The sequence below is a fragment of the Antechinus flavipes genome, chromosome 6 (assembly GCF_016432865.1).
Source record: "Antechinus flavipes isolate AdamAnt ecotype Samford, QLD, Australia chromosome 6, AdamAnt_v2, whole genome shotgun sequence".
Lineage (NCBI taxonomy): Eukaryota > Metazoa > Chordata > Mammalia > Dasyuromorphia > Dasyuridae > Antechinus > Antechinus flavipes.
In genome coordinates, this window is record NC_067403.1 from 232,292,365 (window position 1) to 232,580,722 (window position 288,358).

General features: G+C 32.9%; 1 long non-coding RNA gene across 1 annotated transcript; it reads left to right on the plus strand.

The window, feature by feature from the left end:
* The first annotated feature begins 18,152 nt into the window (after positions 1-18,152).
* On the plus strand, positions 18,153-213,452 carry LOC127539851 (uncharacterized). Its single transcript, XR_007948037.1, has 2 exons — positions 18,153-18,263; positions 213,234-213,452. It is a non-coding gene; the product is annotated as an uncharacterized LOC127539851 (long non-coding RNA).
* The last annotated feature ends 74,906 nt before the right edge of the window (positions 213,453-288,358 follow it).

The window sequence follows — 288,358 nt, forward strand, 5'->3', positions numbered from 1 at the left end:
GATTGAAAATACAAAAAGAATAATCCCTGATGGTAAGTTCTGGGGGAAAAAAACACAAAATGTGGAATAATGTTAAGTAAAATTTGAAAGATGTTATGGAAAGAAGAAAACATTTAAACAGGTTTAAAAATGATAGTAATTAAATTGAAAATAATTTGAGTCAAAGAATAGGGATTTATTTTCAAGTCATTGAAATAAGTATATAAAAAGAATAGGCTAAAATTTCAAAATATAGACTCAATAGAAAGACTGCTAGATGAGCATCCTGAAGACATAAAATTCTGTGATTAAGATCTCTCCATTAGGACAGGTTAATATAAACTTGGAATAATGAGAACTGAATAAATAATAGCAAAAGAAAGTTTAATTGAGTGTTTGAAATAAAGGAGCAAAATCAGTATTCTAAATCAATATTAGCTGATCCTAGCATATAGAACTGGAAGGAAAACAACATAGGAAGGAAATACATATTGAAGACATCTGAGTCTAAGATAACAGGAAAAAAAACTAAAACAATGAAAATTGCATACACAATCATGTGTGGCAAATTCAAAATTATATGAATCAGATTAGTGAGGATAGAAAATCTATAATGACTAAAAGAGGGCTGGAGATAATTTAAGCAGATAAAACATTATAAGTGAATCAAGTATAATATAACCTCATCTGTGGAACAGCAGTGGAGTGAATTATATCATAAATTGATACTAGCAGCTTCATCAAAAAGGTGGTCAGAATCAAAATTGTTGTCAAGAAAAAAAGCAGAAATTGATATGCTAGTCCAAACACTTATAGTTTGACATGAAATCTAAGCAAAGAGAAAAGATTCAAACTGAATGAAGAATCTGATTGCAGTAAGCTAATAGGGCAATACCATGATTTGAATGCTAGAAGTTCTTTTAGAAATACTGATTTTCAACTCTTTTCTCAGGGCCAAAGAGTTGGGAATTGTGGGGATGCCCATCAATTGAGGAATAGCTGAATAAATTATGTGTGATTTTAATGCAATACTATTCTACAGGAAATGATGAATAGAATTATCTCAAAAAAAAATGGAAAGTCCTCAATGAGCTCAAAGTAAAATGTATTGTGTACAAAGCAAGAGCAATGTTATGAGATGATCAGCTGTGAATGACTTTGCTATTGTCAGTAATACAGTGATCCAAGATTATTCTGAAGGACTTATGATGAAAATTACTATCCATACCCAAAGAAAGAACTGATTGTGTCTGAATACAGATTGAAGCATTAAAAAAAAAAGTTCCTGAGGTTTTTTTGGGGGGTTGTCTATATTTTCTTTCACAGCATGAATTTTATGGAAATGTTTTGCTTAACTTCACATAGGCTTCTCAGTAGGACGGGATGAGAGGAAGGAAGAAAATCTGAAACTCAATTTTAGAAACAAATGTTAATTGGTTTACCTGTAACGGGTAAAATGAAATATCAAGTAAATGTTGGGGTGGGGGGAAGAGAAATACTGTTTTGAAAATAGAACAGGAAGAAGTAAATTAAGAGATCCTGAGAAATTCACTCATATCTATAAGAAGCAAATAGCTACCAGAAAAGCCAAATTAAATAACAAGGTCAACAGAAAAAAAAAAATAAATTATTGAATTAAACTATGTACTCATAGAAGAACTCTACAAACCTTTTCAGTCATTTTATAACAAAAGAACCAAGTCAATGTTCCCAAATGCTAAATATGCAAAGTGTTTGTAGTGCTACTATCAGATATCATATGTTAATTATACATTCGTTCTATTTTATTTAAATATGTCATTCCCCCTTGAATTATAAGAGAGAGAAAAAAAGTAGTTTTCTAAAGCAGATTTTCTTTAACTTGGATTTGCAAACTTTTTAAAAAATATTATAGCTGTAGTTCATATAATTGGTTTTCTTTGTATGCTTGTGTACTTTATTTTATGCCACTAAAATTAATATTCTTCAAAATTTTATCAAGGGTTAAATCAGTAAGATACAAACTAGCAATAACCCCCATTCTGGAAAGATTTTAAAGGATTTCCAGCCAGAGGAAACATCTACTTTCCTATATCCAACAAACCAAACCTGGGAAGGTTCATGACTATACACTGATTACTCTATAATTAATTCAATGATTACTGCAATCCAAGCAACAAATAAAAATGTAAAACATTTGCTAGGTCTATGTGGCTTCCTTTATCTTTTTATTTACCATAACAAATCATGAAATTGTATATATCCTTCGACCCAACAATATTGCTAATATATTCATAATCTAAAGAGATCAAAGAACAAAGGAAAAGCATATGTAAATGTAACTTTATCTATATATGTGTATACATATGTATACATATATATAATATGTATAATATGTAAAATAAAAATACAATATATTACAATATAATATTTAGAAGAAATATATTCACTTCTATAAGACAGAAATGTGGTATGTATACATACAATGGAATATTTTTGCAGTAGCTTAGAAATGGAAACTAAGATCCCATTAATTGAGTGATGGCTGAATAAATTTTGGCCTATATATGAAATGGAATGCTTTTATGCAATAGAAAATAACAGAATTCTAGGAAAACTTATATGAGTACATAAAGTGAACAGGAGAAATAGGATAACTTACATGATAGCAAAAGAATTAAAAAGAAAAAGAATCTCAGTAGACTTGATAACTCTGATCAACATGCTGACTAATCATGATTCTAGAAGACCAATGATGAAGTGTGCTAGCTGTTTCCTGTTGGGGATATGATGGCCTCAGTTGCAGAATTTGATCTTAGTCAATGTGAGGCTTTGTTTTGGTCTGACTATGAATATTTTCATAAGCTTGTTGTCATTTTTATTTTTTTTCTTTTCAATGATTGAAAGTATATATTAAAGAAAATTTGCTAATTAAACATATTTTTCATTTTTAAGAGCACCATTATAATGACTGTGGTTTATAAATTATTCAGTTTATTTATAAGATAATTTATACAAAAGAAAAACACATGAAGAATTCCAGATGACCATTCAAATTAATTTAATGTAAGCTTTGATATCTAGTAAATTCAATGTAAGTAGATAAAAATAATGGGGGAAATATAGGTAAGCACATATTAGAAATAAGAATGAGAGAGGCCAAATGATTGTGTACTACATAGAAGCCACACACTTCTGTCTAATGAATAGATTGACATCAAGAATAGATCTTGGACATGGTGAGAATTGAATCACATTATAAAAAAATAAATAAATAAAAGTAATTACATTTCAATAGATAGGAAAAGATTCATTACTTGTGTTCCCTGAATCAGCTATCTGCATATATCCACTTGTTCTAAGTTAATGCCTCCTGTTCTGAGAGCAGACTTAATATAAGAATGATAGAGGAAAGCAAAACAAAACAAGATAAAATACACAATTGAAATAATTCAGTAGTACTTAAATTATTGATATCCAAATGTGGATGTTGAACTTAGAGATGACATGGATACCAATTATAATTAGTTTATACAGAAGTTTACCAGACAATAATCAAATTAATAAGGAAAGACAAGGAAGAACTTTGGGAGAGTGATTCAAAATACGTTATTCTGAAAATACTTTACTTAAAAACAGGAGACAGATACCAATCAAAAGGAACACTAGTTTAAATAAAATATCATTTCTAAAGTATTCTATAGGAACAAGGACTGGGCCATTATTTCATTAGGATAGGGAGCCTTTGGGTGAGCAAAGTCTCCTATTATAATATTAGAGAATGAAACTTAAAATACTGAGCTACTTTTCCCAAGGCAAAACTGTCACTATGTATTATTGGTAGAAATTGAACTCATGTCTTTCTTACTGTTGCACCAAATCTCTATCTGCTTTGCCCCACAGCTTCTAACAGAGGTTGTATAACCCTAATATAAACAGTGCTTCTTTCAGGCACATTAAGTGAATAGAATGTTATGAATGAGCAGTCATTGAAATAACATCTGTGAGAGACTGAGAGATAATAATTAAGAGAACATCTTTCCTGAGGAGATTTGGAGAGTTTGCAAGTCTTATGAGATGATCCTGTTCATTTCCCATCAGGCTGTACTAATCTTAATTTCAACATCATGGTCCAGAACATTTTTCATCCTGGAATATTATTTCAGTTCTGTCACTCACAAACTCATATACATTGGATAGTCCTCCAGTCCCTGGACCAATCCTCTGATAAAAGGGTAGAGACCTCCTCTGAGAACTTCCATTTAAAGAGCCACTCAGTAAAGCCACTTCTTATTTTCCTGTCAAATTGCATTCCCTTGGACTTTTCCATCATTATCTTCTGGAAGGTACTTTCTTCTCTTCTGCCCCTTTTCAACTTTCCTTTATAGGTTGACAATTGCCTGAGGAAAAGTCAATCTTCCCTTTTCTTTTTATTTGCATTCCCTATGTCTAGTACAGTGTCTAGCACATAATAAGTGCTTCAAAATGTTTGTTGATCAATACTGAGAAAATCAAGTGTAAGAATTTTGCAGAAAACTTTCTGTAGAAAAGACATACTGAGGAGGTTTGAGAGAATTTACCATTATTTTGACAGAATTGAAAACGAGATTGTGGGCCCAAATTTTTGAGGAATCAAGAATTACAGTCATTGGTGATGGAATTCTACTTAGCAACTTCTACTTTACCTGCTTCCTAATATCAGAGAGATGACATTTTCTGTGACCTTTATCACAATCTGATTTACTTGGGAAAAAAACACACAAACTCATACATGTCCTTGTATCATTTGCTATTCTTAACAAATCAAGTAGGCAATAGCATTGTTATTTGTCTAAGTCTTGGGCTTGAGAGAAAGAAAAAGAAAACTTATGATGAGAGAAATTTATTCTATTTTTAAAAACTGGAAAAAAGTTGAAGCTCCTTCAATCATTAAAAAAAAAAAAACAATTTATGAGTAAATATAATAACATGCCCTTTGATTATTTTTAAGTCAGGTGAAAAAATTAATAGAACAATGAAGGGCAAAATTGCCTTGAAAAATTGTAAAACTTTTTTAGTGACCCAAAACTTTTCTAGGAAATAAAGATCTATAATGTCAGTATTTTATCAGTGCACGTGGGATGTGAAACAATGATATCTAAAGAAATGAAAATAAAACATCTTATCAAATGTGAAAATATATAAAGTGTTTTACAAATCTGAAAGTACTATGAAATGCAGGCTATCATTAATTTTAAAATATGTATCATGATATGGGTATAATATAATTAATATTTTGTCAATATAATTATATAACAATATACTGTGATGAGATATAAAAAATTGCAATTATGTAATTATAACAATGCAAATATAATTATACAGAGTGATGAAATATTTTAAGAAAATAGAAAGGCTCATATTCAGCAGTATTAGTTTCTTAAATATTATAAATAAGAAACTTCAAAGGAGAATAAGAACAAAAGAATGTGTGAAATGTATCCTAGAACAAAATAAATACATCAGCCATTGGGCAAAAGATAAAAGTTAAAAAGGTAGTGACCAAAGAGTTAGATATAGTTTTGTACTATCAGTAAAAGTACAAAACTTATCCAGTAGGTCCTATGGATAACATGTTGAATTTATGAATTTGATTTGGTTGTTATCCTTCATTTTCAAAGAGGGCCAAAATGATAAATACGTTAGAGTCAAGTTATTGTGTCCAACTGTGACTGATAGACAAATATCAGCTTGGAATACTCTATTAAAAGTTGGAGACAAGTAGTTACTATGAACACCTGGGATCCCTTCTCTAATTTTGTGTATCTCATATTTCTTCTGAATTCATCCAATTCTGCTTTGCTCATAGATGGCACAGCACCTTCTTTGATGAGGGCATGCCCTACTGGGCAGTCCTGTCAGTGTCTTTCATATCATACAATCAATTTTATAATTCTTAAGAGAGACTTTGATAGTGTCCTGCATTGCTTTTGCTGACCACCTTATGAACACTTGTTCTGTGTGGGTTCTCCACAAAATAATATTTTTGGCAAGTGTCCAAAAAAAAGATTATTTTGGTGAGAGATAACAATAGCTTATAATGTACATCATTGTAGGGAACTTCCAAATTAATGATCTGTTTAATTATTTGCAAACAAAACTATTTCACAAATAACCCTGTTAAAAATATAAATCATTGAAATTTGAACATTCAAAAATAGAAAAACAATTACTATGGGAGGAAATTAGGTTCCCCCACCAATAGTTCAAGATGTTTATGAACAACTTCTTCACCACGATTCTATGGAAGTACATTTTTGATTCTGGTAAAATTTGGACTAGATAACATCAAATTCAACTAAATAAATATTCACTAAGTACTTGTAATCTTCAAGGTACCGCAGTAGGCTCTAATAATACAAATATAAAAACAACACAAACTAACAACAGAATCACCAAATCTCTGTCCTTAAGGAGCTAATCTTTTATTGTTGGTGAACTGATAAATAAAATAGGGAGGTATAGGTGACATAGTCAAGAGAAAGTTGGCTTTGTAGAAACTACGTATAAATAAAGACATACTTTCTGTGAAATAAATATAATGGCAAAATAGGAAAGACTTTAAACTGAAGTCAGTAGAAATGTGTCCTGTGAAACAAATTAAAGCAGAAGATGAAACTTTCTTTCTAGGGAAAAATTAGCCACTTTGGTTGGAACATTATACAGGAAAAATAATATGGTCATTATTATTAACAAAAAGTAGATAATAACTACCTACCATCTTTCAGATATTGTGTTAAATGATGTTTTGAAAGTAAACTAGATATAGAGTCAGAGATCTGATTTTAAAGTACATTTTTGCCATTTCCTGGGACTTTAGGCAAGTAACTTAAACTTTGTGGTCCTCAGTTAGCTATGTGTAAAAAGAAGGGATTGTTGGTCTCTAAATTCATGATCTGATAAGTAATCATTTCCCTCTCATATGCTCTCCTGGATATCATCGTGGTGTTCAAAATCTCATCATCCTTTAAGGTAACATCAGCCCTGAAATCCACACATCTTTAATGTCTTCCTGCACTTCTCTTTACATTGGTTGTGAAAGTGGAAGGCAGACATTTGAGAGATTTTCCCAGATTTTCCAATTAAGGAGGGCATCCAAAACACTTAGCACAGTGCCTGTTAAATAGTAGACAGTAAATATTTATTAACTTACTATAGAACAGAAATTTCTAACCTTTTCTTTTACATAATACACACATTTTTACAAACACATACGTATAATACATTCTTTTTGGTGGTCTAGTAAAACCTATGTATTCCTCTTAGAATAACGTTATTAAGTGTTTAAAATAAAATACATGGAATCACATAGAAAGACAAATATTAGTGAAAATAAAAGAATATCTCTCCCTTGCCGTCCAAGCTCACAGGACCTCTGGAATCTAATTGTAACATCAACTAAGAATTGTCTTGCCCCACTATTTCTAGAAACAAGAAAGATATACCAAATGTGTTGATACATTCTGTGGCTGAGCTGGCTGATTTTTTTCCTCTGTCGTGTTAACACAGGCCACAGATTCTACTCCCAGTGGTTCTCTTTCATCATTCATTTAAGCTTAAGTTCAATATCTAAATTAACCTATAAGAAAAAAGACTTTGGTTTCCTAGATAATGCTCAGTAAGACCTGGGGAAAACATCAGACACATCTTTAGTCTCCATGATTGATGGTTAAAATTATGACAGTATCTAAGCATCTTCAAACTTCTGGCTTTCAAACTTCATAAATAACATGGAGAGATGTATGAGAAATAGTCCCCAGAAATCTGAGCTCCAATCTAGTCTTTGACACTATTGGCTATGTAACCTTAGGTAAATCTAATTTCCTCACTCCTTTTCTCATTTCTTCTTATGTAAAATAAAGTGTTTGTCTATTGGGTTTGTATCCCAAAGAGACAATAAAAAAAAAGAAAAGAACCCACAGCTACAAAAATATTTGTAGCAGCTTTTTTTGTAATGTCAAGGAACTGGAAATTGAGTGGATGGCCATCAATTGGGGAATGGCTGAATAAGTTATAGTATAAGAATATTTAATAGTATATCTGTGCTGTAGAAAATAATGAGCAGGCTGAATTCATAAAAGCCTGGAAAGACTTACATGAACTGATGCTGTGTAAAGTGAACAAAATCAGAGGACTATTGTATATAGTAATAAGATTATGTGATCAAATATGATAGACTTGACTTTTCTCAACAATGAGGTGATTTAGGTAATTCCAATAGACTTGGGATGGAAAATGCCATCCTCTTTCAGGGAGAGAGAACTATGGACAATGAAGATGGATTGAAGCATAATATTTTCCCTTTTTTGTTTTTGGTTTTTTTTTTTTTTACTTTTGGTCTGATTTTTCTTGCACAACATGACAAACATGGGAATATGTTTAAAAGAATTGTACATGTTTAACCCATATCAGATTGCTTGCAGTCTTTAGGAGGGGAGAGGTGAAGGAGGGGGAAAATTTGGAGCACAAAATTTTACAAAAATTAATGTTGAAAATTATCTTTACATGTTTTGGGGAAAATAAAATACTATGCATATTTTAAAAATAAAGTGTTTGAATTTCTTATTTTAAATCGAAGATCTTAACCCTCATCTTTCAGATGAAGAAGTTTTACAAAGCTCATGTAGATAGGAAATGTTAAAATTAGAATTTGAATCAAATGTGGGTCTCTTATTTCTAGAGTTGTTTGAACTTCTATCAAATTGGATGGTTATTTTTGTTCACTAAAGAAATACTGAGTAAACTGGCAGTTTAGTTAATAAGAGTATCTAAACATAGATGTAAGTGTTTAGCTAATGACTTTAATATCATCTGTACATAGGAAAGTTAATGATTCTTATTAAAACAATAAATTAACAAATGATACTCTCGGCATTGGAAATTTCATGACATTTCACTCGGTATAGAGAATCCAAAGGAATAATTCATCTGCTGGAAAAAAATGGTTAATTACTTATAGGAAGGAGAGTCATTAAAATTAGTTTTCCTTTCTTTTCTTTTTGGTGAGGTAATTGGGATTAAGTGAATTTCCCAGCATCACACAGCTAGTAAGTGTTGCCCTTAATCTTTGTTTTCAACTGCAACCTCAAGGAGCAACATGTAAATAGTGGCCAATTCTGTTATCCTTTCTTATGGGGTTGCCATTGCTTTTTAGATTGCCTAGTTTTGCTATGGTCTTCAAATAATGGAGGAAAAAGGGAACATTTTTTCCCTGTGAGAAGACAGTTGGAAGATATCCAAGAGCACTGATTACTACTGAATGCAACAGGGAGGTCAATTCCTATTGATGCTCGGTTGATTATATATTTTATCCATACTGAACAACTAAATGTTCTTGATATGTTATCCCTTTGCTCTGAGCTCTGAGTCTTCATGATGACCCCCTAATGTTTCAAAGGTATCAACCTGCCTCTGGCTCTAGCTTTCACATTCAAAGATAAAAGAAGTTCGAACTCCAAGTTGCTTATTAGAGGTATCACAAGTCTGACCCTTATGAGTCAGAATATTTTATTTATTTACTTTCATTTCTTCTTATAGGATAATTTGGCTATTCTCAGACCCCATATGGAGTACTGTGTTCAGTTCTGTGAGCCACAATTTAGGAAAGGTACTGGTAAGGTTGAAAATATCTGGAGGATAGTAACTAGGGTGATGAAGAGTCTTATGTTTGTGTTTTATAAAGATCAATTGCTTATACTAGAGATGCTTAACAGATACCAGAAGATCTAAAGACTTATTAATGTATTGGGGTGAAAAGGGTGGGATAGGTGATAGCTGTTTTCAACTTTTTGAAAAGCTGCCAATTACTTAAGCCAGGATTCACTATAAGGTCAAAGCTTAAGAGCTGGAAGAAACTTTAGAGATTTTAACCGGATTCATTCATTGTAAAGATGAATAAAGGTCAAAGAAGGTTATCTGATTTTCCCAATATCCTATAGGCAGGAAGTAGCAGAGATAGATCTTGAATTTAAGTTTTCTTATACCAAATCTAGCTCTTGTTACCAAGAACTACTTTCTTTGATCGTTCCTAGAAGGCAGAAATTGGAAAAGAGTAGTCCCTTTGTAATGAGTACTGGATTGGGAAGTTTCAAGGAGGTTTATTTTGGCTTGATGTAAGAAAACAAACAAATACAAATCATCAAAACTACCCAAAAGAAGAAGGGGCTACTGGGGGAAGTAGTGCGTTTCTCTTCTTAGAAGTAATAAAGCAAAAGCTCAGTGATAAGTTATTGAATATGTTATAGGGAGAATTCTTCTACCTATTTTTCTTTTTCTTTTTCTTGTTCTCCTCCTCCTCTTTCTATTTATGATATCACTCTTTATGTCTAAATAATACAATCATTTTGACCTTATTTTACCTTAATTGCTTTAGGAAACAGACCTAGCAGTAGTATTGCTGAGTCAAGAAGTATAATCAATTTTATAATTCTCTAGGATAATTCTATAACATTCTCCATAATTGTTGGATCAGTTCACAATTCCACCAATAGTGTATTTATGTCCCAATTTTTGATATACTCTCCATTTGTCATTTTCCTTTTTTATCATTTTAACCAATTTAATTGGTGTGAGAAGATATCTCAAAGCTGTTTATATTTGTATTTTTCTAATTAATAATGATTTAGTGCATTTTTCATAGTTTTGATATTTTATTTTAAAAGGAAAACTGTCTCTTTTTATTCCTTTACAATTTATCAGTTGGGAAATGATTCCTATATTCATACATTTGACAGTTTTTATATATTTAAGATATGAGACCTTCATCCAATAAACTGTGTATTAACCCTCCCTCACCAATTTTTTCTGCTTTCTTTGTGATTTTGGCTACATTGGTTTTACTCGTGCAAAGCTTTTTAATTTAAAACAATCCAAATTTTCTTTTTACATTTCACAATATTCTCTATTTCTTGTTTATGCATAGATTCATGGGATGTGTTATCTTTTTGGTGAAATAATTTTTCACCATTCTTCTCTTTTCCATCTTCTCCAAGTGCATTCCTTCTTCTTTCGTATATATGAGATCATTCCCATATAATCAAATCATTCCTGTGCACTCTACGTAGAGTTCTTCTCATTGTTCTAATAATTGTACATTTCTTAAAAGTATGATCTTCACACATAGGAATCAAAAGCACTTAGCTTTATTAACTTCCTGATCGTTTCTTTTTCATGTTTACCCTTTGGTACTTCTTTTGTCTTGTGTTTATAAGTTAAATTTTCTATTTAGCTTTGACTTTTTCTTCAGCAATACTTGAAAGTCTTCTATTTGCATAAATGTCCATTTACCCATGGAATATTATAGTCAGTTTTGCTAGGTAGATTGCTCTTGAATGTAATGGTGTTCCAGTGTCTTTAAAAAATATTATACTACAAGTCCCTATCTCCTTTATTGGGCTAGCTACTAAATCTCGGATGATACCAACTCTGGTTCCATGGTCTTTGTATAAATTCTTTCTGGTGTTTGTATAGTTTACTTCCTTTTTGATCTGCAAGCTCTGAAATTTGAGAATAATATTCTTGCGAGTATTCATTTTGGGATCTCTTTCAGGTGTTGATCAATTTCAACTTTCAATTTCTATTTTGCCTTCTGGAAACTAAGCCAGCAGGGTAGTTTTCTATTATAATTTCTTGAAATATGACATCTAGGCTCTTTTTTTATTATGGCTTTTAGGTAGTTAAATAATTTTTAAATTTTTTTCTCCTTGATCTATTTTCCAAGTCAGTTTTGCAAGTAAAACATTTTGATCTAACAATTCTGTAGAGCAATTTAGAACCAAAGAACTATAAAATTGTGCATATCCTTTGAAGCAGTTTCACTACTGTGTCTGTGTCTCAAAGAGATAAAAAAGGGAAAAGAAATCATATGTACAAAATTTTTTGTAGCACCTTTTTTTGTAGTGAAAAAGAACTGGAAAGTGTGAGGATGCCCATCATTTGGAAACTGGATGAATGAGTTATGGTATATGAATGTAATAGAATTTTATTGTTCTTTAAGAAATAATAAGAAAACTAATTAAAAAAAAAAAAGCATGGAAAGACTTATTTGAACTGATGCTGAGTGAAGTGAACAAAGCCAAGCGAACATCTTACACAGTAACAACAAGATTATGTGATGATTAATTGGGTGGACTTTACTCTTCTCAACCATGCCGTGATTCATGGCAATTCCAATAGACTTGAGATGGAAAATGTCAATTATGCCAGTGAGGGAACGATGGGGACTGGATCAAAACATAATATTTTCATCTTTATCATGATTTTTTTTCCATTTTGGTCTAATTTTTCTTGTATAACAGTAATGGAAATATGTTTTAAAAGATAGCACATATTTAACCTATATCAGATTGCTTGCTGTCTGAGGGAAGAGGGAAGGGATAAGGAAGAAAGAAATTGAAACACAAAGTTTTACAAAAATAAACATTGAAAACTTTACATGTATTTGGAAAGATAAAATAATATTGAGCAAAAAAAGATGAAACATTTCACGTTTTCTTCTTCTTTTCATTCTTTTCACTTTGCTTTATGGATTCTTGATGTGTTATGAAGTCATTAACTTCCTTTTGGTCAATTACAATTTTTAAGGAATTATTTTCTTCCATGAATCTTTTTTATTTCTTTTTCAATTTGGTCAATTCTGTTGTTTGGGGCAGCTTAGATAGTGCAGTGGATAGAGTGTTGGGCCTGGAGTCAGAAAGATTCAAGTTCCTGAGTTCATATGTGGTTCAAGTCTCAGATATTTACTAGATATATGGCCTTGGACAAGCCACTTAACTCTGTGTTAGTTCTTCTATAAAATGAGCTAAAGAAGAAAAGGGCAAACTAGTCCAATTATCTTTGCAAAAAAAAAAAATTCAAATGGGGTCAAAAGGAATAGGACAATTGAAACAAATGAACAACTTTTTAAAGTGTTTTATTTTGTCAGGGAGTTTTTATTCCTCCTTTATCACTTCACTAATTCTCTTTTCAAAGATGTTTTCTTAATTTTTTTGTGCTTCACTTAATGACTTGTTAATTGTCTTTTCATAATTTTCTTACATTGGTCTTATTTATTTTGCTCTCTCTACCTCTCTCAATTGATCTTCAAAGTCATCTTTTAGATCTTCCAAAAATTTTAATCCCAATCACCATAGTAGCTTTGAATAGTTGGATTCATTTTTTGTTCTTTGTTCATTTTTTCCAGCATGTATATTAACTTTTAATTTTATGTTGAAGTTGATCTTTGGCCCTTGCATAGGAATTAGGTAAGTCACTTTCCCAAAATTCAGGGTTTTTTGTACTAATGAGTTAATTGTTCTGGGGATTTAGAAGTTTTCAGTGCTTCTAGGTCATGTGAGCCAATGAGAGTTGCTCTCAGTCTATGTTCTGATAGTTATTGAAGAGGTGCCTCTGATCCCTTGCAGCTGAAAGTGATAACTTTTCCTCAGATTCCCCTGCTTCCTAGGAACAGCAAGAACTCTCTAATATCTGAAAATAGGACCTGAAAGTGGCTATGGTCTTGCTCCCAAAACTAGCATAGATGTCCCCTGCAATTTTTTTCTGACCACTTGCCACATCCCTTTTGCAGTTCTGATTTGAGCAGCTGCTGCAGCTCCTGCTGTTGCCACCTCTAAGATCAATAGCTAGTATTGTCACCATGTGGATTCTAGTTAAGTCCCTGTTCTTTTGTCTCTGACCTCCTAAATTTTCTCAGATTGGAAAAATGCCTCTCTTTGAACTTTTTTGGGCTCTTCCATTCCATAATTCTATTTGAGGAGTTATTTTGAAGTTGCTCAGAATGTAATTTTAGGAAAGCTTAACTGATTCCTTTACTCTACTATCTTGGTTCTACTCCCAGAAGTTTCTGATCTCTCTACCTGTTTGTTGTCCTTTCTTCTCCAAGAGGACCAAAATTATACCTCTCAGTTGGACTCAAGGAACAGTGTGTCCAACTGTGTCTGATCAGATCTGGAACGATCTACCCCAAGGCAGACAAAATAGTCCACATGAACATTTGGAGTGGAGATGAATCTAAATCTGGGCATCTCATTTTTAAGCTCCTGCAATTGTACTTCTTTCAGAAAGCAGAACACTTTGATGTCCTTTGCCAGGATCTCTCATGTCATACAATCAATTTGAAGTTAAAGAAACTCCTTTAACCTCCTCCATCTCAATTTCTTCATCAATAAAATGCCGTCTTCTGAGATCTATTGCAGTTGTAGATCAATGTTTCTGGAAACACAGTCATCTCTAATATTAAAGTAGGTTAAATATTTTATATTACCAAGTCAAATATTACCTAGATCAACTGTTTCCCTTTTAAACTGAGGTAACTGAAAAAGTGGATGTCACATTATTTGTCTAGTTTCTCAGAAAAAGAAGCCCCTAATCCATGCTTGAGTCCTAGTGTAGTCTGTACTCTCCTGAGTTGGAGAAAAATGGTTTGATTTTTCCAGCTGAAGTATTTTTTTCTCCCTCAAACTAGTATGTGCCAACCGTAGAGGGCAGTCCAGAATAGTAAAGCACCCACAAAAGGGGTTAGTTCTTCTATCAGTGAGTCTGTGAACTGTTTGCTTTTGAATCTCATTCTTTTCCTATATTCCCTACGGTGCCGCCAGGCAGTCGAGCCAAATTTAAGCTGCAAACCTGAGCTGGAAGTGTAAAATAAATTTTGATGAAGTCATTGGCATGAATGTTTCTTTTTCCAGTCTTTTCAAATCATTTCACCTGCTGCTGACTCCAGGTAAAATGAAATCCCTAGTCTTCATTTTTATTGAAACTTTCAGTCAGTCACAGGTGGAAAATATGTGAGTCAGACAACATTTTAGACTGATTTGGTGTATTGTCACTTAGATTTTGCTATTTATGATGATGGTGATGATGATGATAATTAGCAACAGTAGCAGCAACAAAAAATAGCATGTATTTGTTATCACTTTATGGTTTGAAAATTACTTCCTACATATTATTGCACTTCCATTATTTAAATTTATAACCCTCCTCATATTCTATTATTCAATGACATTAGCCTCCTTTCTCTTGGAAAAAGACAGTCCACCTCCACATTTAATGACTTTTCATGGATTTTTCCATCATACCTGGACTGTTCTTCCATCTTAGTTCCTCCTTGTGGTTTCCCTTACTTCGTTCAAGAATCAAATCAAATCATGCCTTTGGTGGGAGGTCTTTTCTAATATTTTTCAATGTTAGTTCTTTCCTTCTGAAATTTTCTCCAATTTATTTTGCATATATGTTCTTTTTTCAATAGCATTTTACTTCTCCATATATTTTAAAGATAATTTCCAACATTCATTTTTGTAAGATTTTGTGTTCCAAATGTTTTTCTTCCTCTCTCTTTTACCCATCCTCTCTGCAGGAGAGCAAGCCAATCTAATATAGTTTTATATGATAGTTTGTATGATAGTTTTATTATATGTTTTATAATATGATAATTTGATATGATAGTTTTAATGATTTATGATGCATCATATGAAACATGATACCATATGAAATATGATAGTCTTAAACATATTTCATGTTGTCAAGTTCTCATATTGTCGTGTTGTGCTAGAAAAACCATAACAAAAAAGAAAAAAGCACAAGAAAAAAAAGCAAACAAATAAACAACAAAAGAAAAAAAATACTATATGATCTGTGTTCAATCTCCATAGATCTCTTTCTGGATGCAGATGGAATTTTTTATTCCAAGTATATTGGAATCATCCTGGATCACTATATTATTTAGAAAAACTAAGTATCATAATTGATCACCACATAATCTTGATGTTACTGAGTATAATGTTCTCCTTGTACTGCTGACTTCACTCAGCTTCAATGTAAATCTGTATAGGCTTTTCTGAAATCAGCCTGCTTATCATGTCTTATAGAAAAATAAGATTCCATTACATTCATATACCATAACTTAGTCATCCATTCCCCATTGATGAGCATCCACTCAATTTCCAATTCCTTGCTACTATAAAAAGATTTGCATATCTCTTGTAAGACATTGCAATCATCTCTTCTGTCCAGATAATTGCATTTGTATCATTTATGATAATTTAAGGTTGTCTCACAGCATTTTTTTTTAATACTACTAATGGCCTTTCAATACTATTATGTTATTAAGCCAGAGTTGAAAGACCTTCCAAAGATATTACTCCAAATCTTTACTTTATCAGTGAGGGAAACTTAAACCTAGTGTGATTAATGATTTGAACAGGATCATAGAGATAATAAATGGCAGATCTCTGATTTTATAACTCTGAATTCCTTGTTTTTTTGTCTCTTCTTTTCTTTTCTCTAAAACACACTACAATGTACTCTAAGGAGTTCTGGAGTAATGCCAGAAAGAAACAGAAAATAATAAACCCTGATCTATAGGTTCACCAAAAAACAACATCAGTAAATGAAAGACTAGCAAAAACAAGACGTAACATAAATAAACTGATTTTGTACCTGAGATTTATTTTTCCAATGTAGGCAATTCTCATTAAACAATCTCCTCCCACAATTGCAGGTCAGGGAAGCCTCGGGTAACATAGTTTGACACTGTTCTAAAAGGAAAGACAATAAGAAGTCTCTTGGCTTATCCATGGTCACATAGAATTAAGAGACATTTCAAGTCAAGGGTTATTTACCATAACACTATCATTCTATGCACTATGAAAAGTGACTCTCAAAATATTTTATATTGGATTAACTGGAGGCTATCTATAAGTCTAAACTGAATCCTTAAAATGAGGTTACTTTGAAAGAGAAAGAAAATAGCAACTTATGTTGAAAAGTAATCAGATAAAGGGGTAAAATAGAGATAACTCTGGAATCTGAATCTGAGCATATGGGTTTACATCCAGATAATGAAACTTTATACCTATAAAATTGGGGGCAACTCAATTTTACTCTTTTGGACTCAGTTTCTTCATCTGCAAAATGTAGGAATTGGGCTAGATGACTGACCTTCAAGGCCCTAGTTCTAAAATGAAAATGCTTTTTATCATAAACACACTTAAGCATTACAAAGCAATTTGCTGTAGGAGATCCTAAGGGAAGCTCATCAGAGAGTAAGTGATGTTTGAGTTAAGTTTTAAAAGGTGGGTGGGAATTTAATGGGTGATTCATTACTAGAATCAAGAAGATTCATCTTCCTAGTTCAAATCTGAAACTCACTCTGTAACTCTAGGAAAATCATTTGACCGTGTTTGCCTCATATGTTTCATCTATAAAATGAGCTGGTGGATAAATGGCAATTTATCGCCATTTCAGAAAACCCCAAATGGGGTCATGAAATGTTGAACATGACTGAAAATCATGTAAGTATAATTCAATAGGCAGTGACAGGAAAACAGGGTACCCTGAAGAATTTTATTCAAAAAGACATATGGTAAATAACTTTAATGAATATCAAATCCCTTAATTTCATAGATTTGGAAACTGAGCACAAAGCAATGAATTCAAATGTGCAGTCAGATGGACAGCTTGTAATTATCAAAGGCAGGATTTGAATTCAGGTCTTCCTAACCCCAAATTTTGTACTCCATCCTCACCTTTTCAGCACTTATTGGATAGTGGAGGAAAGATGATAAAGGTATATCTAGACAAAGCAACAACTATACTGCCTTTATATCTCTCTATTATACCAGGTAAAGGGTCAAGGCTAATAGGTTCAAAAAAATGATTATTGATTTTGAATGCAACTCATATTTCCTTGTCGATTCCTTATTGTCAATTCTAATTAGAAATATAACTCATTTGACATTTGCTAGATTGGGAGACAGGATTTGACAATACATATAAGAGGTTGTGGAAAGTAAGAGGGCCATAGGGATTCCTATATTTCAGGGCTTCTAAAAACAACATTGAATGCCAGAAAATTTAGATTATTAAAAAGTTGACATCTCTCTGTTAAGGTCTGGATTAACAAACCACATTTTAGGTTCCTGCTACATACAAAGGAAACAGAACTCCAGTTTTAATTAATGATCAGGCTGACATCTTCAGGGCCTGTGAAGTGAAAATCCAGGATAAACCATCGGGCCTGGGGGTAAAACCCAAGCACCATAAACAGTCTTGGAGTGAGAGCTAACAGTAGGCAGCCCCTGGAGACCTGACAATTTCCCTGCCTGTTTCTGAACTTTCATTTTCCCTGCCTTGTTATTAAGGGTGTCATGAGCCTTGGATGTCTTCCCGCTGCCGCCCCACAGGGAAACATGTTCCTTTCTCCTGTTCTTAAATGAGAACGAGAGAGGAGCTGAGCAGCATCAGAAGCAGCAGCAGCCCAGAAAGAAAGGGTAAGTGGCTTTCTCACCAATCTAAGTATGTCCCTTGGGGGTCCTGAATTCCAAAGGAGAGAGGGAGCAGCCTAACTAGTAGCTTTAAAGAACGGCAAGACTTCAGGGAGTATAAATGTGGTTTCTTGAAAGGGAACCCGGAGATCTACAGGCCCAATTTACACTGTTTTCAGGGCATTTGATAGACTTTGGGATACAAATACAGCTCTGAAAAGTTAAATGATTTGACCAGGGTTATATGGTTATCAGTGAAAATTACCATCTTTCCCACTGTACACGGTCCATTTTAATATTGCTATCCAAATCTCCTGATTAGCCCTAGCAGGACTAACCAATATGTCTCTGAAAGAAAAGGAGATAAGTACGGCAAAAAAGTATTGACATCACTTCGTTCTCCAGGCCAGGAAATTATGATTTTATCCCACTTATTCAAGTGAAACAAGATGATAAAGACAGAACTATTCTTCTGACCTGACATTTCTGATAAGTTTAACATGATTCCATAAAATCATATGAGTCAGATTTTGACAAAAGTTCAGATATCATTGGAAAAGTAACCGTGTAATGGAATCCATACTTGATTTGGCAACAGGAAGTCCAGGTTGGAGTCTTGGCTCTAAGATTTCCTAGGTATACGACTATGAAGAAGCCATTTTGGGACTTTGACCTATGCTTTCTTCATATTTAAAATGAACATCATAGTAATTACTAGATCTACTTCCCAGGTGTGACTCTGGGCCCAAGGTTCTATTCTCTATACTACCTAGATGTCTAACATCCACATAACTGTTCTACTAGAATTCTTTATTATATAGTTGCTAACACTGAATTAAAAATATTGAAATGAATTAATCAATTCCTCATAAATAATAATAACATATCACTATAGCAGTGATCTATGAGATCAGCTGTGTGGATATGATTCCAACCAATGCATGTATCAATCAATCGATTTCTGGCCATCTTCTGGGACCCTTGTCCTTTGCTTCCCTTTAGTTTTCTGCAGAAGGATCCATTAAAGGGTGCTGAGGTCTTTTCTTGAAATCTCTTGACATTTTAATGATGCCAGAGGAACAGAAGGGTTGTCTATCAGTTTTGTTTTACACTAACTTTGTGCCAAATTTATCTTTTTTTTTAGTCATGTATTTCTTTGCTGAATTTCTTTGTACAGCCATGTGTGAAATAAGTGGTATTTACACAGTACTTTGAAATGTATCATTATCATGGTGATATTGGTAGGGTAGCATGGTATATCAGAAAGAAACTAGCCATGGAGTGAGAGGATTTAGATTCCTTTGCCACATCTGACTTGGACCCTCTATGACCTTTGGCAAATCATTTAACCAGAACTGGCATTATTTTTCATCTTCAAAATAAAGCATTTGGATTATATCGTTTCTAGCCCTTTTAGAATTGTCTGATAGTTATGATCTCATTTGAACTTTAAAACACCACTGTTTTAGGAAAATATATCTATTATTATTCCCATTTTTATACAGGAAGAAGCCTAGATACAGATGGTTAAGTGATTTGTTCATGAATAAACAATATGCCAGAGGAAAGAGTTAACATTTGAGCTTCCTCACATCAAGTTATCTATCTGTTATTATATTGCAGTCGTTTGTCTTTTGGATGAAGATGGGAAAATTTGAAAATTTAAATGATTTGCCCAATTTGAGAATTGGAATCTAAAACAAAATTAAGGCAAATATAATAAGAAATGTAGACCAAAAGAAGTTTCCCAATAGAATGATGTTCAAATGTATTAAATAATTCTCAAATAAAATCCAATGAAATTTGTCTCATGCCATGGATGTATACATGTATATGTGTGAACTTATATAGGTATCTTTATAACAACATATCTATTTATGCATTACATATGCCTTTCTGTGTATATGTATACATATGTGTGTGCATGCATTTAGGCACATATACAGAGAGAGACAAAGTCATATGTATATGCATATATACATGCACATAATTTATGTGTATATGGAGGGGTGATAACAAAGTCATGCTTTCCAGGCAAATATTAGGAGCAAGTACATGTGCTTTAATAAAGTGATGATTAAGCAATTGTGGTGCATGAATTGCTGGACTTTACAATTTAATGAATATAAGGAATGGGGAAACATTTAAATTAGTACTAGCAAGAAAGGAAAACCAAGAAAAAATACACAGTATGGCTACAATAAGATAAATGGAAAAACAAAAACAGATTCACCAAAAACAAAACAAAACAAAACAAAACAAAAAAAACCTTAGTTCAGTAAAATTATAATTACCAATTTGGATCCTATAAACAGAGATGAGGAAATGTCTATGTATTTTGCTGAGATGGTAGTTTATGCCTATGTAGCAAAGTATATACAGTATCAGGCTTTTTTTTTTCAAATAGGAATGAAAGGAATTGAATTAAAATAGATACAATGATAGATAAATCTATCTATAGCTAGATAAAAATAATAGAAAAATAAAATACTTAATAACTTATTTATTTGTTTATATGAAAAAGAAACTGAAACTCAGATCTTTTGAATTTAAGGATGGAATTCTACCCAGTATATAGCATTACTTCTCACCTAGAAACTCTGTCTTGCCCTATTCAATCATCTTCTAACTGGAACTTCCTCCACCCCCTACCCCCATTTGTAGAATGCAAGCCACTTGGAGGAAATGGGCCTTATTTTTCTACCATTATTTATACAAAAACTAAAATGATTACAAATATAATATATTCTGTCTAAGATAAATAGTCATATGAATAATACTTATGTAAACACTACTTCTGGATAGCAACTACATATCCATTAGACTTATATATGTTTCTCCAATATAACTCTTAGGTCTTCTATATTGGCCTTGCAAAAATTCTGAAAGAATTTTAAGATTCCCTGAAAACAAGTTTTTCCTTGCATTTTTCTTTGTATAAAGAGATGGTCATCTCTAGCCTTCTTGATGTTATCCAGTTGCCTCCATAGTTATGCTAGTATGTGTGTTGGGGAAGGTTTGTTATTTCTGTATCTATATGTTGTTTCTGATTTTTTTTTAATTTTATTTTATTTAATAATAACTTTGTATTGACAGAATCCATGCAAGGGTAATTTTTTACAACATTATCCCTTGCACTTGCTTATGTTTCGTTTTTTCCCCTCCCTCCCTCCACCCCCCCCAGGATGGCAAGCAGTCCTATATATGTTAAATATGCTGCAGTATATCCTAGATATAATACATATTTGCAGAACCAAACAGTTCTCCTGTTGCACAGGGAGAATTGGATTCAGAAGGTAAAAATAACTCAGGAAGAAAATCAAAAATGCAAATAGTTCACATTCGTTTCCCAGTGTTCCTTCTTTGGGTGTAGCTCTTTCTGTCCATCATTTATCCATTGAAACTCAGTTAGGTCTCTTTGTCATAGAAATCCACTTCCATCAGAATACATCCTCATACAATATCGTTGTCGAAGTGTATAATGATCTCCTGGTTCTGCTCATCTCACTCAGCATCAGTCCATGTAGGTCTCTCCAAGCCTCTCTGTATTCATCCTGTTGGTCATTTCTTACAGAACAATAATATTCCATAACATTCATATACCACAATTTACCCAGCCATTCTCCAATTGATGGGCATCCATTCATTTTCCAGCTTCTAGCCACTACAAACAGGGCTGCTACAAACATTTTGGCACATACAGGTCCCTTTCCTTTTTTTAGTATCTCTTTGGGGTATAAGCCCAATAGAATGTTGTTTCTGATTTAACACCAACAGAAACTCTGGGCTAACATCAGAAAAAGAAAACTAAAGATCAGAGTCATATATTAGGATCTACAACAATGTGTTTGTTTGAATTGATCTCTCAGGTCTTCATTAGAGGCATTATTATCAGACTGGGAAAGGAAAATGTTTCAATTTCTCAAATACAAGTCAGTTTCATAGATCAATCTTGTTCTTCAGATAGCAAGGATCCAGCAATATCCTTTACTTTTTCAGTCAGAAGGATACCAGGGATAAAGCCTTGGTATCTTAATTGCCTTTATCCATCTAATCAAAAAAAGGAGAGGAGATCAATGAGTAAATCAAAAGTTGTTTTAATGTAAGTTTGGCTTTGTTTTTAGTTAATATGTAATATTATAATTATCAAAAATATCATTTCCTGCCCTTGCCAACATATACCATTGTTCTGATGACTGTTTAATGCCACACTTGTACTATAGGAAAATGTCTAATATTTGCTTTTAGAGTGGAGACTCCTGGTGTGAGCGCCTTGCTGTTCCATATATTACCACTGACTGAGAATTAAATTTTACTATCATTATCATTACTCAGTATTTCAGAGGCTCTTCAGTTTAAACAGGCTTTGATCTCAGCTCATCCTACTTAGTCATGGGGCCTAGGAAGGCTCAATAAATATGATTTCATTCTGAGGAACAGAAAGACACTATTATTGACTTTGTCATGCATAGAAATGGGCTGAAATTTTATCCTTCATAAAAAAGACCAATATTAGGGATGAAATAAAGTGATCAAAATATTTAATTCTATGGCCCTTTCATTAACATAAGAATCACCTCATGTTTCTCCCAATTTCAGGAATATGTTGAAATTCAGATAGTTCCTGTAGTTTGTTTTTCAAGAACTCTATTGTTGTTTGTGTTTGATTAATGGCACTTTAAATAAGGAGTTCATCTATAAAAGGTCTAAGGATTTGAGTGGTCTGCTAGAAAATTAAATAATCAAATTACATAATTCAACAATAGAATTGACAAGCTAATGCAATGATGAACTACATTAAAAGGTGCATATTTTGTAGGAATAAGGATGTTGAGTATGATCTTAAACTTTTTCCTAGTTATACATCTAAAATATTACTTTTCATTTTGGGTACCACATTTTAGTGAGGATATTGATAAGATGGGAACAATTTAGAAGAGAAGAATAAAGATAATAATATACTTCAGCTCCATGTCATCTAAAGATAGTTCAGGAACTTGGGATGCTTAGTTTGGAGATCAGAAAACTTTCAACTATCATGAGAGTTGGATTTTCCTTGCTCTTTAATCAGAAAGGGCAGAAATAGGATCAATATATGTAAGTATCAAAGAAGAAGTTTTTGACTGCAAGTAAGTATTAAGATAAAGGTAGACCTATGATTTCATTTTTATGGGGAACTTCTGTTGAGAAAACTACAACGACAAGGTTGACATTTTCTCTGCAACAAAAAACCTCAAAGAGTTTCCTATGGGGTGAGACATTACAAAACTTGGCCAAGATCACAGCCTCTACAAACTAGAGTCATGACTTATGCAAAAGCTATCTACTAAGCAAAACTAACTCCCAAACAAAATTTAAAATAAAATGAGCATTTGTTAAAAAAAAAAAAAAAAGATATTTCTAAACAAAACAAAAACCTTACAAAAATCCTTCCTAACAACTAAAATTATTAAAAAATAGAACAGGCTTCCTGGAAGACTAGCAGGTTTTCCTTCATTGGAGGTTTTCAAATAACATCAGGATGACTACTTAAAGATAATGTTGGATGAATTCTTTTTTAGGTGTGGGTTCCGATATCCATTTCCACCTTCACATTCTCTGACTGCAACCAATGCCTTTTGTTTTGTAGTCAACAAAAGAACTATAGATAGGAATCTTTTGTTCAAAGGTTCAAGTCAATCTGACCTCTTCAAGATATCTACATTACTGTGACAAAAGCTATGCTTGACTACCTAAAAGATGGAAGCTTTCAACTCTCCACATCTGCTCCCTGTTTCCCTTCTTATCACATTAACTGAATTTCCTGAAAAAAAAAAAAAAAAAAATGATTCTATTGTAGTTAACACAGCCAAGTCAATGCATTGCTATATCAGCTATGTAGTAACTTAGTACTATATAGTCCATAACATCCACAACATTGCTAGCTAAGATTCAAATGAACAATTTTATCACTGATAAGAAGAAAAGCTATTCAAGGAGAGATGCACACAAACACACACTTACACAAAACAGAACTTTTTTTATATGTTTGCTTGAGTTTTCCATATTGTCAATAGCCAGTAATCATTACCTCACCATTTCTAAAACCTCAGATAATTATATGCATTAAAGATACACTTCAGTTCCAGGTTATGGTGATTTTCTTGAACTTTGGACAATAATCAGCTCATTAATGAAATTGTGGTTCCTTTTAGCATAGAACAATAATGATTCTACCAAACACTCATAAGCTGTTAGATGTTTAAGAATGCTGGACTTTGATTCAGAAAGAACCAAAATCATATCCAGCCTCTCATATTTATTGACTTTGTGACCTTGGTATATCTCAAACTGTCTAAAATTCAATTTCATCTGATTTGTAAAATAATAAGTTAGATAATCATTTAGTGTATAATGACTGAACAAATTATTTAATGGAAAACAAATGATAAAAGAATAGTTAAGGAAAAAAATAAATCTAGGAACCTACATTCCTATGCTTCTATGAATGGATATAAATTGCAAAGGGCACAATTTTTATCTAATGGCAATAATATAAAAACAAAGAATTTAAGAATTCTCATCAACACACTATTCATCTAATGTTCCAGAAGACTGTTGAAGAAGAAGCATGCTGCCCACATTCTTACAAAGAGGGATTGAATTGAGGATACACACAAACACACACACACACACACACACACACACACACACACACAGAGAGAGAGAGAGAGAGAGAGAGAGAGAGAGAGAGAGAGAGAGGCAATAAGAGATTCTTGTGCAATAGATGTGTATATTGACATTTAAAAGTACAACAAAACTTTTGTGATACTCTCGATCTCTCTGTCTAGACACACAATAACAAGTCTTCCTGGACCTGTTGTCTTGTTATCAGATCAGGCGCTCTCATTTAGAGGACTTAGGACAGTAAAGGACCTTGGTAAGAAGGACCAAATATTGCTCTTCAAGTAGAGTCTACCTTAATGGCAGAGATATTTGTTGTAGCAGTAATTTGTCTGGTTAATGCATACAAAGCAGGACAAAGAGATGTGAGTTAACAGATGATCTTGCTTAATAAAGTCATCAACTTTATTACAACAACAAAATGTCCTAGAAACACTGAAGAATGTAGGGAAGTTAGTACTTTAATATATACCTGTTATTTCAAAACTGATTGCCTAAAATTTCATAGAGTGAGAAGGTGTGGTTAATTTTAAATGTGCAATGGGGAAGACAGATTCCCCCAACAACAACAAAAACAACTAAAATAATTGTCATTATGACAAATTGTGTCAAAAATGTATATTCATTTCTTGTCTTATTTTTTTCTTAATGGGAGGGTAGATAAATAGAAATAAAATAATTTTAAGTAAAGAAATAATTTAATTAGAATAATGGAATAGAGCTCAATAGCTTCTAAAATATCTGTTACCTGTGAATCTATGATCCTACAACTTCTTACCCCACACTTTTCCTTCTGAATGTTTCAATGCCCCCCTCATGCCAATATGCATAAAATAATCTTCATTGAAATCAATTTGTTGACAAGTGGACCTGAGGGACTTCAATAAATACTGTTTTAATGTGAGTTCTGTCTTCCCCATTGCACATTTAAAATTAACCACACCTTCTCTCTCTATGAAATTCTAGGCAGTTAGGCACTCAATCAGTCTTGAAGTAAACAGGTATTTATTAAAGTACTAACTTCTCTACATCCTTCAGAATCTAGGACATTCTCTGTGGGTTATCTGGTTAAGTACAAATGATTATTCCTCTTAAAATATAACAGAAAAATGTTTTAAAAACTGGAATTATAAGCCAATAGACAAATAACAAGAGTGTATATTTTATCTCAATAAGGACAATAACTTTAAATATTAGAGTTGTCCAATGATAGAACGGATCAACTTATAAAGCAGTAAAGATCTCAAACAGTTCAAGTAGAGGTTGAATGACAATATCACAAGAAAGTTATATAGGAGATTCCTATGTCTGAAAGCATGTAGACCGAATGACCTGCAAGTCTTTCTGAGATGGTGTCTCCGAATCTGTCTCAGACTCTGACTCATGTGTCGTTATCCCGTTGACCTGACTTTAATTATAATAATTGGCCATGAAATCTAAAACTATTAGACTAAGTCCTTCCAATAAAGGAATTCATTGAGAAGGCATTGACCCATAGGTTTTAAACTTTTGCTTGTGGTTATAGACCCCTTTGGCATGGTTTGGCAAAGTTTATGGACCTCTTCTTTGAAGACATAAAATGAAATATAAAGAATTACAAAAGAAAGTGATTATATTAAAGTATAGTTATAAAATTAAAACAAGGTTATAGATGTCAAGTTAAATACCCGTTGAAATCCTAATGTCTGATTATGACCTGGAAACTATTATACATTACAGATTAGCATTTATTAATAGGAGGCATAGATTCATTTCTCAGGTCAGCTGTCACCTTTTAGAGCATTTAGATATTAGGGAACAAGTATTGTGCTATATTTGTTAAAGAAGAAGTTGGTCAATTATAGACAGTTAGTCTTTGAGAACTTTAATAGGTTGGAACACACTATGAAAAAGGTTCCACAAAAATTTGCATTTCAAACAATTAAAGGAATGATAAAGGGACATTTATTTATTTAAATAGTTATTTCATTTCCTCAAAAACTGTGACATTAGACTTGTTCCCATATTTCTCTACTATCTGTTCTTCTCAGTCTGGTGGGGTAGGATTCAGATTTAAGGGATCTGAATGGCATTTCTGATCCTTGGTAGCATAGACTGACACCAATCCATACTTTACATGTGCCATTTGGTGAGATGTTTGAACAGACAGAGGTTGGAGCAAAGTCTCTGATACTTAATAGCAAGTCACTGAAATCTCTCTGAGCCTCAGAAGAAAATGGGGATAATATTGCATATAGCTCTTTCCCCATAGAGTGTTTGTGAAGATCAACATGTAAAGTGCTCTAAAAACATCAAAGTTCGTTGAGTGTTATTTTTTTTTTAATTTAAAACACATTCTCTGCATGTGCACATGGGACATGTGTGTTTTTGAGGTGACAGTGAGATAAACCTTCTTCAGTGTAGCATTGAATAACAAAGCATAAACAGCCAAGTGCCTTTCAGTAAGCAAAATTAATCATGGAATCCAGACTGTCACAGAGCGTCAGACTTGAAGTTAAAAAGAATCGTCTTCCTCAGTTCAATCTGGCCTCAGATACTTATTAGTTATGCGAACCTAAGTCACATGATCATGTTTACCTCAGTTTCCTCATTTATAAAATGAGCTTGAGAAGGAAATGGCAAACCACTCCCATCTGGGGAGGGAGTAGAGGGAGGGAGGGGAAAAATCAGAACAGAAGTGAGTGCAAGGGATAATGTAAAAAATTATCCTGAAATGGGTTCTGTCAATAAAAAGTTATTAAAAAAAAAAAAAAAAAAGCAACCAGACTATTTGGAAGGAGACAATAAAGGATCTGGACTTAAAAAAAAAAGAAAAAAAGAAAAAAAGAACTTTAGTATCTATTAAGACAGCACACATCAGAATTCAACATATCATATGAATCCTTGATAAAAGATAATAAAAATAAAATCTTGTTATCAGCAGTTTTTGGCCCTACACAATCCTTATTGTTTATTTTTAAAGGATCACGTTTTTATTTTTATATTTTATTTTATTTTATAAATTATATGTCACAAAGACTCAATTTCAATTGATAAATGACGGACAAAAGCAGCTACACCCAAAGAAAGAACACTGGGAAACGAATGTGAACTATCTGCATTTTTGTTTTTCTTCCCGGGTTATTTATACCTTCTGAATCCAATTCTCCCTATGCAACAAGAGAACTGTTCGGTTCTGCAAACATATATTGTATCTAGGATATACTGCAACATATCCAACATATAGAGGACTGCTTGCCATCTAGGGGAGGAGGTGGAGGGAGGGAGGGGAAAAATCAGAACAGAAGTGAATGCAAGGGATAATGTTGTAAAAAAAATTACCCTGGCATGGATTCTGTCAATATAAAGTTATTATAAAATAAAATAAAAAAATTAAAAATAAATAAATAAATAAATGAACGGATTAATTAATTAATTAATTAATTGTATGTCACGATCCCTATAGCCAGAGCAGGAAAATGAGGTCTTGGGGCTCAGGTTTCAGGAAATCACGTGATCCCTATTCCTAGTCTTGAACCTTAGGTTGCAGAGAGTCTATCTAAAGGTCAAATCCTCAGGAAGTCACGCCCACCAGGAAGTGACATGACACATAGGAAGCAGACGGCATTGGTCGAGGATGGTTACTTCCTTTTCGTCTATCCAATGAAAAGGCTTGGGTCTTTTCCTATTTAATCCAATATTCTACTTCCTGCTAGTCAGGTTCAGGAGCATATGGCTGGAGTTGTGATGGCTGCCCGGTGTGTCTGGGCCTCTCTCTGCAAGGATTAAATAAATGCTTTCTCTTTTTACCTGCAAAATAAATAAATGAATGAATGAATGAATGATATATCAAATTTTAATATTTGGAGTTTTTTTAATTTTTAAGGAAATAAGATAACCCCAGCTTTTCATACAATATTGTTGTTATTATATGAAATTATCCACGTTTCTGTACAGAAAACTTCGCAACATTCATAGGTGTCTTCCTAGAATTAAGAATTTAACCCGAATTATACAATTGCATAAAATAATTTAGTTAGTTCGTTAATTCTTAAATTATCTCTTTTGCAGGGAATATGGAAAAATAGGGAAAATAATCCATTGTAAAGTTGAGAACTCATCTACCAGCTTTGGAAAGCCAGTGAAACTCTGCCCTGCCCAAAGGACTATATAATTGCATACCCTCTGGCCTAGCAATAACACTTAGTACCTCGATATCCCAAAGAGATTTAAAAAATAAGTATGAAAAGTTAGGTTGGCAAAGAAATGGAAATTGAGGGGTTACCCATCAATAAGGGAATAGCTGAATAAGTTGTTGTATAAAATTGTGATAGATTACTGTTCTATTTAAAAATAATAGGATTGATACAGAAAAACCTGGGAAACTTAAAACTGAAACAAAATGAGATGAAAAGAATAAAGAAAACATTGTGCACAGTAATAGCAATATGTTATGACCCACTGTGAATGACTTAGTAGTTCTCAGCAATACCATGATTCCAAACAATCTTGAAGGACTTATGAAGAAAAATGCTATCTACCTCCAAGGAAGATAGGGGGATATAATAGAGTCTGGATACTGAAGACACTTTTAAACTTTCTTGATCATTGTTTTTGTTTGAATTTTCTTTTGCAACATTGTTCATATGGAAATGTTTTGCATGCCTTCATATGTATAATCCATTTCAAATTCCTTGCTTTCTCAAAGAAGAAAGATAGCAGGGAGGGAAGGAGAGAATTTGAAAGTCGAAATTTTAAAAAGTGAATCTTAAAAAGTTTCACTTAAATGTAATTGAACAAAAAAAAAAAATACAGTCCAAAGTTATCCTTCTTTGATATATTTTAATGTCAGTTGTTTTGCTAGTGAACTTTCTTCTTTTGTTCTATTTCTTTTCTTCTTCATTGTGTATGTATGTGCATGTGTATGTGTGTATGTGTATCTGTGTTTCTATGTCTCTGTCATGTGGATTGAATGAAAGATAATAGAATGGCCATAAAACAGTAAGGGGAGAAATTCAAAATTTGGAAAAAAAAGAAAGATGGAGAAACTGTCTAAAATTAGAATTATTTTTATCATTCTTTGATGATTCCATTTCTAAACCTTTTCTATTCCATTTTGGCTCAGATATTCTTGTTAATCAAGTAGTAGAAATGAGTAAATAAAAGATGAGTGAACATTTTCACACTACCCACATCCTCACCTCATTTTAAAATTATATTTTGAATACATGATTAGATAGAACACATTCTGTCTACTAAGATGTCTTTATATTATCAAAACATAAATATCTGACCTAGTTGATAATATTATGAAGGAAAAATTCCCTGGCCCATTTTAATAATTTCTGGCTATCTTTAAATATTTATAAGCAATCCAGGTTGAGCTCAAGGTAGACAATTTTTTAAATCTGAAATTGAATTTCATAAATTAAGGAAAAAATAAATTTTGAGGTGAGTATGTAGCACAATACAATGGATTTTTTTTTTCTGGTGAAATAGCTTTGTTCTAATACCATTACTCAATTCCATTCACTCAAATCTATACAAATAAGACAAATCATAAATTCATAAGGATACTTCCATGTGTCCCCTGCCCCCCAATAGAGTCCTTTGGGTACTGATAACTGAAATAGGACTCATCTAATCATCCTAGCATTATATCTGTCTAGCTTTAATTCCCTTCAAATTAAAATGAATTCCTTGATTTTAACAGAGATTTCATTAAAAAAAAGCACTTTTGAATTGTTTTAGGTACTAATCCTATTGTAGTTTTTAACTTCATCTTATGTAATACCAAGGTGTTGTCATTATTGATTCTTTGGAATCAAAAATGGTCATTGACTCCTTTTTTAAACTTAATTTAAAAGGACGAGAATGTATCTTATTCTTTTTTGTTTTCAGGTTGCATTTCTCTTTATGGTTCATGCCTACATCTGAAAGTCTGTGCATATTATTTTTAAAATGGGTTCAACAAATTTTGGATTATTGGGAATAGAGGAAAGTGGGTTGTACTATTCCCTTGACACATTACTCACTAGCTTCTTTTGCTGTTTCTTTCCAGGCTTCTAAATTCCTAAAAGTTAGGCACTATACTAATTATTTATTTTGAGTATGCATGATGGTGATATGGACCAAAAAAAAAAAAGGAAGGAAAGAAAGAAAGAAAGAAACACTCTCTTATCCCTGTGAAGTTCTGCCACCTCTTAAGCTGAAAGATGAACTGATCATTATTCTCCTATCAAACTAAAGTGATCAGTGCAGAATTTGAGATAAGCAATTTTTACAAATATTTGAGTCATACGACAGACGAAAACCAAAATATTCCATAAGCTGTATGATTCAATAAATTCCATGACTAACAGTCTTGTTTAACTTTCCATGGTAAAAAGTAACAAAAGGAATAGAGAGAATTTCAACTTCAGCTTGAGAATTTGAAAGCAGAGTAAGAAAAAAGATGAGGGGAATTAGAAGAATAAGTAGAGAGTATATGATTGAAATGAAAGTAATATTTTTTTAGTTATCTGTCTCATGATCTTGATTGTTTTTCCCATCTTAAGTTGTTTTTTTATTAGTTATGGTAAGAGGGTTAAGTGATTTCTGAACGTTTGTTAAAAGCAATTGTTCAGTAATAGCTACTGCTAACCATACCAACCAAATTTATAATACCTAATGACTTTAATTTTTCCATAGTTTAAATCCCTGCTCAAAAAAAAGATGCATTTGTGTGCAGATCTTTTTCTTCTTTAAAATATAATAATGATGGTTCTTTCTGGGAGAAAACAGGTTTCTCGGGGAGGTTTTCTGGAAGCAGTCTTAGTATCGTCAAAAGTAATAATCACCTCAAAACATAGCCAGGTGATAAAAGTTCAGATCTTTTATTGCCTCCAATATAGCCCGGTTAGCTTAGAGTCCTATCTCTCTGCTTGGTTCCAAGAGCTCCTTCCGAATGTCTCCAAATCCAAAGGTTTGTCCTTCAGTCCAGCCAGCCAAGTGGAAAATGGAATGGATCTCTCTTGCCTTGGAGAGAGGGCTTCTGGCTCTTTAACCCGAAGTAACTAACTAACCTGAAGCTAAAAGCCTCTTTATATTTGATTTCTCAAACGTTGACTCCTCCTTCTGGAGGGACACCCAAGGGAGGTGTGAATTCACAAAGTTAAAAAGTTTACTTTATGAATCTCCCATATTTGTGAACTCCAATGAGTAAAGGTGTGAACACAAGCATTGCATCAATTAGTTCTCCTTAGTACCTTGTTTCAGGTTCTGGCCCAAAACATCAACTCTGATGAGTTAGCAGTTTGTGAAGATTCCAACAGCATTTATTTCCCCTCTTCCTTCTCAGAAACATATGGAGCTGAATAGTTGAGGTACTACAGCTGAGTGTCTCCCAAATGCCACCAAAGGCATGTAACTAAAGAAGTCTTAAATTGAGAAGCAAGTGGGGAATCAAGAAGATCTGGATTCAAATCATGCCTCAAAGTTTTACTACCTTTGAGATCTCAAGCCATTTACCTTCTGTGGACCTCAGTTTCCTTTTAGGAAAAATGAGTGGGTTGGAATAGAAAACATCTGAAGTTCTTTCCAGTCTTAAATCTATAATTCTAGGTATATGTATTATGCTATACTCTAGTGATGTAAAGACAGAATAAAAATAACTTTAATCTGATGGTGGTTAGAGATAATACACATATAGGTAATTACTTGATATTTTGAGGTAGGAGAACATACTGACATTGAGGCACATAAAGAAAGGTTTCTTTTGATGCTATTTACTTAAGTGGTTCTTTACAAATTGAAAAGCAGTATCTTATACATTATCTCATTTAGACCTGCTGGTAAGTACGTCAGATTTTTTGTTATCATTTTACAAGCAAAGAAATAGAATTCAGAAGATTAAGGAAGTCAAACTAGGATTCTAATGTTAGAAGAAAGATTTGATCCTAGGTTTCTTTATTTGTAAAAATATTTTATTTATATTATTATTTGAGTTCAAATTTGGCACACCAACAACTTCCCATGACCATTCTCTAGAAGATGAACCTTCTGTAAAGTCATTTAGCAGATAATCAAATTGTGTGTGTGTGTGTGTATGTGTGTGTAAAATTTCCAGTAGAACATACAATTCATGGGAACAGGGATTATTTCATTTTTGTCTTTATTTCTTGTTAACAGTTTTTCTGGCCGTTGTAGATGCTTAATAAATGCATGTGAAATTGAACTGACTTCTTGAAAGGAGTTTTGATTATATTTGTGTTTCAAACTAAGTCTTCAAAATTTAGGATAGACTATGGCATTCTCAGAAAAATATAGAGTATTTAGACTTGCATATGAGTAAGTAAATTAGCAACATATTTCCTACACAGTCCAATGACACTACAATTAATACCTTGGTAACTCAGGAATTTGTTAAACTTACCTCCAACAGCAAGAAACTTTTCCTAGTGTTCCTGCCCATTTTTTCTGCTTCTTATTATAATAATAAAAATAATGTTCATAATTAGTAGCAGTTACAACAATAAATTTTCACTTGGGGTGTCTACAACTCAAAGGTCAATAAATGCATCCTAATAAAAAAACAACTACTTAACCATTGATAGGAAATTTGTTTAATAAAGCTAAGAGAAAGTAGAAAAAAAATCATTTGATAGCCAAATGAAATGAATTACAATTAAAAATTAGACAAAGAAAGTGAGCAAAAGCATTGAGATGTGAGAGTGAGATGAAAAATGAGAGTATAAAAAACCATTACAACTGCATTCAAGTGTGGGCTTTTTTATACCATTGGTATGTAAGCTCAGGCAAATTGACTTATTGGTCTAGGCAACTCCCAAGACTAAACTTTACAAAGGAGATTTAGAACTATATTCAGAGGAATTCCTTGCAGGGAATACAGAAAGAAAACAAACAAAAAAAGGAACATCCTTGCCTTCTAGTTCTATGGATCACATAATTTTCCTATCCTTATACTTACTCCCCCAAGGAGAGGTGGACCCTTTAATCATAACTTTCAAAGTATTTCAAACTATATCAAAATTCACTTTAGGAGACTTAAAGGATATCTGGTCATGGTTCTTTGAATATGGCTGGAATTAATGTGTTAACACCAAAGACATTCAAATTGCCTATAGACATATGCTAAAATTAATAAATCAAAATGTTAAAAGAGTTCCCTAAAACTTTTACTTAGGTTTGGAATTTCTCTTTGCATATACAATTGTTTCTATCTCCTTACTTGCCATTTTTATACCTCTTTGAATTCTTTTGAAACAGGAACAGATCTCTTCTTCAATAAAATGTTTTTTTTGTTTGTTTTCTTTTCAATGAAAAGAGCTCTGAATTTGATGTCAAAGGACTTTGGTTCAAATTAATACTCTGTTGATCCTAAGGGAGGCAATTTCAATTCTCTAGGCCTCAGTAATTTGGCCTGCAAAATGGAATTAAGCTAGGTGATCTCCAAAGTTCTGTCTAGATCTAAACATAAACTCCCAAACTTTAGGCTACCATGGTTCCTGTTGTCTCTTTTTCTTTTCCCTTAGCAGTAATCTATCTTTCCATCCTTTAATTAGTCTTTTAAGTACCTTCTTTTTGTCAGACAAAGTACAAAGTGATGGTAATAAAAAAGCAAAAGTGAAAATGTAAGCTGCCCTCAGGGAGTTAAAATTCTACTGGGAGAAACTATATGCACTGAGATAATTCCATGGAAAATGCATATCTATAGACAGTGCACTGTAATTTGGTTGGAATAGGGAATTCAAAGGGAGAAAACTTCTATTAGTATAAATGTGCACCGTTCAGCGATTTAGACTCTTGGGAAGTTGAGGGGTTCACTGTCTTGCTCAGAGTCCCACTAATATGGGTTGGAGGCCAGAGATGAGCCCTGGTCTTCCTGATTTTGAGATCACCTCTGTGTTTAATAGAGCATGGTGGTCTCATTGTAAAATATATGAAGAGAAGATTTGGAAAGAAGTTTCACATCTCCTACTTCCAAGCCATCACTGTCACCTTTTTCCTAATGAAACTCAAGCTGGGTTATTAAGGCCACCCTGTTCTTTGAGAGTAAGTTTTCAACAGATTTTGCCCAGGAATAGGGCCCTGCTTCCCTTCCTCCTATATTCAAAGGAAGATGCATCAGCACAAGCCCTTCTTCTCAGCTTCCTTGTGTTTGATTGTGTGTGCATGGGTGTGTATACATGTTTGCTTTACCTCTAAAGGCTTTTTAAGAACAGAGATTGGCTTGCTTGCTTATATTCCTATCCTTAGTGCTTAGCTCCTGGCGCATTGTTGTTCAGTTGTACATGACTTTTCATCACTCCATTTTTGGGGAGGGGGGCAAGGGCAAAGATACTGGAGTGGTTTGCCATTTAATACCCCATTTCATTTTACAGATGGAAAACTGAGTCAAACAGGATTAAATGACTTGCCCTGGTTTACATGGATAGTAAAAATCTGAGACTAGATTTAAGTTTAGGAAGATTTCAAGCCTGGCAAATAATCCACCATCTAACTGCCCTTGGCATATTGTGCATACTTAATAAATGTTCTCGCTCTCTCTCTCTCTCTCTCTCTCTCTCTCCTCTCTCTCTCTCTCTCTCTGTTTCTCTGTGTGTCTGTCTTCTTTCATCCTCTTTGTCTTTCTTTTTCTCTGTCTCTCAATCATCCATTCCTCCATCTATTTATCTTAAAAATGAGTAGTCTTCCTGCACTATCTGAAGTCAGTTAAATTACATATGACCTTTCTCTGAAGGTTCTCTCATGTGCTTCAGTTCTATTGCTTCAATTTAATGAGTCCCCAGCCCAGTTTCATTTAAATATTTAATAGATTACCTACTAAAAAGAGATATTTACTTCAATGGTATAACAAGAATAAACATACAAATATTTCCCTGGAGGACATCCTACCACTTTGTACCCTTTCAATCACTTGGGAATGGTGTGGGAGAATAGGTTCATAGCTTAACTCAGTTCATATATAGGACAGTTTCACCAAGTTTCAATTATGAAGCCCCATGGGCTCACAACCCAGCACATGAGTTTCTCTGGGCTTCTCTGCTTTGTTGGCAATAATGAACAACCTGAGATACTGGCTATAAGAGACTCTACTCCCTACACTTAAAAGTGAAAAGGTCAAATAAAAGATACTAAAACCTTAAAGCCATTTCTCAGGGACACAGTGCCTGTAAGGAGAGAAGAAAGATAATTCTTCACATTCATCGTGTGTATGTGGTATCCATCCTGTGAGTGAAAAGTATCTTCATTAAGAGAAAAGGAGAAGGGGAGGGAAGAAAGAAAGAGACAGACAGGCAGACTGGAGATCGATAGAGACAGAGATTGTCTCTGTCCTTGTCTCTTTGTCTCCGTCTCTGTTTCTCTGATTCGGGGTCTCTGTGTGTCTGTGTCTGTTATTCTCTCTCTCTCTCTCTCTCTCTCTCTCTCTCTCTCTCTCTCTCTTTTCTCTCTCTCTCTCTCTCCATCATCTATCTCTTTATCATGATATATCTATCTTTTAAAATAATATGGGGTAATAACACTAACAACTGGGGGAGGTCAGAAAGACTTCTTAATGCAGATGTTAGTCCTTAGTTTCTTGAAGGAAAATATTAATTCAAAGCAGTGGAAGTAAAACCAAATAGATTCCAGGTTAGACTGGAGCCAGCCTATGTAAAGTCAAGGGGTTGAAGACAGTATCATTCATTGGCAAATGGCCTACTTTTCTGGAATATAAATCATATGAATGAGATACATATAGGAGGAAAACAAAACAAAATAAACAAAAATAAACAAAAAAAAATAAACTTGGTCAGGTTGGCTGGAGTTTTATAAACCAAACAGGTAAGTTTACATTTCATGAGCTATTGTTGCAGCGGTACTCAAACTTTTTAAATAGGAGGCCAGTTCATTGTCCCTCAGACTGTTGGAGGGCCGGACTATAATAAAAACAAAACCTTTGTTTTGTGGGCCTTTAAATAAAGAAACTCCATAGCCCTGAGCGGGATAAACATGCTCAGCTGCTCTATCTGGCCACCGGCAGTAGTTTGAGGACCCCTGGAATAGAGGATCTTAAATAGGGGTTTGCCATGGTCATTATGGGCTTCGGTCACAGGGGTCTGCTAATGATATGGAAATTAAATTATTGTAGAAAGACTGCATATATGATCACTTCATTCCCCAGTTTCTAGACAGTTTCTTTATTGCTTTGGGCCATAGTGACTTCTTCCTCTAAGTTTATTTTGTTATTATCCAGTCTTGTCCAATTCTTTGTGACCCTATTCAGGGTTTTCTTGGCAAAGATAGTGGAGTGGTTTGACATTTCCTTCTTGAACTCATTTCCTCTATGAGGTAATTAGCATTAAATGACTTGCTTAGGATGACACAACTAATAAATGTCTAAGAACACATTTGAACTCATGTCATCCTAAGTCTAGAACTGGCACCCTGCCTACTGTGCCACCTAGCTGCCCATCTAAATTACTGTTGATCTTTAAAAAATTAATCTCCAGTCAGGACTTTTTTCCCCTTTCTCCATGTTACTCAAAATAGGCAGACCCTGTTTCTTACATCCCTCCACCCCCACTTCCTCCAATTCTTCATAATGCTATATACACATTTTTTGCATATTGATTGAAAATTTCCTTTTAACACCAGGAGATATTAGGTTTTTTTTGTGTCTTGGACTATTTGGCAATCCAGTAAAGTCTATGCAGCTCTTATCAGAAGGATGTTTTTAAGTGCAACAACAAAAATAAATAATTAAAAGCATAGAATTACAAAGGAAACCATTTATATTGAAATACAGGTATTAAAAAAAAAAAAGTTAAAGGATACAAGATTAAGAACTCCTGCTCTAGGCAATTTTCTAATCATTAACTTTCCCAAGAACACATTATGGTTCAAAGATATTAATTCATAAACTGGGCTAGACTCCACTAGACAATTATCTATTGAGAGTTTTACTGAATAATAACCATATATTATCTATATATAGTTTCCAAAGCATTTTGTGTGTGTGTGTGTGTGTGTGTGTGCATGTGTGTGTGTGTGTGTGTGTGTGTGTGTGTGTAATTTCATTTGAAGTCTCAAAGAACTCAGTAAGATCAATGCCATAGGCCACTGAGAAACTAATGTTTTAACAGGTTAAGGACTTTGTCCTAGAGTAACATAGTTAAAAGGGATCAGACACCAGATTTGAACCATTCCTTTCTTACTAGAACTCTAAGACCAGAACCACCATGTTATATAACTATCCACTTCTCCTTGCCACCTCTAGACCCATCTACCCCTAATCTTGTGGATGTCACATATTAAGGTTGCTGCCCTCAAGGCAAACTTAGAACAATGAAACAGGTTCAATTACAAAACTACAAACAAAAATATATTGCTTTTGTTGACTTTAGGTTTTTTCTGTCCATTCCTATTTAGACTGCTGAAGATAAAACTCTATTAACAATGAAATTTGTCTTGGTATCTTCCAGAGTTTTGATGGTTTTGATCCAATAGTACTGTGACTGGATCTAGATTCCAAAGAGATCACAAGAGAAGTAAAAGGACCACATCTGAAAAAATTTTGTAATAGTTCTTTTGTTATTGAGAAGGAACTGGAAATTGAGTGGATGCCCATCAATTGGGGAACGACTGGATAATTCATGATATAAGAATGTGATGGAATATCATTCTTCCACAAGAAATGATGAACAGACAGATTTCAGAAAAGCCTGGGAAGACTTTCATGAAGCTGATTAAACTGAGCAGGACTAGGAGAACGTTATACACAATAACAGCATGATTATATAATGATCAACTATGATAGATTTAGTTCCTCTCAATAATATAATGAATCTAGGGATTCTTATTAAGTGGAAAGGAAGAATTTTAATAGTGAATTTAATAGCTCAATATAACACAAGGCGACTGCCTCTCTGATATAAGCTTCCCAGGAAAAAGGCTAACTTTTTTCAAAACTTTTGCAAATGTTCCTTTTTGTTTAAAGGCAAAGGGGACACATGATTCGTTTTGTAATTCCATTTCTGATTTCTGACTGTGCTGACAAAAAAGGTTCAAGAGACAGTTTGGGAGTTATTTAATCATTTTACTAATAAGCCCAGCACATTTATCAATAAAAGGATGGTCATTTGACTGTCTTATTTAGACCAAAGATAACATGGTAATTGGCTCACAGTTTATATACCCTTCAAAGAGTAGAATTTAAGAAGTGGAAATCATCCTTGATTTGGTTAATAATTAATGAGATAATAAATATAATGAGGAGTTGAGAATGACATCTCTAAATCCAGACTTACTTCCAATCTTGGTAAATTTAGATAAAAAAGCCATTCTTCACACAATTTAGGGAAAAAAAAAGTTTTTCCTCCATCCTAGTTTGATGGTATGGAAGTCACCTTAGACTAGAGATTCCTTGTAAGATTGGGTAGGATTGATAGAAAAGAATAACTCAACTTTCAAAGTCTAAGGTCTTGAAAACAGAAAAGGGAAAACTCTAAATCTCCCCAAATCATCAGTTTTTAATAATAATTTCTCTCATTCCCCCATTTGAATGTATTGGGAGATGAAACCTTACTGAACCACTAACTGATATAACAAAAATTTCATCAAAGGTTCCTAAGTATGGAATTTATGAAAGAAAACATTTTAAGGATAAATGGAAAAGATGGACAGTTTCTTTGCCAAAATCAGAGGGAACAATCCCCTTTGATAAATAGACCTTACCAATAAGAGGTACAAAAGGAAAGTTAACAACAAAATATAAGCTCACAGATCTCATTTTATACAGCTTTTTAGTTTTCTGAACACCATCTGATGCAACTTTCTCATCTAGGTGTGGTCTTAAAGACTGCCTTCTTAGACTTGGGTCACTTTTAGACATTCTCTTCTCTGTTAAACCAATCTCCTATGAAATCTTTCTTAAGAAAAATTTAAATGTAATTTGCCAATAGCTCAGATGATGAAAGTTAGTTTATATTTTATATTTCTGTTATTAGAAAATCAAATTTGGAACTTTTTTAGAGCAGGAAATTTAAAATTTTATGTTGATTAGTTATCATGTTGAAATACATACATATGCATGCATAATACATATATACATGCACATATATATTTGTGTGTATCTATTAACAAAATGTTTTTTGTTTATAAGATTTGCTTTTTATTGTCTGTATAAAGAAAAGCAGTAAATTACTCAGCTCACAGGCCCATTCTATGGCATTAATTTGGTACTATGATACTACTGAGAATATCTGTTAAAATGCAGCAAGATGTAGCAGTACAAACTGTCTCTAAAGTCAGAAGTGTTAAATTCAAATAATGCCTTTGATGCTTCTTTTGATGCCCTTGGTTAACTTCCTTATTTTCTGAAGATTCTATTTCCTTACTTGTAAAATTGATTGTGGTAGAATTACATAACCTTTTAAAGTACCATCCAAATATAGATCTATTAACGTATGTTCTTCCTATGGTGGCTGGGAGATAAATAGCCATCATTAATACCATTTTACAGTATTAAAAAGAGGCAAAGTCCATGTTTTCTGACTACAGTTCAATATAATACAAGGAGACTACCTCTCTAATATAAGATATAACAAAATGGTAAGTATTAATTTAGCATCTTTTGGTTCCTTTGCAAATAAAGTATGGGAGTGGATGGGGTGGAACTTCAATCTATGTAACTATTCACTTTAAGGAGTTTTATGGCTGTTTATTATTTGAATTAAGTAGTTCATGACTTTAAAATGTGAAAAAGTATTGAAAAAGTTTTTTTTTCTTTTGTTCTTTTAATAATTGGCATAAAGAATTCTGTGCAAACTTCTTATTTTAATGATGAAAAATAATTCCTGCTCTTGAAATTATAGTTCAAACAAAATAGATTTTTGGAAATTTAAAAAAGAAGTTCAAAATACTCCTTATTACTTCAGAGTTTCCAAGTTACCCAGAATGTCAGTGACTTTCTTAGTCTCTTGTGACTAATATATGTTTGCGACATAATTCCCTACTCTCAGGATATCTTTATATCCTACATGCATTTTTACTTTTCCCTGAAGTAATTTTGATGGGTTCTTTAATTGGCTCCTTATGAAAGTCATTATAAAAATTACAAATTCCCTCAAATGATCTAGCATTCTATTCTATTTTTGCAAAGTCTTATTCACTGACCCTGTTAATTAACTTTCTGCATTTTTTCCAGTGATAGGTATTGATGATAGTTTGATAGATTTCACATCCAAGAAAAGATTATAGCCTCATAGACAGCAAATAAGGCATTCTTCATCTATTCAGTCTTTCTTTTATGGGTGTTTACTTCAAATTCTTTGATGTGAATATGAATCTAATATAGGGATCTTCACAATTCTCTAGAAATTGGTAAAGTGAGCATAATTTCTTCTGCCAACATGATCTCAGTGCCATATTCATCTATAGAATATAACTTTCTAATTTGGCAGTTATTCTAGACTTCTTCCATGACAGTTGCTGAAAAACTTGGTGAACATGCATCTGCCTGATTTGTGCTTTTCATAATGTGAATAATCAGAGGAACTAAAATTGCTCATTTTTATATCTTTAAAATATTTTGACATATGTGTACCAAATACCTTGTTTGATTGAAAAATGAAGTTGAAGATTATTCAAATGGTGACCAACTTGTTTAAACAGAAGAAGTGATATAAAAGATTTCGATTTTTTATATCTCGGAGGATTAAGTAGGGGTAAATTGGTTGCAAAGAAAGAGTATCACAGTGAAAAGTCCTTGTGTTCCACATTCACATAATATACAGGTAATGATAAGATGAGTAATATACTATTTATGTTGAATTTGTGGGAGAAATATATTGAGAGTCTTACAAGATAAGAAAACGAGAGAGTTGAAAGGTTAAATGAAGAGAATACCTAAATTGATAAGATTATAGATCCTTTGGAATGGTGGCTTATTTCTTTTACATGAGTAATTAGTCTCTTTGGATATAGTCATCTTTGATTATTCTGGGAGAGTTATATTTTGTGTGGTTCCTGGGAAAGATTTGCTACTGAAAAAAAAGTTCATTAGGATTATTATCCTCATTTCCATGAATTGCTATTGAAAGACTATTTAGAAGTAACAAATAATTCAAGACAACCATTGACTAAACTACTACTAAAATGATAGAATATTGATACCCTTAAAGGACACGAAACATAGGATAGAGGAAAAGGATGGGATATAGAATATGAGTCATATAAAAACAATTCCTAGATTACAGTGATGGATAATTTTGCATGAATCTCATAACATACTTGTTAAGTAGTTTTCCAGCTTTTGCTTAAAGACTACTAGTGGCAGGCACCCCAAAATATTCTAATATATCTCCTTCCATATTATTACAATTGATGTAATATTTTGGGGGAATGGTGAAGTGGGTTAATTGTTTTGTTTTACTTTTTTCAGTTCAGAATTTCCAAGTAAGTAGCAAATTGTTAGATATTCTAATCATCTATGGATTTGAAAAAGAGCTTTTCTACTTTGAAAAACAGACCATTAACATCTTTGGATAGTTCACCAATCACTCTATTTTTCATTTCTGTCTGTTTTGTTAAGAATCCTATGCATACTCCTAAATTACAACCCTAATGTGGTTCTAAAGAATTGATTCAGGGAGGCCTGATTTAGATTTGATTTAGATTTAGAAAGGATTTGAGTGGACTCATTTCAATTCACTTCTGAACAAGAATCCCTTCTGCAGTAAAAGAACCAACCAATGATTACTGCCTCTTAAGGAATTTTAATAAAAGAGAACCCAGTTCTTAGAGGGGATGACCAAGCCATTTTTTGAACATTCTATCGCTGGATACTTTTTCCTTCTGTCAAGCCTAAATTTGTCTTTCCCCCCCATCTATGACTAACACATGCTAATTTTTCCATTTGTGGTCTATCTGGACAAGTTGAATGCTTCTTCAACAAAACAACTGTTCAAATATTTATATGCAGGCATCATATCCCAGTGAATTCTTCTGTCCATTAAGAAGTCCAAGATCTATCAATTCATAGAGGATGATGTCATAATAATTTATCATAGCCCCCCTCCTCTAAAGACTCTTTAGATTGTTCATACTCTTCCTAAAATGTGTAATTCACAACTAAATTCAATAATTAGATGTGCTTTAATCTAATAAGGCAAAATATAGATAAACCATGAAATCTAAAACAATATTTTAAAAATTGATCTCATAACTATTTTTAAAGAATCTTGATTGATATATTTTTCTTCTAAATTCTGACCACCATGCCTTTCTTAGTGGAATCTAAGTTTTTATGTGCTTTTTAATTTTTTTTTTATTACTAAATGTTAAAGCTAGATTCCAATTAGTATGAATAATGAATCCTGTGAAGTTGTTGCTATGAGACTTTGTCTACTGCTGGGCCCTAGTTGATAGAAGTGACTCCATGTTTGACCACTGATTAAATCATCAAACAGATCAAGAATCTTCTATGTGCCCAGAAACTGACTTGATCATCTATGTTTAGTGTTAAAAAACACTAAAAAAGGAAATGTTAGCAAATGAACAGTGTGCTAAATTTCATTTAATGTAATAGCTAATAATTAATATTTATTATGTATCAAGCTAAATGCTAAGTACTTTAAAACAATTGTACTGTGCTAAGTGATTTAAAATGATCACTTCATCTGATCATTATATCAATCCTGGGAGATATTAATATTTTTATTATATTTTATATGTTATACTATATATACTATATTAATATTCTTATTTTACAGATGAGGAAACTAAGACAAGCAGCCATTGAAGGATATTGTCCAGAGTTACCCAGCTAGTAAATGGCTAAGATGAAATTTGAACCCTGACATATTATAAAAATATGAGTGCTATCTAGCTGTCTCCCTAATTTAATTCAGGTAAAATTTAAAAAAAAAACAAAAAACAAAAAACTTTCCTCATCAGTGTCCTTGTGGTTGATAAGGCAATATAGAATACCTACTACTTTTGTGCTCCTAAATTACCCTCCCTTCTTAGGCCCTTTCAATCTTCCTAGGAACAATAATCAGATATAAAGGAAGAGATTCAGGAGACCTGGGCTCTCTGTTGGGGAAAACCAACAAATTAAAATTGTTTTATGTTCAAGCTATTCTCAATATCAACTTATGAGTCTAAAGGATAAATGAAACACACACATTCACGTGTCTGTGAGAATAAACTGTCTGATTCATCTTTTGAGTATTTACGTTCTATCTTGTTATATCCTTACTCACGATTTTCTCAGTTTGCATGTATTTCAATTTGTAATTTTCAAAGTTATAATTATGTAAAATCTAGTAAGGCATTCCAGTTCATTGGAAATATGATGTTTGAATTAAAATAATATAACCATTTTATTGGTTCATTACTCATTCTAATTGGGATCTTGCTATATGTGTGTGGTCATATCCCTCTACTATGGCCATGTGCATACACAAAAACACACATATGTATGCACACACACATGTGTATATGCTTACATGCATATGTTTACATATGAATGTGCATTAGCACACATAAACATGTAGCAATGACTATACATATATACCTATAGGATATATATATATATATATATGCATGTTTATGCATTTGCATCAATAGATAATATGATTTTTGTAGCATCATATAGAATTAAAATAAAAAACTAAAATTAAAACAAAAACAAACCTAAAACTAGGCTCTAGTCATTGTGAATAAAATTTCCAAAGAAATAAATTGTCATAAATAAATTAGTTACCTTTTATACATATACTAACTGACTTTGTCATGGCTTCAGGCTAGCCAATAGGGCATTTATAGATGAAATGAAAAGCTGCCTAATTTTCAGTTAGAAAAAGTTGTGATACCACAAAGAAGGAGACTTTCAATCTGTTACAGTCCTCTGGCTACAGAGAGGTCATCCTACAGGTAGAAAGTTAATATTTTGTAATCATCTCACACTTTTGTTAAAAAATATATATTTTTATTATCTCAACAGCCACTTGCATAGAGAAAATTAAAAGCTTTAGTGAAATATGTATAGAGTTTGAAATGGGAGAAGGGAAAATGATTTGTTGTTGCACATATATATGACTAAGACATCCCTGGGCTCATAGTTATAAGAACAACAACAATAATAATAATTAATAATAATAATAATAATCTGAAGTTTCTGAACACTAACCAAGGGTCCAAAAGAGACCCAAATATTTTATTATCTGCTAAACTTGATTCTACATGTTTCTACATAGAAAGTGGGTTCTACTTGAAAGGAGGAGTGTTATTTTTTTATTCTCATATATTTTAAAAGACTAAAAAGCACATTTGAATTTTCAGTTGGCTCACTGCAGGAAAAAGAAAAAGCATTTTACAATTATCCAATGAATTTGTGGGAGGCTAGATAGGCCCCCCCTCTCCCCCCGAGAATGTATGAAAATGAGAAGACTTTAGGCTATATTTGTATCGACATAATGTCAGCAAGATATAATTCATTCAATCTGATCATCTTGGGAATTTCAAGGTGAGAAAACTAAATTCCAAGTAAAAGTGGAATTATTGAGAACGGAATATAATTTGAGATTATTTTTCCATAGTGCAATGATGCTATATCATTTTAGTTCATCAGATTTGCACAAAACTATATTAAATTTTTGTTATCCATTTGGGAAATACAAGTATTATGGGTTTTTATTATTATTCCACTTCAGATGTTATTAAAAACAAAAACAAAACTTCAAGTATGGTACATTTAACGCTTGTTAAATGCTTAAGCGCACTTGCTTAGCTAAAATATTTCCACATTATTTTTTCACAATTATTCCTTTAAAATCAACTTATAAAAATAAACATTTTGTATTATTTTTTAAAAAGAACAATTATTCAGAAATCTAAAAGAACCTTAGTTCAAAGACCTTATTCTTCCTTATCTTGTGAAGTGTCATCTTTCTTCTCCTAGTCCTGTGAAAGCTAACAAAAATATATTTTTTTCCTACTGTAATAACCTCTTATCACCTCTGACTTTAAAAGGAAATCTAATTTTGAAAATATGAATGAGTTTTAAAATAAATGCTCAGAAATATTTTCATATGCACAACTATACACACACACTATATATGTGTGTGTATATATGTGTATATATATGTTATGTGTTTTATGGATGTGTGATGTCTTTGCTCTTCCATGTATGCATGTGCATGTGTGTGAAAGAGATAAAGAAAGAAACAGAGATAGAAACAGAGAAAAGGAGAGATCTGTATCCTATGAGGTATGAAAAAGAAAGAATTGCTAGAATGAATTTCAGATGTAAGAAGTGATGGGCATTGAGCAATCCTGGCTATCAGTAAGGGAACCAATGAGAATTGTATGATGTTCCAGATAGATTTAATGAAATTTGCAAAAAAAAAAAAAAAAAAAAAAAAAAAATTCCTATAGAAAAAAAAGTTTAATCTTGGTTCCACATTTTACTGTCTCTCTCTATGTCTCTTTTTCTGTGTGTATATCTCTCTGTATTTCTGTTTCTCTCTCTCTCTCTCTCTCTCTCTCTCTCTCTCTCTCTCTCTCTCTCTCTCTCTCTGTCCCTTTCCCATCTCAGGAAGATAAATATTTCAGTTTCCCTTTGCATTCCCACAGAATGAGTATCAGAAGTCTAATAGGATCTTCACTGTTTACTTATTTTATCCAAGTGCATAAAAAAAACTTCATAGAATAAAACAAAGCATTCACTTATTCACTCAATTATACTTTCTTCCACATCTTCTGAAAGATCATTACTTACAAAAAAAGAACAAAAAAGGATTCTCCCAACACCCACCTATAGACATATATAACTAACATTTTTTAAATGTTATATTGACATTTATGTTCTTTTCTATCTCTTTCAAAAACAAGAGTAGGTGTTTTAATTCATTCTTTGATACTAAATTTGATCATCATAATTTTGTAGCATTCAATTTTTTAGACTATACTTAAATATATTCATTTTCTTTCCAATAAAATATAAGCACCTGAGAGTAGGGATTGTATCTGATTTATATCCTCAGTGCCTAACACAGTTTTTTTTTTTTTTTCCTCCAAAAATTACAATAAGGGATGTGAATATGGAAAAAAAAAAAAAAAAAAAAACAAAAAAAACCAGGCTGGATTCTCTCAACATTTCCCTCCAAACAACTTTAAAATAATACCTCAATTCAAAGCTTTCAGTATCAGAACCAGAAAAGTTCAAGCCGAGGCTTTTTTTTTTTTTTTCTCACCCACGACAACTTAGAAATTTGTCAGGAAATCTCTGTGACAGCAGTGGGGGAACCAGCTTGTAACACAGAAGTAGTACTACCTGTAGGCCCTAGAGGCCCCTGACACCACGGCAGTAGTAGCATCAGCTTTGAGAACTCAGCCCAGAGACAGTAAGGGGATCAGACAATAGGTAAGAAAAATATTGCAGGGTATCCCTGAATTGTCAATGCTCATGGGACCAGATGCATTTTGCCAATTTTGTTTCTCATAAATAGTTCTGTGTTGAAGTTCCAGAGTGAGGAATGCTGCTAATAGCTGGTTATAAGAGGGCAAGGGTCTTAATCATAGTTCCAGTGTCAAAAGGAACACAAATTACTTTAAAATTAGAATAAGGTAAATGGACACTATTGACTGAGATATTAAAAACAATAAAACAAAATCAAATGAATAAAATAAATGATGAAAAGTATGAAATATTTCGCTGGAAAAAAAACAATTGACCTGGAAAATAGATCAAGTAGAGATAATTTAAGAACTATTGGACTACCTAAATTCTATTATTTTAAAAAAAAGACCTTCAACATCATTTTTTGTAGTATTAAGTGTCTGAGAACATATTTCAAGAACATTTCAAGGAAAAGTACTGTGATATCTTAGATCCAGAGAGTAAAATGGAAATTGAAAGAATCCACTGATCATCTCAAGAAAGAGATCCCACAATGAAAACTTGCATTTATAACCAAATTCCAAAGATTCCATGTCAAAGAGAAAATGCTTCAAGTAACCAGAAAGAAAGAATCGAAAGATTATGGGCTACAGTCATAATTGCACAGGATTTAGTGGCTTATATGTTAAAGGAGTGGAGGGGATTGAAAAATTATATTCTAGAAGGAAAGGAGCTAGGATTGCAACTAAGAATAACCCTACCCTGGAATAAAAGAGAGGTTACACTGAGAAAAGGGGAAAGTCAGAAGTCAAATAAGGACATTTTTTCCACATAAGAGAGGCATGTTCTTACAATGAAAGGGAAAAGGAGGGTATGGAGGGCAATGCTTGAAACTCATCCTCATTGTTGAAATTCTTTCAAAAAGAGAAGAATACACACACATTATGTGTGTGTGTGTGTATACATGTATTTATATTTAAATGTATACATGTGTTACACATAGACTTTTATATAGAAATATAACTTACCCAACAAAGAAATAGGAGAAGCAGATAAGAAAAACAAGGGAGGGGATGATAAAAGGGAAGGTAGATTAAAGGAGGCAGTGATCAATAGCAAAATAGACTTTTGAGGAGGAACAGGATAAAAAGAGAGAAAAAAGAAACAAAAGAAAATGTGATGGATAGGAAATAAAGTTAGTAATCATAACAGTGATTGTGAATTGAATGATCTCACCCATATAATGGAAGTAGAAAGCAGAATGGATTAGAAACAAGAATCAACATATTGCTTATAAGAGACATACAAAACAGAAAAACACACATAGTTAAATATAGATGGGAAGCAAAATCTAATATGTTTCAGCTGAAATAATAGAGGCAGGGGTAGCAATCACGTTTTCAGACACAGAAAAAAGAAAAATACATTTAATTCAAAGAGCATATCAAGGAAGCTATGTTTTGCTGAAAGATATTGTAGACCTTGAAGATATATGTAAATATATTTATACATATATATGTATATGTATTTGTATATTTTAGCAAGTGTTTCTGATGACAACCTCATTTCTCGAATATTATGATTATAGAAGTGAGTAAAATTTATAAAAAAGTAAATGTCATTCCTAAATTGATAAATGATCAACTGATATAAAAAGAAAAGCAATTTTCTGAAGAAAATCTCAAATATATGATTTGATAATATTATATATATAATATTTCAAATCATTATTGATTAGAGAAATATTATTTTAAAGTCTGACCTACCATTTCACACCTATTAGAAATTATAAATGCTAGAGTGGAGGAGGGGAAAAATAGTTATACTAATGAATTGTTGATAAAATAGTGAACTGATTCAACCACTGTAAAAAACTTTTTGGAACTAGGCCCAAAAAAGTTATAAAACTGTGCATATTCTTTGAATCTCCAATACTAATTTGTAAGTCTGCATCTTGAAGAATCAAAAATAAAAAGAAAGAAAATTACTTGTATGTATTAAAATATTTTCACAGCATTTTTTTGTATTGGAATTGTAATTTATAGGATCTTCATCATTTGGGGTGAGCAAGTTGTGACATATGGTTGTGATGCAGCATTATCTTACTCTAAAAAAAAAAAAAAAAATCACAAGGGAGTGGTTTCAGAAAGAAAAAAAGTGGCAAGACCCGGGTGACCTGAAACTAACTAAAGTGAGAACTGGGAGACCATTGTTCAGTGTAAAAGCAATGCTATAATTTATGATCAACTATTCAATATGTGACTAATTGATCGATACAGTGATACAAGACCATTCCAAAAGATTCCTGATGAAAAAATTCTGTCCCCTTCCAGTGACAGAACTTTTGAATTCTAAGTAACAAGTTATATTTTTATTACTTTATTTTTTCTTCTATTTTAAAAATATAGTTAATATGAAATTGTTTCACATTATTTCCCAAGTGTAATTTATATCAAATTGCTTGCCTTCTCAGTTGGTGGGAGAAGGAATGGAGAGAAGAAGAGAATTTGGACCTCAGAATTAAACAATAAGAATGTTTAAAATAAATGATAGAATTCACCATGTAAAATTGCAATCCTATTATGGAGATGAAAGATGAACTGATTGCCATGTGTCACAAAAATATACTTTATTGGGGCCACAAGGCATATATATGGAAGAGAATAATTTGTTAAAAGAATTGGGAATTTTAATTTCTCTTCCATTTAATTGCCCTTTAAGTAGCTGAAAACTATTCCAAACCTTCTTGACTTTCATTTTTGTAGAATGGAAATCCCCAGTTCCTCCATAGAACTTTTTTATAGTATGGTTTTAAATTCTCTTTGACCCTGAGCTCTCTGCTATGAATTCTGCATTATTTCAATTTTTCTTTTAAAATACATCATTTAGAAATGAACGCCATATTCCATATGTGGTTTGACCAATGAAGAATAAAGCAAGATTATCATGTCAGTTTTCCTATTCCAATTTTATATTGTAGCATATTCATGTTTTTGTCTACTGCATTCCACTTTTAAACATATTTTGAGACTTCAATATACAAAATCTAGGTCTTTTTTTCAATATGCACTAATTTCAGAGAATATCTTCTTGATCTTCCTTTTACATATCAAATAGATTCTTTTAATCTTTCATACCAACTAAATATTGTTTCATATGACTCAGTGCATCATTGTTAATTATTGAGTTCCTCTTGGAATCTGAATCCATCATGTAATACATAATGCTTCTATACCAGTTTATTAGTGATTGGGATATCAATATACCTGTGATTTCATTATTATAGTATAATTCATCTACCAATGTTAGTTGACAACTTCTTTGCAATATATAAACCAAAAGGTCACTAATATGTTAAATAATATTCCCACAATCACATATTCAATGTGTGGCAAAAACGCAACTTTGATCTATGACTTTGACAGCTACTTTCTCTTCACAACATATTTCCACTTCTATTGAGAGTAAGTAGAGTTAGTCAAATAAAATTTTGTTAGATACACTTGACAAAATAACAAAAATATTGACCAGAGTAGGAACAATGACAGAGGACTGTGATATTAAGAATCTTTTCCCATGTTGACAGTGTATGATTCTCTTTATATCTTACTAGTCAACCAGATACAAACCATTGGAATGATACAATTGCATAATAGAATATTATGGAGACCTTTGTAAAATGTCATGGTGAAATCTGAGTATACTCTGTCCAAAGTATTTACCTGATTCAGTCAGCCAGTAATCTTGTCAAAAGCAGAAATTAGGTTAGTCAGAGAAGTTTGTCTAGCATGACTTGTTCTTAATAAACTCAAAGTAGCCTCAAAGTGATAACATCTTCCATTTGTAAGTGTTCCCAGGCACTCTCTTTAGAATTTTGCCTGGAATCAAAGTTTAGTTCAGCAGCTTTTAAATTAACCTATTTCCTTCCTTTCCCCCACCCAATTCCATTCATTGCTTATCTCCTGCTGTATAGAAACTCTCTGGTTCAGCATACTCTTTTAGAGGGAATCCAAATTAGTTTATATAAAGACTCAACATATTCCTTCTTTAGCATAGGATGAAATCTTAAAGATCAGGAGATTTTAATTCTATTAAGGCAATTAGCAAGGTCTTCTCCTCTTGTTGAACATGTCTTGGATTTCAATTCCTTATTGAACATTCTCCCCCTTTTGTTCATTATGACTCTTGTCATAGCAACATGATAGGACGTTAGAAGGTTTGGAATCTTTGTAATGCATAATGACCAGGGATTCTATAGATTTATTTTTTTACTTTTTTTTGGGCTTTACCAGAAGTTCACTTATTGTTAAGGTTAGCAGAAGCCTTAGCTTCTACATATAAGCCCTTATGACAGTTATTTTTTTGCTGTCAATTTTTAATCGTTGTTCAGTCACATCTGACTCTTTGTGACTTTTGGGGAGGTTTCCTTGGCAGAGACAAGTTTGTCATTATTTTTTTTTTCCTCCAGCTCATTTTAAAGATCATGAAACGGAGGCAAACAACATTAAATGATTTGTGATGGGTCATATAGCTTGTAAGTGTCTGAGGTCAGATTTGAATTCAGGAAGACTCATCTTCCTGACTCCAGGACTAACACAAAATCTATTGTGCCATCTAGCTGCTCTATTATTGTTAGATTACCATGCTTAGAGAGATTAAAAAAAACACACATTTATGTTTTTCTACATATACATAACAGTTATGCACACAGATATGCATACATATATAGACATAAATATACATACATATGTATATAGATAGGTTTATTCCCTAGCACCCATATACATAGAGACATATATATATATACCCATACATACATATGGGTATCTTCGCATTTATCTTTGTCCTTTCCATTTTGTGTGTTTTTAAAGTCTGAATTTATCAGAAAACTTGCTATCTAGCTGCAGTCTGCTGTTTTGATTTTCTCTGGAAGCCCATTCAACTGTTTTATAGAAATAGACTCCTTTAGGAGCTTCCCATGATCTTTGAGCAGACCTTTTTTAGCCTTAGGCAGGGGACACTACTTTTCTAGTAAGTGAATTCTTTGAAATTTACTGCACAAAATGAATATTAACATGTCTAGAGTTTCTCTCCATTTTAGTAATCTCATTTTGTAGATGAGGAATCTGAGGCAGATAGAGCTTAAACAACTTGCTCAGATTCTTACAGCTAGTGAGTGGTAGGAGGATTTGAACTCAGATCTTATTTATGCCAGCCAGGTCCAGTATTCTATCCATTGCAATATCTAGGTGCTTTACTATCACTCATGTTTTATTTTGCTTCTGGTTGTTCTCCTTAAAACTTTTCTTTTATTGATATTTCGATGATCAATGGTTTCATCAGTATGGACCGAGTTCTTACATAATTTTGTAGATTGTCTTCGCATATTACTGTGGCAAAAGAAAATAGATTGTGTTGAAACTAAAAATAACTAGACTGATCACGTTATGTACATGAAGTTTACATGTAGTCAAAAGTCTGCAGTTATGCAGTATGTATGCAAAAACATGAAAAAAAGATAAGATGCAAAAAGGTTTTCCCACTTGGTAGGACCTGACATATTTTACTGTTCTGGCAAAATCTTTAAATCCCCAGAACAATTCTCCATTATGATATCAGAGAACAACTTTTGTTGGATGTCTGCCCACATTTTTGCTGTTCAAATTGCAATTCTCCTTCAAGGTTTAATTCAAAAGCTAACTATTCAATATGGGCTTCCCTGATACTTCATAATTGTAAGGCAATTCTCCACTGTGTAAACAGAGCAATATATTCATGATCTCCTTTACATTATATTTACTTAGACATAGGTTTTAGCTCTACTACTAGAAGTAAACTTATTCAGATCATGTGGCATTCATCTATGTATCTTTCAAGGTCTTACATAATTATCTTTCAAATTCAAATATGATCCTTCCTTTCTCCTTCCTTCCCTCCCTGCTTTCTTCCCTCCCTTCTTCTTTCTTTCCTTCTCTCCCTCTTTCCCTCCCTTCCTCCCTCTCTCCCTTATTCCTTCCTTCCTTTCTTCTTTCCTTCCTTCCTTCTTTTCTTCCTTCCTTCCTTCCTTCCTTCTTTTCTTCCTTCCTTCCTTCCTTCCTTCCTCCTTTCTTTCCTTCCTTCCTTCCTTCCTTCCTTCCTTCCTTCTCCTATCTTCCTTCCTCCTTCCTTCTTTCCTTCCTTCCTTCCTTCCTTCCTTCCTTCCTTCCTTCCTTCCCTTCCTCCCTCCCTTCTTTCCTCTTCCCTTCCTTCTTTCCTCCTTCTCTCCTTTCTTTTCTCCCTTTCTCCCTCCTTTCCTCTCTCTTTTTGTTGCTTTCTTTGTTTCTTCCTTCTTTCCTTCTTGTTTCCTTCTTTTTCGCCTCCTTTTCTACCTGTTCTTTATTTGTTTTGCTCATTCTTCTTGTTGTTGCTATTCTTTTTTGACTTTGCCATATTTGCCTTATTATTATTCCTCTCATCTTCTTGTTCTTCCTCCTCCTATTTTTCATCTTCCTGATTCTTCTTTTAATTCTCCCCTCTTCCTTATATTTAATGGATTTCTGATAATTTCTGAAAGTGCTTCAAAACAAATTAGCTTGCCATTATTTTTCTTTAAAATAAGTAAAACAACTGAATAAAGAATATAGAGATTATAGGTCTAGCTTCGTTAAATTTTTCAAAGAATGCTATGTGCCAATTTCAGTAATAAATGAAATTATAGTAATGATTTTTACTTGTTCTTTTCAAGGTTTGACTTAGTCTATTACTTTTCTACATTTATAGAACATTTTATTACAAGTAGTTTGAAATTTATGAGTATTTTGACATGATGACATTTATTTTTTTTAATGTTCTGAACTTTTTTACATAGGGATCATGAGTGATAATTCTATCTGTGAAAATGATCCAGTTATAATTTTTATGATCAATTCTCAAGGGGATTTTGATTTCTCTATTTATTTTATGGGACCTCTTGTCTTTGGATTTGTAAAGAATAGTGATACCTTGCTTTTCTAATTCTGACCATTTCAACTTATTATTCTAGATATTTCTTAGATGCTAAACTTTCGTTACCTGTGATTTTTTTCTGGTATGGGGAACTCCCAGTTTGGAACTTCACCTTCCACTAAAGCAAAATGAACATGGTTTTGAAATTTTTAATATTAGAAGGTGAGCTATGTGAGGGTGTAGAGATTTGCCCATATTAGTGATTCTCAAAGTATGGTCTAGAGAATCCTGGGGATTCTGAAACCCTTTTAGAGGGTCTACAAATTCAAAAATAGTTTTTATTTCCAATATGACAAATGTCTATAAATATAACCCAGATAAACAAAAACGCTTTGGAGAGATCCTCAATAATTTTTAATAGGATAAAGACACTAAAAACAAAAGTTTGAGAACCATTGACCCATACAATTAGAGGGAAGACTTGGGTCAATACCTTCTTGACTTCCAGGCTAGTTCTCTATCCACTAAATCACACTTCATTTCTATTGTCTGAATATAATAAGTACAATCAGCACCTGATTAATAGGTTATTAAATGAATAAATAAGCCAGGTAGATAAGAGATAATATAGCCCAGGGAGCCATAATGAATGAGATTTAATTTTAAAACAGACAGAATTGGTTACTAGGCTATAAACGTGAAAAACAGAATACCTTAGTCAAATAGATTGCAACTAGTGGTTTCATCAAATTGCCTTGGCATGGGAGAGAGGAAAGGTGAACATGTATTAAAATGCAGTAGAACTTTTCTATGATGCACCACAGACTAGTATCATATTTTGCCAGCTGATGGTTTTAAAATCGTTTCCCCAAAATAAAGCAGAAGGCACAGAGTAATAACAGGGAAAAGCACATCAGTTTACTCATCAGTATAAACAGACTAGAATTATTTACTGTTTGTAGTGTCAGAGCAAATTTCCTCTTAAGATCGCATTTATACATTTTTACTGACAGCAGAACAATATCAGCATTATTTCGACCAAGGGAGGAAAATGAAAGTGGATATTAGACACACAAGGCATTGGAAATGTAGAAAATAGACTTACTAGACCAAATGATGGCTATCAACAGTTCACATGCCCTGTGGAGAGGATTCAATCTATGAAAAGAAGCTTATCTAGATTGCCAAATCTTTTATAATGTTCCCTGGAAATGAAAGTATCTGACCAGCCCCCTCCTGGAAACCTCTGCTCCTGCCTCCTGAAAATGTCTTTCTAGTCCCTGGGAATAGAAAAATTCCAGGATATGATTTTATGATTTAAAGATTTTGAAACCATGCCTACATATTGTAGAATGCTTTATAGGTTACAAAGTTTTCTGTGCATCTGGTTTTGGCTCTATCCAGCTCATTGATTATTACTGAATACCTACACACTTTAATCTTTATTGGAGCTGAACACTGGTCCATTTCCATTTCAGAAAAGTCTTTCTTAATTTGCCTGTGCTGTACAACAGAATAATAAAGAACTTAAAATGTACAAAATTATATTTGCAAAACCAAAAGGCTTATTTTAAGTCTGTTGTCTCTGTGTGTGTGAGCACGTGCACACACACACACACACACACACACACACACACACACACATTGCTGAAGACTGGATTATTCTACATATTTGGCAGGTACTAAATTTTTATAACCTTTTTCTGGTATAAAAAACTTCCAATCTGGAAACACCTTTCACTGGTGCTAACCCTGAGGGTAGAGAAACTGGCTCTGAACTCAGGTCTTCCTGATTCTGAGGCTTTTTTTTCTTTTCCATTATATCATATTTTCTTTATCATCATCATCACTGCCATCATCATCCCCCTCCTCCTCCTCATCATCATCATCACCACCATCACTAAAACTACAATCATGGGGCAGCTATATGACACCACGAATAGAGCATTGAACCTGAGTTCAAATTTGTCCTCAGAATACTCACTAACTGTGTAATCATGGATAAGTCACTTAACTCCAATTGCCTTGGGAAAAACATAAGAAAAGGAAAAATCAATACCATCTTTATTATCATGATATTTTGCATATTTGTTTTGAGTTATGCAAATAGGAGAGTGATCAATTTAAATTATAAAAAAAAAATGGATAAAGTCAAGATATTGAGGTTTGCAGTTTTTATTTACTAGCTACAGCACCTTTACTTAACTTTCCTGAGATTCACATCTCATGGATAAAATAGGAATAAACATACTTATATTACATCTATCCTATGACTAATTAAGAAAGGACTTAATAATAGCTAAAGCACTGTAGAAGTATCAAATACTTTTGCTGGATAAGTAGCCATCATCTTATAATTCAATCTAGACTTATTCATATCTAGTTATATAAATTTTATATGTATATGCATATATGGATATAAATATAAATACTTATTCAATATAAAGGATGGGTTTGTGCTAAGGACCAGTTCTAGGTGAAGGGGCAGGTTAATCTCTGAGAGCCTCCACAGCTGTGAATCATAACACTTGAAGGAGTTGCAAAGCAGCCTTCACTTAACACAGATGTTCCTTGTGGATTGGGAATGAAATAAAGTGGAGGCAAGAGGGAAGAGGAGAGAGGTCAGAGAATGAAACACCTCTCAGTCTCCTTGTATCGTTACCATCCTCTCACAGGAAGGGATCCATTCTGCAGGACTGAATTAGATCTCCAGCAGCCACTGGCCGATGGCTCCTGTATCACAACAGGTTTGTGTATGCATTTGTACATGGGCCTGTATTGTGTATGTATGATATTCTGGTGTGTCTAGAATCATGACTCAATCAAAATCCTTTGCTACTGATAAAAATACTCCATTAGATCCAAATCCTACTGTAATAAAGAAAGCTCTCCATATTTTTGAGAAATGGCTATATACAGTGGAAAGAAAGTTGGATGTGGAAACAGATTCTGTTCAAATTCCATTTTTGCTGTTTCTTGCCTATATGGCCTTGGACTCCTCAGCTTCTCAGGATCAGTTTTGTTACCCCTAAAGTGGCTGAGATCATCTCTGAAGTGTCATCTAACTCAAATTCAACCAACCTCTGAATTCAGGGCAAATCAGAATGTCATTAGACTGTGAGTGACCACACAAACCCCAGTGGCACTAATTGATCATGGTACTATTTAGTCTGAATTAGCTCTTCTATTTTATTTCCTTTATGAAAATGTATTTTTGAAGAAACAAATAAAGATTATAAATGGTGAATGCCTATATATAATAAATACAATAATGCTATAAACACATATAATAAAGATAATTGTAACCATGTGCTAGAAATTCTTATACAACAAAAAGGAATTAGCTATATGGAGAAAGGAATTTTCTGTACATCTGGTTTTGGATTTTTTGGGGTCTTCAGAAACCTGGGAAAGTATGAATGGCTCTAGTTCCTATTATTCTGAGAAGGGATCCTCACACAAGCACACAGTCTATACATACTATAAGAAAATTTATAAACAGTAATCAAATATAGATCATATAACTTGCAAACAGTAATCCTAAAGATTTGTTTTAATCCCTAAAATCATTTCCAACCTTTTACATGAAATGTCATTTACAAAATGTTCCCCATCAACTACAAACCTGTTTTAGCCCTTGAATTCTTTTTTGCATTACTGCTTTAAGGTGAAAAGAAAGTACTGATGAAGTTTTTCTCTCCATCCAATTTCCTGTAGATCTCAAAGCCTTTGTAACACATGATCAACCAAATTCTTAAGGAAGCACACAAATTATTATTTCATTCTAGTCTTTTAAGATAATTTTTACTACGTAAGATGATCTTTTTTTTTTCAATCTTTTTCATTGACTGCTCATTTTCTCATAATTTATGCATTTCCTCAATGACGTCCTATCCTTGTTATGTCTCTCCTCCATCACAGCCACCGACCATGTTATAGTTTCCTTTGGATAGACTATCTAGTTTCCTCTGATCCTTAAATAGGGAAGATATTGATCAGGTAAATACTTTTACTTTCATTATTTCCTGCATAAGCACATATTGGGACCTAGCAGGATATGGGAGGTAATTACTACACTGAAAGTTTAATAAAAGTCAATATCATGATAGATTTGCCAAAAAAAAATTCAGTTTTGGACTGTATTAAGAAAGACATAACTTAAAAGAAATAGGAAAAGGTAATCATGATGTATTTTCTATTACCTTCTTACTGGCAGAATGTGATCACAAAAAATTAAAAAGAAAATTAGCAAAATAGCGAACATCAAGGGATAGGCTATTGAAATGGCTAAGGAAATTGAAATCATCTTACATGATCATCTTCTAAAGAAACTGGGGTCATATATCCTAAAGAATGAAAAATTCTATATTGCAAGATTATTGCCATAAAGTGTTTTAAAAACTGTCACATAAAAGAGAATTATTGTTTTGATATTAGAACATTAATATGTCCTATTTGCCATTCATAGAGAATGTACATAGAACAATGGGTGGACAATTTAATTTGAGGAGAAATTTTTCCCCTAAATATATTCCTGTCTAAGGATAGAATGAGTGGCTTTTTGAGACAGTGGGTTCTTCATCATTGGAGTTTTCAAGCAGAATCTAGATGTCATATATCTGCTGGGTAATAATCAAGGAGGTTGATGGTAAATATTTAACATCTGGATTTTTGAAAAGATATGATACTTTTAAGTTTAAGGTGCATTAATGACATTTCCTCAATCAATTTCTTAAGTACAGAAAATTTAAAGAAGCACAAATAAAGCTTTGTTTTTTTATTACTTGCTAATTTCTAAGGTGTATCACATATTCATTTTGGAAATTTATCAGTTGATGACAGAAAAGGTTCAGACAGACTTAAATATATCAGAATTTAAAAATTTTTTTTTCTTTGTACATTTGTTTTTGCAGTGGATTTAGCTAAATGGCCAGTGAGTTCTCCTACAACTCTGAATTTCTGTGATACAAGCATTCTTATCAAAGAATTGCATTGTATAAATTCAATCATAAGATAATCTCTTTGGAACTCAGAATGCATTTTCCTGAATCCTTAATCACTTTGATAAACTCTGAATTTCTAAAGCACTTTTCAGTCTTCAAAGTGCTCTTGGATCCTTTGACAGGAAATGCTTTTAGAATATATTTGTTTGTTTTCCTTTGGGGGAAAAATTCCCACTTGCTTTTGGCAAACTAAATTTAAAATTCCATTTAGAAGAGGGTAATTATTTATTTTTACTCTCTTTTATAAGTCTAAAGAGCACCCACTCATGAATGTGGCTATATTGCATTTACAATGATGGCTTTGGCTTATAACCTCATTGCACAAGACTCTTGAGTCACAGGGATGTATTTGGTAATTAAACAATACAGACCCAACTTGACTAGTCAAGATAAGAGCTACACACACAAAACCATTGTGTCTGCAGTCTAAATCAGTACATGTTTGCTATTTTATTCTTGAAGAAACAGACAATGTAAGAGATGCTTTAAATAGCATTTTCTATTCCTAGTTTAATTAAAGTTCTGATTTTCATTTATTTAGGACACAGGCCTCATGTTAATGAATATCATTACCATTCTTCTTCAGGCAAATAGGCAGAGAAAGGAAGGGATACCATTTTTCTTTCTTACTGGAATTTAGAAATGTTTAACCATTCAATATTTAAACAATAGGCCCAATATTGACTGTTCTGCACTGGGAGCAATCTCAGATTTTTAAGATATTGGCAGTTTACTGTAGGAATAGTTTATAATATGGATAGATTCCACTTGATAATTCAACATATGCCTACTATGTGTTAGGCTGTGTACTATGGATTTAAAAAATATGTAGTCCTCACTCTCAGGAATGAGAATAACTAATAAGGGGAAGATTATTTGTGAGAAAGGAATTTAAGATGAGGATCACCAGAGTTTTATGTACTCTACAGTCTCTATTCACCAAAACCATGAAGAACTTTTTTTTTTTTTTTTAAGGTTTATTATCAAAGAGGATATACTCATACAGTTTCTAAAGACTTTTAAAGAAAGTTTACTTTGTTATAAGCCAGCATCTGATATGTAATCATTAAATATAATTCTTGCAATTTAAACAACAAATACTACAATGACAATATAATAAGTACATAAATCATTTTTCTAAGTTTTTAAATTTTCTTGAGTTCTTTGAATGAGTGACCTCATTTAAGCCTCATAAGAACCTTGTGAAGTGAGTAACTATAGATACCATCATCACCATTCTGCACATGAGGAAAATGAAGATCAGGAGTTACATGACCTGTTTAAGGTTATGTAATTAATATATGTCAGGAAAAATTTGAGTCCATATTTTATTGACTCTGATTCCCGCTCTAGGAAAGTGCCTCCCAATGAGTAGAGGTTTCTTTCTTTCAATCAGTTCTTCAGCTCATGATCCTGTTTCAATGTCAAATGAAAGAATGACTTTTCAAATTCTATGAGCAACCTTAATATTTAAAGATAAATAAGTATTCTATTATAGTTGTAAAATGGCACCACATTAAAATTGCCTATTTCTTTTTTTCTTAGTTGCCTTAGATAGAGCTTTCAGAAGACAATATATCTCTGGAGATTGAAGTTCTAATCACAATTCTACTTTTAACCATATATAAATTGGAATAAGTCCTTTTTAGCTCTGTAGCATGGCTTCCCCATCTTTCACAAAAGGAAGTCATTTAGATGATCTCTAAGTTCCCTTCTGGATAACATGGTTAGTTCATATCACAAGTCTCCGCTTCTCTGAGTAGATAATGGAGCACAGATTTGGCATGTGAAATATTAGCCCACTTCAAATTGGAAAGTATATTTTATATTCTCATTTTTAACAAGAATGTTTTAACCTATGTATAAATATCTGACCCTATAATTTCTTCATTCAATTTATAGTTAAACTGACAGGGACAAAGGATGCAGAAGTAGAGGAATATGAGGAAGAATTTAATGATCCAAATTGTCAGTATTTACTTTAATTTTCAGTGATTTCAAGTGATGAAAATAAGTTGTCAATTAAAGTCTTCTATTAAAAGAAAGATGAGTTAAATGTGTTATAAGTACTGAAGAACATGACCTTTGGGGGAAATACTGATTCTCTTTTTTCCCATCAACTATCCGTTAAATATACTGCCTGATTTTCTCTTCTAGAAATCTAGCCTGTTGAAAGCTATTGCTCTCATACCCGAATTTTTTAAAGATTCAGATTATAGGATGTTTTCAATGTTCCAAAGTACTAAGAAAATGAGACAGGCACACATAGAGAGATATACAGACAGACAGAGAAAAAGAGAGAGACAGAGGCAGAGAAACACACAGAGAGATAGAAAGTCAGAGACACACAAAGAGAACAAGAAACCTATTGAATACACAGACAACTGGACTATTAAGAGAGATCACCACCACCACAACAACAAAAGTTAAAATCTAAATAATTACTATAAGAAAAGAATTACACTCATAAAATTAATTCTAAAGATATTCTACACTCAGTTCTGAATGGAGAATGACAATGGTTCCCCTTTTTTTCCCCAAAATTGTGCTAACTCGATATATATATTTTCCCAATTCTTAGGAAAATGTGTGGGGAAGGGTAGGAAAAGATCATAAGTGATAATGAAACTGATCATTGGAAAAAATAAGATATCCTAAAAAGTAAGAGTAGAATAAGTGAAGTACTGCCAGAGTTAGACTGAATGATTTCTTATCTTCCCAACTCTAAATCCTGTAGTGACTACTGGGGTATCTGGTGATCATCTTCTGTCATGATGGCGACAAAGTTGCTTAACTCTTTTGTTTGCTTTGTTTTGGATTTTCACTTATTTGTTTGATTTTTTTATTTTTGGCTCTTTTTTTTTCATACCTAAAATAAAACTAACCTGGGTTATTGTTCCCTTTCTTTGAATTGCTCATTCATTCTTATGAAAGTAAGATTTTTTTATGTGTGTGTGTCCTTTGAATTATGGAGAAATAAACAGAAGCAAAAACTACTGAAAGGGGGAAGACACAAAGTTGTTTTGTTTGTTTATTTGTTTTTCTGTTTTAGTCCAAAGAATGAACTAAAATCTATAAGTCACACACCATTTAGAAAATGATATCACCATAGCCTAAAAAGGATTCAATATTGCTTCATTGGATATTATGCTGTAGTGTTTTTCCTATTGTGTTGAGCTTTGAGATTAAACCTCCATGTACTAAGCCTGTTTCATAGTTTCTTGGCAGAAACTGATAGAAAGGAGACAGTAAAATCATTTTCTGAATTGTAATGCTGTTTGCTAAGTATCCTCTAACCCATCTCAGGGTGTTTTTCTTTTCTGTATCCTATGCTGGGCTGGACTGAATCACTGGCTAGGTTATGAGAAAGAAGCAGATAACATTTGGCTACAGTTGCTGTCATCGATGGGGAAATTTTCCATTAGGGGAATAACATAAGCCGAATCTGGACATTGATGCTTTTTATACATATGCAAGGAAGAAAGGGCTAACTATAAAAGACTATTGACAGCTGGGCCTTAAGCTATGGGGAATTAACTTTATCCTGTAACTTCTCTAATGCTATTTTTTTTTTACCATTTTAATTTTAACTGGTCTTTTTCTTTTCTCACAGTCATTATAATACATACATATTTACACAAATATGTCTATATAGATGAACATTAACTTATACAATATTACATTAAGCCATCCTTTTGTAAAAAAAAAAAATAGCAAAAGAATTAAGAAAAAACAAAGTTACTTTAATAATCAGCACATTCAACATTCTACACCTATAGTTTTCTACTTTTCCAAGAAAAGGAGGGAGGCAGTTTAATGTATTCAATTTGTAGTTCAGGATGCTCAGCTCTGTCTTATTTTCTAGTTGGCCAAAATAGAGACCATAACTAAAAGCCCCACCAGGCCTGCTCTTAGAAATATTTTGTAAGCTTCCTTCATTAACTCAGTCTACAACAATTACACAGATTAACTTAATAGGTAAATGGACTTCGCTTCAATTTGATATTTTTTATAATCATGCATTTATTGTATATATTTATTACTTTTTTTTTCCTTCAAAGGGATCCATAAACTGCACCATACTGTCACAAAGGCTCATGACACAGGCAATTCGTATGCTTTATGACACTGTAGATGAGTTAGTAGAATCTTTCATACACACTGTTGTGAAACAATATTTTTTAATTAAATTTCTCCTTTACTTGATCAAAATTTGAAGGTGATTCCAAATTCTCAAAAAACTTCCTTTATAGAATTCAATTTTTGACAGTTCTAGAAAGGTACAAAACTATTCTATCTCTTCCTCTAATCAGTTTCAACTTGAGGGCACAAGATATCCCTTTCATGATAAAGTCATAACTTCTAAGCTCACCATTTAAAACACCTTTCTCAGTCTCATTTCTTTTCTCATTTCAAGGCAGAGTACCATACTCCTCCCAATGCTTTTCTTTATACAGGACAGAAACTGAATTCTGAGATCCTCACTCCACATTGTATCTGCTATTGTGTCTGGTATTAAGGCCACTGGATAAGATACTTCCTGGAGAGTTAGGTTCAAACCCTGCCTCTTACAAACTAGGTATGAGCCATATCTCAGCACCTCTTAAAGATTGAAATCAATATCTCTGATTTCCAAGTCAGAATTGTTCTGTCTTTAAATAAAATGTCCCTTAATAGAAACTCTCTATAATAATAAAACCATAGATATAATTTATACTTTCATATATATTTTCTTAGTATTTTCTTTCAATTTATTTTCTTGATAGTTAAATATCTCTCATGAGAATACATTTCACAGTGAATTTACCTGCTTTGTTGTAAGTTTTTCTTGATTCCTGTCCAGTGAGGTAATTTTCTAGTTTCTAAAATGATCTTGACTTACATTCCAATTCAAAGCTAGTGTCACCAATCTTTCAAAGAGTCATTGCATACTTAGACAAAATACATGCAAAACCTCAGAGGATGAGCTCTTGAGTCAGAGAAACTAAATTCAAATTCTATCTCTGTTTCCAAATCTCTACCTGACATTAAACAAGTCAGAAGTAATCTTCCTGGAGCTCAGTTTCCTTATCTGTAACATCACAGAGTTAGACTAGATGATCTCTGAGGTGTTATTCAAACATATAAATAAGTATGTGTGCTTGAGATATCAGGAAAGTGTAAGGATCTTAAATCATAAGCCAAAATTAATAAAGATGTATTATCTGTTCATTGTAGAAGGAGTAAAGGATATAACTCCTAAATTGTAAGCCTGGACAATTCAGAGAATTCTGTTGCCTTTGACGGGAAGAGAAAAATTTGGAAGGGGAGAGGATTTGGAGAAAAATTTTGGGGCTTGTTAAATTTAAGAAATACTTAGGATATCTAGTTTAAGCTTACTGATAGTCAGGTGGACATGTGAGACTGTCAGTCCACAGAGTTAAAGGGAAAATAAATAGATTTGAAACTCATCAACATAGAGTTGATAATTAAATCTCTTGGAGCTAACAAGATTATTATGTGGAAAAGTTTGGAAGGAAAAGAGAAAACATTAAGGGATTGTTAAATTTTTAGTGTAAGCATTTACACCTCAGAAAGTGATAAATGCTGATATCGGGGTTAATTCATTGTTTTGTTGATTGTCTAGTCTTAATTAAAATTATGTATAAAATACTAGTGAAGACTAAATGCAAAAAGTTTGGAGCATACTTGGAGAGTTGATTGTTTAGCATTTATCCAAATCAGATCAGATACCTCTAATTATCACTATATCAGAAAAACCCTGAAATAAGATAAAAAATAAAACTTTAATTCTTTTAGGAAATGTTCTCCTCACATCAAGCCTAAATTTACCTTTTTAGCAACCTCTGCTATGCTTGTTCTGTTCTCTGTAACAAACCAGAAAAAGTGATAACTTCATTAAATAAAATGCTTCTGGGATGGAGGGAAATCAAAAACAATAATCATTTTTCTCTATATGGCTTCTTTTCTCAAGGTTAAACTTTCCAGCATAAACAACAAATTCTTATAAAGAATGATCTGAAGACTTTTGCCATATTGGTCCTTTTCCCTTGATATCTATATTATCTGTATCACTTGATATCTGTATCATCTTCAAAGCTTTCAATATACTTTGTGAAATGTGTCATGTCTAAGGGAACAGAAAACTCTCTAGATATGATCTGAGTAGGAGAGAGTAAAGTGTCTATTTACTTTTAGTACTAGACAAGATGTCTAGTGGCCCCTCTTCCTTATTGTTGTCATATTTCAGGTTTATTCTCCACCAAAAACTACAGATCAGTTTTTAAACAAAAGTCTAACTAATCACATCTCCCCCATCTTGTATTTATAAAGGAGAAAAATTGAATCAAATTTGAACAGTTTTCTTTTTCTTTTTTTTTTTTTAACATAAATCATATACCTGAGTTTGAGTTGGTTCTAAGATCAGATCCAAGTGAGTTCCTGAAATGAAGAGAGCATAGAATTTGGCTTATGCTCCTGGCCTTTCTTCATCCTCAGGATTTCTAGAAACACTGTCAATTTTAGGAGGAATTTTTTGAACCATCCATTCACCTGCCATGATATGCAGTCTCTCTCACCTGCTATCACACAGGGAGTAGATTTTTCAGCTCCAGTGGTTTTCATTTAAAAAGCTGACATTTCCCCACTGCAATATTTATCTTACTGTGCCAAGTTGTCTTCTTGTTCCTTCAGCGGGATATTGTGTCAAGACAGAATTACGGGGGAGAAAATAAATGTTACTTTTTAAATTAAAACACTCCAAAAATGATGAATTTTTGTAAAATACTAAATCCTTTACAAAACACCTCTACCAACCCTGAAGTATTTATGGGTTAGAGAAGCTTCATATTTTAGAAAATTCACTAACAGCAAGTCTAATGCTTCCTTTCCTGGTGAAAAGTTTATTGAAAACCACATTGAAAATTAAAAGAAACATCTTGTCATTATCCAAGGAACTTCTAGGTAATATGAACTAATGAAACTGCAACCCAAAATTCAATTAGATCTCATAAGTCTAAGCCATGTATGAGGGACTATTTTATATCCAAATGGACAAACTCTACTAGGCATTTATTTGACAAATAACAGAAATATGGAAAAGAAATTGATGCAAAGAGACAAGATGTCCAATTAATTTGACATCGGCAATGATGAGATTTTGTCATCTTTATCATCTTACAAAACAGTGTACATTACATTCAGGTTCTGTCTTTGTGATGCCATGGTGACTGGATGACAAGTGAGAAATTAATTCATCTATCCATATGTTAGATGTATGTATATGTGTATATATAGATGTTCTTCATGACTCCATTTGGTATTTTCTTGGCAGAGATACTAGAGTGGTTTGCCATTCGCTTCTCCAAATAATTTTACAAATGAATAACTTTGGCAAATAAGATTAAGTGACTAATCTAGGTCACAGAACTATTAACCATCTGAGGTCAGAACGAGCTCAAGAGGATAAAAATTCCTGAATTCAGACGTGGAACTCTATCCAATACATACCTAGATGCTTTTCCTGAAAAGCTTCTGTTGGATAGCTAGCTGACCCAATGGATAGAGAACCAGGCTGAGAATCAGGAAAATTCATATTCTTGAGTTAAATATGGCTTCAGACTTGTTCTTACTCACTCTATGACCCTGAACAAATCCTTTAATTCTATGTGCCTCAATTTTCTTATCTGTAGAATGAGTAGAGAAGGGCATAGCAAAGTCACCCACTTCAGTATTTCTGCCAGAAAAACCCCAAGTGTGTGATCATGAGGTGTCAGACACAGCTGAAAATATGACTGAACAATATCAACTATACACACATATATAAATATGTTTGTACATATACAAGCATACACATAAATATATATGCATACGCTTATATACATTCATATACATATACATATGTTATATATACATAAATACACACATATATGTAAAGATAGATACAGAGAGAGACAGATATTTAGTGTGCACATACACACACACACAAAAAAAAGTCAATTTTCAAATTTCCCAACAGTAATATTCTTAGTAAATGGTGAAAAAGTTAATTAAAAAAAAAATAAATGTTGATAAATTGAACCTATGTTACATAGAGGGTTAAGGGGTTAGATTCCTGAGATTATTAAAAACTTTCCATGCGGGAAAAATATTTTTATATTACCAATTTATTTTGTGTACTAAATGTTAAGGATTATTTTATGGTTACTGTGTTAGGAAAAGTGCATATTATCAAGATGAATGTTTTGTTATGAAGAATTGTATGCAGAAAGGTACTCAGAGGCTCATGTGTCTACTCCACTCACATTGGCTTTCCAAATAAAGGTTTCTGAATATGAAAGGAGAAACTAGAGCAAAGAAAAGACCTCAGGAGGTGTCCCCTTCCACTCCTGTTTTCTGGCAAAACTATATCTCTCCTCCCTCCTCCATAGTTCTGTATCTGCCTATTCTTTGGGAAGGAAGATGGAAAGTCAGATCATTATAACCAGAAATGGGTATTCTGCATCAAATGTTCACTGAAATAATCCAGAAGAAGTTTCTTGCTGACCTTGCTTTAGGAGCATAGTTGCAATACCAAACTTGAATTTTAAATTCAAATAATGAAAATATGCTAAAATTATACAAGGATTTCTTTATTCCACAACAGTAGGGTAAACAGGACGAGTGTAGTACTTAGTAGGATAACAGCTGTTCCACAAACTTGCAGGCATTATGTCTCATTTTTTCCCTCTACTGTTCATAGCCTGGAATTGCTGTGTTGCCAACATGAAATTGAAAATTAGATTACTAATAAAGTCATGGGAATGTTTGACATTTTGAACATTAACTGTGGGAATATTGAGGATTGACTGTATGTGTATGTGTTGAGGGGAGGAGAGAATATTTTCCATGATATTTTAAATGTTAATCATTTGTCTGAGAAATATCGTCATGATTGAATTTTCCAAGTTTAATTCATTTTCTGGCATCTGGTGAACTCAAACTTTTCTATATATGTGTAAAATGGCAATTAAAAATCCTGCTTTCTAGATTTAGACTTCCTCTTATATGAAGACTATAATATTCCTACTCAATTATCCCTGTTGCTTGGGAGACATTCACTTATATGGAATTTTAGGAGGTTTCCTTTTAGTGATATAATATATGGAGAATATAAATTAGGAAGAATTTGGATCCAATTCTATCTCAGACATTTTTACCTGTGTGAATTAGAGATTTCCCTTAACTTCATTTAACCTGTTTCAGTTTCTTCTTCTAAAATAGATATTATAAATGTCAAATCCACAATTGTTTTACAGATCAAATATAGAGGCATTTGTAAAGTGTTTTGCAAAGTGCTCTATAAATGTCAGCAATAATCAATTACATGTTTATCTTCAGCAATCATTACCATCACTACTATCATCACTATCATTCCTGATAGGATTTTGATAAAAAATTTTCTGGAAAAAGTCATTATCTCTCTATGATTCTTCTAATGTTTAATGGTCTAAAATCTCTTGCGGAGATAGATTTTCAATTTTATAAAAGTATTTTTAATAAAATTTCATTTATACTTTTTCTATATAAAATAATTTAAGTTATCAAAAAGCATTTGGCCCTTAGCTTATTAATTCTAGGCTCCCTGGAACCAGTAAGAAAGCAAAAGAAAAGTAATATTTATGGAATCCTATATTCACATAGTTTTAGTTACTTCTTCTAGTTCTCTTTATTTTTAAAGGTTTGTAGTAGTACTAGTAATTGTTTGCATTTAGCTTGAAGATCATGAGTATTTGGAATAATATTAAAATGGTATTCTTTGTTATAAATTCAACTGGTTTTATCTAGTAATAAACTACTTTTAAGTCATTAATAGCTTTATTTAATGAACTTCATTGTTTTCATGTCCTCATCTTTAAAAAGAGGGGATTTCTAAATAACTTCAAAAGCTCCTTCTGCTTCTAAGTCTGTAATTTGATGGTGTTTTTCATATATCAGAGTAATCACCATATTTTATTTTAATTACTTATCCCCAGAGATGTGGATATAAAATTATTTAGACTTCCATTTTTGGAATGATTATGGTAATAGTAATGATAATAATAATTATTATTATCACATTAAAAACTATAATTAAACATCAAATGTACAGCCATACTATTTTAGGCATGGTGATAAGTTAGAAAAGAATCAATAGTAGTATGCAGAAATATGTAGAAGCTCCTTAGTGTTGCAACTGATCTATCATATAAAATGTCACGTCAAGAATATATGTTTGAAACTGGCATGCTCTGTAGGAATAAGTGAGATTTCTAGACATTCATGGAACAATTGGTTTTTATTAGATCATATGAAATTGAAGGTGAAGAGTGGTAATAGGATGCTGAAATAACTACTAACTAATTGCTGCCAAAATGAGGTATTTTAAAATATCCTTATTGAAAGATATTAAAGGGTTTCCTCTTATATAATGTTTAACAGAAGGTAAATAATGTTCTAAAATTCAATATTCTTTCTAAAACATAGCATACTACATGAGAAAGAACATTGGCTCTAAATTCTGAGATATAAATCATGGCTCAAATACTGAAGACCTGGGTGACTTTATATAAGTCTGTAGAGGACCGCAGATATTGGAGGGCTCTGAGAAAAGTATACTTGAAGGAAAGATACTTACAGCAGGGTGTTAACTCAGTATGGTTGATGAGATGATGGTTCTCTAGTTCATATATTCTTAGTACTCAGTATGGTAGGCTATCTTCCAGGGTTGTTGTATGTAAAAAATGAACTACTAATTATAACATTTTAAAGGCCTTAAAGTACCATATGATGGCATCTATTAATTTGTTGCTAAATTTTGTAGAAAGATGGGTTTTGGTTCAATGTAAGTAAAATTCTTTTAACTATTAGAGTTGACCCAAAATACGTACTGAGGGAGACAGATAATGGTTCTTCCCTCACTAACATTTTTGAAGGAGATTTAGTGTTACAACTTTATTTTGGGGGGAAAGGAGGGCGGTCTTATAAGAAAGATTCTCAGAAGTAATGGGCCTCTTGGACAAGATGACATTTAAGGACCATATTTGGTATTTTCTGACTGAAAACCACTAAAATTTTATCATTGTTTTATGCTATTGAATACACAATGAAAATATTTCTCTAATCATTTTAAGTGCATAAACACAGAAGACTTTTTTTTTAGTGTATCCTAAGATTTTGCTGCGACAATAGACAGACAAATTGTGCTTTGGGAAGAGAGACAAAGGAGGAAAAGAAAACTGAAAGATTTGTCTCCATTTGCCTCTACATTAATTCGTATCTCTATTTTATTTATTATCTTTTTCTGTCCTGTCATGTTTTCTCTCTGTGTCACTGTTTTTCCAGCTCTCTTAACTGCCTCTGTCTCTCTCTGCTTCTTTCTCTGTCTCTGTGTCTCTGTGTCTCTGTGTCTCTGTGTCTCTGTGTCTCTGTGTCTCTGTGTCTCTGTGTCTCTGTGTGTCTCTGTGTCTGTGTGTCTGTGTGTCTGTGTGTCTGTGTGTCTGTGTGTCTGTGTGTCTGTGTGTCTGTGTGTCTGTCTGTGTGTGTCTCTCTGTCTCCTTCTCGTTCTGTCTTAAAAAGAAATATTTACTAAAAATATCTAAGAACAGAAGTATTTGGCTACCACATACCGCTGAATGAAAGCACATATCCTTCTATGCAACGTCTTCAAATTTTGTGACCTTAGACACATTGTTTTATGTTTTACTGTCTCAGTTTCCTTATCTATTAAATAGAGATGATATGATCATCCTGTATTTACATATATATATATATAATATATATGTGTGTTTATATATATTTTTATATATATATATATAAGTTTAATATACTTTGTGAACCTAAGACCATTATAGAAATTAGCAATATGAATATCCCTAGTCCACAATTTCAAATAATTTTATATGCATTTTCACCTGATCCTAACAATTACCCAAGTATTTAAGCATCTTAACTATTATTAATCCTATTTTACCAAAAAAAGGAATCATGATCCAGGAAATGAAATAAATTGTCCAGATCATGCAGGTAGTACATAAGATACAGCTGTATCTTTTTCCCCTTAGAAAACTAAATTTATTTATAACTTATGGCTTTATAGAGTTGCCTGGGCACTCAGTGATCAATTGATGGGGTCACTTGAGCCAAAATAATTTAACAACAAGACTTGTTCTATCTGCTACGTTTCTTGACCTTGCACAGACATTAATTCACAAAGTATACTAATATCGAAAGCCATACAACTAACTATTTATAGATAATTGATAGTTAGACTATATTCTATTTCCTATCATAGAATGTTAACTTTTTGAATGACTTTTCATTTTATTGTCTATATCCCTAGTAGCTAGCACAGTGACTAATAAAATAGTAGGCATTTAATCCATCCTTGTTGATTAATGGATGAATAGCTAATACTGATTTAATACTTTAAAATGTATACATAGAATTTTGAAAACACACTAATGTTTTAGGTAAATGCTGTTATACCCATTTCTTGATTAAAAAAAATAATATTAAAACAACTTGAAGCTGAGAAAGTAAGTGATATCTCCAGGTTTTCACAACTAATTAATTTGCTTGTACTCCTACATTTAATCTGGGATTTTGAACCTAACTATTTCTTATTCTACATCCAATATTAGAATGACTAAACCACCTGTATTTTTGTACTAACCATATAATTCTATCCTAAATGTCAGAATGTAGCTAGACAGATATGATTCATTCTTGACTAGTATGTTTTCAGAGCATTCATTATCTTTGTGAAAATACATGGAAAACATCCCTAACTTCATTCCAGGAAAAAAAGTCAGGTAACCAAACAGTCACCACGGTCACATGGAAAAGATGAACTCTGAATACCAATATATCTCTAGTGAGAAACCAAGGATCATTTAACTTCTCCTGGATGGTAGAAGACTAACTTGGGTTATTTATCCAAACTGACCCCATTGACCACTAAGAAGTTATCATATTTCTATTTGGGGTAGGTTAATACATAAAGGAAACTTCTTAAAGTCATAGGGTTTCCCTTTCAGTAGTAAAAGGCCCCTCCAAGGCATCCAAATGTTTACCTTATAAACTACCTTCAGCCTGTCACTTACAATTTCTGTTTTCATTATAAATCAGCAGCAAAATGTGCCGACTGTCTGTGCTGCAGTAAAACACAGCTGTTTCCATTTGCTCTCCCATCAGATTCATTCTCTCATTGTTCTGTGGGGGAATTGAATTGAGCCATTTTGTATCTCAGTTACAAGGTATACTTCTGTTTCTTAGTGGTAGGCAGACTTTAATCCATCCTTAATCTTACTACCCTTTGTGGTTCCCAATAGCCCAATACTGAGTTACTTTATTCTTTCTCTCACTTTTTCTCTCCCTACTTCCCTTCCTCCTTCTCTCTATTTCTTTCTGTGTCACTCTTCTGTTTCTTTTTCTCTCTTCTCCTCTCCTCATATTTATATATGTACATATATTTAATCTTTCCTTCCTTCCTTGCTTGCTTTCTTCCTTCCTCTCCTTCATTTAAAAATAAAAACTTTTTTAAGATTTAATTAAAAAGAAGAAACAATCTTAAAACTATGCACTCATAACTAAAAAGAAATTTAAAGATTGTCTAATCCAAAATATACTCTAAAATATTCACTTAATTAGAAGGAATTATGGACAAGAGCTGCCTTATTGAAAGGTTTCAATTATAATACATTATATATATATATATAATATATACATACATGTATATGCACAATACATGTTTTCACACAAACACCCATGCATATGGTTTGATTTAATTTTTATTCTATTTAAATGTGTATTATTCAAGTATTTTTAAATCATATTAAGAAAGAGGGAAATTTGCTTTCTATAAATTAGAGCATGTCTCTTAAGTAGTTTTCAGAATAAAAGGTAATCTTTTATTATTAACATGTTCATTTGCATGCAAAGTTCTTAAAAATAGTTTATTGGATTTTACTCTTGTCAGATTAAACATTCCCGTTACTTTACATCTACATACATACAGATGGACAGACAGAGAGATAGTTGTGTGTGTGTTTGCATATGTTAGAGCTGAAAATATAAGTCTAGGACCTGATGATTCTCAGTTTACAATTACATTGTTGTTATTTGTTCTTTATTCTGAAAGAGAACCAATGATATCTGGAAGGTGATGTCTTAACTTGCAGGTAATTTGGATTTAAGTGAGGGAAGCCTGTATACATTCACCAGTTTCGTTCTCTCCTCTAGAGATATCTGGGCCCAATGGCAAGTTATAAATCAGGACTGGAGATGGCCTTGTATTGAGAGGGAAACCTTGACCTTTGTAAACTAAGGTCTTTTCCAGGTCTGTTTGTCTGAAGCAATGTTCATTAATTGATTCAGGCTATGTAAGAAATGGATCAAAGATTGTCCTATTTTTACCTAGCTAAAAAAAATCAATCTAGGAAAGGAAGAGCCTCAAGGTTTCTGGTCAAAATAGAAATAATTGCTATTTATACTCACTCTGAGCAATCAAAATCAAGCAATGACTAAGTGAAGTTTGGGGTGGGACTTATCGTTGGCCAATCAGAGAGGGCCAGTGATTTGGGTTTAAGACATGGTTTAATAAAAAACATAGAATAAATAAGTAGGAAAGAAGGAAAAAAAATATCCCAGAAACCCCAAGATATTCTGCGAGGTTTCAATGATCAAAATCACAATTACACATATTTGTATCAGATAGTATGACATAGGTATAATCCCAGATTATAAGCAAGAAAGCCTGGATTCTAGTCCTAATATTTACCAATTACTAACTAAATGACCTTGTGTAAGTCATTTAATGTCTCTGCACCAAGTATCTAGGAGTTGTATCTAAATCATGCATTTGCAATCCTAAAATGTAATTCCATACCATTTTGTCCTCAGCTAAAACCACAAGACCTTCTGGGTTTTGGATACAACTATTTTGGTGACTGTCTCATTTCAATTTGTATACATCTGCATAGCTGAGGAAGACAGACATTTCTGAGACAATATACAGACTATAGATTCAGACATCTTAAGTTTCTATCTGATCCAAAGCTCTCTTTTTGGTCAGATGAAATATAAATATTGTCATTTGAAGATTATATTCTTGAACTCCTGAGACCTTAGGATGCTTTACCACAAACAGAAAAATCATTAGTAAAATAGCCAGGATCAGAAATCCTGTCTTTCTGCTCTGCTTTCTAGTGCTAGTATCTCATCCCCCATCACATACAAATGTATATGTCCTGCCCTTCCCAAATACTGGGATCAATGATTAGTTACCTTGGGTAAAATTTCTTAAAATTCCACAGTCTCAGAGAAATTAAAATGCAGAAAAAAGGGAGATAAATTAGGCAAAGAGAACATGGATTGTTAATAGTGAGGGGAAAAGGGCATTGCTCAAAAGTCAGTGCTTTTATACTTGATCTATTTTTAAAGGTGCTCAATGTATATCCTGTCATCAGGAATGCTACTTGACAGATGAATCTATCACTAAGATAAAAGATAATCATGTTTAAAAAAAAAAAAAAGTATCCTAAGAGAAAATGCAAAAGCTCTAGGCGAGTAATAGGGATTTATCTGAAATAAGATCTGGTAGAGCCCCATTAATATTTTTGGAGATAAAGTTCTTTATTTCCTTATCCCAAATTGCAACAGCAATAGAGGTTTAAAGGACATGCTATTTATTTGCAAATAGTATTTTCCTACTGTGATAGAAGGCAAAAGAAAAAGAGGTGTTGGCTTTAACAGCTTAGGAAAAAAATGTCAGAGTGGTAAGCTGACACCATTATTCAGATCATCTTATGTACTTGGAGGCTGGAATGATTGCAGAGAAATTAAAGTATTTTAATAATCATCTAATTGGACATTCCTTGATTTTCTTCTCTAGCAAATACTAAAATTAACTCCCCCCCTGTGCTATCTACAGACCCATTTAGGTACATTCATGCACATTAAAACTATATTGAAGGCTAAATGCATCCAAATAAAAAAGTGATTTTTTTGACTACTGAGCCTGCATGGAATATTAATGAATCTTAATTCAAGTGCTTTACTTTCCCCCTGTTTTTATGCTCTTTAAAGTGTGGTTATGGTTTGAAAAGTAACTGTAGAAATGACATAATGGAATTCTGCAGTCATTCTCTCAAGTGTCTTCTAGATCAAATTTATGTAGTTGTCAAATTAAAGGATATTTTCTTTCATAAATGCCTGTGATAGAACTTATCATTACAGATTCTCAGAGCTGGAATGGAAGTTGCTGTCTAATTTAGACCAGCATTAAAAAATCAGCTATATTTCCTATTCAATCCAATCATTTTGTTTTGGCTTGAAGGTGTTAAGTCATTGGGGTCTTAGTACATATAAGGCAGACCATTTAGCTTGTGAATAACTGATAGTTGAGAATATTTTTAAATTTATTTGTGTTTATGTAGAGCCAAAATTTGCCTCTCTGCATCTTTCAAACCTGGCTTCCAAATCTTGACTCTATTGGGTCAAGAAAAACAAGTCTAATCTGTTTTCTATAAGACATCTGTTTAAATATAATAAGAAGTCATATCTAGATCTCTTACATAAATGGTAAAAGAATTTTCATCTCCATGAAACCACTTTGATTAATAATACACAAACTAAAGTAGAATTTTGTTTCAGACAAGAGACAGAAACAAAGATACAGAAATGGAAACAGACACAGATATACCAAGAGAGAGACAATAATACACAAAGGGAATGTAGAAATTTATAAACTAGGACAGCAACTGTCCTTTCTTTTCTGGTGAATTCCATCTTATGTTAGGATGTATGATTGAAGTCCTGACACTTCCCCCAAAAAATATGAGTTATTGGGGATGAGGATGATAGAGAGCCAAATTTATTCACAATGGCCTATTTAATTATCATAAAATGAAACAGATTTGCTCTTCTTCACCATTGCTGTTGCTCCCTGTACCTCAATTCCGACTCTAATCTGTTAGAAATTCTCTTTTCTCCTAGAGATTTGTTGAGAGAATTTTATTAATTCTAATTGAGCTACTCCATTATTTTATCATTGTCATTTTTGTGTTTAATTAGTTTCTCCTCTGAAGGGGTAATGTTATTCAATGAAGCACATGATTCCCCTAAAAGTTTGTGTAGTTACATGATCTTTCCTATGGGAAACTAAGACTTGTGTAAGTCCAACATACTTTTCTGAATATGTCAACCATCTCACCAATAAACTTGAGTAGCTATCTATTATAACCAGGATTAAATAGAATATCTTCTATTTGTTGTTTTTTAAGCTTTTCAAAACCAGGATGTTATTTTTTATATAATAGCATAATGCTTAAGACATCCCATACTAAGTGCTTAAGAAAAATATAATTTTGAATAGGAGCCTATCCTTCTTAAATATCATGACTCGGTGAATCATCTTCAAAGAAGTAATTAAGGACAAAAACTATATAATATCTACATTTTTTCTCTCTTTATGATATATTCTAAGATGGAATGGTAAAATTACCCCATATTTTATATTTCTGATATAACAAATAGACCTTTTTTATTGAAAGTGAGTATCAAATACAGAAGAGCTATTTCCCCTTGTCAATCCCCTAACCTTTTGAAATTATTTATAAATTTGTTAATGAATACAATCGATTATTAACTCTTTTGCTTTTAGTCAAGAAGAAACTCATGCATATCTGCAGATGATTGAAGGATTTAATCAATATTTTACTTTGCCTTCTTTTCTTGTTTCTATTTCCCATATTCTTTAATTTATTTATTTCATTCTTCTGTTTCGGTAGTCTATAATATCTACCACTGACAGATTATTTCTATTTTCTTTGTTTCCCAGCAACCTTTGCTCCCTCTGGACTTCACATTACAGAAATTCCTCTTATTCTAAGATCATTTTAGCCCTGGCACTGACACTTCATTAGTACAATCTGATCCAGCGGTTCCTCCCTTTTTGGAGGATTGACTGCTCCTTCTAGATCCTTACATTTAACTAAGATGCATAGACAAACATCATTTCATTTTCCACCTGCATATACAGCTCTTTAACTTTACCATCCTTTCCTGACTTCTGCTACTCTCCCCTTTCCCCCACACTCCATTCAACTTTATTTTGTGTCTTGTCTTCTCCATTTAAATGTAAACTCCTTAAGGGAAGGGATTGCTTTTCTTTTTTCTTTATATTTGAAATTTCTGGAATTAGCTCAATACTTGTTTCATAATAAATGCTTAATAAACATTTATTAGTTAACTGACTTTCTGCCTCAGTTGATTTTTACCAAAATGATTTTCTCATATCAGTTTATCTTCTTCATAGACAATTCTACTTCATAACAACCCATACCTCTACCTTTCTGCCCTTTTTATAATGTATGTTCTTCCAGAATCTTATTATACCCATGTTCCTTATGCCAACAAGTCTTAAGATGCTACCAACATTCCAAATATACATCCAATTTCATCCAAAACAAATCTATGGTCATCCTATGGCCATTTTTTTTTACCATGTTCTCTGGCTAATTTATTTCAAAGCACGGTGCAGAATGCAAGAGAAGTAAGATCTTCTTAATATCTTAGAAATTTAATTTTAAATAATCTTTCTTCTTATGTAAATATCAGTTGAACATGAAAGCTATCTACCATTTTTCTATTATTTTTTTTCTTTATTCTTTAAGCTTAAGCATATGTCATCTTGGAATCTTGTCTACTTTAAATTATTTTACTAGATATGATTGTTTAAATCCATCTGAGACCATATATTTTGTTTTCAACTTTTTCTTTTTGTTTTTCTCCATGAAATTGAACTATTTATAGTGATTAAATTCTTACTATTTCTCTCTTTACTCTCTTTAATACCATAAAGTTTTCTCCCTCACCATTCCATTCAATTTGATCACATTTTAGTTACATTTGAGAATCCAGGAATACAGTTAAAAAGCACCTTAGGTATATTTCATTCTTAATTTAGCGTGCAGCATTCCTGTCTTTTAAATTATGGCTCAATAAACTTGAAACCTTTTCTTACTCTATATTCTTTTAATCATATTAAACTTAAAACAGGTAGTACAACTAAAGTATTTTTCACATCTTAAAGTACTAAATGAATGTTTTACTATTATTAGCAGCAGTGTTAGTATCAATAACTGACACACTGGATGGAGCTCTGGGGTTGGAATAAGGAAAATTTTAATTTAAATCCAGTCTCAGATACTTATTAGGTGTGTGATCCTGGGCAATTCAAATACTGATAACATATATTTACTTCAATTTCTTCTACAAAATAGTGATAACAATAACACTTATTTCCCAGGTTTATGAGGATAAAATGAGATAAAAATTATAAAGTATCTAGTAGGGTTCTTAATATATAATAACCATATATATATATATATATATATATATATATATTTATTATATATATATATATGTGTGTGCATGTATATGAGTTTATATATATATATATGTAGATAGTCTGTGTGTATGACATACGTAAAAATCTCTGATTTATATTAAGTAGATACAAAGAAAAATAAAATGTAAATGACTCTCGATCAAATCAGTCAGCCATAATTGAGTATGAATAAGGCCTGAACACTTCTTTGCATAAATAAGGAACATTATTGAGAGATTCAGTCATTTTTTCTTATTTTGATAACAGCTTTTAATTTTGAAAATATATGCAAAAATAGTTTTTAATATTCACCTTTGTAAAACCTTGTGTTCAAAGTTTTTCTCTCTCCTTTTCCCCCACCCTAGATGTCTAGATGGCAAGTAATCCAATATATGTTAAACATGTACAATTCTTTTATATGTAATTCCACATTTATCATGCTGCACAAGAAAAATCAGATCAAAAAAGGAAAAAAAAAGATAAAGGAAAAAAAGTAAGCAAACAACAATAAAAAGGTAAAAAAAAATACTATGTTGTCATCTACATTCAGTCCTCATAATCCTCTTTCTGTATGTAGAGAGATGTTTTCCATCACGGATCTACCAGAATTGGCCTGAATTTCTTCATTGTTGAAGCCAAGTCCATCACAATTGATCATCTCATAAACTTGTCATTTCTGGGCAATATTCTCTTCTTTCTACTTACTTCACTTAGTATCAGTTTCATGTAAGTCTCTCCAGGCCTTTCTGAAATTGCTGGTTGTTTTTATAGAGAGATAATATTCTGTTACATTCACATGCCATAACTTATGCAGCTATTCCCCAGCTGATGGATATGCATTCAATTTCCAATTCCTTGTCACTACAAAAAGGGCTCTTGAATCGGTCTTCTAAAGAACTTGTATAAGAATGACAAATTTTCTCAGAACAGAAAATCACTTCAAGACTCAGAACCAGGCAAAAGTCTAGAAGTAAAAGAAAGAGCTCAAGTCAGACCAAAAATAAATAAATCATCATCATCATCATCATCATCATCATTATCATCATCAGCTTGGGTGCAAAAAGCAAAAGGAGAGAAAGCAAATAAGATTGGGCTATTACAGAGAAGAGTGAAATTGCAGATTTTTGTCAGCAAAAAACTGGTTGATTTCACCATTGTCGTTACTTGTAAAGGGCTGAAACTCGAAAAAGGTGACAACTTTTGAATCAGACAACCGAGCACTTAAGGTTAGTTACCTATTGGACAATGATTCTATTGCATATGTTTGGGAAAATGGCCCTTCTCCCTGTTCCATGCTGGCTCAGTGTTTGGTGTATACAGATAATTGTAGGAAGGATTAGAAGGTGGTGTGAGATGAGCCAGACTCACTTTTTGGCAGGATGAGGAAGGAAAAGGTTGGTGGTGAGCTTGTGGCTCCTTCACTTCTCCCCTAAAGACCAAGGACTTTTACTTATCCTGACTCAGGCTGTTCCTGAGGCCTCCAGGGAGCTAGTCCTGACTTCACATTTACCTATTCAAGGACTAAATTTATTAATCTTTCCTAACTTCCCTTCCTAATTTCTAATCATACACACAGTTCATTTACCATTTTTTTTCTGTTATTTTTTCCTTACTCTTTTAAAGTTTAAACAAAAAACTCTTGGAAGCTCAATTTTAACTTTGTTTTGTGACCCAAATATGTTTATATTTCTGTGGCAATTGGGGTTAATGCCCAAGTCACACAGCTAGGAAGTGTTCAGTGTCTGAGGCTAGATTTGAACTTAGGTCCTCCTGACTTCAGGGCTGGTGCTCTATCCACTGCACCAACTAGCTGCCCCTACCCAAATATTTTCAATAAGCTTAACTTTGCCTCAACCACAAACCACTTACTAAGGTTTAGAATTTTCTTTAATGAGGCCTCAAAGTAATTTTGATTTAATTCATAATTCACCTAAAAGGGAATCATGGTCTTTAGGTGCTTATATTCTTAGGATTCTTTAAAGAACTAATTGTTATAATGGCTGCCAAAAAAAAAAAAAAATCTCCTGTGCCCAAAAACATTATAACCTAGTGGGAAAGAGGATATATTCACATAAATAACTACTACAAGATAGACTAGTCATTTTGGGTTCTGCTTTCTCTACCACCTATCATATGCTTAATCATTTGACAATTCTTACTGATTACCTTCACAACAAATCCTCCATGCATGTCTTTTACTTAAACAGAAGCCAGAAGTTCAAATCTTCATCCCCTTATTGCAATAGCTTTCTAATTGTGTTTCTTAATACCAGTCTTTGCCTTTTTAATTCATATTCCACAAATTAGCAAATTAATATACTCACAGCACAAATTTAATCATGTCACTCCTTCACTGAATGATTTAATGATTTATCATTGCTTGCAAGATAAAATGCAAAATTCTCAGCTTGGATTTTAAATTCCTCCACTACTGTATTTCTGCATATATGTTCACATTTGTTGTGCATCAGTCCCTTCCATGTACTATTTCTTCTTATCGAAGTAGTGTACTAGGCTATTTCCCAAATTTTACATTCATCTCCTCTTTCCTAACTGCAAAGCAATAGTTTTCTACCACTAGAATGAATTCCATTGATTCTTTGTCTTATTATCCCTACGTTCTTTCAAGGGCTTCCTCAGGTGCTTCTTTTTACAAGACATTTTTTGATGCTTATTACATATTATTTTTCTCTTCTTCCTGAAATTATCTTGTCTTTTCTTTTTGGAAAATTCCTTGAATATACCTAGAAAAAATATATACTCTGAAACAGCTTACCCATGTTCTTATTTTTGGTATAATAAAAATTTTCTGTTTTATCTCAGACCCACATCAAACGATGCTACAAATTTTGCCATCTTTTCTGTCTGATATTTAAGAAATGATTTCTTTATGAAAATTTTTTCTACATTATTGATCCCCATTTTTTACAATCAATATGAAGCCTCTGAAGAGGAATTGGTTCCATTTCAAATCTTTTCCTAAATTTATTACATTGATAAAAGTTTTTCTCTTTCTGAAATGTCTGATCGAAATGGGAATTTCCTATGGCTAAATGTTTTTCCACATCCATTGCTTTCAAAAGATTTCTCTCCAGTACAAATTTTCTGATGGGCAAGAAGACTCTTCCTCTGAGTGAAGGATTCCCCATATCATGGATGACTCCAAAATTGAGAACTTCGGAAATGTGTATGCCTGGGACTATGTTGTAGGACTATGGGGGGTTGTAGGACTATGGACCTTTCCTTGCCATTCTTTAGAAGTCAGAGCACTCTTGAGGTAGAAGAGAATAAAGTCATTTTTTCACCAATCCTGAGGATTACACAAAATAAGGGAAAGGACACAAACCCTGAAAGGCAGGCTCTGTGAATGTCCTCATTTGACTGAGGCTACCTAAGGGAAGGGACTTACCCAGGGTCTCCTGATAGGAAGTTTCTTAGGCTACACTTGAACTTAGGTTTCAGATCCATCAGGTTCTCATCACTGTAGGACCAGACATTAAGAAGTCCACTGAAAAAATTAGTTTATGAGCTCTTAAGAACAATGACATGATCTTTACCAGTCATAAGAAGGCTTGGATTCCATGTCAGACTTTTCAAGTCCTTCTGCAACCTTCATAGCTCCTACCACTATTCTCTGCCACTATCTCAGGAAGTTCCCTCCATGAAAATGGACTCTGTATGGGCTGGACCACTCTAAGCAATTGTAGTGTTTAAGTTCTTGTCTTTGAAAAAAAAAAAATGATTTAAAAAGATAACTCTCCTCCCCTTTCCTTCTATAAGCATTTAAATATGAACAGTATAAGACAAAAAATCACAAAATGAATCAGTTTTAAATTCACATAAAACAGAAGAATTGAGGTTAGAAAAGTCTCAACTCCAGGAAAATGAGGAGACACTTTATAAAAGATTTATGTGCTGATATAGAAAAGATTTGTTCAGAAAAATTCAGTAGGGAACTATTAAAAAAATTCTCTAAAATGTACATACTCTTCGATCCAAAACCACTACCATTAGACATATATACCAATGAGATCAAGGCTAGAGGGACAGGGTGAATATGTATAAGAATACTAAAAGAAACGTTTTGTTGTTGTAGTAGGAGTAGTAGCAACAGCAAAGATCAAGAAACAAAATAAGTGCCCTTTATTTGGGGAACTGTGGAAGAAAATTATGGTTTGTGAATTAATAAAAATAATATTTTTAAATTTAATTTTAATTTAATAAAAATAATTTTTAATTTAATTTAATTTAATTTAACATAAATTTAAAAGTTTCAAATATGTTGGATTCAGAGAGACATGGAAAGAAATTTAAGAGCTGATACAATATAAAATGAGGAGAACTAGAAACCCATATAAACAATGAAAGTGAAAATAACTCTGAAAGACCTCAAGACTCATATCAAGCAGAAAACAATACATTTCAAAAAGACAGGGAGAAAAAAGTAATGGACTTGAAAAGTATAATGAAATATTTTAGACATGGATGATATTTTATTTTGATTTGGTGGATTATAATATTTGTTATAAGATAGAGTTTTTATTTGGGTTTATGTGGCACAGGTAGGTTAGTGGAGAATGATAAAGATATGTCCAAAACATCATCAGTTAAACATCAAAATCCAGGGGACAATAGTGAGGGAACTGAAGAAGGAAGTCTTTCGCTTCTCTCCAGTTCAGTTCATGGTGTCCGATCTATTGGATAAGTCAACCTCTGGATCCTACAGGAATAAGTTGAAAACACTGTCATAAAAAGAGAAGCAGAAGGTGGTTATCTTGATATTGGCAGATATAAAAGTGAAACTTGTCCATGCATTGAATCAAAAAAGATTGGACTCCACTCCTGCCATGTCAGACTTTTCAAGCCCTTCTGCAACCTTCATAACTCCCACCACTATTCTCTGCCACTATCTTAGGAAGTTCCCTCCCTGGCAATGGACTCTGTATAGGCTGGACCACTCTAAGCCTTTACCAATGAAATTACAGAACCAGTTCAAAAATACTCGCCCATATGGGCATAGGATCTGCAATATGGAAAGCCCCAGGAAAGCCTCTTAAAATTCCTTAATAATAATAATGATATTAATAATCTGAATAGACTCATAATTATTAATGATAATAATAATATTGATATTCTGAGCAGGTCTCAAAATAATTGGTGTTCAACCACAAATTATATATATATATATATATATATATATATATATATATATATATACATATATATATCAACTCCTCTCCTCCTGCATTTTCCAATCTTATACCTTATGATCTACTTCCTCCATATCCTCCTCTATGTAGTGACACTGATATCCTTATTGTTCCATGGACAAATTACTTGCTCTCTAGATTTGCATCATTTTCTACTACTGTCCCTCATTCCAGAAATATTCTCCCACCCAGTCTTCCTTGAATTCCACTTTCTTTGCTTTGGAATAACTATTAAAGCTTGTAATTCTTGGACATGGGAATTCAGAACTAAAGCAGCTGATGGACTCAAATGGAACCATACTATAATTTCAAGAATCATCAGGAAGACAAAAACTTTCTGAATTTATTCCTTTTAAAGTTTTTCTAGAGGTAAATCCTTCTAGAATCCATGTTATGTAAGGAAAAGTCTTTCTACAAAAAGACTTGTTTTTACTCTCTCCATTAATTATTCCCTATTAGCTTATAAATAGCTTTTGTCATACTATTTTTATGGTCTCTCCCAAGGCATTGCAAGCTCTTTAGGGCTGTCTTTCACCTTGTCTTCACAGACTCAACACAGAGTCTGAAATTTAGTAGATGTATACCCTGGGAAAGATACAACTTCTTACTGCCTAGAAATAACATGTGAAGATCACAATTTTAGGAAGTAATACAGAACTATGCCTTGATTACAAGGAGTTTCCTTATTTTCCTTTACCAATGAAATTACAGAACCAATTCAAAGCAATAACTCATAGTTATATACTTCTTTAAAATATGTACTGTAATTTGAACATCAGAGGTAAATTATAACCATTTTGTGGATGGGAGAAATGTGAAAGTTTATACTGCCTGGCTACATAGCTAGTCATTATTTGAGAAACATTTGAACCCATGGCTTGCTGATTCTGAGACTAGCACTCAATCTAGTATACTTGATTTTGCAGAAATTGTAACTGTAATAATCCTTAAATGTTATATTTCACTTTTAAAACCATTTAATGACAATTGATTTTTATTTTAATTTTAATTAATTAGTATTTTAATTCTAATTTTATTAAGAAGATATCTTGAAAATATATTTGGTGGTTGGATGCACCAAAACTTATAATATCATGGTCAGATTTTGCTATTCTGATCTTATCCTGCCTTCCTGAGAATAGAATTGTGAGGGCCTTTTAATGCCACCTGAACTAGAGCTTTTTCTTTAGTGATCATGGCTGGTTGCAATTCAGAAGATGATGGGTGGGGAGCTGGGGAGAGAGAGGAGCTTTCACTCTATCCACGTTCAGCTAGTCGATGAATATGTAATACAGTATGTAATAATACCTAAGTAATTTTTTCACTATGAACTCAATCCAATTCTATTATGTGATTTTGGAAATGGATTTTGAACATGGGCCTGTTTGGCTAATCAGATGATCATTTTCCTATTCGTCCCTATTTAAATGCTGAGTGGTGGAGCTGTTTGGGGGGGAAGCAGTGATTTCATTACACCAACAGAGGGAACTGCCATTCCAACAGAGTGACAAGAGCCAAATTGGCCAGGGGAAAATGTTCCCTAACACACTGAAGGAACCACATGAGGAATCCTGGCAAAATGTCACCTCCAACACAATGACTACAGGATTACAGAAATCTAATTAGCCGTTTCATTAACTGGGAGTTCTATCTGAGGACCTGGCAAACAATAACGATTCAGGAGCTGTCCATCCATTCTCAACACACTAGGCTGTCATGGAGATGCTCAGCTAATTTATTCTCTGTGTTTCTTAGAGTGTTAGAGAGACTAGGAGTTTGCATTTTTGCTAGTATTGTAAAAGGAAGACTCTGGACGTTATCACAATCACTGGTTCCTGAACTGAGTGACATCTTGACACTGGGGGTGTCTGCACTTGTTAAAATATGGTTTCTTTTCTTTGCCTTGGGCAAACTCATCAAGCATACATGGTTTCGTGGTGCCCCAAGAGGACTGTAATCAAGACATTCAATAGCTCAGACAAGATATACCGATTCTCCCATCTAAAATAGATATTCAAGAACATGCTCAAATCCCAGGGCAGAGTTAGCAGAACTGAAGAGCTCAGATAATGACAGAAGCTGGGCACTTTTCCTTGAGAGATACAGGGAAGATTGCATGCTATTTCCCAACTTTCTACCCACCAGCCCAGTTTCCATTCTCTTCAACTTATTCTATTAATTTAGTGTTCTACTTAAATGCACTAATTACCATTTAATTATGATGAAGTTGTTCATGATGGATAAAAGCCACCTAAATAAATATTTTCCATGTTCCATGCTCATTTGTTTATGTTACTTTTATTTTTCTTTACCTTCCTTTTGAATTTCAGCCCAGGACATATTCTGGGTGTCCTTCTGCTGCTATAGAACATGGTATCCTATCTTGTTGTGATCTTTTTCTTCTCAAAAACGCAGCCAGGTGATAAAAGTTCAGATCTTTTATTATTTCCAATATAGCCCGGTCAGCTTAGAGGCCTATCTCTCTGCTTGGTTCCAAGAGCTCTCTCCAAATGTCTTTAAATCCAAAGGTCTGGTCCTTCAGCCTCTGCCTCTGCTTTCTTCAGCCTCCAGCCAGCTCCAGTCTTCATGTCATTCCAGTGAAATCTCGACTTGTAGCGTCTTCCTCTCTCCGAAGAACACTTCTGCCACCAGCCAGCCAAGTGGAAAATATTCTGCCTTGCCTCGGAGAGAGGGCTTCTGGCGTAACTCTACTGAAATCCGTCAAAAGTGTTCTCTGCAGCAGAGTCGTTTCTCTCGAGTCTAGCGCGATCAGCCAGCCAAGAGGAAAAAAGTGTATTCTGCCATAGATCCTTCATCGCTGGCTTTTTATCTGCCTCTTCTGAGAGAATGGGATTATGGGTTTTCTCCCATAGTGCTCTCTGGCCCAAAGAGCTTTAAGGTGTGGACTTTGAGTAAAGGTGGGAACACAAGCCTTGTCTTGATTAGTTCTACTTAGTACCTTGTTTCAGGTTCTGGCCAAAACAACTTCTTGTAAGATTAGATCAACTCTAATTACTTAGCAGTTAGTAAGGATTCCAACATCTCCCCCTTTCTTTTGTTTTAAAACATAGGGAGTTTCTGAGGGGGTACACATAAATCCATCAATATGGGCCATAACTTTGTAACAGATATACATGGTATACATAAATCCATCAATATGGGAGGCATTATACATAATTTACATAAGTACATAGCAATATAACGCAGGCTAGTAGTAATGTAACAACATGAATCAACCTAAAAATTTACACATGTCCATAAGTCCTAGAAACAGTCCAATAGGATTCCATTGTCCATTAGTTCATGTGCCAGGAATCCAATAGTTCCTGTAAGCCCTGAAGTACTGCAAAAGTCTCATCAACAATTTTTCATCTCAGGGAACCCAATGAGTCTTGCTGGTTTTTCAAGAAGTAGTCAGCCATCTGATTCTTTCTCCATCTGTGGAAATATAAGCAGATCCTCTTCCCCAAGCAGTTAATCTAATTCCCTTCTATTTACCAAATTTGGGATTTCTCCTCATCATCTGGTAATTACATTGGAGTCGTTTGCATTGGATATTGTCTTGTTGTCTTAAAAGGCCTGTATTCTTCCCAACTGTAATCCTGATTGCTTTTCTGTTGGTTGATGACATCAGAATCCTGAATTTCTAAAGTCTCTCTGGGTGTAACCTCAGCTGCTATCATGCCCCACCTGTCCTTTGATTGATACTTTGGAGCTGGGCCCTGCCTCTCATTCTTCTGGGTCAATATACATTTAGCGGCCCAATGAAAGCCTCGGTTACATTTTGGACATGGGGTTTTGGGTTTTCTCTCACCCTGTCTTCTCACTCTATCTCTATACCAACATTGTAGCGTCTTCCTCTCTCCGAAGAACACTTCTGCCACCAGCCAGCCAAGTGGAAAATATTCTGCCTTGCCTCGGAGAGAGGGCTTCTGGCGTAACTCTACTGAAATCCGTCAAAAGTGTTCTCTGCAGCAGAGTCGTTTCTCTCGAGTCTAGCGCGATCAGCCAGCCAAGAGGAAAAAAGTGTATTCTGCCATAGATCCTTCATCGCTGGCTTTTTATCTGCCTCTTCTGAGAGAATGGGATTATGGGTTTTCTCCCATAGTGCTCTCTGGCCCAAAGAGCTTTAAGGTGTGGACTTTGAGTAAAGGTGGGAACACAAGCCTTGTCTTGATTAGTTCTACTTAGTACCTTGTTTCAGGTTCTGGCCAAAACAACTTCTTGTAAGATTAGATCAACTCTAATTACTTAGCAGTTAGTAAGGATTCCAACACTATCTTCCATCAAATGATTTGTTGTTTTATTTGTCCAGCATGATTTGTGGCTGCAACTCTGTTACATAGACTTACATGTTTGGGAACTCAAAATTTGACATTAGCTTTATGGAAGGAATATAAGACTTTATTAATTATATTATTTTCTCAGCTATCTCAGAGGAGTGGTTTTCTATTATTCAGTAATGTCAATCATTTCATTTTTATACATAAATAGTTACAACTATTCAAAGACATCATCCTTGGATAGAGTGATTATCCTCATAAAACTTAGGTAAGTGGAGACATATGGATATGGACAATACCTTCCATAGTGCCCAAAGTGAAATGTTTCTGAATTTTCTTTAGGATTTATCAAAAATTATAAAGTAAATAAAAGTAAAAAATGAAAGCAATTGATTATTGCTATTTACATTGTGAAATATTATTAATTTTCACAAAATTATTGGACTCATTCTACAGTTTTATTGAGGGGTGATATTAGATGAGGGATATCAAGATTATGTGAGTATCTATACAATACACTTTGAGTTAAATCTTGTTAAGTTTATCCTGCATTTCTCATTGTACCTTCTACCCATTGTTACTGGTTCTGTCCTTTTGGATTAAAAAGAAAATTCCCAATTCCCATTCTATATTACATTCCCTTCTACATAGCTTTTGTTGTAGTTTAACAATTTCAGCTATGAACAACTCCTTGTGACCCCATTTGGAGTTTTCCTAGCAAAGAAACTTAAGTGAATTGTCATTTGTTTCTACACACTAGGCAAATAGCATTAAGTAATTTGCCAGATTTCTATAACTAGTAATGGTTTGAGCCTGGATTGAGCTCAGGACCTCGTGATTCTATGACTAGCACCAAGTTACTTACCTGTCCATATTATAGTCTATCAAGTACTTAAAGTTTTGCTTCTTGACTCTTCTTTCCTCCTAAAGAAACTCTCCAAATTTCTTTAGTCACTCCTCATTTGTCAGAGACTCAAGGCCCTTCAAAATCCTGAATAGATTTGTCTTCAATTAAATGACTTATTTTATTTGTCCATCATAAACATGAACTTACATGCTTAGGAACTCAAGTTTTGACATCAGCTCCATGGAAGGAAATGAGACTTTATCAATCATGATATTACTTATTATCGATTATTAAAATCTATGTTAAAAGGAGTCTCATTAACTGAAGACAATACATTTTCAATCTCAGAAGAAGAAAAAAAAAAGTGATGATTAGATCCCATCAGTTTACTTGCTTGCCATTTTAGACAGTTGCTTTATATTGAGATTTATATGCAATAACCCACCCCACCCCCATCTTTCCAACAACTGCTATCTACTCTTACTATCTTCCTTTTGTTTTTCAGTTAGGGAATTGATTTCTTGAACCAAATTGCTTAAGGTTTTGCATTTATCTCTAGTAACCTATTTCATATTATATTCAATCTGTTGTTCATTCCAACCAAAATATGTGTGTATCACTCTTTGGTAATCTAGTATGGCAAATATTTGCTTTCCCAGTTTTGTGTCATTCTTGAAGGCAGACATATATCAGATCCTTAACAAATATTTCTTGAAACGAATTTCTATTTGTCAGTATGAAGCATTTTTGTTGTTTTTCTATATGTGATATGTATATATCACTTATCTGTATAATCATATGTGTGTGTATATATTTGCAAATATATATGTTCATATTTATTAGCAAGGTCAATTTAAGTTACTATTTCTGTAGAAGTCCAGTCTCAGGGAGATATCAATAATTGCTTACAGTTATGTATTGTTTGCAGATACAAACATATTTTTCCTCATTCATTATTTATAAGTTACCTATAAGGAAAGATGTGGGAATACTTTTGTTTCCTTTTTGCAGATGAGTGCATTAAGTGATATCTAATGTCACCGATTTAATAATGTTAGAGTTAGAATTTGAGCCAAAGTTTTCTAACTCAAAATTCAATACACATTCTATTTCAAAATGTTTTCTTTTATATATGATATTTAATATATTTTAAAAATATTATATCTTTTTATTCACAAAACATATGCATGGGTAATTTTTTTTTCAACACAGATCCTTGCAAAACCTTCTGTTTCAAATTTTCTCCTCCTTCTTCCACCCCTAGATGGCAGGTAGTCCAATACATATTAAATTATATGTTAAATCCAATATATGTATACAGATTATTGTTGGAATCCTTACTAACTGTTAACTAATTAGAGTTGATCTAATATTACAAGAAGATTTTGGCCAGAACCTGAAACAAGGTACTAAGTAGAACTAATTAATACAATGCTTGTGTTCACACCTTTACTCATTGGAGTTACAAGTATGCTAGCTTCACAAAGTAAACTTTCTAACTTCAAGGGAGTCCACACCTCCCTTAAAGCTCTTTGGGCCAGAGAGCACTACGGAAGAAAACCCATAATCCCTCTCTCTCGTATCCCACAATTCCTCCCTCTTGGATAAAAGAAACAGACAGAAGCTCTCGGTCAGATTTCAGTGGAGTTATGCCAGAAGCCCTCTCTCCGCGGCAAGGCAAGAGAGAATACATTTTTTCCTCTTGGCTGGCTGGTGGCAGACGAAGAGTTTACAGAGGAAGAAGCTACGAGAGGAGGGTTCAGCGGACAACCAGATTCATCTTCATCTCACACCACTGTAGTTGGTGGCTGGGCTCCCCAGAAGGAGACAAGAGAGACATTCCATCTCTGTGTTGGTTGGAGGCTGAAGAAAGCAGAGGCAGAGGCTGAAGGACAGAACCTTTGGATTTGGAGATATTCGGAGGGCCCTGAGCTAAACCGGCTGTGTTTTGAGAAGAACAAGAACTCCAACATTTTGAACTCATAACAGATTATATTTAATCTAAGAAATAGTTATTCTTCAGAAAAGAATTACGAGCTTAAAATAACAGCTGTTCCTTGCTTACCAACATTAGCTCAAGTTCAGTAACAAAAATGGAATATATGCCATAAAATATACAATGTGCCACATTAAGAGAGTGTTTTTTTTTAATTATGAGCTATTGTTTTACAGTTTATAGACATTATGCCTTTGTTAATAATAATCTAGAAAAACTTTCTTAACACTACATAGACCTTTTAGTGTTTTTATTTCTTAGCCATCCATGCTTAAAAGGGCTTGACTTTTTTATCAAATAAAATTTATTATTTTTATTATTATTATCATTGTATCAAATAGGAAACTTATCTGTTGGTCACAATTACTTAGGTCGTTAGTGTAGTTCTATTCCAATTCAACTTATAGGCATTTGTGACTTAGAAACACATACCAAATAATTTATTAAAGCAGTGAGTGAATTAATTTAGGGGGAGAAATCATTTTTCAAGAATTCACTATATGCAGAGAGGTGAAACACAGAATGGAAAATTTCAGTGCATAGAAGAGCAGAGTTCAAGGTCCATTCTTCACATATATTGGCTTTGTAACTTTAAAAATATCACTTAACTCAATACTCAGGCAACTTTTTAAGACTATACACTCCATATTAAGTCTTACTACATTGGTAGAAGGAGTTTCCTACATTTTGAAATCACAGATCTTTTCTTATCATAATCTTATGTCCCAAATGCTGTGCTAACTACTTGGTTTACAAACACAAAAATTCAAATTGTCTCTGCCCTCAGGAAGCTTACATTCCAATTGGGAGAGATTGTACATACCGTGGTTTATTGAGTGGGGATGAGTATTTTCATTTGAAAATTTAATTTTGAATGGAGATCTAGTGATATAAATTAACATTCACTTTTAAAAAGTAGTAATGGCATGTTAACTTCAATTATGATTTTAGAATTACTAGGCAAGGGAAAAAACGGATGTTAACAAAAAGAAGTCATAGGAGTAAAATAAAGAACGTAGTTGGGTTAAAAGCAGTATGAGATACTCAATGACAAGAAGAGTAGAGACAACTGAGAGTGGGAGAACTTTTAATATTAAATATTTTATAAACATTATCTTGGAGGTTGCTATGACAGCTACTGCTAAAAGGAGAAGCTTTAGGAGCTCTCAGCCCAGAGATGGTAAGGGTGTTTAAAAAAAAAAAAGATAGTCAAAACAGATAAGGAACCTCTGTACCAGCACTGGGCACATAACTTGGCACTATTTGGTATCCCCATTATCTATTTCCAGTTCTGTGTCACGGTGCGAGGGCAGAGAAGAGTGGTTTTGATTTAAGAGAAGAAGGCCCCCTTTCTGGATTGGGATTAGAGCAGAGACCATGAGAGTGATCACAAGTCTTCCTGGGTCACACCACTCTGGAAATACTGACAGTTACAAATCTTCAGAACTAGTTGTGAAAACAGCCATGTGAAAAATTCTGAAGGTAAGAACAGTGCTCACCTGCTTCCTCATCAAGGTGACCAGAGGCCAACAACTTGAAGTTCAATATCAAGATATAGACTGGAAAATGAGCAAACAACAGCAAAAACATAATACACATATATACACACTCACATATACACACATATTCAAATATGTGTATATTTACAGATTTGTATGTATACATGCATATATGGAAAGTTATCATGTGGATGATAAAGTAGAGTTTTCCTATTTAGCCTCAGATACCAGAACAAGGAGCAATCCATGGAAGTTTAATAATAGATTTAAACTTGATTTTATGGAAACAAAAAAGAGGCCATGGAAAGTAGTGGGTTTCCTCTTGCTAGAAAAATCCAGTCAGAGTATGTGCCAGAACAGCATCAGAGTTTGGTCTGGACTATGGATATTGGAGGGTTTTCCAGTGGATAAAAATCTATGGCCAACTTTTCAACAGATTTGAGTAAACACAAGTTTGATTGCCAATTGCCTCAGTCAGATTAAAGAGAAAAGAGAGAAGAGAAAAATATTCCCATAGCACATCTGATTGTTTTACTACCCTGCTCAAGAAAGATGACATAATAGCTATTTATCGTCACAAGGTTTTTTTTTTTTTTTAATCCTTTATCTTTTTGTCATTAAGTTCCCTCATAATATATCTGTAGACTACCTTTCCCCAGATTTATTATGTAGTATTCTATTGTATGACTTCTGCTTTCCAAATCAACTTGTCTATTACTGTCACTAACTAAATATAACCCATCCCTAACTTGTTTGTACAAGCTGACCTGTGCCTGCAATATATATCCTCATCAACCATCTCATATACTTCCTTGCTGTCTTCAAAATTCAGTCTATATATGATTATGTTCCATGTCATTTTTTTCCTTCCTGCTAGTTTCCAGTTCTTTTCCATCAGAATTTCCCTTTTATTTAGTCTCTATGTATTTAGTATATACTATCATATAAGAACATAGTATATTCTTATATCTTTTTTCTAAGACAGTATATATTGTGGTAAACAGTACCTCACACATAGAGGAAGAACTTAACAAATGATTGTGATTGATTGACTGAAAGAAACAAAGTAAGAGAACCAGATAACCAGGAAAAAACCGAGAGATCATTAATGCACCCAGAAATCGTCAATCCCATTCAAGAGAAACAAGTCAGCTTTGTTCTTAGCATTAAGATCTAAATTCTAAGAGTGTTAGACATTTAACTGAGTTTGAAACTCAAAAAAGTATTTATGAAATTAAAAAATATTTCCACAACATAATATTTAGTTTGTGAAAATAAAAAAGCAACATAGAAGAATACTATGTGGTATAGGTGATATCTATTGAAGCAAAACTTACTAATAAAGTAGGAGTTTGTTCCAATGTCCTTGGATCAACTTTTGGCATAAGATACCAGACTGTTTGACTTCTCCACAATGGGCTTAGCTATCCTAGACAAATTAAAACCTTTATTCTCATTTCAAAACCATTTTTTCCTCAATCTATTGTATTATCTTTTTTTGTCTTTTGTAACAAAATGTCTTATCCAACATAGAGCCACTGTTCCCTTTATAATGAAATCTAGGATACTTTTTTTTTAATACTCTGGAAACCATTTCCAATCTCATCAGATTTAAGAAATGAAACTTCCCATACTACCTCTAAGTTTGATTGTATCAGAAAAGTGGCTTCATAGAAATAACATTACCCCTTCTGCTATTATTCTTTTCTTTCTTACACTTAACCTGTAAAAGAGCCAAAGGACAATTGTTCTAAAGGCAATACATTAGTTGAAAGGAGCCTGAAGAGAAGGCTTACAAAGGAATTACAAGGTCATTGCAATAGATGTGCATGGAGCTTAAGCACAAAGGGAAAGTCCAATGGTCATTTTCACTCCAGGTTGCGCTGACATCCCTAGGCAAGCATAGTCTAAGATTTATTCATCCCTATTATCATTGGTTAACTGATAAATAGTCTTAATAATTTGCTTAATGGGCAACCAGATAATAAGACATTTCAGATACTCCAGCATGCTGTAATGGAAACGACTTTAGACATTGTGATGAGAGCTGAGTTCATATCATCCCTCAGACTCTTACAAATTGAGTGACCAAAGATTATTATTATCAGCTCTCCTCCCATTGATGAGAAACTCCTGAAACCTCCAATCTGAGGATATAACTCAGGAATCTATCCTCTACTTCTTTTTCTACCACAATCTTGATTTGCTAAACATTGATACATTTCCTCTCCTATTGGGACATTCCCCCTCCTCATCTTTTCAGCTCCCTTTTATATATGACTACACTCCTTAGAATGTAAGATCTTTAAGGAAAGAGAATGTCTTTATTTCTGTCTGTTTTAGTATACCTATTTCTTTGTATAATGCTCAACAGATAGTAAGTGCTTTTTGAATTGTGGTTCAAAAAGTTAGTGTTCTCATCTGAAAAATAGAGGTTTTTTACCTGAACATCTAGATGCATACTTATTTTCCCCTCCCATAATTATAAAATAATCATGATTCTGGGGTTTTACCCATATCCTTTCATATGTGCACTCCCTTGTAAAGTACCTTCATGTTTGAGAAACATGGGGGACATGGGTCAAATTCAATAGAAAGCTATTTTGCAAGAGGAGTGTCCATCCTATGCTTATCTTGCTAGGCAATCGGAGAACATAGTTGTTTAAAGAAAAAAGCAAAACTAACAACAACAACAACAACAACCAAAAAAAAAAAAAAAAACCCTAAACACCATAGTCCAAAAAGTGAAGTGAAAGATATTTCCCAAACAGATAGAAATATACATTGCAAATAATATTGCATCTTCAGTGACAAGAAGGGCACATGCACAGGGAACAAACATGACCAAACAACATGAATGGAATGAAACATACATGATAAATACATTTGATCAGGGAAGACACAGGAGAGAAGAAGGACAGAGAGAGACATAAAGAAGGAAGAGAGATAGCAATGAAGAATTAAAATCAATACAATTCTCTTCCTGTCTCCCACCCCCCACCCTCCCTTTCCCACTTTAGGGAAAGACATGTATTTCCTGCCACCAGTGAAGGTAGCAGGTTGTGAAGTCTGAGTTGACCTCAGGATCAGCCAGAGTCAGGATCGGCAAAAGTCCTTGGTTTTTAGGGGGAGAAGTAAAGGAGATGGACAAAACTGCCATAAGCTCTCAACCAACTGATCTCCCTTCTCCTTGTTCTCCTTGTTCTCCTCCAAAGTGATTCTGGCTTGTCTTATTCCATCCTCTAATCCCTCCTACGATTCTCTGTATACACCAAAAGATCAAGTCAGCACAGAATAGTGGGAAGGGCCATTTTTCCAAGCATATGCTAATAGAATATTGTCCAATAGGTAATTAGCCTTAAGTGCTTTGTTGTCTGATTCCAGTGAACCTATTCAGAGTTTTAGCCCTTTACAGCTGGTAGCACAGTGGGTAGATTAATAAAGCTAGAGTTAGACCTGAGTTCAAATTTTGCTTCGGGCACAAACTACTTGTATGACCCTGGGTAAGTGACAACCTCTGTTTGTCTCAGTTTCCTAAAGTGTAAAACTATATAAATATAATAGAACATATCTTGCAAGATTACTGTAAAGATCAAATTATGTAACATATATGTATGTATATATGTGTATACATAAAACATTATTATTATGTTATGATATTATATGTATATCACATTTTATCATATATGATATTATAATATATCACATTTTATCAAATTATGTCATATATTATATTGTATTATATTAATACTAAGCACTGTGCCTGGCACATAGTAAGCATTATATACATATATATATATATATATTTTTTCTTTTTCTTTTATTTTCTGCTAGAAAGTATCTTCCAGATAACATTCCCACTGAAGAAAGACCCAGATCTTTTATAAGCCATAAAGTTATTCAAAATCTAGAATCTTAGAATCTTTTAACCTACATTGGTAAATGAAGTTTTCATACCGGGAGTTCCCTAGGCTGATGAAATAATAATAAATCCTTACCAGTATTGATACTGATAGGCATCATCAAATACCTGGCCATAGATTTGCGTGATTCTGATTGAATGTTATCAAATCGTTTTCTTTACAAATCTTTCCTGGTACTCATCTTCCAAGACTGAAAGAAAGAAACAAGGTATTGATTAGCAAGAAATCCTACAGCATGACATGATGGGAAAGATCTTAGATGTGTTGTTTGTTAAAACTTGAATTTATATCCTCTCTCTGACACTTAGAAGTTGAGTGACAATAAGAAATTTATATCACAAGAGAAAGAATATCAGGGATTTTAAAAACAATTATAAACAAACAGCTTTCTTGCAAATACCTATATATTTAAACGAGGAGGACCATGATATTTTTTCTAAGGTAGAACCTTCCCTGTCCCATTCATCATTCATTTTCAAGCCTTATAGATCACCTACATCTGAATGGCACTAAGAACATTTTTTTATTACACAAACTCCTTCCTCCATTCTTTTAATAAAAATTCCAGAAACTTTGGTATAGGAAGCCTTTGTCCCCATTGTCCTTTCCACAACTTCAGACAGACGTTGCCTTGTTAGCTAGTGACTTGAGGTCAGGAAGTATTTTTTCCTCTGTGCTTTAAAATAATAGAGCCAGCAAAATAATGAAAATCCCTTGGGGAAGATGCCAGAACTCTCTGCGAAAGGTTATCAGAGAAGTGGAGACATCAGACTTGGGCCCTGAAAATGAAGTTTGCAGTCACTTCTGTCTTTCCACAAACATTTCAATTCATAATCAAATTAGCTGCTTTGGGTTTAGGAATAAACTCAAATAGATATGCTTCATTTGTGTCTGTGCTAGCTTTACCTGCTTTTCCTTAGCCAATTTATTTAAGAGATAATAATTAAATGTGATTTAGAATTGAAGGTAATAAAGCACAGCTTAGCAGTATTTCAGGTATCATAACAAAAATAATTTGATTTTCTGATATTATTTGAAACCATTCTGTGACAACCTGTTATTAAACTTAAAAAAAAATGATGTCTTTGTCAACGTTATTGGATTGAGGTGTGAAATCTTATCTTCAAAGAATTTTATTAGGTTTTATCATCGGCTCTACCACTTGGAAATGCATCAATCTTTCTCTCTCTTGACTTCTTTTGAAGGTAGGATTGACAACAGGACCTTGAAGTCAGAAGTCCTGGTTTGGATTCTTGTCTTTGAGACTTCTTGACTATACATACATAGGAAGATGTTTCAGGTTTCTTTTTTTTTAAATTATAGATTATCTGCAAAATAGGAATGATAATATTTTTACTCTCTTACTAAATTATTCTCAGACGTGTTCATCAAACCTTAATGAACAATTTATTTATTTATTTTAAATGTTTTATTTTTTTCCTGGTTATACATATATACCAATTAAATATATATATATATATATTTCTTTATGAACTATGTTGGGAGAGAAGAATCAGAACAAAAGGGAAAAAATTCCAAGAGAAAAAAATGAAAAAAAAGAAGTGAAAATAGTATGTAGTTATTAATTTAGAATCTCCATAATTCTTTTTCTGGATTCTGATGGCATTTTCACCCGAGACAGAAAGACTCATCTTCCTGTGTTCAAATCTGGCCTCTGAAACTTTCTAGCTACATGACCCTGGGCTCCCTTCACCCTATTTGCTTGTTTCCTCTTCTATAAAATGAGCTGGAGAAAGAAATGGTTAACCATTCCATAATCTTGTGAAGAAATCCCTACAGGGGCTTTTGAAGAGTCAGATATGAATGACACAATAGAAGAATGGCAACGGCAACAGATATAGATAGTGAGGAAGTTATTTGACATGTCCCTTCATTTTCAGATTAATAAAATGAGATCCAAAGTAAGGGTACATTTTGGAATTTGAGTTTTATAGCCAGGATTCTTGATTTGGAGGTAGGAAATTTGAGCTGACTCTTTGTCCTGAGAGGGAATTGAGAGGATTAGGACAGCAAATGGTTCATTAGAGGAATTTAGTGAAACTCATTGACTCCATCTTGTGATCTAATTCTGGAGTTAGTTTCATTTCCATTCAAATTTGGGTTTAGTGCATTTTGTCTTGTGAGAAATTTTATTCAATTGTGGGAAATGAGAGAAAACCTTATTACATTGTTTGAATCTACCCATGCATGTCTAGGAAGCTGAACCCCCGCTATCTGTTGCTTAGGGATCCTTAACCAAGGAGAAAGGTTATATTGATCAGAAATCCAGTCAAATGCAAAGATGTATGAGAAGAGTTGTCTAACAATTACATATCTCAAGTCATTCATAAGTCTTATCTGAAAATTGGCCTATACTGATCAATCATTTATCATTCCCATGCTCCCTTGATTGTTGACAGATACTTGGGTAATGGGATGCCTCCTTTTTTTGAATTCAGTGAATAGTATCTGTTTACTTTCCCCCTTCCAACTTGGAAAGTCCCTATGCATTGTCTAATTAGAAATCAAATTACTTAATGTTGTTTTGTTAACATAATTAATTTTCCTTATTTGGTTGGTTTAAATGTATAAAGATTTGTCTTACCCTGTATTCAGGGTCAGGGCTTAAGATGAAGAATTTAGTCCAGCTTTGTCAGGCAATTGGTATGTATTGATTAATAAATTGATATGCTGAGAAGATCAAACATTTGTTTTCCTATTATTTCATCTCTCAACCACCACACCTGACATTTGCTTTCTCTGTGGTGATGGGGAAGTTACCTATCAACTTTGGATCTCACTTTTCTAGTTGGCAAAATGAGTACATTGGCTTATGGATGACCCCTGACATCCTTTTCATTCTTATTTCATGATTTAGAGGCCTATGTTAGCCAACTTGCTTGTTTATACAGATATTATATGAAAGAACAAACATATGACTTAAGAGTTCCAAATCCAATGATCTTTGAATTATGCCATATTATCTGAAATACAGTCACAATCAATAGATGCATTAAACATTAAGTAATTCAGAATATATTTAAGCACCTATCACATGTGTTTACTGATAGTGAGACAACCTTCAGTTTATGGCAATTCATTCATTACCTGCTCTCTGTGAAGCACTTTAGTTGAGGCTAGATATGCAAAAATCGAACAAAACAGAAAAGAATTCTTATTCCTAAAATTTTAGTATTTTACTGAAAGTCTTTAATGTAGAACGATTTCCTTTCCACCCCTCATACCTTCTTTTATTTGCACATTGATATTGAACTTTTTAAAAAATTCATGGTAAAAAAATCTTCAATTTCAAATATCTTTCAGAGAGATCAGTGGCCTAAAATCATACTAGGGTGTGACTGACTGATATCCAGGGTTTGCTTGAGAGTTTTCTTTTAAAAAGGAAGAGAGTATAGAGAATAATCAATTACAGTTCAAAGTAAAAAGGGACAAAATAACCATGGAGAAGGATAGAAAAAATGATGAGTCCAGAATCCTTAAGGCAATATTAAATTCATAGTATAATGCCATCACCAAAACCACTGTTTCTTCCCTTTAGAAGCTTATAGTAAAACAATCTATTACATAGTAAGCAAATTTCTCTAATATCAACCTAATATACTTAGGTTAAGGATCCCTAAGCAGCAGATAGCAGTGGTTCAGCTTCCTAGACATGCATGGGTAGATTCAAACAATGTAATAAGGTTTTCTCTCATTTCCCACAATTGAATAGATAATAAGAGAGAGAGAGAGAGAGAGAGAGAGAGAGAGAGAGAGAGAGAGAGAGAGAGAGAGAAAACATAAGAGAGAGAGAGAGAGACAGACAGACACTGGGAGGCAGTTATCTGTCTCAGTGGATAAAGTTTTAGTCCTGAAAACAGAAAGATTGGAATTCAAATCCAGCCTCAGATAGTAGTTTTGTGACATTGGAGAAATCATTTAACCTCTCTTTGCTTTAATTCAGTGGAGAAGTAAATGGCAAATTACTCTTGTATTCTTCCCAAAAAAGATCCCATGGACAGAATAAATCATGGAGTCACAAAAGTTGGACACAACTGAACAAGAATATATAGACTGAAAATCAAATATACAAAGTATATGAAATCATTTCTACAAAGATACACGTGTGTTGGTTGATTGGTTTAATATTATTTGGAGCAGGAGGAAAAAGGAAATCAGATAAACTTCTTGTAGAAAGTAGCACTAGAAATGAAGATCTGAAACCTAAAAGCCAAAGATGAGAAAGGAGTAGATTCAAGACATAGGAGACAAAATGTGCAAAAGTACAAAGAAAAAAAAAATGAAGTATCATTCATAGACAGTAAAGATTCCACTTGTCTGGAACGTAGACACCCCCCAAGACTCTGTCCTGCAATATCTCCCCTGTTCAACTTCCTTTGGAAGTTGTCATTAAAGCATAAGGATTCAGTTACTATCTCTATGAAGATGATTCTCTCCAATGGCCTCTCAAATATCTCAAACCAAATGTCTTTAACTCATTGTTTCCAGAAGTGAGCTTATCAGTTTTCCTCCTAAACTCTCCTCCACCTTCTTTCCAATTTTCTTTAGTAATGATGAGATAATCACTATCTCCCCAGTCACAATATAAGTTTTATTTTCTTCTCCTCATTTTCAATCACACCACCATAGCCAATCTGTTGCCAAATTCTATTAATTCTGCTGTAGGCCGTTTTCATTCACACTAGTGTAATAGCTTGCTTGTTTGCTTCTGAGTCACAAGTCACTTCTCACTCCAATCATTCTTTTTTACTCACTATCAAAACAGATCTGACAATGACATTTCCCTATTCAATAAACCCCCTTAATGTTCTATTACCTTCAGGATCAAATATTAAACTTGATTTACATATTAACGTCCCTGTTATCTTTGCCACCTCCTACTTTTTCAGTCTCAGTATATACCTTATTCCCTTCTCATATGATCCATTGACTCAGGACACTTGATTGTATCTCAAATAAGGCAAATGATTTTCTCACTCTGATTTTCACTGGCTATTCTGCATAACTTCTGGCATCTATGGCTTCTACTATGTCTTACTTAAAATCTTAATGTTTGTCAAAAAATCTTTCTGTTGCTCTTAATGTTTATCTCCCTCAGATATTGCCTTCAATTTATCCTGGATGTGTGTGTCTGTGTGTCTGTCTGTGTGTGTGTGTGTGTGTTTCATTTATTCAAAATAATGTGAGCAAAACAATCTATTCTACCTTTCATGATCATCTCTAGATCTCATGAAATCTTCAGTTATTCATAGATCTGATGAGAAATCCCCACACACACCTACCCACCCACCCATATTCCTCTAATTGTCTTTTTGTTGAAATCAGGAACTTTTGAGCTTGGTATATATTGTGAAATGCTGGTCTATTTCTAAATTTGTAGCAGATTGCTTTCCAGGATTCTCAGAAGTTTTTGTTAAGAGGAAGAGTTCTTACCTCATTAGTTTGGATCTTTGGGTTTATCCAATTCTATCTTATTATGTATGGTCCTTTATTGTTTTATAAAGTGTTCACAGTCTGTTCACTAGAGTAACCACTCTATTTCTTATCTAGAACTAGAGTATTTTAATGATTACTACTTTGTAGTATAATTTGAGACCTGGTAATACTAAGCTATCTTACTTCATTTTTTTGTTTATTAATTCTATTAATGTCATTTACCTTTTGATTCCATCCAGATGGATTTTATTACTATTTTTATAGTTCCATTAAATATTTTTTGTATATTTTGATTAGTGTGGAACTCAATAAATAATTTAATTAGGATCATGACTTTTGTTGTATTTATTTTATTTTTACATGTTATGATTATGTATATTATTTATTTTATTATATTGACAAGTAATAATTCTCCAATTATTTAAATGTCTTTTTTTATGAAGTGTGTTTTTAATTGTGCCTGTATGTTTTCTTTTGATCTTGGAATGTAGACTTTCAAGTATATTATATTGTATGGTTTATATAAAATTATTTTTATCACTTTGGCATTTTGTTGATAACATACACATGTTGATGATCTTAGTTAATGAAATTTTTTATTTAAAAAAAAAAACTTTGGACAATTTTAGTTGATTTTTTTAGAGATCTCTAATTATATGATCACATCATCTGCAAAAAAAGGTAATATTTGTTTCTTCATTAACTATTCTAATCCTTTCAAATTCTTTTTATTCTCTTACTGCTATAACTAACATTTCTAATACACTATTAAATAATAATGGTGAAAATAAACACCTTTATTTTACTTCTGATCTTATCGTCAGGGCTTCTAATTTTTTTTTTTCCATTTCAGATGATACTTGCTCTTCACTTTAGATGGATATTAATACTTTAAAGAAAAGCTCCATTTATACTTCTTTTTTCTAATATTTTTAAAAAGAATTTTTATTATATTTTGTCTAAGACTATTTTGTATTTATTGATAAAATTATGACTTCTGTTATGTATTATTATGATGTAGTGATTTATGCTTATACTATTCCTAATATTCAATGCAATCGCTTCTGAATACAGTAGATATAGAATGTATACCCTTAGGTATAAATCTAATGTTGTCATAGTATATGAGCCATGTGGTATGTTACTTTCATTTTCTCGCTAACATTTTATTTAAGTTTTTCATCATCCTTAAAGAAATTGGAATATTTGCTTCATTGGTCTAAAGTGTGTTCTTTCTCTGTTTTAGCTCTCCCTGGCTTATAGAAGGAAACTATAGAAGAAAATAGTAGAATGACTTTGTTGCCTACATTTACAAACAGATAATATAACATTAGAATTAATTATTCTTTAGAAGTCTGGTAGAATTTTCTTTTGAATCTTTCTAGTCCTTTTTTTTGGTAGTTCATTCATGACTTGTTACATTTTTTTTAAAGATGGGGTTACATAAATTTTCTATTTTTTTTTTTTTTACTATTCTGAACAATTTCTATAATCTTTTACAATATTTAACCATTTCATTTAGATTGTCAGTTTTATTGGCATATTATTTGGAAAACATATTACTAATAATTGTATTAATTTTACTTTCATTGATGTGCATTTAACTTTTTCATTTTCCAGAAAGCTAATGTGTTTTTTCTTTCTTTTGCTTGATAAAGTTTGCTAAAGTTTTGTCTATTTTATAGAACCACATTCTAATTTATTAGTTTTTTAAAAGCCTTTCAATTTTATGAGACTCTTTTTAACTCCTAGTACATCTAATTTGGGATATAATTGTTGATTTGTAATAACTTATTTTGTTAATTTAAATCTCCAGTTCATTGATGTGCTCTTTTACTTTTTTTTTATTTAAGAAAAGATTTAGAGGTATAGATTTTACTTTAAATACTGCTTTGGCTGCTTCTCATAAGTGTTTGATATTGTCATATTTTTTACCATTATTTTTAGTGAAATTATTGATTGTTTCTATGATTTTTCTTTGACTACTCGCTCTTTAAAATTATGTTATTCAGTTTCTCATTAAGTTTAAATTTTTGCTTCCTTTATTAAATGCAGTTTTGTTGTACTTTTTAATATCTACATTTTTGCATTTAAAAAATTATATCTTAATATTCATTGAATTTTTGTTAAGGTATCATGTACAGATGAAAAAAATATATAATCCTTTCTATTCCTATTCAATTTTTTCTAGAGGTCTAACATATCTAACTTTTATAAAATTCTATCCATCTTCTTAACTTCTTTATTATTTTTATATGGTTACATCTACCTATTTTTGACAGGAGAAAGTTGAGGTGCCCCACCAGTATAGCTTATTTGCCTGTTTCCTTCTGTAACTCTTTAACTTTTTCTTTAAGAATTTAAATACTATGCCAATTGGTGCAGATATGATTAGCACTAAATTATTCCATTTTCTCTGGTACCTTTTCACAAAATATAATTTCTCTGATTATTGCTTTTAATATGGTCTATTTTTGCTTTTGCTTTCTAAAATCATCTTTGTTTCTCTTGTCTTTTTGTTTTTACTTCATCTAAAGCACAATAGTATCTGCTCCACTTGCTGACCTTTCCTCTTTGTGTATTTTTCTGTTTCAAGAGTATTTCTTGTAAACAACATATTTTTGGGTTCTGGTTTCTAGTCCATTCTGCTTTTATTGCATAGATGACTTCATTCCATTCATATTCACAGTTATTTTCACTAATATGCTATTTTTAATATTATTTTCCCCACTTGTCCTTTTAAATTTTTTTTAAAAAATTAATTCATCTCTATTCAATAGTCTATTTTGTTCTAATGACTGCCTTCCCTACTTTACCCTTTCTTATATTAGTTTCTTCCTTATCTATTCTCTATTCCCCCTTCTGCTCTTATTCCCCTGTTGAGTAAGCTAGAGTTCAATATTGAACTGAATGAGTAGGTCCTCTTGAACATATTTCAATGGAGTATCAAGAATTGTCCTCTGTACACCCTCATTTTCCTTTCACCATAAAAGCTCTTTCTTTTTTATGTGAGAGGATTTTCCAATAGATTCCATCCTTCTTCTCCCAGTGAATATCTTTTGTTCATCATCTATTTATTTATGTTTATTTATTTATTTTTAGATCATCTCCTCTTAATAAACTCCCCCTTCTAACTATCTAACTAATAATAAAGTTCTCAGTAATTCATGTATCTTGCTATATATGCATATAAACTGTTTAATCATATTATGTCTCTTAAATTTTCTCTTTGTATGATTCTCCAGAGTGTTATGTTTGAATGTCATATTTTCTATTCAGCTTTGCCCTTCTCCTCAAGAATTATCAAAAGTTCTTTGTTTTATTAAATATCCCTATTTTCTCCACAACGAATATATCCGTTTTTGCTGGGTAGGTTATTCTCGTTTGTAATATTACTTTCTTTGATTTTTGAAATGGGATATTCCAAGCCCTCTGCTCTTTTGATTTAGAAGTTGCTAAATCTTGTATGATTCTGAGTGTGGCTCCATGATATTTGAATTCTTTGTTTCTAGCTGTTTGCGATATTTTTTTCTCCTCAATCTATATTCCAGGTCATATTTTTTCCCCCTTCTATGATATATTTATATTTTCTTCTATTTTTTCCATTCTTTTGAATTTATTATTTCTTACTTTCTGATAAAGTAATTTACTTTCAATCAATAGAAATCTAATTTTTAAAGAATTATTTCCTTTAATGAGATTTTGTATCTCTATTTTTGCATTTGGCCAATTCAGCTTTTTAAGAAATTATTACATCAGTGACTAAAGTCAAGGACAGACAAGGAAATACAAGCTTTTAGGCATAAGTCTTATCACCTATGAAAATGTAGCACCAGAAAAGCCAACAGGAATAATAAATCCTAAACTTTCTTCTGGCAGTATTCCTTCATCAGACCATGGCTCATAAGTTCATGCATATTTCCCAAAATTATATTAATGTACATAGTATGCCTAAATAAAAGGAATTGTTATTATTATTATTATTATTATTATTATTATTATGTCTTAACAATGAAAAGCCAAAAACCAAAATATTGCCTAAATCTGATAGATTTCTAATCTAATACTTTATCCAGTAAACTATTTTCCTTTATAACAATATTCCAATAATCCTATGAAATAAGTAACTGAAAATTTCATCACTTTCTTTGAAAACTGATAAATATGCTGAAGCAATGATTAATATTCCATTTTGGTTGAATATTACAAATATAAATGGAGGAGGGAGAGAAAAGGTTAAATTTTTCCCCACAATGTTTCATGATAATTAGGGAATACTGAAAAAATGTTGAAAGCTCAATTCTAAATGGTTAAATTAAAGTAAAATTACTTTTTTTAATGTTTTTTTTGTAAATGCCAAGGTATACATTACTTAAATAGTCCCATTCTTAGAAAAAAAATAGAGTAAGCTATTAATTAACTCCCTAAGAAAAAATCTCCACAGACAGATGGATTTACATGAGAATTCTACCAAACTTTGAAGAACAATGAACTCTATTACTATACAACTATTTGAAAGAATAGGGAAAGAAGGACTCCTACAAAATTCCTTTTATGAAACAAACACGGTACTAATCTAAACCAGGTGGAATGAAAACAGAGAAAGAAAATTATAGACCAATATTCCTAATGAATATTGATGGAAAAATCTTAAATAAAATGTTAGCAAAGAGATTACAGAAAATCATTCCCCAAGATAATACAGCATGACCAAGTGGAATTTATACCAGAAATGCAGGGCTGGTTCAAAATAAGGAAAACAATTAGCATAATTGACTATATCAATAACCAAACTAACAAAAATCATATGATTATTTCAATAAATGCAGAAAAAGCATTTGATAAAATCTAACACCCATTTCTATTAAAAGCACTAGAGAGTATAAGAATAAATGGACTTATTCCTTAAAATAATCACTAGCATCTATTTAAAACCAAAAGCAAGCATCATACATATTGGGGACAAATTAGAACCATTTCCAGTAAGATCAGGAATGAAACAAGGTTACCCACTATCAGCATTACTATTCAATAATATATTAGAAATGTTAGCTTTGGCATAGGAGAAGAAAAAGAGATTAAAGGAATTAGAGTAGATAATAAGGAAACCAAATTATCACTCTTTGCATATGATATAATGGTATACTTACAGAATTAACTAAAAAACCACTAGAAAAAAATTTCCAACTTTAGCAATGTTGCAGGATACAAAATAAATCCTCATAAATCGTCAGTGTTTTTATATATTACCAACAAAGTCCAGCAGCAAGAGATATAAAGAGAAATTTCATTTAAAATAACTGTAGATAACATAAAATATTTGGTAGTCTTATCTGCCAAAGAAAAATCAGGAACTAGATGAAAACAGTTACAAAATACTTTTCTGTATCATCCAGAATAGCTCTTTGGAAGATCTTGGTGCCAGCCCAAGTCCTTGATCTTAGAAGAGGAGTGATGAGGCAGGAACCTACTCTACAGTCAAATATGGAGTTCATTTATTTTAAGTTTTTTCAGTTTCAAATACTTTAGTACAATTATATCACCACAGCACACTGAGCATGTGGTAACTATAAGCACCTTGCTATTATCATGTAAATTCCTCTTTACTGCAAGTATCTCTGCTTTAAGTGGAACACAGATTGTTATTCCCCTCTCTCCCTCCCCCAACTTCTCAGGAAGACTAAGACTCCCCGCAAGGGGAGAGGAGAGCCTAATCAGACATTGTCAGTAGGTTCCCTCTGGGCTGAAGGGTATCATACCTCAAAGAGAGTTTTTTTACTATCTATGGCCCTCTACACTTTCCATACAAATACAGTCAGATCTAATCTCTTGGGGAAATATTAAGTGCTCATGGATAGACCAAGCTAATAAAACCTATTTATTCCATGTCAAAATAATGAAATTCCCAGGAAATTACTTCACAGAGCTAAAAAAAAAAAAAAAAAAAAAGTGTCAAGATAGAGACTAAAAAATATAAACACAAACTTCTTGAGAAGACTATTCATATTAACTTGATCTATTGATATACTTCTCTAAAAAACTGGCTTCTGACATCATTCAACTTCTTCATATTCTCCTTTTTTGTTTTTAGGATATCACTCTTTCTATCCTCTATTTCTATTATCACCTTGGTGTACATTTTCATTACCTCAGATTTGTACTACTGCAATAACCTGCTGCAACAACCTAACTACAGATTTCTCACCACTCCAGTCTATTCTGCATTCAGCTATCAAAGTGATCTTTCTAAAATATAGGTCTAACCATGTTAACCATTTATTCAATAAACTCCAATTTTTTTAAATTACCTTGAGCATCAAAAATATAAAATCTTCTATTTGGTTTTAAAAGTTCTTTAAAAATTTGCCCACCTTCAAGCCTTCCTAGTCTTATACTGTGGTGAGCTTTTTCTTATAGCCCGGTTAGTTTAGAGGCCTATCTCTCTGCTTGGTTCCAAGAGCTCTCTCCAAATGTCTTTAAATCCAAAGGTCTGGTCCTTCAGCCTCTGCCTCTGCTTTCTTCAGCCTCCAGCCAGCTCCAACTCTTCATGTCATTCCGGTGAAATCTCGACTTGTAGCGTCTTCCTCTCTAGAACTCTCCGACTGGCCCATTGGCCTATTTATGCTCCTTCCAGAGAGAGGGATTATGGGTAGTTCTACTTAGTACCTTGTTTCAGGTTCTGCCCAAAACATCTTCTTGTAAGATTAGATCAACTCTAATTAGTTAGCAGTTAGTAAGGATTCCAACAGAAATCCATCTGGAATAAGAAAAGGTCAAGGATTTCATGGGAATTAATGAAAAAATACAAGTGAAGGTGGCTTAGCTGTACCAGAACTAAAACTATAATATAAAACAGTGGTCATCAAAACCATTTGGTACTAAGAAATAGAGTAGATGATCAGGACTAGATTAGGTTCACAGAAAAAAAAATAATTAATGACTATTGTAATCTATTGTTTGACAAACCCAAAGACCTCAGCTTTTGACATAAGAATTCACTATTTGAGAAAAAACTGCTGGGAAATTTGGAAAATTGTCCTAGAGCGAGGACAGTGGAACCAAATATGGACCACAACATAGTATTTTCAGTCTTTTTGTTCTTCTTTGCTTACATTTTGTTTTCTTTCTCATTTTTTCCCTTTTTGATCTGATTTTTCTTGAGCAATATTATTATTTTTGGAAATTTGTATAGAATTGCACATGTTTAACATATACTGGATTGTTTGCCATGTAGGAAAGGGAATGCAGGAAAAGAAGGGAAAAATTAGAATACAAGATTTTTGTAAGGGTTAATGCTGAAAGTTATCCATGTATATATTTTAAAAATAAAAGATTGAATTTAAAAAAAAATAAGAAAAAATATCTTGTTTTTGTAAATACCAAGATAGTACTTCATGAAGGCTTTTTCTTATAACAGAATAAAAATGTTAATGGATTTGATTTTCAACAATAATATTCTAATTGACCATAATAATGCAAAATCTCACCCAGCCCAAAACATATATACATTCTTTGATAAAAGGTGCTTATCTAAGACATTTTCTTATATGCTCCAAAGTTTATTAATCACTGACATTGACTACTTGAAATTTATCACAGTAAATAGTGATGTCTAAAATTGTCTATGACTTTCAAATATGAATAAGAGATATGATTGCTTTATCCTGTTCCTTTCTATATTAGATTTAAAAAAAATCATGAATATAATATTCCTTTTAATTTAATTTAATTTAAGAAAAAATGTAATTTGAATGACAAAAAGCTACTTCTGTTATAAAATGTCTTCCCCAGAAAGGGGGAAGCCATTCATAAAAAACTTAAAAAAAAAAAGACAAGAAAAGAAAAAAGAAGGAAAAAAGCATACTATGAAATCTTTCTAAGATTATCCCTATTTTTCACAGATTTTATTGATGACATATTTTAGTTTGCAGTTTTGAGGTTTTTCTTTTAAAACTATATTTAAGTCTTAAAAATAATTTGTTCAATTTGGATTCCTGCTTTCTGTGCTCTACTCATTTGGAAAATGTATTTAATTCTGATTATTTCACAAATGATACAAAATTCAAAGGTTTTATTTCCTTAATGTTCCCCCATGAAATATAATATATAAATTCTGTCTTCTCTTTCCATAACTTTGCACACTTCATCTACCATAATTGTAATGCAATCACTTCTCATTTTACCTACAGAGCTCTTTCTTTTTTCAAAAAAACAACATCTAGTTCAGGAAACATCTTCATAATGTATAATAATCCTCCTTCCTGCTACTATTTTTCTCTCTTGAAATATTTTATATTTGTAACCTAGGTTCAAAACACGTTGATATAACGATCTCTCCATATTGGGAGATATTGATTACTCAGTGCTCTACACTTCTAGGGACTAAGCTCATAGTGTGATAGAGATCCTTGTTTTTTGGTCTTCTGGCTTCAATAGAGAAGATGAGTCTTTCTAAACTCTTCACATAAGGCTGAAAGAAGAGAAAGATTCTGGGAAGAAAATTATCTATCTCTATCATGTATCTATTCTTGGCTAGTGGGGGAATTTCCCTATTGCCTAATAACTGAGACTCTTCTTGATTGAGTTATTTGCTACCAAAGGGAGAGTTCATCCTTCTGTGTAACTTCTGGTATAAATTTTTATATCATACTTCTTAATTTTTTATCTGATCAGATAAATGGGTTTATTTCTTCTTTATTATTTGTTTCCATTATGGAACTGGCAATTGGTGGGGGGAAAATCAAACCTTGCTCGTATTGTTTAGGACCTTCCTTCCCCAAGGATGAATTGAGCCTAAAAATTACTTGTCCTAGGTTAAAAACATTAGGAGAACAGAGAGATATAATTTATCACAATATCTCTTCTCTATAGGATTAAAAAAAGTAAATCTATGCTAAATCCTCTGCTTTTTCTGCTTGTATGAATCAAAGTCTCCCTGGGAAAAGGTTGTAGGGAGGAAATGCTAGAGATATCCATGCTTAACTCCTTGTGAGTCATATTTAGACAAACGTATGTAGGCACATATAATCTATATGGGAAAAATAAAACAGGCCCATTACATTATCCCTACATATTCAAAATGTGCTATTCTTTATAATGATGCACCTTGTTTTTACACTAGATATAATTATATACTTATCTCCTACCTGAAAATGAAAGGTCACTGTGAGTGAGGATTATTTCACTCTTTATACTTCTAAAGTTACTGACTAGAAGTGTGACTGTACATAATAGGCAAATCATGAATGCTTTTTCAGTAAATGAGTGATACAATTAAATATACAGTCCAATTTCTTCTCTTTTGAGGTCCTTACTTTTCCTTACCAATTACCATTGGTCTTATTGGTCTGCCTTTAACCAAGGGTTAAAATAATCCTTTGCAATTAAGTCACATCCAATACATAATTGTTGATAGATTGTTATATCAAAAAGAGAAAAAAAATTAGATTTACACCTCATGCCCACAGGACAGATTTCTAATAGTCCATTCAAGTCTACAAGCAATTTTAAAAAACTTACTGAGTTTCAAGCACTGTGCTGAATACCAGGAATACAAATATAAGCATAAAGACATTCTCTATACTCAAGGAGCTGGAAAGAAAACTATTATACAGCAATAAATTTGGCAACTGAAAGATAAGTGGAGCAAAGGAGAGTACAGATTCAAGGATAACCCAGAGCTTACAAATCTGAAAAACTGAATGAATGATATAATGGTTGATAGATAGAGAAGTTCAAAAGTGGCCTGAATTTGTGGGAAAAGATGATTTATCTTTTATAAAAGTCAAGTATGAGATATTTATGGAACATCAAGTTTCTACTATCTAATAACTAGTGGGTGGGAATGTGAGAATGGAGTAGAGTAGAGAGAATGGAGTTGCAGATATAGATCTTGATCTCATCTTCATGAAGATGACAATAAAATTCAAACTAGAACTGATGAGATTACCATGTTAATTGTGTAGAAAAACAAGAGAAGAGGCACAGGACAGAACTTTGAGAGTACAATTAATATGAATTATGAACTCTAAATAAAAACTGGTAAGAAGAAAGAGCCATGGGGAGAAGTGTAATAGACAAAAGAAATTAAAGCAAAACAAAAGAATAAAATACATCCAGGAGGAGAAGGTATTTATTAGAATCAAAAGTTTCCAAGAGAGAAAGAGAAACACACACACACACACACCACACACACACACACACACACACACACACACCGAGAGAGAGGGGGAGACTTTCAAGTGTATTATGATTCACAGCTGTGGAGGCTTTGGAGAGCTGCCTTGCCCTTAATGGTAGAGTGTCCTTTGAACCTTCACAGCCATTCTGGGTTTCACACTTAGGAATAGTACTTAATATCTCTGAATGCAGATTGAAGTATATATATATATTTTTTCTTGTTTTCTCCCCAAAAAAGAAACAAAAACATGGCAAATGTGAAATCATATCTTGTACAGTGTTCTTCACACTATATATAATAGGCATCAAATTTCTTGCCCTTTCCATGATTGGGGAAATGATAAAGGTTACAAGAGAATTTGGAATTAAAAATTAAAAAATCAAAAAAAGAAGATTCTCTCTGTCCCTAATACATTAAATTCAAGTGGATTATCATGTTGACCATTTCTTGTCTTTTTCCTCCCCTGAGGCAATTGGGGTTAAGTGACTTGCCCAAGGTGACACAGCTAGGAAGTATTAAGTGTCTAAGACCAGATTTGAACTCAGGTTCTCCCTAGCAGCCTCTATGTTGGCCATTTTCTAGCTAAACTTCTTTGTGGAATTTAGTGAAAATCCATAGAATTTCTTGAGATAATTGAACCCTTGTGAATCATATGATTTAGGAGAAAGTGCACTTGATTTAAAAGATATAACATATATATATAATGCTCAAAAAAAAAACTGAATAAAAAGTCCATGCATAAATTGTACTAATAATTGAGAAGGGGAAAGGAAAAATATAGTAAATATGAAATATCCAAAACTAAGAGTTCATGAGAATGGAATTACAAGGCAATGATAAATCGTAAAAATTAGATGTAAGAGGGCTTTTAATGGCAGCTTAAAAATTGTAGACTCATTCAGTATTTGGCCATTGCCCATATCTCTTCTCTAAATTGTATGGATAGAAGAGTTTTGTGTAAGATTATCTATCTTTCTATTTATCTATCTATCAATTCATCTTAATGTCTATGTACTGCTTCTTGACCTGCAACTTTACTGGTAAGGAGAAGTTGAAGGGAGGAAATCTGGCTGCCACTGAAGAGACACATTTATTTCATAATTTATAACCATAAGTTGTCAAAGAGCATAGAAAAGTTATATGGTTTTATCTGGATCATAGAGGAAATTATTTAGATAGAAAGATAGATAGATAGAGTAAGTACATGTATAAGATTTTGCAGAAGTTGAACCCAGACCTTCTTGGCACCAAGGTCTTTGTGTCATTTGAGTATTACCCCTGGCCCTGTGAATCAGGTGTTAGCAAACGCAGAACAGAATAAGAATTTATAATAGTGCCTAATATGTGCCAGGCATTGTGCTAAGGGCATTACAAATATTATTTCATTTGACTTTATTAACCATTCTGGAAAATAAGTTCTATTGTATTACTTATTTTACAGTTAAGGAAACTGAGGCAAATAAAAGTTTAATGAATTATTATCACCATTTTACAGATAAGAAAACCAGACTACAGTGGTTAAATGACTTGCTATGGTCTAATAGTTCATATGTTATAAAGGTAAAATTCAAATTAGTTTGTTTTTGACTCTGAGGTTTTACTCTTTCTGTTCCAGTACTATATAGCCCTCCCTAACATTTGTCTAAGAGGTGATAAATTTTTCCTGGTACTTTAAAAAGACCATTGGTACAGTACTGGAGCTGTCAGCTGAGAAAATGATTTTCCAATCCAAATGAACTCATTACTAGTGGAAAATTAGGGGAGGAAAAAGAGAAGATTTTCTTTTCTTTCCAGCTCAGCATTTGCTTATTATGGGTTGTTGTTTTGTGAATGTCTTTGTTCTCCAGACCTAAAAGGAGGCAGATTCATGTGAGCATTCTCTTTTTATTTACTTTTTAAAAGTAGCTTCTATTTCTTAGAGAGAAATGTGATTATTAGCCATCCAAAAACTAGGATTATGTTTCCTATTTAATATAATGTTCTAGGTGATATATTCCTCCCTTATTCATGGCTTCTTTTATTTTATGTGACACCAGATTCCCAATATTGTACTGAATGGCTCATATCTTGGACACACTCCAAAGTATTAAATTTAAAAGATATTGTACCAGTCTTTTACATTTTGTGTTCCTTTTATTTAAACTCCCTTCTATCAAACCATAGTAATGTGGAGGTGGGGTAGCTCAGAGAAAAATGGAGCAGTTGAACAAGTATTCAATCAAACAATCAATCTCCCAGTCAACATAAAATTATTTAGAACCTACTATGTTCTGAGCCCTGTGCTAGATAGAGGGAATAAAAGACAAATATATGTTAATGCTTGACCTCAGGGAAGTTGCATTTTATTAGGCAAAATAACATGCACTTATCCAAGTAAATACTTAATAATTACAAAATATATAAAAGGCATTGAAGAGTTAGAGATACTAATATTTGCAGGGATCAGGAAAGACTTCATTTAGAAAGTCCAGCTAGAGGAGACTTGAAGACTGCTAAGAATTCTGTGAAGCAAAGGGCAATGTAACTATAGTGCTGAACTTGGTTTCATATCCTGAATTTGAATATAAGTGATGTCTTTTATTTATTGTATTATCTTGATTAGGTTAATTCTCTTCTTTAGTCTCTTTATCTGTAAAATGAAGGTGATTGTGTTAGATCGTCTCTAAAGATTCTTCCTGTTCTTGATGATTAATTCTAATTTTCAGTGTTTATCAGTGTGGAAAATGGGGCTGTAGGCCTTTGCTTACTGATTTGTTATCTTTTCCCACCTAGGGATCACATGCCTACATTTCTAAAGAAATTACCTAAAATATTGCCTGGCCCACTACTCTTATTAACAAGCAAGAAAACTAGTCTATTTAAAGGAGGTGATTTCCTCCAAGTTGAATAGATAGTAATGAATAGAGAAAGGATTTGAACTCAGATCCTTTAAATCCATAGTCTTTCCTCCCATTACACCTTTCAATGAGTGTTAGGATATTCTTTTCTTTGAGTGTTTAGTTTAAATTTTCACTGTTTTTTAAACTGAACTGAATTTATCTAATAACTACTTTGAATGGCTAATAAAAATGGTTAATACTCATGCAATTGTTGACATACTTGAAAATTGCTACTCAACTTATAAAAGCTCCTTATAGAATCATAAAGGGAATTAATCACATTCCTCTCATGATTCAAAAAGAAAAAAAATAGTAATCTTTTCTTTAGATCCAAGAAAACCCAATAGCCTATCACTTCACAATATTTCATGGAGAGAAATCTCCACCAGATGGACCACAAAAAAATCTGCTTAAGAAAATAAATAAAAATTTCAACAAATAATTTTAATTTGTAGTTTTCTAAATCAGTTAGATGTTGCCAAGAATTGTGTGCCAGAACAAGAAGACTCACCTTCTTGAGTTCAAATCTGCCCTCACACACTTACTAGTAGTGTGACCCTGGGCAAATCCTTTAATTCTATTTGCCTCAGTTTCCTTATTTGTAACACCAAGAAAATCCCAAATCATGTGACAGTCAGATGGAACTTCATCACTCTTCATCTAAAGAAGACCAAATGGAAAAGATGAATAAATTTGCAAATTGGCGTCATGAAAATGTTGCTAGATTTAAACTAAATTTATTACTGATGAAAAACTGGACTTTGGTCATCAATTAACCTTGTTGGAATGCAGTTTTCTCCTCTGTAAAACAAGAGTAGTTTGATGAAATGACCTATACAAGTCTGACTACTCCATTCAAGAAATTCCAGTTTCTTTTTTACCTCTTAGATGAAATATAAACTCCTCTGTCCACAATCCAAATCCTTCACAATCTTCCACCATCATAAGTTTTCAGTTTTATTAAATACTATTTCTCTTTATACTGCATCACCCAGCTGCCCTACATTTTGTTCCACAAGGTTCTATATCTTGTTGCCAAATCTTTGTTGATCCCTATGCTTAGAATAGGTTACCACAACACTTTCATCTCTATTTATTTTCCTTGCTTAACTTGAAACAGTTAAAATGTGTTCTGCTACATGAATTCTTTTCTTATGCTCTCTGATGCTAATATCTATGTCCTCTAATGACTTTGTATTTACTTTGTAAGTATTTTGTATTCTCTACTATGTGTACAGCTTGTTTTCTCTATAGAATGTAAGCTATTTGAGAACAGGGATTGTGCTATTTATACCTTTTCTTTTCCAGAACCTAGCAAGGTGTTTAGAATAAAATAGGAATTTATTAAATGACTGCTGATTGAACTAATTTCTCATCCAGGTCTTTCACCATATGATCTCTGATTCTAAAGAAGAATAGTTAATATGCAAAAATCTCCAGTAAGTGCCCTCACAGCTTGGGCCACATAATAATCTTCTGAGTTATTGTCCTCCCACTCTTTTCCAGGTATGGGAATGTCAACATAAATAAATAAAATAAAATATTACTTATCTAGCAAGCCATTTTAAAGAGTCTTAAATAATGTTTAATAGTAATTAGGCAGGTTCCACTTGCTTGGCTTTAATTTAAGGTATATATTACCTTAATCCTTGCATTGAGGAAGAAAAAACAGCTTGCTTGGGATGTTATCTCTGCAGTTAAAGTGACACCTGGAAAACATGATTCAAAAAGAGTGAGAAGTAGAATGATAAACTATCACTCCTTTTCCATTTGGGTCCTCTGTTGAACTTTCTTCCCTAGAGGATGACCTATCCACTTAGCAAAACCCTTAGTTACTAGAACTATCTTGATTTCTTAACCAAATACTCCAATTTCTCCATATCCTTTGGAATAAAAAATCAAGAAACTATATATTTATGACTAGAAATGGTTTTAGAGGCCAATTAGTCCAACCCTTTTATTTTAAAGATGAAGAACTGAGGAATAGATTGCTTATATGACTTGTCTTGGGAAGTGAAGAAAGGAACAGAAAGGGATCAGTTTCCCACTCAAAATTATATAGAAAAAACAACCAAACAACAAAACCCAAAACAAAACCAAATTAAAACAAACAAACAAACAAACAAACAAACAAACAACAACAACAACAAAAAAAAAAAAAAACAGTTCTTTGAAAGGCATCATTAAACCAGAGATTCAGATGTCTGGAGTCCTTTTCTAAACATTAACCAGAAATATTCTATCCTCAAGTTAAAATGGTTTTATTAGCTAGGATATCACCACAGGCAGTGAAAGTGGGTGGGTCAGAAGCAAGAGGAGGAGGATATTTGAATTATACATTTCTCCAAAGCTATGATCATATAATTTAAAGCTGGTGGACCTTTTAGAAATTAGATGTTATCAAATCTACAATTTATAATTAAGAGTTCTAGATATAGAGAGGTAAAGGACTCATTCAGTGTAAATATACTAGTATGGAATACGGAAGTATACTAGCAAAAGAATAAATAAATAAATAAAAATCTCTTCATAATCTTTGCACTTTCCAATGTAGTAAATATCAAAAATACTTGCATTATACATATAGCTTACCCTCTCATGCTATTTCCTCAATTTGTAATAATTGTTGGATTAATTGATTGATTAGTTCAGTTAAGGACTCTGGGGCATCTATGATTATATTAATTAGAGTAAGAGCTAAATGACGTCAAAGAAAATGTTTCCTGAGGTCAGTCACAGATGTGCAGTATTTTCAATATTTAATAGATTCTCTAGAGGACAAATGAAGTCTAGAGATGGCAGAATTTAGTTATTTTCCTCCGAATTCAGCATTTTTTCTTTCAGACAAGTCAAAATATATCACAAAGGTTTCTTTCTTTCCTCTGAGGCTACTAAATATATTTTTAGAAGGCAAGATTAAGCTTTGAGAGTCATTTTTATAATCTAAGTTGCTTAAATTCCCTACCAAATTTGAGTCTAACTTCCCTGAATGATGCCATAAGTAGTACAAAAATGAGAAGTATTAATTTGGACAAAGCTTATTTTCTGTCAGGCATGGATTATCATGTGGGAAGGAACAAAAACTCTGGAAGGAACAAAAACTCTAGAAGGAAGTAGCCACTCTAGTTCTTAGTCTTGTTTGTAGCATGCACGTATGTCCTCCTCTCTCCCCTTCAGTAGCTTATGAATGAGTAAATAACATGGCTGAATAACTTTTAAAAAATGAAACATGTAAACAACAACAACAATAATATATCTCAAGGTCAGATCCATTTTATGCTTTAAATGGAATTCTGTGAAGGGAAAAAGAAGTTTTGCTATCATTATGCTATTTTTTTTTTTTAATTAAGCTTTTGCTTTTAAAAAATGCTTTGAGACAGAGCAAAAATGGAACACTTAGTTAGTTTAGTTCCATCATTGATGAACTCCATGACCCTAGGCAACTCAATTCACTACTGTAGGACTCAGTTTGATCATCTGGAAAATGAAAGTAGAGTTGGATGATATCTGGAATCCCTTCCAGCTATAACAAATGGTTTCTAAGGAAAAAAAAAATCCATTGGGGAGAAAACTCTTATTTTTAATCCTGACTTTAAAATGAGTATGAATAACAGATTTCTGAAATGCTCAAACTGTCAAAACTATCTTTATTTTTATAACCTTGCCATGAGATTTTGTAAAGAACCGTGAATATAACAAATCCTTAATAACCTGTCTTAACCTGTACAAATGAAAATTAAGTTAGACTGGCCATGTGGAATCTCATAAAAAAGAATTCCCATATGGTGGAGGAATTTTGAGAGGATCATATTTCAAGTCTTTATTGGGGAATGAAGATGTGTTTCACATGCCTAGAGTTAGGGAGATTAATTTTCCCAAGTTCAAATATAGGCTCACACCTACTAGCTCCATGACCTTGAGTAAGTCCTTCAATCCTGCTAGCCTAATTTTTCTCATCTGTAAAGAGCACCCACTTCCTGAGATTAATAAAATGGGATGATATTTGTAAAGCATTATGTAAACCTTAAAAGCTTATGCATATGCAAACTAATAGGAGGAGGAAGAAGAGTAGGAGGGAGGAGGAGGAAAAAGAGGAATAGGGAGAAAAAGAAGAACAGAGGAGAAGGAATCATAGATGTAGTAGTAATAGTAGTTTCCCATTTTATCTGGAGCCATTGCCAGTCATTTTAACCTATGTCTTACGATTGAATTCTGATGACTCTAGAGTACATGATGGGATAAAGGGATGCAGAATTGATGAATCCCCAACAAGTATTGGGGTTCTGGAACTCTTCCAATATGGGCCACCTATAACTTGGCCTTCTGATTGGATACAGTAACTGTGAGGTCATAATAATTTTGTCAAAGCAAGGAATTCACAAAAAATTCAATTAGGGCCCATTGAAACAAAGGCCTATTTAAGGACAAGATAATCTTGTCAATGCTAATCCCTGCCTGCTTTAAGGAATAGCTTTGAGATTTCAGATAGAGCCCATTGCCTTTGATGGGTCACTGAAATTCAACAAAAATTTTCTCAGGTCTATGCCCCTCCTTTTGGTTACCTAACTGTCAAGGAGGTAGGGTCTTTTGCTGGGATTTATTCACCCTATCAAACAGAATAAAGCTTATAACTTTGCACAGTTTTGACTGAGTTAAATCCATTTCTTGCTAGGACAAGAAGCTCAGGAGGATCAAAATCATATTGATTACCTTTATTTCAACAAATAATTAGTAATACATAGCATCTATATAACACTTTGAATTTTGCAAAGATGTCTACAAATATCTCATTTTCTCCTAAAAGCATTCTGAGAGTTTGGTTACAGTGATGAAAGCTGAGGTAGACAGGGTAGTGAGTTGCTTAGAATTACACAGCTATGCAGACATATTTTTTCCTTTTATTTTTAAGTTAATAATAGCTTTTTGTTTTCACAATATATACAAAGATACTTTTCAACAACCACTCTTGCAAAAGCTTGTCTCCCTTTCCCCCAGTCTCTTCCCCTAGACAATAAGTAATCTAATATATGTTAAACATTTGCAATTCTTTTATACACATTTCCACATTTATCATGCTGCAAAAGAAAAATCAGTCAAAAAGGAAAAAAAAAAGAAAAAAAAAGCAAACAAATAACAACAAAAAAGATGAAAACATTGTGGTATGATCCATATTTAGTCCCCACAGTCCTCTTTTTAAGATGCAGATGAGGCCATTTTTTAAAATAGCTTTTTATTTACAAGTTATATGCATGTGTAATTTTACATCATTGACAATTGCCAAACCTTTTGTTCCAATTTTTTTCCTCCTTCCCCCCACCCCTTTCCCGTAGGGTGACCGATACATGTTAAATATGTTAAAATATAAATTAAATACAATATAAGCATACATGTCCTAACAGTTATTTTGCTGTACAAAAAGAATAGGAGTTTGAAATAGTATATATTAGCCTGTGAAGGAAATCAAAAATGCAGGTGGACAAAAATAGAGGGATTGGGAATTCTATGTATGGTTTATAGTCATCTCCCAGAGTTCTTTTGCTGGGTATAGCTAGTTCAATTCATTACTGCTCTATTAGAACTGCTTTGGTTCATCTTATTGTTGAAGATGGCCAGGTCTATCAGAATTGATCATCATATAGTATTGTTGTTGAAGTATATAATGATCTCCTGGTCCTGCTCATTTCACTCAGTATCAGTTCATGTAAGTGTTGAAGAGACCATATTTTAAATCAGTTTTTCCCAAGTCCATGTCCAGCATTAAGCTGTACCATCTACCAGTCCATATTACTGTACTAAAAAAATCTTGGGATATAAAGATCAAAATGAGGAAAAAACATATTTTGAGGATTTTATACTCTATAGGTCACAAATATGTTTACAAATGGGAATATACTCATAAAATGATGATTAATAAGTTACTATCATATTGTGCTATGATCTTTTGTTCAGTTAGAAAATAACTCCTCAGGGAAGCTGGGGGCAGTAGATACAGCACCAGCCCTGAAGTCAGGAGGACCTGAGTTCAATTCTGCCCCCAAGACACTTAACACTTCCTAGCTGTGTTCCTTGGGCAAGTAACAAAAAAGAAAGAAAGAAAGACAGACAGACAGAAAAACAGACAGGAAAGAAGGAAGGAAGGGAGGGAGGAAGGAAGGGAAGAAGGATGAATTTTCTAAGTCTGAAGGTTTACAAAGTACTTTCTTCTTTTGGTGTTAATAGCACAACTGCAATCATGTAGAAAACTGAGTCTCAGAAATGTGTAATAATTTTCCAACATCCAAAAAGGGAATACATTATACTTAATTTTTTCATATTTTAGCTTTTCATCATAATATACAAGAAAAGCAGAAGATCACTAAAAACAAGGAGAGCTTTCTCTTCCATATCAATAGAACTATCCACACTAATGGGGAAAACAGATTTCAGGAACTGGAAAGTTCTGGAATAGACCCTTATTGTAAATGGTTAGCCTTAGGAAATCTAGGACTTTTGACAATCAAAGTAGCCAAATTTATGCCAAGCTTGGACAACTTGAGTAGGGAGAACTTGACATGGATGTTAGAATTGTAGGGACATTTAGAAGCTGTGAACAATCTTCTGGGAAATGGTAATGGGGGCAAACTTTAGATGAGACTAAAAAATATCCATCCCCTTTATAGTCTAGCAAACAAAGCTAAGTTAGTTCAACATTACATGCAATTAAATTGAAAAGAAACAACAATACGCACATAACCACAACTTATTTTTTTTTAATTTTACATAAAGATTTTATGCTTTCATACTTTAAAATCTTAAATATAAAGAGATATTTTGTCTTTTAAAATTTATCAAATCACAAGATTTTTTTGCCACTTATTAGAATTAAATACTTATTTTTTATACCATGACAAATAAGATTTTGGATTTAGCAAATACCTAAGTTATCTATTTAGAAAAAAAAAATTTTTTTTTCACCTTTCGGGGGCTTGCAATAACAGAAAACATGAAGAGCAGAACCATTGTCCAGATTGTCTTACTGAATCAAATTCTCTAAGAACAACAAATAACTAATAAAGCTTTATTTGGCTTTTAATTGATTAATGGTCTAAATCTTTATTGTTAAAAAAAAATCCAAACTTTAGTTATCCTAAGGTAAGACTGGTAAAATTGATTGGGTTCCCCAATTCCCCCAGAGATAAAAGTCTCTTGAGTTAGATATTATGGTAAGGGGCACATTAATTGTTTTGGCTATCAATCAGTCAACATTTCATTCAAACAGATTCAATCAAAATACTCTGATGAAACATTGGCTATGGCCAATCTATTTTTACCTTTTTCATAATAATGCAAAATTTAATTGTAATTTTAAAATAAAAAATATCAATTAAACAAAATATGTATTAACCTCTAATAATCTAACATCAAAGCACAGGTAAGTTATGACACAATATAAAATTTTAAAATAAGCAAAAAAAAAAAAAAAACTTAGGATAATAAGATTTCAATTACTTTCTTTCACTGCTTAACATTCATGTATATGTCATGATTAAAGAATGAACATTTTTGAATGAACATTGGACTATTTTTTTTCCAGGAAGATCATAGATCTTACATTTCTGAATGGTGGGCTGTAGATTTGCTGTTAAAAAACCTTCCATATAGTTACTGTAGGTTAGTTTCCTTTCTGTTTATTTTAAATGGCCTAGAAAAATATCTTTATTTAAAAAGAAAGCATTAATTTTCTTCCTGATCACTCCTAATTAGCTCTGAAGTACTCAAATTATTTAACCAGTGCCTTCAAGGGAAAGCATGGTTTCCTGCTATAAATGGTTTTCTTCACTGAAACTTGTCTCTTTTCAGACTTTTTTTTTTTTTTTGGTTCCATGCCCTTCATAGCAAAGGAGAATAAGAATAAAATAAAATAAAATGTGTCATACGATGATCCCCTGAATCTTTGCCAAATCCTATGATGGCCTATTTCCAATCAGATCAAAATTTCCTTGAAAATAATGTCTTACTCTTTGCTCTCTTTTACTAATGCTGTTTACTTTTGAATCATTTAAGATTATATATTAAACTACCAGTAGCTTTTAAATGTTATGCTTTTTTCCACAGAAAACTTTTCATTTTCTAGAGACTTCTTAAAAGTATTAATTTACTTATTTCACTCTGAATAAAGAATAAAATATGTTATTTAACAATAAAACAGAAATGTCCTTAGAGAATCATCATATTGAACAATATTGATTATTTCCTAATAGGAAGCTTGGTGGTACAGTGGATACAGTTCTAATCCTGGATGCAGGGAAATTCTGAGTTCAAATTTAGTTTCAGATACTTTTTAGCTATATAAGCCTAATTAAATCATTTATTTGTGCCCCAGTTTCCTCAACTGCAATATAAGGATACTATTAATACCCAGATCTCAAGACTAGTGTGAGGATCAAATTAGATAGTCTTATCATGTCAGTTTATACAAAGTACTTAGTAAATGCTTATTTTCTTCCATAGAACTAAACAATCACATGCGAATATATTGAACTATAGTAAAAATAAATTTCATTAATTTCTAAAAGATTTCAGCCCTTGACTCTCCAGACTATTTCAATTTTACCCCAGCAACCTTCTCACATTGGAGTTCTCTAAACCCCTAAGTCCTCTCTTCCAAATGGTGAGTTCTTTTCCAGAATCTCCATTTCAGGAAATTTCTAGGCTTACCAGTTTAACTTCTAATTTGACTCCAATCCTGAATGTCTGAACTCTCCATTTTGCCCTCACTGTGAGTACCTTCCTTGCCCAACCCCAATCTTTTTCAACTCCCCTTTATGTGCTGCCTTCCTGCATCTTTTTTGAGAACAGGTACTGTCATTCCTTTGGAATGTTTATATTTGTATTCCCTAGTGCTTAGCACAATGTCTATTAAAGTAAAATGTGATTAATAAATGCTTTATCTAATCTGTATTTAAAAATAGATGTGGTTATTGATTATGTATCAAGATCAATATGAGTGCTAAACAATAACAATAATAACAATAAAAACATTTCACAGGTAAGCAAAATAGGACTCATGTTAAATGAAACACCTAAGATCTTACAGATAGCAAATGAATGCACGTTAAGACATACTTATTTCAGACAAATATTCTTCTTTCCATCATACCAGTTCTCATTGCCTTCCTCCCAATCCTTTCTGTGATATCCAACAGCTCTTAAGCCATAAAAGCTTTTAAAATCAAGAAATGGTATCTCCAGATTCACTTGGGAAGCTAATATACCACTAATAGGTTAGATATCCTCCAAACCTAGAAGACTTGAAGCAGCAAAGATACATTTTTATTTGTTTGTTTGTGAGGAATAAGGGTAGAAAAAAGTGATCTCCAACCTTTTGCTGCTGTTGTTGATCTTATGTGAAATCCTTTCCTTCTTCATCTAAGTTAAGTTTCAATTTTTGAGTGAAATTGCCAGTGACTACTTCATACCAATCTAAATTTCCTTTCTTAGAATTTCTATTCAACTTATGAACAGAATTGCCACTTTCTCCCCATTTAGTGTTTAATTGTTTTCTGATTATTTCATTTGCACACATTTTCCCTTCCCCAGTTTTTCCTAAGCTACTTGTCCATTGTTATTCACAGAATTATACCCTATCTGACTGAGAACTTTGTCTTACAAATTCTAGGAAAGTTACTTGAATACCTTTGTTTAAGGGAAACTGCATCCATCTCCCCACTGTGTACCTTTGCTTTTGGGGACAGCATTAGTTGCCAAGATTTTTTTTTTTTTTAATATATTGTGTAGAGGTCATCCACTTTGCAGCTGACATCTATACTTGATAGTTTTTTTTCCCCAGACCTCACCCCTAACCCCGAAGACAAATACACTGAATCTATTCAAGTTACTAAAAGACAATCCTTTAAGAAAGTATTTTTTTAGTTAAATATTCCCAAATTGGAGAGTAAAACAGTTTTCCAGTGCAAGAGAACTTAAAAGGATTTTCAGGAAAGGTCCATGTTAGTTGGGAAAAAGTAGAGCACAATTCTCCCAACATGCCAATAAGAAACTTTTAGCCACAACACAAATAAGCAACCTAAGTCCCTTTGTTCTTGCTCATCAGGCCAGTGGCAGAGCAGCCTAGCTGTGAGGTCTCCATGCCCAACACCGAAGGCAAATCGTCAGCCCCCAAAACTAGAGTCCAACAGGCACAACTAAGATGGCCACCCTACCACAGTCAGCAATCCACAAACACTTAAGGCCTGTGGGCAGAAAGCCAATGATCAGAACCTTGCCCCAACCAGGGCAAAAAACTTGGAACAATATCCCCCTCTACTCCGGGAACAAGGTTCTTCTTTTTTTAAAAAAAAAAGAAGAAAAAAAGAATCTTGACCATGGAAAGCTATTATGGCAACAAGGAAGATCAAAACATAAAATCAGAAGAGACAAAAATATAAATATGTCTACAAGCAAAACTTCAAGTGCATGAAAAGCATCAAGCCCCAAAAGACTTCTAGTAAGAGTTCAAAAAAGGATTATAAAAATCAAGTTAAAGAGATAGAAGAAAAAGTAGGAAAAGAAATAAGAAGTATGCAAGAGAATTATTGACATGGGAGGAAGTCCCTAGAAAAGGAAGAACAAAAATTGATGGAATAAAACAACTACATAAAAAATAGAATTGACCAAATTGAGGGGAGTAGATGAAGACACTAACAAAAGCAATTAGAATTGGTTAAATAGAACATGAAATGTGAAAGTTAATTGAAGAAAATAATTCCTTAAAAATTAGACTTGAGGACAGTGGAAACTAATGATTTTATGAAACATTATGAATCAGTCAAAAAAAAATCAAAAGAATGAAAAAAATTGTAAGAAAATATAAAATACCACATTGGAGAAACAACTGACTTGGAAATTAGGTCCAGGAGAGATAATTTAAGGATTATCGAACTACCTGGAAACCATGATTTTCTGGACATTTTTCAAAACTTTATCAAGGAAAAGTGCCCTGATATTATCCTATAATAAGAAGATATATATATATATATATACATATATATATATATATATATATATAAAGAATCCACTAATCACCTCCTGAGAGATATCCCAAAATCAAAACTCTAAGGAATATTGTAGTAAAATTCCAGAATTATCAAATCAAGGAGAAAATAGTGCAAGTAGCTAGAAAGAAACAATTCAAATATTAAGTAGCCACAGTCAGGATTACACAGACCTTAGCAACTTCTGCATTAAAGGATTGTAGGGATTGGGATATAATATTCCAGAAGACAATAAAACTTCAATTACAACAAAGAATAAATTACTAACAAAACTGAATATAATATTTCAGGGAGAAAGAATAGTATTTAATAAAATAGGCAACTTTTAAACTTTTCTGATAAAAAGACCAGAAGTGAATAGGAAATTTAACCTTCAAATACAAGACTCAAGAGAAACATAAAAAAAGCTAAACAGGAAACAATAAAATAACATGGCATTCAATAAAGTTAAACTGTTTACAACCATACAAAATCTGTATTTCTCTTAGGGTAGTTAGAAGAAGTGTACTAAGACAGAGGGACCGGTATAAGTTGACTTTCATGTGATGATTAAAAAATACTAATAATTTAGGCATTAAAAAAAAAAAAAACTGTTCTGGGAGAAGAAGGAAGAGAGAGGCAGAATGAACTAAATTATATCACAAGAAGAGACAAGAAAGACCTGTTACAGTAGAACAAAAGAAGGGAAAGGGGAACATTGTCTGAACCTTACTCATGAGATTTGGCTCAAAGAAAGGATTACATACATACTCGGGTAGAGTAATTGATCTTATGTTAAGGAAGTATGAGGGAAAGGAGAAAGAAAGAGGAAGAGGGTTTAATAGAAGGGAGTGCAAATTGAGAGTGCAATTGTCAGAAGCAAAATATTTGTCAGGAGGAAGCAAGGTAAAAGTATAAATTAAAATGAATAGGCTGCAGGGATATGTATAATTGGTCATCATAACAGTGAATGGGAATGTTTTGAATTGTCCCATAAGACAAAAAGCAAATGACAGAGTAGAATCCTACATTATCTTTATAAGAAATACAAGAGATACACACAGAGTAAAGGTTAAAGGTTGGGGCAAAATCTATTTTGCTTAACTCAAATATTGAACAAACAAACCAAAAAAAGCAGGGGTAGCAATACTGATCTCAGATCAAGCAAAAGGGAAAAAATAGATCTGATTTTAAAAAAGACAAGAAAGGAAACTGCATCTATTAAAAGGAAACTGCAAAGTAATAATATTAAATATATATATACACTAAATGGCATACCAACCCCATTCTTAGAGAAGTTAAATGAGTACAGGAAGAAATAAACAAAACTATACTATTGAGGGACCTCAACCTCCCTCCCATACTGGAATAGATAAATCTAACCACAAAATAAAAAAGGAAAGAAGTTGAGGAGTTAAATAGAACTTTAGGAAAGTTAGATGTGATAGACCTCTGTGGAAAATTGAATAGGGATAGAAAAGAATAACCTTTTTTTTTTTTTTTTCTGTGATGCATGGCACTCCACACAAACCATACACATACACACATGAACACGCACAAAAGCATACACACACACATAAAATGAATATATATTAGGGGTTTCACAATCAAACACAGAAAGAAAGAAATATCAAACACATTCTTTTTAGATCATCAAACAATAAAAATTACATCTAATAAAAGATCATGGAAAGATAGATTACAAAGTAATTGGAAAACAAATATTTTATTGCCAAACAATGAGTGAAGCAGCAAACTTTAAAAAAAAATCAATAATTTCATAAAGAATGACAATAATAATACAACATACCAAAAAAAAATCTTCAAAAAAATGAGATTCATAAGGGTATTCTACCAAAATGTTATTGAACAATTAATTCCAATACTCTATCAACTATGTGGAAAAATAGGTGAAGAAAGATTTCTACAAAATTTCAATGTGGTGCTGAACCTTGAACTTCCTAAACCAGGAAGAGTTAAAGCAGAGAAAGAAAATAATAGACTGATTCATCTAATGAATATTGATGCAGTTTTAATAATAAAATATTAGCAAAAATATTACAATTTATCATGAGTATAAAACAATATTATCAGGAGTGATTATACCAGGAATGCAGGAATCAGATTAAATTTGCAAAACACAATAGTAAATTATTTTAGTAATTTATTTCTTGATAAACCAAAAGATCTGTCTTCTGGCATAAGAATGGACTATTTGACCAAAAAAAAAAAATGAAACTTCTTGGAAAACTAGAAAATAGTGTGACAAAAACTCAGCAAAGACCAATATTTCAAAGTATATACTAAGGTAAAGTCAAAATACATGTATGATTTACATATAAAGAATGACATCTTAAGCAGATCAGGAGAATAGGGAATAGTTTACTTTTCAGATCTATAGAGGATGGTAGAATTTGTAACCAAACAAAAGACAGAGAACATTATGAAATGCAAAATGGGTAATTTTGAGTATGTTAAAAAAATTGTTCAAATACAAACAAGACAACTAAGATTAGAAAGGATGCAAAGCCAAATTTATCAGAATATATCATTCTCCAACTGATAAATCATCATAGGGTATGAACAGGCAGTTTTCAAATGGAGAAATTAAAACTATCTCTGTTCAAAGGGAAAAATGCTTAAATCTCTATTAATTACAGAAATGTAACTTAAAACAGCTTTGAGATACCAACTCACACCTATCAGATTGACTGATATGAAAGATAAGAAAAATGATAAATATTGGAAAGGATGTGGGCAAATTGGTACACAATTGGTGGAGTTGTAAATTGAGCCAATCATTCTGGAAAACAATTTGGAACTATGCCCAAAGGGCAATCAAATTTTGTATGCTTCTTGATCCAGCAATATTACTACTAGGTCTGTATCCCAAAAGAGATATTAAAAAAGAGGGAAAGGACCTATATTTATACAAATAATCATAGAAGCTCTTTTTACAGTGGCAAAAAAATGAAAACTGAGGGAATGTCCATCAATCGAGCAATGGTTGAATTATGTAATGGAATACTATTGTGCTATAAGAAATGATGAGCTGGTGCATTTCAGAAAAAGCTATAAAGACTTACATGAACTGATGCTAAGTGAGCAAAACTAGACAGAACTAGGAGAACCAGTCAGAAATTGTAACAGCAATAAAATGATGCAAGGACAATTCCAAAAGATCTATGATGAAAAATTCTATTCACATCTAGAGAAACAACTGTGTAATCTAAATGAAGTATCATACTATCTCCACTTTTGTTATATGTGGCTTTTCCCTTTTGCTTTGTTTCTTCTTTTACAGTATGACCAATATGGGAAAGTGTTTACATGATTGCACATGTATAACCTATATTATATTGTTTGACATCTTGGGATGAGAGGTGGTACAGACAGAAGGAGAAAAAATAAATTCAATATCTTATAAAATTAATGTTGAAAATTATTTTTACATTAGACTGGGGGAAATAGAATTCTAGTACAAAAATAAATTAATACATATTCTCAATCACTTCAACTGATCCTGAAATGGCATGATCTTGATGGCTCTTCACATAATATTTTCAAATCTAGGATATTACTTACCAAAATGTGATCCCCAGACCTATACACAATTCCCTAGATGTTCTATGAATAGGACATAGGATGGTAAAATTAAAATGTCCCTGTAAGATTAATACTACTTTAGCTACTGCTCTATCCCTGCCTTCCCTCCATCCCGAAATTACCATAAATTTGTTACTGTTGTTCAGTCATTCAGCTGTGTTTTATCCATAATGATCCAGTTTGGAGTATTCCTGGCAAAGACACTGGACTGATTTCCCATTTATTTCTCATTTAATAGATTAAACACACTAACGCAAACAGGATTAAGTGATTTGCCCAGGATCACAGACTTAATAAGTTACTAGAATCAGATTTGATCTCAGGAAGATGAGTTTTCCTAACTCTGAGATCAGTATTCTATCCACTGTGCCGCCTATAATTTGATGCTTGCATATTGGTTAGCCTAATTCCAATCACTCATTCAATAAACATTTATTAAGCATTATGCCAACCATTGTGCAAAATGCTGTGATATTATTTTCTTTGAGGACCGGTAATGTTCTATTTTTGATTTGTATATTTGATGCCGTGCTTGTTGCCTGACATTTTGAAGGCCCATTTAACAAAAAGTTTGTTGATTCATTTGTTGATTGGTTGACTCTTTATTACATCTTCCTGATATATTATTAAAAATTCTATTCACATCTAGAGAAACAACTGTGTAATCTAAATGAAGTATCATACTATCTCCACTTTTGTTATATGTGGCTTTTCCCTTTTGCTTTGTTTCTTCTTTTACAGTATGACCAATATGGGAAAGTGTTTACATGATTGCACATGTATAACCTATATTATATTGTTTGACATCTTGGGATGAGAGGTGGTACAGACAGAAGGAGAAAAAATAAATTCAATATCTTATAAAATTAATGTTGAAAATTATTTTTACATTAGACTGGGGGAAATAGAATTCTAGTACAAAAATAAATTAATACATATTCTCAATCACTTCAACTGATCCTGAAATGGCATGATCTTGATGGCTCTTCACATAATATTTTCAAATCTAGGATATTACTTACCAAAATGTGATCCCCAGACCTATACACAATTCCCTAGATGTTCTATGAATAGGACATAGGATGGTAAAATTAAAATGTCCCTGTAAGATTAATACTACTTTAGCTACTGCTCTATCCCTGCCTTCCCTCCATCCCGAAATTACCATAAATTTGTTACTGTTGTTCAGTCATTCAGCTGTGTTTTATCCATAATGATCCAGTTTGGAGTATTCCTGGCAAAGACACTGGACTGATTTCCCATTTATTTCTCATTTAATAGATTAAACACACTAACGCAAACAGGATTGTGATTTGCCCAGGATCACAGACTTAATAAGTTACTAGAATCAGATTTGATCTCAGGAAGATGAGTTTTCCTAACTCTGAGATCAGTATTCTATCCACTGTGCCGCCTATAATTTGATGCTTGTATATTGGTTAGCCTAATTCCAATCACTCATTCAATAAGCATTTATTAAGCATTATGCCAACCATTGTGCAAAATGCTGTGATATTATTTTCTTTGAGGACCGGTAATGTTCTATTTTTGATTTGTATATTTGATGCCTTGTTTGTTGCCTGACATTTTGAAAGCCCATTTAACAAAAAGTTTGTTGATTCATTTGTTGATTGGTTGACTCTTTATTACACCTTCCTGATATATTATTAATTAGCATACATTTATTAAGCACTTAGTATGTGACAATGTGCTAAATACTGAGAATACAAAGAAAAGTCTAAAACACTCCCTGTTCTCAATAAGTTTATTCTAGAAATAAAAGCTATATAAACCCTTAATATGAAATAAAGCACAAAATATATGTCAGATAATCAGTGGCTTTGGGTGCTGAAAAAGGTCTCCTATAGGAAGTAATATTTGAACTGAGTCTTAAAAAGGAAAGGGATTTTTACAGATAAATGATTTGGAGGGACAGAATTCCAGACCTGGTGAACTTTTAATAATACAAACTCAGTTTATTGCTCGATGAAAAACTTATTCTAATACATTGTACAAAAAGCCATTTATCCTATTTGTACTCAGATACATGTGCTTTGCCAAAGGAAAGGATTGACTACACTGTGAAGTTTTCCATACTACTGGCAAAATTCTTGAAAGTAAATCATTTTGTTTTTCAAAATGCCAATATGTTGAAGAATGGTGACATAAAAAGTATAACAAACAGTCTGGGAAGAGCTATTTTTCAATCAGATTACCTTCACAAAAACACAAATGTCAAGGAGGAGATTCAACAAACTTGTGGTATGACTGATCTTGATTTAGTGGCAATAAAAAAAAAAAACGGAACAAATTTTCCAACTAGCAATGGTTGATCAAGGAAGAGGCTGGCAATACTGTCTCAAAAGGACTATGACTTCCTATAAGTCATGCATTGTCCTAGCATTAATCATGGCACTTTTCTGCCATGGTGCATCTGTTCAAGGAGTGCATCAGGGATGTTGACAGCCAGGTGCATGAAGCTTCAGAACTGTGATTGGTGGAGGAAGTGATTTTTAGAGTGCTCACTGCTCATCAGTTGAATTTGTGAAATAGAGCGACTAGAGGAAAAGAGAGAGCTCTGGAAGCTGGAATGCAAACATGGTAACTCACAGCTGCTTTTCTACCCAGTTGTCTGATTGTGGTTGTTTGTTAGAGTTCCTGAAATTATACTGGGGAAGAGGAAAATTGATTCCAAGTGAACTCATTATCCTTTTTTAACAGGAGGGTGATGATTCAAGCATTGAGATATTGTAGAGAAAAAGTAATTTTAACCAAAGATTCAATTATTTCCAACTCAATTTGAATAAGGCCCAATGGGTAATCAACAATGGCAATACATTAACATCTCTTTTCAAAGCATTAGCTCTAGTAGTTTCAAGAGATACTTATTGGGTTTTTTAAAGAAATGATGGCTCAAAATGAAGAGGTACCAAATACCACTAGAATTGGAAAAAGGACCCCTCCCCCACACACACACCAAGTTTCTGTTTCTTGTTTTCATTTTTTATGAGTTTTATTGTTGGGTGCCTATGTTAATTCTGGAAGTAAAGAAGGATTCAAGAGAATTAAATGTATAGCATTTATTGGGCACCTTCATGGGAAAAGGAGGGAACTTAGGAATGACAAAAATTTACTAAGTCTTCCCATCATCCCTTTCACAGTTGTCACTGGGTAATCCTTTCACAAGTGTATTCCATAAACTCTGCTCCTATTCATGATAGGTCAAAACTTCCAAAAATGGCACTGGGAAGAGACAGAAGTGAGGCTTTTTTCAGGCAATCTTGACATTTACCTCTTTAGCTCTCAGTAAAAAGGAAAAGTTCTTGATCTAAAGAAGTTCAATTTTGCTCTGGAAGGGATTTTTAGATGGTGTTGCCAACATCCTCAGTTTATAGATGACAAAAATGGGAAGACCTAAGAGGATTACAGAGCTAGTAAATGCCTGAGACGTTTTAATTCTAGTTTTTTCTAACTCTAAGCTCAATGACCTATTCATTAAACCATGCTGTATCTTCTACTGGATCTCTAGGATCAAACTTTCTACTAGAGCAAGTACTCTACAATCCTAACCTGGTGTGTGTGTGTGTGTGTGTGTGTGTGTGTAAAATCCGAGGTTATAGAGAGGGAAACATTAATCAGCTATGATATTGGTTAGAATAAAAGTTTCTAATGCAACATACTAGGTAGACCCTGACAATATAACATGTAATGATGGTACAATCCTTGAAGTGGGAATTCCAGGAAAGGAACATGGCAGAAAGGATGATAGGAAGAGAGTATGTGGTTAAGGAATGGAGAATCTGTGGTCGTATAGGGAAAATATATATATCAGTTTTTCCCATATTACAATTGTCTTGAAAGATATTTTTAACAAATAGTGAAGAATAGAAGGGCCAGAAACTGTGCTATTATATATATATTATTTAATTCATTCTTCACAACACCTTTCAAGGTAGGGCTTATTATTATCCTCTTTTCAAAGCTTAGGAAACTCAGGCAAACAGAGGTTAAATAGCTAATTTAGATTCATACAACTAATAACTACCTGAGGCTAGCTTTGAACTCAGGTCTTTCTGACTAAGCACAACACTTTAACTATTGTACTTTTAAAAATCATTTCTCTCTAAACCCAGCTACCTTGAGGAATGTTTTTACTCTCTTTCTCAATAGTGGTATTTTAAGTAATGAATATACATATTATTTTGTAAATAATCTTATATAAGTTTGAGCAATTGTTCTTAGTGAAAACCTCTTATTGTAAAGATAAAAGAACTCTGGTATTACCAATGGATCTTGCTCTTGGAATTCAGGCATAAAATAATAGAGTTGGGATTCAAAGACATCTCCATGGTTGACATTGCCAAGCTGTTCCCATTATATCAAGCAACCACTCAGTTTACTGACTTAATTCATCTTCATGATGAGACAATAATTTAATTCTGTCCCAAATTATATTAGGTAAATGGAGAAGGAAAGACAACTTAAGATCATTATTTAGAGGCAATGAACAATTGTTCTTACATTATTTATGTAAATGGGTCATAATGGGGCCAGAAAGATATGTATCACCTATTTTATTCAGCATGTTACTGAAGGACTTTGGAAAGCTTGGCTAAAAGCAATCTTTTATTAAAAGCACTGGTTCTAGAGCTAGGAGCCTTGGGTTAAGATTTTGCTTTTGAGTTCTTCCTGTGTGCTCATGGGCATGTCCTAGTCTTCCTGGTCTTCAGTTTCCCCAAGGAGGTTTGAGTCATTACCTCTTAGATTCCTCAATCTTTAGACCTATTGTTGAGGGTTGAGAAATGAAGGGTGAGAGAAACCCTAGCAGCAATGCAGGACAGGCTTTTGGAAAGAATTCTCAGTCCCAAATCTCCAGGTGAGGTTTTTTGGCCAAAAAAAAATGGGTTTATTTTTACTGAGAAACAACTTCCCCAGTATTGTGATACAGGAGCCACCTGCCAGTGGTTGCTGGAGGTCTAACTCAGACCTGTAGAATAGATCTCTTCATGTGAGAGGGTGATGATGATGATGATTCAAGGAGACTGAAAGACAGTTGCTGTTCTCTGACCTTTTTCCTCTTCCCTCTTCCCTTCAATTTAGTTCATTCCCAATCCTCAAGGAGCATCTGCAATGGCTGCTTTGCAACACCTTCAAGTTTATGATTCACAGCTGTGGAGGCTCTCAGAGAATTGACCTGTCCCTTCATCCAGGCATGGTCCTTAACAATTTCCCATTTTTTGTTTTATGGGAGTGTAATTATTTTTCCCCTACATCATGATCAGTAAGTTTATGCATTGGCTATAATGTAAGTGCACATGCTAAGGTATCTGAGTTCACACGCTAGAGAATGCAAACAGCATGGTAGCAGGTGTTAAATCTTGTGAGATGTCATGGAGGCAAACTTTGAAAAGGAGAAGAGGACTGTAGTTAGAACAAGAATTTTTCATAAGTCTCTCATCAGTCTCCTGCATCAGTCCTTTGATATGTTGGTCCTTTAATTACCTCGACTAAAAAAGTCTTACCCGGTCTCTTCTCTCTTTCCTTCCCTGCGGGTTATTGAAGGAACTCTGGGAGGATCCTACTCACAAACAACTCTGGAATGCTGCTGCTTCTTTGTTTCTTGTGTTTCTTGTGATTCTTGTATCCCACACTTAGGCGCCACCTCAGTGGGCTATTCCAGATAGAAATTAACAAAAGTTTGGGTACAGAATCTTGTCTTTTATTAGCCTTTTATGGTTTGGGTCTAGGGAGCAATTAGGGGCTAATTGGAAAATTAGCCCAATCAATAAAGGGTAGTGATTGTTTTTTAGGCCAAAGTGATTCCCAGATCAATTGGGAAGTGGGAGATTCCTGTGGAAAACAAGGAGGATTCAGATGGGTGGGGATTATTTTTTAGGAATTTCCCCAGGCTCAGTGGCCCGTCCTTCACAAAGATCAGAGAACACAATTCTATTACATCACTATGATCCTATGGATACAAAGACATTGATTGAAGAATCCCTTGTTTTTACCTTGCCTATGCAATTCACACTTTGAGTTTTAAATCTTACTTATGTCTTATATCTCTAAAAATATAATGGGTGCATGTTTTGTGTTTTCTGTTACAAAATGACTTCCAATACATTTGATTCTCATAAGACCACACTGTGGTATAAAGAAGGTGAATGTTATTATCACCATTTTATAGATGAGGAAACTTACTTATCCCAGATCCATTATGGGTAATAAGAAGAGGATAATCAAGAAGAAACATAGTTAACATGTGCTTTGTGGCTTGCTCAATACCTTATAGATCTCATCTCAACTGAACATTGATTAAATACTATTATGTTAAGCACTGTGCTACATGAGGGTGATGTAAGCACACAAAAAAGAAACAATGCCTTCCGTATAGAACTTTATCCACTCTTCATGTATATTGAATCTATTTATTAATTTAACTACTGACATTTTTATTAGAATTTAATATACTGATATAATTAATTACAATCACATTATAACAATATTTATATATTATATAACATTCATATCATTAATATATTAACATTGTTTTATATTATATGTTATTCTTTTTTATTATTATAACTTTATATATATATATTTATGGGTAATTTTTCAACATTGACCCTTGCAAAATCTTCTGTTCCAATTTTTCCCCTCATTCTCCCCACCCTCTCCCCTAGATTGCAAATACTCCAATACATGTCAAATCTGTTAAAATATATGATAGATATGATATATGTATTCTATATTATATATTATTAATGTAAAATAAATTATGTAATGATACATTAGATATCTTATTTATGTATAATATATAATATTAATATATTACAAATAATTATATTTATTATTAATACTAGTATCATTTTATTGTTCTCCTTCAGGGCAGGTATTTGTATTGCCTTTCTTTATATATATATATATATATGTCTGCCTCAGGACACAGGCAACTAGGTGGATTAGTAGATAACAATGCTTGTCCCAGACTTAGGAAGACTCCTCTTTATGGGTTCAAATCTGGCCTCAGACACTTTCTAGTTGTGTGACCCTGGGCAAGTCAGATTCAGATAAACCTAATTGCTTAAGTTTGATCACCATTAAAATGAGCCAGAGAATGAAATGACAAACCACTTTAGTATCATTGCTAAGAAAACCCCGAATGGAGTCATGAAGATGGTCTGCATATAGTCCCTAGTATTTATAACAATCCCATTTTTTGTTGCAGCAAAAAAACAAACAAACAAACAAATAAAAAAACAAATAAATTTAATCTCCATCAGTTGAAAATAGCTAAATGTCTTTTGTTTTTGTTTTTTATTATGCTGTAAAAAATTATGAATATGATAAATATCGAGAGAATGAAAATACATTAGTTATTTCACCATGAAGTGAGCAAAGTCAAGAAAACAGTGTGTACAAAGGATAGTGACTTAGCAGTACCCAGACCTAAAACTATATTATAAAGCAACAGTCATCAAAACCATCTTTATAGGCTAAGAAATAGAGTGGTCAATCAGTGGAATAAGTTAGATACACATGACACAATAATCAATGCCTATAGTAATCTAGTATTTGATAAACCTCCAAATTGCAGCATCTGGGATAAGAATTCACTATTTTACAAAAATTGCTGGAAAACTGGAAAACAACATGTCAGAAACTCAGCATAGACATACATCTCATGCCCTATATGAAAATAAGGTAAAAACGGGAACACGATTTGGGCATAAAGGATCTTTATGCAAATTCATGGAACAAGTGATGATTTATATAGCAGAAATTTTGGAGAAATAAGGAATTTATGACCAAAGAAAAACTAGAGAACATTATGAAAAGTAAAATGTATAACTTTGATTAAATTAAATTAAAAACTTTTTGCATAAACAAAACCATCACAAACAAGATTAAAGGGTAGTACAAAGCTGGGAGAAATTATTTTTATGTGCAGTGTTTCTGATAAAGGTCTCATTTCTAAAATATATAAAGAACTGTGTGACATTTATAAGAATACAAGTCATTCCCAATTGCTAATGGTCAAGGATATGAACAGACAATTTTTAGATGATGAAATTAAAGCATATGCAAATTATGAAAATTATTTCATATGAAAAAATGTTCTAAATCCCTATTGATTAGAGAAATGCAAATTTAAAAAATTAACTCTGAAGTACCACATCATACATCTCAAATTGGCTAAGATGACAGGAAAAGATCATGGTAAATGTTGGAGGGTATGGGGGAAAAAAGGAACACTGATACATTGTTAGTAGAGTTGTGAAATGATCCAGCCATTCTGGAGAGCAATTTGGAACTATGCTCAAGAGCTATAGAACTGTGTATATCCTTTGTGGCATATGAATTTAATGGAATATTGTTGTTCTATAAAAATGATGAATAAGCTGATTTTAGAAAGATTTACATGAACTTATGCTGAGTGAAACAAGCAGAACCAGGAATACATTGTACATAGTAATAGCAAGAATGTGTGATGATCAACTATGAAAGACTCCCCAATGGTTCAGTAATCCATGGCAATTCCACTAAATTTTGGATAGAAAATTCCATCTGCATCCAGAAAAAATATGGAGATAGAATGTAAATCAACACATCCTTTGTTTACTTCTTTTTTCTGTCTTTTTTTCCTTCTCCTATGGCTCTCCTTTTGTTCTAATTTTTCTCTCCCAACATGGTTCATAAAGCAATGTGTACCAAAATTAATTAATTAATTAATTGAAAAACTCATTTCCTATATTAAATTAATACAGTATACGTAATGATTTTGACAAGGCAAAAAAAAACACAAAATAATCATGTGAATTTTGGAAAATCACAAAGAAAAATCATTTCCTCAAAGAGGAAATATCTGAAAACACTACCCCAACTCCTTTCCATAGATAATAGATTCAGAAATATGGGGCAGTATGTATATTTCTATACTTTTAAATGTATGAGTCATTTTGATATTTTTTTTCCTTTATAAAGTGTTCTTTGTTATATAGAAAGGCTCTATGTGAGGAGAAATGGGAATGAAATAAAGAAATGATATAAAATCAAATTTTATTAACAATTTTTTGAAAGAAATATCAATGACAACTTTATAGAAAGAAATTTCAGTTGAATGATGAGGTCAGAGCCAGAGTGTTAGAAGCAAGTAAAGGAATAGAAAGTGGAGGCATTAAATATTGAAACCCTTCTCAAAGGTTTAGTAATGCAAAGGAGATATTTAGAATAACTACGATTAGATTTGGCAAATTCACATTAATGGGTTTGTTTGTTTTTTTAATTATTGTGTTTGTAGACAGCAACAGAGTCAGAGAGATATTAAAGATAGACAATGAAGAATAAATTCATTTAATCCTTTCTTATTTGTAGCACAAATATAATAGCTCTCTGCTTTGTGTGATGCTACAGTACACTAGAAGTAGTCTGGCTGACAAATAATTTTGTTACTATTATGATCTCCATCTTACAGTTGAGGAAACTGAGGTGGAAAGTAATTTAACTACTTTTCTAGGTAGGACTTTTTCAGGCTTACAAAGCAAAAAAGTGATTGAGGAAGGATATTAACACAGGTCTTTCTGGTTCTAGATCCAGTGTTCTATCCACTGAACTATCTAGTTGACCCAAATTACATCTAAAAACTCAACACAGTTTTTCAAAGTGCTCTGATCAGGAAAGGAAAAAAAAAAAAAAAGGAAAACCTGGAATCTCTTAAGTCCTAAGTCCTAGATAGACCACTATCTATTTTAATGTAGCCTGGGTCAAAAATAGATTTTGATATTGTTATGTGATGTCCATTCAAGTATCTACTATCTTTTGTTTGTGAAACTGTTTTTTAAATGAAGTATAAAACTTTACATCATCCCTATAAAGTTAACTATATCAATCTTTTTATTTCAGATCTCCTTGTCATCATCACACCTCTCCTGCTTTACTCTCATCTCTGATGGTTCCTTCTCCTTGTCAAAGCTAATCAAATATATGTTTATTTGCTGCCAACTTATCTAAACTTTTACATTTCTTCTGCCTCTCTAATTCTCACTCTATTCTTGTGTACTGTTCTTTTCTTGCCTTCAAATATACCAAGTCTTCCCATCTTGAAAATAACCTCACTATACCTTACCATTCTTTCAAAGTTCTTTATCCATCCTCTTTTTTGGGCTAAAAATTAGAGGGGAATACTGTCTATGTATTGTACCCATCTCCTGTGTGCTTTTGAACAGGCTATTATCCTAAGCCTAGTATGTGCTCCCTCCTGATTCCCATCACTTAGGATTTTTGATTTCCTTCCATGATCTATTCAAAGGCACTTCTTTCCTTGACATTTCATGATCATCATATCTAGATAACTGATTAAAATAACTATAACTATATATATATGTATATATATATACATAAATTTTATATGGTTATATATAAAGTTTATATTCATCTATAATGTCTCTCCAACAGAATATATGGCCTTTAACTATCCAAACAGCTTTATTTTTAATTTTGTATCCTCAACACCTATGAAAACATCTGTCACATGGAGGAAACTTAAAGAAATGCATATTCATTGGTTGATTGATTTATTCAACTTCTCTGAATTTTAAGCTCCCCATTTTTAAACTGGTGGCAATAATAATCCTCGCCTCTTCAGCTTCAGATATTTGTACAGAATATTAGCAAGGCAATATGTGTAAATTATCAAAGTGTCATTTGGGGATGACTATTATTCCTTACAGCTGACTCCTTTGAGAATTCTCCTAAATGAAAAGAGCATCTTAGAATTTAGTGGTGCCATGGGAAGAAACACAATCTTAGAATTCAGAAAGACCAAATAGATCACTTGGTATACTCTTCTTTCTGTCACATGCCACTGGAGGCTGAAAGACAACTAGATACACAGACAGTGGTGGAAAGGGAAATAGAGAGTACCTTTGAAAGAAAATCCCAGTGCAGATACCCATCTTGTGAAGTTCACTTCAGAAATAAAAGTCTTGAAAGGAATCACATTTATAGCATCGTGAGGCAAAGAACTAATGTACAAAACTGAGCTTGGCTGAAGAGAGATAGTTTGAGATAGCTTTTAAGTAGAAAAATCCCAGAGTTTCTTTATAAAAATCATTAACAAAGAAAAGATTAGTCATATAGGTTTAACATTTATTTTAACTTTCTTAATATTTTTAAAGGCATAAGTTTGATGCCTAACACAATCTTTGAAACATAGTAGGTGATTTTTAAGACTTGTTTAATAACTCCTTCATTCAAATATAATCATTTTATCTTTTAATAAATACAACACTGTGGTATATTTGCAATTCATAATTCTTTTTTTATGTCTGCAACAAAAAGGTTTCTATATACAAGCCTTCTAATGAAGTCCTATTGTGATATCATGTATAGAGCTCAGAATTCTCAAGGATCATACTAGTGAAATATGTACTTTGCATATATGCATACATACATGCACATGTATTCACACAAAAATATATACGTGCATATATATAGGTGTGCATATGTACAACCACATACATACTCTGGAAAATCTTTAAACCAAAACGAACAAATTAGGAATTCACTTAGTTTGGGCTAAGCAAAGCTAAGTCACTTAAAAATCAGAGTCTGCAGGGGAGACTAGTACCAAGTTGCTTGTATACGATTTGGTTGTGATCAGTTTCTTTTTGGCTATAGCAAATTTCAAAAAAAAATCTCTATTATATGATAATATTAAGCTGGAATTGGGAATGAGTGGTACCTCATAGAGAATATCACAGGTCATTGACATATTCTATAATTTTGAAATAATAAATTCTGGACACACACATACTTACACAAACAATCTATGCCTTTAAGAATCTGCCATTCAGTTTTGTAGTAAAGAGATATACATTTAAACAGAGAAACTTGAATTCAATTCACTTCAATTAATAAATATTAAGTATCTACTATATAAAAGTCTCTTTTACCAGGGCTGGCCATATTAAAAAGAATAATTTCTACTCTCAAGGAGGTCACATTCTATTGGTAGAATGCAACATATAATAATACATGAAAAGGATTTATGAAATGGTTACATGTACTAAGTACTTTATTCATTGTTACTTAAATAAAAATATGATAAAAATTTGACTTTAAAGTAGCTCACAAACCTGTTTAAAGTTTATAGATTGTTCCATAAATCTTAAGTGTTTGTTGTTGTTTGTCCCTTGTTCTAGAAGAGGTCCATGGAATTAGAAAGATGATGCCATGATGTGCAAGTGAGTTGGATTTAAGTGAGTTAGGCTAGAGCAAAGTCATCAGCATTATATTCTCTTCCAGAGCTGTTTGAGTCCAGTGGCAAGACAAAGCTCCAATACTGGCCTTGGATGCAATAGAAGATCTTGGCCTTTTTAAGCTAAGGTTTTTCACATGTCTCAGTCTGACTAAGGGGATATCCAATTGATGATTAAGTCCAGGTAAGAATTGAGGCAAAGAATGCCCTCTTTCAACCTAATTAAAAAAATCAGTCTGGAAGGAAAAGACCCTCAAGATATGGAGGAAAGGAGGAAGGGAGGAAACAAGTCTAAGAGTCCAGTCCCAGTTGTGGTTCCCAGTGAGGCAGCTGTACTCATAGAGATTTTTGTATGTTCTTCATTCTCAAAGATCATAATATCAGGGAGGTTATAAAATCTCAACTCTCAAATAGCTCAGATGCTAATTGAAGAAAACACAATTCATCTATCAAGTGTATAGAACTCTGACATTTAAATCCTAAGCGTTTATAGAATTGTGATAACAAAGCCCAGAGGACGTAAAATATGTCAAAAGGTTAGATGATATTGTCTTGCTTGCAATGAATAAGAGAGAGACCCTTCTGTGATTGTCACAGGACAATCTATTCCCTTTACCTTTATAAAAAAACAGGTAATAATGGCATCCTTGAACTCCTGGGGCATAACCTCCTCTTGCCATATAATCTGGAAAATTTCAGTCATCTTTTCTTTAAGCAACGGACCCTACCACCTTGTAAATCTTAGCTGAAATTGAATCAGCCTCCAGTGCTTTACCATAGGAGCGTAGTCTTGATGTATACTTTCTAGGGATGTTCATACTGATAATGAGATTGATGGGCTGATTGTTAGAACTAGCTCAATGTTTGGGAGGCTCCAAAGGAAAGTGTGGAAGAGGAAAGGTATTAGATTATCAAACAGCACTGTTGTGCTGACCTCATTCTTGTATGCCTGTGAAACTTGGACAGTGTATCAGTGCCATGGTATCAAACTGAATCGTTTCCATTTGAATTATCTTAGGACGATTCTGAAGATTACCTGGCAGACTAAGACCCAAGACACTGAGGACCTTTTTCAAACTAAACTGCCAAGTACTCCAGCTCTACTGCAGACAGCACAACTCTGTTGGGCTGGCCACATTATTCTAATGCCAAATATACACGGGCTAAAAAGATTATTTTATGGAGAACTCAAACATGGCAAGCACTCACAAGGTGGTAAGAAAAAAGCAATAGAAGGACAATCTCAAGAGATCTCTTATGAATTTAGAATTGATTCTGTGACATGAGAGACACAGGCATAGGATCACCCAATACAGCATTCCCTTATTGGAGAAGGTGTTGTGCTCTATGAGCACAGAAAAATTGAATTAGCTCAGAAAAAATAAAAGATATGAAAAGTTGCAGAAGTCACCAAAAATATTTATAGGGACTATTTGTGTCCAGTTTATGGCAGAGCATCCCAAGCTCTTTTTGATCTGATCATCTACAATCTGATTATATCTGTAAGTTGACTCTAATGTAGTGGTGTCATGTTGGTTCTCTTTGTGAACAAAAAAAGCCCAACAAACTAATTTGACCCTGTCTCAGATTTCTGAAAGTTTTAGTAGTGGGACAAATCATAAATCCCAGTACCCTATCTCATTAAGAGTTATAGATAGTGACTTTGTTTCATCTAAGGATATATAATGAAACCTTTCTTTCACATTCCCATAGTACTTAAAATGGAGGCATCCTGCTTTGTTTTGCTCTGTTTCATTTATCCTTCTCAATCAGGTGTATATGGAGAAATCTCTATTGGATTTGATCCAATGGCCTCAAAGGCAGGATTCCCATTCAGATGTTGCAGCCAGTTATCCCAGTTATCCCAGCAGAGAAGTCTAAAAAGTCAGTTTGCATAGACTTTAATCTTGGATTGTAGGAAGTGATCTAGACTATAAATCTAATCCCTTCACCCTCTTCAGAATATGAGGTTATGAAAGAAGAAAAAGATTATGTCCCACAATGAAGGGAGAAAGTATTTTTATGTTTGTTCTTAACTATACTTTTGAAATAAATAATCTTTTGTGAAAGCTAAAACAACTTTTTAGTTAAATGTTTAAATGCAACTAGGATTCAAGGAAAAGCTAAAATTGAAGAAACTCTCATTGGGATTGGATCAACTAACAAAGATTCTATACATCACTAAACACTATTAAGAATATGACAAAACTGTGTGTGTGTGTGTGTGTGTGTGTGTGTGTGTGTGTGTGTGTGTGTAATTTAATATGGCTAACTTTCCAGTAATTTTTCATTTATATCCAATATCTCTGAACATAGGTAAATGAAAATATAGATATAACTGATATAGACATGGATGGAAAAGAAAACATAGACAGAGGTAGAAACAGAGATGGAGATGAAGGTAGAGGTGGGGATAGATAATTTTGGATAGATAGACCCAAAATAGATATAAATATGGATATAGAAATAGGTATAGATATAGAGATAGATAGGACTATATTCCTGAGTTAAGACATAGGAATAAATATGAAAATAGGTAGATGATAGATACAGAACTGTACCTGTACAAACTTTTAAAATATCTTCAAACAACCCCTTTCTATGTTGTTGACCTGTGTTTATGTAAGGACAAATTTATTCCCTTTTTTCTACTTTGGGATCCTCATATTTTAAGACGTCTTGTAATTTTAGTAAAATTTGCCAAAGTTAAGAACTACAGCCCCTATTTCTCTTGTAATTCCCCTAGCACTTATTATTACGGTTCTGAGAACATACTTGGAAATCAATGGAAATGTTATATTATGGAATCCTACACAGACTCGATGGCAATGTTACATTACAGAATGCTGTACAAAATCATTGAAGATTTGTGGAGACAGAACTACCATTTTCAGTAAAATAGAAATAATGAAAAATTTATACATTTTTCACTTACACTTTTCAAATAAGTTCAGATATGATCTTCTATAATTACAATGAGGAAATTATTTTGAAGCATCCCAAGAGGGGAAAAACATATTTTTTTCCTAAAATCAGTTTAATTTAGTACCATGGAAAAGGGCATAGAAAGGAAAATTTCTATTCTTTTCTCATTTTTGCTATTATTGATTTATGTTATCTTTACAGGTCATCCCAGTCTCTCTCTACTGTATTGTCTAAATAACATCGACATATCTTTCATAGCAGGAAAAAAAAAAAAAAAAGTAGGGAAAGCTAAGATTTGTATTTGTTAGAATGAAAGTATTGTTTTCTTCCTAAATCTATGCTATGTTTCTCTACAGAGAGCTAATTCTACTGTTGATTCTGAAAGTCTGACTTGTTCATATGATTAGAAAATCAGTCTGGTAAAATGCAAGCAGAAGACCTTGCTTCAAACTCAAGCATTTCCTTTCGTGACTGTGCGACATATACAAGCCACTTAACTTTTTCCTTGGGCTCCTATTAGCTCAACTATAAATTGTAAGAGATGGATTAGATTGTCTTTAAGTCCCTGTAAATTTGTGATCCTAGTCTTTTCTATTGCTATGTCTTTCTTTCTTTCCTTCCTTCCTTCTTTTCTTTTAGTTTTTTCTGTTTCTATTTAGATTTATGCCCATTTTGCCTCTCGAAGGCATTTCTAAACAAAATGTAGCATGTGTCTGCCCTTTTCTGAAATGTGCTTTTCTATTTCAATAAATACCATTTTCAAGATAGTAAGAGATGTCTTTTTTGATTCCTGTAGCATTTCAATTGACTATGCCTGAAACACCTTAGCGGTAAGTAAAGCCGACCAACTAAAACATGCCTCTGTCCTTTCTTCTTGGGTTTATGATTGTTCATTCTTCTCAACAGTGTTTTTCAAGCCATATTTCACTCTAAAAGCCACATGAAATATTTGCTACTCCCTCTTAGCCCCATCCTCTTAAAGCACGGAACAGAATAGGGTCTAGTTAATATCTCTGAAAGTGACTAGAGATTTCAAGACACAGCAGTCTCAGCTCACTGGTTACTGAAAGCTCTATTCTTTTATAATTTTTTTAAAGGAACAAACACATCATATTACAACCTTGTTTATCCCAGCTGGGGAAGCCTAATGTACCTTGAAATAACTTCTGTTATGATGAAGTAGTGAACTGGAGTTGGAATGTCTGGTCCTCTAGGCCAGAGACATTTACTGAGTTGAGAACCATCAGGAGAGGTGGAATTTAAAATAAAGGCATGAATAGAAGGAGATTATAAATATTGCTTCTGCTGCTGCCAAAAGGATTTGATTTTAATTTATCTGTGGCTCTCTTTTTGATCATAGCTTTTCTCTTTCATGGGTTTCACTAACTTGGGCTTTTCTCGTCTCCATGGTGATATCTCCAGGGTTGGGCTCATGTATTCAGCTTTTGGCTCCCTGTGTTGATGCCTGATCTCATTCTGTGCCATAAACTCATTTTCTACTGCATATCACTGAAAAGTATTAGTGAATCTATTCTAAAGGGTATTGGGTCTTTCTAGCCCCAAACAGGATAAATCTTGAGCTCCTGAATGTAGCAATCCTTCTAAAAGCATTGGGACAAATCCTTAAGTGAAGAGCATCCTGGAGACCTTTCAGATAAATGTATGGAAGGTTTATGTAACCAGTTATTACTAAATCACTTTGATACTAATAAAGGAGTCTGAAGAATTCTTCTCTCCTTATATTGATCAGATGGGGTCTCAAGGTAGTGTTCTTTGTCCTTACAGAAAACATTCTCTTGTTTGGACTTTCCATTTCAAATAGGAAAGGGTACAAAACTGAAGTTTGGTACACAGATTATATTCATAAATTATAAAATCATTGGATTTAAAAACCAGTTAGGATTTTAAAATCTAATTTTGTATTTATAATTCATTCATCCAAGTTTGAAAACATGCAAATATTTCTTGTAAATACTTACATTTTTAAGAAAATAAAACCCATTTGAAGGATAACTTTAGTGCTTGAGGAGACATTAGAGATACCTTACCCCCTACCTATTACAGATAAGAAAACTAAGGTTCAGAAAGAGGAAGTGGTTATAAAAATTCATAATTGGGAGAACAAAACTATAATCCATATCCCTAAATTCTTATTTAGGTCTATATTTTGGTAATAATGGAACACTTCTTTATTCTTTAAGAAAACAAGTAAATAAATTAAAAGAAAGCTATAAAGCCTCATATTTTCTAAGGGAAAGTAGTTTCTATAGCAGGAAATATACTGGATTTAGAGTGGAGGTCCATTTTTAAAACTTGGCTTTGCTGCTTCTACATACATAATGTTCAGGAACCCATAGACTTAGTCTCCTCAACTGTAAAATGAGAATGTTGGAATAGATTACTTCTAGAGTTATTCCTAAACTAGATTTTAAGATCCTGTGAATTTTGCCCATATGGGTAATACCTACATCAATATAAATGTGAATCCTTCTGTACCTTAGTAGAAAATTATTAAAAATTGAATGTTTTTGAAAAAAAATCTTATTCATTTTTCATGTTTTTAGTAATGAGTCTTTTGGTAAAATGGATTATTAGTTATATAGGCATTGAGATGAAAGTTTATATGTGAATAATGTCCCATTTTTAGTGAGATCTGAAAGATCATTGAGAAATAAGAGATGTGCTACAGGATTGCAAAAGAGCAAATGTTTTGATGTGAATGAAAGGCAAGATAAGAAAATGAGCAGTCTTTGTTGCTGCTGATAATAATAATCACAAGATCATTAATCAGCTAATTGAAATTATTGATAATATTGTTCAATTATTTCAGTCCTGTCTTTTTAATGATCCTATTAGGGTTCTTTTGGCAAAGATACTGAATAGTTTGTCATTTTCTTCTTCAATTCATTTTACAGGTGAAGAAACTGAGGGAAACAGGGTTAAGTTTCTTGTCTAGGACAAATCATTTGCTTAGACAAGCCCTTACATAATATTAAAATTTACTTATAATTTACCAAAAAAAGGTAAATTCTTATAAATCCGAAATTTCATTCTGTTAGTTCCCTGGCAAAATGCTGTCATATAATCAGATAATTATGATTTAGTTTTTAGAAAATTATGAATCTTTGACACAATATAGTTTTATATACATTGTCATTTGGGGGAGGGAGAAGAAGACAGAAGTTGAATATAATCCACTATGATTTTGGTAGAAATGTAAATAAAAAAATATACATACTAAACCAAGATTGTAAACATCTTGAATGTAGAGAACCTATTTTTGGCTTTCTTTGTATTCTTTACATTTCGCAAAATGTGGGGCACACGGGTGGTGCTCAATAAATACTTTTTGATGACTTGAAGAGCAGAAATAAAATAAGAAGTCTATTAATTATGAAACTTTTTTAGTGCATTAAAAATTACTAAAACATTTTTAGAAAAAGGTCTTCTGAGGTTTCTGTCAAAATATGATGTTAGTGAGTAATTTTCAAAGAACATATGTTTGTACTTTCATTTATAAAAGTTTAGTTTATAATATTAACTAATTAATATCACCCTTTCTAAAGAGTTCGATTAAAGTTTATTTTTTCTAAGGCATGTTTTTTTTCTCAGATTTAAGTTTTAATGAACAGTGCATTTTCAAAACAGAAGAGGTAAAGAAAATCAATATTCAAGAAATGAATATTTGACTTTTAAACAGCATTTTTTAACCAAGAGATTTCAAATTATTTTTCTAAGCCTATATAAAATACTACAGTGATAGATGCGGAAGCTTTAAAAAATGCTCAGTTATAAGAAACAACTTAAAATAGCTTTCATTGGATTTAAGGGTTTAAAAAGGAATCTCTTTGAGACCCCAAGAAGTAATTGGTGAAAAAAAAATTAATATCCTAATACTAAGTTTCAGAGAACTGAGGCTTGGGAAGATTTATTCTTTGGTCATATAGCTGGTTAAATGATTGGAGGCAGTATTTGAGTCTGTCTCCTTTCCACCATGGTTTGCTGTACAGACCATTTACAAAGAGAAAATATCAATTCGGTTTGCTTTTTGGTCAGTTTGGTCAGTTTCCTTTGGTAACCAATCTTTTATATCTCTTCTCTGTCTATACTAAGGGGATGAAAGGGGGGTGAGAATCCTTTTATTTTCTGTGTGTGTATATGTGTATGTGTATATATCCATTTGTGTGTATGTTCATGAGGCAGTGTTTCAAAAGGTATTGAATGTCAGCCTGGGTGTCTAAAAAGTTAGGGCTCAAGACAAAGACTGACAAATAACTGGTTTTGGAATTCCGAAAAGTTTACCTAATCTCTTGTTGTCCCTACATTAATCTTTAAAATTTCCTTTTTTAAAAGAGGTATTGATCTAGATAAGTAAAGAGAGATTACTCTCCTGAAAATTCCCTATACCAATAAAATGACAAATTTAGTCTCTATCTCTTACATAATTATATTCAGATAAGTCATTAGCAAAAGTCTGCTGGTGGTGAGTCTGCCTGACATAATTCTCTCCCCCTTCCATGCCAATCTCTGCTACTAAAACTCAGGTTTCCCTGCTCAAAATTTTGGTAATTTCCAATTTCCCCTAGGAACAAATAAAAAATTTGGTTTTACATTTAAAGCCTTTCATAATCTATTCCTCTCCTAACTTTCGAGTCTACTTAGATTGTTTCTTGTACCATGTACTCATTGATTTAGTGACTGGCATTCTGGGTGTTCCAATTTTTACCTCTGGATTCAGTTTTGGGGGCAAATCCCATATTGCCCTGAATATTTAATCCCATTTATAAAGCTATTCTACTAAGAAAAGCATGGAGATATCTAGAATCTACAGCACTAGAGGAAATATCCCCACTGTCAAATGGGGATTCATTCATATTCAAAAGTGATAAGGAAACCTGTCATACTATTAGGAGTAAACACTGTGTAAAGGAATGTGTATTTCTCAAAAGGGGCCCCAGATAAAATGGCAAATACCTTCAAAAAGATTTTAAATTAAATAATAAGTGACAAATTGACCATGAATTTTTTAAAACAAAAATTAGATTTCTGTTATTTTTTGTGCTAATAATGGGGGGAGGGGAATCCTTATTTTTAAAATAAATTCCCCAGTCATTACTGTCACAGATGAAATGCCAAGATGGCAGATTGTAATGACCGCGTATTTAAAATCAGCCAGAGTCAGGAATTCAGGTTAAGGGAAAAATCTTCAATATTTATTGAAGTGAAGAGGTGAATAAGGATTGCGATAGAAAATATAGGCAAGAAAGGTTGAGATAGCAATATGGACAGTTGCAACAGGAAGCCAGCTAACAGAGAGATGTGAGCTGAGCCAACTGTGGCAATGGCAATCCCAAAAGTCTCTCCTTCCCCTTCCTTTTCCACTCCCCTGCCTCCACCCACCAAAATCGTCATTTCCTATACAACACATCAGGACTTGCACAAAGAATGGGCGGGGGCCATTCTTTCTCCAAGCTTATATATTAATAGAGTATGGTCCAATTACTATTTAGCCTCATGTGCTTGGGACCTCAGTGCATCAACTCAAGCCTCAGCCCATTACAGCAGATGAGTAGTTTTATTTCATAGGATGCTTGTGTGTGTGTGTGTGTGTGTGTGTGTGTGTGTGTGTGTGTGTGTGTGTTTAAGTTCTTAATGGAAGAAAGCATTGATAAATAGTCAGATTGCTAGTTTTGGAGTTAAGTTTCATGAATTACTTCTAAGACATATCATGGCATGAACAAATAACTTTCTCTGTGAGTAGAGCTGCCCTACTAAGCTCCCTTCCTTCTTTCTTCCTTCTTTCCTTCCTTCATCCCTTTCATTTCTCCTTCCTTCCCATCTTCCTTCTCTCTCTCCCTCCTTCTTCCTTCCTTCTCATTCTCCCTTTTTGCTTCCTTCATTCCTTGTTTTTTTCCCTTCCCTCACCTATATGTGGTACCACACCATCATACCCATCCAATGGCTATTCTTAAAACCTTTCTTTCTTTATTGATTGTTTTGTTGCTGAACTCTCCCAAGATATCTTGAAATTTACTGCCTAGATTTCTTAGGTTCTAGGCCAAGTTTTATTTAGTCATTTTTTGGATCCAGATTGACTCAGAGTGAAAATAAACAGCAATCATTTCTGCCTTAGCCAGAAACCCTGGAGGTCTTTCCCTCCCTGGTTTATTTATTTATTTATTTTCACTATAGAAAAAGGCCATTCTTTGCTTTAATTGCTACATAACCTTAATCCCTGAATGTTTGTTGCCTGGGTGAAACTGAGACCTGTGAAAGACATTAGCTTAAAAAGGCCACGGTCTCCCATTTCATTCAGGGTCATCTTTAGTTGTCTTGATCTATTTCTCCAAGGGAGAAAATGGGGCTGGTGACTTTGCACAGCCCTTCCTCAATTATGTTAATTCACTTGCATGTCCCAATCCCTCTATTTTTGTCTGCCTGCATTTTGGATTTCCTTCACAGGCTAATTGTACAATATTTCAGAGTCTGATTCTTTTTGTACAGCAAAATAATGGTTTGGTCATGTATACTTATTGTGTATCTAATTTATACTTTAATATATTTAACATCTACTAGTCATCCTGCCATCTAGGGGAGGGGGAGGGGAGAAGGAGGGGAAAAATTAAAACAAAAGGTTTGGCAATTGTCAATGCTGTAAAATTACCCATGCATATATCTTGTAAATAAAAAGCTATTTTAAAAAAAAAAGGAAAAAAAATTCACTTGCATGTCATTGCAACACTTCCCTGATATCATGGTCCTCTTCCAGAACAGAGGTCAAACAGGAACAACAATTAGCTCTGTGATCCAGGCTAAACCACTTCAGTATCCTGGGGAATTCTCTTATACTAGAAGTTATAAACAAAAGAACTTTTCAAAAGAAATAAAAATTGCTTACACTAATGGAACCATAGGTCTAAATGCATCATCAACAACAACATATTGTAGTGTTTGTTTTTGGTGTATTTTATCGATATATTATGTGTTTCCACGTGCTTCTAGCTAGTTATTACTGAAAGGGAATCAAAATAGGTAACTTTAGAATCCTCATTCAACTTTTATCACCAGTAGAACCTGATTGCAGCCAGGAGAAGAAACAAAAAGTTGGGGCCAGAGATTGGCCATTTGTTCTTCTCTGAAAGAAAGATTAGCAAACCAGAAATATATTTACTTAGTCCCTTAAATACTTGGGGCCATTTTTTTTGTTTGATTTGATTTTGTTTTGTTGAAAATTTTTAGCTTCTCTTTTTTCAAGTTCCAACCTTGTTTCTTGTTGCTTTCTCTTAATTGGGAAAATGTTGCCAAAACTTAACTCCCTTCCCTTCAAATGCCATAATATATACACATGAGAAGTAACAAATAAATCAATTTGTCCATGCAAAAAGCAAAACAGAAATTACTTTTTTATTGTTAAAATAAACCAGGCTTTCCTAATAGTCTTCTGACATTCAATTTGGTTTGAGTTCTATAAAACTGTTCAGACCAATTTTTCAGCTTCATTCTTTTTGTTTGTTCATCCCCTTCTTCAGAATATATGAGTATAGATATGGGGGCCTAAGCTTGCAACATTGGTACCAGAGAATAAGTCAAATAGAGTAACATTTGTTAAACATTGTGCTAATCAATGGAAATTGGGAAATGTTCCTTTTAGGGTTAGAGTGGAAAAATTCCCTCTCCTCAAGAACCTTATATTCTAATGAGCAAAGTTAACAAACTCAATAAAGCTAGAAGCATAGGGTAGGAGAGAGGAAGAGAAGGGAGTGGGAAAGGCAGACCAAAAGTCATGACAAGTAGAAGGAAAAAGTAAAGAGTGCTGCCTGAAGGGTATAATTCAAATTTTGAATGTATGTAAGCTCAGAAAATTCCCAAGAATTAGGTCATTTAACTACTATTAACCCATTATAGATTGATTATATGATATAATGGAAAAGTTAATCAACTTGGAATTAGGAGATGGGGTTCAAATTTTGTCTCATATAATTATCAGGAATATAGCTTGGGGCAATTCCCTTAACTTTCTTAAATTTCAGTTTCAGAAGATACCTAAAGTACTTATCTCAAAAGTACTCCAGACCCCTTGGAATCATGCACATAATTTTTTTTTTTTTTTGTAAATTTTGTAAATTTCTATCTCTCTGTCTCTTTCTCTGTCTCTCTCTTTCTGGTACTACCACTACTTACTACAGCACATCACACATATTCTTCAGCTGTCTATAACTCTTTGTGAGGCTGTGGACCATAGCTGTACATGGATTTTTTTTAACAGAAATACTGGAGTATTATCTGCCAGTAGATTAAGGTAAAGATTAAGTCATTTGCCCAAAATCACACAGCTAGTAAGTATCTGAAGTAGGATTTAAAGTCAGGTCTTCCTGACTCAAGGATCAGTGCTCTATCCATTAAGCTGCTGAGCTATTCTTTTTTTCCCCCTTTTTAAAATTTATTTCATCAGTGCCTACTTATATCATATCACATATAGCAGGAACTTAATAAATGTTTAATGACTAATCAAGAGGCACTATGGTCTACCTCCTTAGACAGAGAATTTGGCTTAAATTCTGTTTCTATTTCTGAAATCTTGGTAAAATGGTGTAAGCTCTCTGAAGCCCAGTTTCTTCATTTGTGAGTTGGACTAGATGTCTCAGGGTTCCGTCCAACTCTCAATCTATGTTCTCATGATGGATCAAATGCAAAGATAATGATTCCTTTTTTTTTTTTTTTAATGATCCTTCAAAAAAATTCACATATAGCACATATGTAGTAGTTACAGTATTTAATCATGGTTAGAAAGTCAGATCATTTGCTTTCAGCTTGCCAAAAACTTTGGAACATCAAATATTGGCTTAGTTCTTTTGAGCAAATATGTCGAGACATTTCTTATTTCATTCCACTCCAACAAGTTTTCTTTATGGAGTGAATTGAAAGCAAACATTTAACTTTTGGGACATAACAGAGCGTTTTGCCTGTTGCCAGATTGCACGGTAAGAATCTTACCCTGAGATTTACACTCTCGTGGAAGCTCAGCTTTGGCGGGATTTCTCAGACTGAGACTGCCATTTAGACAGGCTCACATTTTTCATGATGCTGAGTGGAGGCTTCTCCCCTCTTCTCTTTAAAAAGCAAGGGATCTGGAGCCTTTAGTGGCTGCTGCGGAGGATGTGGAATGATTCCCTGTAAAGAAACATTGTCGCCATCACCCTGATGACTTTTGGCAGTGTGACATGATTAGTTGTATGTCAGAACCCAACTTCCACTCATTTAACAGCATGCTCGCGATGGAGCACGCTTCAAAATTGGCAGGCTGTCAGGCAGGTTTTAAAATAACTCTCATTAGCTTCAGATAGCCTAAGCCAGTCAGCAGGTATTGCCAGTGGTCCTTGATTTTCTCCTGTTTATTGGCCTATTATTGTTAGAGGAGGCTAAACAAAACTTGCCATTGAAAATTTTAGTGCCCAATTATAAGAAGCTTAATTGAAAATGGACCAAAGTTTAATAACAACAAATATACTCTGGATGGCAATTGCTCCATGATACGCAAATTAATGTTGCAGGGCTGCAGTTCTAGACAGATAGATATTGGCTGGTGTCAGAGACCAGTATGATAGTCAATAGGTGATTAGAAAATCATTTTCTGATTAGTAGTCACACATAGCCTCATATTTCCCCAGTCTCAGCTCATCCTCACACTAGGGAGAGTATTGTTAAGTAGACAATATCAGGAAGAAAAGCCAAGAGATAGAGGAAATTTTTTTCAGTATTGATGAGATTCTGAATTGTTCTTTAAGCTTTTTGTGGTACCATATACCGAAAATTCATTCACATTTAAGAGGCACTTATTAAACAGCTGCAGTGTAAATTCATAGAATCATAGATTCAGAGCTAAAAAGGTACTTTAGGGATCATCAGATACCATCATTTCATTTTATAAAAGAAAAAACTCAAGTTCACACAGGTGAGTTTAACAAGATGGTGTAGGTGGAGTTACAGTCTGGAGTCTAAATTGACTGTTGTGTACTGTATCATTCTACTTCCCAGGTGCATGAATATGTTGTGATTGCAGCCCTGAGGGAAGATTTGAGAGACAACATGGTATATATTAGATATAACCAGGTTGGAATCTTGGTTCAGACACTCATGAGCTGAAACAATGGTCAAATCACGTGCCTTTTCCATTCCATAAAATCCTTATCATTTTATATCTACTTCTTATCATATATTTTGCAGTCCAGTGACATTAGTCTCCTTGCTCTTCCTCACATAAGGCACTGTAACTCATGATTCCAAGCATGTTCTTTGCTTGTCCTCCCCATCTGAAATAATCTCCCTCCTCATCTCTAACTACTAGATTCTCTGGTTTCCTTTTAAGTCCCAAGAAAATCTTTTCTGCAACAAGAAATTTTCCGTAATGCTAGTGTCTTTCCTCTATGAATTATCTACAATTTGTCCTATGTATATCTTTTTGTATATAATCATTTGCATATTGTCTCCTTCATTATACTGTGAATTCCTTAAGAGCAAGAATTATTCTTTTCCTTTCCTTGTGTCCCCTGTTCTTTGCACAATGTTTGATGTATAGTAATACTTTGTAAATGTTTATTCACTGACTGATTCATCTATAAAATCAGAATGATAATAATATTCAATGTACTTATTTGATGACTGTCATAATCAAATAAGATAATGGACATTATGTATTTTGCAAAACCTAGGAGGAATATATAAATGTATACTACTATTCTTATTGTTAATACTATTGCTACTTTTACTACCGATATCATTAATATTGAGAACAATGGATGCTCTCTGGACTCAAAACTGTTATGTAATTAAAACTAGAACTAAGGCTCCATTATCATCCTCTGCCCCCACTACACTATCTCTCATATATCAAGCATCCAGTCTCTTCTTTCCTCTATTTTAGAAATAGGAAAAATAGATTTTTATGGAAAATAAATCACAGAATTAGAGAGCTAAAGGAAACTTTAGAGACTATAAACCCCAGTGTTCCATTTTTATAAAGAAGAAATATGGAACTATAGAAAGAAACTGATTTGCTTTAAATCATTGTTGATAGTGGCAAAATTGCAGTAGGAACAATTATGAGGTCTTGGTCAAGGTGGTTTAGAACAAACTCTCCTACATATTCCCAATATTTCCAGATCTCTCCCTATATTCTATTTAGTAGCTCTCTATCTAAGGCCCTAGCCTCAAAATAAACAAGAAAATCTTTCACGAAATTCTTCCAAATTCATATCTCTTTTGTTTTTCCTTCTTCAAATTCTTCAAAAGAGGTCTCTATACTGAATATATTTCCTTTTTTTAATTGCTCCTCAATTTTGAATGACTGAATCTGCTGTGGGCATTTCTCCCTCCAATGTTTTCCTATCTGCTTTACTTCATACTTGACCAACAAGTTTTCTATGTACTCTGTCTCTTCTTCTGTTCTTTTTTGATCTTCTTTCTGTCAAACTTTCTCTTTTTCTTCTGTGCTCATGTTATCTACATCATGTCCCCTTTCTGTGATTCTTTCCCAAGATTTTTTTCTTGTTCTCCTTCTCCATCTATACTCTCTCTATTGTTACTTCATCAAATACTATTACTTATATTAAATTCACTCTATGCAAATGACTTGCAGAAAAATGTATCCACATCTAATCTCTTTCTTGAGTTTCATTGTTACTTCTCCAATTATCTTTTGAACATAGAAAACTGAATGTCCCTAAGGAATCATGAATTCAAGAGGAATAAAATGACCTCACTTTGTTTCCTTTCAATCTTCTCTTCTTTAATTCTGTTGAAGGTATTATCACACATCTAGTCCCCAGGTGTGTTATATGAGTGAACTTGTTATTATCCCTTAATTCACATAGCCTATCAGTTGCCAAATCTTGCCATTTCTATCTTTATAATATCTTTTACATTCAACCTTGTTTTTTTCTCCTCACAAATCTGGCACTGCAGGTTAGACCATTACTAATATTTTTTCCCCTAAGATTATTGAAACATCCAACCTGCACCCAGTTCAATTAATAATTTGTTTGAAAAGTAAGATTCCTTAAACACAGATGGATCATGTGACTCTCATACTCAGTCAACTCCACTTCCTTCCTATTGCCTCTAGTAGAAAATTTAAATTCATCTATTTAGCTTTTGAAGCCCTGCACAACATTATCTTAATTTAGCTTTTTCACCTTCATTGATTAACACATCCTCTTTTACTTTCTGTAATCCAAACAAAAATGGGCATTTTCTCTGTTGCTCATTTATCACATACCTCCTCCTATTTCTGCACCTTTTCACTAATCCTTACCCCTGCCTCCTTATATCTGAAATATACAATCTCCATCTCATAGATTCCTTCTATAGGTAAATGTCATCTTCTTAATGAAATATTACTTATTATCCTCCAACTATGAATGCTTTTCCTGGAAGGAAAGGGCTTGTGTTAAGTTACTTTGGATATATATATATATATCTATATATCTATATATATATATATAGACACTTTTAGTCTCTCTCACTAGATTGTAAACTCACTGCAAACAGGAATTGCTTTCTTTCTTTTCTTTCTTTCTTTCTTTTCTTTCTTTCTTTCTTTCTTTCTTTCTTTCTTTCTTTCTTTCTTTCTTTCTTTCTTCTTTCCTTCTTTCCTTCTTTCCTTCTTTCTTTCTTTCTTTCCTTCTTTCCTTCCTTCTTTCCTTCCTTCCTTCCTTCCTTCCTTCCTTCCTTCTTCCTTCCTTCCTTCCTTCCTTCCTTCCTTTCTTTCTTTCTTTCTTTCTTTCTTTCTTTCTTAGAATTCTCTCCCCAATGCATAGTCCAGTACCTGATATATAATGGGCACTATAAACATATCTACATCTGTCTGTCTGTCTCTCTCTTGCTCTCTCTCTCTCTCTGTCTGTCTTCTATCTATCATCAATCTGTCATCTCTATCTATCTATCTATCTATCAGCTTACTTGATTGAATCACATAACACTAGTGAATGGCTTTGTCTCCCTTGATCAGCAAGGCACTCAATAATTTTTATCAAGCATTTACGAAGAGTTAGGCATATGATTAGGTCTTTTGTGTATAAATGCAACAACAAAGAAAAATAGTCTGTTCTCAAGAAACTTACATTCCAGTGAAGAAATATAACATGTAAAAGAAAACTAAAAATGTAGAAGTGGGGGAAAGGGGATAAATATACTAAAATGGTTTTGAGAGACACAGTAACATTGTAAATTAATTGAATAGCAGTTGAAAAAGATGGTCTAAGCTTAAATCAAATAAATGCTTCAGTAAAAGTTATAAATCCTTTTAACAGGAGTATGTATCATCCAAAGCCAATCTGCGACATATTGCTCTACCTTATTTTTTTTTTTTTGTATTTCTAATAGATTTGCTTATGACTAAAGAGATAAGACTCTACCCTGTTTATCAAGAAAACATATTTAAGTTGTTACACTCTGTCAGATGGAATTGACTTAGCTAGAAGATGACTTATGTGGACTTTTTTCAGAAACTTGTAGAAAATAAAAGCTTCATAACCTGGAAGCATTGATTGGGGCTCATGAGCTTTTGAGAGGAAATGGAGCAAAATAAAACTTTAATATTGAGATTTCTGGTTAAGAGATTATACTCTGGAGATATCTCTCAGTGCCAAGTAGTTTGAAAAAATTCTTGTTCTTATCTATTCTATAAAATCAAAATCATACCATTACTTTTCCCTTGATCTTTTCTTATCATTTCCTTACCCTTTGCTTATAAATACTTCCCTTTTCATGTACCCTCTGTCGCTCCTCACATGCAATAAAAAATAGACCATTCTTTTTTTTTAAAGGTTGATAGTTGGAAGTGGACAAAGCATGAGCATCACTAATCTAGATATAAAAATAAAAGAAGAAAGAAATTTAGGCTCTGGTCATAACAGCAACAACAACAACAACAAATGTTGCGTGTTGTCCATATACAGAATTCAACACCACTGGGAATTTAGTAATAACAAAAAATTATGATAGAATGTCTGACCTCAAAGAACTTAAAAGCTAACAAAACCTATCACAAGACTGAAACATACCCACTCAAGGTAGATTATATTTGGGAGCTAAACTTGGGGATAGAACACATCAACAAGAGTATTTGTCACAAGTTGCGTAGATCAACAAGTACTAGAATGGCTGGGCAGCTTTCATGGAGGAGTTGGAAAATGATACTGAATTTTGAAGACAGAAATAAAAATGAAGAATTTGTCCATAGCACATTTTGTTCCCAAATGCAAATATTCATACTTTTAACATCTTTAATGTAATGTATCATGGTAATTTCAATTTCCATATTTGCATATTCTTCCAATCAACTCTGATGATTGTACACCATGCAGTGATATGAGCTACATTTGAAGATGCAAATGCTCCCTTCCTTTCAGTACTACAAGGAGTGACCACATTCCATGGTATTTTCAAGTTAAGAAACCCACTGGTTTTTTCTTCATTATATCATTCTTCAACAAGGAGGTGTTATGTGTGTGTTAGTATTTTTGAGGTATGCATGAGGTCTTCATGCTGAGCCCACAGGAGGGCTTTTAATTGGCTTTCAAGAATTGGAATGAGCAGTTCTTAAGATATTGAAAATGCTAAGGAAATATGCTAATCACAGAGAAAGAGGGCTTTGGGTTCCATTAGATTTACATCTGACTTCCTCAGCCAACTGTCCTCTTAAAGAGAATCACATTTCAAATAAAGTACACACAGAGCTTGCAGTACATGTCCTTAAGCAATAATTGTTATTTTCTAGAAATATTGACAACCCATATAAAAAACCAAAGTACAATTTTTCTTTTAAACAATTAAAGTGCATATTTTATCTAATCTTACAGTTTATATTCTATCATGAGTATAATAGCTTGATTCTAATATCATGAAAGAAAGGGAAAAAAAATACACTCTACGTATAACAAGTTTTTTTTTTTTTTTAAGGACTCTATTTTTGCCAGAAATTATACACACACACACACACACACACATATATGTATATATATAGTAAATTACATTATATATAGTAAATTATATATATGTATATATATATATATATATATATATATATATATATATCCCTAGTAATTTACTTGAATTCTGGAAAAAATATAAAATATACTATATACATATATGCATATATATATACACATACACACACACATATATATACACACATATAAAGATACATATATTAAATGATGTATACATTTCATATTCATTGTAATCTCTTTTTGAGTGGAGTATTACATTTTGCCATCAGATGTGTGTGTGTGTGTGTGTGTATTCTAGTGAAAACAAGTAAATACATTTAGGATTAACATATAGTTTTGAATGAAATTTGTGATTTGAGTTGAGAAGAAAAAAATATTCAAAGTCTCCTTTCATATTCAAACGTTCAGTACACGTGCAACATATGAAATGTAAAATAGAATTATTTATTCTGTTGCCTTAGAGATGAAGAAGTAGAAAGTTCACATAGTCCTAGCCTATCCATATTTTAGGCTATAGCTTTGAAGTAAATATTTTTGTATAAAAGGTAATCAATGTTAAATGCTCAAATACAAATATCAACATATTATATGGATATTTAATATTGTTCCTATTGCTATGTGTAGAGAGTACAAGAAACGGTAGTGTTCATGGCACTGTTAATGCTTCTAATCATTTCTAACTGCTTTATCCTATTCTGTATTTGGAAGAGAAAGGAATCTATTCAAATGATAGCAAAAGAAAATGAAAAAAAATAATATTGGCAATTATTGAAGTATTTTGTAACCTCATTATTCACTTCAACTCATTAGAAATTTATCAAGAATCTAGCAAAGTAGATTACTACCTTGTGTATTCCCATCATATAATGAAATATGGTTCTCAACTCAACCCTATGTTTTAGGTAAATCATTGTTAATTCTCTCTGGCTATTGCATCCCACAAAACCTATCACTAAGGAACATCAGGTAGGATGACTTATTACTCCTTCCTTAATACATCTCACGTAGTCTTGCTTGGATGATATTTTCACATAAAAAGCATCTCTTAATCCATTATTTAAACCTCATTTTTGGGGGAGTAGTTTATTCTATCACCAGCACCACATTTTCCTAAGTACATGAACAAATTAGAACATGTTCACTATAGTTTGGGTTGTAAGTCATAAAATATTACAAAGGTCATAAGTAATGTTGCCTAATTATTTATCTTTTAATTTCATTTTCCTTAATTATTTTCCTGATGGCACAAGCAATGAATATTTAGAAAAGAAAATGGAGGCCTCCTTATTCGAATATGGTGCAACGAATATTAACTTTGAAGTCATAGGCCTTTAGCTGATATCATCCCTCCAAAGATTATAACTTGTATATTGTTGGAAAAACCATTTATATTTCCTCAGAGTTTAATTTTTCATTTGTAAAATGATGGGATTTGACGAGGCATTGAACTAATTACTTCCTTGAGTTTTCCTCTTGCTCTAAATACATGATTATGTGGAACTCTGTTCAGTGGAGTATTTCTCAAATTTATGAGAAAGGTCTTGAGCCAAAAGAAGCATACTACTATAATTTTAACAGTTATTACTCTCAGTATCAATAGTGGCATTTTACTACTATTACACCTCTTAATATTATAGCTTTTATTATTTGCCTATTGTTTTATTATTTCTATTACTGTTGCTATTCTCCTGTTACTTTTGCTATTTTTCCATTTTTGCTTCTAAGTTTATAATAACAGATCATAATGACCTTTGAGGCCAAAAAGTTCAAAACTCTTCATCTTAAACAGGAGGAAACTGAGGTCAGGTAAGGTTTATAAACTCCATGTAGGTTTTGACAGGCAACAAATTCAGGATTTATACTATTCATCATATTTCTTGCTAATATTACTACCACCATCATCAACACTGCTCTACCACTTTGACTATTGTTGCTACTACTGCTACTACTATTATTTTATTACTGCTATTAAAAATGCCACATTTAACATCATTCCACTACAATTAAAATATATTAGTAGTATTTTGTTATTTCAAATACTAGGGTATACATTATTATAATTTTAATGCTAGTGTTCTAATATGGTTATTCCTATCACTTCTACATCTATTCTTACTAATACTAGTAGTAGCTTATTTGTACATAATATTTTAGATAATCTTGTATCACAGTTGATCCCTTTGATCTTTTTGAGAATTATAGTCCAGATATTATTATACTCACTTTCAATATGTGTGATCCAAGGGTTCAGAAAGTTAATTGACTTATAAAGTCACACATTTACGAACATCTAGAATTCACAATTGCACATTCTTGATTTGGGGAAAGGTCACAAGAAGGTAATGTGGACCTCTCATGCTATAGGTACCATTGGCAGAGGATTCAAGAAAATAAAAGCTTAATTTGTAGTCATAAGACTTGGATTAAAAACTTAAATTTCTTTGCTTAATATATGTGTGATTTGGTCAATTCAATGAATATAACATAATTTAATTTCTAGGTCTGTAAAATAAGGAGTTATATGAAAAAGATTCAGAAGTAAAAAGTATGAGAAAATATAGAAATTTGTGCATTGTAGAAAGTAGAAATAGGGAGAAAGACAAAGAGGCAGAAAGCAGAGGGAAAAAGACAGAGAGAAAAGAGACAGAGATAGAAGACAGGGAGAGAGAAGTAGAGAACCAGAAAGCCAGAGTCAGAGATAAAGATAGATAGAGACCCACAAATAGAAACAGGGAGATGACAGAGAAATGATGACAAAAGAGACAGAGACAGATAGAAACTCAATGTAAGTATGAAGACTAATCTTAATACCAGATTAAAAATGGTGGCACATATATTTCTCTTTTAATTGAAAGGTTATATTTTTGGGGATTGAATGATACATATATTGTAGAAAGCAGAAATAGAAGTGAAAGACAGAGAGACAGAGAATACAGAAAGACACACAGACTCAGAACAAATAAGTTACTCACCCTATCTTTTCCAATTCAATTACTGGGGTGTGAAATAAGCATATACAACATCTCAATTATATCTCATTTTCTTTGTGTTTGAAAAATCCGGGTCTTTTCAGAACAAATAGAGGTAGAGATGAAGGGGAGATGGTGGGAAGCAATATTTTATTATGTTCTGGACTAGTCAAGCCAAACTGCAGAGGAAAGAGTGCTCAACAATACCAATATCCCAATTCCTTTCCACCCACATATTCCAGCAGTGGTTCTTTTCATCAAATATGATCCATATTCTAGGTTATATATACCCAAGAGTAAGCCTGACAGCTTAGTCAAAGAGACATGCCAAGAGATAGTCCAATTTGACCCAACTGAATTTAACTGATAATTATTAAGCTTTCATTTTATAAAAAGCACTCTTCTAGTAGTGGGCAACTCAGAAATAATTACAAGCCATCTGCCACCTCCTCAGGGAAGCTTTTATTTGCTCCTATTAGATTCTGACATTCTCTCCTTTTTTTAAATTAACATTTGTATTGTTAAATATGAATAAATGTCACTCAGATTGTGCATCCATTCCCCACATGCCTACTAATGCTGGTTGGTAGGTTGCTGGAGGACCAGTGACTACCAAACTCTTTCCACGTGGTTTTTGAAGTAATACAGAAGTTTTGTGACAGCTGCTCTAATAACCAGCTCAAAAATCTCACTGATTTTTTTTTTTCATATTGTGCTTATCAGTTGAGATCAGTTAGTCAACAAAACTTAATTAGGTTCTAAAATAGTTGTTTACTAGGGTAAACTAAGAATAACTGGTTCAAAAAATTAAACAGGAACATGTTCTTCCACAGCCATATAATGAGTTCAGAAGAAAAAGTACATGTGTACTTATGTGAAGATGAAAGAGTAACTCATAATGATTGAAGTCCTATTCTTCCTTGCTTCTGTACTCAAATCCTCCTTTGTTGTGCCACAACTTTGTTCTGGGGTTTTGTGACTCCAAAAGTTATCTTTCTTCATTATGCCTTGTTTTAATTATTGATGCTGACTTTGCAATCAACCATTACATTAATGTTTGGAACTACAAAGATATTTATATAAAAAGACCAAAATCTTCTGACCTTTTAAAATTTATGAACTTATACTTGGGTTAAGGTCAGTGGGAAATAGGAAGGAGATACCTCCCAACTCTATCCTCTCTGCAGAAATCCAAATTTATACCATTTGCTAATTTCTGAAGTGCAAATGCTCACACTGCATATTTAGCAATTACTCAGTAATACTAAATATTTTAAAATAATCATTGATGCTGATTTGCCTTTTTGCCAATGTGAATTGATTAAAATTATTAAAAAGATTTATTGCATAAGTTGAGAGTGAAATGCAGTCTACACCAATGTAGGCCACACTCCAAGCCTTGGTGATGAGTGAATCAGCAGTGGCAATAGTGGCTACCAGAACATCTAACTGACAGATGGTAAGAGGATTGGACAACAAAGTCAGAAGAAAAAGATTACAGGAGTTCTTTTACTGGGGCTGTGTGCAGGACTCTATTGCATTGTCTGTACAAAAATATAAATTGTAGTGCACATTAATGATTCTGGGGTGAGGAGAAACACTATGCACCAGGCAGTAGAAGGACAGGATCCTTGTTCATAGTTTCAGGACAAGAAAAAAAAAGCATGCTTGCAGTCACTCACATAATCAAAGCACAGGACAGGAAAGTACTGACCACACTTCTTTTTAGATAATACTACCTTGGAAAAACTGAAAACTTATAGACCTACAGAGCTAGCCCTGAAAACAGACACACACACACACACACACACACCACTACCACCACTTCCACCACCATTACCACCACAAACAAACAAACAAACAAAAAAAAAAAAAACCCTGAAATTTGGGAGAGTTTCCTCTATCCCAGAAGCAGAATCCAAAGTCAAGAAATAGTCTGCAAAAATGAACAAAACAAAACAAAACAAACAAAAACCTCTGACTACATAAAGTAAAATTGCTACATCCAAAGCTTTGACAATGGAATTGTTTGCAATTTGTTTGAAAAGACCTCAAAAAGTTGAAAAATTAAACAAAAAAGAGAAAGGGGGAAAATTGGAGAAGAAAGATGAGAGAAATAGAAGAAAATCATTAAAAAATCAACAGCTTAGTAAAGGAGACAAAAATATTGAAGAAATCAGCAACTTAAGAACAGAATAGGACAAATGGTAAAACAAGCACAAAAGTTTAATGAAAAGAATAATGTCTTTAAAAGGAGAATTGGCCCCAAACAAAAGGAGATACAAAAGCTCCTTAAAAATTAGAACTTGGCAAGTAGAAGCATGGCTTCAGGAGACATCAAGAAACAATCAGACATGATGTATGTAAAATAGCTCCTTGGAAGGAAAAAATGATTTAAAATACAGTGATGGGGAATAATTTAAGAATTATTGACTAACCTAAAAGTCACAATCAAAGGAAAATTTAAATATCATCTTTCAAGAAATTTTCAAGGGAAACTGCCCTGAGATTCTAGAAACAGAAGATAAAATATAATTTGAAAGAATTAATTGTTTCTTTTCTTCATGAGATCCCCAAATGAAAATCTCCCATGGAATGTTAAAGACAAATTCCAGAGTTTCCAGGGAAAGGAGAAAATATTGTAAACAGCCAGAAAAACAAAAAAACAAAACAAACAAAAAAAAAAAAAACTATTCAAATATTTGTTAAGCCCCAATCAGAATAATTATTTTAGCAAATTCTACCTTTAAGGATTGAAGGGCTTGGAAGGCAATAGTTTGATGGGCAAAGAAGTTAGGATTACAGCCAAGAATCATATAAATCAATTAAACTAATCATAATCCTTCTGGGAAAAACAATACACATTTAGTGAACTTGATAAATTTAAGGTACTCCTCATGAAAAGACAAAAACTGAATAGAAAATTTAACTTTCCAGTAAAAGACTCAAGAGAAACATAAAAAGTGAACAGTAAAGAAGAATCACAAAGAATTCAATAAGGTTAATCTTTTTTAAAAAAATGATAACTACATGGAAAGATATTTGTAACTTAATAACTTTGTCATTATTATAGCAGTTAGAAGGAATAAACATTAACAGAAGTCACAAGTGTGAGAAGAATATGATTAAATCTAAAAAAAAAATTAAAGAGTGAGTAAAAGGAATATGCTGGGAGAAAGGAGAGGGGGTAAAATAGAATGAGGAAAGGGATAAAAAGGCACATAAGAACTTTCATAATAAAGGTAAAGATAGTAGAGGTGTCTATGTGGGAAGAGCATGTGAAACTTTTTCTCATCGGAATTGGCTCAAAGAGAGAATAATATACATGTTTGATTCAGTATAAAAATTTTTAACTTTCTCTAAAGGAAAGTGGATTGGAGCAGATAACAGTGAGAAGCAAAATATTTTTTGAGGATGGACAGAATGAAAGGGGAGAAAAACAGAGATGGGGAAGTGTTGGAGTCCAGCTCCTGTAGTGATTTAAGGGTATAAAAATATATCAGGGTCAGGCAAGAGAGTCTAGAATATGAACTCTTCAAAATTTATTGATTTTATATATATATATATAAATGCTCATAGAGTTGATACAAAGTGTACTCTTCGAAGTTCCTATAGTTTGCTCTAACAAATAAGATCTACTGAGATCTACATGACTAAGCCCCGGATCTTGGTTAATTAGACTGAGATGGAAGTAGTTGAGATACACATCAGGGTAAAGTTTATCATGCCATAATCTCAATATATTCTCAAATGCCTTTAGTCTCTATTGGGGGCTCTTTTTCCTGTCCTAAGTTCAAAAGTTTGCCTATACTCCAAAAAAGTATTCTTTGCATTTTGCTTCAGTCACTAGCTTATTGACAAGCAGTCTCTGCTATTTCAATAAGAAAAAGGAGTTTTGGTGAGTCAAGTTACTATAAGACTCAAGACTTGGAATGATTCTTACCTCCTGGCCCACTACAGAAGAGAATATATATATATGTTTTATGTCTCAAACATATATAGAACTGAGTCAAATTTTTAAAAATAAAAACTGATCCCCAACTGATAAATGATCAAAGTATATAAAAGGATAGTTTTCAATGTAATCAAATGTATTTATGATCATATAAAAGAATCTCAATCACTATTGATTCAACAAATGTAAATTGAAACAACTCTGATGTAGCATCTGACATCTATCTAATTGGCTAATATGACAGAAAAATAAAATGACAAATGTTAGAGAAAGTGTGGAAAAATTGAGAAACTAAAAACCTTTGACTTGGCAATATCACTACTTAGTTTGTTTATCAAAGAGATTAAAAAGAAAAAAAAAAAGAAAAAGACCATTAAAGCGCTGGATCTTCTTTACATGATATGTTATCTAAACACATATATCCTACCCTTTACGTCCACAATTGATTTTTAGAATCCCAGTGTATGGATTTACATACATTTCCATTACATTTCCTTTCATTATATCAGGATTAAGGTTTTAGATATTTTAGATATTACTATGTCATCTTGAATCTGCTACACCTTTATGTCACCTACAAATTAAAATATGAAGAAAATGTAAAAGTCTGTAAAATCCTATGAGATCAGATGAGAGACCTTGCTCAGTTTTATGGAGGGAAATGCTGTGATACTAAAAGTACATTTAATATTTTCCTAAGTTTAAAATTCAAATAATAGTTAAATACCCTGGCCAAGGGTATATGAGGATTACCATATTTAACTGTCCCTTGAGAAATCATATAATATGGTTTTGTCCTTTCTACTATTTTACTATTGGTTATTATTACCACTATAAAATTGTCTTTCATTTCAGATTCATGATCTATGAACTTAACTAGATTTTAAAAATACTTATAATTCTAATATAAGACATTTCATTCTTTGGCCAGAATAAAAAGAAAGACATACACACAAATCTACATATACATGTGGATACTTATATATAACACACTTACATGTACATGTATATATTCACACACATATAAGTATATACATATACTTATATAAAATATATTTTATTAAAGACATATATATACTCAGAACTAGAGTTACAAGGAACTGCATGCTTTATTTGACTTAACCTATCAACTCTATTTTTCACATAATGAAAATGAAATCTAGAAAAAGAATATATTTGCCCAGTCTCACCCTCATAGTAAATAAAAAAGCTTCAGTTTCTGCTCACATTCTTTGAATTTAGATTCTATATTTTTTTCTTGAGGTAATAATAATGCCAAAAAATCCCAAACTATTTTATAATTATTTTTAAATTAAGTTTGGGTTGTGACCCACTTACAAGGACATGATTTAGCTATAATCTGAGCTAGCCAGAGAAGTCCTATTCATCTCTGACCAGTGATTTACTTTCAAGTGATTTATAAATATCTTGGGAAAAAATTAGAAAGTTTTTGATCTGTATGGCGGTAAAGCCATCCACTAGCCAATAAAGTTGGAAAATGTATTCTAAGAATCAGAATAAGGAAAGAATGGCCAACATTTCATTGTCTAATATGATGCCCTTTGTTATTCAATTTTTTGCAGATTTGTTGTATGGGTAGAGCCTGATATTTCAGATTTTGACTTTTTTTTTATTCAGTCCACCATCATTTTAAGCACAAGCAAAGGGAATGAAGCCATTTGAATGAAATTGGCTGTGCCTAATGCACTCCATCTTTACAATAAAAATGCCATTTTGTTCACTTAATATGCCCAGTCTGTCACTGCATGATGTTCTCTCTGTGTGAAATAGTTTGCTTGGTACTTTCCACTATTTTCCCAATAGTCATTTAACTATTTATATTTCCTACAGAGGAGTAAATACTTTAATGAAGTGAGTGATGGACCAACCTAGAATCAAAAGTCTTGGATCAAAGAATAATTGCAACACTTGCTTAAATCGTATCTGAGTTACCCTGGACAAGTCACAGCACAATTCTGGGCTTTTTTGTTTGTACAGAAAATAGGGATAATAATATCAGTCCTGGAGATTCAATCTGCCATAGCAAATAGATATCTAGCCACAGGGACAGGATGAACTGAGTTCAATCACTGTTTTTGATATACATTATCTATGTTACTCTGGCAAAGGTATTTCATCTTTCAATGCTCCAAATGACAATATAAGATTATAAATTACAAAAAAGTGGATTGGTAGAGGAAGTTTCCTCACTATGATAAGAGAATTTTGAAGACGCCATCTTAATAGAGCATAAATTCTGGTTTATAAAGACTTCAAGTACTCTAGCAATTGTTTATTCATTTTTCTAGGGATCACTATATAATTATAATGAAGAATATCACCAACAAACTGATATCTCTACTCATTCTTTTACTTAGTTAATTCAGTTCAAGTATATTCTACAGTGTTCCCTCCTTGATGTCATGTTCCTCTTTGAGAATAAAAGATAAACAAGAAACTTTGTGACAGAAAGAAGTGTCCCACTGGGGACAACTGAGCAGTTGGGCAACATTCCCTCTTCTCCTCTCCCTGTCTCTCCTCTATCCTTTCCTTTCCTTCTCTTCTCTTTTCTCTTATTTTGTTTCTTCTTTCCCTTCCCTTCCCTCTGTCCACCTAGTGTATCATACTTTAGATGTGAGTGCTCTTCCCAAAGGGATGTAAATTTTGATCACTGAAACCTCACAAAATATGTCAAAGTTTATGATCTAGGACAACATGTCCTAAACCCAAATAACTTTGGATCCCATTGATTAACCAACAATAAATCTCAGGTTCAGATTTAGTCCTTTTTAGGGCCTTTTATCTTTAGAGTAAATGTTACAGCAATTGTTTTTGTGTAAGCCAGAAATCCTGAGGGCTTTCCATTTTGAGATAAATATTTTTTGACTATGTAAAAGAGATAGTTCTCTGCTTCATTTCTTACCTAGCCTTAATCACTGAGTGAGCACTGCCTCAGTCAAAATGAGAACTGTTAAAGACTTTAGCTTCAAAAGGTCAAAGTTTTACATTGCATGTAAGGTTCTGATCTATATTTTGCCATTAGACCCAGATGCCTCAGAAGGAGAGTGGTGATTTTGTACAGTTCTCTCTCACTTAAATCCAATTCATATACATGTCATGACATCATGTTATGTAAGAAAGTAAGAAGTAAGCAATTTGTGGCTGGAAAAAGAAATGGAGTACATTATGGAATGCAAAATGGATAATTTTGATTATATTAAGTTAAATATTTTTTGTACAAACAAAATCAATGCAAATAAGATTAGAAGGGAAGCAATAAACTGGGAAAATTTTTTACATTCAAAGATTCTTCTTGGGGGAATTCCTCTCTTTCTGAGATATGTTATGTAACCTGCGTGTCACATCAGCTTGGCAGGGCAGGCCCAGGAGGTAAAAAAAAGGAGCTTGGCCTTTGAGGCAGCAAGTTGTGTCTTGCAGAAATTAAAGGAACTCCTAAGAAGTTTCTTGAGGTGGCAAGGGATGTGTCCTCTTGCTGGTTCTCCTCCTGGGATGCAAGGCTAACTCCACAAGTCTCCCTTCTGTGGCTCCATCAATGGTAGGACTGAGTGAGTGGGCACAAGGTAATCCCGGGAGAGAGGAAGCATAAATAGACAGCTCTGAGTGGAACTCACTCTCTTACTTCCAGCTACCCCCACTGAGAGGATGAGTGAATAAAGACAGACTGTTTGTACCTCCTGATAGGCTCGTCTCCAAGTTTATCTGAGTATGCCCTGAAGATTGTTATGTAAGACCCTGGCAGCCTAGGCTCTAATGATTTTATCCAGGTATCAAATGTAAGTGAACATTCATACTAAGGAGAACAAGGTTGAACAAATTTTACCTGCTGATTTATGAGCGACAACTGACAGAAACAAGTAAACATGTTTCTAAAATTTTAAGAATGATGATGGATAATTTTGAGAAGTATTATCCCATAAAACAGGAAGTGGAATACTTGAGGACAAAATTTGATTAAAGTAATTTTGATAAGATATTCATTTCAGTAAAGGAATTCCAAGAACATTGTAGCATGAAAATAGAATCAGCACTAAAAATAGAAAATGTAAAAGATTTGTAATAACACATATTTATAAACTTTCTTCTTATCATACACAAACCACCATTCTTTGATGCAACAATAATAGTATCAATATATGTTAGAAATTTTTAAAAAGTATTAAATAGTATTAAAAAAAGCAGAGGAAATCAATGTGTGTGAAGAGACATATAGACAAGATGATAGAATCATGAAGGCATTGAAAAACTGATATATAATCTAAAGGAAGGGAGGATATCAAAGACATGGCAAATATTTCATATTTTATTAATATTGAAAAAATAAAGACACTAATGAGAGTATGTATCAACAATTACTAACCAATATATTTATGCTCCCATTTATACAAAGCATTTGCATGAAATACACAATTAAACAGGGCATACTAAATGAGGTTATTAGTAGATAATAATATAGTTTTCATGAGATATATTCATGAATATTTATATCTTTACTGTTTCAAAGTTAATTGAATCTTGTAGAGAATGATACAATTTTAATTATTATATCTTTATTATAAAAACAGCTTTTGATCTGACAACATATAAGGTCTTTTATAGCAAGGTGTCATCCATACAAATATTAAACCATTTTGCTCCTTAGATATATCAGCAGAAATTATCTTTCTCAATTGTCCTCTAAGAATAAACATTCATATAGGTATAAAATAGGATGGCCTATGCTCATCAGATAATTGTCCTCATCCTCTTCATCATGATCAGAGTTAACATAGTCAAGCCTTATTGAACACCTAATATGTGTTAGGCACTGTATGAAGTCCTAGGAATACAAAGAAAAGCAAAAATACAAGACGTGTTCCCTTCCTTTAAGGAGTTCTAATTGTTTTGTAAGGAGACCACATATAAGAAATTATTTATGTACAAGATACATACAGACTAAATGGAAAGTAATCTTAGCGGGAAGAAACTAGCCAGGATGTTGGGGAGTATCAGAAAAAAAAAAAAAAGATCCCTTTTGTAGAAAGCAAATTTTGAGCTGAATCATGAAAAAAAAATGGGGAAATCAAGGAGGTCATTTGAATGTGGGAAAGTTTTATAGGTTTGGGAAACAGCCATGAAAATCATGGATTTGTAAATGAACGTTTTGTCTAAGAGAAACAACAAGAAGTGAGATTACTGGATCACAGAATAAACAGAAGGAAGAAAAAAAGAAGGCTGAAAATGAATGAAGGCATGATGTTGCAAATAGCATATTATTATGAAACTATTTTCTAACACATTATCTGATTTTATTAAAATGTTTCCACCCAAATAGTTCCTATTTCTATTTATACATTGAGAAGGAACAGCAAAACATGCATGAATTCTGCCTACCCTATCCCAACACCCTTTTAAACTATACCTACTCCGTTTAAAACTGGGCCATAAATTATGAATAGTATAAATAAAATAGAACATCTTTATCACACAGACTCGGAAAAGGAAATGACAAACCATTGCAGTATCTCTGTCAAGAAAACTCCAAATTGGCTCATAAAGAGGTGAATATGACTGGAAAACAATTTAACAACAATAATGTATCATAATCTAATCTGCCCTAAGAGATAAAGAAATAAGGAATGAACTTTATAGTTTGACCTAGATTTGAATCTTGACTGACACTTATTAGCAATATGATCAGGGACACATCAGATCTCACTAGCTCCGTTTTCTGTTCTAAAAATCAGATCACATCTGAATTTTCTTGTTCAGCGTGATAATTGTGGAAATATGTATAGAAGAAGTACACATGTTTATATACATATACTTGCTCTTTAGGGGATAACCAGTAAGCTTTATCAAAGTTGAATTGTACATATGATGAATACAGTCAGACTAAAGGTGGAAAAAGTCACTTTAGATTGAGCTAGATTCATCATGGAGGGTTTCATAAATGAGTGGACAAAATAAGTTTACAAGAACACTAGAATCTGGAAAGACAGATAACTAGGTGATGCATTCTGATCAGAGTCAATGAGAGGAGTATAAAGAGCATGAATAATGGAACACGGATGGGAATAACCATGGTGTATACAGGAGACCATAACTCTACTTTATGTAAGAAAACATCAATTTGTATAAAAAAAAACACACCCTAGTGAATGCAAATATCTACTTAAATGTTTCAGGTACATTCATGAACGGCTTTATCACTCTCAGAATACAGTTCATTATATCCCAATGTAAAGGGAATACAGCATGATATTTGTTATTGTAAAATCCCAAAGCCATAAAACTCAAGAGGAGTGATAAGATTTGCTTCAAGGTATCCATATTAAGAGGCCATCAGCATCACCTATTTATTAGCTTAACTGATTTTAGTACTTAGGAAGAACAATCAATAAAGTACTGAAACCTGCCTATAATCCCTTTGCTATTGATGGAGGCCAAGGCGGGTAGATCACTTGGCTTGGGAATTCTAATCTTTAGTAAGTCTAAAGTTTTCAAGTGATTATTTTCACAAAAACAGTATGAGGAGCTGGAAGCAGGGAACTACCAGTTTACCTAAATAGGGATAGATTAGCCCAGGATAGGAAGTAGAGCAAGTCAAAATTGGATTGGGTCCTGGTTGTTGAAATTTTAGTCTGGGAAGACTAAGTAGGGATGTCCAATCTCATCACACCTATCATTGCCACATAATAATCACACAACAACAAAAATCAAACAGTAAGTTTCCATATCTGTGCCCCATATTTACCTTTCCTAAATGAGTTTGTCTTTAAAAAATTTAATTGAGGGACAATTAGGTGACTCAGTGAAGAGAGCACCAACCCTGAAGTCGGGAGGACCTGAATTCAAATCTTGTCTCAGACCTTTAACACGTCCTAGCTCTGTGACCCTGGACAAGTCACTTAACCCCAATTGCCTCAGCAAAATAATAATAATAATAAAGTTGAATTGAGTGTTCATTTCATTGAAGATCTTGGCCCAGTTTATGCCACTTCTCCCAGCTGTCAAAAATGCTACCTCTATGATAGTCTCTGTTGATCCTTCATTATGGTAGGGCAATGATCCAGGTTTTCCAAAGACTATCCAAATAAAACACAGTCTCTGGAAAAAGTAACCAAACTAAAAAAATATTGAATATACATCCCATAATGAACAGTATATTACTTGTCTCACACATACACAAAAATCACAAGATAATGGATATTTTAAAAAAATAATAGCTTTTTTATTTTCAAAATATCTTATGCAAAGATAGTTTTCAACATTCATTCTTGCACAATCTTGTGGTCCAGATTTTTCTCTCTCCCTTTCCCCCACACCCTCCCTTCGACAGAAAGTAATCCAGTATATGTTAAATATGTACAAATTTCCATATTCCCCAAAAAAAATCAGATCAAAAAGGAAAAAAATGAGAAATAAAAAAGGAAGTAAACAACAATAAAAAGGTGAAAATACTATATTGTAATTCACATTCAGTCTCCACAGTCCTTTTCGTGGATGCAGATCTCCATCACAAAATCTATTGGAACTGGGCCTGAAAGAAAAAGATCACTATCTCATCTCACTCTTGATGCAAGATCATTTGGACAAGTTTTTGCTCCTCAAACAAGATATTTCATCTCATATCTCTGGGCATTTTTTCTGGCTGTCAATAATCTCTAAAATTCTCTCTTTCCTCTACTTCACCTTTTGACTTTTCTGAGTTTCTTCAAGTTCCAACTAAAATTCTGCCTTCTACATGAATCATTTTCTGATCCATTTTAATTATGTTTTATATTTATTGATCATTTCTTATTTATCCTGTAAATACCTTTTTCATATATATTCATTTGCTATATCCTCCATTAGACTGAATTCTCTTGGAGAAAAGGGACTATCTTTTTTTTTTCTTTGTGTTTCTAGAATTTAGCATAGTACCTGACACAGAATAGATACTCAATGAATGCTATTGATTGATGAGTTCCAGAACATAATCACCTAAGGTGCAGAGGAATTGAGATCTGCATCTGAGAGATGAGGACTGACGTTAACCAAGCTACATTATCTGTAAATAATGTGCTACATGGTCCCAGAAAGTTGGACTGAGAATACAGAAAGACCAGAATTCAACTACTGCTCAAACAATTACTCAGCATATAACTGTAATTAAGGCACTTAATCTCTCTCAAGTATCAGTTTCCCCATATATGAAATGGGGAAATAATAACACCTAAATCCCAGGGTTGTTATAGAGATCAAATATGATGATATGTGTAGGGTGCTTTGTAACTATTAATACATTACAAAATATTAATTGTCTTAAAATAAAGAAGTGAGAGAAGTTAATTAGCAATAATAAGGACATCATTATCATCAATAGGATGGCACACAGAAGGCTATTTTGCATGTTTTCTTGACTGCATATATAAATGTGTGGTCTGCGTACTATATATATATATATATATATATATATATATATATATATACACATACACACACACACACACACACACATAAACTTCTCAGATATCCTCAATGAGAAGAATCAAAGTAGAAATCAATCTTCAGGAACATTGGGATAAACTAAAATATACCTTTTAAATGTTCACTGTTTAGAATAAAGACGTCTATTTTGAGGGATTCAAGAAAAGCTTTCACTAGATTTCATTTTCATTCAACATGATGTATAATTGTTGACATACATGTCATTTAATCTGTCTTAACATGTCAGTAAAATATTGTTTTGAAATGTTGGTTAAATATCATTGTTCATATCTTTGACTTGACCTACAAAGGATACATCTCATATTTTCCATGATTATCCAAAGAACTAGGTATCACATTTGTATTCATACACACGTGGGCAGACAGGCAGAAAGATATTCAAAATATGGAATGGTTTATTAAGTAGAGAATTATTCGTAGAGTGAGAAAGAGTTCTATTCAAGACTTAAATTCTTCCATATTCCAGCTCTGTGATCTTGGGTAAGAATCCTAATCTCTCTACATTGCAAAAAGATATGGATACAAATATATAAAAGGATAATCAAGGACAAAATCAAGAGATACAGTGTCCCTGTTGCTTATCTCTGAAGGAGTTGAAATCTTCTTCCATGGAATATGTCACAATATTAGAAGTATTTGATCTGGTAAACAGTCTATCATCCTATCATTTCTCTATTGAACTATCATCTATCTATATAAATACAGGCATATCTGAACTCATATTGATATATAACATATACATGCGCATGCATGTATTGTACATTATTTATTGTTCAGTTATTCAGCTATATCCAACTCTGCATGATCACATAGACTTTTCTCAAGAGAAATTTCTTGGCAAATATATTACAGTGGATGGTTATTTTCCTCTCCATGTGTCCCCACTTTTCAGATGAGAAACTGAAAAGAAAAAGGACTAAGTACTGGCTCTGTCACAACTAGTATCTGAGACTAGATTTGAATTTAGATGTTCCTGACTCTAGAAAGTTCCATCTACTGTTCTATTTTAGCTACTCTGGAATCAAAAAGACATGAATTTAAAGCTGGCATCAGGCACTATCTGTGTGATTAATGAATAGGTATCCATCAATGGCTAAAAAATTTATGGTACATGAAAGTAAAGAAATATTATTATTCTATAAAAATGATGAACAAGCTGATTTTAGAAAAACTTGGAAAGATTTACATGAACTGATGCTGAGCAGAACAAGCAGAACCAGGAATACATTTTACACAGTAACAGAAGGATTTTGTGAGGATCAGCTATGAAAGATTTGGTTCTTCTAAGCAACTCAGTGATCTAAGGAAATCCCAACAAACTTTGTATAGAAAATACCATCTGCATCCAGATAGAGAGATATGGAAATTGAATGTAAATGAACACATGCTATGTTCACTTTTTTTTCTTTTATTTTTTCTCTTGTGGTTTTCCCTTTTTATTCTGATTTTTCCCAATATAATTTATAAAGTAATGTATATTATAGAAAATTAATATACATACATAACCAGAAAAAAATAATGCTGAGACACAGAAAAATTCAATAATTTTAGATGGTACAGTGGATAGAGCTCTAAATTTGGGAAACTTCTATCGAAATCTTGCCTGAGGCATGCACTCTGTAATCTGGCCAAGGTTTCCAACAATCTTTCAATCTTAGTTTCTTCATCTAATAAATTAGGATGATAAGAGTTCCTGCCTTATGAGGTTATTGTGATAATCTAGTAGATAAAGTGCTTTGCAAAAGTTAGTGTTACATGAATAGTGGCTATCATTTTTTTATTTTTAATTGATTTTTTATTTTTAAATTTTTATTAAAACTTTTTATTTTTAAAACATATGCATGGATAATTAGTCAACATTAACTCTTGTAAAACCTTATGTTCTCATTTTCCCCCACTTCCCTTGGGGGAATCCCTTCCCTAGATGGCAAATAATCTAAAAATAATCTAATATGTGTTAAACATGGAAAAAATATGTTAAATCCAATATATGCATACATATTTATGCAATTATCTTACTGCACAAGAAAAATAAAATCAAAAAGGGAAAAAGGGAGAAAGAAAATAAATTGCAAGCAAACAACAACAAAAAGAGTGAAAATGCTATGTTGTGATCTACATTCAGTTCCCATAGTCCTCTCTCTTGGTGGCTCTTTTCATCACAAGGTCATTGGAACTGGCTCATCTCACTGTTGAAAAGAGCCATGGCCTTCAGAATTGATCACCATATGATCTTGTTGTTGGCATGTACAATAATCTCCTGGTACTGCTCATTTCACTTAGCATCAACTCATCTAAGTCTCTCCAAGCCTCTCTAAAATCTTCCTGGTGATCATTTCTTATAGAAAAATAATAATCCATAACATTCATATACCATAACTTATTCAGCCATTCTCCAACTCAGTTTCCAGTTTCTTGAGTGTCTATTATTTTTATAACTATTATTATTTTTAATGTATTTACTTATTCAAAAATTAAAAGCAAAATCAGAAAAAAAAAAAACAAATAGAACAAGAACAGAAAAAGATAAAGAATGTCAAGTACCCAGCAGAACATCAAGGAAGATTCAAAATATGCAACAATAAATTTTAATTTCAAGAAAGTATGAAAAAAGAAAAAAAAAGATAAAGGAAGACAGGAGAAAAAGTGAAAAAGAAAAAAGATAATGAAATACAAAAAGAGAAAGGAAGCAAGAAGGAAGGAAGGAAGGAAGGAAGAAGAAACAAAGGAAGGAAAGAAGAAAGGAAGAAAGGAAAGAAGGAAGGAAGGAAGAAGAAACAAAGGAAGGAAAGAAGAAAGGAAGAAAGGAAAGAAGGAAGGAAGGAAGAGAGGGAAGGAGGAAAGAATTAAGGAAGAGAGGAAAAGAAGTGAAGGAAAGAAGATAGAAGGAACAGAGGGAAGGAGAGAGGGAAAGAGAAAGGAAGGAAAAATGAAGAAAGGAAGCAAGAAGAAAGGAAAGAATAAAGGAAGGGAAAAGGGAGGGAAGAAGAAACGAAGGGAAGGAGGGAGAAAAGGTGAGAGAGGATAGGGAAGAGGGAGGTTAAGAGGAAGAAAGGAAGGAAAGAGGGAAGGAAGGAATGAAGGAAAAAAAGAGGAAGGGAGGGTTATTAAAATGTTTTTTTGTGTTTGCACACACAAGAGAAATAGATTAATTCCCAGAAAGAAAATAAGAATAGCTTTGAACATTGCACTTATAATTTATTATAAATTTTGAAGTGAAACAACTTATATATGGAAGATATTCATGCTTTTTTCTATTCTATTCTGTTCAGAAGTATTTTTTGTTAACTTCAGAATAAAACATCTAGAAAATTAGGAAATCAAACTGCATTATCTTGAATATCATTTAACTGTTGCTTTCATAATCCTATCCCTAAAATATTTTCCTAAGCCCCAGTTTCCTTCATAGGTAAAATGGGGTGATGGTGCACTAGATCCTTTCCATCTTTCACTCATCATATCCTAAGGGTGTAAGGGCAAGGGAATTAATAGCACTCATCTTCTAATTGTCTATTCTATGAAGTGGGTGTAGACAAAACATGCTGGCTGTGAGAAATAACTAATGAACAAGATTCCTAATGTCTTTACAAATTAGAAACATTGTGAATCCTTCTGACAAGAACTATACATAATCATAACCATAGATCAGCAATAAAATCATTTAAAAGGCAAATATTAACATGTCATTCTTCCAGACTGGATATATCAGTTAGAATTTTATCAGCATTTTAGTAGCCACATTAATCTTACTTTAAATGCATTCGTCTGTCACAGTCTGAAGTCCTAAACCAGTGATTCTCAAACTTTTTGGACTAAGGATTATGTTACAATCTTGAAATTTATTGAAGACTCCAAATAGCATTTTTTATGTGGATTAAAGCTATTGATGCTTACCATATTTGAAATAAAAAATGTTTTAGTATTATTATTAAGGATAGCATTGACTATAGATACCCTGAAAATGACTTGGGCAACTCCAGGGATGTTTAGACAATATTTTGAGAATTTCTGTCTTCAATCTAAAGAATAATTCAACAAATCCCTGAGACTACCAATAAATGGCAATTGAGCGTAGAAATTACCCATTTTCTGTAATTATTTTTTTCATGGGTCAGCAATTCTGGTTGGAGTTTTCATTTGTCATGTCCCTAACTCCCTGCAGAATATTATACTGGAATGAATAATAAACATTTTTAAGGGAACAAGAGACTATTTAGAAGACAGAACTTCTTACCTAGAGACTCCTGCTTTTAGAAATGTTTTGTAACTCATGATTCTGCTCCCACAGGAAGAAGAATTAGGAGCAGTATATACTCACACTAACTTGTATGAAATGTCTTCCTACCTCCTTCTCCTCATCATAATCATTTTTATGGAGATGTTAGGTTGTTTTTTGTTGTTGTTGTTGTTGTTTGTTTGTTTTGTTTTGTTTTTCATGCTTGAAGAAGACCAAAATGACATCACTATATTAAGATTATTTACATAGATACATCTACGTATATGCTTATACAATGCATATTTGTAGTTGTAACTGTTTGAATCTTAGGGTTCCTGGACCATAGAATGTCAGTACTATCCTTGGGCCTTCTTGACAAAGATACAAGTGGTTTGCCATTTCCTTCTCCAGTGGATTATTTTAAACAAAATGACTTTCTTAGGGTCACATAACTAGCAAGTGTCTGAGGCCAGATTTGAACTTGGATCTTCCTGACCACAGTCCCTAGCCATCTAATTGTCACATATAAAGCTGGGGAGAACTAGCTTTTCTGATGAAAGGGTTTATCAAACTCTTTTCAGGGCTGCTCATCTACCTTTGCTCTCCATATTTCACCTAGCTCCAGAGAGCAGTAGCAACATGTATAGAAGCCATAGACTGGTAAACCATCTTGACCTATGAGCTATATCAGGTTGAGGGTAATAGATAGACCTAAAATCTGTTGATAAGTTAGGAGTATAATGATCCCAAGCAAGTGAAGACTTCCCCTATGGAATGGGTGGATTAGAAATATTTGTTCCAAAATTTATGCTTTGGGGTACTTAGAGCTTGGTCAGAAATCTAGGATTCCAAGGTCATCAACAGCATCCTGAAACATTGCTCTTTATCTTGATTTTTGTTTTGTTTCTGAACTTCTATGAATATAGGAGAGAGAGCAAAGCTGATAACTTTGTAAAATTCGACCTCACTTAATTTGAATTTATACATGGATCAAGACATCACCAGTGATATCATCGGTCCTTTTCAAAAAATAAAGGACAAACAACATCGATAATGCATATATAAATATTTCTATACCTATATCTGATATCCTGGTCTTGGTGCCTAGAAGATATGAATTTGAGTCATGTCTCTGATATGTATCTTCTAGTTGACCTTTGGCCACAGAGAAGTCTTTAAATCATTTACAGATTTAATAACAACAGAAAATCCTAAGTTTATACCAACCTTGGTGTTTTGACCAGTCCTCTCCCTTTATTCTACTTCTGATTCTGCTATTAAGAAATTTTTAAAAAATGTTCCAGTATCCCTATATTATTAGTTAGCTGCAGAAATATATATCATATATTGCTAGAAATAAGGATACTAGAAGGAAGTAACCTAATTCAATGAGAAAATAAGTGACTCTGTAATTAGAAGAATTGAGTTTGAAATCTTGGGCTCATTAGGCCTCAGTTTTCTCAACTATAACATAGAATTTGATTTTATGATTTCCAATATCCCTTCCAACTTTAACTCTATGAATCTATGATCTTGAAAATGAAGGGATTGATTTTGATTATCTCTAAGATGTCTTTTTGCTTCCAGGTGTATGTTCTTTCATGATTTACATCCCACTTGGTGCCTATCCAAATCATTTTCCATTTGCGCATTTGTCAATTCAGTAAAACTGACACATGCGCTTTATTTTTCCAGAGATACTATTTCCTACCATCATTTCTTTTGTGCATTTGTATCTTCATATTTAAACCATAATCTCCAGTCATCTCCACCTATGATAAAACATGAAATATAAATTTCTTTCTCATCTTAATTATATTTTCTCTCCCTATCATGAAATAATTTTCTATATATTTTGCACTTACCCATCTCCAGGAGTGTGCTGGAGCCAACTCTTACTAGCTGGTTCAATAGGATCAGCTATTTATTTTTCAATGTCAGCAATTAATACCTAAAAAATCATGACTTTTTTGTGTATTTGGAAGGCATAATAAATTGTGGATAGATTAGTAATTTCATGTACACTCACTTTTTAATTATATTATGTTATAAAATATGGTTGTTTTATCCCACAAATTAAAAATAAAATTTAATAATGAAAACAAGAAAAAAATACAAATTTTAGCTTGGTTTCTTAGTTTTTTGATTGGTTAGCTTAAGAAAGTGGTGGAGAAAGTGGAAATAACATAGACTAAACTTGTGTGCTTTCTACACATCCTACCTCACTGGAGAACTAGTTGTTAAACATGTATAAACACTAAGCTGTGTCCATGTTGTTTGTCCCAGGAAAAAAACATCAACTTAAGGTAGGGACTATTTTTTGTTCTTGTTTACATAGAACCTATCTCAGTGTCTCAAACATAAAAGTTATTTAATCTTTTATCAAGTGAATACAGTTGATTCAGATCCAAAGATCCCGTCTGATTTGTAATCCTCCCGCTACCTATTATTTCATGTTACCTCAGGAAAATTTTCTGTCAGAGATTTAATTTTCTTGTTTATAAAATGATGAATTATATAACACTGATGATCCCTCTGATGCCGAATATAATTAAGATAGTAGAGAGTTCTGAGGATGTTACTGGAGCTCTCTTTCTCTGTCTCTGTCTTGCTTTTTCCCTGTATTATTATGTTATATGGAAGAAGAATCAGAACTGTTCTATTACCCCTGTAAAACAGAAGTGGAATAATGGATGAGAGATTCACTATTGAAGGAAAAAATTCCCTGACTCCTGATAGAATTATCCAAAAGTAGATTGCTCTGCTTTCGAGGCTAAGTCTCATTTGAAAGCTCCAAGAAAAGACTATTTGGAGATATTGAAAAGATGATACTTTTTTTTTTTTTTAGGTATGAACTTATCTAGATGTTTTTGGAAGTCTGTTCCATATATGAAATGACATGGCTCTGTGACACCACAGAAAAGATATTAAAGTGGTTCACCACTGTCTTCTCTGGATTTTTTATTTTTTATTTTTACAGATTAGGAAACTGGGATAGACAGACTTAAGTGACTTGCTCCGTTAGTAAGCATTTGAGGCCAGATTTGAACTCATGATGTTGAGTCTTCCCGATTCAAGCCCAGTATTCTATTCTTTGTGCACCTAGCCTAATTAGGGCTTTAACTTTTATTTATTTATTTATTTTTTGATCTGGCCTTATTGGTATTTCCAAAGCAATATTTCTGGGATTCTAGGACTCTTGTGAGAGAGTACTTTAAAGACCTCAGAAACTAGTTTTCAACTGAAACTAGATCTCAACCCAAAATGTTGTATGTTTATTTAATGTGTACAACTATAGATACATATATTTCTCTATCGGTAGAATGTGGGTTTTTTGAAGGCAGGGATTATGTCATAAAAATATGTATTAGAAACTTGCCATTTTTGTCACTGATGTCAGATTTGTCAAGGTTTGATTAGGTATTCCTGGCTTCTACATAATAAAAAAGAAAAACTTCACATAGCTCTCAGCTCACTAGAGCAATCCATAAGTGATTTACAAATTGTATGATTTTTGCCCATTCAGTATAAAGAAAAAGAAAATTAGGAGGGATTGTTACTACTTTGAAATTATTAATTCTTTAAACTTATATGTAGGAAGTCAAGATTCTCAGACAAGTTTAGATGTTGAATCAAAATTAGACTTCCCAGAATAAATTTTCTTACTTTATTTTTCTCTTTAGGGATGTCCTTGACATTTGAAAGTACAACACTTATTCAACAATTGGTCTATGAATTTCCTCATTATGGCCATTTGCTGAAGTGGTCCTGATTAGTTCAAATGAGAGGTGTTCAATAAAGTTGAAATGGTTTTCTATGAAGCTGAATGTACCAAATCTCGCTAGATTGCTTGGTCTGACAAAGTGTTCATTACACACAGGCACTCTGGACTATATGACATCTTTGCATTTATTTTCCCTGTTTGGAGTTGTTCAAAACATTTTCTCTTTACTTTAGAACACCCTAGTGACATTTCAATTGGGAAGAAATGGAGAGGTGAGAGATTAAATGCCCTTGTTCAGAATCTACTGGCATTTAGAAGGAGGAGTTGAACCTCAATAACCAAGCCAGTTAATATTTCTCATATTTGCTAGTCAAGTCTTGCCTTCTATATGACTCTTTTTATATAACCATCAGCAAAAAATATTTCTGACCTGAACTTGAGATTTTCCTTTAGAAAATATCCATATGGTTTCTCATTTACTACTTCTCCTGGGATTCTCAGGTTTGTTTGTGCTTTTGTTTTTCTTTTGCTATTGTTTAGTTGTTTTAGTTGTATCTGAATTGGGTGTTTCCTTTGCAAAGATATTGGAGTGGTTTGCCATTCCCTTCTCCAACTCATTTCACAATTGAGGAAACTGAGCAAAGGAGATTAAATGACTTGCCCAGAGTCACACAGCTAGTAAATGTCTGAGGCCAGATTTGAACTCAGAAAGATGAGTCTATCCAGTACTCTATCCATTGTATCATCCAGTTGTCCCAAATTAATAACAATAGAATTTATATAGAATTTAATTTAGAATGTATATACCATTTTTAGTAAAATATTTTACAAACATCTCATTTTACAATTACTTTAAGGAGATAAGTACTATTGGTACTTTTTACAGGTAAGGAAGCTAAGGAAAACAGAACTCAAATGACTTGCATAGAATAAAGCATCTAAGAAGTTTTGGAGATCATGCTGGAAATCAGGACTTCTATGGTTCTATCCTTCTGTGATTTATCTAGTGAATCAACTAGCTGCCTTGGTTATACCACTATCTTTTCCTGATGTGCTTAACTACATATCTCCAGGAAACTCCAGAGACTATACCTTAGCCAAATTTTGTCATTCTTGCAATACCTTGGATGAGGCTTTACAAAGAGCTGGGTTTGAGTTTCTAGATCACATTAACAACCTCACCTTTTTTTTGTACCTTGTAGAGAGCCTGAGACAGTGTGGGTGTTAATAGTATAAGTACTTGTTCAATTGAATTGAGTGCCTGCTGGTTGTTTATTAATACTATTATAGAAAAAATTCTAATTTTACTTTCCTGAGCATCCATATAGTTATTCATTAAACTTTGGATTTTTGATAACTATGATCATTAAGCACTAAGACTAGAAGGTCATTGCTAAAGCTTGTGTAGCATGGTACATTGTGTCCAGCCTAGATTCAAATGGAACTTCATTACATTCAATTACTTTCTACAGCATGATTTTTGCTCTCTGTATTTTATGCTGAGTTCACCATGAAAAAGAACTATAACAAAAATTGTCTTTTATGCTTTGTGCTTCTCCTACTGGCTACCCACACACAGTCATCCAGTTTTTTTCATAAAATAGCAGAAAAGAGGACTTAGGCTAATAATAATCTCATTATTTTTAATCCACCTATAAAACAAATATTTAACTGGGACTACTCCAAGATATTGCAATGACCAAGCAATGTATACATCCAGTAACGTACAAAGCTCTATCCACATTGACATTCTTGCTGTCAATATTCTGAAAGAGAAAAGGAATTGTAGATAAATGTCTCCTGGAATTTCCTGGCATGGGGCAGATAAAAGAATTGATCACTAATTTAAAAATAAACAAACCAAAAAAACATTATTTTTTATTTCATATTTCTTGACAGAGTCAATGAGAAATATTATCAGTAGACTTCTCTAAAAATAACTGGGATTTATGTCCTAACATTCCCAAGGAGTGAGATGACAGAGTAGAAAAAACTGTTGGATTTGGAAAATGGATTAAATGAATCTGAATCTTATTACTTGTTGGCTGCATGGCCCTGAACAAGTCACTTAACTTCTTTGAGGTCTGTATTCCCCTTCTTAAAAATAGTAGGGTTTCTATAATAATAATCTCAGAGTATCCTACTAGCTTTAAATCTATATAATCCATGAAAGATGAAATAAAAAACATGAAGAATTTAAAATTCATTAAGTAATGTAGACATATTTCTGAATCAAGTCTATATATGAACAATCAAATTGTATACTTGTTAGTAAAACAAATCATACAAGAAGAAAAGATAATATCCATTTGGTTTGAAACTGGATGGCCTTAGAAAGCATAGAGTTTGACCTCTTTTTTTCAGATTTAAAAAGAAATGTGGCTTACAGAAATGAGATAACTCATACAAGATCACAGAGGTAATAAGAATAAGTAATGCTTCTTTATTGCTTAGGTCTTTTCTTTCTTAATGTTGTTCTGCCTGTTGAGTTACATGGGTTCTAACAAGGGAATATGAGAGGCAGGACTCAAACACCAATTTAATTTAACCTTTTTGTTGTTCAAACAAACGATCTCATGACCTCTAATACATACATACATACATATGTATATGTATATACATATATATGTATATACACATATATACACATATATACAAATGGACATATACACAATGATCCCTCTGCCTTTATCTTTCTATATCTATATCAATCTATATCTGCATCTATAGTTACTTATATTTGTATCTGCCTATCTATGTCTACATCTACTATCTTCTATATGTATTTATCTATCTATATCTGTTTCTATTTATCTGTATCTACTTATATCTTTATCTAGCTATATATCTGTCTTTATATCTCTATATGTATGTATCTCTGTTAATATCCCTCTCAAATACTTTCATCATGATATTTTAAATAAGAAGCAAAAATGATATAATGATTTAATGATGGACCATCTTATTGATACTTATCAATGGAGGCTCTTTTCACTGATCATATTGAGGGTTTGGCCTACTTGACAGAATGCTGGACTTAGAGTCATTCATGTTCTGTCCCCAATACTCAGCGATAATGTTGCTCATCCTCCATTTTTGAAGTGGACCAATGATATCACAGAATGATGACTTGACTTGTATATGAATTGGATTTAAGTGAGACAGATATACATAAAATTGTCAACTTCACTTTGTCTTCTTGAATCATTAGTCTAGTAAAAAAACAAATGTCAGAATTACTGGCAATAACCCAGGATGTAGTGGGTGACTTTGGCATCTTAGATGTCTGACTAAGCTTTAACTTCTCTACAGCAACTGCTTTTTCTATTTTCATGGCTTTGGAACAAATTGTTTCATCAGTCCATTCCACTGGAGAAAATTGTCACTTTCTGTGGGAAGCAGACAGCATTGGTGACCATTGGTCAAGGATGGTTACATCCTTTTAAGCTATCTAATGAAAAGGATCAGGTCTTTTGCCTTTTAAATCCTGGATACGACAGAAACTGGTCAGGTTCCACGAGCATATGTTGGGAGCTGGGATGGCTCCCAGGTGTGTGTTTGGGCCTTTTTCTGCAGGGACTAAATTAATGCTTTCTCTTTATACCTGAAAATAAAAAAAAGAGAGAAAATTATCACTTGCTTGGGGTAGACATCTCCCTAATTTACCAATAGGTTTGAAGCCTTTTGGTAATCTTCAATCTGGCTTATTTTATCTACCAAAATGGCAGGTGAGAATCAGGTGAAGATGGACATTATGGTGTCTAAGTAGCTGTAAACTCCTTAAGCTCTGTAAGGCATAAGCTTTGCAAGGGTTCAGCAACCCTTCATACCAGAGATACTAGTTCTTCCCAAACACCTCATATATCCCATTTAATAGATGATAAGAAAGTCATTTACTTTTCTAAGGTCTCTCATCTGAAAAAAAATGTGATAATAGTAACTGTTCTACCTACTTAGAGAGATTGTTTCAGAAATGTATTTCTACTTTATTTGAAAGATCTTAAGTTCTTAACAAAATTACACCCCTCTCATCTTTCATAAACTCTAAAGCTTAAAATTGTACTAAGACTTTTTAGACATCCTGTATGATTAATCTTGCAAATTTGAAATTGATATTCAAAGATGAGTTATTATGTTTTGTTTGGTATTCAAATAATAAAGACCAATAATTGGATAAATTACTACAAAAACACTCAAAAATAACAATAATAAACATATAGCACTTATTGTGTGCTTGACACTTGCTCAGTCTTTTATACTTTTACTATTTCATTTATCCTCACAACAACCCTAGGAGGTAGGCACTGTTATTATTCCTGTTTCATAATGAAGAAACTGAGGCAAACTGAGATTAACTGATAGAACTGGTAAGTATTTAAGGCCATATGGAACTCAGTTCTTCCTGACTCATCTACTACTATCTACTACTTGTTAAGGACTTTTCATGAGCTAGAAATTGAACTAAAGTGTAAAGATACAAAGAACAAAGTGTGGTCTCACTATCAAGAAGTTCAACTCTGGTGGAGAACAGAACAATTAAATGACTATGTATATTCATACAAGAATTGTAGAAAGCAGATGGAAGATAGTCTTGGAAGTGAGGCATTAACAGTGGGAGAACTGAGGATAGGAACCTGGAAAGCCTTCCTGGCCAAGGTAATATTTGAATTGAATCATGAAAGTATCAAAGGAAGCCAGCCAGGAGGCTGAGATGAGGAGAAAAAACATCTTGTCTCTGTCTGAATGAGGAAGTAAAATCAGATGGCGATGATTGCTGTTGTTGATATCATCATCATTAATAATTTCATTATTGTTACCTTGCCTTTTTAAATAAATTTGTGCCAGTCTAAGAACTCCTTAGGCTTGGAACGCAGCTTAGTACATTTTTGACAAGTGAGGATTGCCAGCATCAGCAGCTCTGCTCACAGTTCTGTGATTTCACATTGAGGACGACTGTGCCCAGGCCAAGTATGAGTCGCTTAATCCCTAGTGGTTGCTCTTTGGCACAGCCAGCCCCATGCTTTGCTGCACATCATGCTGTACTTAAGTAGCATGAACGTGCTAAGGAGGAAGGACTCAGTCATGCTGGTAGAGCTGCAGAGGGGAAAATTACACAGGCCATTAGCTCCAGGATTCCAGGTGCTTGTGAATGTTGTTTTAGCCTCTTTATTTCCACAAGCATCAGCACACATTTTTTTCCAAAGGTATTGCCCAATTTGGTACTTTTGCAAATGTAAAGTATTTTTCCCACTCTAAAGTCAACCACCAAATATCTTCGGAAAATCTGGCCACTCCAATTTTGGTAGCTTCGGCAGATATTTGTTGCACTAACACATTTGTGAAGAAAAACACATCCTTCATTAAAAGGAATTTTCTTTGATAGATATACTTCCATATAATGTATTATAAGGGCAATGTGGAATAATGGATAAAATTCCAGGTTTGGTGTCAGGAAGCTCTGAGTTCAAGCCTTGCGTGACTCTCAACAACCTATATATAATCTTCATGAACTCAAATGATTCCTTAAAACTTAATAAGTCATAGATTGATATTGATTTACTTTGGTGTTGGGGCATAAAATAAGCATCCCCATGCTAATGAATTCAAAGGTCCTTCATGTATTCATGTTTGATATGTACTATCCTAAACCTAGTGACAATTTGCATAGATTGAATTTCCCACACAGATGAATCACAAAATTTTGGTCTATTTATTTTTATAGTCTCATAAATTTAGAGCCAAAGAGGATCTTATAAATCATTTTATTTTCTTTTTCATTCTATAGAGAAGGAAACTAATGTATACATCAAAAAACAATTATTACATACCTATTATGTGTTAGACACTATATTGATCATAGTTTTTAAAAAAGAAAGAAATGTCTTGCTATCTTGGATAAAGTCTGATTCTATTCTTTCATTGTCTTCAATGGATACACATTTTCCCTGGATTGTGTACTCTCTTCAGTGAATGACAGCTAGCTCCCCACAACTTTATCTCATATATACATATGTATGTGTGTGTATATATATATACACACACATACGTATGTATATACATATCCATGTATGTGTGTATTGTGTATTTACATACATAGCTACATACATACATACAGAAATGATAATGCTAAAATCCTAAAAGGATGATGAGGGAAATTTGGGCAAAATATAAATTTAACTTTTTACAAGTTCAATGTTATTCTAAAATTTATAGTCAAAGGATCATAAGACAACAATACTTAAATTTAAACACTTGTTTATTATTAATTCAACTACTTGGATCAGAATTCATATCAAGTCTGAATACTGAGCATGTGGTTTCCCTCTATATTTTTCCATAAGCTTCATTATTTCAACTTCTCAGAAACAGAGAATGAGAGTAAGGGGCTAATAATATTCCAATTTGCCTGTAATATAAACTACATTAAAGAAAATTATGTGAAATAAGTCTGGTGATAACTATGGGTAACAGACTATAAGCAGATGTGAACCACAGAACACAGAGAGTTTCTATTTCCTTAAGTAAATAATGGAAAATGAAGACTTTTGAAACAAGGAGAAATATGATCAGAGGTTAGAATTTAGAAAATTACGCATTATTATTTACTTGAAACATTATTAAATATGGATATGATTGAAAAATGAAAGGCAAAATTAAAAGGTCAGCATAATAATCCAAACTGGAAATGATGAAGATCCATGGCTCGACTGATAGTAGAATTGTAGTAATTAATAATAGTAATATTGAGTTGATGTAGATGAAAGGACATAGCAAGTAATTGAGTTACAGGAAAGACTAGAGTCAAAGAGAACTAGATTTCAAAATTGTGTAAATAAGGGGATGGTAGTACCTTCAATGGGAATAAATGTCAGTAAGAAGGGAAGGGGATTTTTTTTAGAGAGAGGAACTCAGTTTTATATGTATTGAATTAGAATTACAAGAAGAACTGCTATATGGAGTTTCCTATCAAAACCAGAAAGTGACAAATTAAATGTCATTCCAAGGAGTCAAATTCACTATAGTATTTAAAAGAATAATTAGTTAAATAGTGAGCACAATATCACATGCATTCTTAATAATGTTCCTTATTGATACACAATCATAACTATTTTCCTCATATCTTAAACTATTTTTGTGATTTCTTAGAAAATACTTACATATACACATCATTAATTAAAAGCTCATTTTGAGCACTTTCTTCATGATGCTTGCAATATCACATTTTTCCTACTTGACCAGTGTACAAAATTGCTAATTAAGAGTTGTGTATATAGCAGGCATTGGAGGATATGAATTAAAATTATAAGGAAAATTGCTTGAGAATGATTTGAAAAAGGAATCCATAGAGATAAGGTTTACTTGTCAATAAAAAGCTACTGATTCTTCTTTCTAAATATGTAATATACTGATTATATCTTCCCAATTCCAGTGTAACTCCAAATAAACATGGTTTTGTAGTCCCATTTATTTCTTAGCTTGATGCTTTGGTATCACAATCTCAAACTACTTGTAGATAAGAATGAGGATAGATGCTGAACTTATGCTTTCTTTTATTTGGGGATTCCTAACAAAGTTTTTTTTATCACTCCTTTGAAATTTAGTCTTAGAAATCTTTCTGAAATACTAAGAGGTTAAATGTCCTTGCATCTCACAGCTAGTGTGTGTCACAAGTGTGATTTATACCTGGTTTTATTTGTTCCAATGTCTTTTTGTCTTAGCTTTCTTTTTTTTTTTTTAATTAAAGCCTTTTATTTTCAAAATATACATATGGCTAATTTTCAACATTCCTCTGTACAAAACTTTGTGCTCCAATTTTTTCTCTCTCTTCCCCCCATTCCCTCCCCTAGATGGTAAATGACCAAATATATGTTAACCACGTGCAATTCTTATATACATATTTTCACAAATATCATGCTGCACAAGAAAAATCAGATCAAAAAAGGGAAAATAAGAAAGAAAACAAAATGCAAGCAAACAACAACAAAAAGAATGAAAATACTATGTTGTAGTTGACATTCAGTTCCCATTGTCCTTTCTTTAGATGGAGATAGCTCTCTTCATCACAAGACCATTGGAATGGTTCTGAATTATCTCATTGTTGAGGAAAGCCACGTCCATCAGAATTGATTATTGTATAATGTTGCTGTGTATAATGATCTCCTGGTTCTGCCTGTTTCACTCAGCATCAGTTCATGTAAGTCTCTCCAGACCTTTCTGAAGTTATCCTGCTGATCATTTCTTAGAGAACAATAATATTCCATGACATTCACATATCATAATTTATTCAGCCATTCTCCAACTGATGGTTATCCATACAGTTTCCAGTTTCTGTCCACTACAAAAAAGGCTGCTACAAACATTTTTTTTGCACACATGGATCTCTTTCCCTCCTTTATAATCTCTTTGGGATACAGGTTCTGTAGAGACACTGCTGGGTTAAATGGTATGCACAGTTTGCACAGCTGCTTTCCAGAATGATTAGATCAGTTCACACAAAAATGTATTAGTGTCCCAGTTTTCCCACATCCCCTCCAACATTTGTCATTATCTTTTCATGTCACATTAGCTAATCTGAAAGATGTGTAGTGGTACCTAAGAGCTGTCTTAATCTGCATTTCTCTGATCAATAGTGATTTAGAGCATCTTTTCATATGACTAAAAATAGTTTCAATTTCTTCTGAGAATTGTTCATATCCTTTGACCATTTATTAATCAGATAATGAGTTTAATTCTTATAAATTTGAGACAATTCTCTACATATTTTAGAAATGAGGCCTTTATAAGAATTCTTGAATGTAATTTTTTCCCAGTTTATTGCTTCCTTTCTAATCTTCTCTGCATTGGTTTTGTTTGTACAAAACCTTTTTAATTTATTATAATCAAAATTACTCATTTTACATTCAATAATGTGCTCAAGTTCTTTTTTGGTCACAAATTCCTTTCTTCACAGAACTGAGAGGTAAAGTACCTTTTGTTCTTCTAATTTATTTATAATATCATTTTTATGTCTAAATAATGAGCCCATTTTGATCTTATCTTGTTAGAGGATGTTAGGTGTGGGTCAATGCCTAGTTTCTGCCACATGAATTTCCAATTTTCCCAGAGTTTTTGTCAAATAATGAGTTCTTATTTCAAAAGCTAGAGTCTTTGGGTTTGTCAAACACAAGATTACTACAGTCATTGACTATTTTCCTCTGTGAACCTAACCTATTCCTCTGATTGACTACTTTCTTAGTCAGTACCAAATGGTTTTGATGACTGCTGCTTTATAATATAATTTTAGATCTGGTACAGCTAGGCTAACTTCATTTGCATTTTGTTCCATTAATTCCCTTGAGATTCTTGATCTTTTGTTCTTCCAAATGAACTTTATTATTATATTTTCTAGTTCTGTGAAGTAATTTCTTGGAGTCAGATTGGCATGGCCTGAATAAATAGATTAATTTAGGCAATATTGTCATTTTTATTATATTAGCTTAGTCTATACTTGAGCAATATTTGTAATTATGTTCATATAGTATACCATCATATCACTTGCATAGAGTGATAATTTGGTTTTCTCATTACTTACTATAATTCCTTTAACCTCTTTTTCTTCTTTTATCACCAAATTTCCAATACAATATTGAATAGTAGTGGATAGTGGGCAGCCTTGTTTCATGCCTGATCTTATTGGAGATAATTCTAGCTTATCCCCATTACATCTGGTGCTTGCTGATGGTTTTAAATAGATACTATTGATCATTTTAAGGAGCATTCAATTTATTTCTATACTCTATTCAGGAATCCTCAAACTTTTTAAATAGGGGGCCAGTTCACTGTCCCTCAGACTGTTGGAGGTCCGGCCTATAGTAAAAACAAAAACTTTGTACTGTGGGCTTTTAAATAAAGAAACTTCATAGCCCTGGGTGAGGGGGATAAATGTCCTCAGCTGCTGCATCTGGCCCGTGGGCCGTAGTTTGAGGATACCTGCATAGTGTTTTAATAGGAATGGGTATTGGATTTCGTCAAATCCTTTTTCTGTATCTATCCAATTGTTGTTTCTTTATCTCAGATACTATACTGCCTTTTTGTAGAGTAGAATTATGACTGATATGTATATAACACTATTAAGTTTGGTTCATATAGCTAAACCTAACTGAATTCTTACACTAACGTTATTAAAGAGTTGCAAAGATATATATATATACATACAAATTATATAAATATATACATATATAGGTAGAAAGGAGAGAGAGAAAGAGAGAGAGAGAAAGAGAGAGAGAGAGAGAGAGATATTAAGTGACTTGTCCATAGTAATGTACCTTATATATGATTCTACATATTCCTTATTGGCTCCATCTTCAACATTGTACACACTAGTATGCCGATAATCCTGGTTTTACTTACAATTGCAAAATCTAAAGACCATTACTAATATTTAATAGGCTAAAGTATTTTACTCTTCACAGAACACAGAAAGCAAATGTTTAATTATCTTTCAGTACAATTGAATTTAGGATAATCAAAGTCCTTGGCAACCTGAATTGAACTCATTATCTATGAGACAAAAAGTCAAATGATTGTTCTTAATTCTTTTCAGGAACTTGAGGACTGATTGAACCAAAGTTGCATAATCCAGAACCATCTTTAATGTTTTAAAATATTTGTCTCTTGATTTAGCCAATCTGGGGATCAATTTGGAATTGTGCCCAAAGGCTTAAAAATCTGTGTCTACCCTTTGATCCACAAGTCCTACTACAGGAACTGCATTCCAAAAATTATAAGGGAGGGATAAGGACCACATATGCAAAAGTATTTGTAGTGGCTCTTTTTGGGGTGTCAAGGAATAGGAAAGTAAATGGATGTCCATCAATTGAGGAATTACTGAATAATTTGTGGTATATGGAAGCAGTAGATTATATTTGGTCTATAAAAAGGAATGAACAAGCTGATTTTAGAAAGGTTTGGAAAGATTTATATGAACTGGTGCTGAATGAAACAAGTAGAATGAAGATATTGTGCAATGATCAACTAGAAAGACTCAATGGTTCAGAGAAGCCAGATAATCCCAAGATTTTTTGCATAAAAAAAGTCACCTCCATCCAAATAGAGAGAAGTATGTGAAGAATGAATGTAAATTGACACATGCAATGTTCACTTTTTCTTCCTTTTTCTTCTGTTTTTTTCTCTCATGGCTCTTCCCTTTTGTCCTGATTTTTCTTGCCAATATCATTTATTAAAAAAAATATTTAAAAAATTAATGTGAATAGATAACCAGAAAAATAAAGAAAACAATAAAAAAAATTTGCCTCTGCTCTTTAAATGGTGGATGTAATAAAGTTGCAGAACATTTCCCAAAGACAACTTATATAAATAAAGTGACAGAAAAAGTAAGTCATGAAGCATATGCTCATAAAAGAAGGTTGTATTATGAGGATGTCATAAGAGATGGATGGTTTGAGTTTGGCCACAATAATAATATAGATAAATAGAGATAGACAGATAGATAGATGAATGTATAGATGACATAGATACAGATAAAATTATAAGGGAGTGATAGATATAAATGCAGATATAAATTTATATGCAAAATATATCTATGTATACATATATCCACATAAATAAATAACTAGATATATAGATAAGAAAACAATAAGAATGAATAAATCTAGATTTTTCTCAAGAAAAAATAAAGAGAAGACCTAAGATTTATGCTTTGGAAATTCTAGAGAAGAGTTATAAGAAGATTTAATTGGCACAGGCTCTGAATGCATAATAGAATAACAATGCTCATTTGATATTTATATATTTGTTTAATTTAGTAAAGCACTGCAAATATATCAAATATTTATTAGATGAGATTAATAGCCTCATTCAGTCTATACTGAAAAATAAGTTGCAGTGAGGTTAAGAGTTGACCATGATAATATAGATAATTAGTACCTGAGACAGAATTTGAACTTGGGTCTTTCTGAGTGAAAATGAGCCTACTACCCACCACTTACCAACTAGCTGTTTCAAAGTATGGATAAAGATTATCAGCATGTCAATAAAACAATTGATTCATAAAAGAAAAGGATTACATCTGGTCATAGGGCATACTCCCCATCATCTGAACTCCTGTGACACATTGTGTTTGTCTTTTTGCAATGTTCCACTCTAATAAGGTAGATATATGTTCTTTTAAGCAGAATGCTCAAACTGGACTGAAGTCCTTGCTCACTGAGTTTGTTCACTAAATATCAGAGCTTCAGGTTCCTTACCTATAAAATGAGTATCACATAGTCATTAACTTTGTTTTCCAGGTTGGGGGTTGAAATGAGAAACAAAATACAAAATTTAAGGTACCAAGCAAAATCAATTGTTTTCTTTAAGTTACATTTTGACTATTGATATGCATGTTTTAACTCCTATGCTCAACCATAATATCCTTGAAAACAATTGTAATAACTTATTTTTCTTTATACCCTACATCATGGAAAGTATGCTAACATGCATTAGAAGTATTCAATGAATATTTTTGAATAAATATCTCAATGTCGATGAAATCTGACATAGGATCATAGATTTAATACTTGGAGGAAACTTCAAATAGATGTAAGGAACAGAGTCAGAAATGATGTGAATTATTTACTCAAGCAAACAAAGATAATAAGCTAGAGAGATGAGATTTATATGTATCTCTCATCCCCAGAATCAGTTTACTTTTCATTGTACCACAGTTTCTCTCAAATATTTGATTTTTTTGTTCATTTCCATGTCATTTTCATGTCCATCAACATACCTCCAAAAATCACATTAAAAAAAAAGATTTTTTCTATATTCATTTATTTTTCTTTATATTGTGCTTCTTTTGAAAGTGTGGTACAGCTAGATTGTGTAGCAAATAAGTACTGGGTCTTAATTCATATCTCTCCCTGGCATTTACTAGCAATGAGCAAATCACTTAACTTTTCTTTGCATCAGTTCCTCATTGTAAAATGCGAACAAAAATTTCATTGGATCCCCATGGTTGTTGTGGGGTTGCAAAGTTCCTGGACTGTTTCTATTTAATAGCAAGAGTTATATGTCTTTTAGTTATTGTGTATTGTTATTATTATTTGATTGCAAGAATATAAATAATCCCTAGAGTGAAATATCTCCCTCTCAACCCTGAAACCATGAACACAGATTGGCACCTCACTTAATAGTTTTAGAAAGATGTCTGGGATACTGAGGGGTTCGATTATTTGTTTCCAACCTGACTGCCAGCATATGACTCAGGATTTAATCTATCTTTATGAATCTAAGAACAGTCTACTCTTTATTTTTCCTTGCTTTCTTTTTTATCATCAAATCAATTTTAACTTTTATCTAAGATTTGGTTTCTCTAGAAATCTCTGGGCTCTTCCAACTATGCTCAAACTATTTCTGACATGAGATAAAATTAAAATCACCAATCCTCAGTATGTCATGTGATGTTTTGCCTATGAACTGTGAAATAATGGTAAAAGGAACAATTATAGCAACATAAAAGGAGATGCCATATGTTGCTTCTCTCTATTTGTGGTGTGTTCTGGCTAGTAAATAATAGGAGAAAGGATGGATATCAAAATAGATTCTGACAACTTGATCAAAGATAGAAAAAATGAGCCATGCACAACAGGTTTAATTAGGTTCATTAGAATCTGAGTTGCTTTCAGACATGGGAATACCCATCAGCAAGCTCTCATCCAGAAGGAGGATTGTTTTCTCTTGCTAAATAGCACCATAGGTGTGTGGCATTTGTACAAATTTTCTTACACACATTGCCAGAATTCAGGGTTCCACCTCATGCTAGCACTCAACACGGTTATCCTCTGAAAAAAAAAGTAGAATATCTCCTATCATTAATGACTTAACCTTGACAAATGCTGACAAATCCCAAACATCATTTCCTAGGTTTTGTCCTCAGGCAACAAATGGGTTCTTAGTGGTGGAGCCTTATGCAGTCTGTGACTGATTAAATCCTTGTTGAAACTTTCTCTCAAATGATGAAGAAAAAAAAAAGTTTTATCTAATGATAAGAATAATTCCCATTACTTAGCTTTTTGAGGGAATGGAGCAGCATTGAGTAATAGAATTGAGTACATTTGGAGCGGATATTGTATAAGTACTTCTTTCCTCTGTGGAAATCAGTTCAGATCTTAGAATGAAAACAATGATAGAAGTGCTTGAAACAGATAAAGAGATTCCTAGGTAATACGAAGAGAGAGGCTCATAGCATAAGAAGTTAAGGGCTTGGGGATGTTTAGTACAGAAACTATCATGGAAAAGTGATATTTAAAAGCCTAACTCTTAGTATCTAAAAATGAGCTGAAGCAAATGAGAAGTGGCCAGAAGTCATGAAAATAGATTATGTCTATATATGGGTAGGGAAAGATGTTAAGCTGACAATATTCAGGTAGCAACAAGGAAAAGATGCAAATTCATTGCTTAAGAGTGAGAGGATTTGCTGGTTGGCTTATAAATAATGTTATAAGGGCCTCTGCTATTTACTATTTATTTGAGCTTTCAGAGTCTATTCAAATATCTGGGCCTCAATTTCCTCATCTAAAAAAAAAATGAAGGGTCAGATTGTGTGACTTTTAAAATCCTTTCTAGATCTAAATCTCATTATCCTAATTAGACATAGCTATTTTTGATAGATAATTATATCAAAAGAGACAATTGTAAAAATCAACTGTCATAGAGCCTGAAATATGGTGGGTTGTTGTTTCTCAAAGACCAAAATGATGTCACTATATCAGAGTCAAGTTTTAGGGTGTTTGATTGTGGCTAATCATGCTAATATAAATTCAGAATGTTCTACCACAAGTCTGGTACAACTAATCCATATGTACATTTGGGGTGGATTCATAATTTTACACATCTTGTGTTTCTTTTGAGCTACTTCGATTCTGCTTTGCTCATAGAACAGAACATTTTCTCTGATCAAGGCGCATCATGCTGGATGGCCCTGTACTAGTGCCATCCAAGTCATGCAATCAATTCTAAAGTTCTTAAAGAGGTCCCTTGATATTGTATTTGAATTGCTTTTTCTGACCATAGTGTAAGCTTTTGGCCCATGTGAGTTCTTCATAAAATAGTGTTTTGGCAAGCATACTTTTCGTATTCAAACAATTTGGCCAGCCCAGTGGAGCTGCTCTATCTGCAGTAGAGTTTGAACGCTTGGCAGTTTAGTTCAAGAAAGGACCTCAGCGTTTAGTTTCTTATCCTTCTAAATGATTTTCAGAATTTTCCCAAGATAATTCCAATGGAAGTGATTCAATTTCTTGCCTAATATTTGTATACCTGTGAAACACAAATATACAACAATGAGGTCAGCACGTGGTTTTGTTGACCTTCAGTTTGGTAATCAGTCTAATCCCTTCCTTTCCCCACACTTTCCTTGAGAGCCTCCCAAACAGTGAGCTAGCTCTGGCAATATATGTGTCAACTTCATTGTCAATGAAGAAAGTATACTCTGGTAAGATTCTTGCTAGCAATAACTGAGAGACAGGGTCTCCTTTGACTGCTGCAGGATAATCTATTCTTTTACTTTTATAGAGATACACAATGAAGGCATCCTTGAACTCCTGGGGAATAACCTCCTTTTGCCATATAACTTAGAAAATTTCAATCAGTTGTGTATGAGCAATGAACTCCCCACTTTCTAACTCTCAGCTGAAAGTAGAGTCATCATCAGGTGTTTTGCCACATAAAACAAGTCTAATGCCATTCAAAACCTCTCCTTCAATTGGAAATTCAGGTAGGGAAAGATTGATTTCAACCTGAACTAAAGGAAATGTCTTCAGCACTGATGACGGTCTGTTGAGAATGCTGTGGGAGTGTTTAACCCATCTCTCTCATATCATGCCTTTATTTCTAATCAATGTGGCTTCATCAGCACTGAATAGTTTAGTTGCATTTTAGGTCTTTGGCCCATAAAAAGCAACGAGGACATTATAAAAGCACTTTGGATGGTTACATTAGGCATAAAGCTGAATTTCATCTGTCTTCTTCTTGAGTCAAGAACTTGCATCTCGAACCAGGAGATCATTATATACCTCAACAACGATACTGTTTGAGGATATATTCTGATGGAAGTGGATCTCTTCGATAAAGAGAGTTAATTCAGATCAAAGATGGACAGAAGCAGCTACACCCAAAGAAAGAACACTGGGAAATGAATATAAACTGCTTGCATTTTTGTTTTTCTTCCCAGGTTATTTCTACCTTCTGAATTCAATTCTCCCTGTGCAACAAGAAAACTGTTCAGTTCTGCACACATATATTGTATCTAGGATATACTGTAACCTATTCAACATGTAAAGGACTGCTTGCCATCTAGGGGAGGAGGTGGAGGGAGGGAGGGGAAAAATCGGAACAGGAGTGAATGCAAGGGATAATGCTGTAAAAAAAAAAAATTACCCTAGCATGGGTTCTATCAATAAAAAGTTATTAAAAAAAATAAAAAGAAAGAAAGAAAGAAAGAAAGAAAGAAAGAAAGAAAGAAAGAAAGGAAGGAAGGAAGGAAGGAAGGAAGGAAGGAAGGAAGGAAGGAAGGAAGGAAGGAAGGAAGGAAGGAAGGAAGGAAGGAAGGAAGAAAGAAAGAAAGAATTTGCATCTCTCTAAGCTTCACTTGTACTTTATTTTTGATGGAGTCAAATTCTGCTTCCTTAGAGATGAATGTACTATTCTGCTGTCACTTCTTGTTGAATTCTCATTTTTCATTTAGCTGGTTCTGAATTTTCCAACAGTTTTGTCAGACCAGTCTTGATATTTGCAAGTGTACTGCCTCAGATGAGCAAATGCAGTGTCACACAGCAAATCTCTGAAAGATGCTCACTCCTTTTCCGTGCAACTGTCGACAACTCATTATTTATTGTTAGCAACAAATTGATCCTTGTCAGAGAAGCTCTAATCTATTGACATAAATTCTTCTAGTATTTTTTACCTCAGGGTTGCCACTTTTGTTGAATGAAAATATTTAACTTGGAGAAGATAAGACCATGATCAGCCCAGTTCTCTGCATCACATATTATCTTCATCATTCAAATTCTGTCTGTTTCTTCTCCTTACAAGTACATAGACTATTAAATGTTAATGTTTCCTTCAAGAGTGCTTCAATGAAATTTTATTGCATTTAGATGAACAGAAGATAACACTGATGATGAGGTCATGTGATGCACAAGTCTCCAAAGTAAATGACCATTGATTCATCATGAAGGGAGCACACGTACAGATGATGGTGACATGGCATTTTTCTGAAAGTGGCAATTGCATTGTCATAAGCCTTTCATTCATTCCTTTTTGTAGGCATGCAAGCTTGTTTATTAGATTAGTTTTGATTGCAAGACCTACAATACCTTCCTGGTACTCCTCTTAACTGTGAGGACTCCAGAAAAACATGCAGCCAGATCAAATTTCAATAAGTTGGACTTCATTTGCCAGCCTTGTTTCACTCAGGGCTAATAGTTGAATGTGATACCTTTTGAGTTCTGTTACAACAAGAGCTGTTTTTCTTTCAGCTCTTGGATGGATGTTATATTGTCTATAAGTATGCTCCCATTCTACGTACCAATGATGAGTGGAATCATCTTTGTGGAAGGTTGTGTACAATGTGTGTGTGTGTGTGTGTGTGTGTGTGTGTGTGTGTGTGTGTATGTGTGTGGTGGAATCCCTTCCTGCCATGGAATAAGGTAAAGGTTGGGTAGGCGAACAATTTTAGAGCATTTTTTCTAGCACCTTCCTCACATCTGGAGGTGGGCTATACAATTCTTACAAAGCTGCTTAGACCACCAATGGGCCGCCAAATTCCACTGCTGCTTTCAGTGAAAAGACCAAGTGTATCCACAACTGCTTCTTTGTTACTTTCCCATCATTACAAGAATTTGAGATGGGTAGAAATGGTAAAATGTTATGACTGATGTATTTTTACTTGTATATAAATTGGATTCAAGTAAGGCAGAGTTGCATGAAGTTATCAACTTCACTTCCTCTTCCAGCATCATCACTGTCCAGAGGTAGAACAGAGTCAAGATGACTAGTAATTATTTATGATGTAGTGGATCATCTTAGTGTCTCTAAGGTCTAATCAAGTTATAAGCACTCTACAGCACCAATTTCAGATGCATTCATGGCCATTGGAACACAGATCCACCCATTTTACATGGGGAATAATTGACGTGTTTGGGGTGGAAAATCTCCTAACTCACCTTAGAGTTTGAGACCCTTGGGTTAGCCTAGACCTGTTTTAGCCCAGTTGCCAAAATGGTTAACTGGACTGCAGCTGAGATGCATGCTACAGGTTCTTAGAGATTCAAATGAGAGTTAAGTAGATCAGATGGACATCAAAGATTGAAAGCAGCCCTGAGAAGAGCTTAGCAGCTGTCCTACCAAGGGTGTTCTTCCCTGAACATACCCTACAACACAAGAATACAGTAGGAGTTAGTGTGTTTGTATACATTGATATTAGTGTGATTGTTTTATCATTTCTTTACTCATCACCTCATTAAGTAGTACTTAAAAATATTGTCGTTGTGTCATAATAATCTGAATGAATCATCAATATTAAAATATAATTCTGATAGCTTTGGATGAGGCGGTAAGACTTGAAAGAAGGATTAAGGATGCCTCTAACATTTGTCCTAAAGAGTCAACTTTTTAAGTGATAGAAAGTTATTATGCATTAAATAATTAATTAGGGGATAATATAGATTATTTAGAGCATACTGTCCTAGAATTTTTTAACTGAAAGGATCTTAGACTCAATAACATTTTAAGGAGCCTGGTTCTTTCATATAGGACGGCTTTTCTTCTGTGACCTTCTATTCCCACTTTTCTGATTTCATCTGGTAGATATCTTAATCACAATAGGATCTGGAGATTTGTCTGAGTCCTGACTGACATTCATAAGCATTCTGATTCATTATTTCTTCATCTGTAAAACAGATAAAATCATACTTTCATTTCCTACCTCAATCAAAATATAAGCTTTTATGAATTAACTACTATCTAGCAAGAAATGTACTAGGTACTAATATAAAGCTAAACATAAAAATGTGTCTGCCCTTGATGCTTCTGTTCTATCTCATAAGAGTGTTGGGAGGAATAATCTTTGTACATCTTAAATTTAAGGTAGTATTACTTGGCAGGTCTGGAAGAAACCTTTGAAGCTCCATTTGAAGTTGGGAGTAGAGAAGGTGGAAGGAAGGACCATGATTTTGATTTTATTCTGTTTCTTTTTTCTTTCCCAACTTTATTTGTTTCTTGAGAGCTGAGTCAATGGCCTCATACATAAAAGGTACCAACAAATATTTGGTGACTGACTGATCTAAAATACTTTTGTCCAAGAAAATTAAACAACTTATTAGAAAGAATGACTCCCTACGTAATTTAGAATCATTTCCATTCAACTTTTTTCTATTGCTGCCTTAGCCTACCAGGAGGAAAAATCTCAATGTTCTCCTTAATTAATGAGATACTTTATAAAGATATATAATACAACAATATAAAGTAAGGCACAGGAAACAATCTCAGAACTAATAATCAATCAATCAATTAGCAAGTTTTTTCTTAAAGATTAACCATGAGTCATTTACTATTTGAATGATGAGTTTACAAACATCAAAACAAAATAGTTTTGATTTTTCAATATGACATTTGATAGGGACAGAGAAAATGAATGCAAATGATTATGGTTAAACTGCATGAGAATAGAATCATAAATCAATAAATTAGCAAGACAATAAGACCATTAATGCTATACTCACACTTAATGAATGAAGAAATTGAGACCAATTGTTTTTTAATTAATTTATTTTTTTGACACATATTGCTTTATGATTCATGTTAGGAGAGAAAAATCAGAGGAAAGGGAAAACCTATGGGAGAGATTTAAAAAAAAAAGTGAACAAGACAGTTGTTAATTTACATTCAATCTCCTTAGTTCTTTTTTCAAGATACAGATGGCATTTTCTGTCCAAAGTCTATTGGGATCACTGAACATTGAGAAGAGCCAAGTCTTTTATAGTTGATCATTGCATATTCTTGCTGCTATTGTGTACAATATCACCTGGTTCTGCTTGTTTTGCTCAGTATTAGTTCATGCAAGTCTTTCCAGGCCTTTCTAAAATCAGCTTGTCCATTATTTTTTTATAGAACAATAATAATCCATTACCTTCCTGTTCCACAGCTTGTTCAGCCATTTCCCAAATGATGGACATCTATTTTTCATTTTTTTGCTATCGCAAAAAGAGCTGTTATAAATACAAATCAATCCTTTTCCCTCCTTTATGATTTCCTTGGGATACAGACTTAGTAATGGCACTTCTGGGTCAAAGGATATGCACAGTTTTATAGTCCTTGGCATAGTTCCAGATTATTCTCCAGAATAGTTGGATTATTTCACAACCCTGCCAACAATGTATCAGTGTCTCATGAGAACATTTGATTTGTTGAGGTAACTAGCTCAAATATGCAGATAAAAAGAGGCTAAGTTCAATTAATTGATTAAATAGTACAAAGAAAAAAAAAGTTCAAGAAAAAATGTTTCCAGAAAGTTACTGATTTCTTTGTATATTTATGCATGTGTATGTGTACTGTATTTATATATGTGTGTGATCAATATCTTTTGAATAAACTATAACAAACCTTTTAAAAATGTGAAATTTTGATAATTTTTTTCCTTTAAAATTTCTTGGTTATATTACTAATTCATTTAGTTTGGAGAGTAAATTGTGAAGAATTCAGAGAAACAGTTTTATAAAATTGGAGTTTCCCATAATACTCCTAGAATCTGGTGGATTTAGCTCCATTTCATAAGACTGTTTGTGGTCAAGGGAATGTCAATGTACCATTCTGCATTTATACCATCTTGGTTATCTTACTTTAAAATACCAGATCTCAACCACTTGCTTCCTTCTTTTCCCCTTATAACAACTTTATAATCAAGACTCCCCAATATTAATTATCAACAATTATATTTCTGTTTATTTTTTTAAAAAATGTTCGTACTCCCAAGATAGAAGTAGCCCTCTGAAGAAAATCTTGCTAAGTTAACTCCTTTAGAAAAAAAGTTTGGCTCTTCCTGTTACTCAAGAGATGGTTGATGCCAAAGCAAATATATATATATATATATATATATATATATATATATATATATATATATATATATATATATATATATACGTCTTCATCTTTAAGTGCATATATATATTTCCCCTTTGTTTAAATTAAGTAAGTAATTAAGACAGTAATCTGTCTTAATTCTATTTACTTCAATCCAAGGCAGGATGGTGCAAGTGCTAACAACATATAATCAATCTCTCCAGAAATACAAAGAACAATAGTCTTTAGTTATATAAATTTAAGAACAAGATATCTAAGGGAACACTCTTCATTTGACTTAATGTGCATTAATGTTTTCATGTGAATTGATGTTTCCTTTTTTTTTTTTCCTTTTTTTTTTTTTGCAAGGAAATTAAGTTTAAGTGACTTGTGTAGGGTCACACAGCTAGAAAATATTAAGGATCTGAGACTGGATTTGAATTCAGGTCCTTATGACTCCAGGGTCAGTACTCTATCTACTAACCATCTAATTGCCCTATTAATATAATCACTTAAGTGTAATGCAATAAAAATATTGCTAGATTAGAAATGAGTTATAAATTTCCAATCCAAGTGCTTCGATTTACAATTTGAGTAAGATTAGGGAAGTTCCATTACCTATCTAGACTTCAATTTCTTCCTCTCATAGAATGAACAGTATGGCTTATATGACTCCTATGATCTCTTGCTGTTGTAGATATTATTCCATGAGTCCCATAGATCTATCAGTTCGTAACTTAAGATAGTCCCTACGATGGTACTATGGCTATGTATACTGCACAAAGACACATCTCACCAACACAATTCAAGTATGAAAATAGATATTGTGCTATTTCTCAAAAATAAAATATATAAGTGTATGAACGAAATGAAGTAAATTGATGTAAGGTTGTAAAAATCTAGATACATGTACATGAAGCCACATATGAAACTACTGAAGTGTCAAAATGTAATAGTAAAGCAAATTACAATAATCCTAGATAAAGAAACTCTGATTTAAAAGGTCTGTGCATTTTTTGGTTTAAATTTAATTATTTTCCTAAATGCTCAGTTTATTCTCCTTCCAGCTGCATGTATCTTGAAGATGCACATGTTTTTATTGCCTTCCTCATTAGAATGTGAGATATGCGGGAATTTTTTCCTTCTATTTTTTATATTTCTCGTATTCATCACAATGCCTTGTACATAGGAATTATTTAATAAATATTGTTGACTCATTCACTGACTCATTAAAATCTAAAATATGTCTGACTCAAATCAATCAATTAAAAGCATTTATTAAGAACATGCCACATAAATTCCAGGCACTGGAAATATAAAGAAATAAATGAATCAATCCCAATCAAGGAACATATATTTTATGTAGTGAGACAAGTATTTACCTATGTGTATTCAAACCAAAAGAACTTTCAGGTGATGTAGTCATTTAAAATGAGGCCATAAATTTGCTACAAATAAGTTAAAGATGTTTTATTGTTTTTAGTTTTTGGTTTTCCTTAAGAGCTCTGATTGTTTTAGAAAGAAAATGTTTTTGAGAAGTTTTGTTTTTTTCCATTCATCCTTCATCTTCAGCAAACAAATTTTTTTTAATAAAACAAACTTTAAAATACTATGGTTATAGGTATCATTTTTAATTGTAATAGAGGAGAAAGAATGTGGGCAATTTGGTGCTAAAAGGGATAGTGCCTAGTCCTGGCATCAGGAAGGCTTATTTTTCTGAATTTAAACCTATCCTCATCCATTTATTAGCACTGGGATCTTGTGCAATCATTTAAAACTTTTTTTTTCAGTTTCCACATCTGTAAAATGAGCTGGAAAAGGAAAGAGCAAATCACTGCTATGTCTGCAAAAAATCAGATAGACATGTCAGATAGACACCCCCAATACATTGGATTAATGAGTAGGGTGAATCTTGTTTTAGGTTTTGATATTTTTCTGCTGGGTGACCAAACAAATCCATTTAAATTCTCCGTCTTTGATTTTTTTTTCTTTATAGAAAATGGGTATAATGAAACTTTTACTACTTACCTCATAGAGTTGTGTGAGAAGCATCATGTAAGCCCTTAAAAGCAAAAACATAGAAATGTAAAGTAAATCTGATGAGAATTTCCCTAGATAAATTAGATTATTTGTGCAAATCTAATGCAATAATAAATATAGTAGTAATTTCCATCTAAAAAGTATATTAGTGGATAAGTTAGGAAAGATATTTATACATGCAAAAGTTTATTTATCCCAGGAGCCAAATGTACTGAGAAGCCATGACTTCTCTAGAGGTAGGAGTCTTCCCACCATCCAAATCAGCTAGGCATGAGTTCTGCCTTTTTGCTGCTGAACTCAGAAGCAACAGGGGTTGAGGCCATTTGCTTCATCCATGGCAAGAAGCCGGAAAATCATTGGAGCTCATGACAAGTTTGGACAACATAAACTGCCATATAATTGATGAAAATGGTCTGTTTGATGAATACGGTGCATCAAGCAGTGTGTGACTAATGTTACCCAGGGAAAGTGACAGGGAAATAAGACATCCTCCATGGAAAAGGGGGTGGGAAGGGCTTTCAATCATGCTCAGAAAGATGACATCTCTTCTCAAATCGTTGATTTCTCATTAGTGAGCTGACAGTGCTCCAGTAATAATGCACCTGTTGAGTTCTTTCTCCATCAAGGCCCTTGTGCTAAGGACAAAAAAAATGTCATCAGGCACAGGGAAGGCTAAAAATAACAATAATAAGTTTCTTTGATAGGAGAAGTATGCAAACAGAGGGGGAATAACACTTTTTAATGTTTCTCTGAAAAAGGTAATTTTGTCCCCTCACCATTCCCCATTAAAGTAACTTACCTGAAATCTTCCACATTTCGGTCATATGCAGAGATCTTTCAAGATTAGCGAAATGATCAGGGTCAAAAGACATTGATTTCCTTTGTTAATACTTACAATATGCCTGCCACCATTTTTTAGTGTTTAGGAAATGCTTTTTGACTGAGTGAATTATAAAAAATAAAAAAAAAAGATATACATTCTTTAAACCTACATAGAAGAGCCAATGAATGGTAATGATCACTAACAGATTTGATAATTAACCTCTATCCCAAGCATACCTGGTTGTAAATAAAGGTGGGGGGTGGCTGCATATAACTCTTCAAATGATAGGTAATACTACGGTCTTTTAATCTCATCTCCTCATTTTATAGGTGAGAAAACTTAAGTCCAGGAATTTAAATGACTTTCTCAAGATCATGCAGATCTTATCAAAAATGGGATGTGAATCTATTCCATAGACATTTTTTTTTACTATGCTATGATATATTCTCAGACAAGTTGGTGAACTCATAATATCATTAACTTTGAGCTAGAAGGGATTTTAGAGACCATCATGTCAATCTGTCTTACTTTACAGATCAGGAAACTGAGGCTTATAAATGCAAAGTGATTATCTCAGTATCACACAGTGAAGCATTTGAAACAAGATGATCTAAACATTGAGTTTCCTGTCTTAGCCCGGACAAATTGCATTATTTAGGTAGATAGCTAATATAGATAGAGATAGATGGATAGAGATATGCATATAAAAATATAAATATTGATATATATGTATATATATATTAATGCATGTATAGATAGTGATAGATATATCATTATAGATATGTAAGTATATCTATTTATAGCTATGTACCTCTCTATATGTCTATTCATCTCCCATTGTATATTTATTCACCAATGTTACATGATAGCCCTTTCTTGGCAGTTTCAGATGCTCACAGATATTTAGCAGAGAGAATGTATATTAATTATCAATGTATATGTTCTTAAACTGTTTATATTTGAGGAAAATCAAAGGCGAGCTTCCAGTAGAGTATAAGCTCTTTGGGGACAGAGGCTTTTTTTTTAACTCTATACTTTTTTAGTCCCAAAACTGAATATCCTCTCTCTATGTAGTAGGAACTTAATAAATATTTGTTGAATTATATGGGAAATGTTATTAAGTAAGAAGATATACCTCTGTCAACCTCCAGAGAGATTAGATATATAATCAATATGAAGGGATTTTATTCTAGAAAAATTGAACTTGAAAACAAAAAGAGACTGTTAAAACCAATAGCAGAGAATTAGTAGTACTACTTGGTCAAGCATTTGATAATACCAAAGTGCATAAGGCAGATTTACTTTGTTCTCCATGCTGATGTTGACAAGGATCTTATCAATTGAACAATGAATGAACAAATATTTGGCAAGTAACTTCTATGTGTCAGGTACTAAGCATTAGAGATATAAAAAGCAGCAAAAGATGGTCCCTGCCATCAAAGTATTAACAATTTAATGGGAGAGAAAACATTTTAAAAAAAGTGTGTGTGTGTGTGTGTGTGTGTGTGTGTGTGTATGACAAATAGGAAATAACAGAAAAACAGGGCACTTAAATAATATCGGTAAAGACTTTGCATAAAAAATGGGATTTTACTGGGACTTAAGGGAAGCTATGTGGATATGAAGTTATGTGGGAAATTGAACCTCTAAAATCTTTAAAAAAAATTAGTAAGGTTGTCAGTAATACATAAATCTCCTCTTAGTTGAATGAAGTCTGCAAAGAGAGGAAGAGGAAAACACTTCCTTAAAGGATAAATAGGTTTATGCGAACAAAATATGCCCAAATACATAATTTGCAAAGAAAAGTGACCATATAGTTTGTTTAAAACTAGATTCCTTACAGTCCAGTGTGTCTTATTCAAAAAGAAAATCCCAAACAAAACATATAGTAGAATTTTTTTTGGGTGATGAGCAGAGATATATGCCAACTTTAATAATCATAGTTTATGAAAGCCAAATCCAGCAGTGTTACTACTGGGCTTATATCCCAAAGAAATCTTAAAGAAGGGAAAGGGACCTACATGTGCAAAAATATTTGTGGCAGCCTTTTTTGTAGTGGCAAAAAACAGGAAACTGAATGGATGCCCATCATTGGAGAATGGCTGAATAAGTAATGGTATTTGAATGTTATGGAATGTTATTTTTTCTATAAGAAATGATCAGGAGGATGATTTTAGAGAGTTCTGGGGAGACTTACATGAACTGATGCTAAGTGAAATAAGGAGAACCAGGAAGTCATTGTTCATAGCAACATAACATTATACAATGATAAGTTCTGATGAACATGATTCTTACCAATAAGGAGACAACTGATGCCAGTTCCAATGATCTTATGATAAAGAAAGCCATTTACACCCAAAAGGAGGATTGTGAGAACTGAAAGTGGATCACACTATAACATTCTCACTCTTTTTGTTGTTGTTTGCTTGAATTTTGTTTTCTTACTCATTTACTTTTTGTTTTGGGCCAGAACTTGAAATAAGGTGCTAAGCCAGTGGAATTGATGAGACAATGATTATTTATTTTGGTATTTAACAGTTCTATAGTTCAGTACATGTATTTAGTACTTACTACAATTCTACAAGATTCACACTTTTAAGAGAGCATATAGAAGCTAGGAGCCTCAAACAGGATTCAGTTGAGGAGATTCACAAGCCAGAGAAGGCAGTCGGGGAGAACTAAGGAAGACAAAGTGGTGGCAGACTGTCCTGTGGAGAACACTGAAACCAAGATCCGGAAGGCTCCAGAAAACTAGCTGAGCCCCAAGTGAAGGAAACAAGACTTTGAAGGAGACAATAAAGGATTTGGACTTTAACTCCTGGCTGCATTTGGGGTGCTTACTGAAATGAAATGAAGGCTGCTCCCAGAAGACCCCCAACAAACCTGCTCCCAGAGAGCATTACATTTTAAAGAGAATATTACAACTTTTTTTATCTGATTTTTCTTGTGCAGCAAGAGAATTGTATAAATCTGTTTACACATATTGTATTTAACATATTTTCAATGTATAACATATATTGGATTGCTTGCCATCTAGGGGAGGGAGTGTGGGAAGAAAAAGAAAATCTGAAATACAAGGTTATGCAAGGATCAATGTTCTCAATTTATCTGTGCATATGTTTTGAAAATAAAAAGCTTTAAAAATTAAAAAAAAATAAAGAAAATCCCAAAGTAAAAAAAAAAAAAGATATGTGCCATAATTATCTTCATTATACAACTGAGAAGAAAAACAAAAATGCAGATAGTTTACATTCGTTTCCCAGTGTTCTTTCTTTGGGTGTAGCTGCTTTTGTCCGTCATTCATATTGTATTATACAACTGAGGAAACTAAAGCAAACAATGAAAAATTAAATGACAATTGCCAGTTACAAAATATCTGAACTTATGATTCCAAGCTCAGAGTTCCCCCATAACACACACACACACAAAATACTACATGCTCTACTCAAGGACTAAGGGACTCTTTGACATGTCTTTTAGAGTTTCACCTTAAAATTCAACTTTTCAGACTATTCCTGCTATGAAATCTATGCCAAAAATTTTCTTCAATGTTCAACGTCAATTCTACCATCATAGGAACCCTTCTGAATTGCATAAACTATCTGGAATTGATCCCTCCTCAACCCATCTTCAGATGGAGTCCCATATTTTAACTACTATTGTAGATATAAGCTTACCTAATTACTTCCACTGCACTATAGACTTCCTGCTAGCAGGGATAATGTCTTTTTTTTTTAATTTAAATTTTATTTTATTTAATAATAACTTTGTATTGACAGAATCCATGCCAGGGTAATTTTTTACAACATTATCTCTTGCACTTGCTTATGTTTCGATTTTTCCCCTCCCTCTCTCCACCCCCCCCCCAAGATGGCAAGCAGTCCTATATATGTTAAATATATTGCAGTATAAGGGATAATGTCTTAATTGATTACATCATTGAGTCTCTCTAAGATTCTGTTTCCTCTGCTTTAAAATTATTCAGTGATTGCTAAGTCCCTTGAAGTTCAGGTTTTTCATGATGTGAGTGCTAAGATCTCTTCCAGAACTATAATTCTGTATTCTAATTTTCAAGACCCCCTTCACTTCTGATATTTAATTTCATGTTTTAAGGTTCATTTCAAATTCTAAAATTCTAGGTTGTCAGAAAATTCTCAGATAAAATTATATAAAACATTTATCAATCAAATAAGTATTTATTTAAAAATACTATGTATTAAGCACATTGCTAGAATGTCAGGATACTTTGTTCTAAAGGTTTATTTTTAATACAGGTTGACCTTAATATGTTTCACTTAATATTTTGAAGTTCCTTACAATTGCATCCTTCTGTGATCTCTTGATCAATGTATTTTATAAATTTCATAGTTCGGAGTATGTATTTATATCTATTCAATATGAATAATCACCTATTTATGTTAAGGTGGGCAAAGGTAATAGAAATTCACATGTAGAATTTCTAAAGCACTGCAGGAAAAAACCAAACCAAACCAAACCAAAACAACAACAAAAACAAAACAAAACAAAACAAACAAACAAACAAAACTGAGGCAACCAGAAGTCAAGCCGCTTGCTAAGATCATACAGCTAGAAAATATATGAGTTGGATTTAGAATCTTTCTGACTCCAGACTCAGACCACTGTGCTTCCTATCTAATTCACTAAATAAGGAAGTACCTTTCAATATAAGGCCATATATAAATAGTCTTTATTTGGAATCATAATGTAAGGGGGGAAAGGAATAGGGGAGGAAAGAAATCAACTTGTGGGAAAAATACAAAAAGAAGCCTTCACTTTCCAGAAACATTCAGGAGAATATCTTTACACAAAGCAAGAAACACCCACAAATGAATTCATGACTATTCCTTTATAGACACGTGCATTTTTTCATATCTTTAAATAGTATCTATTTCCATATATATGAACAGAATTCAAAGATCTAGTAAAGAAGCAGAGAATATGGCATGAACAGAAAATTGAATATCATATGTAAAAATGTCACCCTGTTACCCAACTTATCTGCTGCTTCTGTGTTTCCCAATCACTTTTGCTTCCTTCCCTGACAAAATATTCTTGTTATCACTGCAAGCCCAAGACTACTACGGCAGACTGAACTAGATTCTAGTCTGCCTCACACATCACCCCAAATTGTCAGCTGAATTCCAACTGCAGACTCCCTTCTCTTGTGAGTAGCAAAATGAATAATAATAAAAAAAAGCTTATTGCTTGCCTTTGCATGGCCCAGGAAGAAATTTTACATCTGGCAAGATAGGCGGGGAAAGAATCACCTGTTGACATATAAGCTAAGAAAATTGGATATGGAAGTCAATGGGAGAAAATAGAGCTAGGATTCTGATCTACCTATTTCATCATTTCACATTTCCTGACATTAATAATGCCCTTGACATTTTAAGGCATTATTTGGAAAAGGGAAAGCTTTATAGAGTTTGTTTGGGGGGGGAACATGGAGGTCATTAAATACCCAAGCTAGGATTTAACGGGAATGGAGCAATGTTAAGTCACACATTTGTCTTTCCTACCTTTTCTCTCTTTCTTTTTCTTTAATCAAATATCTGCTCTAATGGAGAATACATCATCATTATGTTGCCCTTTAGAAAATTTTAGAACTTTCTAAATAAAGATCTGATTCTCAAAAGTATTTAAAATTCATATAGAGCCTGTGGGAGGAATTTCAACTATTTCAAATAAATTAATTGTTCATTGCGGTTGTTTCTAGATTTGAGTAGCAGCTTAGTAGCCCCAGTACTGAACTTTAAGGAATAGCTAGGTCTGGGTTCTTCCTCAGATATGCACTAATGGTATGACAATGGACAAAGCATTTAACTTCTTCAAATCTTCTTAAAAGAGAGGCAATTAGATAATTGTTATATACTATTCAAGGGAGTTTCCCTATTAAGAGTGGCTTATAACTTGGGTGCAGTTAGGTGACTTAATAGAGTGCTAGATTTGCAATCAGGAAGTCTTGAGTTTGGATCCTACTTCAGACACTTAGCTAGATAAGTCATTTAATCTTCCTTCATTTATTCATCCATAAAAAGGGATATAATAGCATCCACACCCCAAAGCTGTTTCATGGAACAAGCGAAATAATATAATTAAAGTATTTTATAAATCTTAAGTCATAATATATTCTTAATGTTGGAAGATTTTCAAATGATTTAATCCTTTCTTTCATTGAACATTCCTCTCAATGACAGGTTGGCTAGATCAAAGGCTGGGATCCCATGCTGAAATGAGTGTGGAGAACAGTGATCATGCCAGATGGACAAGTTGGAACTCTGGAAAAAAGTTCAATGGCACCTAATCCCTTCCCTCAAGTTTGGAGAGTTCAAGGCTTTACTTCTACATCCACTCCTTAAAATAACTGTCACCAATTAATAAAAATTAACAACAATATGAAGCAAACTTTATACAAACATGTTATTTCAGAATCTTAATAATCCATTGGTTTAATACCTGAAAAGTCTATGCATATTTATTATGTGTGTGTTTGTATATGTGTATATGTGCATATGCAAATATATTGATATGCATGTGTGTATCAATATACACACATATATTTGGAAATCTCCATATGTGTATAAATAGTTACTATAGAGGACATAAATATAGCCCTGGATCTCATGGACTTCAAGGCTTTAAGAGAAGAGAACTTCATGTATAATATAGTAGAACTAGTAGGAATGGTGGGTAGAAAACCCAAGGATCCAATTTCACCTTTGGTACTTAAAACCTGTCTAGCCATGGGTAAGTCACTGAAATTTGTTGAGAATCAATTCCCTCATATATAAAATATAAAATGGAGATAATAGCACAAGAGTAAGGATAAAAGAAAATAATATTTATGGAAAATCTGTTAACTAAATTACTAATAATAGTAGCAGTAATTGTAGTAGTAGTTAATTACCTCTGAACTATTATTGTTAATTATGATTACAATTAAAAGAAAATTTAGAAAATGCAAAAAGAGAAGGGCATAGTGTTGTCACAGTTTTGCACTGTGTATCTCACTAAAAGATCACATAGAGCTCTGCAGTTATTTTCCTTGCCTCATTTTTTTTTCCATCCATAAAACGGGTATTTTAATAGGATATACTTAGTCTATTTTTCAGGCTTAAAGTGATGTGAATACTTTGTAAACTATAAAGTTTACATTGTGAATAATGTCATCAATGAAATCATTGATCTTTTGTAGGAAAAGCAAAGAGAATCTTGGTTGAGACAGAGCCTTTGAATTTGGAAGCACTCTTCCTCACTGCATTAACAACAACAATGACTGCAAAAAGAATAATTATATAATTTTGGATCAGTTTGGGTTTTTCATAAATCCTGTCCTCATTGTAATGAACTACTTTTATGTTTCATAATGAATTCCTGAATAATGCCTTTTTCAACCTGACACAGCTTTTAAAAATCTTATGGCTGGTTGTAGAACAAAGGCTTGATATTTTAGAGCTTTCCTCCAGTAAAGAAGACAATTTCCCTTTGATCCATGAAGCATTCTTATTAGGTAAGTACTTTCAAAATAAAAATAAAATAAAATAAAAAAACCCTTGACTTTAACACAAGCATTTTCTTCTAGAGTGGAGAAAGAAAAAAAAAAAAAAAAAAGAGCCTCTGCCTGTCATCCTCTGCTATAAAAACCAATCAATAGAGTCCATTTGTAAGAAAAAAGATACATCTAAGTTGACATGTGTATGCACCATGTCAGCCAACTTTAAAACAGACAATTTATAAACCACTGAAAGAGCCAGTTAATAACGGAAATGGAAACTGACTTTTTTCACTACAACAGCTTCAGAAAGGCGATAAAACACTTTGCAACAGATTATCCATTCTTTAAGACTATTTTACTTTTTCTTTTTTTTCTTTTTTTTCAAATTTCAACTTATAACTCAGTGGCCTAGTTAAGGGGACAGGTAATGTCCAAAACATTTAATGGTAGGCCACACTATTTTCATGAAAAATGACCTGAAAGGACAATGAATCTGATTTAATCAATTGTGATTTAATTTAATGCAATTTAATTATGATTTAATCGAGTTTGATGTGTTTATGCAACAGATTCTCTCCATTAAAACAGAAAGCTAATTCCAGCTAGATAAGAGGAAGATGAAACAGGCTACCCAGTGAACAATTATTTTTACAATATCTAATAATACAAAATGATGTCACATTAAGTAATCTTTATTAATTCACACCATTGACACCGTAGTATATTTTGAAAACAAAGATTTATAAACAACTTTTGTTATGTCCTCAAGGAGGTTATTGTCTAGTATTGAAAGTAGATCCATGTGTAAACAATACTTAACACAAATTGTTTTATAGTCACTGAAAATTAAAGATCAAAATAAAAAGAACTTTGAGAAATGTGAGCTTACTTTCTAGTAGTGAAATAAAATTAAGTATAATACATTCATCAAATCTTAAGGCAGATAGGTAGAATGTAAGGTTTAGGTTTTAAGACATGGGAATTTAAGCAGAAAACCTACAAGAAACATGTATCTTCAGTATGACCCTAAGCAAATTATTTACATTCTCTCATCCTTCTTTGTTTCCTCATGTGACAAATGAGGATAATAAAAGTCTCTCCTTAATAAGATTATACTATAAAATGAGATAATAAATATAAACGAGTTTACAAACCATGAAGTAGTATGAAAATGTATATATTTTCATCATCATCATCATCACCTTTTGTAGCACAATTGCAACAGGAACAGTTTGCTCAATTTACACCTGTATGTCTATCATGTAGTCCTTCTTTTCTTTCTTTCTTTTTTTTTTTTTGAATCTCTGACTCTAGTACTTTTCTTTTCCACATTTCTTCTGCTCAATTTAGTCTTATAATTAGAATGGAAAAGGAGGGGATGATGGAGCTATGAGGGCTAACCCTCCTTTTCTTAACTTTCTATATTTTATCCAAGGTACCACACTATCAGACTCTCCAATCACCTAGATATTAGGGTCATTCTTAAAACTTAAAACCTCTCATATCTATCCAAATACTAGATATTATCAATTATAAATCCATGACATGTGCAATCTCTGTTGTCTTTACACCACTCACATAGCTCTGATCCTAGATCAAGTCTATGTCACTTTTTACCTCCATTATGCAATGGATTTAGTCATTTTATATCTTTCCCTTTTCCCATCCATCATCCAAACAACAGTGAAAAACATTTTGAAAACATAGGACTGAACATACATCTTTCCTACTTAAAAAAAAATCTTCAGAGGATCCTCTTTTCTCTAAGATAAAACTGAAATTTCTTTTTTTTGTCAATTAATAACTTTAATAATATTGCTCTAGGCTACCTTTCTAGAACAATTATTCATTGCTCTCCTTCCCATCATGCATTACAACTAATCCATTTGCCAATTTTCATTTTACTATTAAATCTCTCCTCTTCTTGTCTTCGCATAGATTTTTTCTCAATATCTAGAATGCATCCTTCCTTTTTGCTAATTCTTAAAATCCATAGATTTATTTAAGATTCATCTCAATTGCCAGCTACTATAGAATTCTGCAGTGAAACAAAATGGTATTATGGATAGAGTTTTAGATTACAAGTCAGGAAGACTTGGGTGTACATTGTCTCTGACATTTCCTAGCATGTGAATCTCTTGGAGATCTCAGATTCTTCATCTGCAAAAGGAGACAGTTTCATTCAATGATCAGTATAGTCAGTTATAGCATTGAATCTATAGTCTTATGATCCCCTCTATTTTTAGTGATATTTCTTTTAATAGAAGTTGCTTCTTCAATATTTTTAATTATAGTTGTACATTTCCCCCTACCATTCAAATATAAGTTCTGGCAGGTAGGTATTATTATTATTATTATTATTATTACTGTTCAGTTATCAATACCTAGCACAGCATCTAATATGTTGCAAACATTAAATACACATTTATTGAATTGTGGTGAGTTGAGTTGAATTAGGTGATAGCTGAAAGAAGGAAAGTATTTCAAAAGGTGAAGATGAGTCAGGCTAAGGAAGTGTAGAGGAATATGATGTAGGAACATAAACAAAAATAAACAAAGAAGGCCTAGTTCAACAGATTAATAATATATACTACTACTAATAATAACAACAATAGCATTTATTTAGCACTTTACAATTACAGAGCAAGGAACAGGTAGATGGTACAATGAATAGAGCACTAATCAGGAGGATCTGTGTTCAAATTTGGCCTCAGACATGTAATACTTCCTGTGTGATGCTGAGCAAGTCACTTAATTCCAACTACCTCACTAAAGAAATTAGTAAAAAATATCTCAGGGTTTTACATATAATAATTCATTTTATTCCCCATAATAGCATTGTGGGTGAGGCATTTTTATTATCTTCACTGTACAGATGAAGAAAATGGGGCATATAAAGATTCAGTGATTTCCCAGTAACAAACATCTAAAAACTTTGACACAATTGAAAAGAAGGTCTTTCTGACTCTGTGTCCTACAATCTATGTGACTGCCCTGATAATTAGTACCTCCAATGTAAATTTAAAAAGAAATCTATCCTATCTGCCAATTATTTTCCTCCAGAGAATATCACCTTCTTATTCCAGACTTAACAAGTAGATCTTCTGTGTCAAAAGATTTACAGAGAATAAAATTATGATGGTTTGTCTTCCAGTGTTAAGGAAATATTTTTGATTTCTGTCTTTCAAGAAAAGACACTGAGGTTGTACAATCTGATTAATAGAAGAAAGAAATAATGGAACTATTTATTTTGGTTAATTGTTTTCTAATATTAACATTCACATTTATAGTCTCCTAATGATGCTACATAGTAGTGAATGAGAGAATATCACAATCTCAGACGAATAAGGAAAAAATAGGTTATACAATCATCAAGAGAAATTGATGGGTGCATGCAAGCTACACCATAATAATTTCCAGAAACAGTTGAGAAAGTATTCTAACCTGGGAACCATCAAACATATATTTTTATCATAATACTGACAATTACTATCTGCATGACACTAAAAAGCTAACTTAAACTCCCTACAGGTGTGTCAATGTAAGACAAAAAATATGCATTCAGATCCTAATCCCAACTTTCATGAGGTATAATCTTAAACAAATTGTTTCAATGCACATGTTTCAATAATATGGATATATACAAACATATATATGCACACATATGTGGTTGTGTATATGGATATCGTATCTATAGCTATCTATATATAATTTTGCAACTTGTAAATATATAGGATAAATGACAATTATCTGTCAGTTAATAAATATTTTTAAGCATTTATCATATGCCAGGCACTCTACTAACTATTGAGGATGCAAAGAAAGAAAAAGAGATTTCTTGACTTTGAAGAACACTAAATGTAATGGGAAAGACATTACAAATGTACAAGCAAGTTAATATTTATTGGTATAAATAAATAAGATAACTAGGTAAAGTAGAAATAATCAGTCAGAGAGGTGGAGCCAAGATGGTGGAGTAAAGGGAGGAACTTGCCCAATATCTACTCCAAACTGCTCCAAATTCCTTTAAATAATGACTCTTAAGCAAATATTAGAGCATCAGAATAACCCAAAAGATGAATTAGAACATTTGCCAGCCAGGCCACTGAGGGCAACTTAGAAACTCAACAAAAAAAAGTGGAAGTCCAGCGTGCAGCCTTAGATCCAGCCCCAAACCCAGTCCCAGCCTGATCTAACCTCTGAATCAGTGGCAGTACTAGTGGCTTCCAGACCTTTCAGCCCAGAGACACTAAAGAGAACCCAGATGATCAACAGAAAAAAGTCTGTGGAACCAGAGTGGGAGTCCAGCATGCAATTCCAATGCAGGTCCAGCTCTAGACTCAGCTTCCACCTGAACTTCAGTGTCAGTTATGTGGGATCGCTAAATCAGTAGCAGTGTTGGAGACTCTTGGACCTCAGCTTAGGGATAACAGGGAGGACTTAGAAGGTTGTTGAAGGTTTGTGGCAACAAGTGGGAGTCTGATGTGCAGTCCCAGTGAAACCCCCTGCCAGCACCCTCAATCTCACAACTAAAGTGAGGTGCAGGGGTTAAATAGAAATAGAAAGAATCCAACAATCTTCTCCTGAAAGAGATTTGAAAATAAAAATTCCCAGGAATATTACCAGTTTAAGAACAAAATATTTCAAGTATCCAGAAAGTAACAATTCAAGTACAGTGGAGCCATAGTAAGGGCAGCACTAGATCTAACAGCTTCTACATAAAAGGACTGGAGGACTTGGAATATGATATTCCAGAGAGCAATGAAGGTAGGATTGCAATCAAGAATCACTCACACAGCAAAACTGAGTGTAATCCATTAGAGGGAAAGGTGATCATTTAATGAAACAGAAGATTTTCAATCATTTGTGATAAAAAGGCCAGAACTGAATGGAAAATTTGATTCTCAAATATAGGACTCTGGAGAACCATAAGAAGGTAATCAGGAAAGTCATAAGAGACTTAATAAGGTTTACCTGTTTATATTCCTACATGGGAGGATGATACTTGCAACTCATTAGAATGTGCTCATTCTTATGGCAGGTAGACAGAGGGCATGAGAGTGAGTTGAATATGAAGGTATAATATCTTTTTCTTGGGTATAATTTTTTTTTAAAAATGATGAAATTAAGGGGTGAGAGAGGAATGTACTGGGAGAAAGGGAAAGGGTGAAGTAGAATGGTGTAAATTATCTGCCATAAAAAAGAGGGAAATGAAAGTTTTACATGGAGTGAAAGAAGGGGAATAGAGCGTGAGGGAATGAACCTTACTCATTATAATTAGCTCAAATAGGAAATAACGTACATATTCAATAAAGGTATAGAAATCTACCATACCCTGCAGGAAAATAGGAGAGGAATTGGACATGGGAAGGGGGAGGGTGACAAAAGAGAGAGTATTTTGGGTGGTGGCAGTAGTCAGTAGCAAAACACTTTTGAGTTTAGACAGTGAAAGGAGAGAGAATAAATGAGGAAAATACAATTAGCATTTAGTAATTGTAAGCAAGTTTCTCTGATGTAATATTATTGTTCTCTGAGAAATGATAAGCAGGATGCTGTCAGAAAAAAAAATATCTGGAAAGTCCCCCATGAACAAAAATATACCATATACAAAATAACAGCAACGTTCTGGGATGCCTGCCTGTAAATGATTTTGTTATCAGTAGTACACTCATCCAAAACTGCTCTGAAAGACTTATGATGAAAAATCCTATCCATACTTAAAGAAGGAACTGATTGTGTCTAAAGAGGACCATTCCCTATTTCTCTCTATATATCTTTCTCCTTATTTTTTTGGCTTAATTTTTCTTGAGGGTTTTTATTTTCATTAGGATGGGAGATCTGTGTTAAATATTTTGTGTAACTTCACATGTAGATTCTTAATTGTGGGTGGAGAAAAGGGAGATAACCTAGAACTCAAAAATCTTAAAAATAAATGTAAAAAATGCTTTGAATGTAATTGAGGAAAATATTAAATAAATAAATAAATAAAATTTAAAACATAATCATCAAAGATAAAACACTAGAATTAAGGGGGTTTGGGAAAGGGCTTCCTGTAAAAAGATAAGTTTTAATTGGAATTTGACTGACAGCAGGTGAAAATAAAGAAGCAGAACACTTCACTTTATTTAGGGGACTTAGTGCCCTATAATACATGGAGTCAGGAGAGAGAGCTTCTTGTTCAAGGAATATCAGGGAGGACAGTAACACTGAATTGCAGAATGGGAGGGAATAAGTGTAAGAAGACTAGAAGGATGATGATGGACATGGTGATGAGAGACTTTAGAAATCAAACAAGGATATTTTTCTTTGCTGCTTAGGTGACAAGGAGTCCACAGCTCCTTTGAGTAGAAAAGTGTCATGGCCATATAAACACAAGTTGGGATAATTACTTTTACATTCGTGAAGGATAAATTAGGATGGGAAAGACTTATTGCAAGAAAACCAATCAATAGGTTATTGCAATAGGCCAATCATGAGATGATGAAGTGTGGTAGTATTTCAGGAGTAAAAGGGAAGGGCGTGAGATATGTTATGAAGGTAAAATCAGCAGGCCGTAGCAACTGATTGGGCATGGGGACAGGTGTGGAATAGTGCAAAAGACTGAAGATTCAAAGATGACACCTAAGTGGCCAGCGTGAGGGACTGACATTATCAAGAAAGAAAATAATAATAATTAACATTTATATAACAATTGATTTGTGCCAGGCACTTTTTATCCTCATCCCAGGTTTCCTGGGAGGTAGGTGCCATTATTATCTGCGATTTAAAGACGAGAAAATCAAGTGATTTGCACACATTTAGTGAGTTTCTGAAGCTGGATTGAACTCAGGTTTTCCTGACTCTAGGTCTAATTCTTTATCCACTTTATCACTTAGTTGCCTATGATAACTTTACAATATAAATCATATTCAGAGGAAGCTAACTAGTGGCAGCTAAAGTGCCGAAAAGGATTCACATCTCCTTGAGTTGAAATCTGGCCTCAGACACTTATTAGCTATATGAACTTGGGCAATTCCTTTAACCCTGTTCTTCTCAGTTTCCCCATGTGTAAAATGAGCCTGGCTAAAGAAGGAAATTACAAATTACTCCAGTAGTTCTGTCAAGAAAACCCCAAATTGAGTCACACACAGAATCAGACATTGCTGAAAATTGAATGAAACCAACCATATTTAATGAAATTTCAGAAGACAATATCTAATGAGAAACTAATATCAAAGATGCTCCAAACTATTTTTCCAGCATTCTTATATGGTTCTATCCTTCATGAACTGTACAATCAAGTCAGACTTTCATATAAATCCCCAATTTTTAAACTTTTATTCTCTTTCTGGAATTAACAGTCATCTTATCATCTCATAGAATCTTTATACCTTCAAACTCAGCTGAAGTACTATCATCTATGGTAAGCCTTTTCTGAACCCCCCAGTAGCCAGTTCTCCTTTTCCCACAATAAAATACCTTCATGTATTATATATATACCATTATATATTATATGCTTATATGCATTATATTTAATATATATTTATATATGTATATATACAAATATGCTATATATTATATACATTATAAATTATATAAATATACCAATATATTATATACTGTATACCAAGAGTTTCACATTATTTTTTCTGTCTGTTGAATGTAAGATCCTGAAAGTCAGATAATATTTACTTTTTGTCTCTTTGTCCACATATACTGTGGACATGAATACTGGATGGTGTAGATGCTTGATAGATAAATTCTTATGACTGATTGAATTCCAAGTTCCTTTTCCCTTATTATTGCTACATGGTTCCTAATAACATTCTATGGATGGAGAAATGACTCCCCCAAATGAAATTATCATAATGCAAATGTACTATGGAATTGACACGGGTTGAGTAAATGTCATTGTGGCCTTCAACTTCATTGATTGAAACAGCTTGTTCTTGTCAAGAAGCTTACTTTTGAATCTAATGTCATGGAGAGGGAAACTGCAGATTTTGAAGTTGGATGTTAGTAGGGGAAGAAGGGAGATTTGTGTTGAGCAGGACAGAATATGTGTCAATTTAAAAATGAAATTTTTGGGGGGAGAGTCTTGCCTATGATCTTATTTTGTCAGAAATAGAACCTAAAATATAGGGGACATTTATATATATTTTTTGAGGCTAGTTAATATGTAAGCAAGGAATTATTTTCCAAATCTTGATTGTACATCTTCTATATAATTTTCTCTTTTCTTCATAGTAACTTTCAATATACTTTAGTTTTAAGAGGGGAAATCTTTTAAAGTACCTCTAAAAATTTATAGGGGGATTGATGTTTTGACAATACTAGAAATATTTCAATATTATCATCTGCCTCAGCTGTTATTATTTATTAATAAGCATTTGTTAAATATTTCCTATGTTTTGAATACTGAGTTAAGTTCTGAGGATATAAGGAAATGAAAAAAAAAAATCCCAACTTTTGCCTTCCAAAAGTGTAAATCCTAATGGGAATAAGTACAAATTTATAGTTATGTATTAAATAAATTAAGGTAACTTTAATGGAGAATTCATGACCATTTAAAGTGACAGAGAAGTTTTTTGCAGGTAGTAGGATTTGAGTGGAGTCTTGAAGGAAGGAAAGGACTTTAACAAGAGGTAAGAAAGCACAACATTTCAGACACGTAAGACAACCAGTGCAAAGGAAAAATATGGGAAATAGGGCACCGTGTGTAGAGAAGTAATGTTCAAAAAAATAAGAAAGCTTTAAAAAAAGTTGCTGGCTATGAAGAGTTTCCAGAAATTGAGGTAATTGAAATCTGAGGTAATAGGGAGCCAGTGGAATTTGTGAAAGGGAGAAGAAACATGTTTAGGTAAAACATTACTTTGCTACTTATGTGGGAGATTGATTTCTGTTGGTTAAAAACTTGAAACTGAAGAAATTGTGTTAATAATATAGATAAACTTGATGCACCCAGTCTAGAATGGCAAATGGAAATGGATACTAATGATGCTATAAATCTAAAAACTCTTCCCTTTGATAACTTCATGCATATAAGGGATGGATGATAGAAGCTAAGGTAACTTTAATGGAGAATTCATGACCATTTAAAGTGACAGAGAAGTTTTTTGCAGGTAGTAGGATTTGAGTGGAGTCTTGAAGGAAGGAAAGGACTTTAACAAGAGGTAAGAAAGCACAACATTTCAGACACATAAGACAACCAGTGCAAAGGAAAAATATGGGAAATAGGGCACCGTGTGTAGAGAAGTAATGTTCAAAAAAATAAGAAAGCTTTAAAAAAAGTTGCTGGCTATGAAGAGTTTCCAGAAATTGAGGTAATTGAAATCTGAGGTAATAGGGAGCCAGTGGCACCAAAGTTGTAAATCTAGGTTTCTGAAAATAGTAAAATGTCATCTACAACAAAAGCAAGTTCTGAAAAGGCAAGTATTTGGGAAGAAAAATTACGAATTCTATTTTTGAATATGTTTACTTTGAGATACATACATACATACACATATATATATAATAACTAGTTAAAAATCTTTAACATAAATTATGCATGTTCATTTGGTTATTTTTCATATCCTGCTGCAAATCCATTGGCAGTGTCATTTGAAAGTCCTTTCTTAATACACACAATGAGAGTATTTCAGATATGACTTTTGGGGGTTTAAACATCTGTCTATTTTGGAGGAAATTAGAAAATATCAGAGGAAACATGATATAGTGAGAAGACACTCACCAGAGAATTAGAGGCAACTCTGCCTCACTCTGCCTCACTTACATCCAATTTATACACAAGTTAAAAGACATCAGCCATATCATTTTACCATTTCTACCCATCTCAAAGTCTTGTAGTGATGGGCAAATGACAAAGCAGCAGATGTGGATACACTGGATATCCAATAGTCACAACTCTGCACACAGTCAGGTCACATCATTGGATCATCTTTTCACTGAAAGCAGCAGTGGGATTGTCATTGGAAAAGTCACTTCACTTTTTATACATCAATTTAATTAACTCTAAATTAATGTTGAATTGCATGAACCCAAAATCTTTTCTAACCTTTCCATAGAATGCATTATCCCAGAAATAGCCTTGACACATACTAGCCTTTTTTTTTTTGCTTTACATAAATTATATATAAATACATAAAAATTACATAAATTACATAAATTAAAATTTTCCCTGTGACTCAATTTCCTTATTTGTAAAAAGAAAAAAAAAGAAAGGTATTGACTCAATCATCTTTAATATTTTTTCCAGCACTAAAAATTATGAGATTCTGTACTTTTGAGCCTGGATCCACCAAATGTTTCTCAAAAGAATCCTTTTCTGAAAACTTCCATGCATCTCTAAAGACCTAAGTGGTAAGAGCTGGATTCATAATCTGTCTTGATCTCTCTCATCCATCATCTTGGGTGAAACCTGAGCTGCCTGACCTTTATTTTAATCAGGTCTTTAATTTCTTCCCATTCCTTATTGGTGGGACAATAAGAAAAGTCTCATGCTAAATGTAGACAAAACTCTAAAGCAACCTGTAGCAAGTAGGAGTGGAGGTATGGTAGAAAGAGAAAGCTAAAGAAGGGAATGTCTGTTATTTCCTTAATTTGATATAGAACATTTCTATTTGATTGAAACAAAGATGAAAAAGGATAGAAATACACTTCCATTGTTTCCATTTTCCAAGAAACTCATTCTTATAGTTTGACAAGAACTTAAGATGTTTAATTAATGATATTTTGACAACCTATCAATCTCTCCACCATGAATTACTATAAGATACTCACTGAATAGGGGACATATTTTCAAATATAGGAGAATCATTAAAAAGTACTCAGAATTTGATTAAGCATTTTATTTCACTTGAAAACACAATGATTCCAAAAAAGATTATGTGGTCATGCCAGCCATTCTCTCATCAATGGATGGGCCAAAATTTCTTGCTAGAGAAAATTTTATTTATTTATTTAATTTATTTGTGTTACATCCATCATAAAACCTGAATAGTTTACTTTTTATAGAGAACCAAAAATAAATAATAAAAAGGTAAATCTCTATCAAAACTTTATCTAAACTCTACTGACCTTATGGACTTTATAAAAGTGTCTATAGCACCCAAGCATATAGATTTAAATGATGAGCATTCTATGATTCTCAAAAAGTAGTAAGTATCCATTTTACATATTATTACATAGTTTATAAGAGATATATTAAAATACATCAACATTTTAATCCTATTTTAACAATACTAAATTCTTATTTGCACATTTTTATAATCTCTGTTCCATCAGCAATTAAAAGTTTTGACATCTGTAGTTATTACATTTACTTCCTGAATAAAGATTTATGGCTTTGTAGATTAAGGACCACACTTAAGTGAGAAACTCAGAAAACCTGTAAAGGGTTAAAGGGGATTGTACTCAGTTCTCTGAAGGCCCTCACAGCTGTGAATCATAATACATTTGAAGGAATTGCAAATCAGTCTTTACGACACAGATGTTACTTGTGAATTGAGAATGAAATAAATGGGATGCAAGAGGGAAGAGGAAAGAGGTCAGAAAATGAGACCCCCTCTCAATCTCCTTGTATTATTATCATCCTCTCACAGGAAGGGATCTATTCTGCTGGTCAGTAGTAGATCCCCAGGAGCCAATAGCAGGTGGCTCCCTTAACACCCAGCAGTCTCTAGCAGCTTGCTCCTGTAACCGTAGATGATATAACTTATTATACAGTAATACCTTGAATATTCAAAAGGAACTTACCTAAGACCAAAAATAAATATCTGGAGCCCAATCGTGCAAAAGGAAGAAATCAAAGAAGAACTCTGAAATACCATAGTAAGTACTGAAAATCAACATAGCAAAACTCATGTATATAACTAATAGGAAATCTGTATAAGCCATTCATATTTGCTCTTATTTTACAAACAATTCTAACCCTCTAGGTTGGCTATTTTTCTGATTCCAGCAAGTGAAAGGTGCTGATCAAAGGGCATTTTTAGAAATATTAGCTCAAAATCATGAGATCTCTCTGCTTTAATTTGATTCCTAAGGGAATCTTTAGAAAGGAAGACTAATTTGTATTCATGCCCTTTAGGCCTGCTGGCAGGATCTACTGTTTTCATACACTGCAGATTACTTTATCCCTGCTTCTCTAAGGTACAATGGAAAAGAATATCTGAAAATAATGTCATTAGAATAATGCACAATTATTATTTCTTAAGATGATTCTACTAATCTTTCATCTATTTTTCCAACAATATTGTTTTAAATCTAGGCACTGTTAGCAAGGGCTGTCTATTCTGTAAAGGTGTAACATAAACATTTCCTTCCCATTGGCTTAATGATATGGCACTTGTTCTGAGGAAACATTTCATTAAGGACTCATTCATATACAGTGCTACTGCTGCTGATGGTAAGCATTTCACATGATAATTATTTTTTTAAAAAAGTTTACAAAGTTCTCTATAGCTATTATCTCAAATGAGTCTCACTACAACCTTTCTTAATATCATCTCCATTTGACAGATAAATAAATTAGGACTCATTCACAAAGAATATAAATAAAGTCATAAACTAGGCCTTGGATTAACATTTTCTAAATCCAATCCCATTCTTCTTTCCTCTATTCTTATATCTAAGGTCTCTGCACAAGACTTTCAGTCTATGGAATGCAATGACAGAATAGTTGCTTGGATATTTTATTGAATTTTTGCTCTCATGTGGGTGGACTTTCTCCTCCACAAAAACATACGAACTCCTCCATTCTTCATTCTTTGGATTTTTTCTTTTTGCTGAGGTAACTGGGGCTAAGTGACTTGCCCAGAGTCACATAGCTAGGATGTATTAAGTGTCTGAGACTACATTTGAAGTCGGGTTGTCCTGACTTCAGAACTGGTACTATATCCATTAAGCCATCTAGCTGCCCCATCCTTTGGGATTTCTTTACATATTTTCCCTAAAATTTCCTATGAAGGCTCTCCCAGTGCACTACAACATTTCATATAATTTTCTAATGGTTTCTTAAAATTTTACCTTATAAATATTGAAATGGCAGTGCATGACTCCTCTCCAAAAATCTTTGGATATTATTCTCTACCTCAATTTGATAAGAAAATGAAGTGAAAAGCAGTGTAAAGAAATTGTATTGATATAACATTAAAACATGATTCTTTATTTTGGAATTTCCCATTTAAAAACAAACAAATAAACCCAAAAGCAAATTCTCAAAATTCTTCAAAAGGACAAAAATCTCTTCTTTTTGTTTTAAATCTCTACTTTATTCTGTTCAAAAGATAACTGAGCCCAGAAACAATATCGAGTGCTATGAGCAATCAGAAGATTTTGTTTACTATTTAACCAATCCTTTTTTGTTGTCTCTTTAGACAGAATGTGTATGAATGATCTGGAATCAAATCAGTTGCAGATCTATAAGAATTAAATTTAATACAAGTTCAAGGGTAGAAAAATTGAAGGTAAATTTGTTGAACAGATCAAAAAGAATTAAATAACTTTGAAATAAAAAGAAATTTATTGAATCAATAAGCATTCGTTAAGTATCTACTATGTGTTGGGCATACTTGTACATTTTTAGGGCTAAATTCTAAAAATGAAATGAGGCCTACCCTTATAAAGCTTGTATTCAATTCAATTGAAGATGTATGTGGTGGCAGGGAAAACAACATCTTATGAACATGGAATTCATAAATATATAGTAAGTAACATGTAAGGAAAGTAGGCAAGAATGAATGATACTAGCTGTTGGTTCAGGAATGGTTTAGTGCAGCAGTGTCTCTACGGGGTCTGTACCCTAAAAGGATCATTAAAAAAGGAAAAGGACCCACATATGCAAAAAAAAATATATAATAATAAGTTTGTAGCCACGCTTTTTGTATTGTCAAGAAACTGGAAACTGAATATAAGCCTATCAGTTAGGGAATGGATGAATAAATTATAGTATATAAAGGTAATGAAATATTATTGTTCTATAAGAAGATCAGGGCTATAAAACTGCATATACTTTGACCCAAAGTATTTACAATGCCACTACTTGGTCTGTATCCCAAGGAAAACCTATAGAAGGGAGAAAAGAACCCATATGTGCAAAAGTGTTTGTAGCAGCTCTTTTTGTGATTGCAAAGAATTAGAAAATGAGTAGATGTCCATCAATTGCGGAATGGCTGAATAAGGTTGTATATGAAGGTAATGTAATATTATTGTTCTGAAAAAATGAACAAGCTGTTTTTAGAAAGGCCTGGAAAGATTTACATGAACTGATAATGAGTGAAACAAGCAGAACCAGAAATACATTGTGCACAATAATGGCAAGAATGTGTGATGATTCACTATGAAAGACTTGGTTCTTCTCATTGGTTCAGTGATCCAGGGCAATCACAATAGACTTTAGATAAAAAAGACCAAATGCATTCAGAAAAAGAAGTATGGATATTGAATATAAATCAACACATGCTATGTTCACTTTATTTTTCTGATTTTTTTCCTCTCATAGTTTTTCCTTTCATTCTGATTTTTCTTTCCCAACATGATTTATAAAGCAAAATATATAAATATATATGTGTGTGTGTGTGTGTATATATATATATATATATATACACATATATATAACGTGTGTGTATATACATATATACACACATATTTATATGTATAAAGCAGTCTATATCTATAATTAATTAATTACTTAATTTTTAAAGAAAGAAATGCTTTCAGAAAGGTCTAGAGAGACTTACATGAACAGATAGTAAGTGAAGTGAGCAGAACTAAGAGAACATTGTACACAGCACAATAAAATCATGTGCTGATCAACTGTGATGAACTTAGTACTTTTTAACAATTAGGTGATTCATGCCAATTATAATAGACTTGTGATGGAAAGAGTCAGTAGCATCCAAATGGAAGACTTTGGGGACTGAAAGTGGATCACAAAATAATATTTTCATCTTTGTTGTTGTTTGCTTGCTTTTTTCATCATTTTTTCCCTTTTGATCTGATTTTTCTTGTACAGCATGATAAATGTAGAAATATGTTTAGAAAAATTATATATGTTTAATTTTGAATTATATTGAATTGAATTACTTGCTCTCTAGGGAAGGGGAGAAAGGCGAGAGAAAATTTTCAGGCACAAGGTTTTGAAAAGGTGAATGCCTTAAACTATCTTTGCATATATTTTGAAAAAAAAACTATTATTATTATTTTTTAAAGCAATAACAGTGGGAAAAGTGGTAGATATTCTGCATATTAAAGAAACTACTAGAATCTGTGAAAGGGGAACAAGAATACATTCTAGAAATAGAGAATAGGAACTGGTAGGAAAGTATATAAGGCACTGAATCTAGAATCAGGAAGGCTCATCTTCATGAGTTCAAATCTCACATGAGACACACACTAGTTATATGACTCTGACCAATTCACTTAATGTTGTTTCTCTTTATTCTATCTTGCCTCATGTGTAAAATGAGCTCAAGAAGGAAAGGCATTGTAAATCACTACAGTATCTTTGTCAAGACAATCTCAAATGGCATCACAAAGAATTGGACATTAAGGAAACAAATAAACAACAAAATTTGAAAAGGTGTGGAGAGAAGAGGTGAAGAGTCATTTGTGAAGTGTGTCTGCATATAGATTTCAGAAAGGACAGCAAGGTATAAGGCGACTGTAAGATAAAAAGTTTTCATCCAGGTTATAGACGAGTTTATTGGTAAAAGACTTATTTTTTTTCTTTTTATTATAGACAATAGGGAATCACTGTAGTTTATTGAATTGGGGCTATCATGGACAGATATATGTACAAATGATTTTTTTTGAAATCCATGAGAGTTATGTGGAAGATAGAGTGAAATGAGGAAAAGCATAAAACTAAGAGTCCACTTAGAATATCATTGCAGTGGTCTATGGGAAAGAAGATGACTTCCTGAACTAAGGTCTTTAGCACATGCATAGAAACAAAGAGGACAAAAGCAAGAGGTATTATGATGGTAACAAAAACAGTATTTTTCAACTACATGAAACTGATTTTTCAACTGTTTAGATACTTGTAATTTGTGGGATCGATGAATTGATGATTGCTACTTTAAATCTGGGAGATGAGATGTGGCAGAAATTGATAATTTTGGTGGAAGGACGGTTATTGGGGAAAAAGTCATGAATTCTATTTTGCATGTTGCTTGATTGAATTCTTGGGCCTATTCCTTATTAACTTTAGACCTTGGATAAATTACTTATTGAATGCAAGACACTATTGACACACCTGAAAAATGAAAGAACTGAAAAAAAGTAGCTAAAAGCTCCCTTTCAGAATTGCATATGTTTAATCTATAGGACATTGCTTGCTGTCTTGGGGAATGGGGGGAAAAGGAGAAAAGGGAGAAAAATTTGAAGCACAAGATTTTGCAAAGGTGAATGCTGAAAACTAATTTTTTTGCATAAAATACTATCAAACATATTTTTAAAAGAAAAAAAAAGATCCTGATATCATTAATTCAATTAGTCAAATTGATTTCTGTTTTATTAGGATATAGATGGATAGGATATGACATGAAAAAGAATAAAGCCTCATTTTTGTGGGAAACATAGATTTAATTTGATGAATTAAAATGTTCCTTTTTACTATGATCTTTTATCTGGTATCTTGTAAAGACCTTCTGCAGCCACAGATAGAAAAGGGGATATAGACCTACATTCAGAAAAAGTTGAGTTCAAATTTGTACCCAGAAACTTACTAAGTGTGTAATCTTGGATGTCACAACCTTCATTTTCCTCAATTTCCTCAACTGTAAAAATCTGGGAAATAATAACATGTACATCACAGACTGTTGTCAAAAACAAACAAAATAATATTTTAAAGTGTTTTCCAAAAATCATAAAATACTAATTATTATTTCTATTATGATTATTTTCTCCCATTTGTAACATTTTCCCCAGTTCTTTGCAGTCTGAATCTTCTAAAGACACTTTATAAGATTAGACACTTTATAAGATTACTTTCAGTTTGACCATTCTATTTTATAAAGTCCTTTCCAACTTTAACTATATCTTAGTTCTTTTCTAGCTCTGACATTTGATGTTGTGTAGGGTTAATTTCATCTCAAAGATGCTGTATCCTAAGGGTCTCTCCCAGTTCTTGTATTTTATGATTTTTAGATTCATTTCAGTTCCAAGTCTGTATTTTTGTTGTCAAGTGCCTTTCTAGTGTTTAATAGTCTATGTTATAATGCTCCCTTTAGCCCAATATTGTCTCTTGAATTGGGTAATGAAGACCAAACCTCAAAGTCAAAAGACCCAGATTCAATACCTACTTCTGACTCAAACAGATAATGTGACCCTAGGGAAACCATTGCATTCTGGTGCCTTAGGCAGCTCTCAAAGAATGTAATTTGCTGATTCAGTGCTAGTGGAACCAGTATTTGGAACTGGGATGGAGTTTGTCCCTGAGAGATACAGTAATGAAATCATAGTTCAAGTTAAAAACAAAATACCTGGATATTCTAAATGTAGTGTACTGTGTTAAAAGTTTCTTTAGATCCAGAAAAAGGTTGTATTTTCTGAAGTCAATTTCAATTTCAACACCTTATAATTCTATATATTTGTATCATTCAATGTGTGTGCTGGAATGCCTTATTTGTTAGTTTGATTCATTATCTGTGAAAGGATAGTGCTCTAAGGCCAACGTATTCATCTTGTTTGACACAAAACACTGATGAAATACCCAATGCCAAAGGTAATGATATAAATCACTTTTCCCATTTTCCTGGAAATGGTGACAATCAGTATCAATATTTTCTCCCTTGACTCCTTTGCTCCTTCCTACTACTACCTGTCAATAAGAATCTTAGCATCATTCTAAATTGCCTTCCATCTGACATTATTTAGATGTACATAAAGAATTGTAGAAAGTATTAAACTGTTCAACACAATCTATCAATGTAGTTCTTGAACAGCAGGAACAATCCTAAGCTTCTAGCCCTTCCTATGATTCCTCTCTCTCTCTTTTTTTTTTTTTTATCATAGTTTAAACAAGACCATATCGCCCAACTTATTAGTCTTGGACTCATTATCTCCTATTCATATACTGTCAATAACAGTAAAATAAATTTAATACCTTTACAAGCTTAATCAATGCAAAGTCTAGAAGCATTGTTGTTGTTCAAGAATTTCAGTCACATGTAGTTCTTTTCAACAATGAGGTGATTCAAACTTGTGATGTAGAGAGCCATCTGCATCCAGAGAAGTCTAAGGGGCCTGAATGTGAATCACAATATAGTATTTTCACCTTTTTTGCAGTTGTTTGCTTTCTTGTTGTTTTCCTTCTCACTTTTTTTTCCTTTTTGATCTGATTTTTCCTGTGCAGCATGATAAATGTGGAAATATGCATAGAAGAATGTTTAGAAGACTTGCTGTTTAGGGGAGGAGGTGGGAGAAGGGAGAATGAAAAATTTGGAACACAAGGTTTTGTAAGAGAGAATAATAAAATCTTTGCATACACTTTGAACATAAAAAGGTATTATTTTAAAAAAAGAAAAAAAAAAAAAGAAATTCAGTCATGTATGATTCTTTGTGATCCCGTTTGGGATTTTCTTGACAGAAATACTGGAGTAGTTTATCATGTCCTTCTTCAGCTCATTTTACAGATGAGGAAACTGAAGCAAACCAGGTTAAGTAAATTGCCCAAGATCACACAGCTAATAAGTCTGAGGCCAAATTTGAATTCAAGGAGATGACTATTCCTGTCTTCAGGTCTGATACTCTATCCGCTGTGAAAACTAGCTACCTTTCTAAAAAAGCTCACATTCTTTGCTAGTTATTTTATCCCTGTCAACAAAACTCTGAGAAGTCCATTTTCTGCTATATTTTCTACATGGTTCTAACCAGAAATGAAAAGCATTTGTTGTACATCACACTACATATTAAAAGTTAAGGTTACTATACTATAGTAATTCATCAGCTAGCAAGAAAAGGAAACTGGATTTTTAAATTTTTTTTCTACTCTAAAAAAATTTAGTCAAATTCTATTGACATTAGCTCAGTTATATAAATGATGAGGTGTGGTTTACAGAGAGAAACTATGGAATTGTTCCCTGTGGCAGGAAGGGAGAAGGCTCTGAAAAAGATCAATTTACTTCCTGGTTCCACCCTCTGTGGATATACTCCAGTCAGAAATCCAAGTTAAGTCAAGACCCTGAGGTCCAGCCTCTGCGGGGGTCATGGATAGCTTCACCTTGTTTTGTCCTGTCAGAAATCCCAGTCATGAACCTGAAGTTAAATTTTCCCTATAAATCTGCCTATAACACGTACCATCTTTGCTGAACCTCCTTTGAATCAGTCTGCCATGACATTCTGTGTTATAATGTCTTTACCCTTACTCCTCCTCCATGTTACATGTATTTCTCCTAATCCTACTGTGTCTTATGATGTCTCTTCTAAGACCCCACTTCTCCTCTTCTAACTATTTTAGGGTTCTAAATTCCTTTTAGGAGTTAGCCTGCCAGCTAGAAGTACATGTCAACTTCCTGGCTAATTCCAAGTTCCACTAGGGAACGTGTCTTTTCCATCATTAATTATTTAGATGGCTTTTTTGTTTGTTTTTTGCTATGTGCTTTCCCAATCTATTTTATATTTACCATTCCTGGTTATCTATTGTATATCTTCATTTGTCTGTAATCTCTTCTCCTAAATAAACCTAACTTTAGACAAAGAGAATGGCCATTGTGTGCTTCTTCTAAAGTACATCACTTGGGGATACATCATTTGCCTATATTAAAATGAAACGTTTATTTAACTTTTTTTCTGATTATACTTGCATTTTCTTATCTTTTTAATCCTTCTTGCCTTTTATGAGCAAGTCAATATTTGTTAATCAATCACTCAATGAATGAATGAAAACTAATATATTAAATGTCTACAAAGTCTCCAGTTACTTGAGGAATAAGGAAAAAATTTTTATGAAGGTAATGAAATATTATTATGTCCTAAGTAATTATGACAGCATTGCATGATGGAGAAAACCACGTGAAGAATGAGAAATATCTGACTTCAAATCCCATCTCCAACACTGAATCTTTATGTGACCTTGAACAAGTAATATTTAGCTGGTAATGTTGAATACAATATCAGTTCTGAAGTCAGAAAATCTTAATTAATTGAAATCTGGCTTCAGATACTTACTAGTTCTGTAACCCACAGCAAGTTATTTAACATTTCTTTGCCTCAGTTTCCTAAGCTATAATATGAAGATTATAATGGCACTTTGTTCTAAGGGTTTTTTGAGAATCAAATGAGATCTTATGTGTAAAGTGCTTATCATAGAGTCTGGACCTCCTCACTCTTTCTCTCTCCTCCTTCCTCCCTCCATCTGTCATCTCTTCAATAGAAAATGGAAATGATGGAAATAAACACTGACCTGCAAGGTGAATTGAAATGGAAGGGGAGAACATACTAGATAATCTTCACACAAAATGAACACATTCTCATAATGATTCTAAACTTTCTGCTCACAAAAGTTTATCCTGTTAATATCAATGTTCTCTTGATGGTAATAGGTGCTAATGAATCAGAGAACAGTACAGTCTCTGAAATTTTTTAAAAAAAGGATTATTGCCCAAAACACAATAGACAGACATATGATGTTATTGAACAATTATAAAGAAGAAATACTTAAGAAATGAAATAAAAGATTATCAAAGTAATATGTAATTTTAAAATGAAGATGAGTTGACCATGTGATTAAAATAAAATAAAATGATGGATTCTCTGTTATGTTATACTTTTTTGATATTTTGTTAGTGTCAAGAGAAAATAAGGAAGTCCCTAATACAAAAAAAAAAAAATCTACAAGTATGCTAGGTGAACAACTCTGATGAATTTATTGAAGGCCATGAAAAAGAAATACACAAGTTGGCCGGTGCTGATGAGTTGTGGTATATGTTTCTGGCAATACTGTTCAATGTTATGAGAATATGGAACCATTTGATTATTTGAGTATCTATTTTACTGCATTGTTATGAAAGCCAAATGAGACAATATAAGAAAAATATCTAGTAAAATGTGAAGTGCTATGTAAATATCAACTTATTGAGAGATGTAACACATACACACATAGACACACACGCACACACACACATTTACACATAGACACAAATAATCATGGAAGGCAATAATATATGATAAGTATAGAGGAGTGATGGAAAACTAATATGACTTAACATGGGAAAGTTTTTTCTTAATTGCCAGGAGATGGGATAATTAGGCAAGCCTAAAATTATCTGGTTGGCTGTGCAGTTCAGAGACCTTTCTGTGAATTACTACCAGTAATATTTTTATACAGAGAAACAGAGTGATCTGGTGAATAGAATATTTGTCAGAATGTCCTGGGTTCAAATTTTGTCTCCAACAGTATGTGCAAGGTCATGAGCAAATCACATAACCTCCCTGAGCCTCCCAGTGTCCTCATCTATAAAATAGGGACAAAAACAAATGTTACAGAATCTGCTACTCAGACTTGTTGTGAATTTCAAATGAAATATTAAATATAAATTATTATATGTACAATTTTATTTCTTAAAAAGTTGTATTTGTGTATATGTATAGACCTGAGATTTCATTGGTATACAGAATCACTGATGGAACTCCACTCCAAGTTTAATTAGTACCTTCTCTTTAACTTATAATTTTAGAAATTTGCTTATGGCAAAGGTCAAATTCACTGGGTATCAGAAGAATTTGAACCCAAATCTTCTTGGTTCTAAACCACATCTCTATTACATCAAAGCTGAAAGACTTGGTATTAATTACAGTGAATAAAGTTAGTTATTATAGTGAACATCTGCCAACTATGTGGAAGAAATGAAATAGGATAGTATACTTCTTTGTGTTTTAATTCTATTATTAAGTAATTGAAACATTCTGAAAATTTTAACCTCTCAGTTCCTTGTATAAAATGCATAAATAATGTTTCTCATGTTAGAAGGAAATATATGATTTTAGTAAAATAGAAGTTATCTTCATAAAAATTCCTTCTGAATCCATGGGAAAGTAAAACATTAATATTTCTACTTGGATATTGATCAATTTATCTGTGTGTTATTAAGAAATTATTATTAAAGGATCTGAATTTTCTAAGTTTCCTATGGTCATATCAGAAAGATATAAAGACATAATTTCATTGGGAATGAGGACAAAATAGAATGGAAAGAAGGTGCAATATTGAAGCATTTCAATCCATTAGATATCAGTGCCAATTGTATTCAGATATAACTTCTTTGCTGAAGTTGGGAAAGGTGATACTGAAGACAAATGAGAGGACAGCAGGAAACTTTCTTTCAATGGTATGGCTTTTCTGAAGTCAGACTTTTGTCCTGAGATGGTTGCTTTTGATATTTTACATTTCAGACAAAACACACATGCTTTAAAACATGCCCACTGAAGGATTAATGCTTACCCAGCAAGATCATTGCTTAGTACCATGTTTTATTTAGGGAATTGACTGTGACTTTGAACAATGGAAAAATAATTCTGTGATCATGTCCAAAAGGGTTTATAATTGGTCCTTGTGAAGATTTCTCATCTCATTTCATCATGACTGTCTCTTTCAAGCCCTTTTAAAATTCAGTTCTCTCATTTACCAGTGCATGCTAATTTCTATTTTAAAGTAGCTGTCAGTAGCAAGACCAAAGCATTGAGTGGATAAAGCTTTATACTAAAAATTTAAATTATTACCTAAAGAAGAGATAAAACTTCATAAGTCTTACCTATGAAATCATTGATGGATTTTGACTTGTCTCGATAGAAGGAATTCCCAAAACTGGGAGTATCCTATGTGGACAAAATGATGGAACTTTGTATGTGACCTATTTATATGGTTTAAAAATAGTAGGTGATGAATTACAGTTATTTTCATTAATTAACATTTAGGAAAAATGATAAGAAATGATTAAAAATGTTTCATAAAATGTTTATCCATAAAGGAAATAACCCTGAGATAAATAATTTACTTTAAAGTTATTTCTCTGCATAAAGATGCATATTTTGCAATGTTGACTTTAAAAATAAAAGTAAATTAAGTATATAGATTCTTCCTAATTTTATGGTAATATTTAGTTATTTCAACATTACACCATCAATTGTCAACAAATATCTGAAAATATTCTGATTGCAACTATGCTAAGGATTTTCAGCTCCTACAATATACAATCATATATGTATGCAGTGATGTGTGGAGATTCATAAAATAGGTTGCAAATGTCTTACATATTTTTTTCTGGAGGCTGAAATTTAACAATTATATTAAAAGTCTGATAGAGGGAATCAAGATGGTTTATGGAGTATGGGTCTGAACCCAGTTGAACTCTTCCAATATTTCTCATTTTAAAACCTTAAAATAATCCCTCAAATCAATTTTGGAGTGGCAATGCCAACAGTCAGATAGAGATTTTTTTTTTTTGAGTATAAGACAACTTAAGAGTTCCTCAGAAAAGATCTGTAGAGGGTGGGTACAGACCCAGAGCATGGCAACACCAGTGGTGCTTGGAGCACCACTGTGAAAGCACAGCAGCAGGAGAAACTTTGGGAATTCTCAATCTAAAGATATTAACAGGGTAGAATAAATGGTCAGAATTTTTGGCAGAGAGGAGCTAAGGTGATGTGTTCATAAGGGCAGGAGCCCTAAACACAATTCCAAGACCAAGAAAAGAACTAATATTTTCCAATGCAAGAGAACAGAGTACCTAATCTCAATTCCAGGGCTAAGAGGAGCATTGTATTTTTAGCTAGATATAAGCATTTGCCCTTACTGCTTAAATATTAGAGAACACACTAGGAAAGCAGTGACCATATATCTCCCAGGGTAACACCACCTTAGAAGCACTTCAAGTTTTTAAGACTTCCAGAATTGGCTCTGAAAACAATAAAATAGAGGAAAATGGAATGAGGGGAAATGAACAGTTAGTAATATAACTGAATTTTAATGGGATGAATAAATCTATAGAAAAGAAGTGGATAAGAGACTTGAATGGAAACCAGAATCCCAAAATTTGTGGTATATAAAAGACATATTTGGAATCCAAAGACACACGGAGATATGAAATGAATATCTGGTATGGAAGATAGTTTTTAGAAGAAGAAATCAATACTATTTGTAGACTTATTTTAAAAAAATCTAAATCACTATCAATTTGTAAATGGCCAAGTAAAATAACTCTGAGGTACTACTTTGTATCAGTCAGAAATGGCGATTGATGGAGCCGATAAGAGAAAACAGGCACATTAGTAAACTGGTAGTGACATAATGAACTGGTCTCACCATTCTGGAGAACAATCTGGAACTGTACCCAAAAAGCTATAAAACTCTATATACTCTTTTACCCTGTGCTACCACTACTATGTTTGTATGCCAAAAATATCAAGGAAAAAGAAAAAGAAAGATATATGTATGTCAAAACATTCATGTTAGCTCTTTTTGTGGTGGGAAAGAGTTGAAAATTAAGGGAATGCTCATCAATTGGGGAATGACTGAATTATATGCAGCATGTGATTGCTATTGAATACTGTAATGTTCGAGCTAGCTTTCTGGAGTTCCTTGGGATTAGTCCAAGTTTTTGGTCTTAGTGGAGAAGTGATGAAGGCAGGAGGGCCATCAAGAGGCTGGTCAAAGATAGAATGTCTCTTTTCCAGCTTTTTTTCAGCCCTTAAATACCCTATTACAAGTACATCATTACAGCATACTGATTATGTGTGAACTAGAGAACCATTACATCACCATACTACGTATATATGTGAACTAGAGAACCATCATCTCATCAATTCCACTGAGTTAACACCTTGTTTCAAATATACTTATCCAAAGTTTCAACCCTCTACAGAATACTATTATGCTATAAGAAATAATAAGGGAATGTTTTCAAAAAACAAACAAAAGAAACCTGCCAGGACCAATATGAATCAATGTAAAATAAAATGAAAAGAATCAGATCATTGTATAGAGTCACAGCAACGTTATGATGATAAATTATGAGAGACATATCTACTAAGATCAGAACAAAGGACTGATGATGCCAAAATGCTTTCTACTTTTAGAGACAAACTGATGAACTCTGAGTACAATCTGAAGTCTAATTTTCTCATTTTCTTATTTTCTTTTGCATTTTTAAAGATGTAGTTAATATTGAAATGTTATGCCAGATTTCACATATATAATTTATATCATGTTGTTTGCCTTCTCAGTAGGTGAAAAAGGCTAAGAGTAGGGAAAAGAATCTGGAACTCAAATGGTTAAAAAACAGAAGAATGCTAAAAAAAAAAAAAAGTGGATATTTTTGAAAGGAAAACAAAAAAAAAAAAATGAATAGATAAATAAAATAACTCCCAAAAAGGTGTGGATAGAATCTAACATTAGGAATTTTGTGGTTTGAGTTGTGATCCTGTCTCTCATCAAATAACTTGCTACGTGACCCTGAGAAAGTTTATGCTTCTTTGGTTACTCCTTCTCCTGTTCAATGACTCACTTTTGCCTCCTCTGACATTTAAAATTTTTCCATAGTATGACTTTACCCAATCTTTTCCAAATAATTACATAACAGTTATCCTTTCTCTGTTCTCCATCCCTACTATTACAGCAATCTATATTTCAGTTAAAACTGGGCAAAAATTTTCTTTCATCTCTATGGTTCACACCAGCTGAAATATTTTCCTTTCTTACTACATCCTTTTCAAACCTCTAGATCAAATCAAACTTGCCTTAAGGGATATCTCCTTTAAGAAATTTCACAATATTCCAAGAGATTTTTAATACTACTTGACATTTTTGATGGAGCAAGAGAGCGTCAGGGATCTGGGGTAGAAGTGGGAAGGGAATCTAACTCTATAACTTTCTCAAAGAGAAACTCCTGAAGTTGAAAATCCCTCTCCCAATGAAGAACTGTAATTTTTCTATAATTATGTAATTATGCCAAATTATTTGAGACAATAAAAACATAAATAACTTTACCATGCTACTTTTTTTCTTAGAGGAAAAACTAAAACTGAGATCTTTTTGATTTATAGACTCTTTTTCCATTTTTTCCACTACAACAAAAATCATTTTGTGTATGCATATATTCATTGATGTCTACCTGTGTGTGCTTGTATGCATATTTATATATTCAAACATTTGTTAAACTCCCCAAAATCACAAATGAGATTATGTATATTCCCCCCTTGAGGACAGAAATTGCAACCAACACATAAATATACGCTCATACATGGAAAAAATGTATTTTTGTATATGCAACAACAGAAATAATTTTAAATAGGATATATTTTAAAATTAATTTTTTTTAAATTTAATTTTATTTAATAATAACTTTGTATTGACAGAATCCATGCCAGGATAATTTTTACACAGCATTATCCCTTGCAATCACTTATGTTTCGTTTTTTCCCCTCCCTCCCTCCCCCCCCCCCCAAGATGGCAAGCAGTCTTATATATGTTAAATATGTTGCAGTATATCCTAGATACAATACATATTTGCAGAACCGAACAGTTCTCCCGCTGCACAGGGAGAATTGGATTCAGAAGGTAAAAATAACTCGGGAAGAAAATCAAAAATCAAATAGTTCACATTCATTTCCCAGTATTCCTTCTTTGGGTGTAGCTGTTTCTGTCCATCATTTATCCAATGAAACTCAGTTAGGTCTCTTTGTCAGAGAAATCCACTTCCATCAGAATACATCCTCATACAATATCGTTGTCGAAGTGTATAATGATCTCCTGGTTCTGCTCATCTCACTTAGCATCAGTCCATGTAGGTCTCTCCAAGCCTCTCTGTATTCATCCTGCTGGTCATTCCTTACAGAGCAATAATATTCCATAACATTCATATACCACAATTTACCCAGCCATTCTCCAATTGATGGGCATCCATTCATTTTCCAGTTTCTAGCCACTACAAACAGGGCTGCTACAAACATTTTGGCACATACAGGTCCCTTTCCCTTTTTTAGTATCTCTTTGGGGTATAAGCCCAATAGAAACACTGCTGGATCAAAGGGTATGCACAGTTTGATAACTTTTTGGGCATAATTCCAGATTGCTCTCCAGAATGGCTGGATTCGTTCACAACTCCACCAACAATGCATCAGTGTCCCTGTTTTCCGGCATCCCCTCCAACATTCATCATTATTTTTTCCTGTCATCTTAGCCAATCTGACAGGTGTGTAGTGATATCTCAGAGTTGTCTTAATTTGCATTTCTCTGATCAATAGTGATTTGGAACACTCTTTCATGTGAGTGGTAATAGTTTCAATTTCTTCATCTGAAAATTGTCTGTTCATATCCTTTGACCATTTATCAATTGGAGAATGGCTTGTAAAATTAATTTTTGTTAAAAAAAAAAAGGAATTGATTTAACAGCATGATTTTACCCAGTCTTTCCCATTTTTTTCTTTACCAGGTCCTCAAAATGAACAAATGCTTAGCTAATTCTGTCATTTTAATACTTTTTTGCATCAACACATGAAATGTTTATTTTTAATGCATTATGAAGAGCACCATTTTCTCTAATCAGTTTGTTTTGGTAATGCTGGAAAAGGGTATTAATTAAAAACAACATACACATAAATGGGAAAAAACAAAGAGACATTATTTGTAAGAACTTGATAATTTTCTTTGTCCTCTGTTTACATTGACAATCAACATTTTTTTTAATTTGATGATTAAAGGATATGTTTCCATTGCAGCAACAAGAGAAAGAACAAACTACAGATATGGCAAATGAATTTCTAGGAAATGTTCAATGCTAAAAAACATTTTGGAGTCACATGATTATCCTGAAAGTAGAGGAAGACCAAGATGTAAGAGCTAAGTTTTTTATCAATATAAATATTGATGATATTCCTAAATACTTTTGTTTCTGTTTTTAATACAGAAAAAATAGAATTTCTGTATTTATTCATTATAAAACTGGGCTTCCCTGTACCCTCTGGCTTGTGTATATAATGGTTGAAAAAATAAGTTCTAAAATATTTACAAAAGCTAGAAATAAAATAACACAAACCAGGCTGCAATGATAGATGGATTTTTTTTCTTCCTTCATCATTGATTTATTAAAAATGGTGTACTGATCTCTTCTCCATGATTTCTATGACTATATAAGAAACAGTTTCACATCAACATATTTAGGACTCCAAAAAGGCTACCTTATGTTAGCCTTGGATTCTGTGTATTTAAATCCATGAAATGTACTCTATTGGTGTGAATTCACTTAAACAATGAGTCCCAAACCAATATTACTGGTCAGTAGGGCAACACAATTAATTAAAAGCAAAGGATTTAAAGTTTTAACAGTAAGAGATTTAGCAACAAAGTTTTTTTATAAGGAAGGTAGATTCACTTATTACTATAATAATATACATTCTCAATGGAAAAAACAAACAAATAACAACCACAAATACCACAAACTATGCATAAGGATAATGCATGGAGAGCCATAGAGTAGAGAACATAGTCACCCTTGTGAATGGTAATTATTCTTCCATCTGCATATATTCCTCAAAATCTTTGGGTACTTTCATGCATACGCAGGAAAACATGTATATGTGTGTGTGTATATACCTAGAATTTTTATTAAAATACACACAAAAAAAGAACTTAAGAATGTTTTTGATTCAATCATCCAGTGTTCTTGAGAATGAAAATTGCAGTATACGGAACCATTATTCTGAAATAACTTTGATTATCTAGTTACAATATTTTAAGGTCCACAAAGGAAATGTTATCTATCATAAGGATGATCTTATTATATTTGAGATAATTTATAGTCTCACATTTCCAAGTTAAAAAATGTGAATTTTAATTAATAAACCCTTTTCAAAACATGGAATAACACCACATCAATTACTAATCAAAGGTTTTAATTGGTCAAGACATGAAACAACCATAAAAACTGTTATTGTTGATAAACTATTTTGGTATTTTTTTAAATTTTTTGATAATAGTAGGAGTGCTAAAATGAGTAGTTTGAAAGGAGTGTGCTAGTAAGATTTCTAGAATTAAAGTAAGTGAGATCTGAATTCAAATCTTATTCTGTCTCTGTTACCCTCTGAAAGTCACTTAAATTTACTTTCATTCAGTTTCCCATTTCATAATATGAAAATAACAAATAACAATGATGTTTTGTATGATTATTGTGAGAATTATATGAAATTATATATGTAAAAATTTCTAAAATTTACTTATATGTAATAAGTATGTTTGGCTCACTTTCTAAGGAGCAGACATACCATAAATACCACATCCTTATCCCAGACAAATTGAGAGATTTAAAGGGTTTTTCTTTTATTATTTGAAGGTCTTAATTATTTGAAGATCTTAAGCCCTTATTGGCTGTAATATAAAGACTGGACCAAGAACTGATCTTGGATTCAGGAAGAATGGAGTTCAAATCTACCTTTAGATGCTTACTTGATGTGTCACCCTTGGCAAGCCATTTAACCTCAGTTTTGCTTCATTTTTTTCAATGGCAAAATCAGGATAATAAAAGAATTCATCTCCCAATATTATTGTGAAAATGTAACAAACTAATATATTTAATGTACTAAGCAGAGTGCCTGGCACATGGTAGGTGCTTATGAATCCTTGTTTTTGTTTGCTTCACCTCCTCTCACTCTCCCCATTGTTAATTTTTAATAAGGAGGGCTTCAATTCCTTTTGGAAACTTAAAATTAGTTGTCTTTTACAAAAGAATTCTATTATTTAAAATTTATTTATTTTTAATACACATTGTTTTAAGAATCATGTCGGGAGAGAAAAATCAGAGCAAAAAATGGGAGAGATAAAAAAAAAAAAACAGGAAAAAATAAGTGAACATAATATATGTTGATTTACATTCATTCTCTATAGTTTTTTTTTTTCTTCCCATGGATGCAGATGGCATTTTCTGCCCAAAGTCTATTGGGATTGCTTTAGATTACTAAAACAATGAGAAAAATCAAATGTTTCATAGTTGATTACAGCACATTCTTGCTGTTATTGCATATAATACATTCCTGGTTCTGCTTGTTTCCCTCACATCAGTTTGTATAAATCTTTTCAAGCCTTTGTAAAATTAGCTTGTTCATAATTTTTATAAAACAATAATATTCCATTATTTTAATATACCACAACTTGTTCAGCCATTCCACAGGTCATGGGCATCTACACATTTTCCAGTTTTTTTACTACCACAAAAATAGCTGCTGCAAAGATTTTTTGCACACGTGGGTCTTTTCTCCTCCTTTATGATTTTTGGGGATACAGACCCAAGAGTGGTATTCCTTGGTCAAAATACATGCAGTATAGCCCTTTGGGTACAATTACAGATTGCTCTCCAGAATGGGTGGATCATTTCACAATTCTACCAACAATGCATAAGTATCCCAGTTTTTCCACATCCTCTCCAACATTTATCATTATCTTTTCCTGTCATTTTATTTAATATGAGATATGGGGTGGTACACTCAGAGTTGTATTAATTTGGATTTGTCTAATCAATAGTGATTTAGAGTATTTTTTTAAATATGACTATGGATGACTTTAACTTTTTCACCTGAAAATTGTCAGTTCATATTCTTTTACCATTTATCAATTGAGGAATGATTTGTATTCTTATTAATTTGACACAGTACTTTATATATTTTAGAAGTGAAAACTTTATCAGGAACACTAACTCTAAAGATTTTTCTCCAGCTTTGTATTTCCCTTTTAATCTTGTTTTTATTGGTTTTGTTTCTGCAAAATCTTTTTAATTTAATGTAACCAAAGTAGTCCATTTTGCCTTTCATGTGTTATCTTGTTCTTTGGTCATAAATTCCTCCCTTCTCTAAAGGTTTGGTAGGTAAAGTATCCCTTGCTCTCCTAATATGTTTATGGTATCATCCTTTAGATTCAAATCAAGTATGTATTTTGATTTTATTTTGGCATGGGATGTGAGATGTAGGTCTATGCAAAGTTTCTGATGTGTTATTTCCCAGTTTTCCCAATAATTTTTAATCAAATAGTGAGTTCTTATTCCAGAAACTGGAGTTTGGGGGTTCATCATGTACTAGAGTACTATAAATGGATTATTTTGTCATATATATCTAATATGTTTCACTGATCCATCATTTTATTTCTTAGCTAGGACCAAATGGATTTGTTGAATGCTAATTTATAATAAAGTTTTAGGTTTGGTACTGCTGAGCCAACAATTTTTAATTTTTTTATATATTAATTCCTTTGATATTCTTGACCTTTTGTTCTTTCAGAGGAAATTTGTTTTTGTTTTTTCTAGTTCCATAAAATAATGTTTTGGTAGTTTGATTGGTATGACACTGAACAAGCAGACCAATTTAGGCAGAATTGTCATTTTTATTATATTACTCAGTCTACCCATGAGCAATTGATATTTTCCAATGATTTAAATCTGACTTTGCATGAGAAGTGCTTTGTAATTATGTTTATATAGTTATTTGATTTGTCTTGGCAGGTGGACCCCTAAGTATTTTATTTTGTCTGTACTCATTTTCAATGGAATTTCTTTTTCTATCTCTTGCTGATAGATCCTGGCTTTGTCAGGAATATATTGAAATGGCAATGATTTGTGTGAGCTTATTTTATATTCTGCAAGTTTGCTAAAACTGTGAATTATTTCTAGTAGTTTTGTGGATGATTTTCAAGGATTTTCTAAGTATATCATCATATCATCTGCAAAGAGTGCTAGTTTTATTTCCTTATTGCCTTTTCTAATTCCTTTAATTTCTTTTTCTTTTCTTATTGCTAAAGCCAACATTTCTAGTACAATGTTGAATAATGCACATGATAATGGGAATCCTTGTTTCTCCCCTCATCTTATTAGGTATGTGTCCAGATTCTCTCCATTACAAAAAATGCTTGTCATTAGTTTGCTAGATACTGCTTATTATTTTAAGAAAAGCTCCTTTTATCCCTATACTCTCTAGTGTTTTTCATAGGAATAGGTGTCATATTTTGTCAAGACCCTTTTCTGTATCTATTGAGATTATCATATAATTTCTATTAGTTTTGTTATAGATATGGTCGATTATGGTAGTAATTTTCCTGATACTGAACCACCCCTGTATTCTGGTTTAAATCCCTCTTGATCATATTATATCATCCTGTTGATAAGTTGCTGTAATCTCTTTGGTATTTTATTTTATTTAAAATGTTTGCATTCATATTCATAAGGGAGATTGGTCTGTAATTTTCTTTGTTTTGGCTTTTCCTGGTTTAGGTATCAGTACCACATTTGAGTCATAGACGTAATTTGGCAGGACTCCTTATTTACTTATTTTTCTAAATAGTTTACATAGTATTGGAATTAATTGTTCTTTAAATCTTTGATAGAATTCTCTTGAATCCATCTGGGGATTTTTTCTTAGGGAGTTCATTAATGGATTGTTCAACTTCTTTTTTTTTTTTTTTTCTAAAATGGGACACTTTAATGAATTTATTTCCTCTTCTGCTAACCTGGAATATTTATATTTTTGTTTATATTCATCCATTTCAATTAGATTGTCAGAACTGCTGACACACAATTGGGCAAAATAGCTCCTACTTGTTGCTTTAATTTATTTTTCATTGGTGGTAAGTTCACCCTGTTTATTTTCGCTGTTGATGATTGGATGTTTGCATTTCCTTTTTCTAATCAAATTAACCAAAAGTTTATCTATTTTGTTGTTTTTCTTTTCATGAAACTAATTCTTAGTTTTATGTATTAGTTCAATAATTTTCTTAGTTTTAATTTTATTAATCTTTCTTTTGAGCTTCAGATTGTCTAATTTAGTATTTCATTGGGGGTTTTAAGTTTATTCTTTTCCCAGATACAAAAGGATATTACTTTTAATATCCACCAAATAATATTTCAAACTTGCCTAATTTTGGTGTATTAAAGTAAAACAGGATAAAACCCCTTCTTAGTAGCAAAATAATTGGATGGTTTTTAATAGATTTTCAAATTCTTATTGTAAATATATATGTCACCTATTCTTCACTTATCCCACATGGAAATGTTCTTAACCTTTCCCTCTTAACTTCCCATTTCAGCTCAGTCACTGTCTAGTCATGGTAAATGCAATCATTCTCATTATTGATCTTGGGCTTCAAATATTATGCTTCCACTAAGTGTTAAATGTCATTGTACAAACTGTTATCAAATAGATAAGCTTCTCTACCCTATAGAATCAATCATTTGAACTGATTGAAATTTTAAGGTGATACCTTTGAAACATTAATCAGTTTTCTCTATCATTTTGCTTCAAGAAATAAACCTTTTTATTTCTCAAGTAAATATCAGTTTGTCTATGGAGGACAAATAGATGAGTAGCTGAGAATATTTTGGGACCACTCTAGGTGAACACGTAAACAAAATATTAAATGGACAAACAAGAAGGAAATCCACCATCTTCTATTGCTCTTCATCCTTCTTGTGGCAAAATTAAACAGAAAAAAAAGTTAATCAGGGACTTCTCTTTTATCTTACATCAAATTTTAATTCTCATTTGTCTATTTTTTTCTATTCATGTTTTAAAGACAAGGAATTTAGCTCAAAGATAATCAAATATATAACAGTCTTTGCTCTCATGGATGTCACAAAAAAGGCTTCTTGACAATGAATCAAGACAAAAATATATGAGAATTAGTGATTTTAATTGTTTCAGAGAATGAAATTTTCATTAAAAAGTTTGATTAGAGAAATTCACATGCATAATTTTAAAATTATATTCTCCTGAAATCTATAGCAATGTCACAAAGATAGATAATGGATAGATTTAGCACAAGTTTATAATTCTTCTTGATCTCCAGTTCATCCAATCCTGTGCATTACTATCTACTGTAATAAGTTCAAATTTTGTAGGAACCTCCAGAACACTGAACAAATCTGAAAAACGAGGAAAATGTGAATTCAATCTAAATATCTTTGAAACATCATAATCAGTTTATTCCCAAGCTGAAATATCTTCACAGCTTATGCATGGCTTTGCAAAAGGTACCCAGAAAATTGCATGTCAAAATGATAAATTTGTCAATTTGTACAACTGCTTATTGTTATGGGCATGACACTGACAATAAAATAAGAAAACCTTATCCCTGCAAGGCTCATCTACAGGAAACAGTGTACCTGCCCTTCACTTACATTATCTGGATGCCTTACTGAATCCATTTAGGATAATTGTGCTGCCCTTCCCACTGGCATTTCGGTTAGAAGGAATAAGGACATAGATAAAAATCAGCACTCAAGAATGTGAGTCAATGGAAATAATTCTATGTAATTTAAAATACAGATACTTTTTGCTCAGTTGAACTCAATGTATTCCATGTTGATTTACTTTTAGAGTCAACTGAAACATGTTTAAAATGTCTTTCTTATATAGAATCAAGTTTTTTGTTTTTGTTTTTGTTTTTGTTTTTTGCATTAATTCAAAGGAAGGAAAAGAGGTTATTAAGCAAATCATGTTTTTATTTTATTTTATTCTTATGGTAAGAAACAAGAGCCATCACTCAATGGACAGGGATGGATAAGTTGTAGACCAGATCAATAAAGGACATATTCCAGTCATTTAAATTTTTTGGAGCTTTTGAATGATGGTTATAACTGTGATAAGCCTTAGACATTCTTACAATCACTCAGGTTCATGACTTTGGAGTTTCACTCTATTTTCCACCTTTTATATTTAATGCAAGTCAAATCAATTATTAAGTATTGACAATTCTCCTTTCAAGACAATTCATGCTTTTCTCCCCATCTCTTCACTCACACTGTCATCTATCTATTTTAGGCTCTAAATCTTTACCTGATGAATTGCAATAAACTTCCCAGCTTCTAGTCTCTAATATCCCATTCCATTGTGCACATAACTACCAAAATAATCTTCTTAAAGTATATTCTGATCTATACTCCACATTCAAAAAAAAAACTTTCAATTTCTATCTATTCTTCTAGAATAAAAAAGAAAATCCTCAGATTGATATTAAAAGAATATATTGCTATCATCTGCTTTCAATTTATAATCATTTCTACAAACACTTCTTTTCTTCCCATAGAGGAAATCAACTATCAATTGCTAGTATTTAAGGAAATGATTAATACAAAACAAACTCCAGAAATGTCCCAGAGAATGAAAGAAAATGAATATGATTCTCCATACCTAGTTCTTTCACCTCTTTTGCTTGTTCATTTTTTCTCTGGACCAAAGATTAATCATTATGTTAATCAGCACTTAAGATCATTTCAATCTTCTTTTTATTATTATTATTCTAGTCATTATTTTGTTTTATTATTCTAAATTTTCCAATTTCATTCTATATCAGTTTATAAAGTCATTAGAAATCTTCATTTTAATGATATACCACATTATATTTAGCCATTTCCTAATCTATAAACATCTACTTTATTTCCAATACTTTTACTAAAACAAAAAGTCCAGCTTTAAAGCTTTATACAATATGGGTTCAGGAATATCTCTCATTTCTGCCTTTTACATACCCTTTTTTTGCCAAACTGGTCTAGTTACTATCCTTCACAAAGGCATTCTATCACCAGTAATTGTGCCTTTCCAGATTACTCACCAGGATCTCCCTTCTCTCATTCTACTCTTATAGTCCCTAACTATCTTACAAGTTTCATTTCAAGTATCATGTTTAAAATAAAATCTCTTGTCAAGTCTCCTTTCTGTCAGTGCTTTTTTTATTCTTAAAATTATATTGTACATATTCATTTGTATTGATATTATATCATTCCAATTAGTGTACATTTTTGGGGGGTAGTCATAGAATCAAAAATATAGAGCTAGAACAGATCTCACAGCTGTTCCATTTATCCCTCCTCCCCCATTTTATAGATTTAGAAATTTTGATCCAGAAATATTGAGTGATGATATAGGGATATTACTGCAATTCTGTTTGTTCCTCAACACTTAATAAAGTTATTTGCATAATGCTGTAGCTTACAAAAACAGCTAGATTTGATTTTATTAAGACTGAATTAGAAGTGATAGAGGAAACGACAGAATACTGAAAATTTGATTTTGATTGAATCATTGAAAATGATTGATCATTTAACCACTTGATTACATATGTCAATTCCTTATGTATGTTTTGTGTATACTTATATGTGTACATGTTATCTCACCAGAAGGAATGTAAACTTCTCAAGAGTAGCGTATATCTCAGCTTTGTCTTTATATCTCTTCTGTACATTAGAACTTGGAACCTAATAGAAATTTGATAAATTTGGGTCATGAAATTTTAATTACACAACTTCCTGCTCACCATATCATTATTTTACCTTATTATTATTTCTTCTCAGCTTATGAATGATTTCCATATAAGCAAGAGTAGTACATTGAAACAGTCAATCCACCCTCTTATCTCTGGACATCTGATCTATTACCATGTACTGATAAATAGTAGGTAAAGAAAAGAGATAGAGCCTGCATTCACATAAAAAGTTCACTTTTAAAAACCTCATTTTAACTAAGAGAACTTCTTGGGCAATTGTTTAGGCCACTTTTCTTCAAAGAATAAAAATCTACTGAAGAATCCTTTAAAAGCAGAGATGGCAATATGGCAAAAGCTGTAAAAAATCCATTGAAGAAAAGAATCCTTTAAAAAGTAGAATTGATCAGATGGAAAATGAAATAACAAAAGTTTGGTAAAGAAAATAATTCCTTGTAAGCAGACAGAAAGAAACAATTCAAATATCAAGGAGCCACAATCAGGACTACCCAGGATATAACAACTTCCACTTTAAAGGATTGAGGGACCTGGAATATAATATTCTGGAAGGCAAAGGAGATTAGACTACAGTCAAGAAACAAATATTCAGTGAAATTAGCATTATTTTTATGAGATAAAGATCTTCATTCAATGAAATAGGGAAACTTCATTTATTTTGGATGAAAAAAAAAGAGTTGAACAGAAAATTTGAACTCAAGAGAAATATAAAAAGGGAAGGGAAAAACTGTTTGTTTTTCTTTTTTAATGTTTAAAAAGTTTACATTGCTTTATGGGAAGATGATATGGGTAAGACTTGAGAACAGTATCTTTATTAGGAGTATACTTAATGTAGGTGAAATTTGCCTTTATTGTGATTATATAAAAGGAGACTAAGGGTGAAAAGAGGATTGTACTGAAGAAGAGTGAAGGAGAGGTAAAATGGAGTAAATTTCATCACATAAAGAGGCAGAATAACATATTACATTAAGGAAAAGAAGGGAGGGGAATTAACATTGTATGAATATTAGTTTCATTGGATTTGGCTCCAAGAAATAATATCAGACACATTTAATTTGATAGAAAAACTTGTCTTACCCTACAAGGTAGTAGGAGGGGAAAGCATAAAGGAATGGAGAAAACTAATAGATGGAGAAGTAGATGGCAGATTGGATTAAAAGCCAGAATCCTATGTTGTTTACAGGAAACACATTTAAAGCAGAGCGATATATATAGACTGAAGATAAAAGGCTAGAGCAGAACTTATTATGCTTCAGTTAAGATTAAAAAAAATAAAAATAAAAAAGCAGGGTTAGTAATCCTGATCTCAGATTAAGTAAAAGCAGAAATAGATGTAAATTTAAAGAGATAAAGAAGAAAACTGCATTTTGCTTAAAGGATACCACAGATAATCAAGTAATATCAATATTAAAAAATAGATATACACACATCAAGTGGTATAACATTCAAGTTTCTAGAGAAATTTAAAAAGCTGTGAAGAAGAATTAGTCAACAAAGCTATATACTAGTGGGATATCTCAACCTTGCTCTATCAGAACTAGAAAAATGGAATCCTCAAAATAAATAGGAAAGAAGTTAAGGACATAAATAGTATTTCAGAAAAATTAGATATGATAGATCTTTGAAGAAAGGTAAATGAAGATAGAAAGGAATATACTTTTTTCTCAGCAGTACGTGAAACCTACACAAAGATTAACCAAGTATTAGGACATAAAAGCATGAAACTCAAATGCAGAAAGGGAGACATAGTAAATTCACCTTTTTAAGATCAGGATGCAATAAAAATTAAATGTATAAAGGGCTAGGGGGAAAAAAAAGGCAAAAAATTCATTGGAAACTAAATAATCTAATTCCATAGAATGAATGGGTGAAACAACATATTGTTGACATAATTGATAATTTCATTGAAGAGAATGACAATAATGAAACAATATAACCAAAATTTATGGGATGCAGCCCAAGTAGTTCTTAGGGGAAGTTTTATATCTCTAGATGCTTACTTGCATAAAATGGAGAAAGATCAGTGAATTGGGCATGCAACTAGAAAAAGAACAAATTAAAAAAAAAAAAAACCACCAATCAAATCTCAAATTTCAAATTCTGAAAATAATAGACTAGATTAATAAAATTGAAAATAAGAAAATTATTGAACTAATAAACAAAAGTAAAAATTATTTTTATGAAAAAAATCAACAAAATAGATAAACCTTTAGTTAATTTGATTAAAAAAGAAAAGCTAGTATCAAAATCGCTAGTATCAAAAATAAAAGGGTGAATTTTTTACCAATGAAGAGGAAATTAAAGCCATAATTAGGAACAATTTTGCCCATTGCATGCCAACAAATATGATAATCTAACTGAAATGAATGAATAAAAAAGTACATTCCCCACATTAACAGAGGAAGAAAAAATTATATGGTCCCATGTTAGAAAAAAAAAAAATTAAACAAGCTACTACTAAAATCTCCAGAGCTAAATGGATTAAACAAGTAAATTCTCCCAAACATTTAAAGAACAATTAATTCTATTACTATGTAAAACATTTGGAAAAATAGATAAAAAGGGAGTTATACCAAATTATGATACAAATAGAGTGCTGATAGCTAAATGAAATAAAGTCAATACAGAGAAAGAAAATTATAGCCCAATGTCCCTAATAAAAGTTGATGGAAAAATCTTAAAAAAATATTAGCAAAGAGATTACACCAAGTTATCCCCAGAAAAATACATCATGATCAAGTAGGATTTGTTATCAGGAATGCAGGACTAATTCATTATTTGGAAAACAATTAGTATAATTGATAATATCAATGACCACACCAAGATAAATCATGTGAATATTTCAATAGATATAGAAAAAGCATTTGACCAAATCTAATACCTATTCTTATTAAAAATACTAGCAATCATAAAAAATAAATGGAATTTTCCTTAAAATGATCAGTAGCATCTATTTAAAACCATCAACAAGCATCAGATGTACTGGGGATAAAACAGAACTATTCCCAATAAGATCAAGGATTAAACAAAGTTGCCCACTATCACCATTACTTTTCATTATTGTATTAGAAATGTTAGCTTAAGTAATAAGAGAAGAAAAGGAAATTTTAAAAAATTATAATAAGTAATGAAATCAGATTATCACTCTTTGCAGAAGAAATTATGCTATACTTAGAGAATCCTAGAGAATCAACTACAAAAATACTAGAACTCATGCACAACTTTTGCAAAAGTCGCAAAATACAAAATAAATTCACACAAATCCCCAGCATTTCTATCTATTACCAAGAAAATCCATAACAAGCTATAAAAAGAGAAATTCCATTTAAAATAACAACAGATAATATAAAATATTTGGGAATCTACCTGCCAAGACAAAGTCAAGAACTATATGAAAACATTACAAAAATATTTTCCACATAAATGAAATCAGATCTTATCAAATGGAAGAATATCAAGTGCTCTTGAGAAGGCCAAACTAATGTAATAAAAATGACAATACTCCCTAAATTAATCTACTTATTCAGTGCCATACCAATCAAACTCCCAAGAAATTGTTTTATAAAGGTAGAAAAAATAATAACAAAGTTCACCTGGAAGAATAAAAGGCCAAAAATTTCAAAAGAATTTAAAAAATGTAAATATAGGTGACCTAGATCTACAAGACCTAAAAGAGTATTATAAAGCAGTGGTCATCAAAACCACCTGGTACTGGCTAAGAAATAGAGTAGTCAATCAGTGGAATAGATTAGGTTAACAGGACAAAATAGTCAATGACTATAGTAATCTAGTGTTTGATAAATTCAAAGACCTCAGCTTCTGGGAAAAGTACTCCTGATGTGACAAAAATTGCTCAAAAAACTGTAAAATAATGTGACAAAAACTAGGAATTGACCAATACCTAATTCCCTATACCAAGATAAGATCAAAATGGGATGATGATTTGGACATAAAGAGTGATACTATAAGCAAATTAGAAAAACAAAAGGTAGTCTACCTCTCAGATCTGTGGAAAAGAAAGAAATTTGTGACTAAAGAAGAGTGCATTATGGAATGGAAAATCTATAATTTTTATTATATTACCTAAAAAAGTTTTAGTATAAAGAAAACCAATGGTGAAAATATTACAAGAGAAGCAGAAAACTGAGAAAAAAAATTTTACATCCAAAGGTTTTGCATAGAGGCCCCATTTCATATATATATATGGAGAAAGAGAGAGAGAGAGATGACTCAAATTTATAAGAATACCAGCCCATTCTCCAGTTGCTAAATGGTCAAAGGTTATGAACAATTTTCAGAAGAAACTAAAACCATTGCTTGTAATATGAAAAAATGTATATTTTTAAATGACTATTGATTAGAAAAGTGCAAATTAAGACAACTCTGAGGTATCACTATACACCTCTCAGATTGGCTAAGATAACAGGAAAAGATAATGATAAGTGTTGAAAGGGATGTGGAGAAAGAGGGACACTAGTACATTGTTGTTGGAGTTGTGAATTGATCCAAACATTCTGGAGAGCAATGTGAAGTATGCCCAAAGGGCTATCAAACTGTGCATATGCTCTGATCCAACAGTATCTCTACTTAGTCTCTATCCCAGAGAGCATAAAAAAGAAAAAGGACTCATGTGTAGAAATGTTTATAAAAACCCTTTTTATAGTGGCAAAGAACTAGAAATTGAATGGATGCTCATCAGTTGATGAAGAATGGTTAAATAATTTATGGTATATGAATGTTATGGAATATTATTGGTCTACAAGAAGTGATTAGCAAAATAATATCAGAAAGGCCCAGAAAGAGTTATATGAAATGATGCTAAGTGAAGTGTATAGAACCAGGAGAACTTTGTACACAATAACAAGATTATGCAATGATCAGTTCTGATGGACATGGCTCTTTCAACAATGAGGTGATTCAGGCCAATTCCACTAGACTTGTGATGGAGAGAATCATCTGCACTCAGAGAGAGGATTGTGGGAACTGAATGTGGATCAAAAAAAAAAGATTATTTGCTTGCTTTTTGTTTTCTTTCTTTTTTTCTCTTTTTGATCTGATTTTTTTCTTGTGAAGCATAATTGTGGAAATATGCATAGAAGAATTGTATTGGTTTAAGATATATAGTACAACTTTCTGTCTAAGAGAAAGGATGAGGGGAAGGGAGAAATAAGAAATTTGAAAGAAAAGGAAAAAATTATTCCTTTAAAATTAGAGTGAGTGGAAGCTAATGATGTCATGAGGCATCAATAAACAATCACACCATATCAAAATGATGAAAAAAAGGAAAAAAAAAATCCTGACTTAGAAAGAGATCCAGAAGAGATAATTTAAGAATTATTTGACTAATTGAAAACTATGATAAAAAGCCTAGGTATCAACTTTTAAGAAATGATCAAAGAAAATTCCTCTAATATTTTAGAACTAGAGAGTAAAATAGAAATTGAAATAATATAATCAAAAGAGTCCAAAATGAAAACTCCCAAGAATAATATTGACAAATTTCTGAGTCCCTATGTCAAGAAGGAAATATTTCAAGCAATTAGAAAGAAACAATTCAAATATAATTGACTCACAGTCAAGATTTCCCAAAATTTATCAACTTCTACATTAAAAATAAAAAAAAACTTGGAATATATTATATTGGAAAGGAACTAGAATTATAAAAAAGAATCACCTACCTTTGGCTTATTAAATTAACCAATAAAACTGAGTATAATCCTTTGGGGAGAAAAAAAATTGAAATTCACTGAAATAAAAGACTTTCAAGTATTTCTGATCAAAAGACTAGAACTGATTAGAAAATATGATTTTCCAAAATCTAAGGAAAGTTTTAAGAAGTAAATAGGAAAGAGGCTTAAACTGTTTACATTCCTAGATGGGAAGATGATACCTTTAACTCCCAAGAACTATATCATCAATAGGATAGTCAGAATTAAAATTGAAGGCACAAAAGTGAGCTGAATATGATAAGATAGAATGTATGTGAAAGATACTTCACATCTGGGAGGCATTGCAGCATCCAACTAATTCTTTAACAAGAATTCCCTCTGCATCACATATAGCAGGTGGTAACCTACCTTCACTTGAAGTCTTCTAGTGAAGAGTGACCTAATACTTCCCAAGGCAACCCCTGCTCCTATGAGGAAGCAGCTTTAGTAGTTAAGAATTTTGTTTCCTTAATTTAAAGTATTATGTACTTCTTTATATTTGCCAACTATTTTGATCCCACTCAAGGACCAAATTTTAAACACACGCATTCACATACTCACACATGCATACATACCTACACACACATACATACAAAAATACACACAATTTATAGATACTTAAATATAAACAGTTAAATGTTGAAGATTATTATGTGACAGCTTTTAAACAAAAATAATAAAATTATAGCATTTGTAGGATACTTATCTCTGGAATAAGTTGGAAAGAATACATAAGTTATTAGAGCTAAGATTAGAACAAGATGTTGTTTTACTTTAATGTCTAAAAATCTTTGTGTTTAAAGAGATCTGATGTCATCTAATCCAGTTAGTATTCCAGAATACTACATATTGCACGTGTTATATGCATGCATTTTTTAGTCCAAAGATTCATTATTTTTACTGGTATTGTTATCTTAATTACTAAAACTATCATTCTTACTATAGTTAAATTGTTGTGGTGGTGGTAGTAGTAATAGTAGTTGTGGTAGTAGTAATAGTAATAGTATTACTAGTACTAGTAAGGTAGTAGTAGTTGTTATCATAATCATCATTGTTACATTGCAACAGTTCCCATAACATAACTGGTACTTGTTGAATACTTGTTTCCTTGATTATTGTATATAAATCCCTTTTATAACTTCTTCAGTAATTTATTCTTGAAGACTAACAGAAATTAAGAGGTCAGAAAATTAGAATTTTAGAGCTGGAGTGATTTTAAAGATCATTCCAATATACTGTATCATTTATATTTATATTTATTTATTGATAGGAAAATCAGTGTTTATTAAGAGGAAATGAACTGCCCAGGCTTCATACCATAAATGTAGAGTTAGCACTAGAAATGAATTTTCCTGATTCCTAGCCTTATTGGTTCCTTCCCTTAACCCCTATATCATCATGCTATAACCTCTATAGGGTGAATCCCTCAACCTGTAATCTCATTGGCATAGGAACTCCTACATGAGGAACATCATTGTAAAAGTGTAAGTTAACAACTTCTCTGACACTTAAAATCTTAGAGAATTGATTGGAATGCTACTCTTGTTGAATAACTCATCTAGGGTCAAATAGCCAATATATTTCAAAGGCAACAGTGGGATATAATTCTCCCTGGTTTCAAGGTCACCAGTTCTGAAACCATAATTCTGCCTCCATGAAAACACAGCTATTATTAACCAGAAGAAAAATGATTCATTATTATCTTTTAAAATTATCCTTCTGTTAGTTATCCTTTTATATGATATTTGAAATTAGATTGGATTTTTTTATACATCTTTTGACAATCTTAATAAATAATGTTTTCTACAGGGCAATTCTCTGAGATGTTGAGTAATAATTTAAAAGGAACACTGTTGGTAAACTTTTCACAGTATCTTCATTCGGTAAGATGACATAAACAGCAAATAATGCATTCATTTCCAAAATAAAAAATTAAAAAAAAAAGCCACAGAAGAAATAAAATAACCTAGTACATGTTATCTGCTCCAAATTAGCAAAATTCAACTTCTCTGGAGAAAATAAAGGAATGTTTTCTTTGCTCAGAAGGAAAACATAGAGGATTGCAGCAGCACAATATATCCAAATAGGTTTTAAAAGAGGAGAAATGACATTTGAAGAAGATGCACAGCAGGCAATTGCTTTTTTAAGTTCCTGACAATATGCATTTCCTCCCCAACTGCAAGCTTTTCATTTATCCAATGTCTATACTATGTGCTAATACATTTTCTAAAATCCCGTTTTCATGTTTTCCCTCCAGGAGATGTTCAAATTGAATCCTTGCATTATCTAACATTTACCCACCATATTCACCATTCAGTCAGATAGCTAGTCAGAGCATCCATTATAGGTCAATTACAGAATGTAAATTTCCTGTGTCAAATATAGCATGAGAAATTAATTCTGCATGGGTTCCTGAAAAAGAGACGTGCCTTCAGGAACTCAAGAGGCTTTACACTAATGGGTCTGCCATGTGGATTATGAATTTATTTTCTGAGATAATCATTTATAAGAAAGAACAGTGGTCATAGAATGAGGGGAAAGAGTTGACTAATAAAATTACATAATGTCTTTCAATCATTGAAAGTCTTGAATGTATACTGTTGGGAGGCAATCTGTTGAATATGGCTTCATTTTGTGGATGAGTTGTCTCTACCTTCATTTCTATATACTTTATTTAAAAAGGTATATTTCATTTTTACAGAAAAAATTTTGCTTCAGAAAATTATTTTGAAAGTACCTAAAAATTCAAGATTTCAGCAATTAGAATTGACTTCTCATTCTGATTTTAGATATAAGATTTTTATCAGAATTATTTTTAGAGCAAGCTTCCCCACCCCCACCATCAATGATAATGGAGTTACAACCTGTAGACTCTAATATTATAGTACTGAATGTGAATATAGAGTGAATGGAAATGATGTTTAAGAAACTAGTGATAAAAAAGACAAGTGATGAAAATTCATTCAGGAGATGATATTTTTGAGAGCATTGAGTAATTGATTGTCCATACATCTGAATGATGGAAAAAATGCAAAAGCAAGGGGGGAAAATCTCATCTTATCAATTCTCCCTCTCTCCATCTCTTGCTTTGTCCCCTTTTTTCTTTCCTTCCTCCAAGTACATATAGGTGCGTATATATGTATATGCAATATATATATGTGTGTGTGTATATATATATATGTGTGTGTGTGTGTGTGTGTGTGTGTGTGTGTGTGTGTGTATATGTGTGTGTGTGTGTGTGTGTAAATATGTATACATACACATATGCACAGTGGGATATTTTGTTGAATTCTTTTCAGGATTGCTAAACCAGGTTGAGAATAAACAACACACTTCAAACTTGTCAATGAGTTAGGGTGATATCTAACAAAGCATGTAAACATATTTTCTGGTGAAATGGGTAAGTGAGAATAATTTGTTTTAATGATAATTTATATGGTAGAAACCAGAAGTATGAAACACTTAGAGCTTGTTCAGATATCAGAGATGCAAAAGTCATTCACTGCAATTCAGACTATTGCTGGCTGTCCTGACTTTGATGACACTTGAAGAAAGAGTGAGGCTGATGATAATATGTGACTTAGTTTTATTTCAATGAAATTTAAGGTTCAGTCAAAACAGCACCCCATGATGCCATTGGTCCTTGGTTCTCTCAGAATACAAAGGATAAACAGCAACAACAACAAATAAAAACACATATTTCAATAAACATGTGTGTGGATAGCCAGATATCTTATTTTTGTTCAACCATTTTTCAATTGTGTTTGACTTTATGAACTCTTCTGGGTTTTTCTTGTTGAAGATACTAGAATTTTGGCTTGCCATTTCTTTTTACAGCTCATTTTAAAGATGAAAAAACTGAATCAAATAAATGACTTTTTCTATATCATACAGCTAGGAAAGTGTCTGAGCCTGTATTTGAACTCATGAAGATGAGTCTTTCTTATTCCAGCCCTTGCACTCTATCCACTACATCACTTTGCATATTTATATATATCTTTCTGTCCCTTTCCCTCTTCCCCTGTTTCTGCTTCCCCTTCTATTTCTTACCTATGTGTGTATTTACATGTATACACATATACATGTGTATGTATACATACATACATACATACATATATATATATATATATATATATATATATATAATGCCTCTGACTCTGTCCCTCTCCATCTTTCTCTTTTCCTTTCTCCCTACATCTATCTCTCCTTTCTCTCTCTTACTTCCTTTCCACAATGAATTTATTAATATCAACACATAGATATGTACAGATATTGATACTGGAGAGAGACAGAGACATATACACACAGATGGAAATAGGAAACACTGAGAGACAGAGAGATACACAGAGAGAGATACCCAGAGAAAAATACAGAGAGATGAAGAGAGAGAAAGGTTGTACATGTGTATTAAGAGTAGCACTATTACAATACATGACTTCCTAAGTTATTTTTCACTATGGATTATATCTTAACACTATATAATTGAAATGAAAAAAAGTTTTCTGTTCTTTTCTTTGAGATATATTGAAAAGAAATGAAGTACTGAAGATGCAGTAGACCTTTTGTTTTGGACATAAGGGTGCCATAACTGACAAGAGTCATCAAAGAACTGTTCAGCTCTTATTTTGTGTCTTCTGAAAATGTTGCTAGACTTAATGCTGAAAATTATGGAACAAAACAATTAATAGTGAGCTCGTACCCAAGATAAATAGCCAGTACGGTTAGTAAGAGAATATCTTGCTGAAATAATTTAATTAAACACTTACCATATTCAAGTTAAGAAATAACATGATTAGGTTGTGAGAATATTGCTATTGTAGAAATCTAGGATGTGAGTATGCCGGAATGTCTGCTGATCTTTCAAAACTTCCAGGTCAAAGCTTTCAGATTGACCTTCTTTACCAAAACAAATAGTGAGAGGGATGCCTAAAACTTGGTTTCATGGGGCCAATGTATAAGTTCAGAAAGCAAAAGATACAAACCTCCTTTATTTATAATGGTTTCCTCCTCTTGGAGCTATTTGTAAAGAATCCAGATTCTGTGGATCAGTGACACTGACCTCCTATCTAGTCTTTGTATATGGTACTACATTTTCTGGCTCTTGGAATTTTTTTCAGTTGTCCTCCACACTTAGAAAGCTCACCATCCTCATCTCTTCTTCCTGTCTTCTCTAATTTCCTTTGAATCTCAGCAGGAGTGATACTTTCTTATAAGAAGTCTTTATCAGATCTTTTTAGTCTTACTGCCTTTCCTTTGAAATTATCCCCAATTTTTCTTGTGCATATTTTCTTTGTACATAGTTGTTTCATTGTTGTTTCCTCCTATTTGATTATGAGCATCTTGAGAGCACAGGCTGTTTTCTATATATCCCCTGCACTTAGCACAGCACCTGAGACATGCTTAAGAAATGCTAGTTAACTAAAAAAAGAAGAATCAGCCCAATAAAAGAATGTCCTTAGCTGACTGTCATCTTTCTAAAGGTATATCCTATTCTGGTTCAACATCTCAAATTTAAAAACTAATTTGTTGTTAGTAGACAGGAAACAAATACAGAATGTCAATGGATATTATATTCTCTCTCCAAAAGACTTCATTTACATGTCATTGTAATTCTCTGAGTAGTCTCATAGAGAGTATTCATACACATACACAAAAAACATACACTTGCTTGTGTATAGAATTTCAGAGCTTAAAATTAATAAATGTCTATCCAATACAGGAAAAAACAGAATAACACTTTTATTTACATGGTCCCATAATTGGGCCATTATTGTTTACCTGAAAATTTCGAGTAAGAGGTAATTAACTATATCCCAAGCAATTATACCCCACTTTAAGATATCTCTCGTTTTAAGGGGTTTTTATTTATCTTAAGTCTAAATTTTCTTTATCATCATTTTCACTCATCACTTTCTCATTTGTGATCTCTGTGGCCAACAAGAATTATATTCAGTTTGCTGCATAGGTAGTAATCCTAGCTCCTTTGCCCTCCAGAAAATCATATCCCAAGCCCTCTGATTCTTTAATGCAGAAGTTGCTAGATTTTATGTTATCCTGGCTGTAGGGCTATGATTCTTGAATCATTTCTTTATGGCTACTTGCAATATTTTATCTTTGATTTAGAAATTCTGGAATGTGACTATGATATTCCTAGGAGTTTTCATTTTGGGATCTCTTTCACTATGTGATTGGAAAATTCCTTCAATTTCTATTTATCTTCTGGTTCTAGAATATCAAGGCAATTTTTCTTGATAATTCCATGAAAGATGATGTCTAGGCTCTTTTTTTTTTTTTTTTGGTCATGAAATTTTCAGGTAGCCCAATAATTTTTAAAGTATTTTTTTCTGGATCTCTTTTCTAGGTTAGTTGCTTTTCCAATGAGATATTTCACATTGTCTTGTATTTTTTTCATAAAAGCACAAAAAACCAAAAGAGGTTTTATTAATTCTTGATTTCTCATAAAATCATTAGCTTCCATCTTGAATTTTTTAAGAAATTACATTCCATTATGAGCTTTTGCATCTCTTTTTCTATTTGGCTAATTCCAATTTTTAAGATTTTTTTTTTTTTTACTTTAGTGGACTTGTATACCTCTCTTTCCACTTGGGCAATTTTACTTTTAAATATATTCTTCTCATTGGCTTTTTGTACTTCCTTTACCATTTGCTCTAATCTTTTTTAATGTTATTTTCATCTATAGTGTGTGTGTGTGTGTGTGTGTGTGTGTGTGTGTATGCACATCTCCTTTATTAATTTGTTGACTCATTTTTCATGATGTTTCTTGTATAACTCTCATTTCTCTTCCTAATCTTTCCTCTTCCTTTCTTACTTGATTTTAAAAATTATTTTTTTGAATTCTTTCATGTCCTGAGACCATTTCACAGTCTTTTGGAGGCTTTGGATATAGGAGTTTTGATATATCTTTTTATTAATGTGTATTTTGACTTTGTATAGTCAGATTTTTTTCCCTGTGGTTTGTTAATTTTCCCAGCCTATCACATGGCTTTTAGCTCTTTTTTATAAGCAGGGCTCTATTTCCAGGGTGAAGGGAATAATGTCCCAAGCTTCAGGGGTTTTGTGTATCTCTTTTCAGAGTTATATCTAAGGAATTGAAAGGTGGTATGATCTAAGGAGAAGTATTTACTACTCTTCTAGCCTGTGCTTTGAGAAAACAACAAGCACTCCTTTGTGTCCTAAAACTATGGGAAGGGACCTTGCTCCACTGTGGCTTCAAGTCCCGGTGTTCTAGTACTTCTCCTTGTCTTGGGACTGCCACCCATAATTTCTGCCCAGATCTAAACATGGGCAAAGCAATAGAGTCCTGTTTCAATGATAGCAAATGGTAATTTCCTTCTGACTAATTGTTCCATCCCTTACTGTCTGTGGATTGAGAGTTCAGGAAGCAGCCACTGCCACTGCTGATTCTGTGACTGCTATAATCTGTCCCTGTTTTGCTGGGCTTGGGAGTATGCTGGCATGGTCTGTGCCAGATTATACTACACTCTTATCCTGGAACAACAGACTATTCCCACTGATCTTGCAAGTTGTCTTGGGTTTGAAAATTGTTTCAATCCACATTTTTATGGATTCTGTCACTCTAAAATTTGTTCAGAATCATTATATAAAGTTATTTAGAGGCTTTAGAGAACTCGGATGATTCCCTGTCTTTAACCTACCATATTGATTCTGTTCTGTTGAACATCCTACATCTGATACAGCAAGAAATGACTTGGAACTATTATGAGAATTAGATAATAATCAGTAGGTTTTGTTCATCCAGAATTAAATTTAAAAGGATTGAACTGAACTAAATCATATCATCCCCAAAGCACTTGGAGAATGTTTTCAGAACAACAAAATAAAATGACAGAAATGAACAAATTTGCAATTCCCTCTTTTTCTCCCCCCAAAAAGCATCATTTTCTCCTTTAGTGATAGAAGAACTTAGAAATTTGGACTTTTTAAATCTCAATTTTTATCTCAAATGTTATCTCAGGTTTTTAATGAGAAGTAGCCTGAATACTTCAGAAGAAAGTTAGCAAGAATGATTAAATCAGAACAAAAGCAAAAATAATCTGTACTAGACAGAATAATCTTGAAACATTTTATAAGACATATTACTGAGAAGAAATTATCCACAGACTAGAAAAAAAATAGTAAAAATAGAATATATAATTTGAATTGGTTCCAAGGCCATAGAGAAAATCTGCAATAACCAAAAATATATGCCTATTTTCTTATCTTTGTAAAATTTTTATTATAAAGAAAAAGCTAATATTTGTATAAAAGCATAAGTTTTATCAAATGTTATGCATACATACATATGCTACTCAAAGCAAACCTATAACATGGATGGTTTTATTGTTTCTACTTTGTAGATGAGAAATAAAGTTAAAACTAAATAAATGGAAGAATATCAAGTCTGCATGGTAGTCTGAGTTAATATAATAAAAAATGACAATTCTACCTAAATTCATCTACCTTTTCAGATGATAAAATGATACAAAGCAACTTGTTCAGGCTCTCATAGCTAGTTAAATGTATGAGGTGAAATTTGTACTCATCTTGAATGCAAAACAAATACTTGATCTGCTATGATACCTGCATATTGAAAGTATCTCTATAACAAAATTAACTCATATATGTAACAAATCTAATATTCAGCTGAAATATTTTTGTTGGTGACAAAAAATCTTCATTTTCAGCCAAATACAACCTTAAACAGTCTCTTGCAATAAGGAATCTCTCCCTGTATCTGTTAAGGTTTTATACTGTCTTGATAAATAGAGTTACACAGAAATTCCTCATAGAGTAATTTAGTGACTCTTGGATTATTGTCATTGTATACCAATAATGTTTGCTGAAGTAACAAAGTGTGTCCTATATTGTAGGGTTTGAATTGATTGTTTTGGAAGGTGGTTGGGAAAAAACTCTCCCATCCAATATCCCATTATGATAGAGCAATACAGTTCATGAGAAGGTTAATCTGTGTGATTTCCTTTATTTGGATGGCAGTATTTTTGTTCCCCTGCACTTTATAAGTACCTGATATGTGTGTGTTTCTGTGTTATAAAATAGTCTTTGACTTTTTCCAAGACTTATAAAATATTTGAGTACCAAAGTCAGTGAGTGATCCATCCTTAGCATCACCTTCTAAAAAACAATCCCAGCACTTTCTGTCAGCTATATTCAGATTTTGTAACATCCTTAGAGTTTGTGGTCCTAGGTCACGTGGTCAATTGGAACTTTCTTTAATATGAATTAAAATCAAGCCCTTTTATGTCAATTGTCCTCCAGATTGTCACCTCTTGTAGTTCTCCCTAAATTGAAGCTCTATGATTGAAGAAATAAATTTGGGATTTTCATTTCTGCATCAGAATTCTTAAAATATTTACAAAGCATCTACTATGTTCTCACAACTCTGCTAGATGCCACGAAGAATACAAAAGAAACAGAAGAAATGAGTCTTGCCCTAAAATAAGTAAAACGTATATGCACTTTGTACAGCTAAAAAAAAAATAGATCAACTACTGTGGAAAGTCACTTTAAATACTAGAGGAATTCAAAGTTAAGATCTATTTATCACTTAACTTGAATAGAAAAGTCTGTAGACAGAATATTTCGCTATGACTCAAGAGTAATTTATATTGGATTCAATGAAGAATTCTGTAATATCTGTAGGTATAAAGTAAAAGAAAATAAATGCACGCCAATTAGTATATTCCCTTTTCCCCATCCATTTTAAAAATATCTAAGTACAATTTGGAAATTCAAGTACTGTAGTAAATGAAGATATCCTATATCATGTACACTAGAAGATCAATCTTTTCATATCTCCTGATATGAAAAAGGCACCTACTACTTTGGTAGCAGTCAACACTCAAGCTTTGTTATCCATTCTTATTCCCAGTGTCATTGAGATTTTCAGTGCAGAGGAAGAAAGGTACTAGTTGGATGTAAATATGATAATCTAGCAGACAGCTGAGAATTATTTGACTTTAGCTGTCATTCACCAAGGAATATCTTCTTCTTTGAGGATTCTGCAATTCTCATGTACTATTTGAACATGATTTTGTATTTGTCTTAGTCATTCTTCTCTCTGCCTTGACCATGACACCTGCCAGACAGTATATTTCATAATGTAGAACCCGAGACAGTACTCTAATATGTGTCAACCAAACAGAGACAACAATTACAATATTAAACAGCTGAATGCATGAGAAGCAATAAGAAGCAAATGCAACATAAATAATTCACTATTCAATTTTTGTGGAATATTCTCTTCAACATTGAGCAGGAAGAAAACACTTAAAAATTCAAACAACTTGATGAATTGAAGAAAAATCAATGTTATAGTTTATTAATGGATTGGGTAAATTACATTTTCAGCAAAAGTAGAGAAGGAAAGAGTGAAGCAGAATTAACATTTTATAATGGAACATCTCCCTAAACTTTCTAAACTCTTAAGATTTTTTTTTATTTCATCTGTGACTACTGATTTTTCGCCACATTTATTTGTGGGAGCATGAAAATAATAAGATGCAGTTACCAAATACATTCCATTCACTTTTGAAGCTATGTATCCTAATAATTCTTAGAGCTAGGCCAATGTGCTTCAAATAATTTTACAGGAAAAAAAGGAAAATCATGCATTTGAGAGGTGAGTTTCTAGACTTGGGATTGAGAATTTATCTTTCTTCATAATTACAAGATATACTCCCGTACCTGTGTCTAGACAGAGAGCAGGTAATCATTACTTTGATTTCAGGAAAAATTTGTAGAGTTAATGTCAATGTCACAGTTTTTAGACTATTATGCTTTTAAATAGGTCTGTGAAAAGGAAAACTGGCAAATGCAGCAGGGAGTATGGAAAAATTGGGACACTAATGCATTGTTGCTGCAATGTGATCTCAATTAAACATGTAATTGGTTAGAGATGGGATGGCTTGGGGAAAGATCGGGTTTTAGAGATTTTAAAGATAAAAAAGATCCTAAGCATCATCATGTACAATAGCAATCCTCCACCAAGCCTACTTTACAGATGAGAAACTGAGAGACAGAGTTAACAACAACCAATCATTTTAACAAATATTTATTTAGAACTTCACAGTTTGTTAAGCTCTTTATATATTTTCTCAAGTAATCCATATAGAAACTCTATAAGGGGAATGCTAATGTTTCTACTGGGCTTATACCACAAAGAGATATTAAAGAAGGGAGAGGGCCCTGTATATGCCAAAATGTTTGTGGCAGCCCTGTTTGTAGTGGCTAGAAACTGGAAAATGAATGGATGCCCATCAATTGGAGAATGGCTGGGTAAATTGTGGTGTATGAACATTATGGAATATTATTATTCTGTAAAAAATGACCAGCAGGATGAATACAGAGAGGACTGGAGAGACTTACATAAACTGATGCTAAGTGAAATGAGCAGAGCCAGGAGATCTTATATACCTCAACAACAATACTGTTTGAGGATGTATTCTGATGGAAGTGGATTTCTTCAACAAAGAGACCTAACTCAGTTTCAATTGATCAAGGATGGACAGAAGCAGCTACACCCAAAGAAAGGACACTGGGAAATGAATATAAACTGCTTGCATTTTTGTTTTTCTTCCCGGGTTATTTATACCTTCTATATATACCTATATATAGGGAATGCTATTATTATTCCCTTTTCCAGATGAATCAGCTAAAATCAAGAGAGTCCCTTAGTCCCTTAGTCATTTATAAATAACTACTACAGAGTCACATGTCTAATAAATATTAGAAGTGGTATTTGAACTCATATCTTCCTGACTCATTTCTAGCATTTTTTTCTACTGTGCCTCATGATCAACACAGACAAAATTCAAAGTAATGTCATCTGTATCTAAATTCACTTCTATTTAGTCAAAGAAAGCCAATTGTACAATGATGTCAAAATGTAAAGTATCCCTTACGTTCTGAACAATGCTGATTATTCTTCTTGTAGTTGTTGTTGCTTTTATTCCATGGAGCTGAAATATATTTCGTTGAAACATCTACCATTTACAGCTACAGAAGAGATGGGTTCCTCATTGATCCAAGATTATTCTGTGTTCACTGAATGCTTACTGTTTTGGTCAGCACACATTGGGATTTGAAATGCATGAGTTATCATGTCCCTTCCCATCTCTTAAATTCAGTTAAAAAGAAACTCAGTGGAAAGTTTAGAAAAATATCTAGGATTATATCAAGCCTATTTTCAGAATCAAAATAGGTCATTTTCTATTAATTCTGCTTGTGAAAAAGTGATATCATCTCTCTGATTCTTTAAGCTTATCCAAGAGTTCAGGATGTCTCATCTCACTTGATCTCTGAAATGAGAAGAAGATATAGTATGGAAATACTAGGTCCAAAATTGGGGGATATTAAGTGAATCCTTGCTCTGGGAATCAGCAAGGTAATATATAGATTGCTATAGTTCCACAAATAGGATATCTGAGTTCAGATTCTGTATTTCATGTTTATTATTAGTATGGCCTTGATGAAGTCACTGAAATTGCAAGGACTTTAGTTTCCTCTTCTGTAAAATGATGGATTTAAAAAAGATGGCCTTGGAAGCATCTTTCTGTTTTAAAACTATTGTACTAAGTTAGTATTTGAAGGATCCTAGAAGCATGCTAAAGTGACAAGAGAGATAGATTCAGTGTCAAAGCACTCATGATCTTGGTCAAGTCACTAAACTCTGAGACAATGTTTTTAGATAGATTGGTAGATAGATGAATGGATGGATAATTAGGTAGGTAGATGATAGATAGAGATATAGATAGATACATATATATTTAGGATGGTAGGTGGGTAGATAGATCCGTATAAGGAGATAGGTAGATATAGATACATATATAGACCTAGAAATCGATAGAGATAGAAAGAAATGGGTAGGTAGGGTAAATAGATATATATCTAATTTTTCTAACTATATGAGCTTAGATACTTAGATATGTGTATGTGTGAGAAAGAGAGACCAACATACAGAGAGACAGAGTGAGAGTGAGACAGAGAGAGCGAGAGAGAGGAAAGAAAGAAAAAAGAAAGAAAGAAAGAAAGAAAAAAGGGAAGGAGGGAAGGAAGGAAGGAAGAGAAAGAAGGAAGGAGGGAGAAGGAGAGGAAAAAAAGGAGGGAAGGAGGAAGGGGAAGAGAGAGAGAAAGAGAATTATGCTAGCCTGAGGGAAACTACAAACACATTTTCAAAAAATAGTCTTTAAATTATAGTTGAAAGTACTACCAACATTAAGAGAGAATGTAATTAAATATAGAATTTTTACCAATCTAACTTCACTCAAACCCAGGCACCTATGCACAAATTCTTTAGGAGTCTGTGGACCCCTCTCCCCCCAGTTAATAATGTGATCATATCTAAAGTCCTTTCATGCTATAAAAGGCAGTGATTCTAAAATTTTTCATTTTAAAAAATATTTTCCCTCATCTGGCTCTTCAGTAATCATATCTTCAAAAGGTAATTCAATGAGTTATTTTGATAAAAGGACTTTTTAAAATATTAAAGTGCCATACATATTAAAATTATTATCTAAGGAAATCTCCACATTTTTCCTAAGTTACATTCACCTAATATCCACTGAACTTAAATGGAAATCCTCCTAGTTTAAGTATTTAAAGGATTATAGATCTAGAATAGAAAGTAACCTTAAATGAATCTAGTCCAAGTGGCTCATTTTTCACATTAAAACTGATAAGCAGATATGAATTAATTTACCAAAAGTCATAAAAGTAGTATATTACAGAAAGCACATTTGAACATAGTTTATAAGATATATATTAAGAGTTAGAAGATTTCTTTAAATTGATCTCATTTGACAGTTGAAAAAACTGAGGGCTTGAGAGTTTGATTTCCTCAAGGTCACATAGTAGGCAGAAGTAGCACAATTTGAACCTAAATTAACTTTTTTTTTAAACAAATTTGACAATCTTTCCATTGTACAATAGTAACTCTTTATATATTTATTTAGACCACGGTCACTTTAATTATGTTTAGGATGGTATTAGGTAGATTCTAGGTGATAGGATTCCTAGAGTGACAGTTGAGCTGTCACCAATCAAACACTTCCACTAAACATTTTTGGATATGTTCTTCCACTGAATAAGATGTTTGGACTAAGTCCTTTGTATTTCTGGAATTATCCTAGGATATAAATGGAATCTAGTGGGGAAAATAGCCAATTTTTGCAAGTCAGGGACTCAAGAAATTAAGAATTTATTCTATATTCTTTCAACTTCTGGAACCAAAAAATTAATGTATGTGAAAACACTTGTGTTGGAATCTTTACAAATTGTTAAGTCATTAGAGTTGATAGAGGCAATAATTATCTAATTTAGCATCATTCAGTATCATTGATCTAATCTTACAAGGAGATGTTTTGGGCCAGAACCTGAAACAAGGTACTAAGTAGAATTAATTGATACAAAGCTTGTGTTCACACCAGTACTCACTGGAGTTCACAAGTATGGGAGATTCACAAAGCAAATTTTGTAACTTTGTGAATTCACACCTCCCTTAGGTGTGCCTCCAGAAGGAGGAGTCAACCTTTGGGGAATCATATATAAAGAGGCTCTTAGCTTCAGGTTAGTTAGTTATTTCGGGTTAGGGAGAGTTCAACTGAATTAGATTGGAGAGGAGAGCTCTGGTGCAGACACAGAGCACTCTGGGAGATTGAGAGCCAGAAGCCCTCTCTGAGAGGCAAGACAGATTCAACTTGGAGCTGAATTGGAGGCTGAAGAAAGCAGAGGCAGAAGCAAAGGACAAAACTGCAAGAGCTCTTGGAACTAAGCAGAGAGATAGGCCTCTAAACTAACTGGGCTATATTGGAGACAATAAAAAATCTGAACTTTTATCACCTGGCTGCGTTTTGAGGTGATTATTACTTTCAACTGCAACTAAGCCTGCCTCCAGAAAACCTCTCCTGAGAAACCTGCTCGCTCCCAGAGAGAACCATCATATTATATTATATTTTAAAAGAAGAAAAACACCACACACTTGAACAAAGTACAAAGCTCTGGATAAATGGACAATATAAGTATTATCATTATTTGTTTCCATATATTAAGTTTTATGTTTATTATGCATTTTGTAGCATAAGTCAATTTTAAATCATAGTTTTCATTACATTGCTTATTTTTATTATGTGTATGCATTTATATTTTAGTTCATCATCTGCTCTAAACTTGAAATAATACAAATGCATTTAAAAATTACTTTCTCAGACTTTTTAAAAACTCTCCCTCAGTTGCTTCTTTCTCTTACTAGGAAGCCAGAGAAGAGATCACTAAGCTCTTCTTGAAGTTTTCATTTATAGAGAAATCATAGACTTCTAGTAGCTCTGTTTTCCATCAGCTGTTCTACCTGATGTCAACTCCAAGAAACAATATATTCCCTTTTAAGGTAGCCATTAATGACTCCCCTTTCCAGAATCCTTTTGTTTGATGTTTGGCCCTTTCCCCAATTAGATCAACAGGGCCTTGAGGGGAAGAGCTGTCTCATTTTTAAGTTGTATTTTCAGCACTTAGTGCAGTACTGGTACATAGTCCTTAATAAATTTTAATTGAATCGAATTGGAAAATACCTTCATTCTTCAAGCATTTGTGATCCATATCATCAATGTGGATTACCACAGTTCATTTCCTTTCTCCTTTGTGATATTTTATTTATAATGTATTTCAGGCTGATTACTGCTATTATTCACTTCTCTAATGATAATTGAGTGATTTCCAAGGACTGATGGGAAAAAAATCTTGTGATCTACCTGGCAATTAAATTCACCAACCTTAAATTGAATGAAATTCAGCACAAAATTTAAAAATAAACCATTTCTGAATATTTACTCATAATCTTTTCATTTCCATAGTCTAAGATCATAAATATCAGGGAGAAAGGTACCTTAAAAATCAAATAATTGAAAGCCCTTTTTGTGAGAAGAGAAAATGGAGAAGTATAAATGTTAAATGGTCCCCAAGGTCACACTGTGAAACAATTTGACCTCACACAGAATAGTTTTGGAATACCAATGTTAATCAAGAGTTGGGGGAGAATTTGGTGGAAGATTTATTTAAAAATATTCCATAACTCAGTTTGCTCATTTAGCCTGACAAGCTTGTCCCCCCTCCCTTTTACAGACTATTGTGAATTTGTCCATGAATCAAACCCCTTGATCCACTTAATTAGAAAAGTTCCTCTTCAGTAAATTCCATCTAATTAGTCAACATTTCCTTTGGTCTTAAGGTTCCCCAAAACGAATAGGTCCTTTGAACATCATCCAAGACTGATTGCTGGATCAATTTCAGGAAACCTTTTTGAATGCCCCTGGGAATAAGGTAAATGAGGCTAAAAACTCAACCTTCTGTTGAAACAATTAGGAAATATGACCTACATAAAGACAACAAAAGAGCATGTCTGCTTTCCCAAGATATGCCTTAGAAGCTCCTGCACATTATTTCTGCTCCCAACAGATAAAGCATTTGGTGTCTGTTTTCTGAATTCATAACCCACACAAAGGCAAGCATCTCCATGTCATGTTATCATAGCTTAAAGAGCACTGGTTGCTTATGTGGCACTGCTTGCTAATAACAATAACTTGCATTTCAATAGAGTCATGAAGTTTTCAATGTAGGCTCACTCAAAGCAGTCCTGTAAGGAAAAGATTTTTCTACTTCATTATTTTTAGAAAACCCTATTTTGTTATCCTAAAGTTTAAAAAATCCATATTTCTAGTAGAAAGAAAACTGAGGACTATGGATGAATTTATGAATCTCTATTATGTTCAATTTGCTTTTTAAAAAAATAGATAACAAAATTTACCATATAATTTTCATAGCTATCTTCCTTACTTGAGATTCTTTCTGGACTTCCTTTTCTGCCTTTGATTCATTGAACTGTCATTTCCTGTATTTGGTTAATTCCTCCTTTGGTATTGATTACCATCTATCTATAACTTAATAGATGGTCTTTCAAAGTTGTTTCAGCCAATATAACAATTAATTACACAAAATGTTGATCATCTGATCCCTGGAGACCACATATTGGACATTGATTTGCCTGATACTTGAAACTGTTTTCTGCTTGGTAGGACTACTTGCAGTTTGTGCTTGCTAGGAGTGACTTGACTGGTTATCTAAGTGATAGTTAAACTCAGATAAATCACCATAAGTGACTTAAAAAGTTTTTATAAAGGAGTACATATATTTTGAAGTTCATTTTTGAAGTAAATAGAAATGGACTTTGAGCAAATAGATGTATATTCCAATCCCACATTTAAGACCTTTTGGCTGAATGACCTCCAGTAAGTGAGAACTGAGTGTTCTCATCTATAAATAAAGGGGATTTTTTTCCCAAAAAGCTCACAAAATCCTAAAATTGTGTGATTCCTAATTATAGGGTGGTGAAAAGAATACTGGAATTAGACATGTGGTGCTACTGAGAGAGGATTTTGCTTGGAGTCAGAAAGACCTAAGTTAAATCTTGCCTCAGTCATTTATTTAGTTGTTCGACCTTCTACAAATCAATAAACTCTATCAGTATCATTTTTCTTAAGTCTAAAATGGAGTAATAGCACTTATGATGGTTATTTCAAGGAATGGATGAAACAACATATGTAAATTATTTTTCTAACCTTCAAAAGTTATAGAATGTTAATAAATAATAGTAATAATAATAGTAATGAGTCAATAAATATTTGCAAAGTGCCTACTATGTGTCAGACACTCTGTAAGGTTGGATATGCAAAGAAAGCTAATTGACAGTTCTTTTGATAAAGAAGCTTACAATCTAATGGTGGTGATAACATACAAACAAATGCTAAAGAGAATAAATTGGAAATAATCAACAAAGAGAAGGATTTAGAAAGAGGGACTGGAAAATATTTTCTGTAGATGATGGCATATGAATTGGAATCTGAAGGAAACCAAGGAAGCCAGGAGGCAATGATAAGAAGGAAGAACATTCCAAGCTTTACGAACAACCAGTTAGTGAACTGAGTCAGAAGCTATTGAATTTTGAGCAAGAAATGAGGAGGTAACTGTCATAAGGCAGACTTTCATGGTTCATTCTTCATTTTCAAAAAGACCCAATAACATCATGGGATGCTGTTTGGACTTGTGTGTGAATTGGATTTGCGAGGCAGAGTCTACGAAGTCAACAATCTTATTCTCTCTTTCAAGTTCATTAAAAGTCCAGTGGCAATCTAGACTATTTTAGATGATCAGGGATGCAGTGGATGACATTGGTGTCTTTGATATCTGCTCAAGCTCTAAGCCAGTGGTCCTCAAACTTCTGTTTTCAATATCTTTATCCTATTAAAAATGATTGAGGATCTGTCCAAAGAGTTTTTGTTTATGTGGTTTATAGTTATAGATATTGATCACATTAAAAATAAAAACTAATTATGAATTTGTAGACTCTCTGAAAGGATTTCAGAGACTCCTAGGATGCTCTGGACCAGACTTTGAGAACCACTGCCTAAGCACTCCATACCACCTACTTCAACCACCTTTATCATTGTTGGAACAAAGTGTTGTTATCCTCCCATTTCACTTAGGGAAGTCTTTATATGATTGGAGTAGACATCTCTCTAACTCACTGACAGATATAAGGCCTGTAATTTGCCCTCAAGCCAGTGAACTAGCCAGTGCCTACTAAGGTGTGGCTGCTGCAGCTTCTTGAAGTAAAAGTTGAATAGCAGGTAGATAGGCAATGAAAACTGAGCAACCCTGAAAAGAGCTTGGCAAGACCTCACATTGAAAGTGTTACTCCTCCATGAAGGAGTAAACAACCCTGGAAGAGTATGAAGTGAAAAAAAAATTGGAAAGATATTTATGTTTATTGGCTATGAAAAAATCTGATGTGAAGCCAAGGATTTTATTTTTGATTCTGAAAATCGGAGTCCCTGGAGTTTTATGAATGAGGAAAGCTTTTTAAAAAGTAACATTTGTAGTCTAGAAAGACCACTTTGAAAGCTGAATGGAAAATTGAATGGATTTGGAAGAGATCTATGACAAGATTAAACTATTACAATAATCCTGAGGTGAGGCAACAATCTACAACTGGTTAGTAATATTATCCAAGAAAAAAAGAGTAATAAAGTTAATCTACATCTTGGCACAGTTAGTCATGTTACAATGCTGAATGTGCATGTCATAACTTCTCTGATTGACTCATTTCCTTTCTCTGAGTCTCAGATACCACAGATGCCACCATAAGGTGGAGATTTAATTTAGGTGATCATTCATGCACCATATATGCGGCATATAGCTGCATCTTCCCTTTCAGCTATAAAACAATCTGATTTTCAAACTGGGTTTTGCAGAGGAGAAATGACTTGGTAAAAGTCACATCTATTAAGTAGAAAAACTAATTTTAAAACATAATTCTTCAGACTTCAAGGACATTAAGTACTCTGTTTAAGTTTTTATCATTTGTCCTCATGAATAACTTTATATTATCATCATAATTATCATTTATATCATCATTATTATTTCTATAATCATCAATCCACCAACAAGCAATTAATCAGTTCCCCTTCAGGTCAGGATTTCTACTAGGTGATGCAGTGATAACAATAAAATAGATCTTGAGCTCAAAATCCTCACTATTAAAAAATTACTAAACAAATATGTATATTTTAGTGGAAGGGAACTTATAGATAGATGGAGAGACAGAGACACAGAGCAAAAGATAAAGAAATAGAGCTCTCTCTCTTGCTCGCTCTCTCTCTCTCTCTCTCTCTCTCTTTCACAAAGTATAGAAGTGGGCCTGAATATAGATTATAAAGTACAGAACTGAGCCTGAAAGTTAAATCTTCTTATTGACACTGAAAGCACTGAACTCCCCATTCTGTCACTGTTGTTCAATTACACTATCCCTTGCTATATCAGTTCTTCCTGGATCCATATTTGTGTGGCATTTGTACAGAGGAAGATGTAGGCCTACAGTGGCAACTGAGCATAGTTCAGCAGTTCTCATACATTGAGTAAAATTTTGTTGACCTAAGCATATGCTGTCTCAGCAGTGGGAGGCACTTGTTTCCTTGACAATTCTAATAGAACTTCAGAAGCTGTATTACTAGGATAGTCTTGTGAATTTCAACACCATATTTACAATATGACCCTTGTAGACTATTACTTAGGGGAATGAAATGAACTGTGACAATTGCTTGTTTAGGAGAAAATATTTTTGAAACTCTGTGTTGCATGGAAAAAAATATAGTTTTAGACATCTTTATAATTAATTTAGATATTAAGAATTCCATACACCATTTGGTAAAGTATAAGACACTTAGAAGAAGCTAAAAACAAAATACTTACAGTATGATGGATGGCAGCATGAACTACCATTTCAACATTTCTCTTTTGACACTGAAGAATATATTTGTATTTTGATTTTCTTTTCAGAATATTAATTTTATTTGTGACATTTAATTTTTTTTAAAGAAAATTAGTATTAGCAAATACTTTCTGGTAAAATATGATTTCTAGCAAAATAATCCTGAGACATCACCTGTAAACATTTCAATCTTTGTAATAATAATAATAACAATAATTAATACTAATAATAACACCAACATTGCTACTATTAGCTAGCATTTATATAGCATCTACTATGTGCCTGGCATATATAGAATGTTTAAGGAGGATTAATACCACTGATATAAGGGCTGTAGATCTACTCATCACCTTTGGTGTCTACATTCTACTCCACTCTTACCTGTGGCTCCAAGAAGCTGTAATAAACACAGAAACCACACTTTAGTAAAACCATCTTACCAGATAGGCTAAATTAAATTGAAGGTAACCAACAGGTTTAAACATATTGGTGAGTTAGGAAAATGTAAGATGTTTTAAGAAAGGTGATGTCCCTTACCTTTGTAGACACTGAATGAATCTCTTTTCTGGATAACGACTGAATTTTTGATTGGTCTGATGAGAAACCTTCCTGTATATTGAGCAAGACATGATTCCCACAAACATCAGCCTCGAGCTAAATCAAGGAATCCTAAGAAAGAATGATAATACGATTGTGGCTCATTGCATGAAAAACCACTCGTATCCAATTTTTCATCTTCCTGTCATCTGCTGGCCTATCTCATCTTTAAATCATTAGAAGTTTTTTTTTTCTTGATTTCCATTATGTTCAGTTTTACTTGATTTTTCTTCCTCAAAGAAGTGTTATCTCTATCTTCTACTCCTTAAATATTTGAGTCTAGTATAAATTTCCCATCCTTGGGCAATGCCTCATGTCACCTTGTACTTAAGCTGTGATTTTTTCTGTGTAGTTAATATCTATTGTGAAAATTTCTTCCAGGAATTCAGAGGGGGTTACATATCTGCAATTTACTATCTTCTTGCTTGGCCAAGCCGTGACTTGTGTATCCAGAATTACATAACCAGAGTCTTTCTAATTTCAAGTCTGCCCTTTAACATTATGGCCTATGATATCTCTTAAATGTATCTTCAGAATTTGTATCAACATGGTTACTTTCCCTTTTGCTTTACAAAATAATGAAGACCAACCCATTTGTCTTGCCAGTTATCATACAATTTATTTCCATGATTCATTGTCATTCTCATTAGAAAAATCATCAAACTTGGAAAGATGTCATTGGTAAGTGAATGGCCAGAGAACAAATAGAACTTTGAAATTCAACAGCTACCTAAAGTTCCAAAAATCCTCACTCACTCCATACAAACACTTTTGATTTCCCCGACTTCTTGGCACAGATTTTATCTTTTCACTGAAGCATTACATAATTGATTGTTATATAATTTTAGAGCTGCATAAAGGAATGCATAAAAACCTCCTGTCCCAGGAACACTGCAATTAATTAGGCCCTAAGCATTAAGCCTTTCGAGTGAATACAATAGAACATAATTCTTTTCCAGATATGCATTTGCATTTCCAAATATAATGTCCCTTCATTCACAATTTATGAGCCAAATCTGCATGTGATTTAAAACTGAACCTACATTTAAGAATTAGTACTATGGCAGAAACTATTCCGAAGGCAAGTTTAAGATGAAATGACAGGAATTAGGGCCTCAAAACTATCACCTGAACTGTGTTGTTTCCAAATGGCTCTTGCTCATCAATGCCAATGGCCTTAAATCTAAAATATTTGATGGATTTGGGCAAAAAATAATTATTCATATGTAGAAATTGCTTAGAAGTGGGATCTTATCTTTATTGCTTATCCTTAGCCACATAACATCACTACATCCAATCAATGCATAAAAATATGAAATCTGCAGGGATAGAAAATACAGAAAGATGAGATAGAAATCATTTCAATTCAGTTGAGAAATAGAACATTCTACACAGATTATTCATTATCCATGAGGACTTGGTTTTTTTAGTAGACAGATGTGTGATAATTTGTGGTCTTTCCCATACAGCACCTATGAGTGTAGTTCTCTTTTTGTGGTTACAGTCAAGATAGAAGAGATCTTAGAGCTTATCTATTCTATTGTTCTGATTTTACGGATAAGGAACATCAGTTCTGAACATGGGAAACCTCTCCTTCATGATTACTAGGACTTTCAAACATTAGTGGGAGTAGTAAAAAAGATTAGAAGATGCTATGGTGAAACTAGATGTGACTTAGGTTTAAGCAAATTAAGTAAGCCAGGTTTTTGGTAATGGAATCTTAGCAAAAGATAACTTAGAATGTTTAGTGTAGACACAGGTCAAGGCAAATGGTATCATTAACATGAATCATGTAAAAGAGAATAAGGTCAAATGATGTCTAGAAGAACTAGATTTTTAATATGTCTAGTCAAGCCATTCATTATAATTATCATTATACTCACTCATTAGAGAAGATAATGGGGGTAGGTTGGATTCAATATGATAAAGGAGCAGATACAATAGTAGTTGGAATAAGAACAGAAACTTAAACTTGGGCTGAAATCAGCACTGTGGACAGTTCCACATAAGTAGTTAATCTAGAAGATTCTTACTGTTGATATTGGGCAAGATTGTACTTATTAGTCTACAAGGTATCCGCTGTAACTTATGGACACCTTTATTTTAATTTTGAGTCTTTTCAGTTATATTTCACTCTTCATAATCCCATAGTTCTTTTTATTTCTTTTTATTTTGTTGTTATTGTTTGTATGTATGTGTGTGTATGTGTATGTTGTTTTTTGTAAAGATACTGAAATGGTTTGACATTTCTTTCTTCGGCTCATTTTACAGATAAGGAACTTGAGATCAACTGAATTAAGTGATTTGCTCAGTGTCACAAAGTTAATAAGTTCATAAGGTTGGAATTGAATTCAAATCAACCTGACTCCAAGCCTCTAGGTCTATTTACTGTGCTACCCAATTTCCTGGTTATCTTACCCATAATTTTTAGCAGTGCTATTTGTGCTCCTTCAGACTTGGACTGGTCCCAGAAAATGAGACTTTTCTTCATAGAGATCTTCATATTTCATAACAAAATATTTTGTCATTTTCTTCAGAAAGATTTGGGATTCCTCTATGGAAATTATGATTGTCTTGAACTTTGAAAGATTAGTTATAAAAAATGTTGCTTTGGGAGACAGCTATTAGATTCATATATATGCATCTTTAAGAAAACCACTTCAAATATGTAGGATCTCTATATTTAATATATAATATATATTTATATTAAAACATATTTAATATCTAAAATAAAAGATTGAACTAGATTACCTGTGACATCTTGTCTGTCTCTAAGTCCTGATTTTACAATTGTCATACATCTTTTCTTTAATGGTCAGTCATCCTGTCAAATTCTAAGGTTGGGATTTTGATATGAGCAGAGGTGGAACTAATACTGGATTCTTCTAATTAATAGTATATCATCATTGAAAAAATTGTTATGGTAATGGAGAGGGGAAAGAGGGGGAAGGAGGGAGACTGGGAGAGGGAGAAAAAAGGAGTGATAAATACAGAAATATAGAGAAAGACACATAGAGAGAGTATGCTTTATATTTTATAACATATGTGTGTCTTTACTTAAATCTCTTCAATTTGTGAGCAACACTGCTATTTTTCTGTATTACTTTAGTTAAGTCAACTAAAGTTCATGGGTCACAGTTAACTCAGTTATAAAAAAAAAAAATTGGCCTTTTGGTTTCGGAGGTATCTTATCAGCTCTATGTCTCTGATCATATGTCTTGATGCCTTTATCTCAGTGAAATCCACTCTTTTTCACAAAAGCCTCAGCATTAGCTTTTAGGAATTAAAAATAGTCAAGCATAAGTTGATCCAGTATCTCCCCAAATCATGCTCAGAAATAGAATATGTTGGCTATCTTACTACAGGCCTGTCAATACTCCAAGATCAATTCTTAGTTCAGTTGCTGACATGAAAGATTCTTTCAGAGGTTTAGGAAGTGAGGCCACAGTTTTCATAAAACATTTCTTCTTCAACTGTATGTGAAAGCCTGTGCCAACTGGATGTACCACTTCACAGTAACTGTATAGAATTGCTCTGAATAATTTTAAGTGTCTTTTCCATCTCAAACATCTTTGATTCTGAAAACTGACATGACACTCAGCCTCTCTAGTCATTAGAAAGCTTATTATGAGTTCTATAAGGAAAAAGGAGGGGAAAGGAAGCTCTAGTGGAGTATAATGAAATAATAAAAAAAATCTTCATTTTCAGAAATTGCTGCCACTTCAAGAGAGGCTCTTCATAATGAACTAATCATGTGGAGTTGGATTCAAAATATCTAGCTGAAATTTCCCCCCACAGAGTTCTTGGGATAAATTGGTCAGTGATGAGAAAGTTTGTCTTTGATCCATTTCTCACATCATTTGGGAGTTGTGAATGGAGATAACATATTCTCCCATATCTAAGCCAGGAGAGTACCCAACCTTGTTTCACAGGTGTTTAAGACACCATCCCAACCTTTCACTATTCCATATTTTTCTCTGTCTGTATCTGTGTCTCTGCTTCTGTTTCTCTTTGTCTGTATCTGTCTGTCTGTCTGTCTGTCTCTCTCTTTGTTTCTCTGTCTCTTTCTGTCTCTCTCTCTCTCTGCTACTCTGCTATTCATCTCCTATGCAAGGAATTATAATCAAATTAATATTAGTATGGTTCTTAAAATATCTTGTCAATTAGTCCCCATATGACTCCACTCTCCATTCTTATATATAAAAAATGTTGTTTCCTGGTCATGATTCTTATTACGCTGCAAAACTTTGAAATGAGGGACTATCTTTAATGTTTATATCTAGTATTTAGCTAAATTCCTAGTACTTAGTAAGAAGTATTTTTTTCTGAGGCAACTGGGATTAAGTGACTTCCCCAGAGTCTCATACCTAGGAAGTGTCAAGTTGTCTGAGACTAGATTTTAACTCGTGTCCTCCTGAATTTAGGGCTCTATTCACTGTACCACATAGCTGTCCCTTAGTAAGAAATTATTAAGTATTTTGTCATTCATAACAATTTACAGAGAGAAAATTAACAATTTCTTTAATAATACAGTTTGGATAATTTTAGCATGCATGTCTTAATTCAGTCCTGACCTCATAGGAGAAAGAAAAGGAATGAGCATTTATATAGCACTTACTATTTACCAGGCAGTGAGCTAAGTTCTTTGCACGTATTATCTCCTTGATCCTCACAAGATCCCTGTGAAGTAGGATCCATGTGTTAATATTAATAATAAATATGCTCACTTCATATTTAAATCAAATTGAACTCAGTATTTTACAAATTATAAAAGATGTTACCTTCCCAAGTAGATGACAAATTATTTCTCTTCACATATTCAATGTTCCAGCTAAATTCTTGTTCCTTGTCTATAATATCCTGTCTTTTATCTCCTTGACATGGTACAAACCCTCCCTACCTAGAATGGATCCCATTCTAATCTCTTCATGTTGAATCTCTAGCTTCTTGCAAGGCTCACCTTAAATGCTACCTCCAATATCCTGATGTTCTTAGTTTCTAGAAGTAGAATGAAGTTTCTACTTCAATTTTCTCTCTCAATCCCCTCTCTATGTCTCTCTTTGTCTCTGTATCTTTGTGTATTTTTTTCTCTTTCTCTGTCTCTGACTCTTTCACTTTGTCTCTTTCCCTCTCTCTTGTTATAAATTTCTATACGTCTATGTAGAAAGTCTACGTATTGTATCTAATATGGTAGTAAAACATTGATCATTAAGTCAAACTGAGATTGAGCCTTCAAAAAGTGGATATATCAAGGGACCCCTAGACAAAGTCTTCATAGATTCAAAGCTTTTAGAACAGTTTTCCATGTCAATAAAAAACAAAACAAAACTTTGAGAACTCACTGTAGTTCTCTGCCACAATAAGAGTAATTCCATAAACATATTCCTTCCTAATACTCAGTGTGCTTCATTGTATACCTGACCTTCTTGTGTTTCTTGGAGAGAGTTCTAAACATTATTACTTAAATATTGCAAAGGGAAATATACTCTAGGGGGATTTTATGTGCAGCAGCAAGATGCCATTGTTCACATTTACACTTGAAAATAACATATGGAAATAAATTCAATGACTGTTCAGTGAGACAATATTTGGAAGGAGGTGATTGATGATCAGCTACCATCACTGTTTAAACAAGGGAATCCTGCACTGAATCTCCCAAGGCTAATGCCAAATATAGCATGGGACATGATAAATATCTGTAGATAAAAATATTTTGAAACCACTTGAAATATGCTATAAATATATTCATACATATTGGTATCTATATATATACATAAATATACAAATATATAAATATATACACATATGTAGATATGATCACGTATACACATATGTATGTATGTATATCTATGTCAAACTAGATTCAACTAAATATATAGATAGAAACATATATTAATTTATCAATTGGTAAATGATGACAAATATGATCTACATATATAGTTATACATAGCTAGAACTATATATGGCTGGATGGTTTACTAATACAGGTCTAGATACAAATGTTCTACAAATGCAGATCCAGAACTTTTCTTTTTTTTTTTTTTTCATTTTTTTAAAATTTTTATTTAATAATTACTTTATATTGACACTCGTTTCTGTTCCGATTTTTTTCCCCTCCCTCCCTCCACCCCCTCCCCTAGATGGCAAGCAGTCCTTTATATGTTGGATATGTTGCAGTATATCCTAGATACAATATATGTTTGCAGAACCGAACAGTTCTCTTGTTGCACAGGAAGAATTGGATTCAGAAGGTATAAATAACCCGGAAGAAAAACAAAAATGCAGATAGTTCACATTCGTTTCCCAGTGTTCTTTCTTTGGGTGTAGCTGCTTTTGTCCATCATTTATCAATTGAAACTCAGGTCTCTTTGTCAAAGAAATCCACTTCCATCAAAATATGTCCTCATACAATATCGTTGTCGAAGTGTATAATGATCTCCTGGTTCTGCTCATTTCACTTAGCATCAGTTCATGTAAGTCTCGCCAGTCCTCTCTGTATTCATCCTGCTGGTCATTTCTTACAGAACAATAATATTCCATGACATTCATATACCACAATTTACCCAGCCATTCTCCAATTGATGGGCATCCATTCATTTTCCAGTTTCTAGCCACTACAAACAGGGCTGCTACAAACATTTTGGCACATACAGGTCCCTTTCCCTTCTTTAGTATTTCTTTGGGATATAAGCCCAATAGAAACACTGCTGGATCAAAGGGTATGCACAATTTGATAATTTTTTGGGCATAATTCCAGATTGCTCTCCAGAATGGTTGGATTCGTTCACAACTCCACCAACAATGCATTAGTGTCCCAGTTTTCCCGCATCCCCTCCAACATTCATCATTATTTTTTCCTGTCATCTTAGCCAATCTGACAGGTGTGTAGTGATATCTCAGAGTTGTCTTAATTTGCATTTCTCTGATCAATAATGATTTGGAACACTCTTTCATATGAGTGGTAATAGTTTCAATTTCATCCTCTGAAAATTGTCTGTTCATATCCTTTGACCATTTATCAATTGGAGAATGGCTTGATTTCTTATAAATTTGAGTCAGTTCTCTATATATTTTGGAAATGAGGCCTTTATCAGAACCTTTAACTGTGAAGATGTTTTCCCAGTTTGTTGCTTCCCTTCTAATCTTGTTTGCATTAGTTTTATTTGTACAAAGGCTTTTTAATTTGATGTAATCAAAATTTTCTATTTTGTGATCAGTAATGGTCTCTAGTTCATCTTTGGTCACAAATTTCTTTCTCCTCCACAAGTCTGAGAGATAAACTATTCTATGTTCCTCTAATTTATTTATAATCTCGTTCTTTATGCCTAGGTCATGGACCCATTTTGATCTTATCTTGGTATATGGTGTTAAGTGTGGGTCCATGCCTAATTTCTGCCATACTAATTTCCAATTATCCCAGCAGTTTTTATCAAATAATGAATTCTTTTCCCAGAAGTTAGGGGCTTTGGGTTTGTCAAACACTAGATTGCTATAGTTGACTATTCTGTCTTGTGAACCTAACCTTTTCCACTGATCCACTAATCTATTTCTTAGCCAATACCAAATGGTTTTGGTGACTGCTGCTTTATAATATAATTTTAGATCAGGTACAGCTAGGCCACCTTCATTTGATTTTTTTTTTCATTAATTCCCTTGAGATTCTCGACTTTTTATTGTTCCATATGAATTTTGTTGTTATTTTTTCTAGATCATTAAAATATTTTCTTGGAAGTCTGATTGGTATAGCACTAAATAAATAGATTAGTTTAGGGAGTATTGTCATCTTTATTATGTTCGCTCGGCCGATCCAAGAGCACTTAATATTTTTCCAATGATTTAAGTCTGACTTTATTTGTGTGGGGACTTTTTTATAATTTTGCTCATATAATTCCTGACTTTTCTTTGGTAGATAGATTCCCAAATATTTTATGGTATCAACAGTTATTCTGAATGGGATTTCCCTTTGTATCTCTTGCTGGTGGGTTTTGTTGGTGATGTATAAAAATGCTGAGGATTTATGGGGATTTATTTTGTAGCCAGCTACTTTGCTAAAATTATGAATTATTTCCAATAGCTTTTTAGTAGAATCTCTGGGGTTCTCTAGGTATACCATCATATCATCTGCAAAGAGTGATAGTTTGGTTTCCTCATTGCCTACTCTAATTCCTTTAATATCTTTCTCGACTCTTATTGCCGAGGCTAGTGTTTCTAATACGATATTAAATAATAATGGTGATAGTGGGCAACCTTGCTTCACTCCAGATCTTACTGGGAAAGGTTCCAGTTTTTCCCCATTGCATATGATGCTTACTGATGGTTTTAAATATATGCTCCTGACTATTTTAAGGAAAAGTCCATTTATTCCTATGCTCTCAAGTGTTTTTATTAGGAATGGATGTTGGATTTTATCAAATGCTTTTTCTGCATCTATTGAGATGATCATATGGTTTTTGTTTGTTTGGTTATTGATATAGTCAATTATGCTAATAGTTTTCCTAATATTGAACCAGCCCTGCATTCCTGGTATAAATCCTACTTGGTCATAGTGTATTATCCTGGTGACGATTTTCTGTAATCTTTTTGCTAATATTTTATTTAAGATTTTAGCATCAATATTCATTAGGGAGATTGGTCTATAATTTTCTTTCTCTGTTTTCAGCCTACCTGGTTTAGGTATCAGTACCATGTCTGTGTCATAAAAGGAGTTTGGTAGGACTCCTTCAATCCCTATTTTTTCAAATAGTTTATATAACATTGGAGTTAATTGTTCTTTAAATGTTTGGTAGAATTCACATGTAAATCCATCTGGTCCTGGGGATTTTTTCTTAGGGAGTTGATTGATAGTTTGTTCTATTTCTTTTTCTGAGATGGGACTGTTTAGGATATTTACTTCTTCCTCTGTTAGTTTGGGCAAGCTGTATTTTTGGAGGTATTTTTCTATTTCATTTAAGTTGTCGAATTTATTGGCATAAAGTTGGGCAAAGTAACTCCTAATTATTGCTCTAATTTCCTCTTCGTTAGTGGTGAGTTCTCCCTTTTCATTTTTAAGACTAACAATTTGATTTTCCTCTTTCTTTTTTTTAATCAGATTTACTAAGGGTTTGTCTATTTTGTTGGTTTTTTCATAGAACCAACTCTTAGTTTTATTAATCAATTCAATAGTTTTTTTACTTTCAATTTTATTGATCTCACCTTTTACTTTTAGAATTTCAAGTTTAGTGTTTGACTAGGGATTTTTAATTTGTTCCTTTTCTAGCATTTTTAATTGCAAACCCAATTCATTGACCTTCTCTTTCTCTATTTTATACAAATAGGCCTCTAGAGATATGAAATTTCCCCTTATTACCGCTTTGGCTGCATCCCATACATTTTGGTATGATGTCTCATTATTATCGTTTTCTTGGGTGAAGTTATTAATTATGTCTATGATTTGCTGTCTTACCCAATCATTCTTTAGTATGAGATTATTTAGTTTCCAATTATTTTTTGGTCTACTTCCCCCTGGTTTTTTGTTGAATGTAATTTTCATTGCATCGTGGTCTGAAAAGGATGCATTTACTATTTCTGCTTTACTGCATTTGAGTTTGAGGTTTTTATGTCCTAATATATGGTCAATTTTTGTGTAGGTTCCATGAACTGCTGAAAAGAAAGTGTATTCCTTTCTGTCTCCATTACATTTTCTCCAGAGATCTATCATATCTAACTTTTCTAATATTCTATTTACCTCTTTGACTTCTTTCTTATTTATTTTGTGGTTTGATTTATCTAATTCTGAGAGTGCAAGGTTAAGATCTCCCACTATTATAGTTTTACTGTCTATTTCTTCTTGCAGCTCTCTTAATTTCTCTTTTAAGAATTTAGATGCTACCCCACTTGGTGCATATATGTTTAATATAGATAGTGCTTCATTATCCATGCTACCCTTTAGCAAGATATAGTGCCCTTCCTTATCTCTTTTAATTAGATCAATTTTTGCTTTAGCTTGATCTGAGATCAGGATGGCTACCCCTGCTTTTTTGACTTCACCTGAAGCATAGTAGATTTTGCTCCAACCTTTTACCTTTAACCTGCATGTATCTCCCCACTTCAGGTGTGTTTCCTGTAAACAACATATTGTAGGATTCTGGCTTTTAATCCATTCTGCTAACTGCTTCCTCTTTATGGGGGAGTTTACCCCATTCACATTTATGGTTAGAATGACCAATTCTGTATTACTTGCCATCTTGTTAACCCCGGTTTACACTTTTCTCCCTTCTTTCCCCTTTCCCCCCTTCCCAGTATTAAGCTTGTGAGCACCACTTGCTTCTCACAGCTCTCCCTTTTTAGTATCCCTCCCCCCACCTTAGAGTTCCTCCCCCTATCTTACCCCTTTCCCTCCCAGTTACCGTATTCCCTTCCACTTAGCTTATTCCTTCCCTTTTCACTTTTTCCTTCTCACTTTTCAATGAGGTGGGAGAAGTTTCACCATAGATTGAATATGTCTTAAGATTTTTCACTTAAAGCCATTCTGAAGGCAGTAAGATACCCACTATATTCATCCCCCTCCATTCTTTCTCTCAGATATAATAGGTTTCCTATGCCTCTTCATGAGATGTACTACCCCCACTTTACCCTTTTTCTGGTACAATGTCCTTTCCACATCAATTTCTAGAACAAGGTATACATGTATTCTTTATACATCTATATAGTCGAAATATAGTTCCCAAGATTAATCTTTACCTTTTTAGATTTCTCTTGAGTTCTATATTTGTACATCAAACTTTTTGTTAAGTTCTGGCTTTTTCATCAGAAATAGATGAAATTCGCTTACTTCGTTGAATGTCCATCTTCTTCCCTGGAAAAAGATGCTCATTCTCGCTGGGTAAGTTATTTTTGGTTGCATACCAAGTTCCTTAGCCTTTCGGAATATCATATTCCAGGCCCTTCGATCTTTTAATGTGGATGCT